The sequence below is a fragment of the Hemicordylus capensis genome, chromosome 6, assembly GCF_027244095.1.
Source record: "Hemicordylus capensis ecotype Gifberg chromosome 6, rHemCap1.1.pri, whole genome shotgun sequence".
Lineage (NCBI taxonomy): Eukaryota > Metazoa > Chordata > Lepidosauria > Squamata > Cordylidae > Hemicordylus > Hemicordylus capensis.
Genome location: NC_069662.1, coordinates 76,387,061 through 76,675,418, shown reverse-complemented (window position 1 = coordinate 76,675,418; position 288,358 = coordinate 76,387,061). Strand labels below are relative to the sequence as shown.

General features: G+C 43.5%; 3 protein-coding genes across 20 annotated transcripts in view; 2 read left to right on the top strand and 1 right to left on the bottom strand.

Moving 5' to 3' along the window:
* Positions 1–99,068, top strand: part of VWC2 (von Willebrand factor C domain containing 2) — a 140,827-nt gene extending 41,759 nt beyond the window's left edge. For both annotated transcript variants that reach the window (XM_053265653.1, XM_053265652.1), the window contains exon 4: positions 97,127–99,068. In XM_053265653.1, coding sequence (XP_053121628.1) covers positions 97,127–97,278 — 152 coding nt within the window. In that variant the 3' untranslated portion in view covers positions 97,279–99,068. The remainder of the gene's footprint in view (positions 1–97,126) is intronic.
* Positions 99,069–119,958: 20,890 nt separating this feature from the next.
* ZPBP (zona pellucida binding protein) lies at positions 119,959–199,946 on the bottom strand. Of its 5 annotated transcripts, none has more exons than XM_053261369.1 (8): positions 199,814–199,946; positions 193,752–193,811; positions 191,286–191,411; positions 157,048–157,197; positions 149,482–149,700; positions 134,720–134,796; positions 130,179–130,356; positions 119,959–120,696 (listed from the first exon to the last, which is right to left on the bottom strand). In XM_053261369.1, the coding sequence occupies exons 1-8, from the start codon at positions 199,920–199,922 to the stop codon at positions 120,605–120,607; spliced, it is 1,011 nt and encodes a 336-aa protein (XP_053117344.1). In that variant the 5' UTR covers positions 199,923–199,946; the 3' UTR covers positions 119,959–120,604. The 5 variants fall into 5 exon arrangements, with proteins under 5 accessions (XP_053117344.1, XP_053117346.1, XP_053117345.1 ...); XM_053261371.1 differs by lacking the exon at positions 149,482–149,700 and adding an exon at positions 149,395–149,481; XM_053261370.1 differs by lacking the exon at positions 199,814–199,946 and adding an exon at positions 197,245–197,297.
* Positions 199,947–200,145: 199 nt separating this feature from the next.
* SPATA48 (spermatogenesis associated 48) lies at positions 200,146–265,810 on the top strand. Of its 13 annotated transcripts, XR_008309780.1 has the most exons (14): positions 200,146–200,285; positions 201,889–201,982; positions 203,379–203,969; positions 213,713–213,810; positions 215,829–215,899; positions 217,367–217,505; positions 218,648–218,715; positions 222,298–222,339; positions 224,599–224,706; positions 235,066–235,173; positions 248,245–248,451; positions 251,399–251,426; positions 251,581–251,713; positions 256,133–258,685. XR_008309780.1 is itself a non-coding variant. In XM_053261363.1 (11 exons), exons 3-11 carry the CDS (start codon positions 203,471–203,473, stop codon positions 237,971–237,973), a joined length of 1,257 nt encoding a protein of 418 aa, XP_053117338.1. In that variant the 5' UTR covers positions 200,146–200,285; positions 201,889–201,982; positions 203,379–203,470; the 3' UTR covers positions 237,974–238,206. The 13 variants fall into 13 exon arrangements, 5 of the variants coding, with proteins under 5 accessions (XP_053117338.1, XP_053117341.1, XP_053117340.1 ...); XR_008309775.1 differs by adding an exon at positions 264,905–265,810 and having other exon boundaries at positions 248,245–251,713; positions 256,133–256,313; XR_008309776.1 differs by adding an exon at positions 260,479–260,824 and having other exon boundaries at positions 248,245–251,713; positions 256,133–256,313.
* The last annotated feature ends 22,548 nt before the right edge of the window (positions 265,811–288,358 follow it).

Below are 288,358 nucleotides of genomic sequence, written 5' to 3'. Positions count from 1 at the left end.
AACCATCTCTTCAATCTGTCTAAATATTTGCAGACATCAGCTAGATGACACATGACACTGCCCTTCCAAATATGGTGGAGATCTGATGTAAAATGTCTGAGATGCACCCACAGAGGTCCTGTGCCTTCCTAGAATGTCCTTTCAGCTTGACATTGGGCTGGTGAGGACTGCATCCAGGCAGAAATTTAACAAAAGCAGCTTGCCCAATCACATGCTAGAGATGCCCCTGATGAATTTCTGCCAGATGCATCTCTTCAAGACACTTTTCAAAGTCTTTGCAGGGGCATGTTAAGTACCATCTAAGCTTGTGCATTTCAATTCGGGTACAAAATGTTTTGTGCCCGAAAATGGCAATTTCGGAGGTTTTGTAACCAAAACAAAATCAAGAATTTAAAAAGCAGAGATTTTTTGTTTACAAATTGAATGCTTTGTTCTTTGGAAAAGCATTGTGATTGAAATTGACTTCTCTGACTCTCTCCACTCCAGCTGAGGCACTCAGTGATTAGCAGAAGATAAGATATGCAAAAAGCTTTTGAGCTTGAATGGTTTAGTTAAGTATGTGCTGTATTCAGTGTGATTGAAATGCAAACTGACCATGCAAAGGGATTTGGAAGACAGCATTTTGAGACAGAAATACCCAAATATCTTTGGGAGCTCAATGCAATTCCTAAGCTCTTGCTAAAAGCCATGGTATAAATTGTGTGGAGAAGCTTTTCGAGAAACTGGTTAGGAAAGTTCTGAAATTACACAGGTTTTTCTTTCCAAAGGTTTAGAAAGAATCTCTTGACTTGTTCAGGGGTCTTTTGAAGAGCTATTTTGTTTTTCTTCTGATTTTTATAAGTTATAATGGTGTCTAAGTTTTGTTGCCCAAATTGAGCAGTCTAATGTAATTTAGGCCACAATGGAATTTGGTGGGACATGATGTCTAAGCCAGTGGTTCACAACTTTTGCCATTACAGGGACAGGTCATCCACATGGGACTACAGGAGACAAAAGGAGGGGAGTGGGGAATATCCCTGTCAATTTATTGACATCCCCAGGAATCTTATTTGCTTCTCTCTTTCTTGTAACCGTGATCCATGGTTTTGGATCTTAGGCTGCATTAACAGAACCATGATGTCCAGATAACAAGACATATAGTTTCATTCTATTCTGCACTGGTCAAACCACAGCTAGAATACAGTGTCTATTTCTGGGGCTTAGGGATGTGCACGAACCAAGGTTGTTGGTAAGCATGGTATTGCTGACCACGCAAATGGCACCTGCACATGCACAGATGCCATGTATGAAACAAGTGCCGCAGCAGCAAGAAGCTGCATGTGGTGGCAGAGAGCAGGTGAGGGCCTGCTCGACTTATTTAAAAAGATCCCGCTCCCAGTCCCCACGTTGCCAAACCTCATGCGAACCAGTTCAGCACCGAACCAGTGCACAAACCTTGGGGATCATTGGTTTGTGCACATTCCTACTGGGGCTCACATTGTAAGAAGAATGTTGATAAACTGAAACAGGTTCATAGTACAGCACACAAGATAACTATTATCTTTAAAGCCCCGAACAGCTTGGGTCTGAGAGAGCGCCTTCTTCTGTATGATCCCCATCGCATGTTGAAGTCATCTGGAGAGGTCTGTCTCCAGTTACCACTGGTACGTCTGGTGGCAACTCGGAATCGGGCTTTCTCTGTAGCTGCTCCTGGCCTATGGAATGCACTCCCAGCAGATATCCACAGTTTAGGCTCGCTGTTGGCTTTTAAGAGAGCCCTAAAGACTTACTTGTTTGGCCTGGCCTTCCAAGGTTTTAAAATTGTTTTTCATATTTCAATTGGTTTTAAATAGTTTTGAATTATTTTAAAATTGTTTTTATATTGTTTTAAGCAATGTGTTTTAAATGGTGTTTGTTTTTAGGTCTTTTTAAACTTGTGCACTGCCCAGAGCCTTTGGATGGGGCGGTCTTTAAATGAAATAAATAAATAAATAAATAAATAAATAAATAGGAGGTCTGGAAACCAAGTCCTATGAGGAATGACTGGAGGAGTTGGTTATGTTTAGCCTGGAAAAGAAAATATTAAGGGAAATATATCTAAAGGGCTGTCATAGAAGGAGTGGATTTGTTGCTCCTGAGGGCAGGACTAGAACCGAAGGGTTGAAATGACAAGGAAGCAGATTTAGCAAGAATGTCCTCAGGGCTCTTCAACAGTTAACAGTCTGCTTCATACAGTGGTGGGCTCTCCTTCCCTGGAGGTTTTCGAACAGAGGCTGGACAGTCATCTGCCAGGAATACTGTAGCAGTTTCCTGCACCAAGTAGGGAGGTGGACTATAAGACCTCCAAGGTCCCTTCCAACTCTAACAATCTATGAATCTATGTGACCTGCCTGAAATGGAGGCTGAATCTCAAAGCGTAAGTTCTGGTTCATGCAGCAGTTTGCTAGGCTGAGATTTAATTGTAGTTTTATGATGTTTTTAATTGTTAATCATTGTTATGTTTTATAATTTTTATTTTAATTATTAACTGATTTTAAGGTGTTTTAATGTAAACCGCCCTGAGCCTTTTGGAAGGGCGGTATAAAAGTTTTAATAATAAATAAAATAAATAATAATAATAAATGGAGGCTAAATGCTAAACGGCGCTAGAATTCTAGCTTATAACTCTGGCAACCCATCCTCCAGTAATATGACATGTTTTGTCAAAATTTCTTTCAGAATGAAGGAGCTAAGAGCATATGCAAATGAAATGTCTTGTGATTATAGAAACTAGACAAACCAATAATTGCCTTTCCCTGGTCTCTTTATTACATAAGAAAATAAGAACAGCCCTGATGCCCAAGGCCCATCTAGTCCAGCATTCTCTTTCACACAGTCAGGGGTGAATCCAGCAGGAAATTACAGGGGGTGCAACACGAATCCCCCACCATAAAATATCTCCCCGCCCTCCCCCCCGACACACACAAATATTGGGGCTTGGATTTTATTTCTCTTGCAAATGCACTATGCCAAGACTGTCAAATTCAAATCTGCTGGTGGGCTGGTTTGGAGTCTGATGCACCTCTGGGGAACCATACATAGTCTTGTGCCACCTTCTCTTGCACCTACCTTGCACCACCTTGTCTTCCTCCTCTTTTTCATATTCCCTCCCCCGCCACTTTCCCTGCCACTTAAATTAGCCAAATTCACTACTTTTTACTCCTAAATATCCTCAGGAAAAGATTGATTTTTTAAAATTGTTATTATTTTTAGAAGAAATTCTGAACATAGCTGCTGATACTAAATTTTGCATGGACAATCCTGCCATTCTCCCCTCTTCCTCTCTCCCTTGCACAGGTGTTGCTTAAAAGATCCAGGCTTGGGCCCATAGGGCCTCCCCTCATTTTGATAAACAAACCCTTTCATGCTCTCTTAAAGGTATCCAATACTCTCCTCTCTACTAGTTTGCTTCACCACTAAAAGTGAATCTCCTTTTTCTTCTGCAGCAGATTTCCCCTGAAATCAATATGCACACAGTTGATAACCTGTGTGGTGTAGTGATTAGAGTGTTAAGACTAGGATTGAGAGTTTTGCATTCCCCATTCAGTCATGAAACTCACTGTGGGACTTTAGGTGAGACGCTCACTCTCTCCTCCAAACCTGCCTCACAGGATTGTTGTAAGGATAAAAGTGGAGAGGAAGAAACTGTACAGTACCCTGCAGTCTTTGGAGGACCAACAGGATGTATGTCATAATAAAATATATGTATATGTTTTCTTTATGTTGACTTTTAGCCACATGCACTCCAATCCTAAGAATGTAAACAAAAGCAAATTTAAAGAGCTCTTTTTACACCTTTCACAGCAGAAAGCAGCCCCATTTGATCTCTTACAGGACAGTAGAATGGAGTTACTCCAATTTATTAGGATTTAAAGACAACCAAGCATTTCAGAATTTTTATAACTTTGTTGCTAAAAAAAGAAGCATATAAATATTTTAATGGGGGACCCCCAACCACCACCACCACCACCACCACCACCACCACAGAGACCAGATTAGAGCTATATGCAGTTTAGTATCCTCAGGAACAAAAGGCAGGAAAGAAAACAGATCCATTTTGTCAGAGCATTTTCCCCCTCTTATTCTTTCAAAGGTTTTAATTCTTTTGTACTAATTTCCTCACAGGAAGGCATATTGTTGGCATGGGGAATTATTTAAAATTCACGCTCTCATACACGCACAGGGTGGGACTTCTCTCACATCGACTTGGTTCATATTGGGGGAAGAGAAACAATTAAGCAAGTGGAACAAATCACACACAAACAAAACAAACACATAAGGGTTCATTTTTAAAAATGAACTTTCCTTCTTTCCTTTACTTTCCTTCTCAGAGGGAGACAACAACCCCAACAGCCAGCTCTGCTCTCTGCAATTACCTTCAAGTGCTGCCCTGCCAGGGTGGGGGGAGCACAAGATTCCAGGAGAACTAATCAGGCTGGAAGACAGCAGGACTAGAAGTTAACCCTTTTTTACTCTCTGCTACTGCCTGTCTCCATGAGATTCGACCTAAATTCATAGGGGGTGCAACTGCACCCTTGCAGCCCCCTGGATCCACGCCTGCACACAGTGGCCCACCAGAAGTCACTGGGAAGCCCACAGGCAAGAGCTAAGGGCATGCCCTCCCTCCTGCTCATTCCCCTGCAACTGGTATTCAGAGGCATCTTGCCTCCAAGGCTGGAGGTGCCCTATAGCCCTCCGACTAGTAGCCATTGATAGACCTCTCCTCCATGAAGTTATCCAAACCCCTCTTAGCTATCCAGGTTGTTAGCTGTCACCACACCTTGCGGCAGAGAATTCCACAAGTTGATTATGCATTGTGTGAAAAAGTACTTCCATTTGTTGGTCCTAAATTTCTTGTTTCATGGGATGACCCCTGGTTCTAGTGTCATGTGAGAAAGAGAGAAAAATTCTCTCTGTCTACTTTTTCCACATCATGCATGATTTTATAGATCTCTATCATGTCTCCCTGCAGACATCTTTTTTCTAAACTAAATAGCCCCAGGGGTTGTACCCTTGCCTCATAAGGAAGGTGCTCCAGGCCCCTGATCATCTTGGTTGCCCTCTTCCACAGCTTTTCCAGTTCTACAATGTCATTCTTAAGGTATGGTGACCAGAACTGTTCACAGTACTCCAAGTGTGGTTGCACCATAGTTTTGTATAAGGGCATTATAACATTAACAGTTTTATCTTCAGTCTCCTTCCCAATGAACCTAGCATAGATTTAGCCTTTTTCACAGCTGCCACACATTGAGTCGATGCTTTCAATGAGCTGTCCACCACAACCCCAAGATCTCTCTCCTGGTCAGTCACTGACAGCACAGATCCCATCAACGTATATGTGAAGTTGGGGTGTTTTTTGCCCCAATATGCATCACTTTACACTTGCCAACATTGAACCACATTTGCCATGTTGTCACCCACTCCCCCAGTTTGGAGAGATCCTTTTGGAGCTCCTCACAATCTGTTTTGGATTTCACTACCCTAAATAGTTTGGTGTCATCTGCAAACTTCACTCCTCACTCCAACTTGGCCACTTCACTCCTTACCCCAACTTCTAGATAATTTATTATTAAATTTATTATTAAATTTAAAAGTACCAACCCCAGTACAGATCCTTGGGAGACTCCACTTCTTATTTCCCTCTATTGTGAAAACTTTCCATTTATACCTACCCTCTGTTTCCTGTCCTTCAACCAGCTAGCAATCCACACAGGTACTTGTCCCCTTATCACATGACTGCTAGGTCCTCTCAAGAGTCTTTGATGAGGAACGCTGTCAAAAGTTTTTTCGAAGTCCAGGTATACTATGTCAACTGGATCACCTTTATCCACACACATCTTCATACTCTGAAAGAACTTCAAAAGGTTGGTGAGGCAAGATTTACCTTTGCAGAAGCCATGCTGGTTCACTCCCAGCAGGGCCTGTTCTATGTACTTTACAATTTTATCCTTGAGGATGCTTTCCACAATTTTCCCAGAACACAAGTTAAGCTAACCGGCCTGTAATTTCCCAGATCCCCCTGGATCCCATTTTGAAAATTGGTGTTACATTGGCTACTTTCCAGTCCTCCGACACAGAGCCTGATTGTAGGGATAAGTTATATATTTTTGCAAGGAGCTCGGCAATTTTGCATTTGAGTTCTTTGAGGACTCTTGGATGGATGCCATCTGACCCTGGTGATTTGCTAGTTTTCAGTTTTCCCAGACAGTTTAGAACATCATCTCTTGTCTCTTCTATCTGACTCAGTTCTTTAGCCTCCATCCCCGAAAAGCCTGGTTCAGGAACAGGTATATGCTCAGTATCCTCTGTCGTGAAGACGGACGCAAAGAACTCATTTAGCTTCTCTGCAACCTCCATATCCTCCTTAATAATCCCTTTCACTCCCTCATTGTCTAATGGTCCAACCGCCTCCCTGGCAGGTGTCTTGCATCTTATGTATTTAAATAAGTTTTTGTTATTCCTCTTGATCCTTTTAGCTAAATGTTCCTCAAACGCTCTTTTCGCCTCCCTTCTTGTCACTTTGCATTTCTTTTGCCAGAGTTTATGTTCCTTTTTGTTCTCTTCATTTGGGCAGGCCTTCCCCTTTATAGCTTCCTTGATTTTACCAGGCAGCCATGTTGTCATCCTTCTGGATCTGGTGGTACCTTTCCTCTTTTTTGGTATGCATTCTAACTGGGCTTCTAGTATTATGGTTTTAAGTAAACACCATTCATTCTGGAGCGAAGTGACTCTCCTGATTTTCCCTTTCAGTTTTCTTTTCACCAACCTCTTCAATTTAGAGAAGTTTCCACTTCTGAAATTCAAAGTGTCTGTGTTAGACTTCCTTGGTGATTCTCTCCCCGCATGTATGCTGAATTTGATCACACTGTGGTCACTATTCTCTAAAGGTTCCATGACACTAACATCTCGCACCAGGTCCTGGGTGCTACTCAGGATTAGGTCCAAGGTCATCTTCTCTCTGGTTGGTTCCATGACTAACTGTTCTAAGGCACAGTCATTCAGTGTATCAAGATATTTGGCCTCTTTGTCATTGCTGCCCGATGCTTTGGAACACGGTTCCTGCTGAAATAAGAGCCTCCCCATCTCTTACAACTTTTTAAAAGGCAGTCAAGACACATTTGATCACCCAGGCTTTTAATTAGATACTGTTTTGTTTGATTTTTAATAGTTTTAACCTTTTAAATTTTAAATTGTTGTAATGTTTAAAACTTTGTATTTGTTATTTTTATTGTTTTTATTGCAAGCCCAGAGACTTGCATTTTGGACAGTATACATATTTGTTAAATAAATAAATAAATAAATAAATAAATAAATAAAATACCTGACTGTGAATTTACCCAGTCTGTGTGTGAGTAATTGAAGCAGGGGCATATCTAGGGTCGGGCAGGCAGGGCACGTGCCCTGGGAGCCACTTGAAGGGGGCGCCATTTTTTAAAATTATCTTTTTTTTTAAAATGGCCACCGAAAACAAAATGGCCACCACGCATGCTCAAATGGGCTCTGTGAGGCCCTAGACCATACCAGGCCTTGCAGAGGCCATTTGAGTATGCATGGTGGTCATTTTGTTTTCAGCTGCCATTTTTAAAAAAACCCAAATATTTTTAAAAATGGCCACCACACATGCTCAAATGGTCCCTGCGAGGCCCTAGAGGCCAGCGGTGGGGGGGACTTTGCAGACCCCCCCACAGCATTTAGGGTTACAGGTAATTTTTTTAAAAAAAATAATAATATAATATGTCACTGTACACATATTCAGATTGGCACTATGTACAAAGAATCAGGGCTTGTGAATACTGAGCTGAAGCTTATGAGCTAGGATTGTATTCATTTGCTCTTACTTTGCTTCTTGTGATAAGTGAGTTAAATGTGATGTCTTAATAATATGGCTATTAATGGTGAGTTTGTCTTTGAATCAGTGTGAAATCCTTAGGATTAAGACCCACTGGGAGTTTTGTTCTCTCTTTCTCTCATTTTAACTGTCTTTCTGAAATACTAGAATATATTCCAAGCAGTGACACAGTTTACTCTGCATATCCTTTAACTATTTTCAGAGTATCTGGGAAAAGCCAAATTCTCCATTTATTTTTAAAACTTGTATAATAGTGATGCTACAGTGCATAGTAGAGAATTAGACAGGCACTTCTGTTTAGTTTTCCAAGTACACCTCAACATAGTATTTGGGTATTTCATGAGCCCCAGCATACTGAAATTTGTAGTTTTCCAGCATTTTTTAGTCTGGCTACATCCACTGCTAAATAGTTTTTGAAATATTAAAAGATTAACGAGCTTGACTTGTATTTTTGAGCTGATATTATGGTAAAGTTATCTGAAAGATGGGTGTCAGATGTTTGGACAGGGGGGCGCAATTTCAGTGCTTGCCCTAGGCGCTATTTTCCCTAGATACGCCTCTGAATTGAAGTCACCCATTATTACCGCTCTGTCTCTCCTTAATGCTGCTGTGATTTCCTTCTGTCAGTCACTGTCAGTGTTTTGATCCAGAGGGCGATAGCACATCCCCAGTACCACACTTCCTTTCAGGTCTTGTGTTCTCACCCACAGAGTTTCTGTGGAGGACTCCAGTTCTCCTAGGTTTTCTAGCTTGTTAGATTCTATCCCTTCTTTAATATACAGTGCTACTCCACTTCCAATTTGCCCCTCCTTGTCCTTTTGATAGAGTTTATTATCCAGGGATAACTGGTTCTCACTGTTCCACAATGTTTCTATTATGCCCACTATATCAATTTTTTACTAGCAATCAAGCACTCCAGCTCACCCATCTTGACTTGGAGGCTTCTGGCATTGGAATGTAAGCACTCATACCCTGAAGCTCTTTCCTGGTGTGTGCTATCTTTCTTTGGTCGTTTGATTTCTTTGACCAGATAGCACAGCCTTTTGTCTGCTCTTTATGTGGTTCTGCTCCATCCACAAGTATGATTTGTAGAGCCATTGTTTTGTGACAAAGAATTTCAGTATGTGTATGTGACACTTTCATACTTCTAGATATGAGTTATATTTGCCTTTGTCCAAAAGAGAAAGGGTTTTTTGCTATTAGTTTTATAGTAATGGTATAGTAATGGGGAAGTAACTTGCCTAGGGAGTCAGAGGTTGCTGGTTTGAATCTCCACTTGTATGCTTCCCAGACTATGAGAAAAACACCTATGTCAGGCAGCAGTGATAAAGGAAGATGCTGAAAAGCATAATCTCAGACTGTGTGGGAGATGGCAATGGTAAACCCCTCCTACCAAAGAAACCCACATGGTTCTGTGGTCACCAGGAATTGACACCAACTTGATGGCACAACTTTATTAACTTTTTTTTTGTAGAGCAGAGGGGCTGTGGTTGTAGGGGTAGGCTGTGTTCTGTCTTGCTTGTGCATCAACACAATCTCCTGCTAAACTAATACTGGAAAAGTAACTGGAGACATAACCTGTTCTGCTAGACCTTATTCAGGAGACAGGCTTTGTCTTGACTGTTAGAGCACAGTAGGTCTAGCAATTAGTGCTGAAAGTTATCTTGCAGCTTGCAAGCAGAATACCTCTGTGGCTTTCACTGAGAGAAACAGAGAACCTCAGAATAAGCTTCCATATCCATTTCAGACAGCATAGAAGGATGGAAAACAGACTAAATATAGTACTGAATTGTTTTTCTGGGAATAATTTGACTAACAAATTGACAGCATTTGGTTTGCAGCAGAAAAGAAAAGAAATGATATGGAAAAGCTTTTGTGGATTTCTTTCTTGGATAGTTAACAATCCACAAAAGGTCCAGGGTGTGTGCTGTGCCAAATGCATGTTACACTTGGGAAAATCAGTTTCATATCCTAGTTGAGCTCAAAAGTCACAGTGCTGCACAGGCTTTATATGTTCCCCACCCACTATGATGAGGGGCTACTTGTTGGTTACATGCAGATGCGTGCAATGGAGCCCTAGAGTGGAGAAAGAGTGGAGAAATAGGATGTTCCAAATCTTCCCTCTTGTCTCTATTTGTTTCTCATATCAGTAATATATATTTTGAATCCTGTATGGGGAAAAGTTTTCAGGGTGGGGGGTAATTTAAGCAAAGATCTTGTGGGCAGGAAAAGAATTGAAGCAGCCCCACCACCACCACCCCGCTTCTCAACCCCACCCCACCCCCATCCATGCAGAATATTTGCTGTGCATGGTGGCTCTGAATTTGAATATTCTGGGGTTTTGTGCCATCTTACAACTTTCAGTGTCCAAGGCCCCTTTTACATGAATCTCAGTCACTACTTCTGTGGTCCATTGTTGGTCATGGTACATGTACATCCACATTTTATGTGTTGAGACCGTGTGCAACAGCTGTGAAAAAGGCAAATTCCATGCTAGGGATCATTAGGAAAGGATTGAAAAGAAATCTGCTATTATAATGCCTTTATACAGATCTATGGTGTGGCCACATTTGAAATAATGTGTATAGTTTTAGTCACCATATCTCAAAAAAGATACTGTAGAACTGGAAAAGGTGCAAAAGAGGGTAACCTTCCTTATGAGGTAAGGCTACAGCATCTGAGGCTTTTTAGTTTAGAAAAAAAAAGCAACTAAAGGGGAGACATGATATATGTTTATAAAAGTATGCATGGTTTGGAGAAGGTGGATAGGGAGATGTTCTTCTCACTCTCTTACAACACCAGAACCAGGCATCATCCCAGGAAATTTGAGATCAACAAAATGAAGCACTTTCTCATCCATTCATTCAATTAATCTATGGAATTATCTGCCACAGGATGTGGTGATGGCCACCAGACTGTATGGTGTTAAGCAGAGCTTAGACAAATTCATGGAGGACAACTCAATCAACGCCTATTAGTCCTGATGGCTATAGGCTGCCTCAGTGTTCAGAGGCAGGATGCCTTTGATTGCCAGTTGCAGAGGAGGAGCAGCAGGAGAGGGGGCATGTCTTCATCTCCTGGTTGTGTGGCTTCCCAAAGCATCTGTTGGGCCACTGTGTGAAACAGGGTGCTGGACTAGATAGGCCTTAGGCCTAATCCAGCAAAGCTCTTTTTAGGTACTTGCATGAGTGCCTCTGGCTTTATGGATAGCAATCATGGAGAAGCAGCACAGCTCCTTGGGAAGAATATAACTTTTGCGGTTTTTTACTGTTTGGTTTTCTTGCCTGGTTGCTTAGAGGTAATTTTTATTTAGCAGAAGGATCGGGTGAGTGACACTTTAGAATCCTGAACTTGTCCAGAATGTGTGGCTTGGAATTTGCTGCTTATTATAACATCAGACTAAATTGCTCTGGTAATTAGTAAACTAGTCTGAGCTTTTCCCTCAAAGCATATTTGATATTAAAGCATTTAGTAACCTTTCATCCTATACATTGCTACTTAATCCAGAATGAACCTATTGTGATGTCAGTCATATCTATGATTTTTATACCAACAGAATATATTCAACCACAGACATATTTGCAGTGCTGTAAAACAATTAAATATGCCATGCAATAAGCACTGTGTAGATTTCTAACTTCTTTTAGGGTATTGTGTTCACTGATTTCTGTATTACAAGTGAACTTGCTTTGCAAATCAAACTAGTATTAACTTTTTTACTTTTGTATTTATTGTAAGAACTCTAACAAAGGTAACATCTTATTTAAAAGAATGGGAGAGTTATGCATTCTCAGAATTAGCAGTTCTAGCCATTCATAAATCATGTCTGCTGTTCCCAAATCACTTAGTTTCTTCAACAGTTATGCAACGTAATTAATTATTATTATTATATTTATTTAGTACATTTGTATACTACCTGCCACAATATTCAAGGTGTTTAAACAAAACAGTAGAAAATGGCCAAATTTTAAAACAAAAATCAAGACACCATTTAAAACAAAGAGACAGTAAACATTCAACTAAAAAGCCTAGATGAACAGGTGGGTCTTCACTTGTTTTCTAAAAGCCACCAGGGATAGGGCAGCTCTAAATTCAACAGGAAGTGTGTTCCACAGCCCCAGGGCAACTGAAGAGAAGGCTAACATCTGAGTCGCCATCAGATGAACCGGTGGCATCCTCAAACGAACCTCCTCTGACAATAACAACAACAAATATTTATATACCACTTTTCAACACAAGTTTCAAAATAGGCATCAGAGTTGATAATGAAGAAGGTGTTCTTTTAAATACCTTAGGCCAAAGCCATTAAGGACTTTATAGGTAATAACCAGCATTTTGTAGTTTCCTGGAAACATATTGGCAGCCAGTGTAGTTCTTTCAGAACAGGAGTAATAGGGTTGGGACATCCTGGAGACCAACCTGGCAGCAACATACTGCACCTATTGCAGTTTCTGGATAATGTACAAAAGCAGCCCCATGTAGAATGCATTGCAGTAGTCAAACCTGGAGTTTACCAGCATGTGCACTTTCTTCCAGGAAAGGGTGCAGTTCACATATTAGCTGAAGCTAATAAACAGCACTCTTGGCTACCACCTGCACCTGAGGTATTAGAGAGAGGGTTGGATCCTGAAATACTCCCAAACTGCATACCTGTTCCTTCTAGGGGAGTATAACCTCACCTAGTACCGACAGATCTATCCCATCTTCTGAATTGTTGCTCCCTACAATGAACACCTCCATCTTATTTGGATTCAGCTTCAGTTTGTTATCCCTGATGAAGAAAAACAGGCCTGATAATCAATAGGCCAGTTACCTGGAGTGAGCAAGTGGGCCAGAAGGATAAACAAAGCCATATATAGGAAGGACTGATGTAGAGTGAGTAACTACATTCCTTTCTCTCTCTAAAAGAGAACTTATGTATCTCTATGATTATGATTGGTCTCTGGACCACTGTAAGGTTATTTATCCTATAAAATATGCTGGCTTTAAGCCTTGTGTGTGCCTGTTTTTGTTAGAGGTGCACCCAACCGGTCGTTAACTAATAAAGCTTTGAACCTGACAAATGGTGTAGCCTCTACTTACTAAAATAGCCTCCAGAGGATAATTTCCACATTAATTTGGTGTTAGAAGTGGGATAATGGAACACTCGTGAGACAATGCGAGAGGTAAGAGCTATAGCACCATCCGTGAAGGATCCAAACCAAACCAGGCGAGGTAGAGTCCAGAGACTCCAGGAATCAGGTCAGTACACCACCCCTGGTTGTCTACCCTTTCCTTATGTCTCTCAGGGGGAGGGACGCCTCACCAAAGGCTAGGCTACTGCCAACGGCTGTTCCCCTTCCCCATGTGTCTGTCTCAGGTGGGTCACACAGGTGACAGGAATAATGGGTGGCTCAGTTCAGTCAAAAAATGTCCAGGGAAGGACACCCCGACCGGGATCATGTCCCAGAAGTATGGCCCCTGGTCTACCAGGTATGTGACCAAATGGAACTTCTATATGAAAGACTAGCCCAATGTTCAGTTTCCGGTCATGAGGTGTTTTGATATTAAGGTGCTGACGCACCTCAGGCAGAACGTTGAAGTCAATCATCCTGGTCAGGTGGATGCCTGGTGTTTGTGCGATGAGGATGCTGAGAAACGGTTAACAAAAACAAGGCTTGAGAAGGCGGAAGCGGCTCTCACTGCTTCAGGGCCAACAGGCAACCCATTCCCCCTTCCTCAGCCCCTCCTTATGCACCAGCACCTTTGTTTCCCTCTGTTCCGGGATCGTTACCCATCTGGGAACCTGTTGCTAAGACTTATCCCTCCCTCCCAGATAATCATCTGGATGGATGGCACACTGTGCCACCACCAGCCCCAGCCCAGGTTCAAGCCCAAGCACCAGCAGGACAGAACCACAGAGCTAGCCCACAGCTCCCTGGCTCCCTCCCTGCAGTGGCTCCTTCCCCTCTGAAAAAGCACACGTCTGATAACTCCAGTGCTAGTGAAGAGGAAACTAGAAAATTCAGATTACTTCGAGAATTGCAGGCTGTGTTTTGCCTCAAAGGCAGTTGACAGTTACTAAAATTAGACTCAACATTAACCACACAGCAAGTTCTCGCTAGAGACTGTCAAACAGGGGAAAGGAAATGGTTTACTATAAATGAGAAGAACTTTCAACTTGAGGGAAACTACCCGCTCCGTACCTATCCCAATCCCCAGAGAGGGGAAGCATCCATGGTACACATCCCATTCCAACCCTCAGATATCCTAAATTGGAAACAGACTTTCCCCAAACTCCAGGAGGACCCATCAGGATTTAAGAGTGAAATGGGAACTTTGTTTGCAGTTTATCAGCCCACTTGGGGAGAAGTGGAAATGCTCTTAAATGGTGTCATGTCTCCTGAACAAAAGAATGCCCTCATAGCTCAGACTGCCATGGCTCCTGGCACAGTTCAGACAGAGTGGCCACTGGAAGACCCAGGGCATGCCACCCCTGCCCAGCGCTCTGAGTTGCATGCTTGCAGAGAGCACCTTCCAAATGCCATTCTGGAAATGGCACCTCTACAACATGATTGGAATAAAGTGGAGCAAACCCGACAAAGACAGGAAGAACACCCTGCTGACTATCAGGCACTTTTTTTGCGACTTTGTGCAAACACTCTGGCATTGACCCAATGGCAGTGGCTACCCATGGACTGGTAGTGGGGACCTTTGTAAAGGGTGTCCTCCCAGTTGTTAAAACCCGCTTGGAGAGTGCTGTACTTGGCTAGAAAGTAAAGGAGATGCATGAGATCCTAGAAGCATGCACTCAGATATGGGACAGAGTTTTAGCCGAGAGAGAAGCAGAACAGGAAAAATCTAAAAACACAAAGACTAAACTCATGGCATTGCAAGTGCAACAACTCCGCCAGCCCATGAGGCGTGGCTGCGGAAGAGAGTGTGGTGCTAATCCACAAGGCAATTACCAACAGAGGCCTTCCCAACCACTAAGGGGCATTGGAGCCTGTCATTGTAAACAAAATGGGCATTGAAAAACCAAATGTCCCAACCGTTATTGGCCCCCAGCACATATGCCCACTTGGCAGCCACCTACATCCACCTCGGGGCCAATGGGCTGTGGCCGTGGCTGACAGGGCCCGAACTTCAACAACCCTGCCCGCCATTTTAATCCAGAAATGTTTGAGCAATGATGGTGTTCAGGCCCAGCCCACACCAGTTGTGAGACTCACCCTGTTTCTAACTCTCTTCCCATTTTTTCTGCAGTGCTGCTTTCTGTTGACTAGTCTGGTCCCTTTGTATCCTTTGAGATTGCTGTTAAAGAGGTACCTCTCCTGGTGGACACAGGCGCTCCGAAGTCCACCCTCACAGGGGTCTTGTGGGGCTCCTGCCTCCATCAGGACAAATAGTTCATGCTGTAGGAGTGGGAGGAGACATTATACCTCATCCTGTTTCTCAGCCCACATCTGTACAAGTGGTCCCTCTCACATATGATCATGCCTTTCTGTTAAGTAACACCTCTCCTCTAAATCTTTTGGGAAGAGACCTGTTGTGCAAACTTAGGGCTACTATCTGTTGTACCCCAGATGGGATATATGTGGGCATGCCCACAGATTCGGCCCCCCAGCTCATCATGGCACTAGCTACAGATGGGGAGCAGACAGGAACTCTGGGTGGCCAACCGGAGGCACTGTCTCACATGCCAAAGTCTTTGTGGGGTACCCATCCTTACGAGGTCAGTAGAGTGCTAGCTGCTAAGCCCATTAGAATTTCAATCAAACACAACAGGCCTTTCCCGTCAATCCCCCAGTCTCCGCTCAAGCCAGAAGCAGTGGCTGGGATTCATCCTGTGATTGAATCCCTATTACGACAGGGGGTTCTTAAGGAGTGTGTCAGTCCTTGCAATACACCTATTCTCCCTGTACCTAAAGAGGGACATTTTTACACCAGATGGTAAACAATAATATCGATCAATGACTTTGTGATCCCTTTACCGCCTTGGGGTTATCTTTTTAACAAAAGGTGGTATATAAATGCAAAAATAAATAAATAAATAAATTTACATCCTGTGGTTCCTGACCCTACAAGTGTTCTCACATCTATTCCTGCCTCTGCTAAATTTTTCACAGCTGTGGACAGTTTTTCTGCATTTTTCACTATTCCGTTGCATGAAGACTCCCAGTATTTGTTTGCTTTCAGTTTCGGTGACCATCAGCTAACATGGAGTAGATTCCTACAGGGTTTTTGTGATTCACCAAGATTACACTCCCAGCTCCTCTGTAAGGACCTCAAGGACCTTGTATTGCCTGAAGGGTTGACATTGGTAATGTATGCTGTTGATCTGCTTGTGGCCTCTGATTCCTTACAAGCATGCGAGGAGGCCTCTGTGGCCCTTCTTTGCTATCTAGCGGAAAGAGGACATAAAGCCTCCCTAGCCAAACTCCAATTCTGCATACCAGAAGTGCAGTATATAGGCCATGTCATTTCCACCACTGAGCATCACTTGAAGGCCTCTCAAGTAGAAGGTATTGTGAATCTCCCCCATTCCGACACCAGGACCCTTTTGCACTCCCTTCTTAGGGGCTGCTGGCTATTGTCGCCAGTGGGTCCCCAATTTTGCATCAATTGCAAAACTACTCTACACTCTGACCACGGATACTATTCCTGACCCCATTCCATGGAACCCTAAAGCTGAACAGGCCTTTGTTTCTCTCAAATCAGCATTGGCCTGCCAACCGGCACTGGGCCGCCCAGATTATCAGAAACCCTTTACCTTGTACTGTCATGAACATAAAGGTTCTGCCTCCCTCAGGGGTCCTTACTCAGTTGTTTGGGCCCTCACGCTGCCCAATAGCTTATTATAGTGTGGAACTGGACCCTGTAGCCCAGGGTTTATCCCTTTATTTACATACTGTGGCAACGGCAGTTCATCTCTTCAAGAAGGCCCAAGATCTGGTCCTAGATCACCAGTGTACTAATAGCACTCTGTACCAAATCCCCTGATGATCTCTCCCAGCAGTTTCATGTAGCTATTAAAAAGCATTGGAGACAATATGGAACCCTGAGGGACACTATATAAAAGCACTCACTTTGCAGAACAACAGTCTTCAAGTGACAGCATCTGAAATCTACCTGAGAGGTATGAGCAGAACCACTGTAAAACAGTGCCCCCTACAAACAACACCCTCAGGTGGTCCAGAAGGATACCATGATTGATAGTATTGAAAGCCGCCAAGAGATCCAAAAAGACTAACAGAGTCACACCCTCTCTGTCAATTCCTAGTTGGAGATCATCCATCAGGCCAACCAAGGCAGGTTCCAGTCCATAAACTGTCTGCAAGTCAGTTTGAAATGAGTCTAGACAATCTGTTTAAACCAAGATTACCTGGAGCTGAGAGGCCACTACCTTCTCAATCACTTTGGCCAACTATGGGAGGTTGGAGACTGGCCTGTAATTGCCTTCTCGTAGGGATCCAGTGTAGGCGTCTTTAAAAGAGGTCTAAAAATTGCCTCCTTGAGACAAAGAGACATCCTACCTTCCCTCAGAGAAGCATTTATAATATCAACCAGATCTTCTCCAATAATCACCCTGCTAGATAGTATAAGCCATGTTGGGCAAGGGTAAAGAGAACAGGTAGGATGCACTGCTCCAATCAGCTTGTTCATGTCCTCAGGAATCACACACTGAAACTGATCCAATTTGACTATACAGGAGGAGTCACTGGGAGCCCATATCAGTCCTTTCACCACCCTAGATTCCACTGGATGTGAGCTTGCGGACACAAGAAACTGCTTCTTTGCTGCATGCATTAGTAATGCATACGACTTCAATTGGGCTCTGTGTTGTAATCTTTCAAGTCCTTCTCCACTTGTGCTCCAGTAATCTACCTAGCTATTTCAGCTCCAGTAGTTCTTCCATGTACCATGAAGCTAATGTATAAGTGGATTGAAAGGGACACTTAGAAGCAATTCTGTCTACTCGCGCTCGATATTGTGCGATGATTTGCATAAACAGTCAAATATCCTTTATTTGGTATGGGTATGTAGACCTCTTTCAAGCTGTTGGCCACAGTGTCGTCCTCAAAATTTGCTGGCATAGTTTGGTTAGAGCCTTGACTGATTCTTCTTCTGCTGCCTGCCATATTTCTGTAGCTATTCCATCTATTCTTGTAGCCTTCCGACTTGCAGAGGCGTATCTAGGGAAAATAGCGCCTAGGGCAAGCACTGAAATTGCGCCCCCCTGTCCAAACATCTGACTTTAGCAGTGGACGTAGCCAGACTAAAAAATGCTGGAAAACTACAAATTTCAGTATGCTGGGGCTCATGAAATACCCAAATACTATGTTGAGGTGTACTTGGAAAACTAAACAGAAGTGCCTGTCTAATTCTCTACTATGCATTGTAGCATCACTATTACACAAGTTTTAAAAATGGAGAGTTTGACTTTTCCCAGATACTCTGAAAATAGTTAAAGGATATGCAGAGTAAACTGTGTCACTGCTTGGAATATATTTTAGTATTTCAGAAAGACAGTTAAAATGAGAGAAAGAAAGCAAGAAACTCCCAGTGGGCCTTCATACTAAGGATTTCACACTGATTCAAAGACAAACTCACCATTAATAGCCATATTATAACATTTAACTCACTTATCACAAGAAGCAAAGTAAGAGCAAATGAATACAATCCTAGCTCATAAGCGTCAGCTCAGTATTCACAAGCCCTGATTCTCTGTACATAGTGCCAATCTGAATATGTGTGCAGTGACATATTATATTATTATTATTTTTTTAAAAAATTACCTGTAACCCCTTTGGGGGATTCCTAAAGGCTGGGGGGGTCTGCAAAGTCCCCCTCCCCCCGCTGGCCTCTAGGGCCTCACAGGGACAATTTGAGCATGTGTGGTGGCCATTTTAAAAAATATTTGGTGGTTTTTTTTTATGGCAGCTGAAAACAAAATGACTACCATGCATACTCAAATGGCCTCTGCAAGGCCTGGCATGGTCTAGGGCCTCACAGAGCCCATTTGAGCATGTGTGGTGGCCATTTTATTTTCGGTGGCCATTTTTTCTTAAAAAAAATTAATTTTAAAAAATGGCGCCCCCTTCATGTGGCGCACGGGGCACGTGCCCTGCCTGCCCCACCCTAGATACTCCCCTGCCGACTTGGTAATGACTGGAGTGCTGATTTAACTTTATCTTCCCGTATTAGAGGTTCTTGCATGTAGGGTTGTTTAATCTTATTTAAGATTACCAGGTGATAATTGAAAAGTTTTTGTAATGTTTAAAGTTTTGTTTTGCTCCCTTCTCCAACACATGCAGATGCATTTCATATTTGGTTTAAGTCAGTTTATTAATCTAAATCAGGGGTGCTCAACTTCGGCCCTCCTGCAGATGTTGGCCTACAACTCCCATCATCCCTGTCTGTTGGCCACTGTGGCTGGGGATTATGGGAGTTGTAATCCAAAACCAGCTGGGGGCCTAAGCTGAGTGGGCCTGATCTAAATAGATACATATGAGCACTGAGATCAGATGCCTGACTGTATCATTATATATTTTTATATATTATTCTTACCATGAGTTTTGCTATGTGGTCAGTGGCTAAAATATCTCAAACATGATTTGTTATTGATTAAATAATACCATGTTTTTGAAGTATGTACTGATCATATATCTGGTTCCAGGGTCTGAGCAAAATTTTAGTATAAAACCTGGACAATCTATCAGTGCAACTGCTGCCATCCTTGATTTTAACAGCTCAGAAAGCTTTGGACATCCTGCCCTCTCCCCTGCAGCTAGTATTTCTAAAGTCTTGAATCTTTTGTACTGAAGGTTCACTGGTTTTAGTAAATGTATCTCTAAAGATACCAGAACATATATTTAATTTTGATTTATTAAGGGGAAAGTAGTAGCTCGCAAACCCATTATGTCATTGTTCTATTTTATGATGGAGTATGAAAAGTAACTTCAGTAAATCCATTCAGGCATTCAGTGAATTCACAGATGGCAGGTAATACTACTTAGATAGGGTGTCTTTTGCTATGCTGTTTGTTCAGAGCCTAGCAAGCTTTGTTGAAGTGACCTAAAGGCAAGATGTTTGTGAACAACTGTGCAATAGCAATGCATGTAACCTAATGTTGCAGTTAGCAAGTTACACAAGATCTCTGAAGGGAAAACTCATTGCCGTCTAAGATGCTAAACCATTGGGTTAATTAAAGAGATGGTTAAGGACTAGATTAATCATATCCTCTGTGATATTGAATGTGTTTGTGATAAAGAATGTGGCATGCCAAGACATTAGTTAATTACGTTTTTAAAATAGTTATGTTCTTGCTAGCTAAGTTAAATGGACTGTTTAGAGCTGCACTGCTAGCATATTTGGAGGTAGAGCCCTTTTTTTACCAGTTCACAGGTAAACCTATGACTTTATTCTAACACTGTTGTTATTTTTGCATTCAGCAATTAACATGTGCACAAATATATGTCTATAAACTAATGTAAGAATAACTGTAAATATGTATATTGTCGAGCAGTACACACATTGTAGAGCAGCTGCTAATACAGTTTTCAAAGCATATTTTCAGGACAGAATATACACTTACATGGTCATTCTTCTGTACATGAACATATATTTTAAATAAGCAATGTGTGAAACATTGCTTTAGGCCTAAGCTCATCTGTGCTTTATGGCGCTCAGCAAACTAAACTGTAAGAATCTTTTATGTTCTTCTTTGTGGTTTCACTGAGCAATTGCTCCTATGGAATCTGTAACTGTGTAGTATCTCATTTGGAACCTCTCAGAGCTTTGCCTCAGATCAGTTTGGTGGGAACCCCAACCCCAAAGTAATAGTACATAGCCTCATCCCACACACACTCCTTCAGTGCTTCAACCACTGCAGCAGAAGGGCTTGCGTGGCAGGGCATTTAAAGGGATTTAAATGCCCTTTCCCTGCCAAGGACGGGTGCGCCATTCATTCCAAAAAGGCACAATCACACTCAGTACACCCCCTTGAAGATCATGGCCAATGGCTGCTGCCCTGGTGATGTGCTGACACCTTGCCCACAGGCTGGTGACGAGAGCACTACGAAGCTTGCTGAGATGCAGCCTTGCTGGACCAGGAAGAGGGAGGGGCTCCCCAGTTCTGAAAACAGAGGTTGCCAGACCGCGGTTGGGTGAATGTCTGTGATGCAAATCACGGTTTGAAAAATTAACTGCAGGTTCAGCAACCTCCAGTTTCACGTTACATGTGAATGCAGCCATTTCCCCTCTCTCTCCCAACCCATTCTCTCTGACACCACCTAGAGTGTACATACCAGGCAGTATAAAAATATGATAATAAATAAATAAAATACCAACCCTATTCTTCAAAGGTGCAGTAGAGAGAGATCCAGAATCCCAACTATATTGGGAAACCTATCAATCCTGAGTCATGTCCATCATGTCCTTCTCTGATAGAGGTCTCTATTGAGCCTAGTGAATATAGGTCTTCAGTGCTCTGTCAGCCTATCTTCCTGTCCTAACAAATCACTCTGTTTTTATAGTAACAGACAATATTGCTAAAGACTGATACATAAAGCACTAGAGTAGCATAGGTTCCCACAAGCTCCTAGTTTTGACTCTTCAGATGTGGGATTGGTGCATCCCTCACCACATAACTTCCATGCACATTGAAGGCAAGCCCAATGTCCTGAGAGATTCCCTAAACACAGGGCTGCACAAGTTCAGCCCTCCACCTGTTATTGGATTACAACTTCCATTGCCCTACAATAGCCAATAATCAGAGTTGATGGAAGTTGTAGTCCAACATGTGTAGGAGTCTTTACACATACATAGAACTGCTTCCTTACAGAAGACTCCTTCACTATTCATCTGTCACTTGGGCCATAAACTTCTCAATGCCTTTCCTGTTGAATTTCACTGACAGTTAAGTTGGCCTACGAGTTAGCTCAAAAACTTGTGCCAGGTGATCTTTAAGCCTATTTAATTGAAGCCAGTTTCACCTTTTTTCATGGTATATACTTTTCTCATGGTATATCGATCCTGGACCTATGCTGGACATCTAACTGGCCCCAGTCTGCAATCTTCATCAGACCATGAGGCTGTTCACACAAGCAGCCCTACCCAGGCTTGGACAGCCCTACCTGGGTAGGGCTGCTTGTGTGAAGCACCAGGAGGCTGATCCTGGCACTGCCCTGATCCTGGCTGATCCTGGCACTGCCCTCCGAGTAGCCTTGGATTTTGACCTGACTGAGGCTGATCCTGGCGCTGCCCTCCAGGTAGCCCAGGATTTTGACCTGACCATTTACCTGGGTAAAAGGGCGTGAGCATGCCCTTTTACCCAGGTACAGGGTTTTGTGTATGCTTGGGCTGCGTGCAGCCTGAGCAGATCTGGGCACCTAGAGAACTTGACTCACAGCAGAATCCCTCAGTGCACCACACGATGTATTGTGGGATATCTGGAGGCTGGGATGCATTTTTCTGGCCTCCAAAATGCCGCACAACTTGCAAAAGTGCCAGTCATGTGCGTGCACAAACCATGCAGCCCGGGACCATGCTGGATCATCTGAGGGAAGGTAAGTGCTATCCTGCCTCCCCACCCCCCGCCTCCCAACTTCCCTGGCTCTCTCAAAGTTTGTGTGAATGACCTTATTACGTGCTGCTGGACATTTGGTCCCAACATGTTGCCACCTTTGAAAGGAAAGTTTTGAATTCTTTATTCTCTTAACTTGCTGCACCCACCTAATGTAGCTTGTTCTCCCATAGTTGTGACTGCACAGAGTACACAAAGAAGAAAAGCAGGTTGCTTACCTATAACAACAGATGTTTTTCAAGTGGCATGTGTGCGGTCACACAACCCTTCCTCTTTCCCACTTCAGCATTTCAAATTATATTGCTCATTTGCCACGGCAGTCTATTGGAACTGAGGGAAAGCGGGTGGTTATAAACCATCATATTAGGGGCAGGGTTCCTCCCAAATTGATCTGAAGGAAAACTTTGGAAGATTCTGAGTGAGGTACTGTGCAAACACAGAATCTCATGGTTTGATTGAACTTCTTCCCCTTTCTAGTAATTTTTTTCCTGGTGATGGCAAGAAAGGCTTGAAGCAGGATTAGACCCTGGATGCCATGGCAACAGCCATTGTACCTGGAACCATGGTTACAAAAAACTAGATTTGCCATGGTCCTGGTGGCCCTGGACAGTGCTGAGCCGCATTACAATGACTGGAGCATAGTAGTGTTTCCAATAGTGGGTCCCTGCTGCCAGGTAAGTATTGGAAAGGAAAATGAAAATAAGGGTGGGGAAGCTTCTTTATCCTTTTGTGCTCCTGATGACATTGGCTTACATTCTGCACAGCATGCTGCCAATCAAAGAGCAAGGTGTGCATGCTGGTTCTGAGAGACTCAAACCTGTCCTAGCTGCTAGCGAAGGTGGAGAGGCTCCATGTCTAGTAAGGACTGTGTCCTCACTGTAGTAATGGTTCTCCCATAATTCCCAATTGGAGAAGCATTACTACAGCAATGATGCAGCCATGCAGCCTCTATACCTTCGCTAGCAGCAAGGACAGGCTCTTGAATGGCATGGAGCCAACATGTGCACCCTACTCTTGGATCAACAGGGCACTGCACGGAATGTAAGCCACTGGCAAGAGTTCAACAAGACCCACACTTCTAAGTGAACTGGAGTTTAAAATAATTATTAAAATTTATTTTGAAAACATTTTACCCATTATTCAGAAACAAGTTGGGATGAGCTTACTCACCACTAGGCTTTATTGTTGTCTATAGGGCTTACATTAGGATAATAATAGTAGGAATAATAATAATAATAATAATAATGTAATTTTATTTATTGGCCATCTCATAACAATTTCTTGTTACTTTTGCATGAAGCTACTTGAGGGGATTTGTAGTAAATTGGGTAATTGAGAACTCCATATAACCTGGGTTTTGAGTAAGGAGGATTTTATTCTAATAGAATCCTATTAAATGCACATATGTGCATTTAACATATGTTTGGTATTTCTTACATTCTTAAAAGTATCAGTCATATCTGAATGTTTTAAATAAAAAAAGCCTAGAGTAATTCAAGTCCACAAACTGTAGCAGTTGTTAATATGTGAAATATCCAAATATGTTGGACATTTAAGTTCAAGTTGGAGTGCTACAAGAAAATAAAACTCCCTTGTACTAATCCCAGTTGAATCATTCCTTGTAACTGTAGTAGATGTGTCTCACCTAGCACTCTCCACAAAATGTGTGTAGACTGAACAAAATAATCACGGCAAGCCCTACATCTCAATCTAAATGTGTTCACTAGATTGTCTGTACAGCCCCAATGCCTTTAAGTTTGTATGCATGGTCAAGGATCCTACTCTCTGTAGAGTCCCTTACCATATGTACAAAGTCTACACACATAGGACAGTCTAGTGAATATACAGGTTGAGGTACGGATGTGCATAAAACCGGTTCTCCCGGTTCGGTTCGGGTCCGAACCGGGTCCGGACCGGACCGGGGAGGTTCGGTTTTGGTTTTGCCGGACCACCCCCCCGGTCCGGTTCGGTTTCGAACCGGTTCGGATCCGAACCGAACTGGTTCGGATCACAAAAAGTGGCTGGTTTTGAAGGGGACATTGTGTTCTACCTGCCACCCAAATTTCAAGTCGATTGGACCTTCCTCTGATTTTTTACAATTTTTTTTTTAAAAATTAATTCTTGCCCATAACTCACAATGTGGAGCCCTTAGGGGCAAAAAAGCTGGGGTGGGTGGTAGCCACCCATGGGTGTCCTCCACCCCAAAAATCCCAAGGCAATTGGTTGCTCCTAGTATTATTGGTGAATTTTTGAAGAAATTTTTTTTCCATTGGCTAGAATGGGGGTTTGGGGCTGCCCCAGACCCGCCTCTGTGGGGTGGCAGCACCCCCAAAGTGGGTCCGGGGCCATGGCAAAAATGCCCTCAGTCCCTCCCTGCAATCCCCGTAGAGATAGGAGTGATGGTTCTGTTGTTTTTATGAGGTGTTCTGAGTGAGTGTGGATTCTGTGATAGCAAATGAGATTTCCAATGAGACACCATGAATCCACTCTCATTTGCTATCACAGAATCCACACTCACTCAGAACACCTCAGAAAAACAACAGAACCATCACTCCTATCTCTACGGGGATTGCTGGGAGGGACTGAGGGCATTTTTGCCATGGCCCCGGACCCACTTTGGCGGTGCTGCCACCCCACAGAGGCGGGTCTGGGGCAGCCCCAAACCCCCATTCTAGCCAATGGAAAAAAAATTTTCTTCAAAAATTCACCAATAATACTAGGAGCAACCCAACAATTGCCACCCCATCTTTTTGGCCCCTCTCTCTGGGCGCCCTAACACGTAACACCTAGTCAGTCCATCTTAATGCCTACCTACTACCACCACTCCTATCCAAGCAAGTAAGAGGAGGACACTCAGAGAGACAACACCCACTCTCTGATCTAACAAAAAGGCCACTGCTGTGCTGCCTGCCAGCACAGCAGCAGCAGCGGAGCAGCACACTAAGCACAAGAGCAGCACACACAGAGAAGAAGCAGGAGGCGGAGCAGCAGAGCAGCAGACCTGCCGCTCTGCATGATGGGTGATGTGACGCCCAAAGAAACCACCGCCTCACTCAGTGCCTGCCACTGACTAGGCCCGACAGACAGAAGCCAGCCAACCTGCTCTGCTCTGCTCTGCTGCTCCCCATGGATGATGCACACACACCCTACATCTGCATCCAAATTACCAGACCAGACCAAGTGCGCAGAGTCAGCACAGGCCAGCAGCCACCAGCCCAGCAACAGCAACAGCTACTACTGCTACCACCACAACCAGTGTTGCCGCTACAATAACATTCCCAGTCCAGTCACGCGTGCCACAGCCTGAGCCTAGCACACAGCCAACAGCTGCTGCCAGCCAGTGCCTGGCAAGCCCAGCCAACATGAGGAGGAGAGAGCTAACAAGTAGACGGCGCACGCACATCACCAACCCATCACGACGGCGCAACTGCAAGGGGAGAGGGCACAATTACAGGCAGGAGGAGGAGGAGGAGGAGGAGGCGGGCGAGGCAATCCTAGCACAGATTTGAAAGTTTAAAATCCACCAGGACATCTTCTAGAATCTAGACTTCTGTTTTTTCTACCACCAGCTGTAGTGTCTAGTTAGTCAGTGTGCTGTGCAGCTGAGCTGAGCTGAGCTGAGCTGCGTGTGAGGAAGGGTGATTGTAGCTAGTTCTTTAGTTTCAGCAGACTGAGCATTGAGCATGGGCAGTGCCCTTGGGAAGCAACACAATTACACGACACTCACCTGCTGCTGCTGGTTCTAGAAGTTGCCTCTTCTCGTCTTTTCACCTCTTCGTGTGTGTGTGTGTGTGTGTGTGTGTGTGTGTGTGTGTGTGTGCAGTGAGTGCATGCCTTTTGCCTTACTGGAAAGAAATGCTTCTCTGGTCCACCACCACATATCTGCTCAAGGACACAGAGGCCCAAGGCAGAGGTGGTGGCACCAGTGTGAGTGCATGTGTGCTGGTGGTGTTTGCCACCACAGGTGTTTTGTGTGTGTATGTGTGCGCTGCTAGCTAGGAGGGGGGAGGGAGGCAGGGAGGGCGGCAGGGGGGAGGAAAGGGGAGGGGGAGAGGGATGTAGAGGGGATTGAAGGGGGGAGGGTCCGGCTCAGAGTTGGTCAGCCACATATTTGTGCACACACGTGCTCACGTGTGTGCTTCGGTGGGAGAGACCAGACTCTCATCATCTGCCAGACCGGGGTTGGGGGCAGGTGAGGCGGTGGTGGGCTGGAAGGGAGGGAGGATGGAAGGTGGTGAAGAGGAAGGGGAGAGGATGAGAGGGGAAGGATGGAGGGAGGCATGGGGGGGAGGAAAAAAACATGTAGACAGACACACACCACACTACACACAGAAAGCATCCACACACAGAGACAGTGCTAGGCATCCATTCACACAGACAGACAGACAGACAGACACACAACAGGAAGAGACAGACTGCGCCTGCACCACACACACACACAGAGAGACCCAATTCCCCCCCTGCACAGTTATCAATCAATATGTTGTGTTGGCAGCCAGTTCATTGCTATTCTGATGGTTTTGGGTTTTTTGCCATCAGCCAACATCAACAGTGACCACAATCAAGATGAACATAAGATGATAATAATTCATTCGTTTCATTTGAAAAAATCACCCAATCATTTTCTCCATGTAAACCAAGCCCCCCACACATGATTTCTGGCAACATTTTCAATAAAATCAATACATTTGGCATTCATCATTTTGTTCTCCCTCTGTCACCTTTTTTTCTTTCTTTTGCATAATTTTGAGGCTTGATTTTGACATGGGGTTTTTAAAGAAAAAATTATTTACATGTTTATTTACATACAGTATTTACATATCTACACTGCATTTTAGAACGTATACCCGCCGCTGCCGCTAAGTCTAGTACTCCGTGGGCTGTGCTACTTTGGGGGTGTGTGCCGTGCCCACGCCAGGTCCCCAAATGCTGACAGGTGGATAGATAAAGGGCCTGTGCTGGTCAGCATTGGGTTTCTTTTTAGGTGGGCGTGGGCATTGTAAACATCTGGCCAGTCGCAGCACTACAACTACTACTACAACTGCATCTCTGTGTGGGCACACTACACGCTGCGACTGGCTGGCACGGCTCAGCATCTGTCACGTCAGCTCAGCTAGAGGTGGAAGGGGGGAGGGTAGGGATAAGCACAGAGGTCGAGCCAGGCAGGTGACCAACCATGGGGCAACCCACGGTAATCACTCGCCCGGCTCAAACTCCAGCTTGGGGTAGCCCAACATGGGGAGGTTCACCTTAAGGAAGACCAGCTGCTCCACCAGACCAGGGTCCAAGCGGGAGCGAGAGGGTGTCACCACGTCCCCGGCACGTGAAAACACCCGCTCGCTCTGGACACTGGTTGGGGGGCAGGAGAGGAGGCGCACAGCCACCACCGCCAGGTCCGGCCAGACTTGGCGGCGGCTCGCCCAGAACTGTGCGCAGTCCACGCCGTCTCCCTCCACAGGCTCCTCCAAGTACTGCGCAACGCATTGCTCAGCACTGGAGGGGGGCCTGGCAGGTCGAGCCTCCCGCATACCAGGCATGGCGCCATAGCAGAACCGCTGAAACCACTGGGCGGATCTCGAGTCGGTAGCAAATGGCTGCTGCGATGGCGCCGCCTGGGATGCCGCGCTGCTGGACTGGGAAGAGGGAGGGGAAGGGGAAGCTGACGCCGGCTGGCCGCCCATGCTGCTGCTGGGTGCGGGTTGGGCTGCGAGGGCTGCCCCCGCACCACTACCAACACCCTGGTCTCTGCGGGCCCTAGCGGCCTCCTCCTCCCTAACCTTCTCGACCAGGATGCCCTTCCACCTGGGCAAGTCGTCGGCACTCACGGCATTGCCCTTGAGGGCTGGGTGACAGAGACAAGCGAGGACATACTCCTCCCTGTCTCCCAGCACATCAACGAGCCGCTTGTCAACCCCAGACCTCAGCCTCCCAGCCAGAGCACGACCCTCTGGCGTGGTCAGAGAGATATGGAGTCCACCCATCAGCTTCTCGAGAACAACAGCTGTGGGCAGCGCCTGGCTCAAGGGAGTGGTGTCGCCACACAAGCCCTTCGTGGCAAGCTGGAAGGGCTCGAGTGCCGACACCGCCTCGGACATCTGCTTCCACTCTTCGTTCGAGAAGTCGCAGACATCCAAGGACTCGTCCCTCGCCAGGGCGACAAGGGCTCTCTCCTGCTCCAACAGGCGCTGGAACAGGAGGAAGGTGGAGTTCCACCGCGTCTCCACATCCGTAGGGATGAGATGGCGAGGAAGGCCAAGGTCATCCTGCTTCTGGCGAAGCAGTCTCCTGGACTTCTTGCTGCGGTGGAAGTGGGCGGCCAGCTTGCGGGACTTATCCACAAGCGTGGCCGTGGCAGCAACAGCAGCTGCGATGGGGCGGGCCCCCTTCTCCTGGGACGCCTTCAGCTCCTTAAGGCCAAGGGCGTCCCTGACGGTCAGATGGAGCGTGTGTGCCATACACCGTATGTTCACACAGTCCATGACTGTCTCGACAGCGGCGGTAACGTTGGCTCCATTGTCGGTGACAATGAAGCCGCGGGAGAGGTGTGGACACCCGCCAATCCACTCCTCTATCTGGCGGTCGAGTACGGCCGCCACCTCCTCCGCGGTGTGCCTCGTGTCCATCGTCTCCACGTGCAGGACAGCCCACCTGTGCCGTAGTGCAGCGGGAGCCGCGCCGGACCCGGAAGCATCGCCCGCGGAGGTCCCCTCACTCTCCGGTCCCCACCAGTGGGCAGTGAGGGCCAGGAAAGAAGCGTGCATCCCACTGACACTGGTCCAGAGGTCAGTCGTGAAATGCACGCTTGTCCCGGCCGGAGCTGCACGCAGCTCGGCCGACACGAGCTCCCTGCACCGGCGGTACAGGGAGGGGACCACGTTCCGGCTGAACGTGGTCCTTGAGGGGATGACATATTCGGGAGCCAGGTATTGGAGAATCCAGCGGAAGCCGTTGTTCTCGACCACCTGAAACGGCTGGTCATCGGTGGAAATCATCTCCCCTATGAGGCGGGTGAGGTGATGATGGTCCACGCGAACAATACGCTGGCTGCCCGAGGACTGCGTCCACCGCTGGACGGGCAGTGTAGCCTGCCTGCTGGCTGGCACACTGCCGCTGCCCGCCCTAGTGGCAGATGCACAAGGCGCACTAGCGCTGCCAGCCTGTCCCCTGAGACCTGGGTGGTGACGCTCTAGGTGTCTCCACATAGGCGTCGTACCCAGGTGCGCAGGGTCCCTTCCACGGCTGACAAGCATCCTGCAGTGGACACAGCGGGCGTGGAATGGGTCATCTTGAGGGACCTCAAAATGCACCCATGCACCACTGCCCTTGGCCTCCTGCGCCCTGGGCGCTGTCCTAGGCCGTTTCTCGCAGGGTGGCTGCAGTCCTGGGGTGGGGGCGGCCGCCGCTGCCTGCCCACTGCTGCCACCCAACCCGCCCCTTCCGCCCTCCACAGCGGAGGAAGGGCCCGGCTGAACTGGCATCGGAGAGGCAGGCCTCTCCTCCACCACCTCGCCAGACCGCTCCCCACCAGAGTGTCGGGCTTCACGAGGGGGGGCCCCACTGAGTGGCGAAAGGATAGGGGGAAGGGGCCCCAGAGGGAGGGAGAACCTGGCTGCATCGCTGCCAGCCGCACGGTCCTCACCGCCCTCTACCTGCTCTTCCAACTCCACAGTCTCCTCCACCTCAACAACTGGCGGTAGCTCAGCAGCACCTGGTGCCGCCGGCGAGGAGGGACCCGCCACAGCCCTAACGGTGCCTCTGCCTCTGCCGCGATTGGCGGCAGCAGGCGTGGGGAACTGAATCCTGCGCACCAAAGATGGGGCCGGAGCAAAGAATTCTCCAATGGGGAGAACTGGGGTGTCCTCAGGCTCCCCGCGTCCTCTCCATCCCCGTGCCGCAGGCGCACCCCGCACCTGGCCTCTCCCACCTCTGCCTGCCAGCCTTGAGCGAGCCCTGCCCGCCACACGGCGCTCAGACATGCTGCTAGGTCAGAAGGAGGGAGACTTTAGGAGGAAGGCCAGACAGGGTCAAAAAAATAATTTGGAGGGGCTTAGGGGCCAAAAAAAAGGCAGCTGATTTGGAGGCGGCGGGGGGGAAGTTTGTTTTCAAAAAAGGAAGCCAATTGGGGGGAAAGGAAGACTTTTTGATATGGGGGGGGAAGCCAATCGAAGTGAGGGGGAGGGTGTCCTTTTGGGAGTCAACCACCAAGCCAATTGGGGAGATGGGACTGGGAGGGGTTTTTTTTAGAAAAATAGGGGGTTAAAGGGTGGAACCCCGGTGTGGGAGGGTGGCACGGGCAGTTGGGTGGAGTAGTTGTGGTGTGGGTGGCAAGTTTTTAACTTTTTTGGGGGGGGAGAGTGGATGGGGGGAGGGCACAGCACCTACCGGGGGTGGGGGAGGGATGCAGTCAACGCTTGGGAACCTGCAGATCAAAGGAGGAAACGCTTATTTAGTGAACTGGAACACAAAGTGTGGGTTCTGGGGGGTGGTTCTCAAGTAATGCTCCTGTGGGGGGAGCATCAAACTCAATGCAGCCTATTTAGTGACTCTAAATTGCACACAACCAAAACCAGAACCCAGTCACACCAACACAGAGGTTGAACCCACCCACTCTGTGACTCTGCCTGCCCAGTGCCATGGCAAGCAAGCAGCAGCAAACACTTGATGGCAGCCTCATGGATTGAACATCATGATCATCATCATACGTGTGTATTGGCCCAGCATGTAGTGGCAGCATCAGAGCCCAGCCAGGACCCCACTCAGACTGCCCCAGAGGCAAGGAAGCACTCTGGCATGGCATGGGCCCAGCATGTAGTGGCAGCATCAGAGCCCAGCCAGGACCCCACTCAGACTGCCCCAGAGGCAAGGAAGCACTCTGGCATGGCATGGGCCCAGCATGTAGTGGCAGCATCGCATCAGAACCCTGGACCCCACTCAGACTGCCCCAGAGGCAAGGAAGCACTCTGGAAGGCACCTGTTCAAAAACCACCTGCAAGACGCATGCAATGCAACGCAACACACAGCAGCAATTTCTTTATTGGGCATGGGCATGAAGACACAAGTTTTACAACAGTACATCTCCTCTCCAAGGTTCCCTCCCTCCTCCCCACACCCAAATGCATTTCAGAATAGGGGTGTCCCTATTTAAAACCGCAAGCTAGGGAGAGAAAGGGGCAACAAAAGGTGCACAATCGCACACGCACTAACCCCTCTTCTTCCGGTCCTTCTCCTGCCGCTCACTGCTGGTCACAGATTCGCTGCCGCCAGCCAGCCACCCTGGGCTGAGACACAGCAGGGCGGCCGCACGAGGCACACAGGCAACCGGGGTAGTTCAACAACAATGGAGGGGCAGAAGTGAGGAGACAACACTATTTGTGTCGCTCAACTCACCCCCAAGCAGAGACAAAATCAACCAAAAACTATAAAAAGAAATAAAAAACCGATGGCAGCCGCCAGGTGGGTAGGCTACTGTGTGCGGCTGCAGCTGTGGGAGAGGAGGTGGAAAGTGAAGGGGAGCAGAGAGAGAAAAGACTAAGAGAGAGAGAAAAGAGAGGGGGGGCAGGGACAAAGAGAAAGAGAGGAGAGAGAGAGAAAAGAAAGAGAGAGAGAGGAGAAAGAGAGATGATAGAGAGAAAGAGGAGAGAGGAGAAGCGCAGCACAGCAGGGAGGGGGGATTCAGGTGTGGGGGGAGGACACAGCAGTAGCAGCGGTCCAAAGAGGTGGGGGGAGCAGAGAGGGTGTGTGTGGTTGGGGGCTAGTGTGTGGCAGGGGGCCTGGGGTAAGTGGAGAGAGTCAGGGGCAAGGAGGAAAAGAGGTGGGGTAGGGGAGCAGAGAGGGTGTGTGTGGTTGGGGGCTAGTGTGTGGCAGGGGGCCTGGGGTAAGTGGAGAGAGTCAGGGGCAAGGAGAAAAAGAGGTGGGGTGGGGGGAGCAGAGAGGGTGTGTGTGGTTGGGGGCTAGTGTGTGGCAGGGGGCCTGGGGTAAGTGGAGAGAGTCGGGGGCAAGGAGAAAAAGAGGTGGGGTGGGGGGAGCAGAGAGGGTGTGTGTGGTTGGGGGCTAGTGTGTGGCAGGGGGCCTGGGGTAAGTGGAGAGAGTCGGGGGCAAGGAGAAAAAGAGGTGGGGTGGGGGGAGCAGAGAGGGTGTGTGTGGTTGGGGGCTAGTGTGTGGCAGGGGGCCTGGGGTAAGTGGAGAGAGTCGGGGGCAAGGAGGAAAAGAGGTGGGGTGGGGGGAGCAGAGAGGGTGTGTGTGGTTGGGGGCTAGTGTGTGGCAGGGGGCCTGGGGTAAGTGGAGAGAGTCAGGGGCAAGGAGAAAAAAGGGTTGCGGTTGGGGGAGCAGAGAGGGTGTGTGTGGTTGGGGGCTAGTGTGTGGCAGAGGGGTGTTGGGGGGAAGGGGAGGGGGCAACAACAAACAGCAAAGGAGAAACTGGAACAACTCGGGCAGCAGCAGCGATTAGGCTGGATGGGGTGGTTGGGGGAGGAGCTGGGCCTGGGCTAGGGTCTGGGAGGAGGGAGGGTGGGGGGGGCAGGCGGGGGGGGGAGGAGGAGGAGGAGGGTAGCAAAATATATAAAGCAATATATATCAAGAGAACACAAGCCAGAAGTTTAAAAAAAAAATGAAAAGAAAGACTATAACCAGCAGAAAAAACTTGGGGGTGGGGGTGGGGGGAGGGGGAACCAAACACAGACTCTGAGGGGGGCCACTAAGTGAACAGAGACAATGAAACCACAATTGCTGCAAATTAATAATAGCAAATTAATAAGTGGAACCAAGCAAAGAAAACTGGACTCTGTTTGGCAGCAGCAAACTTGGGAGAAGGCTGGATGGGGTGGGGTTGGGGTGGGGTGTGGTTGGACTTGGAGGGGCAAGTTGGGAGCAGGGAACCAAAACTGATTATATGGGACAACAAGAAACAACAACAGAATCCTCTGGGGGTGGGGGGGAGGGATTCAGGGAACCAACTCGCAGGGCAGCAGCAGTCAGCAGAAACAAACAAAATGGTACAATTTAAGCAAAACCAGCAAGCAATATATAAATGAAACCAATGCAATGCAATGTGAAAATCAAAAAGTTGGACAAAAACAAGGCAGGACAAAGAGCAATAATTAATGGAAGAAGTTTTAAAGCAATGAGGATGCAGTGGGTGGGAGTGGGGGAGGGGGAGGGTAGGCCCAAAGGATGAGAAGGGAAAGGGGGGGAGGGGGGGAGAAAAGCAGACAGACAAGGATGGAACAGGGAAAATTGGGGGAAATTAAGAAGAAAGTAAAGTGAAGTAACACACAGTATACAGACAAGAGACAGACAGAGAGAGGAGACACACAGAGAGTCACAAAGGGCAGGTGGACACAGAGCACACACAGAGAGACACAGGACACAGTCAGGACTCACAGAGACACCAGAGCAGCCAGCAAAGGGCAAGCAGGTCTCAGAGATGATCCCACAACTGCAGCCAAGAGAAGTTTCCAGAGAAGAGGCTTGGGTTTATATAGGTTTGAAATTCCCTCCTTTGGGAGCCCCCACCTTTGCACTCCCCCCACGGCCAACAGGGTGCCAGCTCTCAACAGTGCAACAGCCAAGCAGCCTACCAGACCAAAGGACTCATTCTGGCCAATCAGGGATCAATAGCGCAGCCAATACAATGCCTGGAAATAGCATCACAAAATGGATGCAAGGAGGAGCAAAAGTTTCGGGAAGGAGACACAAAATGGAGGACACACTTGGAAATTTAAAGAGACACTCCAGAGACTCAATTACATTCCCGAACCGGTTCGGGAAACCCGAGCCGGTTCGGTACCGAACCGGCTCGAATTCGGTCCGGCTCGGTCCCGGAAGGGCCCGATTCGGTCCGGGATCGAGCCGCCGGATCCGGACCGGTTCGGGACGAACCGGTCCGGATCCGGACCGAACCGCACATCCCTAGGTTGAGGTGTCACTTGCTACTGCAATCCCACTCCTTCCCCATGCACGTTCACAGTATGCACAATTCAATTCAGAGTTCACTGTCTGAAGAGTGATCCTTTTTCTCTCTCTTGAAAAAAATGCATGCACATAAAACCTCAATCCATTGCTTTTAGAGAGCTTGGGAAGAAACTGAATATGATTCTCAGCATAAAAAGCCTTAGATCTATGCATTCAGCCAAGGAAACATATTCTTTATCTATAGCTAAACCATTTCATTAGAAGCACTTGATAAAGCTGCACTACAGTCAGACTGATAGAAATCCAATTTTCCTCATTTAAACAAAGAAGGAGGCTTCACAGTCTCTCTCTTTCCATGAGCTGCGAGACTACTGGGCATCTTCCAGACTACGAGATTGTGGCTGCCCAGCCCTGACTCTGCCCCTTCCGCCCCTGCCTGCCTGGAGGCTCTGTTCTGCAGGGCTGCCCGGGCTGGCCAAGAGGAGGCCTGGTTTCTGCGCCCCCAGCCCCCCTTCTCCTTCACAACCAAGCTGCTGTGGCTGCTGCAGGGAGCCCTGCTCATGCCAAGGCAGCTGCTGCTCTTATGGTGGCACCTGGCTCCATCATGTGCCCGGGGTGAGAAGCAGCCAGTTGCGTGGCATGCTGCTCCAGAGCTGCTCCAGTGTCTAGTGCGAGGTAGTAGTGCTAGTAGCTTCTCACCCTGGGTGCGCAATGGAGCCAAGGCTGCCACGCCTTGGCTTCAACCAGGCAGGAGGCAGCCGAGCCCAGCAGGGCTCCTCATGGCAGCCACAGTAGCATGGCTTCGAAGGAGCTCCTTACGTGAAAGACTTCAATAGCTGGAAGTATTTGTCACAAATGCGCGGGAGGGCGAAGACAGGCCATGTCAGAAAGGAAAGGAACAATGGCTTTACAAACAGAAAAATGGCACTGGGCTGTTGTGGGGTGAAGGTAGGGTGAGATCTCACCCCCACATACACACACACAGAAGGTTTCTCAAACTGGCACATAGTAAAGATTCAGCAGTCAAATAGAAGTTATTTGAGGAATGGAAATAACCATCCACACCACACCAGGGCAAGTCTCCCTACCAGGGGCGGAGCCACCATTGGGCCAATGGGTTCAAAGAACCCGGGCCGCGCAGAATCAGGGGCCGCATTTCATGGACCCAACACATCCCCTGCGTCTGACGTCAGACGCAGGGGTGCTAGTTTAGCTCCCGAGTGGGGGCTGCATGGCTCCTTCGGGAGTTAAACTAAGGCTGGCACTGAATTCGCAGTGCCAGCTAGGAGCAGCTCTTCCCTGCTAAGGCAGGGAAGAGCTGCTCCTGGCTGCACTGCGAATGCAGTGCCAGCCTAAGTAGCTCCTGTAGGAGCCACGCGACCCCTTCAGAGGTTAAAAGGCTGGTGCTGCATTCGCAGCACAACCAGGAGTGTCTCTTCCCTGCCTTAGCAGGGAAGAGCCACCCCTGGCAGGGAAGAGCTGCTCCTGGCTGCGCTGTGAAAGCAGCGTCAGCCTTAGTTTAACACCCGAAGGGGCTGCGTGGCCCCTTCAGGAGCTAGACCATGCCCATTCTGGAGCTAGACCATGCCCATTCTGGAGCCAGACCATGCCTCTCGCATCTGACATCAGATGTGGGGGCATGGCTAGCTGCGGGGCTAGCTGCCGCGGCCGCATACAGGCCACCAGCGGTCCTGCTCTTTGCCTGTTCCCTACAATGGAAAAAAATACAGCTACTTTCCTGCAACCCTATTACAACATTATAGAGCCATAACGCATCAATAAAATCCGAATCAAGGCATCAGAAATATGCACAGCACCAGATGACAACACAGCGACTGCGATGTCAAAACGTGGGCAATGCGCAGGGGCACTTAATGGACATGTTACAAATCAGTTGCAGCATGTAATTTTGAAAACGCCCTGAAGAGATAAAGTTCAGTCTTGCAGTTCCTCAGGTCTGCAGCTAGAAGCTGCCACTGGTTATTTTCCAGCAAGATGAAACAATTATATGTCAGTCAAGGCAGACCACAAATCCATGTTAAACTGTGATAAATTTTACAATATACCAAATCTCCAAGAAAAAAGCAAACCTCACTCTGCCCAGACATATGCTTAAGGTTTATCACTGTTCAGGTGGAATAGGTGGGGAGATGTGGGGATAATCTTGATGGGGGGGATGGTTTTTCCCTCAGTCTGGGGAAGACTTTACAGAAATTGTTAAAGTGGCCATTGCTATTGGGAACTATGAGAGAATACATAGTATTACTGATGGGACCATCTTTTTTGATAGCATCTGCATATAAGAATGTGGAGTGCATAAACCCACCACTTAAACCAACAAGGAATCCTTTTTTGCAAAATGATATTTAATAGTAAGTCGATATATTGGTAATGCAATGTGCATATTAACTCCAATCTCTCAACAAAAAGACCTTTTAATGCACAAAGAAGAACTAAAGATTGGTAAACATAAGACGTTTTGGTGTGACACACCATCCTCAGTTAAAATAAATGAGTACAGATGAAAACCTCGGTTCTCCAGTTGTTAAATTCCTTAGACGTGGTAACACACAGTTCCCTGACTGGCAGAGATATAATGAGCGAGGGCAGGGAGAGAAGGGGGAACACCTGATTCTTCTCAGAGGCTAATAAACTTCATGGCATTGGCCAGTGCGACTCAGGCATTAATATCAGGTCTCAGTTTCTCTATAAATAATGCTTTCTTGATTTTCCTTCTTTGTAGGTTCCTTTCAATCCCTAAAATAGATATTTTAGTGCGCACCATTTGGCCTTCGTGCTTAATCCTCATATGCAATGACCAGGGTCTCATTCTCTTTGCACAATGCCTCATATCTGCTAGATGTTCTTTATATCTATTTTTCAGTGACCTGCCAGATTCCCCATAATAGAATGAAGTGCAACCTAAGCATTGAATTTTATATATTGTACCATACCTTCCACAGTTTCCTTCCCCCTGTTCACAAATTTCACAATCTTGTACATCACATCTCCTTTCATACAATCTAGAGTTAACTAACTATTGTTCAAATATTATTGGTGCTGTGCAAACCACATTCACCTTAATGAGAAGCTTTCCAAGATTCTCTGGGTTTGCCATGTAAACAGAGGCGTATCTAGGGAAAATAGCGCCTAGGGCAAACACTGAAATTGCGCCCCCTGTCCGAGCATCTGACACCCATCTTTCAGATAACTTTACCATAATATCAGCTCAAAAATACAAGTCATGCTCGTTAATCTTTTAATATTTCAAAAACTATTTAGCAGTGGATGTAGCCAGACCAAAAAATGCTGGAAAACTACAAATTTCAGTATGCTGGGGCTCATGAAATACCCATATACTATGTGGAGGTGTACTTGGAAAACTAAACAGAAGTGCCTGTCTAATTCTCTACTATGCATTGTAGCATCACCATTACATAAGTTTTAAAAATAAATGGAGAATTTGACTTTTCCCAGATACTCTTGAAATAATTAAAGGATATGCAGAGTAAACTGTGTCACTGCTTGGAATATATCCTAGTATTTCAGAAAGACAGTTAAAATGAGAGAAAGAGAGCAAGAAACTCCCAGTGGGCCTTAATACTAAGGATTTCACACTGATTCAAAGACAAACTCACCATTAATAGCCATATTAGCAAGACATCACATTTAACTCACTTATCACAAGAAGCAAAGTAAGAGCAAATGAATACAATCCTAGCTCATAAGCGTCAGCTCAGTATTCACAATCCCTGATTCTCTGTACATAGTGCCAATCAGAATATGTGTACAGTGTCTTATATTATATTATTTATTTTTACCTGTAGCCCCTTTGGGGGGCTTCCTAAAGGCTGGGGGGGTTGCAAAGGTTCCCCCTCACCCCGCTGGCCTCTAGGGCCTTGCAGGTACCATTTGAGCATGTGCGGTAGCCATTTTTTAAAATAATCTTTTTTTTTAAAGGCCACTGAAAACAAAATGGCCACTGCGCATGCTCAAATGGCCTCTGCAAGGCCTGGCAAGACCTAGGGCCTCACAGAGGCCATTTGAGCATGCACGGTGGCCTTTTAAAAAAAATTTTACAAAATGGCGCCCCCTTCAAGTGGCTCCCGGGGCACGTGCCCTGCCTGCCCTACCCTAGATATGCCCCTGCATGTAAATCTATCAGTAATAAGCGGTATTTTAAGTACTGGCAAACCCTTAATGAATCTCACTCTTTTCCAACTCTTTAAAACAGGCAATTCATGCCCTTTCTTCCTAATAACATTTTCAGCTTTCTCTCTAGATTCCTTTTGATGTTCAGCTGTGGAAGCATCCTCTTTATAACATTTTTCATAGTTTGTATTTTCACTATTTTGGGGTGTGCTGATTGATTTTTTAATAAAATGTCCTTTTTGGCTGATTTTCTGTGCCATTTGGTCTCTAAATGATTAGTTCTTAATTTGATTTCCGTATCTAGAAAAGAAAGCCAGACTTCCTCACTTCGTTTTCCCCTTGTGAGTCTTATACTCCCTCTCATATTCAAGTTCTCAAATATTTCATCTGCCTGCTTTTCAGTAGAAGTAATAATAATTGAATTGTCTATGTACCTTTTATACAAAATTATATCAGAATTGATGCTCCTTCTCTCAATGGTATTCATATATGAAATAGCCAGTAAAGGTGCTAGTCTATTGCCCATTGCTAGTCCCTGTCTTTGCACATAGTACTTTCCATCATTGCATTAATATAATTAATAAAAAGACCACATTTATCGATGACATCACTATTCTCTTCCAATAACCATATAAGACTCTGTCTTGCTCCTTCATTGTCTACATTTGTGTACAGTGCCTCAACATCAAAACTTTCAAAATGTACCTATTCCTCCACTATCCCAATTCCATATAAAGCCTCCAATAACTGCTTAGTATTACATACTTAGTATTTAATAGTATACCTAAGAATGATGCTTGCATGACTACAATTAAATGGGAGTGTAGAAATATCAGTGTTGTAAGGCTTAGATCAGTGCTCTTCATTGCAAGGTTGGGGAGCCAGTGGTGGCTTCCATTGATACTCAGTGCAGCAGCAGCTTCCTGATTAATTGTTTATTAGGTCTGTGTGAAGATTTGGACTATAGTTACAGTAAGTAACCATTTTTCACCATAATGCACCAGGAAAAGGATGCAATGTCATCATGTTGCATCCTTTCCAGGTTCATTATAGGACAGTACCAAGAAATGAAAGGCAGAGTTTTGAAACTAGGGATGTGCACAAATCGAGATTTGTGCACAGATTCAAAGCACAGATTTGGCACCTTTAAAAGTGAGGAGAGCAGGTCCTTACCTGCTCCTCCTCCACTTCATGCAGCTTCCTGCTGTAGTGGGGTGTCATACAGCAGCCCTTACACAGTGGTGGCACAGTGAAGGAGCAGGTAAGGACCTGCTCTTCTCACTTTTAAAGGCAAGGAAATCTCATTCTCTGCACATCCCTAGTTTTTACATTATTTATTATGATTTAATCTTTTTAAACCAATCTAGGGCATTAGACCTAGGGATGTGTGGACCGGTCCAGCGGTCCGGTCCAGAGGTTTGGGGTCGAACCGAACCACCACCCCCAGTTCCATCAGACTGGAACTGGACCGCTGGGTCTGGTCCAGCCAGTCTGCGAATTTTTTGTTTTTACAAAATCAAAGTTGATGATAAGTACCTTTAGCCCCTTTGCGGGGGCTTGCTGAAGCCGCGGGTGTGTGTGTCAGCGTAGGTTCCCTCTCCCCCCGCTGGCCTTCCTCATCACCGCCGTGGCCAGGTAACTGGAGCATTTTCGGCCCTTTCAGGCCTCCATAAGAGTGTGCGGCCGCCATTTTGGTGGCCTCCGTGCATGCGCCAATGCTCTCTGCGAGGCCACGGCCCACAATAAATTGCAGGGATTATTTGCTGCCAACAGATTTGTTTCCTGCCAGACAAGGCTCAAAGCCAAGTAAACTGGCAGAGAGAATGGCTTACCTGAGTTTATGGACAATCCAAAGATCTCCTCCTGTTCATAGCCATTGAGATTCCCAGTTGCCAAATCTGACCATAACCTCTTCTAAAGCATGAATTGGGCAGGATCAGGTAATGGAGAGGTGAATGCAGTCCCCTGAATTCCAAGGCACATCCTGCTGATATTAAAAGAAAATAAATAAATCCTTATTTAGAAACAAGTAATATAGCCATAGAATATAAAATAAAATCTTTGTGTATATGTAATATTATTTTTTTCATATTACATATACACAGGTACATAGGAAACTGCCATATACTAAGTCAGACCATTGGTCTATCTAGCTGAGTATTGTCTTCACAGACTGGCAGAGGCTTCTCCAAGGTTGCAGGCAGGAATCTCTCTCAGCCCTATCTTGGAGAAGCCAGAGAGAGAACTTGAAACCTTTTGCTCTTCCCAGAGCAGCTTCATCCCCTGAGGGGAATATCTTGCAGTGCTCACACATCAAGTCTCCCGTTCAGATGCAACCAGGGCAGACTCTGCTGAGCTATGGGGACAAGTCATGCTTGCTACCACAAGACCAGCTCTCCTCTCCTATGCTATCTCCTCTCCTATGCTCCTCTCCGATGCTATCTCTTCTAGTAATAATTCTGTGCCTGTTAAGTATAATGTTTGAAGAATCAGCTATCAAATAGGGATAGCAGCCTAGGCATATCTGTGCTGACTGAAGCAGAGTTTCAACTGCTCCTGCAAAAGCCAGAGAATTAAAGGCAACAAGGTTGGGGATGAGCAAAAGAAATAATTCCCCTCAATAATTTTCATTGAATTGATATAGAAAATCTTTAAAGCAATCATGTTGAAACTTGTACAACATCTCATCAATAGACCATACAGAAAGATTGAATGATTTGATTAGCTGAACATTCGCATGTCTGAGAATAAGATCACTCTTAGTTAAAATAAACAGCCACCCTACTTAAAACTGATTGGTCACTGTATGGGATCTCAGCTGAAAAAACAGAGACTGAATGAAATACCTGAAGAATATCGGCAGATACTACTGGTTATTGGGACACATAATTGATTGATTGAGACCCCTTTTGCTAAATAAATAAGGGACCATCATTCCAAAGACTGTACATTTTATTCCTTTGGCAACATTGCTAGAACAGCTTGTTTGGGGGCTTAAATCAGTACCCCACTGTGTGATTTAGAGCTTCAGGCTTGCAGTCTCCACCTTGGCTAGGAGCTCACGGGACCACGAACTCTGCACTTGCCCATATATGGCAAAACTCTCAAATTGGTCACTTAGCACAAGCAAACATGGGGCAACTATTACCCAAGATCAGTATAACTGCAAAGTGTAACCCTATGGCCCCTCTCTATTCAAAAACAATGGTCCATTTGTTGCTAACCTCCAGACTGGATTTCTGTAATGCGCTCTACGTGGGGCTGCCTTTGTACATAGTCCGAAAACTTCAGTTGGTTCAGAATGCAGCAGCCAGATTGGTCTCTGGGTCATCTCGGAGAGACCACGTTACTCCTCTGTTGATGGAGCTGCACTGGCTGCCAATAGGTTTCTGGGCAAAATACAAAGTGCTAGTTATAACTTACAAAGCCCTAAACGGCTTAGGCCCTGGGTATTTAAGAGAACGTCTTCTTCAGTACAAGCCCCACTGCACATTGAGGTCATCTGAGGAGGTCCGTCTCCGATTGCCGCCAACTCGTTTGGTGGCTACACAGAGACAAGCCTTCTCAGCTGCTGCCCCAAGATTGTGGAATGCGCTCCCTAATAAGACACGAGCCTCCCCATCTCTGGCAATTTTTAAGAAACTACTGAAAACGCATCGCTTTAACAAAGCTTTCTCAGCTTTTTAAAACTTGTTTTTAAATTGGTTTGGCTATTTAATTGGTGTTTTATGATGTTTTAATTGTTAATTATTATTTTATGCAGTTTATAATTTTTGTTCTGTTAATTGATTTTAAAGGTGTTTTAATGTAAACTGCCCTGAGCCTTTTGGAAGGGCGGTATAAAATTTTTAATAATAAATAAAATTTAATAATAAATTCAGAGAAGGATGCTGGCTGAGCAGCCACAAGTTAAGGAGAGAGACTATTCCTCAAGGGAATGGTAAAACTCCCTTTCTGGCCTAAAGGATTAGTTTCACTAATAATCTTCACAGGAACTCAGATAATGCTGAGCACTCCCACTCCACTATTGCTGCACTAATGGCCTGGCACAGACCAGGAGGAACAGTCACTGATATGAAAAGAATTATCTCCACACCTGGAATTATCTTCCCCACCTGGAAGATCTTATCTGGTGTGCTAGATAATCTCTGAGTTTGCTCATTCATTCCTGCCCATACAATTTGTTCAAATCATTTCACTTTATTGTTCATCAAGATCATACCTACTGGTGATCAAATCAAGCAATATGAATTCTTTTGACAACTACAGATGTCAGCCCCAACAGCAAGGAGGTATGACCTGAAGGCATGGTTTTGTCTATGGCCTAAAGGCATGATTTTGGCTGCCTCCAGTCCCAAACCACGCACCATGCTTGGCTGCCCTAGAAAATTGGACTCTAGCGACCCAACAACATTTGGACTTTTCTAGGAACCAGATGCTATCTTGGTTTCTTGGCTTGCAAGTGGCACACTTGACTCTTCTTTTCCCTGCCTTCCTGTCTTGTCCCTGCTAGGAGATCCACCAATGAAAACTACCCTACAAGTGTGACAGACACACTGCTGGATATTGCATTAGGTATTACTAATTGCCTTTCTTCCTAAATCTCCTTGCCCCCTTCTCTTTTCCCCTTCTCTTTTTAGCTTTAAGTCTAAAGCTGCTCTTCAGGCCCTTTCTCTAGCCAGCCCTGAGCTCATTTGGTAATAATTCAAACCTTAAGCTAAAACACCTCATTGTGAGATTCCAAATTAGCACTATTAGTTAAGATTTTATTGCCTGCTTGCCAGTTTAACCAATATTTTTCTTCCTAGACCCCTAATTCCCTAAATAAATATTCTTGTATCATATCTCTTTCTCTCTCATCATTTGCAGGCCAAAACTTTGCACAAATTTATTCTGTAATAGACTGTTCACTATAGTCTCTCTAATTCCCCACACAAGCCCAAAAGTAGTCACAGGGCGTTCTGCCAGCGCTCCAGAACAGTTCCATCCCCATTTTTGAGGAATAAATGTCTTTAGATATAGCGTCAAGTGTAAAGCAAACTAGTCTACTAGTCAAATACCACACTCAGTTTTTGTGATGGGCATAGGAAGTGCTTTATGAATGTGTCTGACACACTTTCTCAGGGACAGAGCAGCATAAGCAAGATAATCTCAGAGGGCAGTGACATAAGAATGTCTTATTAGAGTTGACTTAATGATGTCCTCTGTGCAGTGTCCTGTTTGGAGTGAGGAGAGAGAGAAATTGAAGTATGTGCTTTTTTTGTTTTCACTGTGATGGCCCAAAGTTAATGCTGATCATAAAGAAAATACTAGGTAGATTTTTTTTTAATTCACATTTTAGTTCATTTATTTTACTTTATATTCATTTTTTAAACATTACAAAAAATTCTTTGCTAGATAATCCATAATAAATTCAGTTTTGTATTTTAAAAGTTCAGCTTTAATAACCTCTATAAAATTTGCAAAGAAATTCAGAATAGGAACATCTTAACTTTTTAAAAACACACAAACGTTCCTCATGCATATTGACAAAATTAACTGTACTACTATTTAAAGGATCTATTATTGTCTAATAAAGGCTTGACTGTCCTCAAGAGTAACAGAAATGTTGCCTATTTAAATAAATTATTGATTTAAATGGGAATGTTGGCCTGTACCCTATAGACACCTACTAGAGAGTAGCAGTAATAGCCTTTAAGAAACAGGTTGTAGGTGGGATCGAGAAGGCTTTCTCCCTTTTTCCTTTCCCTTTGCATACTGCAATGATGCAGAACTTCTTGCAGATGCAACCACTCTCACCAATGTTGCACATCATCAGTGGATGAAGATTTTACTGCAAGAGAACATCAGTTGCAATTATTGACACAATAATCACAGGTACAGCAGAATAACATAACTTGTGGAAGCTTGAAAGTAGAACCCAGAGCTTTGTTGTATTCTATCTAGTAATCTTTTCTGTTTTTGTTGTGTGGAAGTTTGTCCCGATGGGGATCTGGTAGAGAGTGTAGGGAGTGGAGTCAGAAAGAAAAGGGAGGGAAAGGATAAAGTGAAAATAGAGTTATTTCCTAAATAAAGTCTTATTTAAATCCATATGATGCTTTTGTGTTTATGAGGGAAGCAGCTATAAAACATTCAGTGATGAGATTTGAACCAGCTATGTATGTGAGCCTGCAATGCTTGTGAATGTTCCTGCATCTTGATTTCATTGCATTAATGGGCCTCCATTTCTGGACTGCTTTCTATTACTGCTGCTGCTGATTGTTTCTCCAGCTTCCTGACCTGCACAACCCCCAAAGGTACTTTTCCCTTATCAATCCTGGACTCTGTTGGATGCCCACTGCAACATGGCGCAGATCCCACCACTATCTTTTTTTCTTGCCCACCTCTGGAGAATCTGCTCTTCCCTGGAAAAAATGGAGGCTCTATTTCTGCCATTATCTCCTCACTGTGCAGACCCCAGAGTTTACTCAAGCAAAGCAGAAGGCTATATTGATTCAGTGCCTGGGCCCTGAAAACAAAATAATATATACTCATTTGCTCTTTCCTACCATTTTGGAAGGGGATGCCACTCCTTATGAAGCTGCTCTTCAAGCCTTAGATGATCATTTCAATGCTACTTTGAATGTGATTGCTGAACATTACAAGTTCTATTCTAGATTCCAACTGCCTGGTAAATCACATGATCAATATGTCACAGCACTGTGCCTTAAGTGTAACCTGTGAGTTTACCAACTTTACTGATGAAATTATCAGGGATCAGATTATGAAAACAAACTGCTCCAAACTGTGTGAAAAACTGCTACTGGAAGGGAAACTTGCTTTTGAATAAGTGTTATAGAGATGGCTCGGAGGATGGGAAATGCTCTTCACTGTGCCAAATTGCTCTGTTTGTACTCCCAAACCCACCTCCTGAAATCCAAGCTGTTCCGTCTAAATCCTTCCAAACTCAATCTTCTCATATGGCACTGCCTTGGAAAATGGCAGCACAGGAAAGGAATTGCTACCGATGCTACTGTAGTGGAGTATCTGCCCACAAAGCCGATTTTGCTCATGGTCCTGCACAGAAGGTCACTTGTAACTGGTGCAAAAGAAAAAGAAAAAGAGGCACTTTGCTAACATTTGCAAGTCTGCTGTCTACTCCATTACTGATTCACCCTTGGAGGCCTAAAATCCAATCTTGGCAGATTGATGGGCATATATGATTTAGCAGGTCTCACTTTTCAAATACTTGGGGGCAGTTTATCATTCTGGTGGTTCTAGGAAAGCTCACAAGGAACATGGCTTTAAATGTTCAGAGGAGCTCCTCCACCATTCTCAAATTCTTGTGGACAAGAGGAGGCTATACCCGCTGCTCTTGAACTCTCCAAGCCACTAGCTCAGCTCCTCTATGGCACCCAACAGGGCCCCTTCCCTAACTTTGCAACTCTGGAACTTGTGCAATCTAAGTTTCTGTAGGCAGCGCTCCAAGTACCAAGATGTGTCTCCAACGCCACCTTGCACCTGGAGACAGGCCTGATCAAGGTGGAGGCTGAGGTGTGGGTGGCGATGCTTTGCTACTTTCTCAGACTTTTTATCCCAGTTGGTCTTGCCCCCCTAACCTTAAATGATGACTACCAATCTAGTTGGATGTGGTCAGCTGAGCCAAATATAGCTACTTATATAGGCCTCTCCAGCAGCATATCTCACTCAACTGGAGGTTCCAAAGCACAGGAGGGCATTCACTTTGGCTTGCTGTCACACCCTCCCTTCAGCAGTGCTAGAAGGCTGTTATATAAGGACTCCACTTGCAGAATTACTTTGCCCCTGTGGCTCAAGGCATATTGAAACTACCAAGCATGTCCTCCTCCACTGTATGTTTTACAGAGACATCCGCGCCTCCCTCGTCCTGCCATTTCTATGCAAGTATACAGGACACTCAAGCCAATACTACAACTCTTTCCTGCTTTCTGACTTTAAGCTTTCTATCACATATAGTGTAGCTACCAGTATGCATCAGCGGATGGTAGGCAGTGCGTCCTAGCAGCTTTAGTCTCACCTCTGGTGACTCAGTGGGCTCTACACTTCGCTCATTCAATACTGTGCACCCTAGACTCTTCTTTTACTGTCCCTTATAACCCTATAGTTCTGTAGCCTAGCCGTTATCCAGTTTTATTACTCACGCTTTTATGCACTTTTGTCTTTTAATGTCTTCTAACTTTTTTAGAGTCCTTTTAATGCTCTCCATCCCTTTTGGTTTTTATGCCTTTTGTGCTTTTATATACATTTTATGTCCTTTAAGGCTTTTTATGCCTTTATGTTTCTTGTGTATTTTTAATGTACTTATTTTTATTATCCTTATGTACCTTTACCATATGTAATCACCCCTTAACTTTATGTTGGTCTATGACTGTAATAATGATTGATTGATTGATTCATAATGTTATTTATTTATTATCACATTTTTATAGCGCCCAAAACGTGAGCTCTCTGGGTGTTTTACAAGACAATAAAAACCAATAAAAAGATTAACACATTAAAAGCAAGATGGCGTTCAGAATGAAAGCACCTGATTAAACAGCTGTCTGGGTTTTCAGCTGCTGTTTGGTCCTATTATCTTCCATTGGCCAGATGGAGGTCAGGATGTGTGCAGGGCTTGGTCCTCTTCCCAGAGGTGTGGGGCCAGGGGGGTCCTCAGACCCTAAAAAGTCTGAAAAACTCTGGATGAACATCTGGAGAGACCTATCTGCAATCACTGGACTGAATGGAGAGAGGCATTTACACCACCTAGTCATGGACGACCTGCAATACATCTACTCTTTTATCTTTTCTAATAAATCTCTGAGATGGCTATGGCCATGAGTTTGCCAGATCTATGGCTTTTTTACTGTTAACTCCTGCTATCTTCTATTTTTGAGTCTTTCTATGGACTTCTCTAGAGAGCTCAGCATTCCAATGCTATTAGCTCTTAGTTTCACTTTGAAGATTTTTTTTAAATGTTTGAGGCTACAGCAATTACTTATTTTATCTTGATCTTTAACCTACTTGTAATTTGTTGGAGATGATTATGGATTTTGTATTTATGTGTTTTGTATTATGGATTGGCTTGGAGAGAAAAACAGCTTTTTAATGGATCTGTTTTTTATTGTTCTGCAATGCCACATATTTACACATTTAACCAGCTTATGTTTTACTTATAAAGTCCTAACTGGAGGAAAGATCTAGTTTATCTGCGTCTTGGGAGGATCTGCTTGGGATTCTGAAAGATCTTCCTTGAATTCATAGTTCCTTCTGTTTGCATGGCTGACAAAGTGTATTATGGCTGGACATTTATCTTCCCATTACCAACTATTTGAAGCTCTGATTGGGGAAATAAAAGTGACTGGAGAGAACTTGCTGTTTCCACAGAGGAAGAGGAAGATTGTATTTCCATGTTCTTTCTTTCTTTATTGGAATCAGAACTTTTCTGTCTTTTGTAATTTAATGCCACTGACGGAATTTCCATTTAATAGCAGTTAACGTCAATTAGCATTTTGTATCGGGACTTTGACTCTACTTTGAAGAATTCCTAAACTTGTTTCTCAGCTGAGTTGGAGTGATGATGATTTATTATTCTTGTGTTGATGTTGCAATTATGGTACTTTTTGTTAAATACAGGGAGGGAAAATTGGTATGGGGGGGACTGTTGTGGTGGTTCACTTCAAGATAATTTAAGAAGATTTCACTAAAATGGGTCTGAGTATTTTAAGTATTTTATTCTTATTTAAAAGTTTATTTGCCTTAGTTGTATGGTTTTTGGGTGTGTTTTATTAGAACAATTCGGCTTTTAGATAGGTAGCTATGGTGAGATTTAAGCGGAAGGATTCTAACTGAAGGAATTTTACTTTATAGAAACTTGATAACCATTTTTCTAAGGCATAGAATTTAAAGTTCTGGCAATGTTTAGTCTCCCCTTTAACGAGAGAGTGTCCTTGGACACTGCTTTCTAGATTTCATATTAACCCTATGTTATGTGTGTTGCAGCTGAGTGAGAAGTTTACCACTTCTTTTGTCTTTGTGCTGGGATAAATGAAAAGCCCGATATTTTTAGTGGTGTATCTATCAACATTTTATTTCTCTCTGCTGGTATATTTTTAATATAATGAAATTATCTTTTCTCTCTTACTTCTCTTTCCCTCTGAGCTTATTTTTTTCTCCTTTCCTCTCCTTTTGAGGTTTCCTTCCTTTTCGTGTGTGTGTGTTTAGATATGTGATTTACTTAGGGTTTCATATACAGGTTTTAACTGAGTAAAATTAAATAATATACCTTATTAATTGGCCTTTCAATGTATTCCCTGTGTTAATTATTCCTTTTTTCTCTCTCTTAACCATTGAGATTTAGGGAACTCTATATAGGGTTTAGCATTGAAAATAACCTATTCAGAAACTAAGATTTTTAATGATATACCCAAATGTTCTAATGACTTGTCACATATCTTCATGGAAGAAATGATAATTTATGTGATTAATTTAGGGTTTCATTTATAGGTTTTAACTCCGAGTATAATTAAATATTATACCTCATTAATTGGCCTTTTAATTCAGGAGTTCTATATAAGGTTTAATACTGACAATATCCTAATCAGATGGGAGTGATATGGTCTCTTCGAGATGACCCAGAGACCAATCTGGCTGCCGCATTCTGGACTAACTGAAGTTTCTGGACTATGTACAAAGGCAGCCCCACACAGAGCACATTGCAGTAGTCAAGTCTGGAGGTGACCAGCAGATGTACTACTGTTCTGAGGTCATTTATCTCAAGAAATGGACGTATCTGGCGTTATCAGCCAAAGCTGATAAAAGGCACTTCTGGCCACTGCCTCAACCTAGGACACCAGGGATAGTTTTGTGTCCAAAAGCACCCCCAGACTGCATACCTGTTCCTTCTGGGGAAGTGTGACCCCATCCAGAATGAGCAGATCAAAATCATCTCCCAAGTTCCGACCGCACACAATAAGTACTCCCATCTTATCTGGATTCAGCCTCAGCTTGTTACCTCTCATCCAGCCCATCACTGCCTCCAGACAGGCATTTAGGGAGGTTATGCCTTCTCTCAATTATGTTGACATGGAGAAATAGATTTGGGTGTCATCAGCATACTGATAACACCCTGCACCAATCTCCTGATGATCTCTCCCAGTGGTTTCATGTAGATGTTAAACAACATTGGAGACAATATGGAGCCCTGAGGGACACCATACCAAAGTTCAGTTTTTGAAGAACAACAGTCCCCGAGGATCAGCATCTGGAATCTGCCAGAGAGATAAGAGTGGAACCACTGCAAAGCGGTGCCTCCCACCCCCAAACCCCTTAGATGCTCCAGAAGGATACTATGGTCAATAGTATCGAAAGCTGTCGATAGGTCCAAAAGGGCCAACAGTCACACTTCCTCTGTCAATTCACAGTTGAAGATCATCCATCAGGCTGACCAAAGCAGTCTTCACCCCTTTGCCTATAAGGAAAAGGCAGCTGAACCGCCTGATACTGCTGGCACTGACATACATTTCAAACATAATATTCAGCTGAAGGCAAATGCAATACCTGAACAACACAAAGTGATGAATGTATCCATATAATTGCACCAACCACTTAAAGATGAGCTTTTAAGACTACAGCATGCTGACATAGAGCCTGTTGATTCATCAGGAAGGGTCTCTCCCATTGTTCTTGTATAGAAATAAAATGGTACATTCTGGATGCACGTGGATTTAACAGATGTGAATTTCAACATGGTGGATTGTTGTCCATTACCCAATATCAATGAAATACTGCTTACTCTGAAAGAGGCCTCAGTATTCACAACTTGGGACTGTCTTTGGGCTTTCATTAAATTCTGCTGCTCAAAAGTTCTTGCAAATATACAGCCTTCATTACTCCAGGGTCTTTTTCAATTAAAAATACTGCCATTTGGATTAGCCTTTGCTGCTTCAGTATTTCAAATTTCAAAATGCAATTTTCGGGACTACAGATGGCATAACTTACTTTCAGAATGACATTTAGTGTATGGCACAAGCTCTGTGTTGCAATCAGGATTAGCGCCGAGACTTCCTCCACTTGTGCTCTAGTCATCTACCTCACCACTTCAGCTCCTGCAGTTCATCTGAATGCTGTGGGGAAGACTTTAAAGCAGGTCAGAGAGGACGCTTAGGTGCGATTGTGTCTACCACTCTAGTATGTTCATTATTCCATGTTTGCACCAGAGCATCAACAGAATCACTAGCAGAGCCAGCTGGAATCCCTTCCAAGGCTTCTTGGAATCCTATTGGATCCAATAACCTCCTCGGGCGGACCAACTTAATGGGTCTTTCATCCCTACAGAGGTGGGTTGTGGCTACAAGTCTTACCTTAACCAGATGGTGATCCGTCCATGACAGTCCCCACCCATGGCACACCACCCTGATCAGAGCAAAAGACCAAGCCTACCACTGTTAGAGGTTGTTGATTTTTACCCACAATAGGTAAAACAGCAGAGCATTAAGGAATGAGCACACACTCCAGTTACAGAGTAGGTATCAGAGGATGGTTTGGATATTGCAGCTATTTAGAGAAAACACATGGAGATCCTTGTATGACTAAACACTAAACATTTATTGGTTAAATACACTTAGATAGGAAAGACCTATATCTAATCTAAAGGACTACATAGTGGATAGGTAAGGAGAGAGAGAGATGTTTCCATCTGCTCTCTAGGTGGAAAGGAAGGATTGTGACTCAGCACAGGAAGTGCTGCAGAGTCAGTTCAGGGGTCATAGAGTAGGGACAGATAGGGAGACCCTGACTCACTGTCTCTACTCCCAATGCCCCTAGTGGTCATTAGGACAGTTGGTGCAAAAGGTTGATGCATTGGAATTTCATCTCCAACAAGGTCTTCTACAATGAATGTGCACCTCAATATGGGTGTAACTAAATCAGGGACCAATGGTGGTGATTCTCCAGACAAAACTGCTTTTCATCTGTCTTGGGGTCCCTTGCTCCTGTGAAAAGAATGGGGGCCCCTAAACTGCCTTTAGAGGCTCTATCCAAACATGGTCTCCCCTCTTGAATATAGCTATCATCACCGAAAATAGTGGAGGATTCCTCCTTATCTGTACCCTCAAACTCTGATGTGCTAATGGGTTCCCTCCATCTAGCCATAGTATTAAGTGTATTAAGCAGGGTATCTGGAGCAGTGAACCAGTCATAAACATGGCCTGATACATAATCTTGACTGTCTCTTGTAAATTTCCGATTTTTAAATTCCTTGAGTCTCTCCTGAAACTGTAAGAAATTCGCATCTAAATCCCTGCCTTTTCTTGTTTAAGTCTATAAGCAGCCTATGAAACTGCCTACTCCAGTATTAGCAAACCTCAAAATTGGCAACCCTAGCTGGACGTGACACAGAGAGAACAATGTTGGAGAGGTCTATTGAAATGCAAGCAGGTTTGAAATATTAGGCTGTGAATTCAAGAGCATGGGAAGGACATGCTTTTTGGCACCTTAATTCCACAACTTATAATATCCTAAAAAAAAAAATGCATGTAATTCTGCTATATACTGAGCTCTATAACAATGTACTGCAGCACTTGGAAGCCTAGTATATCTTCAGGCCTCATTACAAAAGAAGTGAGCAACATTTGTAAGTAAAAGACGATGTGTTGCACTTCCCATCTTGTACTGAGAATATTTTGGCCATCTCCTTTTGCTCTTTGAAGAGCTTTAATTATTTCTCTTTAGCATCTGTGTTTTTCGTATTTGCAAACCTATGCAGCAATTGCCTGCTGTAAATACAGTGCTCAGCAACGGTCATGGAGAGTAAATATTTGTCTCCCGCCCCCTGCCTCCCCCCCCCCGCCCCCTTGGATCTATGCACACACACAGCAGTGGTCAGTAGGCTGTTGACTTAAACTTTGCACTGCTGAACCCTGAGCTCCCATGAAATAATTCAGAATTGCCTTAGTCTCTTAAGCCACCTTGTCTCTGCTTCTCCTCCCCTCTTTGTTTGTTGCCGTGACTCATCCCTGTGTTTACTTTATTGCACTGGTGATCAGGTCTGTGCCTCAGGTCTGCTGCTGAAGCTTATGAGGTTAAGACAGGAAGTGCTGCAGAGTCAGTTCAGGGGTCATAGAGTAGGGACAGATAGGGAGACCCTGACTCACTGTCTCTACTCCCAATGCCCCTAGTGGTCATTAGGACAGTTGGTGCAAAAGGTCGATGCACTGGAACTTCATCTCCAACAACCACTTGGGATAGGCCCATAGTCATCATGGCTGCTATGAACTCTTGAGCTGCCCTGACAACCTGGTCCTGAAATGGACATTGAAGTCCCCCACCAACAACAACCTGGTCCACTCCAATGCCAACTCAGCAACCAGGTCTGTCAGCTCAGTTAGGGACTCTGTTGGACAATGAAACAATAGGGATACCAACAGAAGTCCCAATCTATCCTTGGTCCCTAGACTTAGGAACACACATTTAATATAGGCCAACTCCCTGACAGAGATCCTGGTAAGGGAGATGTGTAAGCACTGCAAGATATTCCCCTCAGGGGATGAAGCCGCTCTGGGAAGAGCAGAAGGTTTCAAGTTCCCTCTCTGGCTTCTCCAAGATAGGGCTGAGAGAGATTCCTTCCTGCAACCTTGGAGAAGCCGCTGCCAGTCTGTGAAGACAATACTGAGCTAGATAGACCAATGGTCTGACTCAGTATATGGCACTGGCAGTTTCCTATGTTCCTATGTTCCTATTCTTATAGACCACAGCCACCCCATCTCCCCGCCCACATCCTCTCACCTGCTCTACCATGGAGTAACCCATTAGGAGGAGCTGGGACCAAACCGGGTCACTGGCCTCTCCTGGCCAGGTCTCCATAATGCACGCCAGATCGGCATCTTCATCCAGGATCAAATCATGGATGACTTCAGACTTTTTGGACCAACCTGACATTACAAAGCAATAAGGCGAGGTTCTGTGGATTTAAGGGACTGCCCTCCAAGGCCAAAGGAGTAGTAGACCTGATTTAGGTGGAAACCACAATTAAGTTACTAAATTCTATCCCCTATTATGACCTGCTGATCTGTCAGCACCCAATATTGGCGATTCCCCATCCCCACTGGAATGGCTGCCCCAGAGACGCCCCCCACCTCCCCATCTCCCAACAACCCAAGACACATACTTACACCAGGCTCAACTAATTGAAGGGCAGTGACAAGACAGGACTATCCCTACCAGGAGTCTAAAACAATGCATAGACCCCACCCTCAGTCCCACCCCCAAATGCTGCCACCAAAGACCAGCCCCCTTTGGCAGCTGAGTTTGCGGCCGCCTGCAGGCGACCTGCACCGGAGGCTGCACCTCCAGCAGAGGCTTCCTGCTTTTCAAGGCCGCAGAGTTGGAACAGCCCAATCAGCTGTCTCTCACGCAGCAATAAGCTAAAGTGGCCAGCTGCTCGGTGTCAGAGCAATCCAGAAGGACAAGCCCCCAGCCAGGGTGTGTGGCCTGACCACCCCAAACAGGGAAAAGGCGGGCGAGGCAGATGGAAAGCTCACAAACATGCTCCTGGAGACTTGTGAGCGAGGAAAACTGGTGGCATGAGGTGGCTGTATTTCCTTTTGCCGCCCTGGTCAGCGAAACACTGGAATTGGCAGATGTGTGTACATGCCACACACATGCACCACCAATTTTTAATGCATCGCTGGAGGGGGAAGTACAATGTGGGAAGTAAGAGCACCTTCCCCGCGCCTTAAAGAGACCCCCGTCCCCACGTTCAAACTGGTTCAAACACGGGAGTTCCAAACCTGTTCAGTGTTCTAAGAATAGAACACCAAACAGGTTTGTGCACATCCCTAGATTACAACTGGTTACTATGCAACAACAACCCGGGAAAGAGGCAATCAGTGAAACTCTATTTGCTTATCAAATTACTCTTCATTCTACTACACAAAAATCATGATTTGAACTGCTGAGAGGATGCAAAGCTACCAGCAAACTTACCCAGTGGCAACAACTGACTTACAACAATGCCAACAGCTCAGGTGCCATGTCAGTCTGAGGATGCAGAGATTCATTATCAGATAAGGAGGAAGAAACACAAATATAAGTTATATGAGTATAGGAAATGGGGTTTGAAAAGCAAACATTTTAGGTAGGCTGTAGGGATGTGCAAATTGATTTGAGTACAAATCGATTTGTACACAAATCTAGCTGATTTGGTGATCTGGAGACAAAAATCACCCCTGTGGTCCATTGGCTAGATTCGGATCCAAATCGAATAACGCCTGATTTGATTTGAATCTATTCAAGTTTCAGATCCCTCTTATTATTGCCCCCAGATCCCCAGCTTTCATCTTTTTAAAAATCTAAGCTCTTGTCCTTGTAGAAGTGGAGTTGTGGAGCAAAATGTGTGGTCACTATTTTTCAAGTGCTTGGATTCTTTGGTGTATAATAACTTTCACTCAATGGATCCCCATGAGGATTCATTGCACACTTTCATTTGTTCTATTCATTTTTATTGACTTTTGGACAGTGGAACATAGGAACCTGCCATATACTAAGTCAGACCATTGGTCTATCTAGTTCAGTATTGTCTTCACAGACTGGAAGCAGCTTCTCCAAGGTTGCAGGCAGGAATCTCTCTCAGCCCTATCTTGGAGATGCCAGGGAGGGAACTTGGAACCTTCTGATGCTCTTCCTAGAGAGGCTCCATCCTCTGAGGGAATATCTTACAGTGCTCACACTTCTAGTCTCCCATTTATTTGTAACCAGGGTGAACCCTGCTTAGCTAAGGGGACAATTCATGCTTGCTACCACAAGAGCAGCTCTCCTCCCATAACAGTACCAACTGTCAACTGCTATGTGCCAACAATACCACCCTCCGAGCCGCAAGGCAGTGTGGTACTACTTAGTTTATGTTCTAGAATCCCCCCCAAGTGTTTAGGCTCTTTGTGTGTGGGGGGGGTGTAGTTGACACATGGCAGTTGACACTGTCCAGTGATAGTCAAAATGAACAGAAGAAACAAAGGTGTATAATGAATCTTCATAGGGATTCATTATGAGGAAAAGTTATTAGACACCAAAGAATCTTGTTAAGTGGTCTGAATCTATTTGAATCCAAATTGAATCAAAGCAAATACAAATTGAATCTGGGGTGATGGGGGGTGGGTAGATTTGGACACAAAACAAATCAAGGGTGATTTGTTTTGGGCACAAATCGAATTTAAAAAATCGATTTGTGCACATCCCTAGTGGGCTGCCTTATACATTGAGAAAGGGATGTTCCCGATATTTTGGACCAAAACAAATAATTGAAATCCAAGGAGATTCTGTCATATTGGATAATAGAAAGAAATGGAACAGTCCAAGACTTTCAAGCATGCATACTATGAGAAAAGAGGGAAGGGAGCCTGGTGTTTAGAGAGGAACTGGAGAGGACTTTGACCTTGACTCCAATTTTGACCTCACAGGTGAGGCTGATGAAGTGATGGACAAACCTTGGTACCAGAAAAAGCATCACAAAAGCTCATGTGTCAGATAACCCAAGAATTAGGAGAAGTGTGCATGTCAGGAGACCACCTAAAAGATTTAAAGACATTGTCACAAAATTGTAAACCAGTTCAGTTCTGATTGTTATAAAGGAGAGGTATGTGTTGTATTCTATCTAGTATTCTTTCATGATTTGTTGTTGAGAGGTTTTTCCAGTGGGGATCATGTAGAGAGGGGGGGGGTCGGGTGGAGTAAGAAAGAAAAGGGAGGGAAAGAAGAAGGAGAAAATGGAGTTGATTCTGGAATAAAGTCTTAGTTAAATCCACATAATATTATTTTGTATTTATGAGGGAAGCAGTTATAAAACTCATGTAATGAGGTATGTATTTAAAGTAACTCTGATGTAAAAAGTTGTGCATTCACCTAATTTCAGTGGCAAGAGTGTTCATGCAAAATGTGGTACCTGTAGGTAATCGAGAATTATGATATTCAGTTTTCTTTTTAAAACTACTAAATAATTATTTAAATTTGCCCTGAGAATATGCCAGTGTAAAAAGGAATGTATTCAGCTGATTTCAGTGGCAGGATTGTGTATGCAAAATTTGGTATCTGTAGGTCATCAAGAAGTAAGATTTCATTTCACACAAATGAATTATTCAGAACTAGCTGAACCCGCACAGAGCATCTCTTTGCTAGTGTACTCAGCCTTTGGTTCCCAACCTCCCCACTTGCCCATTCCTCACTTCCTGTTGCCCATTTTCCCCTCACCCCACTCGCCAGTTGCCCGTTATTCCATCACACACACTTGCCTGTCACCTGTTCCTCCTCCCCGTTCACCGGACACCCATTCTTCCCTCCCCTGCTCAGCAGTCGCCTGTCCCCCCCATACTTGCCGGTTGTCTGTTCTCCCCCCCCCCACAGACACTTGCTGGTTGTCAATCCCTCCCCCACCCACTCGCCTGTCCCCCGTTTCACCCATGCTTCCCCCCAACCACCGCTTCCCCCCCCCCAGCTGCTTTCTCTCCTCGCCAGCCTGCCCATTGGCCTTATCTTCGCCGCCACCACTGTTGCTTTCCTCTTCCTCTCCCAGCAGCTCTTTGCTTGCAAACTCTTGTGAGAGCTACCACACATGGGATTAGCCACGGGTACAGCTTAGTGAATTATATATGATGAAGAAGATAGATGAAGAAGATAGATGATAGTGTATTGCTGCTGTTTTTTACTTTGTTCTGATTGCTGTCACGCATGGGATTAGCCACGGGTACATCTAAGCGAATATATTGACAACTCCTCTTATGTGGTTTGACTGGAGCAGTTTCAGTTTGTGACTCCTGAGGATGTGGACAAGCTGCTTAGAGTTTGAGGCCTACCACTTGTTCTCTTGACCCTTGTCCAACATGGCTTGTTTTATCTAGCAGGGAGGCTGTTGTAGACAGCCTGGTGGCAGGGGTGTAACAAGGCTGGAGTGGGCCCAGAGACAAAATTTTTAAATGGGCCCCTCGCTGATACACACACACTTCACAATATATAGTCATGTGACTTGCCTCTGGGGGGCCCCCTCAAGGCATGGGGGCCCCCAGGCAGCCACCTCCCCTTGCCTAATAGTAGTTACACCCCTGCCTGGTGGAAATCATAAATGCTTCTCTGAGGGAGGGCAGGATGCCTCCTTGTCTTAAGGAGGCAATCATTAGACCTCTTCTAAAGAAGCCTACATTAGATGCCTCAGAGTTGAGCAATTACTGTATAGGCCTGTCTCCAACCTCCCATGGCTGGGCAAGGTAATTGAGAGGGCGGTGGCCTCTCAGCTCCAGGCGTTCTTGGAAGAAACTGATTATATCTAGACCCATTTCAAACTGGCTTCCAGGTGGGCTATGGGGTGGCGACTGCCTTGGTCGGCCTGATGGATGATTTTCAGTTAGGAATTGGTAGAGGAAATGTGACTCTGTTGGTCCTTTTGGACCTATCGGCGGCTTTCAATACTATCGACCATAGTATCCTTCTGGAATGTCTGAAAGTGTCGGGGGTGGGAGGCACTGTTTTACAGTGGTTCCACTACTACCTCTTGGACAGATTCCAGATGGTGTCAATTGGAGACTGTTGCTCTTCAAAATCTGAACTTAAGTATGGTGTCCCTCAAGGCTCCTTACTCTCTCCAATGCTTTTCAACATCTACATGAAACCACTGGGAGAGATCATCCGGGGATTTGGAGTGGAGTGTTATCAGTATGCTGATGACACTCAGATCTATTTCTCCATGTCAACTTCTTCAGGAGATGGCATATCCTCCCTGAACGCCTGCCTGGAAGCAGTAATGGGCTGGATGAGGGAGAATAAACTGAAGCTGAATCCAGATAAGACAGAGGTACTTATTGTGCGGGGTCAGAACTCCAGAGACAATTTTGACCTACCTGTTCTAGATGGGGTCGCACTTCCCCAAAAGGAATAGGTTCACAGTCTGGGAGTACTTCTGGATCCACACCTCTCCCTGGTTTCTCAGGTTGAGGCGGTGGCCAGGTTGAGGCGGTGGCTAGGTATCAGCTTCAGCTCATACGTCAGCTGCGTCCATTTCTCGAGATCAATGATCTCAAAACAGTGGTACATATGTTGGTAACCTCCAGACTGGTCTTCTGTAATGCATTCTACATGGGGCTGCCTTTGCATGTAGTCCAGAAACTTCAGTTGGTTCAGAATGCGGCAGCCAGGTTGATCTCCGGGTTAATGTCAGAGAGACCACATTACTCCCTTGTTGATGGAGCTACACTGGCTGCCAATAGGTTTCCAGGCAGAATACAAAGTGCTAGTTATAACTTATAAAGCCCTAAATGGCTTAGGCCCTGGGTGTTTAAGAGAACGTCTTCTTCGTTATGTGCCCCACTGCCCATTGAGGTCATTTGAGGAGGTCCGTCTCCAGTTACCGCCAGCTCGTCTGGTGACCACACGGAGACGGGCCTTCTCGGTTGCTGCCCCAAGATTGTGGAATGCACTCCCTGCTGAGATACGATCCTCCCCATCTCTGACTACTTTTTAAAAACATCTGAAGACCCATCTCTTCACCCAAGCTTTTTCAGCTTTTTAAATGTGTAGGTTTTAATTTTATGCTGTTCTTAAATTGTTAAACAGTTTTAACCTTTTATATTTGTTTTAATTGTTTTTATGTCATTGTTAACTGCCCAGAGACGAAAGTTTGGGCAGTAAATAAGTTACAGAAATAAATAAAAGACTATATATGATTGTGTATTGCTGCTGTTTTTACTCTGTTCTGATTAGTCTATATATTTTTAATTGTTGTACACCATCTTGGTATGTTTTCCTGAAGGGAGGCTTATAAATCTGTTAAATGCATTAATTAATTAATTGTGTTCATTCTAGCCTTTGGAAATGAAGTTGAGGAGATTACGTGATCATGATGGTACATTGCTGAACTTTCCTTGTTATAATCGTAGTTGGGCCACGCCAAGACATTTTGCATGAATCAGCTCCTTGATTAATAGAGGACCAGGACTAGACTTATTGGGAACACTTGTCTCAGTGGAGGCAACAGGAAAAATTGCAATGATTTAAGTTAACTTGTGAAATAGTTTTATTCCTTCAATGTCAAACTGTCTTTGTAAGAATGCATGTTCCAGGCCCCATGGGTCAATTGTTATAATACTAGAGTGTCCTCCAGCTTGACAAGAATTAACCATAATTCACAGTTCAATGGCCCCATGTATAAATAAATGGAATGTACCTCTTAGATTTGTTTTATAACTTTGTACTGTGATTCATGTCAGCCAGCTGACCTGCTGAGTAATTATTTTGGATAGTTATGTGAAACTCTGTCCCCCAACCTCTCATCAAGGAGATGCAGTGTTTCTTATTTAATATTTGGTCATAACTGTACATTGTATTCTAAATGTGGGCACATGGCAGAGTTATAGTTACAGTATGACCAAGTGATACCTACTTCCTTTCCTAATAATTCCCCAATTTTATTTTTTTGCTGCCACAGCATATTGTGCTGATATTTTCACAGAATGACTCCAGAATCACACCCATGTGGTTCAGTCACACCCACTGAATTTAGATCCCATCAAAATATATGTGATAAGGATTATTTTTTTTGTCCCAGTGTGACTGCGTTTTTAAATTGAAAATTCTGCCATTCACTTGCTCATTTATCTTGGCTCACATAAGTACATACAGCACAAGCTGCCATTAAGGATGTGCATGAATCATGATTCGACATGCAATTCGAAACTCATTCCCATCCCCTTTAAAACAGAGACGAACAGGTGCATACCTGCTCCTCCACTGCTTGCCACTGCTTCCTGAATCAGTTTCGCTCCTCCCAGCCCTCTACACACATCTGGGAAGGACACGGACATCAGACAGGTCCAGCAGGAAATGGGTCAGGACCTCAGATAGTTCCAACCAGGATCACAAGAGAGCTGAGTATAGCAACAGAAGAAGAATGGCACCAACTACTAGCTTTTATGGCTGTTAGTTTTTGTTGGTCCCCCAGGTAGGGTAGATTGGCTCTGCTCCTCCCTTGGGGAACACTGTTGTTTAAAGGGGACTTGCCCAATTTTCTAAGCTCTAACTCCAGCAGCACAGGAGGATGTCTGCTTGAGCTGGCCAGTCCTCGAGGGATTCCTCCAAGTCAGAAGAGGAAGGCAGGACTGTGTCTTATCAGGGTGAGGGTGCTGGCTCTGGTTCCTCTAGTTCTCCTAATATGGGGGGTTCTGGTAGCATGGGGATATGGGTCACAGGATCTTCCCACCCTATCTCATCCCCTTAATATTCTACTTCATCCCCCATCTGGAGTCATGTCACCTAGATATGAAAGTAGCATGTTGTATTCAAGCTGCATGTATCCTACTTAAATAAATGAGTACTGGATGGCAGTTTATTTAATACACCCCTTCTGAATTTGAATTTCCCTATTATTCTTAAGTCTCTCTGCACTGATCTTCCTGATAGGGTTGTGCATGGAACAGGACACATTTGTGTTCCAATCTGAGCTCAGAACAGAACACAGATGCCCAGAATGTTCCATTGGAACAATACGAATCCAACAAATATTTATATATTGCTTTTCAACAAAAGTTTCCTAAGTGGTTTGTTTGTTTGATTGATTGATTGATTGCCATCAAGTCAGTGTCGACTCTTAGCAATCACATAGATAGATTCTCTCCAGGATTATCTGTCTTCAACTTGGCATTTAGGATCTCTCACTGGTGCATTCATTACTGTAGTAATCTATTCCATCCACCTTGCTGCTGGTCGTCCTCTTCTTCTCTTTCCTTCAACTTTCCCCAGCATTATAGACTTCTCAAGGGAGCTGGGTCTTCGCATAACGTGTCCGAAGTATGATAGTTTCAGCCTGGTCCTGTCTTTCGACTCCTGTAATTCACCCTCCAAAACTAGCCAATAGACATGTTCCCATTCTTCTATACACAGATGATATGGCCATCATGACCCAGACTACCATAGGATTAAAACGTGCCCTTAGTATATTATATGATTTCTGTAGGGAGGAATCTATTGAGGTTAATTATCACAAAACGAAAATCTTAGTGTTCGCCAAATGTTCAAGATATCACAACTGGGTTATGCAGGGGCATAAAATCAAGCAGGTCAGCTTGTTTAAATATCTTGGAATTGTTTTCCAGTCTTCTGGCTCCCGAAATGCCCACTTAAATTTGTCCACACAAAATGCTCAAATTTCTACAAACAAAATAAAATCATTCCATTTTACAAGAGGGGCCTCATTTATCCCAGCGGTGATCAAGTTATTTGTTGCTAAAGTCTATCCTGTATTTTGTTATGGTGCCCAATTGGGGCCTCCTAGTAATTTTGGCCCACTGGAAGCTGTACAGTCTAAATTTATTAGAGCTATTCTTCAAGTTCCCCCACTGTGTTCCCAACTCTCTTACCAGATGAGAAGTAGGTCTCGCTAGGGTTGAATCGGGTTACTGGAACTGTATTATAAAGTTTTGGTTAAAACTGGTTTTTGCCAATGTAGGCCTGGCTTCCTTGGTAATGATTGATGAGTTTAATTATAAGTGGAAGACCTTGGTTAAAAATAAACTTCTTCAATTTGGGTTCTCCCATGAGGAAATTCTTAGATTAGGACATGATCAGGCCTGGTAGGTTATTAAGCAGCGTATTGCTGATACAGAATTACAAGTGGATACAGCCTGTCTTACTCCTTTGCCAACCTGGAACCAGTCTGTTTCACCATGTTCTGTCTGGACTGTGGCTTCCTGCCCTGTGTATAGGTTTACATAGATATATAAAATAAATTACAATGGCTCCCTGTTCCCAAAGGGCTCACTGTCTAAAAGAGAAACATAAGATAGACATCAGCAACAGCTACTGGAGGGAAGCTGTGCTCTGGATTGAGAGGGCCAGTTGATCTCCCCCTGCTAAATAAAGAGAATCAGCACTTTTAAAAGGTGCCTCTTTCCTTAGTTAGCAGGAGACTGCCTCTTTGTTCAGTTAGGAGGGGCTCGGGTTCAGTTAGCATGACAGAACAAGCTCATGAGTTCCAAATGCCATTTTGGTGGGCTATTTTCCCCTTGCTGACTAGTTTTGGCATCAGCTTCTGATTGGCTTGAAGTCTCCTTGCTTCTTGGTTCGCATGTTATCATATAAATCAATTTGATTTATATGATAACATCTTGATTTGTATGATAACAAACCAACCAAGAAGCAAGGAAACTGCAAGCCAGTGCCAAAACCAGTCAGCAAGGGAAAAACACACCTCCAAAATGGCACTCAGAACACTCGGAATCTTCTAACTCTGAACGGGTTCATTCTGTTCTGAGCTTGACACAGCACGTTTTGAGTTGGAACATTTGGAACTTGGAACATTTGGAACTCGAAACATTCCGCACATCCCTGCTTCCTAAGACATTGTTTTCAGACTTTTAGTCCATGGTTAAGTTCTAATTATTCTGTCCTGACAAGATCTTGCTCATTCTCTTTAATCCTCACTCCCTGTGTTTCACACAAGATAGCTGTCCATTCCCCCATCCCTCTTCTTTGTCTCCTTCTCCCACTTCATGCCTTTTACTTTACTATTTCAGTTCCTGGAAGAAATACAGGCGTATACACATATGCTCATCTTTTTCAAACCATTTCTATCTCTCATTTCAAGCCCTTTCTCAAAAACCATTGTTCCAGTCAACTTCTTCCTAATCCAGCAGCACCTTCACAGTTACCTGACTCCATACTGGATCATCACTGCTAATAAAAGTCAGTCCCTGGCCATTCTCTCTACCCCAGTGGTTCCCAACCTGGGGGCCTTCTGATGTTGCTAAACTACAACTCCCATCATCCCCAGCCACAGTACACTGTAGCTGGGGCTGATGGGAGTTGTAGTTCAGCAACATCAGAAGGCCCCTGGGTTGGGAACCACTGCTCTATCCAAATGTATTTTGGAATGTAGATTGTAAGTCCATATAAGGGCTGGGCTGCAACATTTGTAAGTGTTTGCTCAGTCAGTAACAGCACACACTTGATGCTAAGTATTTGTGTTACAGTACTTGAAACTTTCAACTCACCTTAATAATTCTGTTGTTCCATCCTCTTGGTGTTTTCTTTCAACCTGATCTGGAGCCAAGGTATTTAGTTTTTGATTGGCTTACAGTACAATCCTATGCATGTTTACTCAGAAGTGAATCCTTCTGTGTTCAATGGGGCTTGCTCATAGAATTGTAGCATAAGTCTCATTGACTTCCAGATACTCTGATTTAATTGGTTTATGGATCAATTCTGGATTTGATATGGATAAATTGTGCTGCCAGACTAGCCTTTACAGAAGTCTTTTTATGAGCAGTTTTCCTATTTGAAGTTAACTCATATGTCCACAGGAGCACAGTTAGTCACTTGAGTATGATCCCCATCACACAATAAAGTCCTCAGGAGAGGTCCGCCTCCAACTGCTGCCAGCTTGCCTTCTCTGTAGCTGTTCCTGGGTAGGGGTGTGCAAACGGGTTCAAATCAAACATCAACAATCAAACATCAACATCGAACTGGTTTGGTTCGAAGGTTTGGAGTTAAGCCGAACCACCCCTGGTTCAGCTCTACCCCAAACCAAAAACACAGACACCCTAGGTTGGGGGGGGGGATCTTTTTTTAAAAAAAAAAACTTACCACCTCTGGAGGGTGGCTTCTCCAAGGTGGTGGGAGGGTCCATGGAAGTTCCCCTCCCCCTGCTGGCCTTCTTTTTTCCTAAAAATTGCCTGGGTCTGGCACCTTTGGCCTTTTCCAGGCCTAATCCCTGGTGCAGTGGCCATTTTGGAGGCCACTGCACCTGTGCAGTGGGACCCTGCATGGCCGTGTCATGACCCAGGCCATGCAGGGTCCCACTGTGCAGGTGTGGCAGCCTCCAAAATGGCCATCACGCCAGGGTATAGGCCCGGAAAGCGCCAAAGATGCCAGAACTGGGTGATTTTTAGGGAAAGTAAGACCAGTCGGGGGAGAGGGAACCTCTGCGGACCTCTGCACCACCACCATGACCTTGGAGAAGACCCCCCAAGGGGGTAAGTTAAAAGAAAAAAATGTTTTTCTCAAAAATAGTTCATCAACCACCCCCACCCCCCAAGCTGAACCAGGGGGGTTTCAAAGGGGGCCAAAATCAAACTGACCTGGTGCGGTTCAAGTTCAGTTCAAACTCAAACCAAACCAAGCCTGGTGGTTTTGTGCACACCCCTACTCCTGGGCTGTAGAATGCACTCCCTATGTATATTATTACTACCGCTATGGATATTTATATACTGCTCTTTAACCATGGTTTTCAAAGTGGTTTACATAGAAAAATAAATACATAAATAAGATGGTCCCCTGTCCCTAAAGGGCTCACAGTCTAAAAAGAAATATAAGGCAGATACCAGCAACAGCCACTGAAGGGATGCTGTGCTGGGGTTGGATAGGGCCAGTTGCTCCCCCGCTGCTAAATATGTGAGAATCACCACTTTAAAGGGTGTTTCTTCACTCAATTAGCAGGGGTTAGAAGCTTAAAATCTTTAGCAACCTTTAAAAGAGCCCTAAAAATATATCTTTTTAGCCTGGCCTTTAGTGATTAATGAAATTATTTTAAACTAAAAATCTTGTTTCTAATTAGTTATATATTTTGTTTTTATATATGTAAACTACCTGGAGCCATCTGGGTGAGGTGGTAAAAAATTAAATCAATCAATCAATAAAAATAAAATAAAATAAGAGTACTTATCCAGAAGAAGAAGAAAATAGGCCATGGATGGAAGGTACGTTCTCTTTACTATTTTTAGTTTGCTGTCCCTTCCTTCTCCTCTCCTGTGGATTGTTATCATTTCATGTCATGTTAATTGTGTGATATACACCATAAAATCATCATTCCAGGGACCTCTTGTCATCTTCCATTTTTGTTCTGTACCACCCACATTGATGGCAGCATTTTCAGTCTGTAATTGGCTTTTACAGTGATAAGAGGAGAAATGGGCTGAAGGCCCAGGATAGTTTCACTTTAGAATCTACAATGGCCCTTATTATTTCTTGACACATGATTTACCATTATAAAGTTAACCTCTACTCCCAGAGGAATAGCTGTTATCTTTTTTTCCATAACTGGAATTGTTCATTCTATTAAATTCTCCTTAGGACTTGGACATCAAGATTGTTGTTGTTGTTGTTTTATAGGTTGCGATTGTTCATTTTAAAATTATATTGGCTGACATACTATATAGTGGTATGTCAGCCTAGTAACATTGCATGCATGAATTGCACAAGTTACATTACATAAGCATAAGCCCATAGGAAATTATGGACTTACTCTAATGTAACATTTGTGCGAATTTTGCATTTGTGTAACTTGTGCAACTTATGTGCATGCAACATTACTAGGCTGAGGTACCATTATGTAGTATATCCGCTTCATTAATTTTCAATTAAAGCAAAAGGGGGGAAAAACACCTTTGGAATAATTATGGATATGGCAGTTCCAATTGGGCTCCAAAAAGTGAGGAAATTTGATGGGCCATGATGTTTACATCTGAGATATTCATGTATGGGACCTGATTTCCATTCTGAGATATTGTACTGCCCTAAAAAATCATAACCATGGAAACACAATTGGGCTAGGTCAGCCATGCTCCAATCTACTACCTGAATAGGGGCTTAGTGTTACAGCAATATTTAATAAGAATTTGGTAGCATATGCCTCTGAGCATAAGTTGAGTGCTGTTACACCAGCAGGAAACATCTCCAATCAGCACCAGTAGTAAAAAAAAGAACAAATGGAAGACCTAGGCAAATGATATTTCCATGGTTATGATTTTGTAGGGCAGTACAGTATCTCAGACTGGATATCAGCCCTGACAGAGGTGGTTCTCAGCTTTTTCCACAAATAAAGACAAAAAGAGCAGAGGACATTAAGCAGCCACTGGCCACATTTGCACGTAATGTGGAACTGTGGGTCAAATGGACCCACAGTTCCATGCCCCCACTCCCACCCCTGTTCTCCCATCCAAATTAAGATGTCCAGGAAAGCTCCTTCCCAGCAGTCTTGCTGACTGCAGAGAGGAGTGGAAAATGGCTGCCTGTGCTATCTTCTTTACTGAAGGGCAGCACCGGCAACCAATAGCAGCTAGAGTGAGGGAGGAGCTTCCTACCAGACGACAGTGCCAGCATTCAGATATAACGCTAGCACCGTGAAACCAGAGGTCCAGGTGGCAGACCTCATTACAAACCAAAGGTACAAATCACTGTCTAGGGAGGGAAACAGCAGGTCCATTTTCTTTTGAAACTGTGGTTGCCTGCATTTGGATATAAGTTTTTTAAACCAGAGGTTCCTTCACCTCCGGTTTCATCTTATGTGTGGATGCAGCCACTGTTTGTTTCCCCTGCCATCTCTGCACAGTCACTCCCTTCTCCATCCCCCTTTCTCTCTCCACACAAACATTCCAACTGAATTGAGCATGTCCGAATCTGATGTTACCATATAACCCAATGAGAGCAATTTTCTTAATGTATGTTTCAAGACATTTATTTCAACAAACCCATGAAAGGCCTTTGTATGAAAGGCAGACTATCAAAAGAAGAATCTGAGGGGTGTTTTTTTTCCCCTTTTCTGAAGAAATTGATTCAGTCTGGGCTTCACTATTAGTTAGCAAATTATCTCGTAAAAATAGGGATGGGGGGAAAGACCCAACCATGGTATTGAGGTTTCATGTGCATTTCAGCTTCTTCTCCTCATAACTTAGCCTTCTATAGGTTTGTGGTGTTTTTTTTTTAATTGACACATTTTTCAGTAGGCAATTCTGAGCTTTAAAATGCCTGTTCTACAACAATTGCTCCAAAGGAAAAGTTATGAAAAACCCCAGAAGGTCAGAAAGGTTGGGTGAAATAACATGATTGAATGCTGTTGTTCCATTCCATCCATATTACACAAGCACTTCTGTGTCTGTGTAATACCACTTTTAACAACAACAAAATTTTTGAAAGCAGTTTATGTTCCCTGACCCCAAAAGGCTCACAACCAGTGTTCCCTCTAAGGCAAACTCACAAATTTATAAATGTCTGCTCAGTTAATTTTGGATCCCACTGAGAATGGAAGGCCCCATTCTGAATGCACTTGTTCATACACTGCCTTGATATCGCCACCCAGAACAACACTCATTCTGTGCACAAATGGGAAAAATGAGAGGGAACACTGCTCAAAGTCTGAAAAGAAACACAAGGGTACACCAGAAATAGTTACTAGAAAAAACACTCTGATGGGATGAACAGGAACAGTCGCACTCCTCCTGCTAAAAATAAGAGAGAGACTACTTTTAAAAGTGCCTCTTTGCCTGGTTAGCAGGGGTTATTGATGATTTACTATGTGCCCTAGCAGCATTCATTCAGTATTTGACAATGGCAACATAGCAAACTAAACATATCTGAGAGCAAGCACTAGTAATAACATTTGCCTTGTCCAAGTTAATGGGCTGGTGCAAGTTAGACTGTGGTAGCTGGCAACCTTTATAGAGGACTCTCCTGGAAACAAAGGCATATATGGAACATCTGCTATTTTCTCAGCTTTTTCTGTGTGTACCAATCTATCATGTATTTTCATGTAGAGTACCAATCTATCATGTATTTTCCCTTCTTTGTATACGTATTGTTGCATCGTTTTAAAATGTGTGCGTGCGTGCAAGATTCAAATGTAGACATTAACATATCGCATCACACACTGAGAAGTGCAAAGTCAAGGAGAGCTGGAGTTCCATCAACAGAGAGATTAAAACATATATGTTCAGTGGCAGAAAACTAGGATATTCTTTTCCATCTTTAATGTAAATTGTGCCAATGTTCCAATCTTTGACACAAAGAGACATTGTTGCACATATCTGTGTTAACTGAGCAGCAGGACAATACTTTCTTTTCAGTGAAAGGACATTGAGCCAGGTAGGTTCAGAATGTCAAATCCTACCCCTCAGATACAATTTCAAATGGGAAAGGGGGACAGAGTAGGAAATGAGAAGTTGAAAGGAACAGCAAATTGAATGGCCATTAAAATGAAAAGTAAATCTTAAAAAGAATCCTACAGTTGATATTTTGAACGTTTAGATCATAGAGCTTTAAAAACGGCCTTAAAATCTTCATTTTATATACCATCTATCAACTATTCAAGCACTTTGAAACAAGTCAGTTAAGCATGCTTTAATGATAATGAACCAATTATTTTTAGGACTTGGTAGTAAACATATCCTGTAAAATATTTTACAGGTTTTAAATTAATTATTTCAGCTTTCAAACTCAGTAAAAGCTTCTGTAAATAACAAGGCCCCACTATGCAATTTCCATTGACCAGAAATGCTTTCATCATTATTCAGCCTGATTAAGTTGCATTAATTAGAGTTTAGAAACCTGTGGGGTAATTATTCCTTTCTCTGCATTTTAATCCATGTCCTATTACTGTATTCAACTACCACTTAGAGGACATAGTTTTAAAGTGTTCTAAATTACCGATATTTTAATTTAAGTATTTAAGAAGCTTAAAAATGGTCTTTAAAAATGTAGTTCAGTCCAGCCAAAGCAAAGCAGTTTGAAGTTCCACTGATATCAGTGAGAGAGATTTAAGAAGCACACACTTAACTTTCCCATTGAAATAAATGGGACTTCAGCAAGCTCACATGTACAGATTCTTCTTTGAAGATGCTGAACATGTGGGTGCTAATACTATTTGTTTCTAAATGCAGGTAGACATGAATAACCTGAGAAAACATTACTTGACCTGATAATTCACAGGCAATATTCAACTAAGCTAGCAGCCAATGAAGTTGCTAATGATTGCTCTAGCTACAGTTTTCCCATTGCTGCAGGTAGACTAAGTAGGAAAATGAATCAGCTGCCTCTCTAGAGTACTTATTTCTGTTAACTATGGATTATGTTTAGATAAGTGAATTAGACAGGAACTTCCTTCATCTTGGCCCCCTACAACTGCAAATGCTAACTAGAAGCCAAGTAGCCTTAAACAGTTATTGTGCTTATTGGTACTGTTTTACGACTTCAGGGTATTTTTAAGCCATTGGCAGTTATTTGTCCAGAAAGGGCTCTCTCTGTTGGAAACAAGTGGCATGCCAGCTCCCTATTCACATTCTGGATTCATTAGAACTAACAAATGCTGTATGATTAGGTTTTATGGGAGACCTCCAAAATGAATTAAACTTGGAACAATCTTGGTGACTCTCACCTCTGAGAAAATTATGCTTAAGCAATGCACATATACAGTTGTGGGAGGGGCAGCCTAGAGAACAACATTCTGAAACTTGCTGTTATGGTGCACAGATGTCAGCCTGCTTCTAACTTGATGATGCTGTGGGATTTCTTGGTGTATCTGCTAGTTAAATTCCTTCTTAAGGCATGTCATTGTGCTTAAATTATTGTAGTGATGCTCTCTCATGGGCACCTAATATGCCATGAGTAATGACCACTGGGCTTTCCTCAGCAGGGAGTTAGGGAGGCAAGAAATCAGCTTTCTGAAAACTCCATGGGCTGCACTATAGTGGAAAAATGAGAGGTGTTCACTTCAGATAAATTGAAAATACATGTTCCTTATAGTCTGCTGTTCAAACTGTCTCCTTCAAAACTATCCTACTCCACAACTACCCCTTCCCCTCTAAACAATTGTATTTCATTGTGAGAATGAGATAGATGTTGATGACTTTGCAGTCATTTTAAAATGTGAACTTTTAAACATACTGGCTGACATACTGCACAAGAGCATGCCAGCGTAGTAATGTTGCATTTGTGCCATTGCATAAACACACATTTTGCAGAAGTTGAGTTATGCAAAAGTAACCCTGCTGGAAATAATTGGCTTACACTTGTGTGACACAATTTATGTACATCCTGTGTTTCCACAACATGCACAAATGTAGCATGACTAGGTTGGTGTACTCTAGCCCAGTAGGTCAGGCACTGGCTCACATGTTGCAAGCGATCTGAGGGTGGAAAAAAGACTCACAGGTAACCTGGAGATTAGTTGCACTGAAGGCTAGTTGAGCAGCCCAGTATGCAAGTAAAGGGAAGGGAGTTTTTGCTTCTCTCTCCCCTCCCTGAAAACCCTTTTCACTTGCAGAAATGACTTATGCAGTTAGGGGAGAGAAGCAAAAATTGCTTCTCGATCCCCCCACCCATGCACTGGGCTGCACAGCAAACCTGCAGTGCAGCTAATCTCCAGGCTCCCTGTGAGGTTGGAGCCCTTATTCCACCCTCAGATCGCTTTGCAACATGTGGGCCAGTGCATATACATCAGTGCATCAGAAAGACATACATGGAGGCTATGCCTATGAGCAGCCCTGCCCAGGTTAGGGAAGTCCTACCTGCATAGGGCTGCTTGTGTGCAATGCTGGGATTGGGTCTAATCTCGGAGCTGCCTCCTCCATAAGCCTGAGTTTTGTACCTGGGTTTATACCTGGGTGAAAGGGCAAAGGTGCACCCTTTACTCCAGATACAGGGTCATGTGTATGCTTGGGCTGCACGCAGCCCAAGCATACACAGAGTCAGGATCCTAGAGCGCCCAGTTCCCAGGGGAATCCCCTGATGCACCATGCTTGTTGCACGGTGCATTGTGGGATTCCTGGAGGCTAAGAAAACAAGTCCCACCCTCCAGAGTTCTGTGCTGCTCTGTGCAGCATGGATCATGTAGGCACATGGCAGCATGCCCACAAGGGCTTCTGTGGATTGTCTGGGGGTGGGTGGGTGAAACCCTCCCCACCCTCAGGCAGTCTTTAATCTTAATATGTTCAGCACTTCAGACATCACTGAAAATCTGTCACAAGCCAGTGTATGTGTGACGGGGAGAGAGTTGCTAACTTACTTTCTTTAATATGTACTGGCTGGCATAATATGGAACGTTCTGTCTGCCTTGTAATGGAATGTAAGAAACGTGTCTAGAGTGTTGCACTAGAACCAGTGAGACCAGAATTCAAATCCCTATTCAGCCATGAAACACACTGGGTGACTTTGGGCCAGTCACTTCTCACAGACTACGTCACAGGGTTGTTGTGAGGATAAACATAACCACGTACACCACTCTGGACTCCTTGGAGGAACAGTGGGATGTAAATGTAAAACTAAATTTGCGCAAGTTCCCACATCTGTGCAAGAGAGCTATTGCAAGACTGTGCATACATTCCATTACAAGGCAAATGGAGTGTTGCACAGTATGCCAGCCACTGCTGTGCCATTGGTGCAATTTCTAGCACTTGTCTAGAAAATTCTTCTCCCAAATATACAATATTTGGGAGGTAAACAAAATGTAATCCTACAGAATTAGAATGTTCCATTGAGTTCAAACTATTAAGAAACTGCCATCTGGTTTATTTTCAATCTAAAGAGTTAATAACAACAACAACAACAACAAATAATAGCTAGGAACTTAGATGCTTTTGGTCACAAACCTTTGAAGTTGTTAATATGTATATTTTTCTTAAGCTGATATGGATGGATTCTGGTTCAGACATTTAAGTTTTACAGTGCCTTACTTTAGAAAGCCTATATCTAGTTCATTAAACTGACACTACATTTAGTTATTAAGGGTAACCAATAAAAATGTTTCTTCACATGTATGCCCTGCCAAAGAGAACAATTCTTTTCAGAGCATGTTGCAACACCTAATTTGTTCATTTTTTACTATGTTGAAAAATGGGTAGAATTAAAGCAATAAAGATTCTAGGCTTCTCCTCTGACATTTATGAGCATCACATTAACTCCACAAGTGGCAAAGGAGTACTGGTTTTATGTAGGGGCACAAGTGCACCAAAAATTGCAGATAGTCTGGCAGCTCCAGCAAATTTCTAAGCATCTGACTTCTCTCTCTCTCTCATATCTTTAGTCCTCTTGGTAATAGGAACAACACTACATGCATGTTTTAGTGTCAGCTAACACTGCTGAGAGGATAGGGCCTACCAGTAGTCGAGAGGAGAGCTGGTCTTGTGGTAGCAAGCATGACTTGTCCCCATAGCTAAGCAGGGTCTGCCCTGGTTGCATATGAATGGGAGACTTGATGTGTGAGCACTGCAAGATATTCCCCTCAGGGGATGGAGCCGCTCTGGGAAGAGCAGAAGGTTCCAAGTTCCCTCCCTGGCTTCTCCAAGATAGGGCTGAGAGAGATTCCTGCCTGCAACCTTGGAGAAGCTGCTGCCGGTCTGTGAAGACAATACTGAGCTAGATATACCAAGGGTCTGACTCGGTACCATATATGGCAGCTTCCTAGGTTCCTAAGAAGGGGCTTCCCACAGCTCTTTTCCCTCCCAGTGAGTCAGTCCTCTGCCTCTGTCATTTAGCTGCAAATTTCTCACAGGTTTTGCTCCTTCCTCTTTGACCCCATTAGGAGCTGCAGCTTGAGACAGAGCTTAGTGCAAGTCAACCACTCAGTCTGCAGTAAGTCAGACTCTTGGCAAGACTGCCAAGTGTGGGATGTTCTTCCTAGTGAGAGGTTCTTGAGAAGTATGAGGAGACATTGCACTAGAGGGGAAAAGGTAGAATTCTGCTGCCTCCTTCAACCAGGGCAAACACTTCATTCTATTTTAAGAATGTGCCTCTTTCCTGACAGTTGGTGTCTGCATTCAATCACAACCTGTCAACACAGTTTTATTTAGTATGAATAAATAGGACATAATTAGTTAAAAAAGAGAGAGAGTCTCAGTCACAGGTGTAGGGTTATTTTATCTCTTAAGTCTTCATGCAACAGGAAAAATGCCACGCTATGCCAAGAATGTTTAAAACCTGAACTCTCCATTTATCAGGATTTTTAGCTGTGATTACAGCCTTCTGACTTTGCCCCAGTTTCTATAGACTTTTCTGATGTTCATATCTTGATCCTGAAATGTAAATGCATTCACTGCTCAGTAACATTTACTTTAGTGTGGAAAAATACTTGAGCATTTTCTAACAAAGGTTTACTGCTGGATAACCTTGTCCTACTTTTAATGACTGACATACTGCACAGTGTTATGTGCACCTTGGAAATAATGGCTGTCAATTGCAGGATGGTGTTTGCACAAATCTTGTGATTAGTGCAACAGTGCTATTGCACAACTCCTCAGATGTTACTTTGCAAGGTTCATGAAATGTTGCATGGTATGTCAGCCAGTGCATTTATTACCTTGAGCACTGTCCTCAACACAATGGAACTGAGTTAATGCAAGCTTAGTGCCTGAAGAAGGCCAATGTGGGTGTTACATCTTTCTCATTTAAGTTTCATGCAGGAGCCTTCATGTGCCTTAACTTCTGTTCCTGTTTTAAGTAGCCCTATTCACAAAACAGGGACAGCCATCTTCTTAGATTGCCGTGACAACATATGCCTCACATCTCAAGTGCTTGGAGTCTGTTTTATATCTGCTGTGTACAAGAGTAGGGGTGAAAGTTGCCTGGCAGAAGCACAAGACAATCAGAAGCAGTACATTTTGAAACGTACTTGGGTTGGAAAGAGCAAGGGATGTTAAATTCAGTAAAAAAATGCTTCTCCTGAAAATAATTTTTAAAAATGTCAGTATTCTCCCAAAAACTTCTGTGGTGACACAAGAACTTTGGGGGCAAACTCTTACTTTGCTTGGGAAGTAGGATACCACAAAGTTAAATTGGAGACTACTGATCTACCCCATGATCTCCAAGCTAGTTAGCATTATTCTAAGACAAAGATGGTCAGAAGGGAGATGGAGGTCTATTGGTGGATCACTGGCCAGTTTCTGGCGAAGTACATTGCACTTAATGGCACAGTGCGGAAATAACTTGTCTAGGGAGCAAAAGGTTATCTGTTTGAATCCCTGCAGGTATGTTTCCCATAGTCTGGGAAACACCTATATTGGGCAACAGTGTCCAATATAGGCATCATCTCAAACTGCACGGGAGGAGGCAATGGTAAACGCCTCCTGTATTCTACCAAAGAAAACCACATGGCTCTGTGGTCACCAGGAGTCGACACTGACTTGACAGCACAACTTTCCATTGCACTTGCTGAGATTACTGCAAAGAATCTTGAACTCAGCAGGCCTTGATTTTTGCCAGCAAGGTACCTACTAACTCAGTTAAAACATAATTGGCAGGCTCAGACATCAAGGTGCTTCACACAATCCATGTGAAGCTCCAGACGGGGTTCGGCGGGCTCACAGTTGAGCAGTCGCTCATTGTTGGCTGGGCCGGATCAGTGGTCCAGACGAGCGGCTGCTCTGGTTGGGTGCTCCCACGCCTGGCCATGGGTCAGGGGAAAGGGAGCACCACCACGCAGCGCCTCAGCTCCCCAAACCCTAAGAAGATACCACCCAAATGTATGGTGCCTTCCTGGGGTCCCCCTCTCCTCTCCCCCCACCTTCCTAAGTGTGCCAGCTGCGACTGCTTGCAGCCATGGCTGACACACGATCCATAAAACAAGGTTAACCAAGCACTCACTCAGGGTTGTTAGGCAGGCTAGCTGCCAGAGAACTACCGTGCTCACCCACAAGCCTGGTGGTTCCCACGATTGATCAAAACTGGGCTGGGCTCCATTAGCCCAGTTTTGCTCAATCGTGAGAACAGCTTCATCATGTGGAACTACAGTTAGACGTTGGTTCCACACTATAAGGCCCAGGTAGGCCATTTGCCTTTTATTTGTCTCCTTTTTCTGACAGTAAAATTAATATTGTTACATTGCAAGTTCTGTAAGGAAGCAATTAGTAAACTCATGAGTGTTGGTTGTATTATGTATTGTTGTATTCTGAACTATGTTCTGTAAGAAAGCATAGGGAAAATCATGATTGCTGTAGGTTATTACTTACTGAGGTTATTCACACGACCTCTCGAAAGCAGGCTAAGGGAGCCCAGCCTGCTTTCAAGCAGTCGTAAGAACCGCCGGGAGCCGCACAACTCCCAGTGGTTAGTCCACTGAATTCCCTCCTTTACACAAGGTTAGCGGAGCAAGTGCTCCGCTAACCTTGTTTAGGTGATCATGAGTTTCCGCTAACCTTGTTTTGGTTCCACAGTGACTCATGAGGAGACCCCCAACCAGGAGGCTCCAACAAGCCTCCTGGCCTTGGGGGTCTCCCCAAAATGCCTTGTGCACTCACGTGGGGGCATTCTGGGACTTCTGGGTGGCCAGGAGGCCCCCAATCCCCGCCACTCTTACTGGCTCCATGACAGAACCGGTAGACATGTGGGCAGCCAATACGGCCACCCAGGGCAAGCTCCCTGCTCGTCTTCAGGGAGAACAGGCTACCCACTCTCCCTACAGAGCCCGGCTAGGCTCTACACACAGATCATGTGTAGGGCCTCATTGTGTTATATTTCTATCTAGTCAGTGACTGTAATAAAGATTCCATTCCACTAGAAGGTCATTCACATGACCACAGCAACAATGGGTGGGCAAGCAGGGTTGCACCTACCTTCCCCCCAGATGTTCTGCGGCTTCCTCTTTGGCATATAGGCACAGGCCCACATACTCCCAGCAGCATGGATCACTTGAGGCCAGAAAAATGGGTCCCAGCCCCCAGGTACCCCACAATGCACTGTGCGATGAGTGTGGTGCATTGGGGAAAATCCCCCATGAGGCAGGCAGGCACACACTCTAGGTGCTCAACTCTGTGTGCACTCAGGCTGTGTGCAGCCTGAGCACACACACATGACTCCGGTGCCAGGGTTAAGGGCATGCTTTCACCCTTAACCCTGGCTAAACGCTGGGATGAAAAGTGGACTTAGGCAGGGCGGAGGCACTGTGATTGGGAGCTGGGCTGGGGTGTCTTAGGATGGACTGCCCTAGCCTGGGTTAGGCAGCTTGTAAGAATAGCCACTATGTCTCCTAACCTCAGGAGTAAGCGCACACTCCCCCCTCTCTTGCCCACATGCAAGTTGGAATAATTCTGCTTCTAACTGAGGTTAAGAACAAATCAAAATCAGTTATGATGTCCAAACCAACCAATTTTGGTTTATTCTAACCTACTTACTTGAAATAAACCAAGACTGAAACCTACTTAAAACCTTCCCATCTTGGTTTATTTCAAGTAAGAAGGCTAGAGTAAACCAGGACCAGGCAGTTCAATGTCACAACTGTTCTTAATTTGTTCCTAACCTCACTCAGAAGTTGAATTCTTCAGACTTGCAGAATTCTTCTATGTTGTGTATGGGCAAAGTAGGGGAGAGCATGCACTGCTAAGACTAGGAGAAGTCATGTGGAACCAATATTTACCCATGGTTGCGCATGGAGGTCCAAACCCACTATCACAGTCACTTCTCTACACCTTAACTAGGCGAGGAGATCCAGCTTTTTCTGGCCCAGAAACAAACAACTGACCCTGCTACCTTGCCTACACCAGAGCTGCTGAATTTCACCCCTCCTGTATATGTTGGGCTACAACTCCCATGATTTATTATTAACTTATTTAATTTAATTTGATTTATGGCTCAGGGCAGTTAATCCCTGACTGTTGGCCACTGTGGCTGGGGACTGTGGGAGCTGTCATCCAAAAACAGCTGGGCGGCCAAAGTTGAGCAGGCCTGGTCTACACATAGAGCTGGGCCTCACAATCAGTGAGACCCAGTTTGCAAGAGTGAGTGGGGAGAGTGGGCTAAGCCTGCTCTCCCTGCACATAAGCAGGGCGGGAGCCCCGGATCGACCACCCACATGATTGCCAGCTCCGTGATGGAGTCAGCGGGGGCCGGGGGGAGCAGGGGCCAATCAGCCCCCAGAAGCTCAAGCATGCCCTGCGCATGCACACAGGGCATGCTGGTGAGACCCCCAGAGCCAGGAGGCGGCTTTTCGCCTCCCCTCTGGGGGTCTCCTCATGTGTAGCCACAGAGCCACACCACAGCTACTCACGATTAAAAAAAACAGGTTTTCAGAGCACTTGCTCCACAAACCCTGTTTTAGGGGTGGGCTACTTGAGCAGGTTACCCAATCAAGAACCACCAGGCTCACAGCCGAGCCTGGTGGTTCTCACAATTGCAGAAAATTGGGCTAGCGGAGGCTAGCCTGATTTTCTGCAGTCGTGTGAATAGCCTCATAATGTGTTTCCTGTCCTAAAAGAACAAAAGCACAGTCTACAGCTGCAGTAGTACTACATTGGTCTTTAAGATGATCTGCAGCTGGGAGGGGCTGCTGTCACTTCCTTAAGAGCAATTGGTGGCCCAGTCAAACAGTTGAGTGCCAAATTATGCTAACTGGATTGGTAAGTATTTAGGTTTCTGAATCAAACTTTCATGAACCTCATAATGTGACTAGAAATCTATGAAATTGCTTAAAGTAACTGAACTTTGAATCAAAGGGCAGTGCAAGCACTCATTTTCCACATGGGGCCTGCTCCTCAACCTAGGGCAGGGATTCTCAACATGTGGGTCCCCAGATGTAATTGAACTTCAACTCCCATAATTCCCAACCAAAGGCCACTGGGGCTGGGGATTATGGGAGTTGAAGTCCAATAACATCTGGGGACCCACACATTGAGAAACCCTGACCTAGGGGTTTGGAACCTGTCTGAAAACAAGAGCAAAGCAAACACAGACCCACAAAAGGCTGCTTAAGTCTTGTTCTTGCAGCCTAATAAGGAAGTTACTTGCTAGTGTCTTCACAGCCAGGATCACTCTTCTGAGTCTCATCCGCACCTCATTCCTTCACAAGTGTTTTGTCTCTCCACATCAAGACTTTCCTCTCCTCATCTGAAGAGGCCTCTTCCTTCTCTTGTAGGAGTTATTGTGAGTCCTGCAGAGAGGCTTGCCTTCTTCAGCCTGGTAGTTGAGGCCCAACATTCTCTGGCTACTAGCCTCTATCTCTGCTCCTTTTTACTGCTTAAATGCTGAGCTGGAGCTGGAATAGATTGCAGCTAGGTCCAGCCCTGCCCAGGCAGCTCTTCCTCCTGCCTAGCCTTCCTCTCAGTTTGCCACACAGCTAAAGCTTGTAATTGTTGATGAAGCTTCACCCTCTGCACTGCCTGTTAAAAGAGCCTGAAGCTCACAGATAGCCATTACTTTCTATAAAGCTGTGGTGTGCTGGAATAATGAATGAGTCTTTAAAATAAGCAATATCCCTTAAAAGTAGTACTAGCATTAATCTTATTATTGAGATAATGATGCACTTTTCCATGGTCTGCACTGTAGAGAGAGGGCCAATAGCCTATTGAATGGTGTTCATTAGGGATGTGCATCAAACACAATCACAGCACATCCCCAGCACCTTTAACTGGGAGGAGAGCAGATCCATACCTGCTACATGAAGTTCAGTGATGCCCCTTCCCCAATTATCATCATGTGCCAGCGGGGCATCTCCCAGCTGCCCTTGCATGACACCAGCATGCACATGGCAACCATGCTGACCACATAAATGGCTGCCATGCATGGGCAGCTGGGAGATATCCTGCTGGTGCATGATGATAGTTGAGGGAAATGCTGCCAAACTTCCTGTGGTGGCAAGCGGTGGAGGAGCAGGTATGGACCTGCTCTCCTCCCTGTTAAAACTTGTGAGGGATGTGCTATAATTTGCTACTCGAATTTGTATTTTGTACACAACCCTAGTATTCATATTGTGCAGACTTCACTTGGTTGGAAGTGAGAGTGTCTGAGGATTTGGCTGCATTCTCACATAATGGGAAACCAGAGGTTTGCTTGTTTGTTTATTATCTATTTATTTATTTGATTTATATAGTGCCCTTCCAAAAATGGCTCAGGTCAGTTTACATCAAAATAAGGTTGACAAACCTGTGCATGTGAATACATGAAACCCTGGTCCCATCAGAAAAGCGACCTGGGGTTTCCCTTGCCAAACTCAAATTTGAAATCTCGGGTTGTAGTGAGTTATGTTGCTTGTACTTGAAATTTCCAGATGCCTGCTGAACATCCAAATGTGCAACTGCAGGCTGTGCTGCCTGAAACCAGAGTTGAGGTAGGAAGTTCCTCACTCTCTCCAGCTGTGATGGGCTGTTGTGGCTGTCCTTCATGCCAGAAGGAAGTGTGCGCCCAGCCAGTTCCCCCTCCTCTCTGCCGTCTCCATGACTGCAGTTTGGCTCCTGTCCATTTCGTCTGAAGGTAGACGTGTAAGTGTGCGTGAGAGGGAGCAGAATGAGGGCTTATGTGCAAATGAGGGCTTGGCTTTGTTTTAGGGAGGAAATATGCTGATTGCAGAACAAAGTCAAGATAGCAAGTTTATGGCCAGCATCCAGACTAACACTGCACGTGCACTATGAATAAAGTTGTGCCAGTGCAATGAAGTCGTATAGCTGTGCACAGTTGCAGGGATGTTTGAAGTTGCATTCCTGTGCAAGAGTTCCCTGCAAAACACATGAAGAAGAGGTTTCACTAGCTGGAGGCCAGTGCAACACTTGCTGGGAACACATGCTCCTGAGAGCGCAGTGCACTAGCCCAACTTAATTGCAGAAGCACAACATTAGTCTGAATGTCAATTGATAATTTTGATTGGGAGCTAGTGTGAATTTCTTTTGAGTGCTGGATGGAGAGCTGGGTTCAAATCTCCATGCACTCATGAGGATGACCATGGACCAGTTGCTGTCTCTCAGCCTAACATATTTCACAAGGTTGTTATGAAGACAACATGAGGAGGAACATACCAGCTTGAACACCTTGTGGGATGGGTAGAATAAATATGTAATAATTCATTGATAATAATTAGTTATAAAAACACAATATCTATCTGTCTGTCTATCTATCTATCTATCTATCTCAATTTAAAATATTTATACTCTGCTCCTCCAGTACACTACTAGTATATTGATTGCACAGAGCCCTTGATCTTCTGAAGAAGGTTAACTTCTAAGGAAGGGAAGTTGGTATAATTGAAATTTACTGAATTAAAAACACCTTGTTTCTTTTTGTTATATTCAAAAGTCTTCATTTTTTGCTTGAACAATATCCTGTGTGAGCAACTTAATCAGAAGAGTAAAACAAAGCTTTTAAACTTTGCATTATGGCTTTCTTTTCTATCTTACTTATTTTAGTGCACTAATCATGCGTTTTATGGGGAAACAGTGTGTAATGTCTGAGGAATTAATTCCTAGTTTTGTACGGTTCTAGTCTTGCCTAAGAGAAAACAAATATAGCTTTCAGATAAACGTTAAAGTGCCAGCTGTTTGTTTCCCAAAGAAGTTTACATTTCCATAATACTACCCTTCAGAAATAATCTTACAAAGTAGAAAATTAGAATATGTAAATATTTTAAGAAGAGATTTACAATAATTCAATCACTATGCATACAAATACTAGCTTGAATAGTTCAGTAACAATTCCAGGGACTTAATATTTTTAGAGAACAAGAAGTGGTAACAGGGAGCTAAACCTCTATTACCAAGTTTTGCTTTAATGATGGATAACCATTATTCAATTATAAATGCAGTCCAAATCTGCACCTTCCCTTTCACCTTACCTCTTCTGTGGCCTGGGGACCCAGCAGCACTGCCTGAAACAGGTTTAATTCTGGCTTGTAAGGCAGGAAGTTAAACCAGCTTTAAACCCTGGTTTAACTTCCTGGTTTTAAGCCGGACTTAAGCCACACTTTCCAGCTTCATATGAGTCACAAAGCTGTGATTTAAACAAACCAGGATCCCCAGCCATGAAACCAAAGGAGCTAAGGGAAGGGAGCAGGATGGTGCATGCACGCATGCTAGTTTTTAGATTGGGTCCACAGTGTTAACTAAGATTAATTGATAGTCTGAACTGCCACCATGAGATTTGTTTCTTTCTTTAGAACATTGTTAACTACCTTTCTAACCAGAGTGGCTTAAAAAATGAAAATGAAATCTGATGTGGCTGGTGGTGTAGAGAGGGCATAGGCGGACAGTGCCCCCACCATGGCAGCAGCATGGACAGTGCCCCCACCATGGCAGCAGCATACTCCCTACCCTGGTGGTGGTGACAGTGGTGACAACGGTGGTGGCAGACTCCTCACACCAGTGACAGAATGATCCTACCCTATGTGGCATCACTGGGGATGGGCAGGAAGTGGCAGTGGGCTGCAGGAGTGCACCACAGGGCCCGATGCTGCAGGAAGAAAAACTCTTGTCAGTTGGTGAGTGGCAGCCCCAGTGGCAAATGAAGTTGCCCCAGAGGCAGGGTCACATGGGTTCTTGGAGCCCATGCCCCTCTTACAGCTCTGCCCCTGGATGTGGCCCTTTTGAGACTGGAATTGTTCCATGAAGGCAGGACAACAAAGGATTGGTACCAAAGCCTGTTGATCTAAAAAGCTTTGCTGTAAATAGAACCCAAAATGGTTGTCTGCCGTGTTACTGCATGCTAAAGTACTGTCAGAAAAAGCTTGTCAATATAAAACATACATTTTCAAAGTCCGTGAAAGCTTTCCTCTTCTGAAAGGTGTTGGTAAATTTGGTTTTAATCAGTTCTCCATTTAAATTCAGGTTTAGCCTTTGTGTTGCTGTTTTTAACTTTGTTGTTGTTTGTTTTGAGGTATTTGTTTTAACTGTATCAATTTTTATTGAATTTGTTGGTTTTTGGTAGCCAACATCCTAAGGTTGCATTCTCTTACCCCTGGATTCCAGGGCCTCCACAGGCCTTGGGGGCCCCCAAACTCTCTTTAGTCTGTCCTGGGTGTTATGGTCGCCCAGCGGAGCATGATGATGCTTAATTTGCAGTGGGGGGGGGCTCCAAAGGCCCTTAGATCCAGGGTCCAAAATTACCTAGGTGCACTTCTGCATGCACACTATGGGAAGATGTGCCCATGCTGCAGAAGGCTTCCCAACTACTGCGGTGCCAGTGCTCATGTGGGTGGTGGGGCAAATTTTGCCAGACTCCTTTCCCCCCAAGAAGTGCCCTGCCCCACCCCAAAATATGTGTGAGAGCTGTGTGACATACTTTCAGGTGACACAGGGTACTTCCAGGGAAAGAGGAGATAAGTGAAATTTGCCTCCATGAACAATCAGCATACCAAATTAGCAGAAATCATCCACTACTCAGGCACATCTCACTTAGCGCACATGCACCTTTAGTCAGGATATCAGTCACTGCCACCTTGAGCAGCAGTGTTGAAGGGTGGGGTTGAAGTATTTAAAATAAACAGATCAATTTTTCACACTGCAGTTTCATCCCAATGGAAAATGACAAAAGGTTAGGTTGGAAGTGTATGTCAGGCTTCATTTATGTGAACAAGAGCGGTGTTAAGTATTCAGGCAGCCACTTTCCTATACTATTTATACTCTTGTTGACATTCTGACTAATCTTGTGCTTGCATGTTGAGTAGGCAAGTTCCTCCCTCCTATTCCAGGAGCTTCCATTCCCGGCTGTTGTTACCCTTCTGCAGCAGGTATGCTAGTGTAAATATGGATGTGCAATCTGTGGTGTGCTCCCTGCTCAAAAACCTTTTCCGCAGCCCACACATATTGCAGGGAATGCTGAAAGATAAGATACGTGAAAGAAGTAATTCCTCCATCAAGATGTCATCACTAGTAATAAATATTTACAGATAACCACAATCATACCACCACTTTTACGCTTCCACACAACTGTTCAGTGTTGTTGAGCTGACATATCTTTGCTTCTTGCACAAGTACAGCATTAGAATGTTGCCCACTTTGTACAGGATTATCAGCTCCGCATGCGCCCTAACTCTTCTTCAAGGAAGTCAGCAAAGTAATGTAAGAATATTCCAGAATTCTACTTTGCTCTGCTTTTTAGAGAGGGCAAAGCCATTCTTTGCTTAACAGAGGTACCCCAGAAAGGGGTGGACAAGGCCTATTGATATTGTCACAATGTTCACATGAACAAACACTTTTATGTTACAAAGATCTTTCCACTGAAGAAAGTGGATTTACAGTAAAACTGTAAAAAGCCAGTAAATGGTTTTGTGTACCTCCAAGTTTCCAAAGCCTAGCTAGAAAAACTGTTGTGGTAGTGACTGTAGTGGTCTCATACACCAGTGATAGCCTGACGAAATATATCAGTCATTAAAGACAACTTGGGATGCTTGCTTTTGTGATTATGGTTGTTGTAAAAATAAATAAATATACAACAATATCAAAACCTCTTAGCAACATTTGGGATCACACTGCAAATTCATTCCGAAAAGGGAAGCTCAAGATATGAACTCTAGGATATTTATTTGTTTGTTTGTTTGTTTGTTTGTATTGTTCAATTTTATACTGCCTTTCATAAAACACCCCAAGGTGGTTTTAAAAAGTTAAAATACAATAAAACTCCATAAAATCACATTTAAAATCTTAAAATCAGTTAAACAGTAAAAACCACAAAACACACACACACAAACAACTATAAAAAGACAAACAGAAGCAGGAAAGCTGAGAGACCTTGGACTCTGAACCCCTTACTCCCTTTCCATATTCTCAGTTGTTCGATAAGTGTGTATCTGACATAGAATATGGGCCCTGATTCTTTAGGTTATTTAAGCCATTTGTCAAGGTGCTGAAATCTACATACCCAGCTTGGATGCTGTAGATTTCTAAAATCCAGGGCATTCAATTTAGGAATTGCTTTTAGTTGCTTTAAAATATGTACATCTCTCTCTCTCTCTCTCTCTCTATCTCTCACTCATATAAGCTGCTTTCCCACCCAAATAGAGCTTCAAAGCAGTGTATAACAGAACAATATAATGCAACAAAGAATTCAAAATAAGAGCTCTTCAAGTAAAAACCTTCCAAAAATAAAAAGTTGAGCTGTTCAGAAAAAAGAATCAAGATCAAGAACAAAAACCAGACAGCAGCCCCAGTAGTATATGCAACAACAACAACAACAAGAGGGAAGGGAGATATCCAAACAATAACCAGAATATGACAGTATTTGCCATCCAGAGCATACAACAATTCCTAAAGGGAAGTAAAAACAGCAGAAACTGGTGACATCTTTTAAAGACTTACAGATTTATACAAGTAATCAGTCCCACTCTCAAACTACTCTGTGACATCTAAGTTAGCACCGTCAGATTTTATTAGTGCATGGGTATTTTTTCACATTTATCATAGGAGGCTAGATTGCTGTGATGCAAGAAAAAGTATGAGCAGCAGAAGTTTTCAGGTGATATAGGTGTATTCAGGACAACTCATTCTATAGCAAACCATGTTGCATTGCATAAGGAACTCAAAATGTAGTGAGAACAGGCAAAATAGCAGCTGATGAAATTCAATACAGCACACTTTGAGAAAGAATAAACAACCCCAGCTGTACTTATGCACTGTTGGAGTCTAAATGGTCTATTAGTACTAAGAAAGAAATCTTAGAGCCATTTTATATAACTGCCTGAAAACAGCAGTTGAATATGCTGCAACCAACTGAAAAGCAAACAGAATATTAGGGACAGTTGGGAAAGCAATTGAAGATGGGACAGACAATAGCATCAAGCTTCCGAGGAAACCAGTAATGTAGCCCCATCCTTTGTACTGTTTTGGTCACCCATCTCAAAAAAGAACTTGTTTTTAAGCTGGAAAAAGCACCAAGATGAGCAGCGGTGGGGGACGGAGAGAAAGCGGCAGTGGCTGGTGCGGGGAGAAAGTGGTAGGTGGCCAGAAAAAGCGGCTGGCCAGGAAGAAAAAAACACTGGAGGGGGGAAGAGGGAAGAAGAAGGGGGAGGGCTGAGAACGAGGGAGGGGGGCCAAGAACGAGGGAGAACTGGAGGCACAGATGCTCTGCGCCAGCTAGTAAATAAATGATTCACATCCTATGTGTTAGGATGTGTTCTGTTTGTTTCATAATGAATGGGCAATGAACAGAATGGACCTTATTTGGTTCATATACATTACTTTATAAGTAATTGAACAGGAAGCCAACTTTAACTGAGAAACAAGAGTTTGATATTCATTACTTAGTAAACATAGGCTAAGGAAACAATAAACAGTCTTAACAGTCTCTTATGCAGAGAGAGGGAAAACTTCTCAGTTTGAATTCAGGATAGCAAATGAAGAGGAGACAAACACAGTGACTTCACCCACAACCCAGTACATTGACACATTTAAATATATACAAACATGCCCCACACAAAGAACTGTCCATGGCAAAATCCCCACGGACAACATTTGAAAAGGGACACAATTTATATGTGTTGGATGTTTATACTTTTCTAGATCTTGGTATTCACCAGCATCTCAGATTGTTTTGCTTGCAGGAGTATTAACAATAAGATGGTTTAAGAGGAAGTATGCTAGGACTTGCCTATTTTCTAGGCACCGCTAGAAAATTAGTCCAGTTGTTGGGAACGGAAACAAATCTATCTTCCACTATTCATTTGACTGGATAAGAACATTTCAAACATATCTTCCTTGTACTAGCTTTTATTGATAGAGCTCTATACCAGCCAAAGCTATATAAAGATAAAGTGTACCATCGAGTCGTTGTTGACTCCTGGTGGGCCCTGTGGTTGTGTTTGGTAGGAGGGATTTAGCATTGCCATCTCCCGTGCATTATGAGATGTTGCCTTTCAGCATCTTCCTATATTGCTGCTGTCCGATATATGTGTTTCCCCTAGTCTGGGAAACATACCAGTGGGAATTCAAACTGGCAACCTCTGGCTTGCTATTCAAGTCATTTCCTGCTGCACCATTAACTGGATCCAAAGCTATACTTGTCAAAACTAATATTGCTGTACATTCCCCATAATACTCCAACAATGGAAGAACACATTCCTGCCCATGAATAGTCCTTTAAGGAAGGTGGGGAAAGCAGTGAAAATCACTATCCCTCCCCCGCCACTCTCTGCTGCTGCTGGGTTGCAGAGGAAAGATGAAACATAATGAGTTTCTAAGCGATCTGTATCCCCACAGGGCTCCTTCTTTTCTCAGAATACTGTAAGGAATGTCAACCAGCAATTCTGTCACAGGGCCTTCACATGTTCATCACAAGTTTCAGAAAAGGGTCTACAAGTTCTTCAAAGTTTCTGATATCTGCAGTCTTTCCTTATGCCATGCCCAGAGCTTGGCTCTCTATCAAGAGACAGGATGTTCCATCAAGAGTACTGTCTGATGGTCAGATCACACCCTCTGTCAGTACAATTGTGAATTTTTGTTGTTGTTGTTGCCTGTCTTTAAGTTGTCATCTGTCAACAAGCAATCAGCTCAGTCATGAGTTTACGTTGGATCATGTGTAGGATCATGTGAAGATCCATCTTCCTGCCAGATTAATAGGCAATGATTAAGCACTGAAGTATATTTCTGTCTGCTTTCAATATGGATTCTTAGCTTCTGTCCTTCATAGATGAATAAGAATCTTCATAGAGGGATGAGATTCTCAGCATCTGTGATATGTAGTAGATCTGTGAACTTAATTTTGTATGGTCATCATCAGAGATAAAAAGTCTGTCTTTAATAAATTTATTCAGTTGTATTTGATCCATCTCCTTAGCATTCAGGAGATATTTTTGAATATCACTTCTTCAAGTAACAATGTTGTGAGGAACACCACATGGACGTTGTGCAAACATGTTGGATCTACAGAACTGATGGAATATTGTTTTCTTCTTCATTTTCTTCTTTCAATCTAGCTAGAGTGTTTCACTATGAATAATTTTGTAACCATTCCCAATAATGAAATGTCCCCTTATTTTGGTTGCAATGCAGATCCTGAGGTATGACAGTGACCATCTGCTCAACTCTAATGTGGTTTTCATAATTCCTGTGATACCACCTCCCCCCCCCTTTATTTTTCTTTTATTTCTTTCCCCGCTAATGCATTTAGCCAGTCTTGGCTATGATCAGGATCTACTTGGTTGAATTTATGCTGTACTTCATTCACAACCAAGTTACCTTTCATGGATTCATGTTTGGCATAATCAGGTGGCTGTTTCATCTCAGCCAACAACACACAACCCCATGTTGGTGGTAAGTGTAGTTTCCAAAGACCATCAATCCAGGGATTGTTCAGGTACGTGCCCTGCAGTGTTAGGTCCACATCCAGTGGTAGGTTCAGTGATGAACCAATACATCTCTAGTACAAACATCCTTATAATGAAGCTGACAGAAACAACATCTCTCACGGGACTTGTGATTATAGAATGACATTGGAATTTGAAAACATCTGTATACTCAAGATGCCATATAATTAGTAACAGCTGTTGCTCATTAACATCTGATGAAGAGTTAATAGTATGAACCAGGTCAAGTCAGCCTAGCCACTCTATCTCCAGCAGTGACTATGGAGATGCCTTAAGAAAGTCATAGTCAAGGTAAAATGTTGATAGACATCCCCTATTGTTCATACCCATCATCAGGTAATCAAAAATATTCTTCCTCTGAACATGGAAGATAGCTGTCCTGGCTTATAGGTTTATCTTTGTGGGAGAGGCCATAGCTCAGTGGTAGAGCATATCCTTTGCATTTGGAAGGTCCTGCTGGACATGCAACTCCAGGAATATCCACCTTTGGCACCTTCTACCCTATTGACCACTAGGGGCATTAAGAACAGAGATAGTGAGCAAGGATCTTCTTCTCTGTTTCCCCTCTTGTTATCTCTCTCTGCTATGGTTTTCGATTGGTAGACTGATACTCTCAGGTCTCCACCTTCTCTTCAAACCTGCTTGCTGTATTTTTTTACCTTCCATCCTTCCTTCCTTGTTATGCTCTTGCACTATGAAGACATAGAAGGCTCAGGGACACAGGCTTTTCTATCCAAGTATGTAACCTCCTTAATAAACTTTTACAAGTATTTGGAACTTAAATGTTTCTCTCAAGGTACTCTTAATGGGCTTGGTTCTTCTCAAACACACTTGCTCTGTATCATTGGGACCACTGAAATCCCATCCCTACAACAGGTCCCAGGTTCGTTCCCTGGTATCGCCAGCTAGACTCTCAGTGGAGATACCTGAGAGGATCATAACTGAGTGGATGGGCTCAAAGAACCCAGGCCCTCTCAGCTCCTGATGGTCCCCCAGGTCCACCCCTCCCAATTTTCTTCATTATCTCCCTCGCTCCTAGGGGCCGCCAGGGAGAGGGGCAAACATGGGCCCCATCACCCCTAGCTACGCCCCTGACTCTCAGGCAGCAAGGCTGGGAGGATTGCTGCAGTCTGAGTAGACAGTAATGGACTGAGTGGACCAGCGGCCTGCCACAGTACAAGGTAGTCGCATGTTCAACAGCTACCAGTAATTTGATCTAATGCAGGGCTGCACAACTTCGGCCCTCCTGCAGATGCTGGCCTACAACTCCCACCATCCCTGTTTATTAGCCACTGTGGCTGGGGATTATGGAAATTGAAATCCAAATAAGGCTGGAGGGCCAAAGCTGTGCAGCCCAGATCTAATGGCTCTTAAAGCCTGCCTGTGTTAGTGTTGAATGCAACTGGCTGTTTCATTCAAGAAGTTGCATTCATATCATTCAGTCGTTTCATTTTGTCCTTCTGGAATCTACATACCAAACAGTTTCATTGGATAGTTCCTTGGAATCTTGGAGAAGCCATTGCCAGTCCATGTAGACAACACTGAGCTAAATGGACAAATGGTCTGACTCGCTATAAGGTAGCTTCCTTTGTTCCCTCTTCTAGTGTAATGTGAGAGTGGTGTTTTGTTTTGTTGTAAAGGGAAAAAATCATTTAGTATCTGTAGTGCACAGCTGTAGTTATGAACACTATAGGAAGTGAAAATGCTGAAATTTCTTATTCTTTCCTTCACTACACCTTTATCATCATCCTTAGCAGTACAACCCCCAGTTTTAGAATGGTTGCAGGATGCCCGTCAAAATGCTTTTTGCAGGCTGATCTGGCAAAGGTGATGGCAGTAGTGACTAGAGTAAGAAAAGCGAAGGAGGCATTTGATTTGCTAGCTAGTTGGCTTGAGTCTATGAGGTACAGAAATTAGGATACACCCCCCCTCCATTTTCTTCAGCAAATTTTTCAAATTTTATCAATTATAACTGCACACCACAATACTTCAAATTAACCAAACATGTACCATAAAAGCTAAACAGAACTGCAAATGGCCTTGGGCTCCAATCACTCCTTTCTGCCACCCCTTTAATATAGACATCAAATGCAGCGTTGAAAAGATGTTGTATTTTTAAAACAGCCAGTGCAGAGGGAGACCATGAAAAACCAAAGAAGGTGCCCATTCATTGTTAGTGCTTTAAAACTGCCAAAACACTCTTAAAATTGGCTCTAGAGTGAATTCTGCTCTTATAATTGAAAACACTCCACAATTCCAGTAGTATCCAAAGAGATAGATAGGATCGTAAAAGTAAAATCAGATTTAGACAAGTCAATACTGCAGTGGCGAGTGGAGATGAACTTGTGTTTCAGAATGAGTCAGCTGTTCCAGCCACCACATCCAGCTGCCAGGTAATCTAACGGTCTCTTTTCTTACCAGAAGAAATATTGCTGTGAGTGGAGCTTATTCGATAGAAAACACATGATGGGAAAACATGTTGGGATAATCAAACTGGGGAGACAGAGATTGTTAAGGAAAATATTATAAGACAGAGAAGGAGATGAAATACAGAGAAGGAAATACACCTTTTCAGAAACCTATGATTAGATTTCAGGGGGGAAACACAGGTGAGCCTGGAGTTCTGGACCTGGCTTAAACACCATTCTCTCCCTCTCTCGTGTTTTTCCATTATAATTTTAGGTCTTTATGTTTAAAAAAACCCTAAAATAGCTCAGGGCACATGTCCTGACTGTATATTATATGGATAACAATTCTCAAACTTTAACCCAGCATATATACATGGCATTATAAAAAACAACACCTATTTATTCATTATTTTCTGTGTTACAGCCACATATCCCTTCACAGTTTGTACTCAAATCAACCAAGACAGCCAAAAGTCAACTTTTGTTAACTGTGTAATTCACGTGCGAAATGTGGGTGTCAATGGTATGTTGCTGCTTCAGATGTATAGAACTTCCTTATCCTGGAGACGGGCAGAAGTCACAGCCCATGTACACATAGGAGGCCTGCACAACATAAGGCCCAAGGCCTGAATCTGGCCCGCAGGGATTTCTTTGCTGGCCCTCAAGTAGGAATATCCTGCAGCAACAGGATAGAAGTGCCCTTGGCCTGCCCTTCTGATAAGCAGCTGCAGCAGCAGCAGCTCAAAGCAGTTGGCTGCTTGAGTTGTGCAGTCCAGACATATAGGAAGCATGCTATATAGCTGCTTCCCTCACAAACACAAAGTGAGCTTAGATAGATTTTACTAGGAGTTTATTCAGAAACCTCTCCATTTTCTCCTTCTCCTTTTTCTCCCTTTTCCATTCTGACACCACCACCCCATGCTCTCCAAAGGATCCCCACTGGGACAAAATTCTAAACAACAAAATATGAAAGATACTGCATAGAATACAACAAAGCAGTGTAAAACCTTCTCCTCTGGTGGCTAGAGTGAGACAAAAAGTAAGGTTAGCAAACTGAAATACTCATTTTATTATCTGCTTTAATTTCCAGGATATAGGCTTATTTTGCATGTCTAAGGACTTTTGCGTTCTTAATTGCTAATTTTACAGCCTTGGGATGTGTAACAAGGAGCAGTTGTGCACACCATAGCCTCTCCTAATCCATAGAGATGGCACACAAAGCTATTGTGGATCCATGTTTGTTAGCTTTCAGCAATAATCATGAGTTCATCAATATATCTGGAATTTGTGAGCAATTTGCCAGCATATTTTTCTGTTGGAATTTGAAAAAAATATTCTAATGTCACAAAACAGGTCCTGTATGGAGGATATGAGGGCCAAGTTCATTTACTGTTAAAGCAACTAATATTCATCTATGGTGCAATTTATAGACTTCTGGGTTAAAAAAAAAAAAAAAAGCAAACAGAAGCCCTTCATCTGATTGTATGTACTCTTGCCCCGTTTATACTATGTCAGTCCATGATGGGTCGATAACTTCCTGTTGAACCTCTCAGTGTTGGTAAATAGTAAGTAAATAGCTTTGCTAGCCCAGCCAAGGGAAAATAAATTAGTAAACTGCAAAGAAGCTGGAAGTCTCTGGTGATGTAGTGGTGGTGGTGGTGGTGGGGACATTGCATATAATAAAGTCATTTACACACCCTTTTGTTCGGCTGAGGAGGGCGGGCGAGAGAAAGGCAGGATAGCAATGTGTCCTGGCCTCCAGATATCCCACAATGCACTGCATGATGAGCATGGTGCATTAAGGGATTCTGCTGTGAGTCAGGCACTCTAGGCACGCAGCTCTGTGTGTCTATGCAGCCTGAGCATGCACGCAACCCTGTACCTGAGTAAAAGGGTGAGTAAAAATCACAGACTACGTGCAGAGGCAGCACCAGGATGGGGTTTGATCCCAGAGCTTCCCATGAGCAGCCCAACCCAGGTAGCGCTGCCCAAGCCTGAGTGGGGCTGCTCCTGTGAACAGCTTCAATATCTATTTAGTAGATGTCAGGGCGGGGCAAGAATTCAGGAACAAATACTGAGTGAAGTAATGTGGGTGGAGGAAGGAGTTGGTGAAGGATCAGGACTGAGTAAAGGGAAGGAAGGTTCAGAAAACACACTCTTAAGGAAATAGAGCAGAAAATAAGGAAATAGAAGGAAAATATTATGCCAGCAGGGCTTAACAGAGTCTTGTATTACTCTCTTGACTGTAATATAAATTTGATGATTCAATAAATGAGTTTACTTTGATTTTTCCATACAAATTGGGCAGACTTTTTAAAAATTGACGTGCTGCATTTTGATTTATGCAGTTCACAAACTTATTGCTGGTGAAATAGCTTGTTTTCCTGGTAGTAATATGCCCACACACTTTCTTTATCTTCAGGATGAAATAACTGAGTTTCTCATTCTTTAAAGTTTTATAATTGGAGAGGGTAGGATTAAGAGCTGGAGGAGCCCACCTAGGTTTTGGATGCAGATTATAGATATCAGAGCCATAAATATATTTGCTGCTTTATGTTGCGTTAAACTTCATGTTGCATTTTTACAACATTCACAATGATTTATTATAATAGCATAAGAGCAAATGGCTAAGGGTGAATCATTTCACTGAAGATTTTCTGGAGCTCCTCAGCTATATCTTAAAAAAATTAATAGAAGGTGCATAAGCCCTTCATGGATATGCTCTGTACCTCAGTTTCACTTCATAATGTGGTCTTCTGATGGCTGTTTTCTGCAGCTTGCATTATAAGTTAACAAAATTATCAATGAATAGGAAATTGTAGTAATGGCCATATTCAGTCCTCACAACAACCATGGTTTGTTGTAACAAAATGATGCACCAGCACAAGCCTTGGGTTTAAGAACATAAGAACAGCCCTGCTGGATCAGGCCCAAGGCCCATCTAGTCCAACATCCTGTTTCACACAGTGGCCCACCAGAGGCCTCTGGGGAGCCCACAGGTGAGAGGTATGTGCATGCCCTCTCTCCTGCTGTTGCTCCCCTGCAACTGGTATTGAGAGGCATTGTGCCTCTGATGCTGGAGATGACACACAGCCACCAGACTAGTAGCCATTGATAGAACTGTCCACCATGATTTTGTGTGTTAACTTCCAGTTCCTCCATCCTTTGCATGTGAGGGGAGGAGATTCCAAGCTGCCTCTCACTGCCCCACATGATCTGCAGCCTTCCAGTGATAGAAGAATGGCTGTGGGTCCACAAGGAAGAGGGGAAGAACTTTGGAGCAGCTGGACTTGTGGTAGCAAGCATGACTTGTCCCCTTAGCTAAGCAGGGTCCACCTTGGTTGCATATGAAAGGGAGACTAGAAGTGTGAGCTCTGTAAGATATTCCCCTCAGGGGATGGAGCCTCTCTGGGAAGAGCAGAAGGTTTCAAGTTCCCTCCCTGGCTTCTTCAAGATAGGGCTGAGAGAGATTCCTGCCTGCAACCTTGGAGAAGCTGCTGCCAGTCTGTGAAGACAATACTGCGCTAGATAGACCAATGGTCTGACTCAGTATATGGCAGCTTCCTATGTTCCTAACCTTCAGCGTCTCTACCACTGATGAGCCCCTGGTGGCGCAGTGGTAAAACTGCCGCCCTGTAACCAGAAGGTTACAAGTTCGATCCTGACCAGGGGCTCAAGGTTGACTCAGCCTTCCATCCTTCCGAGGTTGGTAAAATGAGTACCCAGAATGTTGGGGGCAATATGCTAAATCATTGTAAACCGCTTAGAGAGCTCCAGCTATAGAGCGGTATATAAATGTAAGTGCTATTGCTATTGCTATTGCTACTTGTGGATTGAACTGAGCACAGAAGGGGAGGGGGAGCAATTTTTGCATCTCCCCCCCCCCTTCCTCCAAAAGCTCTTTCCACATGCATTAATATGTTCCTGAGGGTTGTGCAGCTCAGTCCACTGCACAAGGTTTCAGTACAGGGATGCTGAAGGCTCCTTGCAGATTTGCAGCCCTTCTTCCATCACCAGAAGGATGCTGATCATGTGGGCCACTGCTTTTACCAAGACAAAGTTTTTCCTCCAATCCAAATATGGGAAATTGTTCACAAACCAAGTTTGAAGGCATCTGCCTGAACAATGTGTTTCCTTTGTGATGTGCTTTGCACCAGACTTGCTGACTTCTGTAAACTCTATTTTTGTCTAGTCTACAATATACATTAAGTGTTGTTAAGTCAGGAATTACTGTTCAGTTTTTCAGAAAACAAGCATTCTGGGAGTACTGGGTAGCACCCACAGCAGCATGTTTGCAATTAAAAGTTCATGGAAGCAATTTTCTTCTTCCCACCCTCCTCTCTGCACCCCCTAGAGCCATTTGGAAAAGCTGTTCCCAAAGGTCAAAGGACCTTTGGCAATGGGGTCCCACAAGGTCCAGTATTGTCCTCCATGCTGTTTAACATCTACATGAAACCGCTGGGACCTTCTGCTCCACTTTCAGAAGGCTTCTCTGTGTGGTTCCTGGGGTCTCTGCTCCTCTCCTTACAATCACTCTTAGGGTATCCACATCGTTACTGAGGGTTCAGTCCTTAGGAATGGCTTTTCTGGCTACAAGGAGGAGGGTGGGAAGGGGGAAATTGCTTCCAGGAACTCTTCATTTTGCAAGAACTGCTGTGACTGCTACCCAATGCAGAGGTTACTGCATTGAATTCTACAATGTGTCACATGGTACGCATCAATAAACATCCTGTGCATTGCTTGTTGCAAGAAATCCATATTCTACAGGCCTCCCTACAAGCTGCTGACATCACCCTTCCACACTCCACTGGGGTGTACTGTTCACTTTTCTCTCCTTGCCCCACTGGGGTACACCTCTCCTTTCCCCTCTCCCCCCTCCCCCCTGCTCACCCCCACCATGAGCTAGGAACACCCCCTTGGCTTGGTGGCATAGTCTGAGTGCTTGCATGCCATGCCACTGCCTTGGCATCATAGTCTGAGCAGCCACCCACAGGTGGAGGGGGGGCATCATAATCTCCTTTGCCTCAGGCAGAAAAAGGTCTTTGATCGCCCTGGTTAAAAGACCTCTGTTTCAATATCGTCTTTTAAAATTTAAATAAGTACCATAGGAACAGCCCTGCTGGATCAGGCCCAAGGCCCAGCTATTCCAGCACCCTGTTTCACACAGTGGCCCACCAGATACCGCTGGGAAGCCCACAGGCTGGAGCTCAGGGCATGCCCTCTCTCCTGCTGTTACTCCCCTGCAACTGGTACTCAGAGGCATCCTGCATTTGAGGCTGGAGGTGGCCTATAGCCCTTTGACTAGTAGCCATTGATAGACCTCTCCTCCATGAAGTTATCCAAACTCCTCTTAGAGCCATCCAGGTTGTTGGCTGTCACCACATCTTGTGGCAGAGAATTCCACATGTTGATTATACATTGTGTGAAAAAGTACTTCCGTTTGTTGGTCCTAAATTTCATGGCAATCAATTTCATGGGATGACCCCTGATTCTAGTGTTATGTGAGAGGAGGAAGAATTTCTCTCTTTCCACTTTCTCCACACCATGCATGATTTTATAGACCTCTATCATGTCTCCCCACAGTCGTCTTTTTTCTAAACTAAATAGCCCCAGGTGTTGTAGCCTTGCCTCATAAGGAAGGTGCTCTAGGTCCCTGATCATCTTGCTTGCCCTCTTCTGCACCTTTTCCAGTTCTACAATGTCCTTTTTTAGATGTGATGACTAGAATTGTACACAGTACTCCAGGTGTGGCCGCACCATCGTTTTGTATAAGGGCATTATAATAATAGCAGTTATATTTTCAATCCCGTTCCTAATGATCCCTAGCATGTAATTGGCCTTTTTCACAGCTGCCGCATGTTGAGTCGACACTTTCAATGAGCTGTCCACCATGACCCCAAGATCCCTCTCCTGATCAGTCACCAACAGCTCAGATCTCATCAATTTATACTTGAAGTTGGAGTTTTTCGTCCCAATGTGCATCACTTTACACTTGCCAACAGTGAACCGCATTTGTCATTTTGTTGCCCACTCACCCAGTTTGGAGAGATCCTTTGGAGCTCCTCACAATCAGTTTTGGATTTCACTACCCAAAAGTTTGGTATCATCTGCAAATTTAGCCAACTTGCTGCTTACCCCTACTTCTAGATAATTTATGAATAAATTAAAAAGCACGGGTCCCAGTACAAATCCCAGGGGGAACCCCACTTCTTACTTCCCTCCATTGTGAAAACTCTTCATTTACATCAAGATTTACAGGTGATAATACCTGTTGGGCTTAATCCAGTATACCATTTCTGCACGTGTTTTTCAAGTGCACTATGTTGTATGAACGTAAAGTACGCCTAGACGAACACTACAGAATCTTTCTCCCAGGTGGTTGTTTTGCATTTGATTGTTAGTTCTCTTCACAAAGACCCTTAATTGTGCAAAGGTTTTATTAAAAAATGGTACAATTTAAAATGTTTCAGCGTACACAGTACAGGAAAAGACCTCTTCTGTTCCCCAGCTGTTAAATTCCTTAACCAGATAACACTCTGTTCCATGCCTGACGAAGAGATAATGAGGGAAGAGGGAGGGAGGGAAGGGGAGAGGGGGGAGTCACCTGGTTTTTCTCACACGCTAATGAATCTTACAGCATCAGCTAATGCTTCTCAAGCATTGACATCTGGTTTTAACTTTTCTGTAAATAATGCTTCCTTTATTTTCTATATTGATTATTAGTGTTTAGCTGTCTGATTAATGTTTAGCTGCTGCCTTATAAACAAGCAAATGCCAAATTATTGGTTGAACGGATCCAGGCACTTGTTTTGTAACCTAACGGCAGCTGGCCAAGTGTGGCAGAGGATAATAAGACAGCACTGATGCTGAGAAGTGACTGATCAGGGCTGAACAGGAGGAAGGGAGCCAGCAGTGATCAGCCCATGCAAAGCACTGCTGGCCACTTGCCAAGTCCCTGTAAGGCGAGGAATCAGCTGGCCACTGTCCCCATGCAATTGCCTAGTGGGAAAGGTGTGGGACTTACTTCCACTTCAGTTGCCATTATCAACAGTTTCTTTCTACCCTCCATTTTATCAGCTGCCATTGCCATGACCACAGATTTTCACAAAACCACACAGGTGTTTAGCAAGGACACTGTGACCTCACACCTTGTTGTGGTATTGCTTTGCCACAAAAGCAAGATAACCCAACTGGCTTCAAAACACATTAAGAGTCATTATTTTAAAACCGCTTCAATTGCACTTGTGTGTGCACAAAATCTTTTAAAACTCTCCACTCATTCATCTTCACAACAATCCTGTGACATACACTAGACTGAGAGGATGTCATTACACCCGGGAGCTGAGAATTTGTCCAATCCCAATTTTCTGTCATCGGCAGTGCTTCATGCAGTCCAGATCATGTGAAATAGCTCTTCTAAGTACCATCCCTTTCATCTGTTTCAGGCCCCAACTGCTTCGCGGAGACCACAGTCATTCCAGCAGGCCGAGAGGTGAAGACTGATGAATGCACTATATGTCACTGTACTTACGAAGAAGTTACTTGGCGAATTGAACGGCAAGCTATGTGTACCAGACATGAATGCAAGCAAATCTAGATGTACAAATCCAATGACTTAAATGTTTTTATAAAACATTTCAATGTACCAGACGATCTTCGGGAAAATAAGGATCAACCTCAAAAAGAAATTTTGTTTTGGTTGAGGTCAAAGTAAATTACAGATACTTTTTTCCACAGTATAAAATAATACTGTGAATCAAATAAGGTTTGGACTCAAAAGTTTCATGTCTTACTAAATGTGTTATATTTCCACGGTGAGTACTTTAAAGTACATTATCAAAGATTATATTATTTCTATAATCTCATTATAGAATTTAAAATGTTTTATATAGATGATACAGATTAAAATATTATAAATGGTTGACTGTCTTCTTGCATACCTGGTCATGCCTAAAATAAAATACTGTTTTATGACATAAGCTATTTTTATGGGGCGGCAACAATAGGCATGGAAAGGATGTCTTTAAAATTATGAATTAAAACATTGACCAAAGGTGCAATCTTGACCCATTAGGGCATTTGTTGACTTCAGTCAGGTGAGAGTTGTATGAAATGTGCAAATTCGGCCAAATTTTCTTCTCTTGGCTGTGGGAGATTACAGATCACACCAGCATGAATGTATTGTGGTAAGCATTGGGTGATCATGTGACCTGCTAGGTACCTTGACTAATTTTGGTTTTCTGGTATAAAACAAGGTACGCTCCCATCACTAGTCTTGAAAGATTATAATCTGTGAATTTGCAGTGGCTAAGCGTTTAATAGGTGTGAATAAACAGCATAATTTGTGCTGCTCTCTATTTTAACTTTAATTGAAATTATTTACTTATCCTGCTACACAAACATGTGTAAGATAAAACACATTCCACCTGAATGTGGTATGGTATTATTCCCATGAACAACATGTAAATTATTCCTGGAAGGTTAAATTGCCAATCATGGTTCAGACTTAATGCTCCTCTGGCAAAAGCCCCCATACTTTCATGGACTGCAGATTTGCAAGTTAATGAGCAAATTTCCTAAGCAAGGAAATAACTGAAAGCTAAGGAACGTTTAGCATTTTTAATATACAAAAAAAAATTTTTTTCATGTACCCCACATCAGGTTTTTACAAGTTACTTATAGAGATCATTCACACAATCAAAAACTGTGTTCTACCTGGATTAAGGAAAAAGTACCCAGGTTTTCCTCCTACCTTGATTCCACACAGTTAGCAAAAACTGGGAGCACACAAACTCGAAACCCAGGTAGAAAACAGTTTTTGCTTGTGTGAATGACCTCATATTCTTTTAGATGTTTCCTGCCAGAAATTATCACAGCAGTGTACACATTACTAAAACAATTAGTTGTGTTAATTTGCAGGCAGGGAGAGAATTCAGTTTTAACTAGCAAATTCATAGAATACAACTTGGGTAGTGACTGCTGTTAACAAAAATACAGGGGAGGATGTTGTGAAAAGGATTTCATGTTTGCATTCAGATCTACGATACAGGGGAGCAATAATTCAGATGTAGTTCAGCAGTATTCTAGATGCACTGTTTAATAAAGGCAGCCCTCAAGAACATTCAGATGTGGGTCAGGATCCAATAATATACAAGAAGGCTTTGGGATTATGTTTAATGACAGAACCCCCACCCCCACCCATATAGCATGGCAAACAGTTTTTGAAGCTTTTCAAAAATGGTTTGTGGCATGATACAGGAAGTCTGCTGTTCAAAAGGGAAAAGCAAAAAGCCAACTGAGCACTTTGATGTGCGTAATGGAGGTCTTTTGATCTGGCCATGCTGTGGGTCCCGTGTGATTATAATAAATGGAAATTTCTGTTCAGTATGTTGAAGGTTTTCTTAGAACATGGAGAAATTTCTCATCGATCGTTAGTGTGGTCATTAAGATGCCCATTTCATTAAGATGCCCATTTCAGTAACCTTTCCAGATATGCTTTATGAGATGGAGAACGACATGTTTCCCCATGCAACTGTGCCATAGATAACATCACATATTACTACTACAAACATTTATATATCACTTTTCAACAAAAGTGCTCAAAGTGGTTTTCATACAAAAATAATTAAAATGGTTCCCTGTCCCAAATGGTTCACAAGCTAAAAGCAAATATAAGGCAGATATCAGCAATAACCACTGGAGGGTAGCCATGTTGGGGTTGCATACGGACAGTTGCTCTCCCTTTGCTAAATACAAGAGAATCACCACTCTATAAGGTGCTTCTTTGCTACGTTAGCAGGGGTACTCTAGCATGATAACTTACATATTGCCTGTGTCCACATTTCTGAACATCCTCACAGAATCTTAGAACGTAGACAAGTCAAAGTTTTCCTTTGCACAAACCATGCATTGATGGGATAAACATGAATGAATGGATTTTATTATAGTCAGTGACCAGCAATCAAAAAACAAAATGGAAAATAAAATTAGAGTTAAATAAAATAAAAAGCAGGACTGGGTGATAAGAGTTTCAAAATATATACATACAGAGGTCTCAATTACAATTCATCAACTGCTCTCTTCTCCATTTGCATGCTGCGGCACAGAATCTTGCAACTCCAGCTGTAATTGATGTATACTGGTCTGCCAGAAGGAAGGAAGTGTAATAGTCTTTGGATCGAGCTGGCATGCTTTTTTAATAAGTGGTTCAATCCAGGCAATGTGAATGTCTGTATAATATAAGCAGTATAAAAGAACACGTGAGATGGACTTGATAAATTGACCAAACCGCATGGACATGGACATTTGTGGGGGAGTAACAGCAGGAGAGAGGGCATGCCCTCAAGTCCTGCCTGTGGCTTCCAGCAGCACCTGGTGGACCACTGTGCAAAACAGGATGCTGGACTAGATGGGCCTTGGGCCTGATCCAGCAGGGCTGTTCTTATGTTCTTGTGACATAGCCGGTTTCTGAGTGGTATTCTCTTAAATCTGCCGTCCAGATTGGCACAAGGCAGGGCATTAAACTGCGCCAGTGAGAGTGCTCTCCTCTGGCTTAAAGGTAAATTAAAGTTGTGCTGTCGAGTCGGTGTCGACTCCTGGCGACCACAGAGCCACGTGGTTTTCTTTGATAGAATACAGGAGGGGTTTACCATTGCCATCTCCCACACAGTATGAGATTATGTAGAGTGGTCAAATTTGTAAGGTATGCTGCTAGCTGAGGGTAGTATGAGAAGCCACCTGGAATGCTACTAAGGTTAACAAGACTTACAACAGATGGCTTCTCCATATCCATATAATACGTTATTCAATAATTTCTTTGGCAGCATCCTGTCCCAATGAAAGTAGATACTGTGGAGAGAGGCCATATCTGCCCAATTTGTCACGATGGGATAAACATGTCACATATTCTCCTTGTGAAGGTACGGCTGCTCACTGCCCCAAGAAATGTGCTGATCTGCTATGTTTTCTTGAACTGCTTTATATCAATCCATAACATTTCCTAGGTTTGAGCAATCAATGACATGTGGATAAGCTTGTTGAATCTTTTAACAGTAGCATTTTCCAACTGCTTTGCTACGGTCCCATTAAAATCCATGTGGAATACATACTGATTTATCATATGGGAACTTGCACATCATTTTAGAGGTAAATTATCCACCAAAGAAAGGATAATCTGCTTGCCTCAAATAAAATCATAATACTGAAACAAAATGTTTCTACTGCTAGATGAACTTGATGTTTGAAAGCACTATGTAATACCCCAAATTTTACTTTCTAGTATGTAATATAGTAGTGTGTAATTTAATTTTTCTTAAATTTACGGAGAGCAATTGGTTGCAAAGAAAAGCTGCAGTATATTGTCTTTAGAAATGGGACATTCACTGCTATTTATTTAGGCTACTACACTTGTACCCAATTAAATGCCTTTTAATCCCTTTGAAATCAATGGTGCATTGTGTGTGTGGGGGGGACTGAATATAGTATTCCACCCTTAGATACTAATTTAAATATGCAGTGTGACAAAACAAACTGCAATAAAAATATTGAATACTGCAAAATTTTTCTTTCCATTCATGGTCTGGTCATGAAACGAGAGAATGGCAGGAGCCTCCAAACACAGATAAACCTCCTTTTGAGAGTGCACACCACCTGGGTTCTGGAGGCGGTCCTCTCTCTCCCTCCCATGGCAAGGTTTTGCACATTCAGTAGAACAGAACCTCATCAGGACATCTGTGTATTTAGCCACAATTTTAAACATGTATGTACACGAGTCAAACTAAACAGGATGTTAAATGTATGCTTATATTGTAACATTTCCCCCTTCTTTAAATAAATACTCAATAATAAGCCTATTCACACAAGCAGCCTGACCCCGGCTAGAGCAGCCCAGCCTGGGTTGGGCTGCTCATGTGCAGTGCCAGGACTGAGCTCAATCCCAGCACTGCCCTCCCACTCAATCTGACTTTTAACCCCCGGCCTTTAGCCAGAGTTAAGGGTGCAAGTATGCCCTTAGCCCCGATGCAGAGTTTGTGTGTATGTTTGGGCTGCATACCCAGAGCGCTGGAGGGGCCAACTCATGCAGGAATCCCTAAATGCACCATGCTGTTCATGTGAAATGTGCAAAACAGGCCTAATTTTTGTGGATTTATGGCTTCCTGGAGGCTGGACTTGTTTTCCCAGCCTCTAGTGAGCCATGCTACTGGGAACAGCATGGATCATGTGGGCACATGACAAGCAAACCACACACAATGCAAAAGATCATCTGGAGGAGAAGGTAAGTTCAGTCTTGCCTTCCCCCCGCACGCTCCCTGCCAGGCTGCAGTGGCCGTGTGTACAACCTTACTATTTAGTAAAGAGTTAACAAATAATAAATAGTTAACTATTCCCCCTGCATCATGTGCTGTTGTTTGCCCCATGGTGGAAGCTGCTATTGGCACAATTTTCATTTTAAAAAATGGAGGGGTAAAAGAAAAACCCGCCCCTCCATATATACACACACTATGGTGTTACTGGAAGAAGAAAAATGAAAGACGTACAAATACATATTTTAACAATAAGCAGTTTTCCCTTTGTGCAATATGCAGTTTTCCCTTGTGCAATAGGCCAGCAAAAACATCTAAAAGCCTCACTTTTTCTAGCTTGCTATTAACGATACTGTTGCAACAATGAGTATGACAGATGTGTTTTGAAAATTCTTAAATGGAAGGCTTTCATAGTGCTGAAAGGAAAACATTTACATTGAACTCCCTTAATTTGTAACTGAGAAAATTCCATACACCTAGACCTTGAATAACCACTCCCCAGTCATATGCCAAGGATGTTCTTTCTTTCTTTGACTTGCAAGAGTTATTGTTTTAGCATGCCAGGGACAACAGCAAAATTGCTCAAGGGATTCATAATGGGCACTGAAGCTTTTCACAGCAAGGTCATTGGGCTGAATTCTAGAATTCCCATGTAGCTAGCAAGAGAGCTTGTCATTTGATGATTGTCCAGTGACCTGTGTGAAATTAGCTGATGGACGAAGGCAAATCTGTGGTAGACAGATGTCAACAACACACAAACACCCATAATTGACTCTGGCTAGCGCTTGGATTGAAGTGCCAACTGCAAGGCAAAAGACTAAGAGGAAAAGGATGGATTGCAAACTCCTAAAGATGATTCTATCAGATAAGCTAAAGAAAAGAAAGACTTCAGAATAGCTTTTTATTAGGAGCAGGCCATACATTTATTTATTAATTCTAGGTCCTATGCCCTATCCCAACCTAAAGGATAAGAGGAAAATTATCAAATAGGAAAAGCAGATTTGACATGTTATATTTTCAACATGGTTGGTGTGTTGTTTTCCCTAGGAATCAGAAAATTAGGCACTATATAAGGGCAAGAAAAGACAGAACATTTTTCAAACAATATTAAAGAAAATAATAAGTTTTTGAACTTTGGACACCTTTCATATGCAAGCCGTATTTCAAGCCTAGACTAACATCTTTTTATATAACCAAAATATACCTAGCATTTGGGGATGAGACTGTAGCTCACTGGGAGAGCATCTACTTTGCATGCAAAAGGTCTCAGGTACAGTCCCTGGCATCTCCAGGTAGGGCCAGGAAAGACTCGTGTGTGATCCTTGGAGAGCTGCTGCCAGTTACTGTAGACAATACTGAACTAGGTGGACCAATGATCTGACTTGGTATAAGGCAACGTCTTATGTTGCACATTTGGGTTGAAACTTTGCCACCCAAGCAAAAATTGTATTTCTTTGAAAATTCAGTAATACACACTTACTGAGGCTACTCTCACAGTCGCCCAAAAGCGGACTAAGGGTGCCTAGCCCACTTTGGGGCAATTGTGTGCTGCAACGAGAGCCGTGTGGCTCCCGGCAGCTAGCCTCCAAAAATACCCCTCCCCTTAGACGAGGTTAACGGAGCAAGCACTCCGTTAACCTCACCTTTTTGCTCATGTGTTGCTGTGGCACGTGACAGCACACGAGTAGACCCCCGACTGGGAGGTGGCAAGCAGCCTCCCGGGCTCGGGGGTCTCTCCAGGATGACCCCCGCACTTGCGTGGGGCATCCTGGAACTTGTCTCCTGATCCCCCCAGCCCCTGCTGTCTCCACGATGGAGCCAGCAGTCTTGTGGGCAGCCGATCTGGCCATCCAGGGCTACCTTTTTATCGCCTGCAAGCCCGCTCTCCCCGCAGATCTTCACTGATTGTGTGAAGAGCCTCACTATTTCATTAACCACAAGAAATAAGTTACATCTGAGTCACTTGGGGGGTGGGAAGCAGAACTTCACAAGTTTGACTATCATAGAGGACCATGCTCATCAGATTGCTGAACAAGTTATTATTTCTATAAAAAGAGAAAAGTAAGTAGTAATGGCAGTTATTGGGATGGGTATTTTGACCATATTGTGTGAACATTCTTCCATTTTTAAGTTCAATTGATAGCTTTACTATGTAGACATGGGTACACCAAACTATTATAGAGCATTAAATCAAGAAGCTATGTAGTACTGGGGTTGTAGTACAGGCCTGCACAACTTGTGACCACCACCACTCTGAATACAACCCAGTAACCATGGCTGACATCCTAATGGTGCAAAGTTGCACTAGCCCCCAAAACCATGTAATTTTGCAAGGACACGGGGATTTTCAAAACTGTGTGATTGTGCAAAAGTTCCCTTTAAAATGTAAGAGGTGTGCAACAGGTTGCACACGTGCAAACACATCTGCATAAGTGAAACACTAGTCTGGAATGCAAGCTCCAGACTTAGTGAAAGTAGCTAATGCAGCAGCCTTGCACTAGCATAGTCTTTGTACAAGAACACTGTCAGCCAGGATGCCAGCCCATATATTCCGCCATGTCAAGTACTTTAGCAGCCCCCTATGTCCGCAGTCCTAGATTTCTAGGTGGTCCTTCCATGAGGTGAAGTAAGACAGTGCCCTCAAGTGATGGGTTATTGGGGTTCCAGTGAAGTTGCAAAATGTCCATTTCTGCTGCTCACCACCATCCAAACAGCTCTTCACCAAGCACTACTTAGCAAAGAGCTGCTCCAAAACAGTCGTTGCCATCCTCTTCCACCTTCATGGTGGCAACACCTGCCACTGCTTGGTTTGGTGTGCACCCTCCCATCTCTCTGGTCTGGTTAACAAGAGGGAGACAGAGTGGAAGGTGAAATACTGAAAGGGCAATAGAATACTGGAGAAGCTCTCTAGTAGGGGTGTGCAATTTGGATTTTCGGTGATTCGGTTCGGGACCCGAACCGAATCACCCCTGTTCTGTTTTGTGCCCGAATATGGGCCACCCGAATCACCCTTGATTCGGTTCGGATTCAGATTTAACCCGAATCCAAATCCAAATTGATTCAGGGTGGAAAGGGCCCAGGGGCAAAATTTTGGGGTGGGGTGGTAGTGCCCAATGGGTGGAAACTACCACCCCAATTTCAGGGGGATTGGGCAAAGGGCTGATTTTTGGTGAATATTTGAAGTTTTAGTGACTTTGGGGCAGTTTGGGGGCATAGCATGGGATCTGGGGGAAAAGAGTGGGGTGAGGTGGTAGTGCCTAATGGGTGCAGACTACCACCCCAATTTCAGGGGGATTGGGCAAAGGGCTGATTTTTGGTAAATTTCTGATGTTTTCATGTCTTTAGGGCAGTTTGGGGCAGATTGGGGCAGAAAGTGGGGCCTGGGGCAGAAGAGTGGGGTGGGGTGGTAGTGCCTAATGGGTGGAGGCTACCACCCCAATTTAAGGGGGATTGGACAAAGGGGTGATTTTTTGGGAATTTTTGAAGTTTTTGTGTCTTTGGGGCAGTTTGGGGGCAGAAAGTGTATCTGCCCCCAAAGGGTGGGATGGAGTGGTAGTGCCTAATGCATGGAGGCTAACACCCCAATTTCAGGGGGATTGGGCAGAGGGCTGATTTTTTGGGAACTTTGAAGTTTTGGTGTCTTTGGGGCAGATTGGGGGCAGAAAGTGGATCTGCCCCAAAGGAGTGGGGTGGGCTGGTAGATAGTGCCTAATGGTTGGAGGCTACCACCCGTCCCCAATTTCAGAGTGATTGGCCAGAGGGCTGGATTTTGTTGATTTTCTGAGGTTTTTCTTCATAAAGTGCAGTGTGGTAGATTGATTCATTCAATATTCATAGTAAGTGAGAGTGTGAAAAAAGTGAAAGTGGGGTCATGAGAGTTCTTTACTTGAAAAAAAAACTCATTTGCTATCATTGAATGAGAATTCACACCTCAGAAGTTTTTCTGAAGGGATGTTATTCCCTTATTTTCTGAGGTGTGAATTCTCATTCAATGATAGCAAATGAGATTTTTTTCAATTAAATAACTCTCATGACCCCACTTTCACTTTTTCACACCTCAATTACTATGAATAATATGAGGAAGTAATCAATTTAGCACACTTCACCTTATGAAGACAAACCTCATAAAAATAAATTCACCAAAATTCACCCCTCTGCCCAATCACTCTTAAATTGGGGATGGGTGGTAGCCTCCACCCATTAGGCACTATCTACCAGCCCACCCCACTCCTTTGGGGCAGATCCACTTTCTGCCCCCAATCTGCCCCAAAGACACCCAAACTTCAAAAATTCTCAAAAAATCAGCCCTCTGCCCAATCCCCCTGAAATTGGGGTGGTAGTCTCCACCCATTAGGCACTACCACCCAACCCACCCCACTCTTTTGGGGCAGATCCATTTTCTGCCCCCAAACTGCCCCAAAGTCACTAAAACTTCAAAAATTCTCAAAAAATCACCCCTTTGTCCAAACCCCCTGAAATTGGGGTGGTAGCCTCCACCCATTAGGCACTACCACCCCACCCCACTATTCTGCCCCAGGACCCACTTTCTGCCCCAATCTGCCCCAAAGACATGAAAATTTCAGAAATTTACCAAAAATCAGCCCTTTGCCCAATCCCCCTGAAATTGGGGTGGTAGCCTGCACCCATTAGGCACTACCACCCCACCCCACTCTTTTCCCCCAGATCCCATGCTATGCCCCCAAACTGCCCCAAAGTCACTAAAACTTCAAAAAATCGCCAAAAATCAACCATGAACCAAATCACCCGAATTTTTCGGGTCCGAAATTCGGGTGATTCGGCTCGTGCCCAAAAAATATCGGGGGACATCGGGGGTGATTCGGTTCAGCCCTGAATCACCCGAAATTGTTCATTTCGGGCACAGATCGTTCTGTGCCCAAAATTTTTTGCACATCCCTAGAACCAACATGTTTCCCAAAAACCTAGCTTTTTTGCACCTGATCAGCTACAGCTTCATTGTTGGTTTTTGTTGGTTTTAAAATCTGCTTCTTCCTATTAAGTGGTATGGACACATGTGAGATCAATGCCTTTATCACTTTTGCTTGGGGAAAAGGGTATTTTTGAAGTGAAAAAGTGGTGCTGAAGCTATAGCCAAATGAGGCTGTGAAGAGACTCACAATGGAGCATGATAGGCTCAGGATAAGAACAGGCCTGCTGGATCAGGCCCAAGGCCTATTTAGTCCAGTATCCTGTTACACAAAGTGGCCCACCAGATGCCTCTGAGAAGCCCACGGGCAAGAAGTGAGGGCATGCCCTCTCTCTTGCTGTTGATTCCCTGCAACTGGGTATTTTAGAGGCATCTAACCTCTGGATGGAGGTGGCCTATAGCCACCAGGTTAGTAGCCATTGATAGACCTGTCCTCCATGAATTTGTCTAAGCCCCTTTTAAAGCCATCCAAACTAGCGGCCATTACCACATCCCATGGGAAAGAGTTCCATAGATTAATTATGGACTGTGTGAAGAAGTACTTCCTTTTGTCGGTCCTAAATTTCCTGACCTTCAGTTTCATGAGATGACTGCAAAGGATGCCTGAATGAGTGTCGAAATCCCACTTCTAACCATCTAAGGGGCACTTTTTTGAAGGAGAGAACAATTTAACAAAAGGCATCTTTACTCCCATGTTGGTCTGACACTGGTGTTATTTTCCATCAGATTTCAAATAATCTAAAAAGATTATTTCATCATTCAGAATATTTACTCCTTCTCTTCACTATTCAACTATTCTGTTTAAGGAAGCTCACCCTCAGTGTACCACTCAGAAGAAATGCACAAGAGAGGAAAATGGTATCTAGAATTGACTGTGGTAGGAAAAGAAAAACTGAGAACTACTTTTCATGTAGCATATAAGCATTTAGATAATTCATGTTGTTTCGGTTTGAAAGTAATTTTAGATTAAAATTCCAAAAAGCATTTCCCCAGTTCTTAAAATGTCCTTCCTAAAAAACAATTTCTAGCTGGATGCAACAAGGATACCTAAGAAGGGAAAGTAATTTACAGTAAGGATTAAACTGGCTCATCAATGAGACAGCTCATCAATATTGCAGTAAGATACATAATTGAAAAAAGAAAACAAAATGGCATCACCTTTCAGCATATGATGCACATGGGCAGCTGAAACCATACAGTATCACACAACTAATGATTTGCTGCTTTGTGGATTTAATTACCTAGTAGGGAGCCATCGCCTTTTGGAGTTGGAATGGAAAATGAGCTGAAGAGTGGAAGTATCAGAGTTTGTACAAAACTAACTCTTGTTTTGGTAGAATAACTAGAGCAAATGTAAAAGTTCAGGAACTAACATTGCCTCCATTCTTATTCTATTAACAAATTAACATATATCAATACTTTAAAAACATTGGTGTTTTAAAAAAAAACAGATATAAATGAAGGTGTGTTGCAAGCCTGCTCAATTTAGGCCCCCCAGCTGTTTTTGGACTACAACTCCCATAATCCCCAGCCACAGTGGCCAATAGCCAGGGATTATGGGAATTGTAGGCCAACATCTGCAGGAGGGCCGAAGTTGAGCAGCCCTGGTTTGGGACCAGATAATTATCACTGAAGCCACAGGGGAATTTCCCAGTTTCATACACACAGAAGCTAATGTTTCAAGTTCGGGGGAAGCACATGGCCGACCAGCACAGCGGCTAGTGTTTCACTGATGTTAGGAGCACGAACACTTCGTTAGTCAGGGTTAATGATGTGCACGAAGCATTTCGGTGCCTCTAATTCAAGCCGCCAAAACACTCTGAGTTGCACCAGATGAATGTTTTGGTGGGGGGTGAGAGGGTGCTTTAAATGGAGGAAGGCAGGTCTTACATGCCCTTCTGCCGCTCCTCCTCCGCCCCACCATGGTGCTGACCATATTAAACAGCCAAGCTGTCTGTTCTGAAAAGGCACGCCACAGCTGCTCCCTGCTTGGCAAAAGGGAACTTCCCTGTTCCCAGCAGCCCACGGGCAGCATCGGCACATAAATGGCATATGCACAGGGAAGTTCCCTGTTCCCAAGCAGGAAACAGCCGCAGCGTGGCTTTTCAGAACAGGCAGCACCGCTGTTTAATAAGGACAGCACCGCGGTGGGGTGGCAGGGGGAGCGACGGAGAGGCAGTTAAGACCTGCCTTCCTCCATTTAAAGTGCCTGCTCTCCGCAACATACACCCCCAATGCATGAAACGCTTTGTGCACGTCCCTAGACAGGATGTCAGCCATTGATTTGATTAGGTAGAGAAAAATAAAGTACATTTATTTTTTTTAAATGAGGATCACTTTGCTTCCTGCTACTTTGTTTTTTAAACCTGGGTTTTCTGTTTGAGACTCCCAATCTAATTTCAGGCTCCACATTATTTTCACTAGATATTTGCCATTTTTAACAGCAACTGATGAAAATTCTGATTCGCCCCAGCAAGAATCCAGCAAAGGGTGTCAGTATTTCCATGGCTTTCTCACTTAATCCTTTGTACTCAGCTTGCACACTAGTCCGAAATTTAGGAAGAGACACTGTCGAGGACGTAAAGTGAAGAGCTGCTCCAGCTTCTCTGAGACACGGAGCTGTAAACCACCTGGATCATCCGTTACTCACGAAGTCAGGGCAGCACAGCACTTCTTTGTCTGCTCACTAGATGAGCTCAAGCGGGTGTCTCCCCAGAGCGAACTCTCTTCTGACCCATCAGCCAAAGAAGTGCTGCTGCTGTGCCTGCCCTTGGTTTTGTGAGCCCAGTAGTGGTTGGCTTCTGTCTCCATCTATCTCCCATCACCCCTATCGCCACACCTTGGACATATCAGGAAACACCCCTGCTCTCCTGACTGCTCCATCCTGAGTTGTTTGGGACCCCATTTTAAGTTGTTTGGGACTCCCTCGGGACTCCCAGTTTCTGAACCACTGATATATAGTATTTCTAGACTTCTATCATGTGGTAATTCTAGACTTCTACACACAGGTTTTAATCTGCACTGCCACAACTGCATTTATGAGGAATCATGCACTTGATTCCCTGTCTTCAGAAAAGCTTTTTACTTATGCAATGGTCTACTGGTTGATGGGAGAATTACTATAAGGACTCTACAGGTTAGGAATGTGCCTGAATTATTTTGGCACCCCATTAGAGAGGTGCAAAAAGTATTTGGGAGGCCACATCTGAAACATTTTGGCAGGAGGCAAACAGTAGCTTGAAGAATGAGGCATGCAGGTCCTTATCTGCTCCTCTGCCACCCCACAGCAGTTCTGGTTGCGGCTCTGGCCTTCCCAAAAGGCCGTGCACGGCTGCATCACTGCGATGGCATGCAAATGGCCACCACCACAACACAGCCATGCACAGCCTTTTGGGAAGAACAGTGGTGCGACTGGAACAGCAGTGGGGCAGCGGAGGACCAGGTCAGGACCTGAGTGCCTCATTCTTCAAGCGACCGCTCTCCACACACCCCCACACCCCACAGCTGCCCAAAACAATCATGACACATCCCTACTACAGGCCCTTGCCAAACTCTTTTTCCTCTCAACTCTTAATGAGAACTGGCCAGCTTGAGTACGAAGGGTATATTGTAACTCATTTTAAATTATGTTTTGCTCAAGTACATTCACAGTGATGCACCCAGGTTAACATTTGTTACCTGGACTATAGGTTACCTGAACTATAGTAAATGTATGGCCATAATATCCAAATACTCCAAGAGGTATTTTTCCAGAGGAGTGTTTTAAACTAAGGAAATCTTATGCAGCCATGTAGCCCATGGTCAAATATGAGAGCATATTCGCTATACAGACACATCAGGGTATCAGAAGTCTGGTTACAGCAGGATGCAAGATCTACAGCAAATAAATGTGGTTTGACGCCTGTTTAAAAGAGTTCAGACCCACCCCCCGCATCATATTAAGTTATACATACGTCTTTTGCTGTCCCAGAGCAGCATGTATGTGTGCAGGAGGTGGGAGAAGAGATTTTAGCCAGAAATAGGACCAGGGAAAGCATTTAGGTGTTAGGGGTGGTAAGAAACAAGTCAGGCCTTTTCTGAATACAGCTCATCTAAATGTGAACCACTGTTTAAGCATAACACCAGTTCATTTCACACTTGGCCTTCTCCCAAAACACAAGTTTACATTGTTTTTATAAATAAAGAGATGAAGTACCTGTTGACCACTGTTTTGAAAAGACATGAGATTGCCACATATGTTTGGCTACTGATAAACAGTCAAATCCATCTTATTTATTTATTATTTCTCTGTGTAAACTGCCCTGAGCCATTTTTGGAAGGGCAGTATAGAAATCAAAGAAGTAAGTATGTAAGTAAGTTGACACTAGCCCTCTTCAGACGTTATGAGGGCAAAAACGGGAAGGAAGTCCCGTTGCTCCACTGTCAATCACTCCCTTGTGCCCGACAAATACATTTACAGTGCTGTTTGCCTGATGTGGAGGTGCTTAAGAATGTTCAACAGAGATCTTGTAGGACATGCTTACGGCACCTCCCCATCAGACAAAAAGTGCTGTAAGTGTGTTTGTGGGGCGCAAGGGGGTGATTGACAATGAGGTGGTGGGACTTCCTCCCCGCTGTTGCCCTCATAAGCATGAGCGCCCGCAGTGTTCATAAACACCGAAAAAGGGCTACTGTTTGATTTACATTTCTTTTGCCTTACAAACATTCAGTTGTATCCAAAGAAAGTGAATCTTGACCAAGCATGATTGAAATCAATAGAGGCAGACAAGTTATTATTAATTTCAAAGAAACTTAGTCAGATTCACTTCTATTTCTTTCAGAAAAGAATTACATAAATAACGAACAGGTGCCCCCAACCCAGCACAGGGCAGCGTTTGGGAGCAGTCTGCCTTGTAAATAGCCTATGTACATCTGTATTATCATGCTCATACAGGCCCACTGAACTGGTTAGAAGCAAATGGGATGCCATCTGGGGCCACTAGATGCTATATGTGCCTGCAACTAGAACAGGTTTAAGGTCAAAATATTTTAGGAGCCTTAATGTGCTTTCATTAGTTGGCATGTGATAAAAAAGGTGCCATATTCATGAATCCAAAAATCATTGTGTTCTGTTTTATTAAATACTGATAATCAAAAATCAAACCAATGCCAAGCAATTTAGTGTCAGTGTGGTTGGCTCATTCTGGAGATGACATATTTATGTGATGTGCTTGGAATTAGTGTAAGAGCACTTCCGATCGACATCCTATTGTGTCCCTTTTTGCCACATGAAAATGAGGACTATCTGTTAATTGATTGTTGGTAGATTCCAGCTGAATGAAGATTAATTTCTTAAATTATTGCTTCTCTCCCTCTCCCCAAACTGCTTTTCCCCCAAGCTACTTATTTTGAGATGGCATTTGATAAAAATAGCTATTTTATATATTCTGCTAAATATTAGTTATGCTGTTTATACTAATGTTTCAACAATAAAAAACCCATTCTATTAATTCTAATTATGCCTTTTGCATTTATTTCTCATTAGTCTGAAAATCCTACATTGCCTATGCTTAAAAAACCTAATTCATTGAAGATCAGAATACATGAACAGCTACAAATTCCTAAACAAACTTTTATTTCTAGCAATAGGCCTTTTCAAGCAGAGATAATGCATGTGCACGTGTGCATGTGCACACACATTTCTTGCAAGTTCTTTCTCTTCCTTCAGAAAATCCAACGTTTTCATTTTAAAAAAACTGATCCCACATATAATCCCATTTTTACTAGGACAGAAATTAGAATAGTTAAACTCCAAATCCGAGGTGCTGAATAATGTTATGTCTTATTCTTTGATATCTAGAAAACTGTTATCAAATAACTGATGACATGTTTTTGTGTGTGAGGGAGGGAGGGAGGCAGCTCTTCAACCATTCCCTTTTTCTGCAGGAATTGTTATTCAAGATGAGATTACTCACAAAGTCTCAAGAGACTAAAGGTAATTTATCTCCATGAGTGTCTCTGATGGAAAAAGACTGTTACAAACATGCACGCAACAACAAAAACATCAGTAATGCATGGTATTAAACGACAACAAAATGAAATAGGAAAATACAAGTTCCTTGGGTTTCATCAATCTACACGAGGAGGGGAAATGCCAGGCTCAAATAAAAGGAGAGATTATATTTAGTAAGCCAAGCAAGAGCGCTTCAAAAACCATAGTAAACTTGGATGCCCTATAGCTCTACTATTCAGATATGCTGTTGTCCTTTTGCTTTTGCACATGGGGTTTCTGTCAAAGCACATTCTGCCTATGCAAGTTGCATGTTACTGCACGTACCCCCACACCACCTCATTCTGCTTTACATCTGATGCGGCCAGAACAGTTACAGAAGCAGAGAGAGCCTGCAGGTACTGATATGTCACTGAATCAGCAGTATGGCGTATGCTTCTTTGCATGTCTGAAAACGTTTCACATAACCAAGGTACACCAGACCTCTCTATGCATGCAGAATCCAGCCTAGAATTACTGGCAAACTGGAATTGATTGGTACTAGAATATCTGAGGTGCATCTGGGAGGTTCCACTAATCTCTGAGCTGCACAAGAGCAGGGCTGTATTCCCACAATCTCCATTCATTTCAATTAGTCTGGAAAGCTTCATGTCAAAAGTTGCTTAGCTGTAACTGTTGCTTTTTTCATGAGATATTCTGTGTCATCCCACATATAGAATTTGTCTGCACAGGCAATGTTACAGGAGATCGCCATTTTGAATACTCCAAACACCCCTCCCATGCACCCCTTTACGTGGTGCTGGTATGGAGGACCTGAATTTTGACATCCAGGAAAGATGCATGTACACGTTGGCAAAGGAGAAAGCAGAAAAGTCACAAATATGAGAAACCTGGAGAAATCAGCCGCTCACCATTCTGCGGAGTGTGCCATGAAGGTCACGGCTACTTCAGTGGCTCTACGGAGGCATGCTTAGCTAAGGTCAACGGGCTGGACATATGAGGCACGTGCAAGAATTGAAGATTTGCCCTTCGAGGACCAAGCTCTCTTCGGCAAAAAGACTGATGAGACTCTGCAGAAAGTGCAAAAGATGAGGAGCACTGCTAATTCTATGTCATTTTCGTCTAATACATCTAAACCTCCTTGACCAAAGTAGTCTTTTCAATCTGGCAAACATGCCACTCAGAAATAAAAGCCATCTACCTTCCCTAGGAAACAATTACTTTCTACCATTGGTGACAGGAACTCACCTAGCCCCCTTTTCAGCCACACGGAATGCTATCATAAGAACGTAAGAAAAGCCCTGCTAGATCAGGCCCAAGGCATATCCGGTCCAGCATCCTGTTTCACACAGTGGCCTACCAGATCCCTCTGGGAAGACCACAGGCAAGAGCTGAGGGCATGCCCTTTCTTCTATTGTTACTCCCCGGTAATTGGTATTTAGAGGCATGTTGCCTCTGACTGGAGGTGACCTATCACCTCAGACCAATGGGACCTCAGCATCATCCGCCTCGGTTATGCTTTGGAGTTCATTCACAGACTAGGGATGTGCAAACCAGCTTGATTTGAACTGCAGTTTGAAATTGCGGTTTGGGCTACTCTGTGGGAGGCCAGTGGGGGTGGGGAGCAGCTGCTGCCCTCGCCACAGTGGCTACCACCATCACGGCTCAATATTGTAAGTACCCCTGACTCCCCTCCCACCTCCTCTAGGCATAGGGATGGCCCCTGTCCCTTTACTGGTAAAGGGGAATCCTCACTGGATTCCCTTCTATCAGTAGAACCCCGAACCGGTCCCAGCATGGGTTTGACTGGGACCGGACTGAGTCCGTTCAAATCCAGACTCGAACCAAACCAGCAAAATCGCTTCCATGCACATCCCTATCACAGATCCTATCCCTCCCAGGTCCTCATCACAGCACCTACTCCTGTACTGGAGGAGGAGTTCAAGGCCCTCCTGCTAAAGGATGTGATAGAGAGAGTAACCGCAAATCAGACACATGGTTTTTATTCCCATTATTTTACAGTGCCAAAGCACAACCAAAGTCTCCAACCCATTTTGGATCTCAGAGAACTGAACAAATACATTGCATACAGATGTTTTCATATGCTTTCCGTCCCAACCATCTTGTCTCTGCTTGAGCACCACATGTGGATTGCATCCCTAGACCTCCAAGATACATACTACCACATCTCCATATGGCCACCACATCACCGCAAGTTTCTGTACTTCAAAGTCGGTGAGGAGACATATCCATTCAAGGCTCTTCCCTTCGGCCTGGCATTGGCTCCCAGGGTCTTTACAATATGCATGGCTCCAGTGGTGGCATTCTTGCAGCAGGAAGAAATCCAAATATTTCCATTTTGGGATGACTGACTCATCACCACAAACTCACTACAAGGGACATCAGCCTCTCTCCAGATGTCCAGCAGGACTTTGGAGTCTCTGGGGCTCCAGGTCAATTATGGGAAGTAGCTGTCACGCCCTCGATCTCAGACAGCGAGGAGGAAGGGGAAGCTGTCAACTTTTCAGCCGATGCAGGGCTGTCTGTGACATCTTCAACCCACACAGGGTCTCCATGAACCCTATCCTAGGACCTCCAGAATGTGTCCAAGAGGCAGTCACCTGGTGGATACATCTTGGACAAGTGTCATTCGGCAGCCCATTTCATCCCCCCTTGCCGACCAGGGTTATCACCACAGACACTTCAGAGACCAGTTGGTGTGTGCACATAGTATGATTCCATCTGAGCAGTCATTGGACTCCAGCGGAGCACAACAAACATATGAACTACTTGCTGGCCATCTTCCATGCACTCAAAGTGTTCCTTCCTCTGATCCAGAACTCGTCTGTTACCATACAACCAGACAATACCACTGCCAAAGCGTATAAGAACAGACAAGGCTGGACAGCTTCAAGGTCACTTTTGGCCTTAATTATTGATCTGTGGCAGTAGTGCATCGCCCATAAGGTTATACCACAAGCTGTACATATATAAGATGCATAGAACCTGCGAGCAGATGCCCTCAGCAGGTCATCAACCATCTCTCATGATTGGGTACTCAATCGTACCATTCACCTTAATGTCTTCAAAAGAGCACTCCCACATTAGATGCCTTTGCATCGAAGGACAATGTGCAGTGTGTGAAGTACTGCTCAAGAGCCAGTAAAGGGGGCAATTCATTGGGGGACACATTCGCCCTACCTTGGAAGGGACATTATACTTATCTCTTCCCTCCAATTCCATTAATCTTGAGAGGACTCCTGAAAATTAGACAGGAGCAGGTACAATACATTCTGGTGGCCCCATGGTTCATGGGGACTACAGCAGATGGCCTCAGAGCACATACAGCTTTCACGTCCTCCTCACCTTCTTTCATAGGCTTCAGGTCATGTTCTGCATCCGGACATAAGATTGTTCCATCTGATGGCGTGGAGGATCTCGCCAATTTCTCCTTAGATCCTCAAAAGGTCCTTCAGGAATCTGAGAAACCTGCAATGACAAGATCAAATTCTCATAAATGGAAAACGTTCTTTACCTTTGCAAACCAGCATGGGTTCGATGTTTGTTCCTTGAAAGTTTGGCAAGTTTGTTCTTACCTCTTGCACCTGAAGTAGGGTTGAAGTTTTCTTCATTAAAAGTTCACTTGGTGGCAATCATTGCCCATTCTCCTAAGTCTGAACACTCCTGGTTCCACCATCCAATTTCCTTAAGTGTCTCTCGCATGTCCTCCCTGATGATCCGGTCATGGCCGTGGGACCTGTCCTTGGTTCTGGCCTGTTTATTGGGCCCTCTGTTTAAGTCTCTAGCCACCATGGAACCCCAACTACTTACCTGGGCAGCTGTGTTTCTGGTTGCAATTACCTCAGCATGCAGAGTAAGTGAACTTTGTGCACTGCACATTGACACACCATATCCGATTTTCCATGCGGACAAGCTAGTCTTACAGCCAGACCTTCAGTTTCTCCCCAATGTGTTGTCTACTTTCCACCACTCACAGCCAATCAACCTACCTTTCTTCTAGCACCCATCTACACCAGCGGAATGCAGGTTGAATCTCCTTGACATATGGAGGGCTCTGGCACTCTACCTCCAATGATCAGCGGAGTGGAAGCAGTCAAAGTCCTTGTGTCTTAAGAGGGTCATCGTTGTGGCTGCCAGATTTCAACAAAGACCTTATCCAAGTGGATAGTCTCCACAATTGAGCTCTGTTACAAGCTGGTGAGCAAAGAATTACCACCTACAATCAAGGCGCACTCTAGAACCATGGCATCTTTGGTGGCTTTCAAGAGGGCTATACTGCTGGAAACTATCTGCCATGTTAACACATGGGCTTTGCCACATTCCTTCATCCAGCACTATGCCACTGATGCTCGAGCTCGCAGGGATACAGCTTTCGGGATTTGATTAAGCCCACCATGAAGTATGATAGCTTGCTATGCTCCCATTTGTTTAGAAGACAGAGACCATGTTGAAGAACGACAGGTTGCTTACATGTAACTTTGGTTCTTCTAGTGGTCATCTGTCCTTTTACATGTCCTCCCATCCCCCCTTAAGGATGCCAGGGTCTCCTGAAGACAGACTCTGGGACTAATAGGATGATGAATGGCACAGCCCCATATAGCAGCTGGGGGCAGCGTTCCCGCCAAAGGTTGCAGAGCAGAAGCTTGGAAGATTCTGACATGGTCTCTGCACCCGTGTGAAGCCCCATTTGTGTAAAAGGACAGATGACCACTAGAAGTTGCTTACCTGTAACTTGTCATTACAGGGAATCATAGAACTGATCCAAATCCAGAATCCTTTGCCTGCCTTCATATACGTACCCCACCTAGAAAGCCAACACAAGCCCTTCCTAGAGTACCAGATAACCAGTCCTCCTGACCTTCTCTCAGTCAAGCACCCAGTGTCCCCCGGGTACTGTGAATTCCATCACTGGCCTGGTTCCTCTGCTTCAATTTAAGTTAACAGAGAATCTAAACACTATTTACTAACACCAGAGAATCTACTTATAGTTAATGTATGAGAATCTACATTGCTTTATTAGGTTAAGGTTTTTATTAGCATTAAGGGTTAAATGCTGGAAAATCAATGTTTAGACACAAATTGACATGTGTACCCTTGTCATGTGGGAATGCCCATTTATTCCTTGTTTTCAAACTTTCATTATCGGGCTTCTGCTTTGACTTTAGTTGTCTCAAAAAAAACCTGCCCACCCTTTTTGATCCCAAAGAGGGGAAGGTACACCCTGCAGCAGAAAATCCCTCATAACAGCAACAGGTGGGATCTTCTAGAAAGCTCTAGACTAAGAGTGCTGCCTCATCTATGTGTAGGCGCATTCTCTACATGGAGCAAGGAGGCATGGAGTGTCTTTCTGCTCAGTTCTATGCATCCTGTGACTAGGCAGAAAATATGGCCTATCGCATCCTAAAAACTGACATCATGACCCTCTACTCTGGGGAGAAAGGGTAAGATGCATGTGCACAGACTACCCACTGTGGAGTTACAGATAAAAGTATCTGTTCTTCTCTGGGGGTTCTTTACAGTCCCACATATGGAAAGTGAGCAAGCAAGTTCAATTAGAATAGGGTGTAGAATGTGGTCAATTGAGAACTATTCAAACATGTAGGATAAAACATCTCAGCACATCTAGGCACTCACATCTAGTCTGTAGGTCTAAACATAACGTTTGAAACAAGCAGAGGGTGCAACCTTGTGACTATTCTACAGATGTCTACAATGACACCTCTGGTGAAGATATAGTCATAGACTTAACAGAATGTGCTAACACAGAGCCTGAGCAAACCTTTCTTTGCATGCTGTAGCAGTACAATAGAGCTCTGACAAGTCACTGAGATCAGTGTTATAGATGAGATAGGACCACACTTGATAGTGCCACACTAAGAAATAAAAAGCAGAGTGGGATTTCTAGAAGACTTAGTTCTATCCATGTAAAAGGCTAGAGCATGATGAAGGTCTAAATCAGCACAATGATCATTCTCCACCAGCAGAGTTACCTTGTACACAATGCAACAAGAAATCAGAGGCTCAAAAGGTTTGCTTATCAGAAATTATTTGTCCCACTGAAGCGAAGAACCCATAAGAAAAGAGGATGGAGCTTATTTGCCCACCCCTCCAGGAACTGTTGAACTATGTTTATCTTCGCAACAAACCTGTGAGATAGGTTAGGTTGAGATATAAGTGACTGGCCCAAAATCACACAAAGAGTTTCATGGCTGAATGGGGGTTTGAACTCAGGTCTCCCCGGTCCTAGTCCAACTCTAACCACTACACCATGCTGACATATGAACAGGTCATAGCTCTTCGTTCAGTCCAAAACAAGACATAAGTATTTATTTATTTTTTTAAAAATGGAAACCTCCCTCCACCTTGCCCTGCCCAATTCACCCATATGACATCAGGCTCAGTGTGTTCTCTCAGTCATCAGGTTTTACACTATCTCAACCAGAAACTCCCATTTTAGAAGCTTTGAGATCTAATGACATGAAACATCTTCAGAGTTCAAATGCCAGGCTCAAGATGCACACTGAAGCAGTGGTTCACTGGAATTTTCTCCCTGTGCCATTACCTGCACAAGGTTATGGGGCTGTACAGAAACCTCAGTTCTATCCTTCACTGACTTCTTAGAATCATCATGTTTCATGATGACACCCAGATCCTAAACAATCTTTGGGACTATCTTCTACAAAACCTCTTGCTAATACAGAGAGGTGTGTGTTTGTATGGATTTCCTATACTCATGAGAGTGGTGCAACTCTCAGGAACCTATTTCCAAGAGGCACAATGGGCTTCAGAAGTCACCAAAAACTTCCCCTCCCCCATAGCACTAGCACAGCCTTAGTCTGGATGTCAGCCACTTTTATCATATAATAAGAAAACAATCCTAACTCCATAGCCACATCACTGCTCTACCACATTTGCAGAGTTGTCCTTTTTTATCCATATGTAACAACCCTGTGAGGCAGATTAGGATGGGAGTTGGCCACTGGCCAAGGGGATTCAACAAATATCAACACTGAGCAGATATCTGAATTCAGGTCTCTCCAATACAACTCTGGAGACAATTTTATTATTAAAACAACTGAATACAATTTTATTATTTTTTTAAAAATGTATATACCACTTTTCAAGGGCGGAGATAGGGGGGAGTCCTCCAAGCGGTTTACATAGCAAAAGGAAAAAAATGAATCCCTGTCCCCAAAGGGCTCATAATCTAATTTAAAACACACACACATGGTACCAACCGAAGCCACTGAAGAGATGGGAAATAGGCAGTTGTTGTCCTGCCAAATATAAGACATTCCCCACTTTAAAAGATGCCTCTTATCTAATGCACAGTACTGGTTCATCTTCATTTTATCACACTGATCTTACACCGAAATTGATATACTAGATCAGTCTCAAACTTGATAAAGGTCTTAAGGCCACAAATATTTGGAAGAGACTTGGTTTCTCAAAAGTAAAACCACATGCCCGGCCACAAAAATAACTGAAACTACGAGGGGCAGCAAAATAGAATGTAGTTTTTCTGCTAATGATGACAAATGCAATATGCTGATGTAATACAAATTAAATGAGAGTTTTCATAAAATTATTTTATTTGTATCACCAAGATATAAATCAAATACATTGTGCTATTAAACATAGCAAAAAAGTTTATGCTGGCATCCTGTTAGCAATGTGTTGCTCCATATTCCAAACTTTTGTTGCATTGCAGGCAGTGAACTCCTTCATGAGGGTTAAATGATCCTGGACTGCAAACCACTATAAACAAACATACATTAAAATGCCATAAGAATAGCTTTTATAGAATTATTAACTAAGATTTAAAACCTTATATTGCAATCTGTTTTAATCATTTACACAAAGGATTTCATGCATCAGGAAATTGAATCCATCTGTGTAATCCAAATCCCACATAAGGATTTACTGGGGCTATTCACACAACGTGCCCACAGGCAGGCAGTGGGGGAGGCAGGGTTCAACCTACCTTCCCCCAGATAATCATGTGCAGCCCCTGTGGCACACAAGCCGCGCACCCACACAAATTGCGCTGCAGGGAGTAGCACGGATGACTATCGGTGCTGCTCCCGGCAGCATGGGCAAACAGAGGCCGGGACTCATTATCTGGGCCTCCAAATAGCCCCCAGTGCACCACATACTGAACGCAGTGTACTGGAGGACTCCCCCAGGGGCCGGGTGCTCTAGGCACCCATCTCTGTGTCAGCATGAGCCAACACAGAGAAGCCAGTGTCAAAACCAGCATGATCCCAGGAACAAGGTCAAGAGCACATTTGCCCCCTTAACCTCATTCAAGAGCCAGGCTTCGGCATTGGGTTTGGTGCTGCAGAACCACCGGGATCTGCATTGATCCCAGCGGTTCTCACAGGCAGCCAAGCGCAGGCTTGGCTGCCTAAGCCTGGGCTTGGTTGCTCATAAGAACATCCTCACTATGTGAATAAATACCTGCTGTAAAGGAGCGAGGAAGACCATATTCAACAATTGGGTAATGCTTGCCTAACCCCATGCCATATGGTCCCTAAGCTTGTGCACTAAGCACCCTTCAGTCAGCCTTCTACTGCTCTCATGGATTTCTGCTCCAATATGTTGGAAGCAGCAATGTATATTAAAGGCAAACAAGACTCTTATATGTTATGCACTCTTCACCACCAGAGAAGTATTTGATATGGTGGTCTTTTTCCTCCATTGGCTCAAAAAGTGAATTGTAGGCCACAATGATATAGCAGAGTTTTACATCAAAGCACACTATCTGGACGTGTCCCATATTCAATGGGACAAACTGCCATGTAATGTGTTTAGGACCAAGATGTTCATATTTGTATTAAATAGTTTTAGCTCCACCTAGTGATTAAAAAATACTGGCAGGCTAGTTAGAAGAATTAAACAACATTTTATTCAAAGCACAGCTATGCTGTAAAGTCAAAAGAATTATGTGCAAGGACATGCTTTGTTTATCTGCCAGAGTAGAGATGTGCAGAACATTTTGAGCTCGAAATGTTCTGACTCAAATCAGGCCATTTTGAGTGTTTCGAGCTTGAAACAGAATGCCCTTTAAATGAAGAGCCTGTTTCAAGCTCAGAACAGATAGACCCTGTTCCGAATCAGAAAGTTTTGCACCTCTTTTGCTCTAAAAACTACCTTCAACTCTGCTGTCTGTGTGATCCCTCTGACAAGGGATCCCTACCCTCTCTTCTCGGAACTTTGACTGTTATCTAGTTTAAAGGCCAAACTGAATGTGTTAGCTGCACTGGCTTCCGACCGGATTGCAATCTCCTTGCTTCAAGGAGATCACAAACCATTTGGAAGCCAGTGCCAAAACTAGCAAGCAAGGGCAAAATAGCCCGCCAAAATGATACACAGAACATCCAGGCATTTGTGTTCCATTACGAGCTTGGAATGGAACGCAAATCCCATTCCATGCACATCCCTATGCAAGTCAAATCAACAGACATTCATTTAAACAAAAAACAAAAAAACCCTGCACTATCCAAATCCTGTTACAATTTCTTTTATGTACACAAACACGGGTCAGTATCTGCTTTTTATAAAGGAGCCAGCAGTAGATGAAGAACAATTCAGCATATCTCTGCTGCATGTCCACCAAACAAATTGTTCCTTATAGTAACATTTGCATAATAAAGTGCCTGTATTAAACTGAAAGTGTCTAGGATATGTGCAGAGGGTGCCCCAGCCATATGGAGGAATTTAGTTCCTGGTTTTCAAGGCTGTTTTACCACATCCTTCATAACTATCACTTAAGCTCTATTTACACTATAACGTTATATTGGTTTCTTCCCCGCCCCACTTTCTTGCAGCACACAATACAAAGAATCTTGGCAATTATAATTTGGTGAGATGCAGCAAACTCTGTATTACATGAACTCTGTCCCACTCAGTTCACAGGATTAAGACTGTTAAGTCACAGAAGGACTGTTAAGCAAGTTTAATGGCCAAACTAGAAGTGACGGTGACAGACTCGTGTTTAAATCCCCAGGCTTAAACACATAGGTCTGCAGCTAACATATTCAGTTTGGCCTTTAAACTAGCTAACAGTCAAAGTTCCGAGAAGAGAGGGTAGGGATCCCTTGTCAGAGAGATCACACAGACAGCAGAGTTGAAGGTAGTTTTTAGAGCATAAGAGGTGCAGAAGTGGAGGGTGCTTCGCCCAGCTGTGGCTCATCTCTCCACAATGTGCCCCACCAGCGCTCCAATAGCAGAGGTAAGCAGAGCTGGAAGAAATGTACTTGGAGAGGAAAGGTGACAGGGAGGTAAGAAATAATTTCAATTCCCCCACCCACATGTCACTTTTGCTCTAAAAACTATACTTTCCACCTGACACTTTAAATGTGATTAGGGCAGATTTCGATTTAAACACTGCCTAGAGATTTTATATTAGGTGGTATACAAATTCAATAAATAAAATAAACGAACAAGCAGGACTGTCACTGTCATGCCTAATTTGGCCTTAGGTCCACAGCACAGACATGTTTTAGTGACTCATGTGATACAATGCAACTAAACATCTACCCTTAGCTGATGGGATATCCCCAGCTACTTCCAGTTTAAGGGGAATTCAACATATCAGAGAAGAGCAAGTGGAAGAGGATATTTCTTCAAACACCTAAGCAAACGATAATGCAAACTGAAAAAAAGTACTCTTTTTGTCCAGGTCCTCAATACTCTTCCTTGTGCAGAGTTATGAGGTAAGAGCCTCCAAAAGATTCATTTAAGACTCCAGAAAACTACACAATCTCTGAGCACCTCAAGGAAGCTCCCTAATCAACTGAGCTAAAGCTCAGTCCCTTTTGTCTATCCTATGTAAGCTCTTCATTCAGAGCTATGGACTGTCTGCAGGGCTGGGCAAAGAGCTAGGCATGGTATATCCCAGTCACATGGGTGGAGCAGGGTTTATAGAGAGTATAAAAATTGACTCTGTCTAAGCTTTAGCTGTAAGGTCAGAGAACATTGTCAAATGTGGCAAGACAAGTTCACAGACTGCACAGCTCCTTTGCTCCCCATGCTCGTACTGGTTCAGAGACTGCACTTTGCTGGAGCCTTAAAGAACAACCTTTGGTGGCTTTTGAACTTTTCTCCTAGTGTCCAGAACCCAGATGGGGTGGGGGTGGGGGACTGATGACATTTTGGAGGGGCAGTCAAAAGCACATCCCAAACCAGAGGTGCTTTTTGACAAGAAATACAAAGTGAAACAGAAAATTCTGCTCTGCCTCTACTCTAGTTGCAGTGCCTTGAACTAAAGGATTGTCAAGGAAAAGCTTGCTCTGGCATGCCAACTAGGAAAGACACTTAATATGCCCAATAGTTGTAGTACTCTACTTCCCAATGGGCGAATTTTCTATTTCCTGCTTCAAGCCCTTAAAAAAAATTAGCACCAACAGTTCATGTAAGCATATATAGGTCTGTATAGCAAAATTAACTGGAGTGAGATCTGGATCAGCAATGAACATATGAAAAATCTTATTTGTGTACCCGGCATAATTTCCATCTCCTGGGTGAAGGCAAGAAATTGAGAAAAACTTGAGGGGATGACCTAGTGTTTATTTAGATCACTGCTGAGAAAGGAAGTAACATTTCTCTACACAATAAACATACCATGTCTCAGTTGGCTTTATAGGACATAAACTCCCTTGATGCTATTTCAACCCAGGTATGAGCATCACAAAATATCCTACCTCATATATTTTATGGGCTTCTATCGTGCTATTCCACACCTCACAAATCTTTTAGTGCACTAAACATGCTAATTTGAATTTTAACTGACATTTTCTGTACAATTCCTGCTTTCAGAATTACATATATTCTGTACAGTTTTCCTTTTCCCTCTGAAAATATAACACACAAAGCATATTTTAAAGGCTCTGTGAGAATGAAGAATCTTGCCTTAGTGCAATGAGTTAGACCTGGATGACTGCACCTGCAGCCTAAAAGACTAACTACACTGATGAAATGTGACAAAAATGTATGCACACTCACAGAACATAAGCCTTGGAATAAGTGACTCAAATGCAGATCCAGATTGCATTAATGCAGATGAACCACAATACCAATAGCATAACTAATGCCCTTAACAAGTTTCAGGTGTTTTTTCAAAAATTAATAGAAACACAGAAATAATCATGGTGGGTTTGTGGGGGTTTTTTTTGGGGGGGGGTTACACTTACACCCAAAAATTCAAGCTGCTCTTTCAATACAATGATTGCTTAATTGAGAAATAAGCAGTCAGATTTCCTTTAGGTCTTCTAGCCAAACCTTCACCCAATCGCACCAAACTCTGCATAATATAACATATATCTTAGCAGAGATAGGCAACTTGTTCAGCATCAAGTATTACATTAGATCTCTGAAAGTCTAAATGAGTTGAATTGCTGCAGAGACCTATGAATAGGCCAGGACTGTCCTAGGTAGAAAGGCAGTAGTTCATCTGCATTATTTCACATACAAATCATACTGATTATATGTACATTGTAGACTATAGGCCCACAGGCTGCGGACAAGTCTCCAACAAGAGAAGCCTTCCATCCACTGTACACAAGTACAGCTAATCACCACCAATTTACAATTATTTATTTATTGTTAGGTTTTTATATCACCTTTCATTAAAACAATCTCAAGGTTTACAAAACATTTAAAAATAAAAAAAACTATTAAACAGTTAAAACAATACAAATATTAAATTGGAATATAAAAATACCAATCTAATTAAACGTTTTTTAAAACATACAGAAGAGCAGCAGCAACAGAAACAACCCTCATATAAAAACCTGGGTAAAAAGCCAAGATTTCACTTGCTTTCTGAAAACTCTGATGGAGACATTGGGAGGAACATTCCAAAGCCTGGGGGCAATAAGTGAAAAGGTCCTGTCCTGTATGCACGACAGCTGGGCCTCCCTCATTGTTGGCACGCAGAGCACAGCCCCCTCCAATGACCTTGCCAAGAGGGCAGAAATATTTGAGAACAGGCAGTCCTTCAGATATCCAGGGCCCAAACAGTTAAGGGCTTTAAAGCTATAAAATATATAGCTATAAAAGCTATATATTTATAACTGAATTTTAAAACAACATGGTCAGCATAGAATAAGTGAATCTGAAAACATATACAGTATACATGTGGTTGTACTAGCTAACCTCTGAATATAAAACTTTAATATGCACTGCCCTTCATATTTTCAGTCTCATCTCTGACCATTTGAGACTGAGGCCTGAGAAACACTTTCGCAGCAAGGAGTGCTAGTATACCTGAAGCTGCAGGGCCAAACTGCATGGAAAGCTGCTTCACACATGATGTGCCCCATGTGGAACAGCGCCCAGGTACCTCCATTCTCATGTGATTTCCAGGATGCTTGCACAACGTATCAACCCATTTGTAATTAACATGTAATAGCTGCCCCAATAATGGTTGTTAAGCTATTCTGGTAGTGGTGAGGAATAGAAGAAGTAACATTGGCAGGTCAGCAGGCCATTACAGGGGAAGGGAAATCAGAAATTTAATAACTGTTTCCCCTTCTGGCTGTCCTGCCAGCTCTTTGATCTCGGGGAGCAGTGCCAACTACCTACAAAGCCTCACTGTCGTGAACTGATAGCCCGGCTAACCCTACAGGATTTACAACCCCATGAAAGTAAACAGAAAGCAGCAACGAAACTGGATGAAGGAAAATAAAAGGCTCACAAAGAAAACAGTAAATGAATAAAGTCCCCTGAACTGAAACTAGGTACCCCGCTCTAACAATAACTGAGTAATAAGTGGAAGGGAAAGACAAAACAAGGAATGAAACAAGCAAAGGACACAGAACAAGGAATAAAGAGAACAATGCAGGGAAGTACAGACAAGACAAACTGGAACACGGAAAAGATATAATATGCAAGAACACACTATAAGCTGCCAGCGAAGTTGCAAACAGCAACTCAGCCATGGGAGACTGTTGAATATATATGGTTCCACAGAACCAACAACCAATCAGGCTTCCCTGAGTCAGCAGTTTGGCTTTCTTTCTTGTGATCTCCCGCACCTGCGCAAGTCCCACTGAGCCTATCTCTTGATACGTCATCTCAATACAGGGGAAATCCCAGGCTCTTCCTCATCAGAAACCAAGTCTGGCAGCTGTTGAGAATCTTCAGCTCCAGAGTCTGGTTTCTCTGCCAATTCTTGTTGCTGTGGCTCACTAGCAGGCGAATCCTCCTGCTCTGATTCTTCTGATTCTTAAGTCTGAGCCATGACACTCACCTTGCTCCTTTGTAATGCCAGGTCGGTCCAGAATAAATCAGAAATAATCCATGATCTGCTTATGGATGGAAGGGTCAACCTGACACGTATCACTGAAACTTGGCTGGGGGAGGCTGGTGGCCCAGTTTGGTCCCAGCTTCTCCCTCCAGGGTACTCTGTTGAGGAGCACATGAGAGGACGTAGGTGGGGAAATGGAGAGATTGCGGTCTATAAGAATAAAATCTCCCTTACCCAGATCTCTGCCAAAGTGTCTGACCATATTGAATGTGTGTACTTAAGTTTGTGGACCAGGGATAGACTGGGACTTCTGTTGGTGTACCAATAACCCCACAGCCCAACAGAGTCCCTAACTGAGCTGACAGACTTGGTATCAGGATTGGAGTCTCCCAGGCTTATGGGGGGGGGGGCTTTAATGTTCACTTTGAGACCAATTTGTCCAGGGCAGTTCAGGAGTTCATAGTGACCATGACTACTATGGGCCTATCCCAAGCGGTCTCGGGACCAACACATGTTGCTGGTCACATACTTGATCTGGGCTTTTATTCTGTCCTGGGTGGTGTTCTATGAGTGGGGACTCCTGTCATTGTCATGGATGGACCACCATGTAGTTAAGACACCATTTAGTTGTAATGGAAGGACCACAACCTCTGAAGGAGTTAGGGGCCAATTAGGATGGTCCGCCTGAGAACGTTATTGGATCCAATAGGATTCCAAGAAGCCTTGGAAGGATATAGTGTTGGCTCTGCTGGTACTTCCATTGCTGCCCTGGTAGATGACTGGAGATGACTGGAGCGCAAGAGGTAGATGACTGGAGCGCAAGTGGAAGACAACTCAACTCAAATCCAACAGATTACAACATAGAACGCATTTGGAGATCTATGCTCCAGCAACATATGTGGCAAAGAAGCAATTCTATTCTGCCCATATTGCATCCACAGGCTCATGCCCAACTGAGTTGTTTAAAAGCCTTGAAGCTTCCATGGTTGGGCAAGGTAATTGATAGGGATGTGCATGGACCTGTTTGGAGGCCCCTTTACAGGCCTCTGAACAGGTTCAGACACTGGGCGGTTCGGAGGCTTGAAGGCAGGTGGAAGGACAACTTTAAGTGCACTTACCGCTCCCTCTGCTTTCCCCCCGCCAGTGCTCCATTTGTAAAGTATCCATCAGGGCGGCAGCATATCTCCCTGCCGCCCTGTTCTCTCTTTGGCCGGAAGTGCTGGGTGCGCGTGCATTCGCTCATGAGCATGTTGGGCACACACACAAGTCCTACATATGTGCACACACACCTAGCACTTCCAGCCAAAGAGAGCACAAGGCGGCAGGGAAGTATGCTGCCACCCCGATGGAGCCTTTACAAATAGAATGCCAGCAGGGAGGAAGTCGAGGGAGGGGTAAGTACACTCTCCCCCGCCCTTGAGTTGTCCCACCCCTGCCTTTGAACTGGCCCCTGCCGTTTCTATGAAGAGAGAGAGAGAGTGGTGGCCTCCCAGCTCCACAGTCTTGGAGGAAACTGATTATCTAGATCCATTTCAAACTGGTTTTCGGGTGGGCTATGAGGTGAAGACTGCCTTGGTCAGCCTGCTGGATTATCTCTAATGGGGAATTGACAGAGGGAGTATGACTCTACTGGTCCTTTTGGATCTCTTGATGGGTATCCTTCTGGATTGTCTGAGGGAATCTGGAGTGGGAGGCACTGCTTTGTACTGGTTCCTCTCGGGCAGATTCCAGATTGTGTCACTTGGAGACTGTTGCTCTTCAAAATGTGAACTTTTATACAGCATCCCCCAGGGCTTCATACTGTCTCCAAAGCTTTTTAACATCTACATGAAAGCACTGGGATACTTCATCAGGAGATGTGGTGCAGGGTGTTATCAGTATGTTGATGACACCCAAATCTATTTCTCCATGTCAACATCATCAGGAGAAGGCATAACTTCCCTAAATACTTGCCTGGAGACAGTGATGGGCTAGATGAGGGATAACAAACTGAGAATGAATCCAAATACGACGGAGGTACTTATTGTGTGGGGTCAGGAGACAATTTTGAGCTGCCAGTTCTGGATGGGGTCACACTTCCCCAGAAGGAACAGGTACGCAGTCTGGGAGTGGTTTTGGACCCAAACCTTTCCCTGGTGTCCCAGGTTGAGGCGGTGGGCAGCTTCAGCTGATAAAACAGCTGCATCTGTTTCTTGAGATGAATGACCTCAGAACAGTAGTACATATGCTGGTAACCTCCAGACCTGACTACTGCAATGCCCTCTATGTGGTGGGCTGTCTTTGTATGTAGTCCAGAAACTGCAGTTGGTACAGAATGTGGCAGCCAGGCTAGTCTCTGAGTCATTTTGGAGACCATATTACTCCTATATTAAAATAACTATACTGGCCACCAAAAGGGTAGAATACAAGGTGATGGATAAAACCTATAAAGCCCTAAACTTAAGCCCAGGGTACTTTAGAGAACGTCTTCTTCACTATGAGCCCCATCACCCACTGATAGAATCTGGAGAGATTCTTCTGCAGTTGATACCAGCAGGGACAGGTCTTCTCTTTGCTGCCCCAAGACTCTGGAATGCATTCCCTGCTGAAATAAGCACCTTCCCATCTCTGACAACTTTTTAAAAGACTTTAAAGATACATTTATTCACCCATGCTAGACTAAAACATTAGACATGTGGTTTTAGATCATTTTAAGGTTCTAATGTGTTTTATTTTGCTGTAAACTGCCCAGAGATGGAAGTTTAGGGCAATGTACAAATATAATTAATTAATATTATTCACCCATTACTTTTTCAAAAATATCTAAGCTAAGAATTTCCAGCTTTCAGCAAAATCTGTATAGTAAGTACACAACCCACATTACTGAATAGGATCACAGTAAAATGTTGTGCAATTGCTGAGTCAATTTAAGTATGAAAGCAAAGGGACCTGGAACTTTTGGAAAAATCAAGGCATACCGTCTGGGAGATAATTTATACTTTCTACCTACCACAACAGTTAGGACAATCTGGATGTAAGAGAGCATTCATTCCATAGCCTGGATAACAGCGATTAACCCACACCATTTGAAGAGTGCCTTCAATGTAGTAGATCTCAGGCAGCGGCGATGTCCGTTTCCCAAGAACTTCAACTTGTTGATTGAAAAATTTCTCTATTAGGTCTTTTGCCTGAAGGAAACAGAAATTGTTTTCTTGGGGGAAAACATTAAAAGCAATTCTTTTCTTATCTACTAGATAACTGTACAGAATACATCAATACCATTAACTCTGCACAGATACTTGGGAAGTACCATATTTAGAGCAATGAGGCTCCTGTAGCTTGAGATAAGAGTAAACTAATTTGTTAAAAGGCACAAATACATTTGTTTCCGTTTTCCTCTGCAACACAAAGGGGACAGAGTTAATCAGCTTGTTCACTGCAACTGTAACATCATTTTTTATTATCTGAATCTTTTTCTTCTTGTTTCTATGTATTAAGTTTAATAAATGGAAAAGAGAATACATATGAAGTTACAGGACTAATTGAAAGAATGGGATGAACTATTTCTGTTTTAATATTAGAAATCACTAAGCTTGTTTCAGACATGAATGCCAAATCATGGTGTATTGTCTTACATTAATAAGATTTAGGCTTTCATGCTTCCTCTTCTTTTCATGCATTGATTTCTGCTTGCACTTCATCTTTTGCACTAAACCACAGTTTGCCATTATATCTGAACCAGGCAACTGTAGTTTGCATAAAATCATAGTTAGCTCACAGACCATTTGATCACAGTTTACGATTCAGCTTTGCAGACGAATTAGAGGCTATGCAAATCAGTTTGTCTGGTTTAGATGCAATGGCAAACCATGGTTTGGTGCCAAAGGAGAAGTTGGGGAGTGTGCAAGAAATATGCAGGCTTGTTCATGTCACATCAAACCATAGTCTGCTATTACATCTGAACTAGGCCTGTACTAAAAGTAGTCATGCTGCATTCTTCAAAGAGAGTTTCAAGGTGCTTTAAATGTTGCTTTTAATGTTCCAGTATCTCAAAAGAACACTGGCTGACATCCTGACTAGCGAAGCACCAGTGCAACAGGAGAAGCACTGGTGCCTTTTACTAACCAAGCTATACTGCTGCCTCAACAATCTCCCCATTCCCTAGAATGCTCTATGCCATCCAAAAATATGTCCCTGAAGGTTGAGCAGCCCTCAAAAGCATATTTTCAGGTGACACCAAGGACATCTGGGGGAAGGGGACGTCACTGAAATTCTCCCCCATGCACACTAGCACCAGTGTAGAGTTAGTCTGGAACTCTTCAGAAGCACTGGTACTACACTGGTGCTTTGTTAGTCAGGATGTTAGTCACTGTTTTTAAAGTGTTTGGTTCTGTCACAACCACTGTTCTCTCTAAGGTGCACACGTGTGTGTGCTCACAACCCTCCAGGCCCCCACACAGCAGTTTCTGGCAGGTGCACAGTCTCTGCCAGGCCTGCCACCACCGCCCAACATTTACAGCTTTCAGGCTGCAGACAGTAGAGCTCATGCAGTCATTTGAGAGGAGGAGAGGGGGAAGGAGCTCACTGCTGCCCCCCATCCCACTGCACTGCACAGCGGGTGTTCAGAGGTAAAGGGGGGGGCAAAGCCTACTGTGTCTGGTGGGGGGGGGAGGGAGGCAGGTGGTGGCAGCCCAGCCAGGGAGGGGGGAAATGGGGCAATGCTTCCCGACCAGGGAGCGGGGGAAACAGGGTGCTGGCAGAATGTTGAGGTGGAGGCCTGGGGACGGGGGAGATAAAAATATTTGTGCATTAATTATTTCCGTGCGTGTGTGTGCATGAGTGTGTGTGTGAGAGAGCATTATGTGCACACACTGCCTTGATACTGGCACTCAGAATAAAACTCTTTCCACTCACTGATGATAAAAATTAGAGGGAACACTGGTCACAACAAAAGGCTATTTTCAAATACTAAAAGTAGCCCCTTGCATTGCACCATCCTTCCAAAAAGTCACCATTCTAGTTAGGCAACCTATCCTCAGAAGTGACAGTGGAACTTTTATCAGGTCCACCATGGGGGGGGGAGGAGGATTTTATATAGCATTTTATATATCAAGAGAGGAATATACTGTATCAGGAGATGCATTTTATATATCAGGAGATGCATTCACGTTTCTCCAACATTATATCTAGTTGCTTAGATGTCATTAAAGATATATGGACCTCTATGGAACATTTCTTGCATTTGTTAAGAATGAGGAGGGTCAGGAAGACAAACACATTCCAAAATGTGAGGAGTTGGAAGAAATGCAAAAAAGTGTACAAGAAATCCAAAAGGTGAAAAGAAATTGGAATTGCACCGTTCAGTTAGTATCACAAGCCAACATGTAAACCAAGCGACAATTTGCAACTGCATATCTCAGAGACACATTTTGGTCTGGGCAGCTAATAAAATCTGAAGGCACAAACAAAAAGAAAACACTCATTCTGATCACATAAACTCAATATAGAGAAGAATATGATTGAATCCATACGATATAAAATTTAGTTTAGCCTTAGCAATAAAACCAATACTGATGCCTCCATTATTGTATGACATTAAGTTCATATTAAGGAACAAATGGAAACATGTAGAAAATCTAGCCACTGACACAGTTAAAATATAAACATCAGTGATGGTTGGAATTTATCTGTACTTGGACCTAATTCAGAGAGTCTCATGAACAAGTGTGGCTGATCATCTATTATGAGTGTTCTTCTACACATTCCTAACAAGTTGATTGTCAAAGTCAACTGTTGAATATTCACATATAATGCAAATACTATGATGCCCACTCCCGCAATGCTCAGTTTGGGTGTTCTTATGTGTGTGTGCAGACCACATCCACAAGGCTGATCTATACATGGAAGCCTGCTTCCAGATCAGGGCTTAGAGGTACAATCCAGAAACCACCAAGTTCAAAAGACCCTCTCTGTGAAATGCAAATTCCTAAATGAAAGAGGATGACTTTGACCTTTCCATTACCTAGAATGACTGCTACTGGTCCACAGTTCTAAATCACAGTCGTGTAGTATAAAATAACTATATTTATGAAAAACCTAAGGCATTGTCATGAATAGTTTTGCAGAATACATTGTTCAGTGTGCAGCAGTAGAAACATACATACAGTTTCCTAGTCTATATCTTCTATGCTCATGTTGCTAAATATTTTTTCCAAATGCTTGCATAGGAAATTTAATTGTCTTCTGAAGAGTTATCAAGTTAAATAGAGGGACTAAATTCAACCACTGAAGCATGAAATACTGAGATTTTAATCTACTTTGAAGTGCATAGTTTAATTCTATTTTAATGAAGTTGCTACCAGCAGCTCCACAATATGAAAACTGAAGCTCTGGCATTTAGGTAAAGAATTCAAAGAGCTGCTAAGTGCCAATATATCACTGTGAGAGACAATAAACAGGGAACTTCAAGAAAAAAGGTGCAACTTCCTTTTCTTTTGCACAGGGATAATAGTAAATAAAAAAGGCATTCTATGAAAAAGTAACAGGAAATAAGCCCAAGATTTTAAAAATGTAAACAGAACAGGGTTGGATAATAATGACAACGCCATGCTATTTCAGGTTCAAGTAGATGTATTTCACTCATGGATGAATCCAGCAACTCAGATGGTCCTGGATGCATCTAGGAGAGGAGCACACTCATCAAAAGTCTTCAGCTAAGAAATGAGAAAGAAGTGAGGGCCAGGGAAGAGGATATATAAACTAGGCTGCCCAAGCCTCTTCCTCCCTACCCTTAACCTCCCACTTGTCCCTCACCTATTCTTTTGGCTTCCTGTCTTCAGTGTATACAACATTGTTATTCTGCCCCTGTAGGCAGAGGGGATGGATCATAGGTTTATTGTTAATGAATTACAATAACATTTCCACACAATCCCTTTCCTTTCTTTAACACAGAATTTGCTCTTTTCACTGCCACTGCACACCAAGTTGATGTTTTCAGTGGAGTGATCCACCATTACTCCAAGATCTTTCTAATTCATCAATGTGTGTTTGGTTAGGATTTTGTGCCCCAATGTGTAGTACTGTACAGTTACTCACACAGAACCTCATTTGCCATTTTGTTGCCCATTTACCCAGTTCGAAATCATTTGGGAACTCTATGCAGTTCATTTGTTACCTCACTGCTCATCCCTAATTCCAGCTAATTTATAAATATTTTAAATAGCATGAGTTCCAATACAGATCCTCTGGAAATCTTGCGGCTTACTTCCCTTCATCTTGAGAACTGTCCATTTACTCCTATCCTGCTTCTCGTTCTTTAATCAGTTATTAAGGCACAAGAGGACATGTCCTTGTAGTCAACTTAGCTCATGATTAGCAAGACAAACCAGTCCTGATTTAAACCATAAATATTTCCTATTTTTCCCTCAGACCCCTGCCATCTCTATTTATGGAGCAAGAATTTTCATGCCATTCCATTGACTTTTCAAATAATGAGCTAGAAAGAGTAAGCAACTTCTCTTGAAACTTTATTTCCTTTCCTTTCTACTGTACCTTTCGTAATCTTCTTGCTATGTCGCATGCTCCTTTCTCACAAGGACCTTTGGTTTTTTCTGTATCTAGAGAAGAAACTGTAACAAAATGTTCTGTTTTATCATAGAAACATACAATGCACAACATTCTTGTTTTTCAGAGAACACTAACATTATCCAACTAAGAAAATTCTTTATATTCACATTTCTGAGTAACTCTTAAGGCATTCTGCAAACATTTTATCATGCACACATATCTAAAAAAATAACATTGCTTCAGCTTAAACCTCACACATACATAACCAGTACAATTTTATTTTATTTTATTTTAAATATTTATATCCCATCCCCCCAGCACACTGTGGCTCAGGGCAGCTTACAATAAAGCGTAAAAAGGAAGGTTTTTATGTTCTTTTTAATGCTAATCAAGGAAAGAGACTGACAAAGGCCTTCTGGGAGGGCATTCCAAAGACTAGGGACCACTATGAAAAAGTCCCTGGTCCCTGCCGACTGGATTTGTGCCAATGGCGGTTTGGAGGGAGGGAGAAGACGAGAAGTCATTGACAGGATTCAAACTATTCTATTGATTCAGGGAGTCGGAGACATCTCTGATCTCTGCTGTAGCAGCAAGACAACCCTTGTGTGGGTCTAGATAACCTTCATTCACTGAAGAGAATAAACATCCAAAACATCCACAATAAATCCAACATTCCTTTCTCCTTCAGTTGTGGAGGTTATCCAGGAGTGGAAGGTAAATCAGCGATATGGCTATCCTGGATAGAGTTCCTAGCTGCAAAACATTCTACAGAAAACTACTTACTGGAACACTCACCTTGCTATGGCAGTGTCAGTAAAGGCAAATACATGCATTTTATAGTACTGAACTGAAGAACTTTGGTCGCTTACCTTTACTGGGGTTCTTCTGGCGGTCATCTGTCCATTCATACAAATGGGCTTCAGCTGGAGAGTGAAAGCCGAGTTGGGAGTTTGCAAGCTACCTTTTTCTCACTCCTGATTGCTGATCCCATTCTAGCAGCGCCCATGAGGTCATCTGACAATCCTTTACCTCCTATGTTAAGGAGTCTGCCACCCATGAGACATGCTCTCTGGAGGGGAGGACGGGAAGGTGTGTGAATGGACAGATGTCCAACAGAAGAACCCCAGTTACAAGTAAGCAATTGGAGTTCTTCTGGGTGGTCTCTGTCCATCACACAAATGGGTGTATCGCAAGCTTATATCATTTGAGGTTGGGAAGCTGAGACACCCATAAGGCAACATCAAGTGAAGGAAATCAGATGTTAGGAGAAAATGGACTGCAAAACTGCATGACCAAAAGCAGCATCACTCATAGCCCAAACATCCAAAGCATAATGCTTAATGAAGGAGGAGGGGAAAGCCCATGTGGAAGCCCTGCAGATGGAGTCCAGGGGTAAACCTCTGCTGAAGGCCGTAGATGTAGCTAGGGCACAGGTCGAATGAACCTTAACCAATGAGGGTGTTTGGAGTTCCACCAGCAGGTAAGCCAATTAAATACTGTGGACAATCCGATTAGAGATTGATTGAGAGGAGGCTTGGTGACCTTTATTCTGTTCACCATAGGTGATGAAAAGAGAAGGTGAGGATCTAAACGATAAAGTCCTGTCCATGTAAAAGGCCAAGGTCCTGAAAACATCAAGTGTATGCCAGCACCTCTCATAGACAGTAGAAGGATTGGGGGAAAAGACTGGAAGGCTGATCAACTGTGACCTATGAAAAGATGAGACGATCTTCAGGAGGAAAGAGATGTCTGGATGGAGCATGACTTTGTCAGCATGGACATTCAGGTAAGGTGGGACAGATCAAAGAGCTCGAAACTCGCTCACTCTCTGGGCAGAGGTAATTGTCAAAAGGAAAACTGTTTTGAAGGTAAGTAAGCACACATTGGCCAGGGGTTCAAATGGTTTCTTCATCAAGATGGTCAGGACTAGCAGAAGGTCCCAAGATGGTGAGACCGCAGGGAGGTCTGGGTACAGTCGGGCTAGGCCCTTTAAGAAGTGCTTCACCTCTGAGTGTTTGAGCAGAGAGGTACGACTGGGACTAGACCAATGGGCCAAAATGGTCACCAGATGGACTCTGATGGAAGCCATGCCCAAACCCAACTTCTTGAGGTCCAGCAAATAGGCTAGGATGTGTGTCTGTCTCTCTTGCTTGAATGTTGCTTTTGCGTTTTCACTGCTTGGCAGTAGATGGCACTGGCTTTTAGTCTGTTTTCCAAGTTCCTTTGTAAAGCCATTTCCTCCTTAGGGTGTTCAGTGGGATCGATTGCCACAAAATGAAGTAATTGTCATACCTATCCACTACCCAAGTTGCATATTTAGTGCCTCCACACCAATCAGGATGTGCTTTTCTTTCCCTAAGGGTGGACAGGGACTAGCCCAGCCCCTAAGCAATCAGAATAGAATAGTTTACGTATTCTGACCAATAGCCAGCAAAAAAGGCCAGCCCAGTCATCTTATTTCCCAGGGTCCTTCTAGGCAGGCTGAGCAGACTCTTTGGAGTCTGCTCAGACCTTCCTGAAGCACACCCCCAGTCTGCTGGACTCCTTGAACCTCACCTGCATTCAGGTGACTTATTTTTCCTTGCTATCATGACAGCAAGAGTATGACGAAGATTTGAAAATGCTGGTCCCATTGTTTATTGCTGTATACATCTTAATAATAACCTATCCAAATGTATCATGTTTAAGACTGGACTGTGTATGGGCAAAAGTGTGGGTTGTAGTATTTGGAATGCTGCCATTGGGCTTATCTGTGCTCAGCACAGATAAGAGGCTGGCTGTGTGTGTGTGAGGGAAACGACAAGTAAAATAACACCACAAAATATAGCGGAAAGAAGTAGGAAGAAACAGAAAAATACAACAAATGGGAAGAAAGTAATCAGAGAAAATACTCACTAATAAGATCCAAATCTATCATAGACAGGTAGTGAAGCAGAGGAAGGCAGCTGAAGGTGTAGCAACTGCATCGGTCAATGAAAGACTGAGGGAATGAGGTGAGTTGTCAGATAGGTGGATCTGGTTTCCCATTCTTCTTTCCTAATAAGGTAAAGTTCTAGACCAGGGCCAAAGCCAACCATGTACCCAGAGAAATCACCAGTCCCAAGGGAGCTGGGTTAGAAGGCTCCATAGGTGGAGCAGTCAGAGGGACCATGCTGGGTCTCAGAGCCACAAGGCGCACTCCACTGATAAGGCCCAAGGCTCGGAATGGGTGTGTTCGGCCAAGGAAAGCAGTCCCAGAGGGCATTCAGGAGTATCCATACTATTGGGGATGAGAAGCACATTTTCACACAAAATGGCCCTTAGCCGTACAATCCAGGAGGAAAGGGCCTCTGTAAATAGGCCGCTACAATTCCTAAGCACCAAGAAAGACTGGGTCACAGCCTCTTATTTCTATACAATCTATTCACCAAAGCTGCGCTGGGCGTTTACAAGAGCTCGCTTGAATGCTTTACCCTCGGCGATGCTAGTAGGGAAATTTGAGAGAAACCCCTATGAGGAGAGACCATGCCTTTGCGGAGCTGCTCCCGAAACATTGATGCATTCACTGTTACATTGTCCACTTTATACTGATGAAAGAGATTTATTTTTATCTCAGTATCTGAAAGATCTCCAAAGCCACTCAGTGGAGACAATTCTTATATGCTTATTAGAAGACAGGGACCCAACAATATCCCTGGCGGTTGCTAAATTTTGTTATAGATTGACCAAACTAAGAGAAGCTAGAGCACAGCAATCGGTTACTGTCAAAGATTCCTGATTTTATATATTTGATGACATTTTAGACTTTGTTTCCATTATTGTTTTCTCTTTTTACTGTGTATATTCTGTGTATATTGATGTTTGATCTAAGATCGTAAATAAACAATAACAATAACCTATTGTGATGGGCCTGCTTAGTAAATTGTTGACAATGAGAGCAAGACTGTATAACATGAGCCTCTCCCAGGCACAGCTGGTGGCCGTCAGAGGGAGGGAATTTGGCCCCACACCATGAACAACATTTAAACAAAGTATTAGTGGCCATAAACCAGATTAAAAATGCTCTTCAAAACTTTCCCTAGCAGGGAAGGGCAAGAAACCCCGGGGAGGGGGGTTTCAGGGAAAATCACACACAAAAGGTGAAAGCCAGAGGACAAGAAGAGGAGGGAGAGAAGGAATAAAACACAAATAAAAATTCTGAAGAGAGAGATAACGTTTTTTTAAAAATAAAGAATATGAGAAAAGGAAAACAAGAGGTAGCCGACTAGCCCAATATGTTATTCTCTTGGTGGATGATTAAAAAAAACTGAGGAGGTAAGGGACTGTCAGGTGACCTCATGGGTGCTGTTAGGGAGGGTTCACCAATAAGGAGTGAGAAAAAAGTAGCTTGCAAACTCCCGACTAGGCCTTCACTCTCCAGCTGAAGCCCATTTGTTTGGCGGACAGAGACCATCCAGAAGAAGAAGCAGGCGCCAAAGTAGCCACCCCACCGAGGCCCTAAGGATACATGTTAGTTCTGAAGGTTATGTCATCAACCCCATTAAACAGGCAATGAAGCCAGATGGGAAGCCCCACAAAACTTGTATGCAACTTGTATGCACACTTTTAGCCGCCTAATTGCGCAGCGGGAAAATGGCTTGACTACCAAGCCAGAGGTTGCAGGTTTGAATCCCTGCTGGTATGTTTCCCAGATTATGGGAAACACCTATATCGGGAAGCAGCGATATAGTAAAGTGCTGAAAGGCATCATCTCATGGGAGGCGGCAATGGTAAATCCCTCCTGTATTCTACCAAAGACAAACACAGGGCTCTGTGGTCGCCAGGAGTTGACACCAACTCAACGGCACACTTTATGAATGCTTTTCTCTAGCCAGCCAAAAAGCCGCTGAAACTTTTTCCCATAATGAAAGGAAATGAGCACCCTCAAATTTATGAAACTTCCACATCCACTGAACATACACCCTCAAGATCCTGCACATATACTGTATCATAAATCTTCCTTGGGGTGCTTAGGCCAAAAAGAAAGTTACATCTTCTAAATTCCCATGACCAATTGGGTCAAAACCCCAGAGGAGGTACAAGAATACAGCAAGCCCTTGTAGCTAAGAAACAAATTTTTGCAACAATTTGAGACATGAGTGTTTTTATATCGACTCAACATAAAACTCATCTGGGTGGCCTGGGAAATTTAGAAGTACTATGGTTATTTTGGTATCTTGCTGCTGTTACCAATTTTTCTGTTAATGTTGATATTTTGATGATTGTATCACTGCTTTGTTATTCTGGTCTATGAACATAATAAAGTATAAGTAAGTAATGTGACATCTTGATGGAATAATGTGCTGATGCTGGATGCTCCACAACATGATTGTAAGTGAAGAAGGCACACCATTCCTTTCTGACAAATAAGAAAGAAAGGCCTGAAATTATGGGCACTTAAAAATAAAACCTTCCAAGTTAGAACCTTAAGGGATGGGTGGCATGATAGGAGTAAAAAGCTCCTTATAAGAACACTGAGAACCTTGTGCAAATTCCATAGGGGATACCAGTGAACAGTCAGAAGGTTCAGCAAAGAAATCCCCCCAAGGAAATGCTTTAAGAGCATGACCAGAGATTACTCTCTCTATTTTTTTTTCCTCTGGAAGAGCAGCCAGGCCACTGCTTGGAGTTACAAAGTCTTTGGACGAACACCTTGTTCTAAACTTGTTTAAAGACAGGCCAAGATTGCTTTAATGTTAATAAAAAAGAATGTTTAATCTGAACCAATTTTTGGATACTTCCTAAGTAGACTCATAGATGTGCTCTTATTATAAGCAAGGGACTCTAGGATGTGCCTGTCAATTTCTAAGCAGTAGTGTGGAGCCAGGCTGGGTCCAAACATAGCAGGAGTCCCTGCAATAGCTCAGGGAGAACTGGGAGGATCCATGAGACACCTAGACCACTAGCACCAAAAACCACACTATTCTTGGCCAATAAGAGGCGACGAGAATTACATATAGTCTCTTCACCCTAACTTTTCAAATCATAATAGAGATTAATGTTACCAAGTAAGAAAGCAAGAAGGAAAACTTGAGATAATTGTGCTTTGTGTCTCTACAGTTTCCAATTACAACACAAAATAAAACTTGTAAATAATCTGTGGACATTGTTGTTGACTATCTGAAGACATCATCTGCAGGACAGAGAAGAATAACTGGGGCTCAGACTCCTCTTCCAAGTTCTGACAGTTCAACCAGTCCGCTTTGGTGTTATGAATTTCACTCACAAGAACAGCTGCTAAAGCTGTAGGGCACATACTGCCAAGCAAAGGAAAGGCCATGCTTCCTGAAGTAGCAACCTGGATCTCATCCTACCTTGCCTGTTCACATGTGCTTTGTGAGTACTGTGATACTGTCTGATGGGACCAGCAGAAGTCCCCCAATGCCGTAGTGTGAAAACTGGCAAACCAACTGAACGTTAACCAACTTGTTGCAGTGAATGAACTAAGAAGACACTTGTCTTGAGTTACCAGACTCTTGCAGGAGCCTCCTCAGGCCAACAGGTTTGTGTCCATTGTTACCTCTGATGTCTCCAAGAGGGATTCCCACACATGAGAGAGACAGCCAGCATGGTGTAGTGGTTAGAGTGCTGGACTAGGACCAGGGAGACCCGAGTTCAAATCCCCATTCAGCCATGAAACTAGCTGGGTGACTCTGGGCCAGTCACTTCTCTCTCAGCCTAACCTACTTCACAGGGTTGTTGTGAAAGAGAAACTCAAGTATGTAGTACATCACTCTGGGCTCCTTGGAGGAAGAGCGGGATATAAATGTAAAAAACAACAAAAACAACATGGCTAATTTGGAATAATCGACCACCTGAAGTTTGCAGTCACATCCTGCATCCATGGTACACAAAGATGACAATCAATTGCAATCACATCCTGATGAGACAGAATAAGCCAGTACAGACCAGGAATAAAATCTGGCCCACAGGCCAGAGTTTATGCAGTCACATGACCCTGGGGTGACACCAATTATATAAATTCTACTCTGGCAAATTTTGCAGGTGGTGAGATGGAAATTTGAATAATCTCTCCCCTATCCATGGATCATGGAACCAGACAATTCTTTTAAAAGTTTACTTTAAAAAAAACCACAAAAAACTAGTTACTAAGGCACTTCACTACTGTGAAAGGTTTCTTGAAAAGATTAAGTTGTCAAGTAAATATGACTTTCATGAGGATGCAAATAAGTCACTAGGAAGACCATCAGCTTTGGGGGAGGGGGAGCCAGGGGGAACCCTCAGAGCAGAAGAAAGTTGGAATGGAAGCACCTTGTATCAATAGTGATTGGTCCTCTAAGCTGGAGTACATGTGGAACTTTTGGAATATGAGAATGTGCTCTGGAGGAAGAACAAACACATCTTGAGAATAAACTTCTTGAATGATCTGGATAATCCAACTGCCTACTGAAGAAACTTTTGAAACCTCCCTGGTACCATCAGGATATTGGCAACATGTCAGAACCTGCAAACACTTTATGATCTCCAAGTTTAAACAGATCCCTTTTTAAATGGACATAAGAAACTATTAGTGGGTTCAGATGGCATCTTCTCATCTTGGGAATAAAGGAATAAGCTTCTTCTTGTCCTATGATTCTATCAAAACATTTCCCAAAGAATCTCCAAAAGGAATGCCCTTCAGGAAGAGAGTAATAGATAGGAGGGATATGCAAAACGTTTCAATGTTGAAACATTTCAACTCTAAACGGGCAGTTTTGAGTGTTACAAACTCAAAATAAAACCACCATTAAATAAAGGGTCTGTTTCAAGCTCGGAACAAAACAATCCTGTTTCAATTCAAAATGTTTCAACGTTTGGAGTGCCATTTCAGAGGACTGTTTTCCCTTGCTGATTGGTTTTCTGGCACTGGCTTTTGATCCTATGGGGGTTTGGGGGAAAGGTTAAAAAATTGTTTAAAATTGCCTGCTTGCCCATTTCTTTTGTGGGTTGGGTGGTAGGTAGCACCCATCATGCCCTACCACCCAACCAACTTTGGGATGTCCCTAGGAGCTACCCATGGGGAACAATGGGGTGATTCAAGTTTCCCCATTCTCCCCTATGGCCGAAATATTAGCAATAGCAATAGCAATAGCACTTACATTTATATACTGCTCTATAGCCGAAGCTCTCTAAGCGGTTTACAATGATTTAGCATATTGCCCCCAACATTCTGGGTACTCATTTTACCGACCTCGGAAGGATGGAAGGCTGAGTCAACCTTGAGCCCCTGGTCAGGATCGAACTTGTAACCTTCTGGTTACAGGGCGGCAGTTTTACCACTGCGCCACCAGGGGCTCTTTCAAAAGGTTTCAAGGTTTCAACCTATATTCAAAAGGTTTCAAGTTTTGTTCCATCAAAACAAACAGGTTGACCGCCATTTCAACTAAACGTTTCGGCTATGTGTGTTTTCTTTTGAGCTTGAAACAAAATGCAAAGTCTGTTTCATGCACCACCCTACTAGATTAGCCTCAGAGTTAACATTAAGTCTATATTTATTTAAAGCCATAGATTTAGACTGATCACAATATCTGCTGCCATGGTGCAGGCAGAATAAATAATGCATAGTGTCTTAGCATGTATCTGCACAAAGGCAGCAGTTTTGACTATACAAGGTGCATGGAGGACAATATTCTCTTATGATATATATTCCATGAATTCCTTAAGACTAGGGATGTGCGAATCGATTCGGGTACAAACCAATTTGTACCCAAATCTAGCTGATTCGGGTGATTTGGAGACAGAACGTATCGTCCCTGTGGTCCATTGGCTAGATTTGGGTCCAAATCTAATCGCACCAGATTCGATTTGAATCTATATGAGATTCGGATTCCTCCTATTAATTCCCCCAAATTCTCAGCTTTCATTTTTTTAAAAAACAAAACAAAACCTAAGCTCTAGCCCTTGTAGAAGTGGAATTATGGAGCAAAATGTACTGTCACTATTTTTCAAGTGTTTGGATTCTTTGGTGCATAATAACTTTTCCTCAATGAATCCCTATGAGGATTCATTACACACCTTCATATCTTCTATTCATTTTGACTGTCTTTGGACAGTGCCATCTTTCAACTGACATGTGCCAACTCCCACCTGCAAGATAGTGGGGTACTACTCAGTTTATGTTCTAGGAATTTTTTCAAGTGTTTAGACGCTTTAGTGACTAATAACCTTTCCTCATAATGAATCTCTATGAGGATTCATTACACACCAAAGAATCTAAACAGCTCAAAAATTCCTAAAATATAAACTGAATACCCAGTGGGTTGAGGGTTAGTTGGTACATGGGATGCCACTAGTTCCCCACCCCCACCCCCAAAGCAGTAGGGTCAAAATGAACAGAAGAAATGAAGGTGTGTAATGAAGACACCAAATAATCTAAACACTTCAACAATTCCTAAAAAATAAACTGAGTAAACCAGTTCGGGGGGGAGGGATGTAATAGACACATGGCAGTTGACAGTTGACACTGTCCAATGACAGTCAAAACAAACAGAAGAAATGAAGGTGTATAATGAATTCTCACAGGGGTTAATTATGAGGAAAAATTATTAGACAGCAAAGAATCTAAACACTTCAATATTCCTTTTAAAAAACCACGGAATACTCCACTGCCTTGCAGGTGGGGCAGTGTAGTTGGCACATGGCAGTTGACAGTTGGCACTGTCCAATGACAGTCAAAATAAACAGAAGAAATCAAGGTGTGCACTGAATCCACATAGGGATTCATTATGAGGAAAAGTTATTATACACCAAAGAATCCAAACACTTAAAGAATAGTGACCATACATTTTGCTCCATAACTCCACTTCTACAAGGGCTAGAGCTTAGCTTAAAAAAAAAAAAAAAGCTGGAGATCCATGTTAGGGTTAGGATAGGGTGACTTCAAATCCCCATTATTTCCTATAGTGGAAATATACAAAATCAATAAAAACTAAACAAAATCATTAAAAATCAACTAAGTGCCCCACTGCCTTGAACTTTGAGTGGTAGGTGGCACCCATGGGGACTTACCCACCACCCAAATTTGGTACCCCAGGGATCTTTATAAGTGGTCCAAATCAATCCAAATCGAATCGAATCCAAATCGAATCTGGGGTGATTCAGGGGAACTGATTCGGACACAAAACAAATCAGGGGTGATTCAATTTGGGCACAAATCAAATTTTAAAAAATCAATTTGTGCACATCCCTACTTAAGACACAGAATATGAAACCCTGGGGAAAGAGGTGTCATCTAAGGCTTCTCTATCAGTTAAAGTTGAGGCCTTGTGAGACTTGATTAAAATGGGCTTAGTCCTTTCATCTCTTACAATTCCACTGCCAGGAACTACTACTGCTACAGGGCCCTCCAATAGGCAATTCTAGAGCATTCATAAATTCCTGAGCATCCATTAACAAAAAACCAAAAAAAAATTAGCAAAGAGACAGACAAGTCAGAAGAAATATGACAGGTTCTTTTATTGTTGCCCTTGGAGACACCCTCTTGGATTATCTGAATTAGTGAGAGAACTCTATAAACAGACAAGCTTATCTTCTTTTAGCTCTAGTATTCTCATTGAAGAGCAGGAAAACCCTCTGCTTGAAGAGCCTAGCGGAGAAAGCTCTTGTCAAGAGATAGCTCACCCTGTTATGTCTCTGAGAGGGAGGGGTAAGATATGTGGAACCTCTTCCTGTTATAAAATCACAGCTGCCCCAGCTTGTACCAGAAGGGGGTGCTTTAGGTGGATGCAGAGTTTTGAGGAGATTTTTCCACTACTTCCCCAGATGACTGTGGGAACACAATGGGATCTTGAGTCACAGTCCAATCCATCAGATTAGCCTGATTTCTTTCCACTGTGCAGCATTTGCACACTGCTCTACACAAAACTGAATGGCCACGCCTCTTAAAAGCTAATCCTTGAGACCTCAGGGCTTGATGAAAAAGAGAAGATTAATTCTATCTGTGGTGGGGTCTTTGTTTTATTATTCACTTCCATTTCCAGATCCCCAACTAGGACTTGTTTCAATTGACACACTAAAGGTGAAGAGGCTTACCATCATGTATTAGAGCAGAAAAGAAAAGTAGGCTTGTGTGAGAGACCTCTCTACTTAATGGTTCCTCTATTTGGAACCATCTGCTATCTGATGCCTCAGTGTCATGGCTGATTCGCACTACCCAAATGGCTACTCTGCTGAGCCAACCTTAGACATCCCAAGGAGGTTCTTCAGAAAAGTGGGCCCTGCTCCCAGCTGAAAGGATTCTTAGAAATGCACTGAGACCCGCCCCACCACCACCTCACACACTCTGCCAGCAACTATTTCAAGAGCTATTTTCCTCTTTACAGGCAGATCTGGTTTTCTCCTCCATGTAGTATTTGTCCTCATTGGTAGCTGAAAGGAGGATGCTTCCAGCTTGGATGGTTACCCTCCTTGCAAAAAACAAAAAACAAAAGAGCCCATGGGCTCTGCTCCTTTTTGTGCCAGTTCTGGCACACAGAAGACATAGGGCAGAAGCTCCCCTTGCCAGCTGTTAAAATGACAAAATGTGTTGGGGAAGGCCACCACAAAGTCATTTGCACAGCCCTGCCTCTGAAGTGGCAGCAGTAATCTGTGACTGCGCCTGGATAACTTTGACCACTGAAGAAAAGCAGAATATTCTAGAAGTAGATGATGAGGTCACAGTTCAGTGAGAGAGCACATACTGTAGCTTGCATGCAGAAGGTCCCTGGTTCAATACCTAGCTTCTTCAGTTAAAAAAGGATAGCAATCTTTAGAAAGAGGTGCTGCCATTGTAAGAGGTAGTAGTGGACTAAAAGGACCAAGAGTCTGGTAGTAGAAAGGTAGCTTGATATATCCATGTGGTCAAGAGTGATGAGTGTACACTGCCCTTTTGGAGGAGGAGAGCTGGTCTTGTGGTCTCACATGAATTGTCCCCTTTGCTAAGCAGCCCTCTCTTGGTTTGCATTTGGATGGGAGACTACATGCGAGCATTGTAATAGGATGGGACCATAGCTCAGTGAATGTTTTATTGTAATTTTATTGTTAAATTTATATACTGTCTTTCATTAAAACAATCCCAAGGTGGTACATAAATTTAACAATAAATGTATTCTGCATGTTTATATGTAGAAGGTCCACTTCTTGGCATCTCCACGTAGGGCTGAGAGAGACTCTTGCCAGTAACCTTGGAGAGCCGCTGCTAGTCAGTGTAGATAGTACTGAGCTAGATGGACCAAAGGTCTGACTCGGTATTGGGTCGCTTCCTAAGTTCCTTCATACTCTGTTGAATGGAACCAAAATAGTGATCTGAAGGTACCCACTACAGGGCCGTCTGGGTTTGGCAGTCTACTGGTATAGCCTCCATTCTAGCTCAGGCATGTATTCTGGCACATCAACCACTGTTTCAGGTCTTTGTGCCTCCCTCTTCCTGTTCTCCCATGTATTTGTTGTCTTAAATCAAGCTTGTAAATAACTATTAACCTATGGTGAGTATCAACTCCAGTCTATCAAGCTTTTTTAAAGTGGAGCAGATTCTCTTTTCTTCAGGCCACAAATGGTGCCACAAATATGTAACCTAGGCATGAACAGGCAGGTGGGCACCTTGGGGTGGGCAAGTAATATCTGTGAACCTATGTGCAAAGCTGCCCAAAATACATCTCCTACCCCCACTTTGGGAGACATTGGGTCAAAATCTGTATTTTGGACAATATGGAATTGCAGAAAAACTAAACTCACAAGGCATTTGTGCTTCAGCAATGTCACCAATAGTTCTACATCTTCAAAAACTTGCAGGAAAGATCATAACATTCTGCATCTTAACCTAACTCACAGCACTTCCTGATGTTGTCACCACATGAAGACATTAGATATGTTTTTGACAAATGGCCTGCATATAGTTACTTTTCTGATCCACAATCCCAGACAGGTACCTTGTCAGACAATCTACTGTATAAGCTCTTATCCAAGTTTTTTAATTTTTTTTAAACAAGGTAAACTCTAAGCCTTATCAATTGGTGCCTGATGCTTTTTCATGATAAAATGTGCCAAAAATGGAGACTATTAGCGCAACTAACTAGTTCAGTTGAGACAAATCAGTCTTTCTGAATACAGTACAGCAGGTATTCAACTTGCAGCTCCTTTTTTTGAGAAAGAGGCCATTTTCCACAAATCCTTCCTCGCAAAATAGATTCTTTCTATTTGGATACTTTCTCTCCCCGACCACAATTTGTTTTCGGGTTTTTTGTTCCAAACATTGTTGTTCTTATCTCTATCTCTAATACAAAATCTCCATCTGAGAATTACCTGTATTATCTGTCTCTGAAATTCAGTGATTAATACAGGTATAATGAGAAAACTATCCTTGCCAAATTTCAGCACCCATCTGGTTTCCAATGGCAACAATGAGGCTACTTTGTTCAAGTCTGAGCCCTAACAGTTAGTCTTGCCATGACCTGGAACTTGGATTCAAGGTTGAGAGCCATTATTGTCTATGACAATTTCATGTACCTACAAAATGCACATTTTTCCTACATAAAAAGAACACCTTTATTTTGAAGGAGAACCAGATACCCAATAATCCATCAGCAAAACTTCATATAGTAACATGGGCAGGGGGGCTTTGCTCCATGTGCCGATGTTGAGAGGGGCTAGACTGTCATGCACATGGGACAGGGCCTTCTCTGTTGTTGCCCCCAGACTCTGGAATGCTCTCCCAGTGAACATTAGCTCTGTGACAGCTGTGGCTGCTTTTAAAGAACAACTAAAGACCTTTTTATTTACTTATTTTACCCCCTAGAGGCTGCCAGATTCTCAGCTTTCTTGCTTGTTTCTTGGTGTTTTATAGTTTAATGTTTAACTGATTTTAAGGTATTAAATGTAACTTTTATGAAATGTTATTATATTTTAACTTTTGTAAACTGCCTTCAGATGCATTATGAAAGATAGTATAAAAATTGAAGAGAGAGAGAGAGATTACATTCAGAAAGTGAAACAAGCTAGTTCAAAGAAACAATCTGTTCCATAGAAGTTTCAGACACTGAGGCTATTCTCACGATCATGGGAAAGCGGACTAAGCTCCCTTAGCCCGCTTTCCAGTGATGGTGGGAACCAGCGGGCTCACAGGCGAACCCGGTGCTCCCAAGGCAGCTGACCCGCCTAAAACACCCTCCCCTTAAATGAGGTTAAGAGCAGGTACTCCGTTAATCTCGTTTCCCTGCTCGTGTGCCGCCACGGCATGTGGTGACACACGGGTAGACCCCTGACTGGGAGGCTACAAGCAGCCTCCAAGCAGCCTCCCAGTACTGGGGGTCCCCCCAGAATTCTCCATGTGCTCACATGGAGCATCCTGGGACTTCCAAGGGCCGAGTGGCCCCCGATCCCCGCAGTCCCCACCAGTTCCGTGACGGAGCCAGTAGTCATGGGGGCAGCCGATGCGGCCGACCAGGGCTGAATGACTGCTCATCTGCAGGGAGAGCGGGCTAAGCCCACTCTCCCTACAGAACAATGTCTTATTTACAGTATTAAAAAAATGATCTGGTTCCTAGACTAGAAAGTTGTTGAAGGGGATTAGATATTAACTATGCATTAGGATCATTTACTTGATACAAAACCTTGCCATGGGCATTTGCACAACACATATTTGTTCTTTTTCATTAAATTCCGCTTACAGTAATATAGTAAAACTGTTTTCAAAACATGTAGTTTCATGAAATTCTTCTTCAAGGGAGTGCTCCTCAAAAGATAGCTAATTTTACCTGTAAAAGTAAAGAAGATTTCATTTTGCAATCCAGCTCTCTGCATTTTCACATGATGACACTCTGACTTGTGTAATGTAACCTCACAAGATAGCTCAACAATAAGCTTGCTCAGTATCTGAAGCAACTTCTTCTCAAAAGAAGTATTGTAGATACTGTTGCAGGGAGCAGCATGATATCGGGCTGTAAACTCATAGTAAAAGTTAGGATCAGAATACGCTGCAGAAGAAAAACATAAAATTAATTCTCAAAATCATGATATTCTAAAAACAAAATAATCAAGTTAAAATATAAGATTTTTACACAACAAGCACAATTGTTCTATATCCTCTTTTTTAGAGTTATTTGCACAGAAGCAGAGAATATGTTGTCTTTGAACAAATTGAGGTTTGACTCCGTAGTGGTTCATCCAGGGCATAGAGAATGCCCAGTGGGATTTTTTCACTGTTTTCCTTTGAATAGGAGACCCACTGAGCATTTTAAACTGCTTTTCAAACTCTCCTTAGTTTCAGATGAGGTTTGTCATGTGGCATAGGATGCTGCTCTACAACCAGTGCTCAAACCTGGTTATTCAGATCTGGACCTATATGTACAATTCATTCTCCTACTCTCTTAGGAACTGCTGGCAAATGATACATCTATCTTCTCCTGATAGTGCAATTCCCTACCCCACCACGGGGAGGCAGTCACTTACAGAGCAAATTGCTGCAAGTAGTAAAGTGTGTGTGTGGTGTGTGTGTGTGTGTGTGTGTGTGTGTCTTTAAATCCTGACCAATTATCGGTGCAGGGAAGGCTGGAAAAATGCTGGGAACATCCTTGGGGAAGGCAGGGAGTCATGCAGGGGAGGCTGGGGAACAGCGTAGGGATGACTTCCCATGGGAGAAGCTCTGGAACTACAGCCCCAGGCATCCCCGTGCTTTTTCCCAGCCTGCCCATGCACATTCCCAGTCTCCCCTGCATGACTCTCCCAGCATTCTTCCCACCCACCAGGTCTTCCTGCATCAGTGCTGGGACAGGATTTAAAGAATCCCCAAACACCACCACCACCACCACACTACCTGGAGCAATTGCCACCACCGCTGTACTATCTGGGACAATTGCCCCACAATTGGCTGCCTCCCTGTGCTGGGGGGAGGGAATGTATTATTGGGAGTCCGATAGTGCAGCCCTACTATCTTCGTTCCTAAAGGGGGAGGGGGAGAAAGGCAATTCATTTTTTTAAGGATTCTGTCAGTTAAATGGTTCAATATAGCAAAAGGAACTCAAAATGCACAAAGGAAAAAGACTGACTGAATTATCTTATTTTAAAAGCAGTACTGTATGGTCTATTAAGCCGTGACACTTTTAAAATGTAAACAATGGGGAACCAAAGCACATATTATTGTGACTATAATTCAATGTTCCCTAACGACTTAGAAATGGTTCAGTCTCTGGAAATCCCTTAATAGCAACCTAGAGATGTGGGTTTTCTGGAAATTTTTTAATTATTACTTTTTCCAGGGGTGGGGGACCCATGCATTTTTTCTGATTTACATAAAAATTCTCAGAAAATTTTACTTTTCAAATTTTCTTGATGTCTTAAATAGATTGTGATCTGATTTGGAATGTTATTTGATTATTCAACCTATATATTTAGCAATAATCATTTAATTTCCTGTGCTGTATCGCAATGTTTTTTAAGTAGCCAAATAATTGTATTGAAATATATGATGGTGGGGATGGGAAAAATCAAGGAAGACATTTAATGTTATACTAAAACAAATCCAAACCTTATAATACTCAGTAAATAAAACACATCAATTTACTGTTAGTGATGCCTTTTATACAATAGGATTTTTTAAAATTGGAATACTTTCTATGGAAAAATTAAATAAAGGAAAACTTTCCACCCCACATCTCTGCAGCAATCTCAAGACACCATGAAATGGAGTGAGTAATGCTTAACCCAGCATATGCAAAGTTACAGGTGCTACCTCCAAGCGGTGTTTTATTTGAACATAGCTGATCAGAAAGGTGTTACCATAAAACTTAAGTGGCTCTGCATAGCACTTTTTGTTGGTAACTTCAGTTGCTGCTTTACTGTAACATCTAACACCACAAACATCACAGACTACCTAGTATAACATTCATCAGGACTAAAAGTTTTAGGTGTATTAAACACATGTGCAAAACTATCCGTCATTACCACACTGGAAGTGCCCTTTCAACATCACAGCGGCAGTTTAGGAACTGTTTTTCTCCAACTTCATTCCACAGCACTGCTTAAGGTCTGGAACCACATGGATGGAGCCAATCACACAGGTCTTTCCCATTCAGTCATAAGCCTGGCATGATTAGATGGGAGGGGTACATGCAGTAGCCCCATCCAGGTAGTGTCAGACTTTTAGGCACTTACAGTACAGCAGCATCACAGTATGAAATAACAGAAAAACAGCTACCATACTGCTTCTGTAATGTATAAAAGTACCTAGATTAGACCAATATACAACTGAAAAGTCTATCTCTAACAATGACTGGTACCAGGGGAACTGAAAAAGGAATTTTTCTATGTTAACCTATAAGATAAACAGTTGCAAAATAAATGCTTGAATGTCTCAAGTACATACTGCTGCAATTCTTATCTTAGCAGCCACTCTGGCCTCCAGTTCTTCCTTTCTTTATTTGTACTTCAGACCACTCTTAGCACCACACAACTGTGGGCTTTCACAATTTTAGAGGGATTGCATGGAAGTACCAGATGTATGAAGATGTGCTACCATCACAAACACTAAATCATAATGGCTGTGTGTACAGGACACACACAGAGGCAACGATTCATATAATTAGCATTGTCCACTGAGCCACAAGTCCACCAGCAGCCCCATATACTCCTATACATAATCATGTGAAGGCCGCTGGGCTAGTGAACCAGGCTGAATATGGTAGAAGATGAGAAGCAGGACAGAAAACCCTGGCAGCATCAGCTCTCAGTTGCAATGTCTCATAGAAACCACTGAGGTTGTTGGTTTTGGGGTTGTTGTTGGCTTTTTTTGCGCGGGGGGGTGGGGTTTCATGGATAAAAGTGCTGGACTCCTCTCCTCTTTGTTCTTCCAGTGTTAGTCTCTATTTTGTCTCTCCATAGATGGCTGTTTGTTTTGGTCTCTCTCTTCAGCCATGAGCTACAACTGAAATAAGCTGCAGGTTTTTCACATTTGTCTGTAACCTTTTCTTTAAATAAATCCTTGTAGTTCTTCAATACTAAAGAACTGTCTCCAGACATCTTGCTTTGCTGCTTTCTCACCAAACTGGTTTTGCTCTGCTGTTTGGGGACTGAACTGCCATTCTTCCCCTACAGAAACAACTATGCCGCAATCTGGACATCGACCAAAAGTGGCCTCCATATACTACCCCAAATGGACAGGTTAGTTGAATGGTACAATCAGATGGTCAAGGCCATGCTCCACAAACTGGCAGACCATCACCCCAAACAGTGTAACCTATTCGTAGACCCACATATTGTCCACCCTAAGTGAGACCCTGCCCTCCCAGTCGTCCACTGGCTTCACCCTGTTTCAACTGCTCTACCCCAGGGCATATTATCCATCATAGGGAAGGGGTGGGCAGCCCCCCTGGGGCTGCAGGTCCCCCTAGTGGCTAAGTATATGCAACAGGTACACGAAACGATAAGGGGAAAACACGAAGTAGCCTGAAGCAACCTGACAAAGGCCCAGGAGGCGCAAAAGACATACTACGACCAGAAGACGCCACTTCAAGGAGGGAGACCTAGTGCTTAAGAAAGGGGTTGTGTTCTTGACACACAAAGGAGGGCTGTGGGACACTGGACCTATTACTTCCAATGGGGCACCACCCAAAAGGGGCGGAGGTGACTTCATGTAAACCTGTTAAAGCAATGGCATGCCCACCCAGAATCCCTGTCCATAGTAGCCATAGGAATAGACTCAGGGGCCTGCCTACCTGAGGGGGACTTGCCGTGGACAGGCAAAGGTGACCTATGGGAACACCCCTGGGTGGCTGAGGATTTACCAAAGGAATCGTGAGGGCCCTTGGAATACATAATAACAGAATACAGAAAGGCAAATGGAGTGGAGGATGTGATAGAAATGTCCTCAGGAGTGGTTATAAGGACACAGTGGAAGCTGATACCAGAAAAGAGGTGGAATACGGTGGCTCACGAGGAGGAAGACATGCTACATGTGGAGTTGATCGAACCCTTCTACAGTGAGTGGCAAAATCCCAATGCGTTGGTACCCTAGCCAGATGGCTCAGTACATTTTTGCATTGACTTCAGGGAAGAGAATAAGATTTTGACATTTGACACCTACCCAATCCTGTGGGTGGAAGCGCTTCTAGGTCAGCTTGGGGAAGCCCACACACTAACTTCCTTAGATCTTACCAAAGACTACTGGCAATTTCCCCTGTGCTGGTGCAACAGAGAGAAGATGACCTTTGCTGAGCCTCAGGGATTGTTCCATTTCACCATGCTGTTTGGGCTACATGGGGCAGCGGCCCACTTTCAGCATTCAGTAGACCATGCATTAGCCTAGTGTCACAGGTTTACAATGGCCTTCATTGATGATATCATAATGTATAGCTGGACTTGGGAAGAGTACCTGGGACATTTGTGGGCGATACTACAGGCCATGGAAAACACCGAGCTGCATGTCAATCCCCGCAGGAGTCAGCTGGGTGCATAAGAAGTCAAATATCTGGGTTACATCGTGGGATGAAGGTGTGTAAAGCCCCTTCCAGAGACAATAGACGCCATGACCATGATACCAGAACCCAAGACTAAGAATCAACTAAGATGGTTCTTAGGATTGGTTGGCTATTACAGCCGGTTTATTCCACAGTATGCAACCCTTACTAGCCCATTATCAGATATGCTATGAAAAGGAAAAACCTTTGGGCTTTTGAGATGGATGCCCAAAGGAGTCAGGCCTTCCAAGGAGTGAAAGAGAAATTGTTATAGCCCACAGTACTACATAGCCCAGATTTCAAATATCCTTTCCTGGTCCAGATCAATGCTTTGGCCATGGGATTGGGTACCATATTTTCCCAACCGCTAGAGGATGGAGAACACCCCATAATGCATCTGAGCCCAAAATTACAGCCGACTGAACTGAACTACACAGTAGAGAAGGGGGCCTTAGCAATCAAGTGGGCCGTGGCAGTTCTCCAATATTACCTCATGGACAATCCCTTTGTGTTGATCACCAATCATGAGCCCTTGCAATGAATGTACAAAACTAAGTAGTCAAATGCAGGAGTGTTAAGTTGGTATTTATCTTTATTGCCTTTTAGATCCCACTGGAAAGGAACAGCGAACACCAAAGCCAATTATTTCTCGAGGATCGGAGAAGAAGATGGCAGCTGCGATGTTGAGGTTTCCGGCGGGGTTCCCCCCACACACACATCCCTAGCTTACCCCAAGCCAAAAGGAGGAGGCCAACAAGACGAGTGGAGCTGGCATTGGCCCTGAGCCTGGGAGCAGCAGTGCGGGTGTCCGGACTTGGGCAGACAGCCCAACAGGCCAAGAGGTGCCCTCTAATGATGTCGGTGAGGTGAGCCAAAAGAGAGGGGCAAGGGTTGCCTGAGCCGGGCTGGGGGCGGGAGGAGAGGAGGAAAGGGATGGAAGATATGGGGATGATTGGAAAGGGCAAATCAAGAGTGGGGAAACGGAAGCAGGAAGGGTGAGACTGGGGTGTTCAGTCTGTGAGGCATCTTTAAAAGAGGAACCAGCTACTGATGAGGGGCAGGGATATGGAGGAGTCTCCTGGTGAGGAGCCAGCCCCAGGACTTTGGGGGTATAGAACCCTGCTGTCAAGGAGGAGGACCCGGGTGTTGCTAACCACCTCTTCTTAGGCTGACCCTAAGGCACTTCTGCTGAAACCCTTAAAGGGTCCCTGGGGTACACATGGCTGGACAATATGTTTAGAAGAAAGCAGGCACAGATGCACACTGCCCAGGAAGCACCACAAACTCAAATTCAAAAAACAGACAGCCTATTTAGCAGCACTAACACTTTCTACAGTATCTGAGGAACAAAGGAAGAATATGGTAGACAGGAGCCATAACACACACCCTTTATTGAGGAGGAAACATAACTCAGTGGTATAGCACATGTTTTACATGCAGAAAGTCCTAGGTTCAATTCTTGGCATCTGCAAATAGGTCTGAGAATTACCTCTGTGTGAAATCCTGGAGAGTTGCTGGCTATCCGTATATACTGAGCTACAAGGATCAGTGGTCTGCCTTAGTATAAGGCAATTTTCTACTAATATACATCAATAAAACATTAAAGGTATCTGGAATGGTCAGAAGCTAGGCAACTAATCTAGCTATTCAAATGTCCGACATACCCTCTCTACCCTACTTAGTCAATAATTAACATGTTCAGAGTTAGTATTCAACTGAAGACAGTTTTCTATTGGCTTCAGTTGGACCAGATCAAGCCCTAAATGAATTAAGAAGAATTATGTGAAGAAAGGATAAAGCCTACTAAGGAATATTACAATATCATAGGAGAGGCATTACAAAGTGAGATATAGGCTGCATTCAGATATTAATAACCCATGGTTTGCTATATGAATGTACCAAAGTGTGTCTTGAAATAAGTTTAAAGTTGTCGTTTGTAACCAACTGCAGTTTCCCATTCCATCTCAATATCAGATCCTGATCTTGTGCCATGATTTATAAACCAACTACAAGCCAAAGTTTTCCTTGTTTGGACAAAACAGGAAACTGTGGTTTATTACAAACGACAACTTTAAAATTATTTATAAAGAAGCTTTAAATTAGTCTTACACTACAGGGACAGAACCACAGCTCAGTAGCAGAGCATCTGCTTTGCATGCAGAAGGCCTAGGTTCAAGCCCTGCATCTCCAGGTAGGACTGGGAATGATTCCTGCCCCAAACCTGGAGAACCACTGTCAGTGTGTAGATAGTCTTGAGTATGATGGACCAATAGTCTGATCTATATGCAGGAACTTAAGCTAGTGCAAAACGGACAGTGACAGTGGTTTCTCAATTCCTCAGTATAGAGGAAAGTGAACAAAACATGTTCTGGTATCCCAGTTATTTATTTTTAGTGCATGGTATGTATGGTGGAATAACAAAACTGCATAAAAGCTCCATTCCAAACAGTACTTGGAACAGAGGGGCAGGGAGTAAAGAATGTTGCTTTTAAAGACCGTCATCTGAACTTTCAAACTGTAATGAGTTGGTACTGCTATGGAATTTTCAAGAACCCATCTTATTCTTCTATTTTTCAATTGAGTCTCATGAGTCTTTATTGAAATTAAAATGTTGGCTCAAAACTATCTGATAAAGAAAGTTTGTCTTTGGTTAGAAGACGTATATTCTCTCTCAGTGAGATTCAAATGACAATCATTTTCATTTAGCTCATGAAGGATGAAACACAATATGCAGCTAAATGCACGTAATTACCACTCAACTCATGGGGCTTAGGCAAGTTTAACTGCACATTGGATTTCTCTCCAATTTCAACAAATCAACTACCATTTTAATGCATTAAAAGCATGGAGTACAGAAGTTTAATCTCTTACCATAAACAACATATTTGATTAAATAGTTTTTCTCAGCTTGCTCTATGGTTGGCTTAAACACAAGGGAACACGTGTAGACTCCACTCATATCGATTTTGAAGTGTCGGAATAGTAAAGTTCCTGTTGGTGTTATTTTCACAGTTCGATTTTCTGTTTGAAAAAGTAAAATAAATTTAATTTTTTAATAGAATAAATGAACATTGCAGACTGACAGTGGCTTCATCTTATGAATAAGCTGAAGGACATCTGGCCCAATACAGATCCTTGGAGGACCCCACTCAGTTCCCTCCACTGTAAAAATTGTCCCTTTATTCCTACTCTCTGCTTCCATAAAAGGATCTGCCCTTGTATCTCATGACTAAGTTCCCTCAAAGCCACCTAATGACACAGCAGGGAAGTAACTTGCCTAGGGAGCAAGAGGTTGCTGGTTCAAATTCCCACTAGTATGTTTCCCAGACTATGGGAAACACCTATATCGGGCAGCAGCGATATAGGAAGATACTGAAAGGCATCATCTCATACTGCACGGGAGATGGCAATGGTAAAGTAGTCCTGTATTCTACCAAAAAACCCCACATGGCTCTGTGGTCATCAGGAGTTTACACCAACTCAGCGGCACAACTTTACCTTTAAGTTTACTCAAGAGCCTTTGGCGAGGGACTTTATGAAATGAATTTTGAAAGCCCAAGTATACAATGTCAGTCAAATCACTTCTATCCACATGCTTGTTGACATTCATTCATTCATTCATTCTATTTCTATACCGCGCTTCAAAAAATGGCTCAGGGCGGTTACACAGAGAAATAATAAATAAATAAGATGGATCCCTGTCCCCAAAGGGCTCACTATCTAAAAAGAAACATAAGATAGACACCAGCAATGGTCATTGGAGGTACTGTGCTGGGAGTGGATAGGGCCAGTTACTCTCCCTGCTGCTAAATAAAGAGAATCACCATGTTAAAAGGTGCCTCTTTGCCAAGTTAGCACCCTCAAAGAGTTCTAAAAGCTTAGTTAAGCCATCAGCAAGGCCCCCTTTTTTAAAAGTGGGGGTTACATTGGTTAGTCCTCCAGTCCTCTCACACAACATCAAATTTTAGGGACATTCTATGAGCCTCAACACACAATCATTTTGGACTAGGCAGGAGCCTAATACAGGTTAAAGCGGTGGCAGGACACGCGAGTAGAGCCTCCGTCGGACTCTACTAATCATGCACACACACGATTGCAGCAACGGCCAGCACAGCACATGGAATCTGCCTAGAAATTAGGGAAAGCTTCCCACTATGCCCTGTTCAGGGCCAGACTGGGGGCACTGAGAGGGCGGTGGAATGTGTGTGGGGACAGTGCCAGGTTTTGAGCTTCTCAGAGAGCAGAGCAGCTGGGGGGTTGGGGTGGAAAATGTGATTTACAAGTCTGAGACTTAATTTTAAATAAATAAGATGGATCCCTGTCCCCAGAGAAGGCTTTCTCTTAAATACCTTGGGCCGAAGAAGATCCAAAGATTATTTCAATATAAAAGATCCTAACCAACCTACTAAAAGCAAGCCCCATCTTCGCCTGCATACATCTACCACCGCCGATTCAGGACATTTTCTTTGCTGCTTAGGATTGCCAGCCGTTTTTCCAGCAGGGCTCCTGTACTGTGGAAGAAGCAGAAATCTAACTAGAGGAACTTGTCCCACTCCAGAGATTCAAATGGGTGCTGTACTTCATTTCTGCTTGCCGCCCAGCACAAGAGCTCTACCAGGAGGAAAGCAGTTGCTTCTACTTTATCTTCTCAGACATCATCCTGATCTGGCACTGAACATAAACGGGCTCCAGCTTGATTGAGGCGGGCTGTCCAGAATGCTCAAAGCAAGTGCAGCAGCCAGCATTTATTGCATCCTCACAAGATGCTTTGGGGGAGCAAAGCAAACAAGCACCCAGGCTCATTGTCTTCCCAGCCACCAACCAGCGGCTTGAGAGTGGCTCCCTTACCTTGGGGCTTAGCAGACCACGCTTCTCCAAACTGAGGTTCAAGAGGTCCAACAAGGGTTACCGAGTGTGCTGGAACCACTCCACACAAGAACTCCCTAACTGCAAATTCTGCAATCCTAAACATGTTTACTCGGAAACAAGCCCCACTAAGTCCAATGGCTCGATAGCCATGCAGCTCTGCTCAGCAATGCAGCACGTACACACTTACAGTGAGCAGGTCCCATTTTTCAACATCATGGGACTTATTTGCGAATAAGCCGCTTCAGATCAGGTGCTAACAACACACCCAATCCTTAGAGCGAGAGCACTGATTAGAGAGCAAGCGGAGGCAGGAAGGCCTCACCTGGTCTAATTCAGCCAGAATAACTGCTAATTAAAGTACAGCACTCCCATGTGCACTGGAACCCTTTCCGATTGGTCGCTGAAGAGGCTTGAAGAGCAGTTGATTAGCAATACTTATATAGATAGACCATTTGTTAACAAGAGAAGTTCTCAGAGTGGTTTGCATAAAACAGGGGTGGAGGAAGAACTAAGAAATTTACTTTCCCTCTCTGTTTGCTTTTAAGAAGACCCTCAAGACACACCTGTTTTCTCAGGCTTTTTACTGACATTAATTTCAAACTATTTAATTTGTTTTTTATCTTATGAGATTGTTTTTGTTTATCTAGTGAGATTTTAATTGTTTTTTAACTCTGTGTATTAACTCTGTACTGCACCTAGAGATGCACCTATCAGTGCTTGCCTGAGTTGACAACAGCAGACAGAGCAGGGAGAAGGAAGGGAAACCTGAAAGGGAAGGGAGCCTCGGCCGGCGCCCTCCCCTGCCACCATCTTGAGAGCACAGAACTCAGCAGACTGAGCAAAGCAGCAGGGAGAAGGAAGGAAAGCCCGGCATCCCTGCCCCTCCATGAGTCTATCTCGATCGACTGGTTCTTGCAGCAGCAGCCTGCCTGCCTACTGAGATTCCCTGGCTGCCCTGCAAGAAAGAGGCAGGTGCCGGCGGCCACGGAGGTGGGAGGGGGCTCAGGCTGAGGGGCACTCAAACTCAGACAGCAGCAGGGCACACAGGCAAGGGGTGCATTGGGAATTTGCCCTGCTGCCCGGTGGGCCAGTCCAAGCCTGCCTGTGCTTCACGGGGGGAAGAAGGTAGGGCAAACCCCACCAGTGCCTGTTTGAGCAAGGGATCATAAAGAGGGCTATGCAGTAGGGATGTGCATAAACTGGTTTGGCGCTCCTTTTACAGAGCGGTGGACCGGTACAGCAGTCCGGCGTTTGAACTGTTTCAAAAGGGGGGGGGTTCCTTTAAGCAGCAGGGAGGGTGCCCTTACCTTGCTTGCTGCTTTTCCCCCACTGGCGCTCTCCCCAAAACCGCTGGTGCGGGGCTGCAGCATACCTCCCTGCAGCCTGGTAAGCGTAATACCAGAAGTGGCCAATACTTCCGGTATGACACTTATCAGGGCTGCAGGGAGGTATGCTGCAGCCCACACCATAGGTTTTGGGAACAGCGCCAGTGGGGGGAAAGTGGGGGGAAAGGTAAGGGCATCCTCCCTGCCCCTTAAAGGCCCCCCACACCTCCCGGGAGTGTACAAACCAGTTTGTGCACATCCCTACTGTGCAGAGCAGCACAATCCCTGCTCACAGCCCCAGCACCTGCAGTCTTCTCTAGAAAACATGGAAACTTAGAAATGGAGTGGGCACACAATTACTAAGCCCAGGTAACCCTGCTATGCACTAACCCAAGTTAAGGTTTGGGAACATGCCCCCTGTCTATAGCTAACCTTAGTTAATCCACCACTAACCTGGGATAGTCCCATTGTGTGTTGAGGCTCACTAGGACTGTTCACTCATTACTTTCCAAAAGGACTCTCAAGTTTCAATGAGTCTTGGCATATGCATTACTCACTATCTCAATGTTGAAACAAAATAATCAAGCTGTATCATTTTTTATTGAAGATGGTATGGTCATTCACACAATCAAAAACTGTGTTCTACCCAGGTTTGGGAACTGTGTGTGCTCCCAATTTTCGGTTGTGTGGAAGCAAGGTAGGAGGAAAATTTGGGTAGAAGTGATTGTGTGGAAGCAAGGTAGGAGGAAAACATAGGTAGCTTTACCTCCTACCTTGCTTCTATACAATCACTTCTACCCAGGTTTTCCTCCTAACTTCTACCCAGGTTTTCCTCCTAACTGGCTTACACAACCAAAAATTGGGAGTACACACAGCTCCCAAACCTGGGTAGAACACAGTTTTTGACTGCGTGAATGAGCTCGGTATTTCTCTAATGTCCCAACTCAGGGATGCACAACTTCGCCCTCCTGCAGATGACAGATGGAGGGCCACTTCCAGTTCCGATGCTGACCGAGCAAGATGCTTCTCTTGGAGTCTCCAAGAGAAGACCTGCAGAAAGCTACTGGGGGGACTCAACAACCACCCCCCACCCCACTGGATTAAAGTGGGAGGCGAAGAAGACTCAAACAGCCCGAAGAAGTCAGCTCCTGCTGCGAAGGGGCATGGGGAAGCTGAGGGCTCTTCGTGCCAGGCAAGCGACAGGGCTAGAGTCAAGGAGAGTACTGCAGTGTGGAGTTCAGGCTGTCCTGAAACTAAGCTCGGAAGCACTGCAACTTCTATCAAACGCCAACAAGTCAACAAAGGAATTTATTAAGAATCTCATCTAAAAGAACAAGGAAAACAACAACTTGCGAGATAGAACCTTATTTAAACAATGCTTTTTGGATGCCTTTGGATGTCAAGGTATGGTTGAAATATCACAGCCGCACATGGAGAGAGACTAAAACTTTATAAGCACATCGACAGGAGAAGAGGAGCCAAAACTTTGTAGTAGTTTCGAAAAGAGGGATGACTAGCACCCACCCCTGCCTTTGTGTTTTCAAATGGTTATTAAATCTGCTAAAGTAATCTAAAGTAATCCAAATCTTGCTAAAGTTACTCAAAGTAGCCCAAGTTACTATATTGTTAGCTCACAATACGCCCTAAGTGCAAAGATTCGACGCTGGGGATCACTGAGGTGAATATGGTGAACTTCTGGGTGTTTTCAAGAGTGTGAAGTATATCTCCCACCTTCTTTGGGGGCATAGTTGACTTTCAACGTGAGTCTACAAATGCGAGTTTGGGTCGAAGTTTGCCTGTGACTATATCTGCAGAGTGAACAAACGGATACACCTTGAGCGAAGAAGAGTTAAAAGAGTCAAAGCGTGAAGTGGAATTAAAGTGCAAACTACACTTTCCCTCTTTTAGTCATAGGAGGTACATATTGTTTAAAGAGTTAATTTTGTTGTAAACATCCAATATGTTACTGTAGGTTATGGCTAGTATATTATAATGTCTAAAAATAAGAATACTCCAACTGGACCACAAACTTACATGGCCAGAAAACTATCAGTGGGAACGATTCCCCAAATGGATAGGTCCACTGGTGAAATTTGGAAGTTACTTCAAACCATTAATAGTAAATTAGACACAAATAACAAAGTGGTACAATCTATGGTCCATGATATGCAAACTCTTAAAGAGGTCATACAACAGATAAAAGCAGATTCACAGGTCTTAAAGCAAAATATGTTGCAACTGAATAAGGAGGTACAAGTGATGAAACAAGGGATCATAGACAACTCAAATAAATGTAACAACTTGGAAGAAATAAATAAAAGGATAGTGGAGGATACTAAACAAATTTCCAAAAAAGTAGATGCTGCAGATCAGGAGATAATGGAGTTGAAAAAGGAAAATGAAGAGTTAGCTGATCAACTTGCAATGTTGCAACTGGTGCAGAGGGAAAAACTGCTTAGAATAAGGGGAATTCCAGAAAGCACAACTCAAAATTTAGCAGATTTGCTGACAAATGAATTAGCCAAACTTTCGCAGATAGATCTACTTAATATGGAAGCACTTATTGAAGATGCCTTTAGAGTAAATGCCACTTTTGCAGCCACCCACAAAGTGCCTAGAGACTGCATAATCCAACTTAATTCAAAATCTACCTGAGACCGTATTATGCAAGCCCATTTTCAAAATAAATGGGAAATTAATGGACAATTGTGGCGATGAAAGAAATCCCAAGGAGACTTCTTAGGAAACAAAAAGACTAAAGGGATTTGACTGATACTTTAAAACAAAATAAAATCCCCTTTAGATGGGAGTTTCCTCAAAGGGTTGCCTTTACCTATAAAAATAAGAAATATAGATTAACCGAAGACTCTAAAATAAAACAATTTCTCAGCACATACAGGAACGATCTTCAGGTCTTAGGAGAGCTCCAAAAGACACAAGGCAATAAATAAGGGAGGGATTAGCAAAACAAATAAATAGTCAGTATGGAAATAAAATTATTTTCCTTAAATGTAAATGGTTTAAATATAAAAACAAAATGCCAAAAAAATTTCCATGATCTAAAGAAAAGAAAATTAGACTTGATTTGCTTACAGGAAGTGCATATAAGAAGGAGAGATAGAAAATACCTACAAAACAAAGCACTTGGCCAGCAATTTGAAACATTAGATATTAAGAAAAAAGGGGGAGTAGTTATATAAAAAGGGGGAGTTTTAGTTATATAAAAGACTTTTTAGAGCCAAAACTGATATATAAAGATGATTATGGAAGAGTTTTGATAGTAGAAATAAAGGTTGGAGACTTAAAATATATAGTAGTGGGCATATATGCCCCTAATGAGGCAAAAGCAGACTTCTATAGAAAATTGGAAAAACAACTAACAGAGACAGATAGGCAATGGATTATATTAATGGGAAACTTTAATGGAGTTGTCTCAACACAGGCTGATAGTGATTCAATAGACTTGAAAAAAAAATGATGGGAAATTACCAAAAGCCCTTTTTAATATGGTTGAGCACTTTGGTTTACATGATATATGGAGAATTAAAAATACAGATGCTAAAGAGTATACTTTCTTTTCAGATAGATATAAACTGCACGCGAGAATAGATATGATCTGGGCTAATGCAGATGTGTTGATAACAATCAAAGATATTGATATACTGCCAAGGATATTTTCTGATCATAATCCTATAGAATTAAAGTAGAAAATTGGAATAAAGAAAAACTATCAATGGAAATTAAACGAGTCCCTTTTGAATCACTCTAAAATCATGAAATTAGGTTTACAAAAACTTAAAAGAATATTTTGAGATAAACCTAAAGGACGATCTACAAATGAAGACAGTATAGGACGCAAGTAAGGTGGTGATGAGGGGTTTCTTTATTCAACAAAATGCATACTGGGGGAAAAGAAAAAAGAGAACAAGGACCTAATCCAAATTCAAATTAAGGACTTGGAAGGGGAACTAATTGGAAAAAAAGGTGACCAAACTTTAATACAACAATTAAAGGTATTAAAACAGAAATATTGTTTGACATGTTGACAGTGGAGGAGATGGAAAGAAATTTAAAATTTCTAAAACAGAAATCTTTTGAACAGGCAAATAAACCAGGTAAATATCTGGCCTGGAAATTAAGAGCTGAACAGCAAAAGAATTATATAATGAGTCTGAGTACATCCAGTGGTATTATTAATCAACAGTCAGTAATTAAAAGAGAATTTTATAAATATTATAAGGAGTTATATCAAAAAAGAAAGGTTGACATAAATAAAGTAGAACAATTCTTACAATTAAGGAATTTACCAAAATTAAACCTAAACAACGGGAAATATTGAATCTTCCAATTTCCAACGAAGAAGTTAAGGATGCTATTAAGCAAGAAAAGGGGGGAAATCGCCAGGACCAGATGGGCTCTCTATTATATACTACAAAGCTTTTAGTGAAGTATTGTCTCAACCATTACAACGGACAATGAATGAAATTATGATGAAGGGTTGGTTCCCTGATTCATGGAGGCAGGCGACTATTACATTAATACCAAAACCTGGCCAAGATCAAACTCTGGTTAAAAATATAGACCAATCTCCTTACTTAATAATGATTATAAATTATTTGCTTCTATACTTGCTAAAAGAATGGAGGAGGTCTTGGCAGAGTTAATTCATGAAGATCAGGCTGGATTTCTACCAAAAAGGCAAATAAGGGACAGTATGCAAACTGTTTTAAATGTATTAGAATATTACGAAAAGCATAATGATAAACAACTGGCTATGTTATTTTTGGACGCAGAGAAAGCTTTCAATAACATCTCCTGGCAATTTATGTTGAAAACCCTGGAAATTGTAGAGTTTGGAGCTAATTATATAAGGGTGACTGGGTCTATATATTCTGAACAAAAAACAAACATTAAGGTTAATGGAGAACTTACAGATTATTTTAGTATTCAAAAAGGTACTAGACAAGATTGCCCCCTGTCTCCATTATTATTTATATTGGTCTTAGAAATTATGTGCAGGAAGATAAGGGAAGAGACCAAAATACAAGGATTGTCAATAGGGACACAAAGATACAAACTAAGAGCCTTTGCAGACGATATAGTGTTGTTTTTACAAGATCCTTTAGAGTCAATTGATACATTATTGGAAATATTAGAATCATATGGGAATTTGGCAGGTTCTATATAAATAAGGATAAGACAAAGGTATTAATTAAAAATATGAACAAAGAAGATATTGAAAAATTTGTCTTGAGATCTAGTTTCAATGTGGGGGAAAAGGTAAAATACCTAGGAGTTACACTTACAACAAATAATGCCTTATTGTTTCAAAATAATTTTATTAAAATCTGGAAGGAAATAAAGATAGACTTATGTAGATGGAATAGATTGAATTTATCGTTAAGTGGAAGAATTTCTGTTATCGAAATGAATGTTCTTCCTAAAATGCTATATTTCTTCCAGACAATACCAGTAATAAATACAATGTCAATTTTTGATCAATGGCATAAAGGCGTAAAGAACTTTATTTGGCAGGGCAAAAAACCAAGAATAAATTTTAAAAATCTAACGGACGACAGGAAGAGAGGAGGGTTTGCGTTACCGAATTTTAAGTTATATTTTGAAGCAATATGCCTAAGCTGGATGAAATAATGGATTACATTAAAAAATCCAAGACTGTTAGATTTGGAAGGATTCAATATAAGATATGGTTGGCATGCATATCTATTTTATGATAAGGTAAAGACTTCTTAAATCACTATGTTAGAAAAAGTTTATATATGGTATGGATAAAAAACAAACTTGTGTTAGAACCAAAAATTCCACTTTGGGTATCTCCACTGGAAGTTATATCTAGAAAACAGAAAAATATGCAACAGACATGGCCTACATATTGACAACTGCTTGTTCTCCAAGGTGCAAAATACGAACTTAAAAAACTAGATCTTATGCAGTATTGGAATATTTCTTGGTTTCAGTATCACCAGATTAGCGCCTTATTCAAGCAAGATTGCAAAAAGGGTTTTAATCAATCAAAGTCAGAATTTAAACAACACTTGTGTGACAAGGAAGACAAACTAGTTTCTAGGATGTACGATCTGTTATTATTGGAAGATACAAGAACGGAAGTAGTGAAAACTTCAATGATTAAACGTCAATGATTAAACCATGATTTTGGTTACAATATAGACTTGGAGAGATGGGAAAAACTATGGATAGAAGACATGAAATACACTGCCTGTTCTAATTTAAAGGAAAATAATCTTCAAATGATGTACAGATGGCATTTAACTCCTAAGAAGCTGGCTTTAATTTACAAGAACATGTCAAACAAATGTTGGAAGTGTAAAAAAGAGGAGGGTTCCTATATATATTTATGGTGGACTTGAAATAAGTCTAAAGGCTATTGGGATTTAATATACAATGAGCTTAAGAAAGTGTTTAAAATGACTTTCCCTAAGAGCCCAGAAACAATACTATTAGGTATTGATAACAGTTAATTGCCTAGGAAATACTGGACCCTCTTTATGTATCTGACAGCAGCAGCAAGATTGACATTTGCATACAAATGGAAAGACATCCATTGCCCGAGTAAAGAGGATTGGATACTTAAAGTGTGAGAGTTGGCAGAAATGGCAAAGCTAACAGCATTATTAAGAAATAAATTTGAAGTATTTAAAAGGGGGTGGGACCCTCTTCTTATTTACCTAAAAACATATTATGAAATGGATTTCTATCAAGCTTTTGAGTGGTAACAAAAATATTTTTAAAATGCCCTAGAGCTAACTTTCGTACGATTAAATTACAGGAAAGACTTGGGTATTGTATCTGATACTTGTTCTAATGATGAGATGGAAGTCCTCATGTTTTTTGCTTGTTTGTTTTGTTTGTGTTTTTTTCCTTTTTTTCCCCTTTGTGTGTGTGCGTGTGTGTATTTTATGTTGTGAAAAATTGAATAAAAAGTGGTTTAAAAACAAAAACAAAAAAACAGATGGAGGGCCAAAGTTGTGCACCCCTAGCTGAACTGAACTCCATCCCCATTCTATCTAGGGATAGACTGGGTAGTTAGGAAGATACCCATCATAGCCCAGAAGTTGGACCCCTGACAACCAGAAGAGATATCCAAGGATTCAGAAGATGTGGAAGTAGATCAAGAAATCATATCCAGAAAGAACCTCAGAAGGCCCCCCCTTCCAAAGACTCCCATTGGAGAAGAATGCCAGGGGCTAGCTCTACCTCTACTTGCACAGCCTAAGAAGGTTGCCCTGCTGCCCTCTGACTGAGGATGATTCTTCAGAACCTACAACAATAGAGAAGGACACCAACATGCTACCACATCCTGTCTAAGGGCAGTCAGAGGCTTCACAGCTCAACTAGAGCCAGTGTCTAAGAAACAGAGCAAGGCTCTTTTAAACACCAACAGTTTTTTCAGAGGGGGTAGAACCAACCTGACAGCTGGACTACTTTACCTCTCAGATGGCTTCAGTTCCCTCCTAAAACCTCCTAGTGTATGATTTTCAGAAGCTCTGTATCCATTCCAAATCTGTGCAGTTGATTCCAAAGGGCCAGTCCAGATGTAATGCAAAGACAACATATAATCTTGGCTTCTTGTTATGTCTCTGAGTTTCAGGCAGGGGCGTAACTATAATAGGGCAAGGGGAGACAGTTGTCTGGGGGCCCACTGCCTTGGGGGGGCCCCAGAGGCAAGTCACATGACTGACTCCCCCAGCCGTGCACCCGCCCGGGCTTCCTTCCGTTGTATTCATCCTCCGAAATTGGTGTGAGTGTTAAGACCTGGCGCTACCAGAACAGCATGTCTTTCTCTAGCAGGGGCGTAACTACCATAAGGCAAGGGGAGGTGGCTGCCTGGGGGCCCCCCACACCTCGAGGGGCCCCCCAGAGGCAAGTCACATGACTATATATTGTGAAGAGTGTGTGTGTGTGTGTGTGTGTGTGTGTGTGTGTGTGTGTGTGTGTATCAGTGAGGGGCCCATTTTAAAATTTTGTCTCTGGACCCACTCCAGCCTTGTTACGCCCCTGGTTTCAGGAACACCCACATTCCCCTCCCTTGCCCACATAAGACATGGAAGTATACTATTTCAAATCTGATTAGTCAAGATCTGGCTTCAACATCATCCTGATTTATTTTAAATTTATTTTAAATCACCCTGATTTATTTTGTAGCTCTGGTTAAATAAGCCAGGATTATTCAGTTCAAGTGTAATGAGAGATTCTGGCTGTTTCCCAACCAGAATTAGACGGAGGATGCTTCCAGCTCCCTTGGCAGTGGGGGAAGACATATGGTCCCAGTGCTTAAGGACACTGTATGAAGCCAAGACATAATCCTGGCTCTGTATTCTTTCTGAACCAACTGTATTATTATTGAACCAATAGCAGTAGTAGTAAATCATTTCATTGTGTAGCCATAAGCCATTACATAAATATGTAAGTACATAAGAACAGCCCTGCTGGATCAGGTCCAAGGCATATGCAGTCCAGCATCCTGTTTCACACAGTGGCCCACCAGACACCTCCAGGAAGCCCATAGGCAAGACCTGAGGGCATGTCCCCTCTCTTGCTGTTGCTCCCCCACAACTGGTATTTAGAGGCAACTTGCCTCTTAAGCTGGAGGTGGACTATAGTCCTCACACTAGCAGCCACTGATAAACCTGTCCTCCATGAATTTCTTACCCTGGCTGTCTGTCACCAGATCTTGAAGCAGAGAATTTCATAGGTTAATTATGTATTGTGTGAAAAAGTACTTCCTTCTGCCAGTCTTAAATTCCTTGGCAATCAGTTTCATGGGGTGACCCCTGGTTCTAGTGTTATGAGAGAGGGAGAAATCTTTATCTTTATCAACTTTCTCCACACCATGCATGATTTTATAGACCTCTATCATGTCTCCCCTCAGACATCTTTTTTCTAAACTAAAAAGCCCTCAGTGTTGTAGCTTTGCCATGTAAGGAAAGCATTCTAAGCCCCTGATCATCTTGGTTGACCTCTTCTGCACCAGTGTTCCCTCCAAGGCATGCAAACATGCGCGTGCTCACAAGGTTTTTAATGTCTGCTCAGTTAATGTTAGATCCCACTCAGGTTGAATCAGGAAGGCCCCACTCTGAATGCACATGTGCACACAATGCCTTGAAACTGCTGTCTAGAACAAAATGCATTCCGCACAGAGATGAAAAAAATTAAAGGGACCACTGTTCTGCACCTTCTCCAGTTCTCTAATGTCCTTTCTGAGGTATTGTGACCAGTAATATTTAATAGAACACAAAAAGCTAAATATTTCAGGTCTAAGGTCTTCAACTTACATTTATATCATTTGTGTTTATCAGGTGCTAGATTCGTTCTAAGTTTAGTAGCAGCTAAGGCAAACAAAGCTGTTTGATAATTCAAGTAAGGTACTGCATTGGACAAATGAAAACACACACATTCTGCTTCGGAACCTGAAAAATTACAAATTAGGCAGCCCTAAAATTTCCCCCTTATATCAGTATAGTACGGGCAGTGTAGAATATAACACACAACATCCTCAACTTACCTCCGTTCACAAGAACATAATTGGTGGGCTACTGGAATTCTGTGAAACCTGCCCTATAAATATTCTGTCTGCATAGTTTGAAAGCAAAGGGTTGTAAAAGCTTTCCGAAAAGGCACACTGGTAAGATTAAACAGATAGTGTGAGCTATACCTATTTTTCTTAAATTGGGGGTTTAAAATTAAAAGGGGAAATTCAGAATTTTGAATGTGAAGAAGTGCTGTTTGGCACTGTGGGCAAAAAGCCAGTCCCATAGTTTGCCCTTGTCCCAGGACTTGAGATGATCCAAGGAGGGCAAATAATACTGTTTGTTTGATTGATTTCTATACCACCCTTCCAAAAATGGCTCAGGGCAATTTACACAGAGAAATAACAAATAAATAAGATAAATCCCTGTCCCCAAAGGGCTCACAATCTAAAAAGAAACATAAGATAGACCCCAGGAATCATCACTGAAGGTACTGTGCTGGGAGTGGATAGGGCCAGTTATTCTCCCCCTGCTAAACAAAGAGAATCACCACGTTGAAAGGTGCCTCTTTGCCAAGTTAGCAGGGGTAACTGTTGAATAATATATGAGAAACTAGACAGCCACTGGCTCATTTTAAGCTGTGAAAGATGAAATTTCACTAAATGGTGCTCTGATAAATAAGTCAGTTTCTTAAAATATCTCAGTAAAATATAGTGATATAATTAGCATTAGTATATAATGCTAATGGAGACAGAAAGCAGGCCCACCTCCATTCTTAAGTGGGGAGCAGGTATTCCTTTGGGAAGGGCAAAATTATTTTAAATAACTTCCATCTGTGCAACATATTTATCATTCAATCCCCAAATCTCCACCCCATACAGGAGTTGAGCTTTCAGTTTTCTCTGGAATATTCTAAGAGCAGGAACCACAAGCTGCCCTCTCCTAGAGTAACAAAATCTTAGAATGGCCCTCATTGTTCTATTGGCTACTACCAGCACCATTTCAAAATGGGCCTTCCAAGAAAGTGATTCCTGAAAACCAATCCCCAAATATCTGAAAGGGGCACATTGTTCGACAAGCTGGGCATCTAAAAACCATTTGTGCTTACTGGGGCCTTAAAATGTTAGTATTTAATCTTCATGGTGAACCTTACCAGCATCTCAATATAAGCGAGTGTAATGTTTTAGGAACAAACCATTACTTCTTCTAGTGTGTACTGCAGTAGAACCTCAAACAGTTCATCACAGTAGAACCATACACAGCTTACAATGGGTAGTATCTCTCAGTTCAAATGAAGTAATAGGTAGGAGCCACCTAATGGTGCAGCAGGGACGTAACTTGCCTAGGGAGCAAGAGGTTGCTGGTTCGAATCTCTGCTGGTATGTTTTCCAGACTATAGGAAACATCTATATCGAGCAGCAGCAATATAGGAAGATGCTGAAAGGCATCAGCTCATACTGCATGGGAGATGGCAATGGTAAACCCCTCCTGAATTCTACCAAAGAAAACCACATGGCTCTGTGGTCACAAGGAGCCGACTCGATGGCACAATTTTACTTTTTGTTTGATTACTAATCCTTTAATGCTCTTCCAGAAAAATACATTTGGAAGCCATAAAACTGTCATCCAAAAACTTTCAGTTTAAAATGAGAGTAGAGATTTTTTTCAGTTTTCACTCATGTTCTAAAAAGCATGAAGATTGCAAGTTAAGGTGCCCATCTTAACTTCAGCACCATATAAGCTGTAAAGATATTGTACAGTCTTGTACATGTTATGTTAGTTTAGAAAAGAGGCTCCATTAGGGATGTGCACAAACCTGTTCGGAGGCCCTTTTATGGGCCTCTGAACAGGATAGAACGGGCGCATGGTACTTCCGGCCACTTCTGGCCAAAAATGGAGGCAGGGGCAGCAGGGAGGTATGCTGCCACCCCAAGTATTATTTTTTTTAAAGGAGCGCCGGCAGGGAAAAGCAGCAGGAGGGTAAGTGCACCCCCCCATCCTTAAAGAACCCGCCCCTTGATGCCAAACCTTCAAACTGCACCACATTTGTACCAGTTCTCCCCTGATAGCTCACAGGGACTTTGGAGTAAAGGTGGCCAATATATGAACGCCAACCCTCTATTCCGGAGGAAACGTGAGCTAAAAGTCCTGTGTGAAAAATGCCTAGGATGTTATGTACACCTGCAAATAAGGTTGAAGGGCTACCTATGAATAATTTCAGGTCGACTCAAGAGTAAGGTTGAGGGTCTACTGGCAAGTAAAGCTAGAAGGCTTACTCACAAATTGTCTACTCACATGCAAGGATGCAAGGATGTCATGAGTAAGGGCATGAGGTCTATCATTACAAGTAAGGCGAGTTCTACTCATGTGCAAAGGTCCCAAGCCCTGTTATATTCTAGCACGTGCATAACTATATCTTGTGGAGATGCATGAGAAAGAAAACCATCATGTATATCTGTAGGAAGTTATTGTGGCTGTATTGGATACATTTGAATTTCTGGCTTGACATTTACAATACAGGTAGCACTTTGGGGGAAACAGTGTGATTGTAAAGATGCATCCGTCAGAAATTCACCAGGGGCATCTCTTCTATTACTAGTACAGATATTTATATACTGCTTCTCAACAAAGAGGCGGAGGGGGTGCGGGGGGGAGATGACTCTCTGTTCCAAAAAGACTATCTAAAAAGAAACAAAGGGTAGACACCTGCAACTGTCAGTGGAAAAATGCTGTGCTGGAGTTGGATAGTGACAGTTACTCTCCTCCTGCTAAATATAAGAGAGTCACCATTTCAAAAGGTACCTCTTTGCTCAGTTAAGTAACTGGACAAACGGCACCTGCTGAATTTATGCTTTGGTGCAGCCCTCCCCAGACCAATCTCAAGCTGAAAGACCAATGCAAAGTGCAGGTGCATGGAGCCTCATTTCTAAAGCAGCATAATATAAGATACTGTACAGAGTCTTTACAGCTTATATGGCACAGAAGTTAAAACAGGCACCTTAACTTGCAATATCCATGCTTTCAGAGCCCAAGTGAAAACTGAAAGCATCTTAACCGTCATCTTAAACTGAAGTTTTTTGGATGACTGAATCAGAAGTCTTTCTGAAATGGAAAATCTGACTGGGCAGTGTGGAAAAGAGAAGTTTAACTGTAGCTCTAACCCATGTTGGCTAAGTGTAGCCTCCATATTAATGGGCAGTATATCCGATGTAGAAAATTCATGTTCAAAGGCAGTCTTCCACCTCAAGAACTCCTCTTGCAAGGCCCCCTGCCATTTTGCCACAGCCTTGTGTGTTCCCTTGTCCCTTCCTATTTCTTTGCCATCTCACTGCACCCCATGTGCCCTGGCAAGGTCCCTTGCCACCTTGCTGCTACCTCAGTGGACGGAGAAAATACATGCCCATAAAAGGAAAGGGAAGGGGGAAGGGAACATCTCTTTAACTCAAGAAGTGCCAGAGTGTTCCTTGGCTCTCCTTATGAAGCAGTTACATTTAGAACTAGGAAATCACTTGCCAGGATTTGCCTCTCCCAACTCTGGCTTCAGAAGCCTCAGCTGGCAAAACTGACAGTAAATGCCCTTCGCTGATTTTACCCTGTTATTATGGGGACTTCAGAGGCTAGTAACTCAGGAAACAAACATTTTTTCAAAACACAGGATTATGCTCCAGCACATACCTGAATTTTTAAAACATTTAAAGCAATTCATTTAAAGATGAATTACTCTGAATGTAAGAGGAACCCCCACCCCACCCCCCATTTTTAACATCAAAGAACTTGGTCATGGACTCAGCTCAGGTAAAGCACCTAGTCATGGACTGAGGTAAATGTGTTATATTTAATATGCATAAAAGCAGGCTTCCCCAAACTGCAGCCCTCCAGATGTCGCTGAACTACAACTCCCAGCATCCCTAAACATATTTTTTTGTGGCTGGGTATGCTGGGAGTTGTAGTTCAGCAACATTTGGAGGGCCACAGTTTGGGGAAGCCTGCATAAAAGCATAGCAAACATGTGAGCCCTCTCTTTTTAGGGGCTGATATTAACACTACAGTATCTTGGCCACTTTCCAATGAATTGGCTCCAAATTTGGAGAGGTGGTGTCTCTTTTCACCAAGTATATGTGCATGTGGTCAGGTAGATTTGACAGATAGTTCTGATTTTATGACCAATAAGAATGTTCAGAGCTTATAATGGTAGAAGGCTCAAACTCCTCCTCATCATAGCTATATAGACAGTACCCTGCCAGTATAATTTGCAACTACTGCTGACAGTGTGCTACACTCAAAAGGTTTTATAACTAATAGCAATCACAAAATCTCCTGATCAAGAACAGCACAATACTAGTTTCAATTGTTAGCCTATAGGCCATGTTATTAAGCTCTCAGGTATGTCTACAGTTTACAAAGGCTTGGCTAATGACTAATAGATATAGAGGAGGAGCCAAGATGGCGACCGGTAAGCAGCACCCTGCTGAGGCTCTGCACAACCCCTTCCAAGGCACCTTGGAAACAAAGCAGGGAAAACAAAGAAAGCCCTGATAATGCAAATGGTGCCCAGCCTCAATCAGGGAGGAGGACCAGCACCAGCAAGGCAAAGGGAAACATTGAGTAACTCTTCTGACGGGACTCTCCTTCTTAAGAATAGATTTACAGCCTTGTGCACCGATGAATCAAAAAGGCCTCCCCACCCCGACACACACACAATAAGGGCCATGCCGCAGGGGAGTTTCAACTAAAGCTAACTTCTCCCAAATCATCCAAATGTCCTGGCTGGAGCAACTTCCCAGGACTGAGTAACGAGGCCCATAAATCTCCCTGGCATGCCACACACCTCCCCCATGATCTCCTCACCCAGTATTTAGCAGATGCCTGTTTGTTGTCTGCAGAGTCCATGGTCACCATAATTGCAAATCTAAATGAAATTTCTGCTAAAAATAGATGAACTCTGGCTTGACTTCAAACAATTTACACAAAGGCAATGCTCCCACACAGACTGTAACTCCCAGCTAGCCAGCCCCAGCCCCCAGTGAGATTGCCAAGTCGACCAGATGCAGACACTATCCTAAACATTCAAAACTTCAGTAAAATACTGCAGCCACACTTACTGAGCTGCCTGGAAGGGAATCCCGAATTTGGTCAAACCAGAAAACTATACTGGCCTCACTATCCAACATTCTAAAGTGTCAATTTGATAGCATAGGACTGAAAGACTTTTAGTTTCTCCCAGGCAGAGCTGCTGCTTCTCTTCCTAACCTTCAGAACAGCAGCCATCCCCTCCCAAGTTCTACACCTGGCACATCACCTAAGGGCTTACTGTCTAAGTGACCTTCTTTGTTTTTTTTGACCCGGGGGTTATCACTGGGAGGCTAATTAACTACAATAACCCCCACCCCCAACAAAGCTCCCAACCACTTAACTCTTCACAAGCTAACCCATTCATGGAGAACCCCAAGTTAAAAGCAATCCATGATGACCTAGCAGAATTAAAAAGAAAGCTGAGGCTGAGGTTAAACAAAAAACAAAGCCTCTCACTGATTTACTGGCCCTCTTACAATGGCTTGGCTCAGATAGACTCTCACATCCCTCCAGTGCTCTGGGAATCGCACTTTCAGAACCTATATGAAGACGCCACTGCGGATCTGGGCTAAAAGATGTGCCCAGCTGGCCGCCGGTTACTGCAGCAGAGGTTGAAGTCCCTTGTCTCTCAATCTAAAGCAGGGAAGGCCTCCAGGGAAAACCTCATCCCTATGGATCTTATAAAAAGTAATCTGAAATGGTGGGCCCCAGTTCTGGCTTCACTATTTACCTATCTTGAATCTCATGGCCACATTCCCAAGAACTGGGGTTGGCAATCATCGCCCCCATATTTAAAAAGGAAAGAAGGGATAACCCTGCCAACTATAGGCCCATCAGCTTGCTCAACACCATCAGCAAGCTATATGCCAGACACCTACATGGGAAACACAAGGACGGGTTGGAACAATAAAATCTGCTGGCAGATGAGCAAGCGGGCTTTAGGGAAGGCAGATCCACAACTGATCAATGCCTGGTGCTGCAACACCTCATTGAAAAGTATTCCTCCAACAAATCAGCATCCTTTCATAGATCTCAAGGCCGCATTTGACTCCATAAGTTAAGCTATTGGAGAAGCTGGAATCTTCCTCAGTTGATCGACGTATGCTCTACCTAATTCGCATCCTCCACACAGACACAACACTCAGGGTGAGGTATAGCCCCCAAGGACACCTTATGAACCATGCCCTGACCCAGAAGGGAGTCAAACAGGGATGTATCCTGGCCCCACTTCTTTTCAACTTTTACATCAATGCCATAGTGAGCCATCTTAAGAACCCAGACTTTAATCCCCGCAAGCTGACCAAAAGAAGTATCCCTACCCTACTTTACGCCAACAATGCTGCACTCCTCTTGGGGACCCCTATAGGTCTCAGAAGGGCGCTGGCAACACTAGCGCAGTTCTGCATGAGTGAACAATCTGAAATTAATTACCAAAAAGCTAAGGCCATGGCCTTTGCCAGAAGACCCAAGATCTGCCACTGGAATACTGACGGCTTTAGAACTGAGCAGGTCACTTGCTTCACATACCTGGGTGTGGTCCCTCACACCTCTGGCACAAGAAAGGCTCATTGTGATCACGTTGCCCTCACTGCGCAATGAAGCTCCACTGCCATCCTGAAATTCTTACAGACTAGAGGAGGGCATTATGTACCAGCAGCGCTTAAACTATTTGAGGCCAAGCCACTGGCTCAACTACTTTATGGTGCCCACCCAGGACCCCCTCCAATCCTGCCTAACTAGAATGTGTCCAGTCTAAATTCCTAAGAGCAGCCCTACAAGTGCCTTACTGTGTCTCCAATGTTACTCTACACCTGGAAACTGGCATGATAAAAGTTGAGGCCAGGGTGTGGATGACTGTTCTCAACCACTGGTTCAAACTAGCTCTCAGCCCTCAGGGCCTGGCCCCTCTGACCCTACAGGACAATTTCCAGTCCTCCTGGAAATGAGCAGTCTGGAATAAAGTGGTATTACTGGCCTTCTCCCCGCCCCTCCTACTTGCTATGGGCTGTGACAATGCGGAAATGGGCATCACACAGAACATTTTGGATACTATGCGCCAGGTTGACCTCAGTGGGGCACCAGGCCTCCTGTCCTTGAAAAGCATTAGATTCACTGTCTCCCCCATCATGTACTTGACACAGCTCCAAATCCCAAGCCACAGAAGGGCTTTCTCCCTTGCTCGTTGTCATGCCTTTCCCTATGCAGTGCTAGAAGGCAAATACAGAAAACTCCCAATCATGGAAAGACTTTGCCCCTGTGACACTGGGGAGGTAGAAACCACAGAGCACGTACTCCTCTCATGCCCCTTTTATAGGGACAGTCATGACAAGCTTATACTTCCACTGCTCCTCAAGTACCCTGGCCGCCCTAGTCAAGCTTACAGCAGGATGCTGCTTTTGGATGAAGATCGGGGCTTCACATATAACACTGCCAAGTTCTGTGAGGCAGCATGCAAGATCTGCCAAGCCCTGACTACCAGTCTATAACCATGTATCAGTCCTGTATTGATTTTAACCACTGTCTATTTTACTTGCCCACTTTGCTCTCAACTAGTTATCCTATCCTACAAATTTTAGCCACCCCATCCTATAGTTTAAATATCTTATGTTTTTATCCTCTTAAAGACAGATGCATATAACTTTGAATATAAACATAGTGACCTTATACTCATACTTTTGCTTCTGTTCTCTTCCTATTTTAATATATTTTACTATATTTAGTAATATTTTACTATATTTAATCTGATATGTAGTAGTAGCTTTACAGTCTTCCTCACAAATTCTAGAGCAGCATTTTATAGTAATTATAGTGTATAATAACTACTAGTAATTATTAGGAATTTTATAGTAATCATTTTATAGTAATTATAGTTTACAGTAATGCTAATGTAGTAATTTTAATGTAATATGGTTTTATTGCTTCATAATTTGTCCTATTGTAATGTATGTACTCCTCATAATTTGTTATTGCATCATGCTTTACTGTTCCTATCTTATCCTGGTCTTGGACCTTAATAAAGATAATTGATTGATTGATAGAAATAATAGGAAAGTTGCACCAGCACTGTGGAGAACATTTGTGAATTGCTGTCTTGTTCCAAATTAATGTGATGTTACATTACTACTAATAATTATTATTATATACCGCTTCTCAACAAAAGTTCCCAAAGTTCACACAGAAAAACAAATAAAATAAGATACACATTGTACACACTGAGGAGACAAAACAAAATTTGAACAATCAGGACATTTGGATAGGATTTTACACACACACACACACACACACACACACACACACACACACACACTCCTTCTGCACAGATACCAAGTTCTACCGTATTAGCAGGCTACACAATTCTAAACTAAACTCAAATCTCTAGCGCTCTCTGCAGCATTTTGCTGAAGACTGATTACGCCAGGCTTATAGAATACCTACAGAACTAGGTCAGAACTTCATCAGCCAACCAGAGATGACAAAATATGTTACCTGCCGACACTCTGATGTGACATTTTAACTCCTGTGATGAATCCAAAAATCAAATCTTTGCCATGGATTTTAGTGTACAGTTGTGCTTGTTAGCCTTTAAGAATTAGAAGACTGGATTTTATCAGTCAAAAAACCAAACTGTTGGATTATCATGTAAGTTCACTTGGACCAACAAAAAAGGGAAAGAAGTTCAAGGGTAAGGTTAAAGATCCAAAAGTGAAGAAAGAGGATCTGTCAAAACTACCATGTGGGAGTCATTTTAAATCCAACTAAATATGGCCTCTTAGGAGAAGTAATTACCTGGGAGGAATAAAAAGTATCCCAGAAAGCGTCTTTTAAAAAAACCAAGTAGACCACATGATGTGTGACACAACACCAGTGTTGCTGATCAGGCAGCACCGCTGAACACACTGTAGGCAGCCCCAGCAGTGTTGCACAAGAGGGCAGGTGTGAAACTACTTAAAACAGCATGCTGCTGTTTTTGTTTCCTGTGCGCAACTGCACTGGCCCATCAGCAATGCTGCAATTCCATTGCCCAATGCATAGGCCAACAACAACAGTCAAAGTCTCTGACTTAAGTTGCCAATTGCACATACAGTATATTTTGCAATTATGACATAGTCATCCTAAGCAATTGGGGCTGCACCAAATGCTCAGATCAAACATTTTCAGTGAGAATAGAGGGATTTCAGAAGGCATTAATTGTTCACAGAAAAACATAATTACCATGAATATCTATATATTGTCTTTCAACAACAACAAAAAAGTTCTCAAAGCAGTTTACACAGAAAAACAAGAAGATTATCTGTTCCCAAAGGGCTCACGTGAAGAAACACTAGCAACATCCACTGGAAAAAATGCTATGCTGGGATTGAGTGACAATAGTCCCCACTCCGGGATCCCATAAAACAATCAATTCTTTTTAAAGTGCCTTTTTGCTCAGTTAGAAGAAGATGACTGGGGATGTGCGCAAACTGGTTATGGCGCTCCTTTTACGCATGTGTGTCAGCCACTTCCAGTATGACACTTACCAGGGCTAAGGGGAGGCATGTTGCAGACCTGCACCAGTGGTTTTGGAGAGAGCACTGGCAGGGGAGAAAGCGATGGGGAAGGTAACCCCACCGCCTCCAGGGAGTGCACGAACAGTTTGTGCACATCCCTAAAGTAGACACACACACACAGCTGAACTTGTGTGTCAAGGTCTGGTGGGCCATTGTGTGAAACAAGATGCCTGAGTGGATGGGCCTTAGGCCTGATCCCGCAGGGTTGTTCTTTTGTTCTAATGATCTTCTCCACAGCAGGTTACTACCCCAATCAGCTGCTACTTGGGCACCATTTTTGCTTTCAAATAGGTCTTGTTCTGCCTTGGGACAGTGATGCAAATGAAGACAATTCAGAGTCTCCTCACTCTGAAATATTACTGGGAAGCTCGTTCACATGACCATTGCTGCTGGGGCTGAGGAGGGCTTGGAGAAGGCAGGAGCCTACCTGCCTTACCCCCACACAATCTCACTGTTCCTGGCTCCGCAACATGCCCATATGACAGGCACACGAGTGCTCCTGGAGTTGTGAGGAGGATGGGGAAAATCCAGCTGCATCCTTTGGGATCCCACAATGCACTACGGGCTGCTCCTTCCTCCTGGCTTTATGGAAGCTCAGGCTACTGGCAGCTCAAGCTTTCACACAATCAGGAAGTGAAGTAGGAGGGTGGGTGTGCAGCACTGGTCATGAAAACGACCACTTTGTCTTCAATGTTGTCACACAACCAAATATGATTGTGTGGTAGTGTCACAACATTTGGGAAGTTTTTGTTGAACTCTTCTCTAACTTAACTATGGATCAACGATACCTGTGGCTTATGGCTGGCCCAGGCTTTGATGGTAGTAGAATTTTGTTCTGTTCAGGTTACCTGCCCCTCCCCATACCTTTCCTTTCCTTCATCTGCATAAAGGATCTGGGGCAGATTTATGGGGTGTTTTTGTTTTGATAGTGTAATTTCATTTAAATCTCATTTAATAAAATTTTATTTTATTTTATTTATGTACCACCTGACTCCAAAGACTCTAGGCAGTTCACAAAAATAAACACAATAGAACCAGAATAAAACTAACTATTGAACAATTAAAAAATTAAAACATTCAGAGATTACTAAAAGCCTGGCTTTAAAAATTGTGTCTTAAGGGCTCTTTTAAAAGCTGGTAAAGATGTTTAGCCACAAATGTCTTTAGGGAGTGCATTCCACGGCCCAGGAGCGACCACAGAGAAGTCCCACTCTCAATCACCGCCAGAAGAGCTGGCGGTACGGAGACAGACCTCTCTTGATGATCTTAATGGGGGTGGGAGAGAGTCATGCAGAAGAAGGCACTCTCCCAGGTAACCCGTTCTTAAGCCGTTTAGCGCTTTAAAGGTAATCACCATCACTTTGTATTTTCCCCATAAACCTATTGGCAGCCAATGCAGTTGCTTCAAAACAGGCATAATATGGTCTCTCTGAGACACCATGGAGACCAAGCTAGCCACTGCATTTTGAACCAACTGAAGTTTCTGAACTACATACAAAAACAGCCCCACATAATGTGCATTGTAGTAGTCAAGCCTAGAGGTTACCAGAGAATGCACCACAGTTCTGAGATCATTTTCTTCAAGGAATGGACGCAGCTGTCATATCAACCAAAGTTGATAGAAAGCGCTCGTGGCCATAGCCTCAACCTGAGAAACCAGAGAGAGGCCTGGGTCCGGAAGCACTCCCAAGCTACGTACCTGTTCCTTCGGAGGGAGTGCAACTTCATCCAGAACAGGAAGATCTATCACATCCCTCAAAGTATGACCCCTTACCATGAGTACCTCCATCTTGCTTGGATTCAGCTTCAATTTATTATCCCTCAGGAAGGTCCATTACTGCCTGTAGGCAGGCATTTAGGGGGGCTATGCCATTTCCTGATGATGATGTCATGAAGGAATAGATTTGGGTGTCATCAGCATATTGATAACACCCTGCTCCAAATCTCCTGATGATCTCACCCAGCAGTTTCATGTAGATGTTAAAAAGCATCAGAGATAGAATGGAGCCCTGAGGGATACCATACAATAGCACTCGCTTCAGAGAGCAAGTATCTCTGAGTGACACTATTTGGAATCTACCAGAGAGACAGGAATGGAACCACTGCAAAGCAGTGCCACCTATTCCCAAATCCCCCAAGCAATCCCGAAGGATACCATGGTCAATAGTATTGAAAGCTGCAGAAAGGCCCAAAAGAACCAACAAAGTCACACTCCCTCTGTCCATTCCTTGGTGGAGATAATCCATTAGGATGACCAAAACTGTCTCCACCCCATAGCCCACTCTAAAGCCAGTTTGAAATGGATCTATATAATCAGTATAATCCAAAACTGTTGTTCATCAACAACCACCCTCTCAATTACTTTGCCCACTCAAGGGAGGTTGGAGACAGGCCTATAACTATCCATCACTAAGGGCTCTAGGGAAGGCTTCTTAAGCAAAGGTCTCACAATTGCCTCCTTCAAACATGGAGGCATCCTGCCCTCTCTCAGTGAGGCATTTATGATGTCAACTAGCATCATAAATGCCATCTCTAACAATCTCCCTGCTAGATGTTATAAGCCATGTTGGACATGGGTCCAAAGGACAAGTGGTAGGCCGAACACCTCCAAGGAGATACTGGACACCTCTGCAATTGACCCTGCCATAACCATGGAGTCCAAGTCAGCTCGAATGCAAGAGATTTTGTTCGCAAAACAGTTATTAAAAGCTTCACAGAGGGATGATGAAAAATCCAGATCTATATTCAGAGAAGAGGGAACCTTAGTCAATCCCCTCTCAACTCTGAACAAACTGCTCTGGATGCGAACTCGCAGATGCAATATATGCAGAATAGAATCAGAATAGAATCTTCGCTGCACATATTGCCACAGAATAAGCCTTCAAATGGGCTTTGTGCAGTGTCCTATCAGATTCAAGTCAAGTCTTCCTCCACTCCCTTAGCTGTTCGGTATACCATGGAGCTAGTTTTGAAGCAGACTGGAGAAGGTGCTTAGGGGCAATAATGTCTACTGCCCTGGTAAACTCCCAATTCCAGGTTTCCACCAGGGCATCAACAGAATCACTGGCAGAACCAACCCCAAAACCCTCCAAGGCCTCTTGGAATCCTATAGCATCCAACCGCCTTCTTGGGTGGACCATCCTAATAGGTCCAGCACCCCTGAAAAGGGGGTTTGTGACCATGAAACCCAACTTAACCAGATGGTGGTCCGTCCATGACAGTGGAGACACTCTAGGAGTCTCTACCCACGGACCACCCCAATCTGAGCAAAAGACCAAATCAAGGGTGTTACCAGCAGTGTGTGTTGGCCCTGTGACCAGTTGGGATAGGCCCATATTTGTCATGGTTGCTATGAATTCCTGAGCTGCACCAGACAAGCCAGTCCCAAAGTGAACATTGAAATTACCCAACACCAAAAGCCTGGGAGACTATAACATGAGCTCCGCAATCAGCTCAGTTAGAGACTCCATTGGGCGAGAGAGCAAATATGGCTTCCTGGAAGGAAGCTCCCGACTAACCTCTCGGGAGTTTTCAATCCCGTTCGGTCTAATTATCTTCATTATTAATATGAAGATCGGAATGCATGCAGAGCTTTGCCTCCCCCCTTTGACAGGAGGGGAGTCTGGCAAGATTCCAGGCTTGAGAAAGTCTAGAGGACTCTGGACGACCCCCCCCCCCCCGGAGAGACTTTTCTGCTTCAAGCACCAGGCTGAACAGGAGAGGTTTCCACCAACCTCATTAAGGAAGACCTTGCTACATATATTCCTATCTCCATCTTTCGTAATAAATCTCTGAGATGTCTACGGCTGTGAGTTTAGCAGTTCTATGGCTTTTTATTGATAGCTCTTGCTTATTTTTCGCTATCTTTTATTTTGCTGGAGATCTCAGCATTTCAACGCTAACAGCTTTCAGTTCTGCTTCGAAGAATTTTTTTTTTAATGTCTGATACTCCAGCAATAACTTGTTTCTTAGTTTAATCTTGAACTCTAAACTATAAACTATTTATAGCCTTCGTCGTAGGGGAATATCATGGTTTTTTTTCTTCTTCTTCCCATTTTAAATTCTTGGTGAATTCCCACCTCCCCTGTTCTGAACTTCCCGGCAGACAAGAACTTACAATGGAGAAGAAGATAGACTTGGAGAGAAGAATGGTCTCTTCTCCCCCCCCCCGCCCCTTTCTTGACTCTGTCTTTCATCTTAATGTTTTGCAAAGCCACATGTCAATTCAGCTATGTTTGTCTTACAAAGGCCTGCGTGGAAAAAATTCTGTTCACCCATTTGCTGGGCAGATCCAACTCTAGAAGACTTGCCTGTATTAATAGTTCCATTTACAATTCCTTTTGTTTGCACGACTGACAAGGTGTTTTATGGCTGAATAATCACCTTTTTGCTATTAACTATCCAAGCTCTGACTGGAGAAGCGAAAGTGTTGGAGGAAGAGTTTGCTTCCTTCGTGTCCAGACCTTGACTTTATCTTGAAGAATCACCATACTTGTCTCTTGGCTGAGCTCGAAGATTTATTATCCCTTACAACTTTTACTACTTTCATTTTTACTGAATGTTGATCTTGCTAAAGACAGGGTGGGAAAATTGGTATGGGGAGTGACAGTTAAGATGTGTTTTACTTTGAGATGAATTCAGAAGATTCTATTAGAATAACCCTGAAAGCCTTAATTTTATTTGAAAGTTCACTTGCTTCCACTGTTTACCCTTTGTATGTAAATTAATAGAACTTCTTGCTTTGAGAGCTACAGCTATGGAGAGGCTTACACGGAATGATTTCAACTGGAGGAATTTCTGTGTGAAGAAACTTGATAACCGTTTTTTTCCCCTCAGGCACAAAAGTTGTAGTTCCGGCATAGATTTATCTCTCTCCTATGTGAGAATGTCCTTGAACATTGTTTCTAAGATTTCATGTTAACCCTTTGCTACGTGAGCTAGAAGATTCTCAAAGTCTCAAAGACTTTAATGCTAATTTCTCCTTTCCCCCCCCCTACCATGTCTCTTTCCTTTTTCTTTTTGGTCTCCAGAAATATGACTAATTCAGGGTTTATCTATCTATTTATAATGTTTTTTCTACCAAATATTATTTAGGGAGTTCTATAGGATTTAATACTGAATATTTAAAGTCTTGACCTAAAGAGTTAACACATATCATTAGAAAAGACACTGGAAAATATGTGACTATTTTAGAGTAAACTTTGGGATTGTAACTTTGAGCATAATTCAGTATATAACCTCATTACTTAGTCTTTTAAGGTATTCCCTGTGTTAATTGCCTTTCTTATTTTAACCATTAATATTTAGGGAGTTCTAAATATGGTCTAATATGGGTAATAATCTAAACAGGAATTAAATTGCATAATGAACCCAATGATTCTAAAGACTTAAGCAAATGTCACATATATCTGCCTTTTGTTTTCCCTTTTTTATGGAAGAAATGAGAATGAATTGGGAATGAACTGGGAATGGAGGACTCAGAGAAGAATTGAGAATATTCTTGTTGACTTAACTTTCAGAAACAAATTGACATAATAGTGTAAATATTATTATACATATGGAACAAGATTACGGCTATACCCTACTATATGACATTATAGTTTTTGAAAAGATACAAAGGACAAGTAGCTGAAGATTATATTGTTTTTCCTCTAAGCTTCAGTTTATTATTTCCTCTCTCTTTTCCTAGAGGGTTTTATTACCCGTTATGTACACTTTATAATAACACTTTGAGAAACTTGGCTGGATGCAAACAATTGGAAGTAAACTGTGAAAGATTAGATATATGTATAGAGGGGATATCTCACTGTTATAGTTCGATAGTTTATGCTCCCAGCTGTGGGGTATAAAGATCAGTTGAGGCTGAATTTATTCCCCCTCTATTTATCTTTCCGGTCTGTTTGTTTGTCTTTCATTACATGAGGAGGGGGACTATTAAAGGTCTAGCTGATCTTTGTTAATTATTTTATCATGGTTCTTGAATATTAGTCTGTAACGAGATGGAATTTTTACATATTTGGACATGTTGCCTTGTATTTACAACACATATATTACCTTTGTTATGGCAGAATAACTTTTTCTTATGTTCTTCTCCAATGAATAATCTTGTTTGAAATCTTTTTGCATACTAAGTTATCCAGTAGGGGGAGTGTTCTAAGAGAGTTTTAAGTTCTCCTTTCTCTGATGATTAGGGATAAAGACTAGCCTATAGACATTTTCTCAGTATTGCTGTTATTTTATTTTGAACTTTCCATGGATTTTTTAGGAGGTAGTTGAATTGTCTTTTGGAGGAGAGAGCCAGTATGAAGGGATTGGTGTGACCCAGGGTGTGCCTTGGGCGCAGAGACATGCATGATCATTTTCTGTCTTGCCTGAGAGATCTTTCCTTATTGTATTGGAATTATAACAATATAAATGGTAGGTTGAGCTTTCACTAGTAGGATCGAATTCACCAATTTTATTTATTCTTATCTGTTATTCATAATATTGAATCTCTACTGGAAGAGAATTGCATAGAATTTTGCTGGTGAAGTTTGCTGGTGAGGTTTTTGTTGTAAACCTATTATCTGGTCTGATAGAACAAGGACTTTAAAATTCATTTTTTGGTTTTGCTAGAAACATGGATGTCCTTTTATCATTTTAGATTTTTTCAGTCCATCAGCTCAATATATACAGTAAGATATTACACTAAGTTTTTCATTTAATGCAGCTGGGACAGAAAAGACTAAAGGATCCAAGATCTTTCAGAATCTTCCTTTTACTTACTGGAGAGTAATACATAATAAAACATACTTTATTAATTATATATATTACAAGATTTAATTAACTCACTTAATGAAAGTTTTCAAACAAATATCTTTTCTTATTATTATTTGTACAGGTTTCAATTCAGACGTATGACAGCGAGGGAACTTATATTCTCTTCTTTATATGATACAGAATTTAATCACTAAAATATAACTATAGTTTTTTAGCCTGGTGTGTGGAGTTCACACCACAGAATATTTGGGATGTCTGTCTCTGCACTCAAATTACTTGCATTATTTCTATTTTGTATGTTATTGTTGGATCGATTATCTCCTCCTTAGAATGCCTGACAGAAGGATGATCAACTAGGTTGGGGCAGGTATTTTTGTCATTTGTTTTTCTCTAGGGTTAGGGTTCAAGATTCTTTTATTGATACCTTCTGATACCCAGTTAAAGATTTTCTGTTAATACTACTGTATTTTTCTTGTGTCTTGGTTCTGATGGATAAGACCTTGTACGTTAACTCGTTTTGTTGGATTCTCAGAGATGTAACCTTTCTGTTTCTATATATAACACTAATAAAAACATCTAAAAAAAGGGACTCCATTGGGCAACAGGGTGCTCAGTACACCAATAGAATCTCCAATCTATCCCGAGTTCCCAGGCCAAAATACACACACTCAATATGGCCCAATTGTCTCACAGGGATCCTGGTAAGGGAGATGTTACTCTGATGGATTACAGCCACTCCACCACCACCCACCCCCTTCCCCTAACCTGCTCCCCACTGAGTACGCAGTAGAGAGGAGTTGAGCCCATACTGGGCCGCTAGCCTCCCCCAACCAAGTCTCAGTTATACAAGCCAAATCGGCTCCCTCATCCATGATCAAATCATGGATTATTTCGGTCTTATTTTGAACTGACCTGGCATTGCAAAGGAGCAAAGTCAGGTCATTCTATAAAGATGGGAAGCTTTCACTGTACTGCAAGAGGCAATGAAACTATCCTTGCCGCAAAAGGACAGAAAATAGCACCCAGTTTCCTCAATGTGAGGACACAATCCCAGGTTGTTTCAACTCCTTGGGGTTAACAACTGATTTTACTGTTTGAGAGTATTTTCTATTCCAACTTTAAGCCACATTGGGCCTTCTCAGCATAATAGCAAGATTTAAAAACTTCCAAATAGTTAATTTTGTGTCTTTAATGAGTAAGATCACAAGTGATATGAAAAATGTGTCATGGTTTGAAAGGATATCAACTTTGAAAATGAATGTTCTTCCCAGATTACTGTCTGTCATTGAAAATGTAGTAGTTTCATACAGTACGTTATACAGGGGGTAAAGGAGCAGAACATTTTTACGGGCTGAAAAGAGACGAGGAGTATCTGCAATTATTTTACAAAACCTTAAAAATTAACAACAGCAATAAAAAGCAGTGCACAGCAATAAGGCCACAAGAAAAGAAATACTTCCCATGGGTTTTCAAATAACTTTAGCCAGACATATCTAGAAAGCTGGGGGGTGTCCAGCATAAGGGTCAGATTTAACACCATCTCCAAGGTGTAAACCTGCTCCTTCAGGGGAGTACAACCGCATCTAAAGTAGGCTGAATACCACCTTCCAAAGCTATTAAACCACCAGCTAATAGCACCTCTGCTTGAGCTTCAGGTTATTAGATCTCATCCACCCTATTCCCAATTCCAGGCACCCATTCAGCACATTAAACACCCCATTTGGTTTTCATGAATAGGATAAATAGAACTGGTTGTCATGACTATACTAATGACACTTCACTCTGGATTTCTGGAGTGAACCCCAGAAGCTTTTGATTGATTAAGTGCCATCAAGTCAGTGTCGACTCTTAGCAACCACATAGATTCTCTCCAGGATGATCTGTCCAACTTGGCCTAAAAGATCTCTCAGTGGTGCATTCACTGCTGTCATAATCGAGTCAATCCACCTTGCTACTGGTCGTCTTCTTCTCTTTCCTTCAACTTTCCCCATAATTATGGACTTCTCAAGGGAACTGGATCTTCGCATACTATGTCCAAAGTATGATAGTTTCAGCCTGGTCATTTGTGCCTCAAGTGAAAATTCTGAATTGATTTGTTCTATGATCCATTGGTTTGTTTTCCTGGCTGTCCATGGTCTCCTCAAAAGTCTTCTCCAGCACCAAAGTTCAAAAGCGTCAATGCTTCTTCTATCTTGCTTCTTCAAAGTCCAGCTTTCGCATCTATAGAGTGTCATGGGGGAAACCTTTGTAGGTATAGATACGTCATGGTATCTAAATATTCTTTCCAAGGCCTTCATTGCAACCCTAGCAGGTGCTAGTCTGCAGCATATTTCTTGACTGCTGGATCCTTTACTGTTGACAATCAATCCTAAAAGGCAGAATCTATCCACCACTTCAATGTCTTCATTGTCAATTCTGAGGCTGGTTGCTGTACCCCTTGTCAATAGTTTAGTCTTCTTGACATTTAGTTGTAGTTCCATTTATTTATTTGAAACATTTAATATACCGCCCACTCCAAAGACTCCGGGTGGAAAACATGCAAACAAGGTAACATTAAAAATTACATTCTAAATTAAAAACTAAAGTGACTAACAAAAAACAAATAGGTTTTAGTTATAGGTCCTTGATTTTTATTACTAGAGTTTGCAGATCATCCGCATTCTCATCTATCAGAGTGGTGTCAGCAGCATAGCACAGGTTACTAATGTTTCTTCCTCCAACTTTAAAACCACGTCATCTTCTTCCAATCCAGCTTCTCTCAGTATATGTTCAGCATATAAACTGAATAAAGAAGGAGAAAGTATACAGCCTTGTCTTACTCCTTTGCCAATCTGGAACCAGTCTGTTTCACCGTGTTCCGTCTGGACTGTAGCTTCCTGTCCTGTGTATAGGTTTCTCATAAGAACAATGAGATGAGCTGGGACGCCCATTTTTCTAAGGATATTCCACAACTTGACATGGTCAACGCAATCAAATGCTTTTCTGTAGTCAATAAAGCTCATAATGGCTTCTTTTTGGTATTCTCTGGCTTTCTCAATTATCCAGCATGCATCAGCAATGATGTCTCTTGTTCCTTGGCCTTTTCTGAAACCAGCTTGAACATCTGGCATTTCCCTTTCCATGTAGGAAAGGTGGATGGACTCTAATTTTCGTTGGATGATCCTGAGTATTCTTTTCCTAGCATGTGAAATTAAGGATATTGTGCAATGGTTTGTGCAATCTGTTAAATCTCCTTTCTTTGGTATGGGTATGCAGACTGACCTCTTCTAATCTGTTGGCCACTGTGTCATTCTCCAAATTTGCTGGCATAGTTTGCTTAGAGCCTTGACTGATTCTTCTTCTGTTGCCTGCCGTATTTCTGAAGCTATTCGATCAATTCCTGTAGCCTTTCGACTTTACATAGATATTAAACAGCAAGGGGGACAAAATAGAACCTTGTTCAAGCGTCATAATGCCAAGTTTTAGTCCTTTAGTCCACCTTCGGTATCCAGAAGGATGCTATGGAAGATGGAATCAAAGGCTAGAGAAAGACCCAGGAAACTCCAGAGGACTGCACTCCCTGCCTTAATCCCAGCCTTTCGCCTTTCAGAGGTTTCTAACAGGCAGTTTTAGTGCTCAGCTTATGACTGAAATGGGTAGATAACCAATTTCCTTCAATAGCATACAGAGTAGAGATGTGCACAAAACCGCTTTGTCCAGTTTGGATTCGAACCGGACATGTTCAGTTTTGGCTCCCCCAAAGTGGGGGCCCAGTTTGGTTTGAATTCAAACTGGTTCAGGCCCAATTTTTTGTTGTTTTTTAAAGTTGTGACCTGACTCATTTAAATGGCCTGCGCGCATGTGTGGTGGCCTGAAAATGACAGCCCCATGCACAAACAGGGCCAAAATGACACCGAAATGGCCCATGGGGAGATGGGGGAGGCGGAGCCTCTGGAGACCCCCACCCCCACAGATGCAGTAGCACCCCCCCAGGGCCATAGAAGCCCTCAGTGGTGGTAAGTCAACTTTTAAAAAAACAAATTTATTAGCATCTGGCACCCTCAAACCCGGCTCAAAACAGCCCAGGGAGTTCAGCTCAGGCCCAGTTTGGGCTCAAACCAGGCCCAGTTGAGCTCAAAGTTGAGCCCTCGAACTGAACCAGCTGGAACCGGCTCAAGATCAAGCCAGTTCGCACCTCTCTAATACAGAGTTGAGCTGCCACCATCCATTTGAGTACCTTGTCCAAAAGGGGAAGGTTTGTAACTGGCCAACAGTTGTTAAATTGTTCAGTCCAAAGAGGGTTTCTTAAGAAGTGGCCTGGTCACCTTCTTCAAGGCAGCCAGGAGAATTCCCTCTTGTAACGAGACATTAAACATCTCTTAAATCCAGCAGCTCATATATGTATTCAGGCTGCAATAACAAACTCATTCAAGCAAATGCAACTAAAGGCTTTCCCATAACATCCTGTATATGTATTGTAAAATATAGAATCATAAGTAGACAAAAGTGAAAGTGCAAGGACAGTGTTCACACAAGAAATACTTGCTTTTTTATGTCACCTTACAATTACTTTAGATACAAATCCACATTGTGAACACTTTTAACCCATATATTTTAATGGGTGATAGATAAAGTTTGATCTATCACTGAAATCAGTGGGATGTATAAATGCTTAATGTTCAGAGTTGTGCCCTTTTCCCCATTCAGTGTTGTTCAGTTGCTGAATATAATGCTTTTATATCTTACATATATAGCAATTATAATAATCCAGGCAAAGTGAAGCATTTTCTGATTTCAACCATTTTAAATATGAGCATTAAGGATGTGGTTAAAACTCTCACACTGAAATTAGTGGGACTTGGAAAAGATGCTTTACTTTGTGAAGAGCATACCATTTTTTTCTGGACTTACTTTTAATTATCAACTCCAAGCCTAAGTGAAATAGGATAAGTAAATAAAAATTATTACAGAATTCTGAAAATCAGGAACATTATACCTTTTTACTTTGGTTTAGGGAGGATTACTAAACCATTTTTCTTTCTTTTTACCTGTAACCAGGTCGCCTTCTGGTCCATGCCACTGGAATATTGGATCGATCAATTCCGAATTTCTCAGACGATTTGTTACACATAGAATACGTGGACTGTTATGATTCAACTTGACGTAAACTTTGACTGAAAGTATAAAGTAATTTGATTGGCAAGTGTAATTATGATGAAAGAGAATACATATACTTTTTTTTAAAAAAGGGTCTTCAAAGTGATTTATATAGCAAAAGAAATGAGATGGTTTCCTGCCTCAAATGGGCTCACACTAGAAAAAAAAACACCACAAAAGTGTCATCAGCAACAGCTACTATAGAGACCTATGTTTGGCTGAATAGAGACAGTTGCTTTTCCCCGCAAGATAAATTTAAGGGGGCCACCACCTTTAAAAGTTGTCCCTTAACGCAGTTAGCATGGGAATATTTTGTTTTATCAACATAAAACATTCTGATTTACGAGTTAGTCTTCAAGCATGATCTAGTTACCCATTGCATCTTCTACCGTGCATGCTGCTCCATGTGCAAAAGTTTCCAACATTCGTGCCACCAATACACACACATTGGCAACCCTCTTACAAGCCCAGAACTGCCTATGCATGCCAATAGCAGATATAAGAAACCAACTAGATATGATCTTATGTTTCCATCAACAAAGATGAAAATCAACCATTTTTTTAAAAAACCCACTCCTGGGGAAAAGACTGTTTTGCATACTACAGGTGGATGGGAAATAGGAGAACCCTGAGAATTGTTTTGTCACATATTATTAAAGCACATCACTGACCCTGATCATTGATCAGTAGCATAAGGGACTTGCCAGTGGCCCCAAAACAGGCTGCCAATGGTGCCCCCCCCCCACTGCTGCCCGTGCACCAGCCATACACCTTGCGCCGATAACACACACACTGATGCAGGGGAGCATGGCCAGCACTGGGATGTGGCCTGTCACACTCCCAGCTAGTGAATACTTCACTCGCTAGCTGGATGAGGCGTGAGGACAAAGACCACCATTGGACAGGTTGCCCTTGTCCAACGGTGGCTATGCCACTGACTTGCATGTCTGTTTTTTTCTTTTCAAAATAACTGCAGGGGGCTGAAGAGGGGACAGCCCTCCTCCTCACACACACGCTATGGTCCCAATTCCAATCTTCACTCTAGCAGCCACTGGGGCTAATTACTGTATAGCTATACTAGAATTACTAGAATCCAAACCTGATTATAGATAAAATATTCCAGGCATTGAAAAAATTGTTTTGACTTTAAAACATTATTATGCAATAGTCCAGGAGTGGACAGGTACTTTTCCCCGCTACCAGAACCTTGGTAACTATGCACATGAAACAGCAGCTTGGGGTAGTAGAGCCAATCAGAAAAAAGCAGCTTATACAAATACTTACATCAATGAAATAAGGAATATTAAGATCAAAGCCACTGACAGACAGGTGGGGAGCAAGAGAGACTGCTCTATGGAGGAAGAAATTGGGGGGGGGGAGTAAAAGCAATCTTGAGCACCCCCAGAAAAGAGTGGTTATAAATGACATGACAATACCACCACTCAGTCAGCCAATCAGATTTAGAATATTACTAGTAGCTCCTGAACAGTACCTATGCCTGCCCCTGCAATAGTTTAATACAGGGGTTGGCAGCCCTTGCACACATGCCCTCCCCTCCCCTGCCTTCCCCACCTACCTCTCCAGCAACTTCCCTATAATCGCAGGCAAGTGACTGAGGAGGCTCAGGCCAGAACTTGACATGGTATAAAAAGGAACAGTGGAGAAAGGGAGCGAGTGACCACATGCCTCCTTTGCAGTTCTCCCTTCTATTTCTCACAAAGCACTGCTCATTCCACTACTTCCTCACATGCTGGTAGTGGCTGCAGGCCAGACACATCACCCAAGGGGGTGGCAACAGCAAACAGGCAGCACCAAGTCTACAACCTTCCCTTGCCCGTTTGCTTTCTAGTCATGCTAAGGATGGGGTTTTTAAAAATCATGTCCCTGGTGTGCCTATAAGATAGATGGGCAGGAGAAGGGAAAGGCAATGGACAAGGTAGGCGAGGTAGAGCTGGCTCAGCCAGCTCCACTCCACTTCCCTCCCCTTCTCTGGTTTGCTTACCTTTTAGGCACGCCAAGGATCTTGGCATGCATACAGGCTGGTGTGTGAGAGTGATGGGGTGGATCTAGTCCAGCTCCTAGACGCTGGCATCTGCATCAGGGGGCATGGCCAGTGTCAGGGGCATCACCAGCAGCAATGTGGCACTGCCAGCGCTGAAGCCAGCACTGCTTCACATGCCACTTGCTGACCTTAGGTCTAACACTAGTTATTCTCAGTATAACAGAATTATTTAATTAGCACAATTGTCATGTTTACACAATATTTAAATCTAGCCAAGACAGTTTCATTGTTCAAAGTCTCTCTACAATTTCAAAATGAGATTAGCATGCATGAAGTTAAATTATATAATGTATACCTGGCAAATTGGTTGATCCGACAACTTTCAATCCACTAGGATCTACTTTATGAGAATGAACTGTCAAAACAGAATAAAACACAATTAGCATAAAAACTGTAACTTCTTTAAAGGACAGGCTGATGGGTGTGTGTGTGTGTGTGTGTGTGTGTGTGTGTGTGTGTGTGCCTGTGTGTAAGCAATGTACTTAAGCAAGCATATGATTACTTAATGTACTTATGTACTTAAGCAAGGCAAATGATTGCAACAAGAGGGATTAGGGAGCCAGTGTGGCACTGGACAAAATATCAGATGTGGATGGAGAAGTAACTAACTTACCTCACAGGGTTGTTGTGAGGATAAAATTGTATAATTTCCATGTGAGTTTCTTTGAGGAAGGGTGGCATACAAACATAAATAAATGAGACGTTTGAAACAGATTTTCTAAAAGCACTGCTGTAAAGGGCTTTTATTTACTTTCCTATCAGCACTTGGGACTAGTACTTTTTTTTCATTTCTAATACTTTAAACATACTTTCTATTCAATCATAAATTTCAATGAACGTAGATTTATGTGCACAAAGATCTGCAATCATGGATCAGCCCTGCAATGAATAGGAAAGTAATTAAACTGGGAAATTCCTTGACCATAATAGGCTGAAATGTGGTTACTTATGTGTTGGATTGTAGCAGATTATTATTGGAGCTCTCTGGTTTAGGATAGTTGTTTGTAATCTCTACTCACTTAGGTAATAACTGGTTTATGTATTTGTATGAAAGACATAATCCTATCTTTCTTAATCCTGCCATGCTTAAACATGGATCTATGATATTTTAATATCCACTACTCAGAATTAATTCTGTCTGGATATCAGCCTATGAGAAGGTATGAAACCACTCAGTCCCGGGAGGAGATGGAGTTTCTCATAGCTGCAAGCAATACGCAACACTTCAAAATGCTGCAGGCTACAACTGTGAACCTAACGCTTCCGTTCACTGTACTTGTACAATTTTCATCCCTACGTGAGAAGAACATCTTCCAAAAATGCAAACTTGTAGACCACTGAGGATATAATGATATCTTATTGTATCATCTGCATGAGTTGAAACAAGAACTTCTGAAAAGAGAAAATATTCCTCTGAAACCATACCTGTGTGACCCAGGATGCTATCCACATTTTAAAAAGACTAACAAGGGTATCAACATAAATTGTAAATTGTAACTGTGAGTGTGTGTTATTGAATCTGAACCAAGCCTAGGATTGTATCAAAAATAGTGAAATGAAGAAGCTGTGTGTAAAAAAAATGTCTCTTTCTGTTTCTGAAGCAAACAATTTAATAATGACATCAGCCTCTACAAACATCTGGATGTGGTGCTAAAGGCAAAGCAATTTTATTTTAATCAGCCTATGAGACAAGCTAGCCACCTAATGGCGCAGTGGGGAAGTAACTTGCCTAGGGATCAAGAGGTAGCTGGTTCGAATCCCCACCAGTATGTTTCCCAAACTATGGGAAATCAGCCATTAGGTAGAATACAGGAGGGGTTTGCCACTGCCATCTCCTGTGCAGTATGAGATGATGCCTTTCAGCATCTTCCTATATTGCTGCTGCCTGATATAAGTGTTTCTCAGGGATATAGGGGAAACACCTATATCGGGCAGCAGCAATATAGGAAGATGCTGAAAGGCATCAGCTCATACTGCACGGGAGATGGCAATGGTAAAGCCCTCCTGTATTCTACCAAAGACAACCTCAGGGCTCTGTGGTTACTAGGAGTTAACACTGACTCGACAGCACAACTTTACCAACTTTATGAGACAAGCTAGTCTCATGACTAACTTAAGTCCCATGAATTTCAATAGGACTTAATCATGACTAATTTAGACTGGATATTGTCCAATATATGTATTTCTAAAGTGTATATCCTATCTTTAATAAAACAGTCCTTAGGGAAGCAATTAGAGCAAACAAAACAACTACTAATAAAAACATTCCATAATTAAATGTTTTTAATGCTGCTTCAGGTATTGTTTGCAGTCGTTACAGCTTGGAAATGTTATAAATAAATAAAAGATAGATGGTAATTAACTAAGACATATTTAAATGGCTTACCCCCCTATTTATCATTCAGCTGGTCGTTTTAAAAACAATATCTCAAGAACTTGCTAAAGTTATCTTTTATATATTGTTATATATCTTTTTCAAGTGTTTAGCTATTCATTTCTTGAGGCAACATGATCCCACCAGTACAGCCAAAATCGATTAACACAGTTTTTGCTTAAACTTCCCTGATTCTTTGCCTTAAAAAATCACTCAATTTTATTGGGTTAACAACATCAGCTCAGATATTTAATCTTATGTTGGGATTTTTGCTTGAAACACAAATGCCTAAAAAATAGTTCTGTGTAATAGGAATGCTTCCTTCCAGCATTCTGAGCTTTCATTGATCTATTAAAAGTATTTTCACCTCACCTGAACTGTACAATATAGCTAAGCTTTTAAAGAGAGATTTTATGAGCAAAACAAGTTCTATATTACATCAAGCCACAAGATGGAGCTCCTCAACCACTAATATAAAATACTAGAAATTCACCAAAAACTTTAAATAGAAAAGTGGTAGGAATTCAAAGTGCTAAACTGTGGCCACACTGTGTCCTAAATTTATCTCAAGCAGTAAGAAAGAAAATGCTCTGCAAAGTAGACAAAGGACTAAATCACATCCCGGTCTCTTTTCCAGCAGCAGCTCTACTCATAATTCAACTTAAAACTTCAAAAATCTCTTGAACCAATTTTCCAGGGAACCTGTAGGGTGCCACTGCTTTTCACCCCGCCATTTAACCCAGCCTGGCTCTCCACTGCCTTACACCATCCCATTTACAAGTTCTTGTAGAGGGGCACTCTAATTAATCTTTAAACAAACTTTTTAAAAAATGATGATAGAATCCACCCAGATTCTAAACTCTGTGGCAGATATTGTTTATTTTTTTATTATTTAGAAGCACAAAGTGGCTTACATCAAAAGAAACAAAACAGAAATGCAATACATCACAATAAAAACATGCAATAAGGCATAAGAACAATTGCAAGCAGCATCTAAGCCAATCCCCTATTAACACAAAACAATCATAAATAAAATAACCAGTTAAAAGATCCAAAACGATTATCATAATTAATCATTATACCATGATTGTCACGGAACTCAACACACTGTGGACTTTAAACAAAACTTAAATAGCATATTAGCAATTTTGTTTTCACACAATATTAGCAAGTGTGTTTAGAGAAGATATAGATATACAAGCCGACCCCGCACAGAGCATCTGTGTGCTCTTTGGGGGCAGCTACCTCTCTCCCCCTCACCCGCCGTTGCCGTTGCCGCTTCTTGCTGGTCTCTGCGGCCGGCCTCCTCTCCCCCACCCTCTTGCCTAGGCCCGCGGCTCTGCCCGGGCCCACCGTCACCGCCCAAGGCCCGTGGCTCTGCCCAGGCCCGCTGCCTCGCCTCACCCGGCCTCACCCGGCCAGGCCCGCCACCTCGGCTCCGCGGCCACCATGGCCGCCCACAGCCTGGCCCGCCACTGGTTGAGTTCTCCTGGGTGCGCCTTAGCCAATCAGGCGCCCCGCAGCCCAGCCAATCAGCTGGGCTGCCGGGACGCACATTCGAAAGGCACACCCAGGAGAATTAAATATATAGATGTGTTTAGAGAAGATATGGTGCCAGTTAAGGATGCTGCTCAAGCAGATTTAACATGAAGATGTTCTCAATAAATCATAACTTTCAACTTCATAGGAATGCCCATTTTTTTACTGTAATTATAGAGAACAAATGGGCACTACCCTAGAACCTCTTCCTACTCTACAGTGCAGATGCTGTGAGTGAAAAATCCAGCCATCCAACATACATGCAGTGGCGCTCTTACCCCTGGACTTCGGGGCCAAAGTCCAGGGCCTCCACACCCCCTGGTCAGGGCTCCAAATCCTTTTTAGTCTGTCTTGGGTGGTGTGGTCGCCGCTGGCCCACACTGCACTGGGTGGTCAAGTATGATAAAGCTGGGTGCTTTAGAGACAATGGGGGGAGTAGAGAAAGAAATATGTGGGATGAGAATATGTTGTGTGTTGAAATGTTTCTGTTAATGCATATTTGTATGAATATACCTGCTTTATATTCTTACATTCTTGTGAGTTCAGTTGCTGTTTGTGCCCTCAAGAGCCCACGTGTTAAAAGTAGTGTGTGTGAGAGAGAGCCGATTCCCACGATCATTAGAAAGTAGGCTAAGGGAGCCTCACCTTAGTGGACTCACTTTCTAGTGCTCATCAGAAACACCGAGCCTGCAAGTGAGCCTGGTGGTTCCAAGGCAGCTAGCCCACCTGAACCCCTCTCCCCTTAAAAGAGGTTAACGGGAGCGAGCACTCCGTTAGCCTTTTTTAAAATCATGTGCCACAATGGTGCGTGGCAACAAACAAGTAGACCCCCGACCTGGAGGCAACGACAAGCCTCCCGGCCTTGGGGGTCCCCCCAGAATGCCCCGTGCACCTGCATTCGGCATCCTGGGACTTCTGAGGGCCAAGCAGCCCCCAATCCCCGCAGCCCCCACCATGAGGGGGCCGGTAAGCGTGTGGGCAGCCAATCCGGCTACCTAGGGCTTCCTGACCGCTCTACCCGCTGAACCCTCCCAGGCTCTACACACCACTTGTGTGTGTGTGTGTGTGTAGGGGGATGATGCTTAACTTGCGGGGGGAGGGTTCCAGCAAGGGAGAGCTCCAAAGGGGGGGGGCCTCCTGGATCCTTTGGGTCCAGGTTCCAAAATTACCTAGGTGCACCTCTGCATACAAGCGTATACAATGCACATATATCAATCAGTACTACAAATATATGTCAGCAGCTAGTGGGTCTCTGAACAAAATAAGGCCTTATGAAAGGTGCTGTTTAACACCTGAGTTGCCAACCCAAGCAAGTGTTGAGGAAGCAGTGAAGGGTGGGGTGTATGACCTTGTTGGCAGGTGGAGGCAGAGGGGGCTGGCTCGAAGAGGGAGGCCTTGCAATTTCTGCAAACACATCCAAATTGAACTGACCACTGTCTAACATAAGCACTGGATGGTAACAGGCATGAGGCAATACTTTTTTATGACAGGTCATTCAGCACTGTTCCCATGTTACAGTAAGAAATCATTGGCAAATTATTCCAGACAACACCAACCTTTCATTCAGAAGGTCTTGATGAACAGCAATATGCATGCAACTCACTAACATATACAAGAATGTTTGGGTCAGGGTCTGTACATATACAGTTTTGTTTACTAATGTAGCATTTTCAGTCTAAAACGAAATTTATATCTTTCTGGATCAAGAATTTTATAGATACAGCACCAGATCCTTAAGCTGAAAAAGTTCCCCTTGATATGGAGATATTGATAGAGAGAGGACACGTCATTCATGACTAACTTGTCACTTTAATTTCAATGAAAAATTACTCGTGAACAGTTTAGTCTGGATGTCAGCCGCTGCTTAAAAGCTGTTCACCACGTGCATTGTTTCTCAATCACTTGTGCTCACCCAGGTAGAATTGGCACGGCTTAAAAAGGCAGGTCTGGAAGGTGCTTTGTGGTGAAAGTTAAACATCATTGTGTGTATGGGCGCCCGTATTGTGTGCTTTTTAAGTACACAGTTTGTGAGTTAAGTTTTGACAGCTTAAGGCACGAGTGAAAATTTGTCCAGGAAAAGCATACAAAGTGCAAACATTGATCACGAGGAATATGCACGAATTAAAGAGATGCAACAGGGTGGGGTTGCGTTCAATCTAACTCTGCACACTTTTTGCAAAGTGTCCACCGCCGCCCAGTTATAAAAGCCTCAGTTTGAAGGAGGGAGGACAAGTTGCTTGCACACATGTCTGCTATTCCAGACAACCTCACTGCTGCCCCTCCGCCTCATTTCACATGTGTCACGCTTCATCCCCGCTCATGCTGCTCTCGGGCTCTGAGGGGAAGATGTGAGGAATTGCCCTAAGAGAAGCGGAAAGCAGCAGACACGAGCAAGCGCGGCGTCGGCAAGCTGACTGGAGGAGGCACCACCACGCCCCTCTTACCTGAGGGGAATGCCCGCAGAAGGGACAGCGCCAGGGCGAGCAGGGGGGCGCAGAAACCAAAGCAGGCGGAGGAGGGTCCGGGTCTCCTCCGCTGTCCCCGGCGCCGCATCCCCGCACGCCCACCAATGCTATTTTGCCCGCCGGGCCGCCTTTCACGCGGGCGCCCCCCCAGCAAGTTCGTTACCCCAGCGGCCTCGAATGCTCCTCGTCACAATAGCGGAGGAGCGGGAAGAGAACGGGGGAGGGGCGTCAGAAGGAACGGAGCGGCATGGCGGCGCGCGGCAGGAGCGTGCGGCTGAGGCAGCGGCGCACTTTCCGACAACCTCTCCCTACGCGCGGCGGGCCTTTCTTACGATCCTTTTCTCTCCCTCCCCGCTATTTAGCGGGAAGAGCAAAGTTGCCTTGGCAACGGGGGGAAAAAGCGAGATTGGACCTCGATTGTTGGACGATGCCTGTCACTTGCTTATGTAAAGTGCGTGGCTGGCTGGCTTATTTCTCGGGTAGCCTTTCAGGTTCCACAAGGGTCTTTGTTGTTTTTGCTGCAACAGATTCGGGGACGTTCTCAAGTGGGTCAGGCCGAGAATACAGCTGCCTCCTTTTAATGTGACAAATTTATGGATTGACGGTTCTTCAGTAGGGAAAACCACACAGGACCTTCCAAGTCTTTACTGGAACAAGTCCTATCATTTAAAATGTTTTAATTATTAAATAGGGAATTGAAAACTGGCTTCTGATGCCTAATTGCCATTCTAGCATTTATTGTTTGCATAGTGGATATGATGAATAATTATATCTCTACAGAACAATGTGCCTCTTTTAGGTTAGACTCTATAGAAACCGTACTTGATATTGCTCAATATTGTCTCCAAAAGAATTTTTCCCCAAACTGAAGGCAGGACAGACTTTCCATGGAAAGTTTTCAATCTACTATAACAAATCCTTGAAATATAAATAATCTCTACAAATTATGGACAGTGGCCACCTTGCAAGAGAAGGTTCAGAATAGGTATGGGGGTATAAGTTTCTCGGGGAGTGCAAGCTTCTGGTGAGTGTGTCGTCCAAGCGCGCCGAAGACCAGTTCCCAAGCCATCCACCCAACATTCTCTGCCCTACTTCAAACACGTGGTTCAAATGGGCAAGGAGACTGTTGGGCAGAGGTCTCAGGAACCAGATTTGGGCACATTCAGATGAGATGCCGCTGAGTACCAGTTGCAGGGGAGTAACAGCAGGAGAGAGGGCATGCCCTCAACTCCTTCCTGTGGGCTTCCAGCGGCATCTGGTGGGCCACTGTGTGAAACAGGATGCTGGACTAAATGGTCCTTGGGCCTGATCCAGCAGGGCTGTTCTTATGCATGCCAGGAGCACACACTTCCCAGGTACCTCCTGTTCCCTTCCACCTTACTTTCTGGTAAATCTTACAAACCCGCCCTTAATAAATGGAATTTGGAGGAGTTCTGTACTCTTTGAATTATTAAATTAAACATTATTAAATACTTAATTTCTAAAAGTGCCTGGACTCTAAGCCTGTCTGAAAGTTACACTTCTGCACTGCAAACAGATGAGAAGGATTATTGTGAGGACAGGTCACTCACTACACATGCACCAAGACATTCTGTTATTTGCTTCACTTGTCTCAGGCCTGAGCTTTGTCAGTAAAGATAGGTTACAGATGTTGAACTTGGCAAGCTCTGGCTGTCAAAAAGACCCCCAAGATCTGTGTGGTTTTTAAAAGCATTTTGCTCAATAGCAGAAAGTTGCAGCTGTTTAATGTTGAACAGGGGATACAAATATCTATACACATCAGTGAGGCTGGTTGGTGACAGATCTATTATCTTTTTGTTGAATCTGGTACTGAATTGCTTGGATGAAAATTGATTTCGCAACAGATTTTGAAACTGATTTGAGTGTGAAGGAATTTGATCAGGCTTTTGTTTGGGGAGCTTTAATCAAATTTTAAGACATCAGGTATAGTAGAATAGTTTTAGAGAGGGTTGTACTGGAAATGGGTGCTCCAAATTCTTTGCAATTAATATTTTATTTACAAATAACATATTATTTGTAATATTGCTCCACAGCTATCTTGTGAGATAAATACAACTAAGAGACAGTAAACTTCATGGCTGAACAAGGATGTGAACATGACTATTACAACATGAGCGGAACACACAGGTAAGGAATTCCAGAAGAATATTTAATCTATGTTACTAATGGCAATTTTGTGCATTGCGCAGTTCCTGCATCACAAAAATTACTTCTGTGGAGTAAATTCATGAAACCTACATGCCGATCATGTGCCTATTGTATATGCGTGTATTTTACTGTGTGCTGTGTAATTCCTACACATGATTCTCACACATGACAATCTAAATGTTGATTTCTCATAATTATTTATTTGATTGATTGATTGATTGCTATACCGCCCCTCCAAAAATTGCTCAGGGCAGTTTACAACAAATACATGGAAATGACCATTTTAATTTCAAGTTGCATAACTTGTGAAGTAGCTCTAAATTTAAAGTATTGGTATAACATTATGGAAGTTTTGTCAGAACATGCCATCAAGTTTGATATGGGTTTACAGTCCATGCGGGCACTGCCACACACCCAACATTCTATTATACTGGATCAATCTTTCCCATTTTCCCCTCTCCTTTTTCTCCCTATGTCCTTTGTCTAATGTAGATTTTGAACTTCAGGACAATGAAAGTCTGCCTTGCTATGATGCATATGCATGTGACTGTGTTGTGTAGAATCACAACACAATGTAGACAATGTATATTGTATACATTAACTATATAAATAAATAAGTGAAGAGACAATAATCTCCACTCCAGGCTTCTGTATAGTTCGATACTAGCTTCATAGCTGATGTTGGTCACACACCATCTACTTATCAGGGAGCTGGGAAGGAAGTTTGACTACTTGGATGAGGTAGTGTGAAAGAGACTGAAGTTTGTGTGTTGCTGCTTGCTAGCAAGAAATAGCCTTTTGGAGCTCCAAGAACATGCTGTATGCTTTGGGGGAAACTAATCCTGCTTGAAAGACAAGCTTTGCATGTGCTTACCTGCCCACCCATGTATATTTGGAAATGCAGATATTCCACACAGCTCCAGTATTCGTCCATAAGTGACCTTGTGAAAGTCTGTCCCTAAAACTTTCTACAACTTAGGCAAATAGAAAAAGCAAAACAGTATTATATAATGCATATATCTATTCTGATCATGAATATGGGGCAAGGTAAAAACACTAATTAAAATACTGCATTAGGAAAGATAGAAAACATTTCCTTTTTTGTGTCAAGCTAAGGGAAAGATTGCTTCATTCATTGTTCAAAAAGAACACTGAATTTTCTCCTGGACTCAGATCACTCACTATGAAATACACTGCTATAACTTTCATTGTGTGGTCACGCTCCACTGTTGCTAAGCAACAAAAAGACTCTTTGCTCATTTGACAGCTTCATTCCTTTTCAGGGTTGCTATTCCTTTTTCTTTTCTTTACTTAGGATTTTTTTTTAAATTTTAACCTACTGTCTTGGCTTTTTGATGGTGTCTCTGTGCTTTAGGAATGATCTCTGATTTTCATGCAAGTTGCTGGACAGGATTAGAAAACAACTGAAGTCTCTGATTTCTATCATTGGAAACAAAACAAAACACCATGGCTTCTCAGGTCACTGCAAGGCAGTTTATTCCTTTTAAATACTTAAATCCTCCCACTGATTCACTTCACAAGATGCATCGGAAGCAGCATAAAGATCTGCTAAAGAAAATGTATATGCCTTTTGTGAGAGGACCGGATGACAGACATTACTTTGGTAGTTTCCAAGACAAGCATAGTGATGCTTTTCTCAAATCCAATCCTTACGCTCCTCCTGAAGATAAAAACTATCCCTTCGCTCCACATCGTGATGATGTACCAGTACTTAACCCTTGGACAGGGCTTCTGAGTTCAAGAGCTAAAGCTGAAACTGACCAGCAAATCAGGTACAGCAAAACTGCTGGATACAGTATGCAGCATCCTCTGCGGGCACGTGTCCCACATGAGAAAGCTCAGACTTCATACAGAAGACCCTCGTTAATACTGGAGGAGCGAAAGCAGGACCACAGATGGAACTCCAGAGCAGTGTCAGATGTTTGTCACAGGGCTCAGATTGGAGGTAAATTGCATTGTCATTACTGTTATCATTGTCACCACTGTATTTTCAGTTTTGCTAATGGAAGACTAGAAGATGTTCTTTTGGTACAAGCACTATACACAAAACAGAGCAAAATATTTCTAAATGACTAATGATGTCCCTTAAGTAAGGGTCCTCCAAACTACATGCTATGCAGAGCGCTGGGGAACGTTCCTCCCAACATTTCGATTAGGGCTGCAGTCGGAAGCAGGACGACGACTGTGGGCAACCTGCGCTTAACCTTTCCCCTGCTGAATCTTTTCATCTGTAAATCCCCTCCCAGGATTGCATTTCTCCTCACAAGGGAAAAGCTACAGGCAGGCCCCGATATATTTTGCCCCACAGAGAGAAAGAAGAAATCCCTTAGATTACTGCAATGCATTGTACATAGGGCTGCCTTTGAAAATGATTCGGAAACTGCAGATGCTCAAAAATAGGGTCACAAAATTATTAACTGGGACTGGGCATTTTGATCATATCATGCTAGTGCTTTATCAGCTGTACTGGTTCCCAGTCCATTTCCAGGCCCAAGGCAAAATGCTAGTTTTAACCTTTAAAGCCATAAATGGCTTGGAACCGGGTTATCTGAGGGAGCACCTTGTCCCATATGTCCCTAGCTAGACTTTGAGATCTGCTTCAGAGACCATGCTCTAAGTACCCCTGCAAACGGAGGTGAGGCAGGTAGCTATTAGGGAGAGGGTCTTTTCAGTGGTGGCACCTAATTTATGGAATAGCCTCCCCAATGAGTGGCATCATTACTTTGATATTTTAGACTCCTGGTGAGGACCTTTCTGTTCACCAAGGTCTTTAAATTTTTTTTAAAAACTTTTAAAAATGTGTCTGGATTTGATTATAACTTGCTTATGTTTTAATATGCTTTTAATTGTATGTTTTATTCCATTGTTTTAATGTTCTACTTTGTGAGCCACCCAGAAATCAATTGTTATGGGGCGGTCAACAAATAAAGTTATTTATTTATTATTTCTTGTTTACACAGTCAGACAGGTGTTATTGACTGGTTTGTTTTATCCAGATATCGAGTCCTTCCCAAGGACCTGGGATGCCAGAATTTTATTGTCAATGGTTATAGATATCATCGCAGAATATAGGCTGTTCCCAGTAAAGCTGCTTTTTGTAATTGGCTGATGGTGATTTCTGTGGCCCCTATGGTGTTGAGGTGCTCTTCAAGGTCTTTTGGAACTGCACCCAGGGCGCCAATTATCACTGGAATTATTTTGGTCTTCTTCTGCCACAGCCTTTCAATTTCAATTTGTAGATCTTTGTATTTGGTTGTTTTTTCTATTTCTTTTTCTTCTATTCTGATATCCCCTGGTATTGCTATGTCGATTATTTTGACTTGTTTTTCTTTCTTCTCGACTACAGTGATATCTGGTGTATTGTGTGGCAGATGTTTGTCTGTTTGTAGTCGGAAGTCCCATAATATTTTTACATCTTCATTTTCTTCAACTTTTTCAATTTGATGGAACCACCAATTCTTGGCTACAGGTAGCTTGTATTTTTTGCAGATGTCCCAGTGTATCATCCCTGCTACCTTGTCATGCCTTTGTTTGTAGTCAGTCTGTGCGATCTTCTTACAACAGCTGATCAGGTGGTCCACTGTTTCATCTGCTTCTTTACAAAGGTGGCACTTGCTGTTTGTTGTGGATTTTTCCACTTTTGCTCTTATTGCATTTGTTCTTAGTGCCTGTTCTTGTGCAGCCAGTATTAAACCCTCTGTTTCTTTCTTCAAGTTGCCATTCTTAAGCCATTGCCAGGTCTTGCTGATGTCTGATTTTCCACTTATATTGTGTAAATATTGACCATGCTGGGGCTTATTTCTCCATTTTTCTGCTCGGTTCTTGACTTGTTCTTTCTTGTAGGCCTGCTTTGTTTCATTGGTTTTGGATAGTTTCGCGTTCTTGACCATTTGAAGTGCATCTTCTTCACTGTCCCTTATATATTCTTCAAGGCCTCTTTTCTCCTCCTCTACTGTTTGATGGACTTGCAGCATTCCTCTTCCACCTGAGCTGCGAGGGAGGTAGAGCCTATCTACATCACTGCGGGGGTGCAGAGCATGATTGATGGTCATGATTTTCCTGGTCTTACGATCTAGCGTCTCTAGCTCTGCCTGGGTCCAGTCTATTATTCCTGCAGTGTATCTAATAACAGGTATAGCCCAGGTGTTTATGGCTTGTATGATGTTCCCGCCATTGAGTTTGGACTTGAGGATTTTTCTGACTCTCCTGATGTATTCACTTCCTATATTTCTTTTAACTTCAGTGTGCGCGATGTTATCAGCCTGGAGAATGCCCAAGTATTTGTAAGGTTCTTTCTCTTCCAGGTTCTTGATCTTGCTTCCATTGGGCAGTTCTATTCCTTCTGTTTTTCTTATTTTCCCTCTGTTCATTATTAATGCAGCACACTTGTCTAGTCCAAACTCCATTGCCATATCGCTACTGAATATACAGACAGTGCTTAGCAGTGATTCGATTTCTGACTGGGAGTTTCCATACAACTTCAGATCGTCCATGTACAGCAGATGGTTGATTTGACTTGATGTTTTCGATGTTTGGTATCCGATGCTTGTTTTGTTTAGTATTTGTGAAAGTGGGGTCATGGCGATTACAAACAATAGAGGTGATAGTGAGTCCCCTTGGAAAATGCCTCTTCTAATGCTAACCTGTCCAAGTGCCTCGCCATTGATTGTTAACTGTGTACTCCACACGCTCATTGCTTTTTAAATAAATATATGAATGTTTTTGCTGACACCAGTTGTTTCTAAACATTTTAGTATCCATGTGTGAGGCAATGAATCGAAGGCTTTCTTGTAGTCAATCCATGCAACACTTAGATTGGTTTTTCTTCTCTTGCAATTTTCTAAAATCATTTTGTCAATCAGCAGCTGGTCTTTTGTGCCTCTGGTGTTCGGGCAATTTCCTTTCTGTTCAACTGGAAGCTGTTTGTTAGTTAATAAGTGTTGCATGACTTCATCTGCTATTATTCCAGTTAATAATTTGAACATGGTTGGCAGGCAGGTGATCGGTCTATAATTACTTGGAACTGCACCTTTTGCTGGGTCTTTCATTATGAGATGAGTTTTCCCAGTTGTTAGCCATTGTTCAATATCACCGCCTTTCATAATGTGATTGAACTGTTTTGATAGTTGTTTATGAAGGCTTGTTCGGTGTTTAAGCCAGAAGCCATGCAGTTCATCGTCACCTGGCGCAGTCCAATTTTTAATTTTCTTTGCTCTTTCACTTATTAATTCTGGTGTTATTATTAGATCTTGCATTTGTTGGTTACATTTTTTGACCTCTTTCATCCAGCCTGCTTTTTTATTATAATCTATTGGATTGTCCCATAATTTCCGCCAGAATTGCACTGTTTCTTCTTTATTTGGTGTTTCTACGTTTCTTGCAGTTTCTCCTTCTATGCTTTGGTAGAAACGTCTCTGATTCTGCCTGTGTTGTGTAATTCTGGCTTCGTATCTGCTAATCTTCTTTGACACTGCTGTTATTTGCTGCTTTATTATTTCCAGGACTTCTCTAATTTTCCTTGAATCTAGGTGGTATTTTTGGATCAGATACTGTTTGGTGTTTTCATTCTTCAGCTTCTTGTCTTTCATATCTTTCAATTTACTAGCATCTGATCTAAGCCTGGAGATTTTATTTTCTAATCTAATCTTCCATTTAGGTGATGTACTGCTTTCTTTTTTTACAAGTCCACTGGTCTTATATCCGAGCTCTTGTGTTGTTATTGTTGCTGCACTGTACATTAGTTGGTTTGTTTCTTGCAAATTTTTGGTTGTTATTTCTGCAAGTGCAGCATTGACATCTTTTAATGCTTGAGCAAGTTGTTTTTTGGCAACTGTTTTTAGAGCGGGAAGTCAAACCCTGGTGGTTGTTTGGTTCATGTGCTCAGTTATTTTTTGCTTTAGTTCTTGTTGCTTTTCTGTTAAACGGCATTTGGGTTTTTGAGGTGAAGGCAAAGGGGAGGTTGCCTGGTTTTGATTTTGAAACAGTTCAGCAACGGTGGTATCCTCTATTTCCAACACCTCCATCTGCGCCTGAGCAACTTCTTCAGTTGGTGGTAATTCTTCTTCCATATCTTGAGCCTGTGTTGCTTTTTGCAGTTCTTCCAGCTCAACTCCTGTGAATACTTTATTTCTTATTATGAATCTTCTCTGGTCTGCTAGCCTTTGTTCTGTTATTTCTGTATCTGGATGCTTCTCTTTCCAAATTTGGTACATTCTTTTTAAATAACCTCTTCTAGTTGGACTAGACTTGTAATAGCAGATCATTATTTCCTTGTTGGCATTTTTTGTATATTTTTTTCGGTTAAGCGACGTTTCTTCCAGTAGCTTTGCTGTCTCCAGCCCTGGTTGCTCAACTGAAGATCCCGAGTCCTGTAGCCCACTTGCCACCAGATGTCCAGGGACTATAGCACCTGGCGCGGTCCTTGTTGACCCGGGCGACGACCGATCCGGTATAGATTTATTAAAGTTACATCTCACCATATTGTCTGGCTCCTCTGGTGAGACCTGTCCAGTATGGTTGGACCTCTGGCATAGCTCTCACCTTCATCAGAGCACACAAGCCCCACAACCACGTCAAGGTAGTGCCTCACTGGGGGCACTGCCATTATTTATTATTATTATTAATAATTATTATTATTATTATTATTTAAAAAAGCAGCTTGAAAGGGTGGCTTTGAGAGGAAAAGTGGCCAACAGAAATAAACTCTCTCCTTACAAGTGTTTATGATCCCAAGTGTAACCTCCAGTAGCTGCTTTTCATTAACAAGAATGCTGAGGGGAAGTTACATGGGGTTCTATATAATGAATTTGCTTGATCAAAAATTACTACTTTCTGAGGCTCAAAATAGGTGATGATTTTGGGTTGTGGTTTTATTTTGGGGTTTTTTGTTACTTTTTTTTAAGGCTCCTGTACTAATTTTAGGATTATTTAATAATCCTGTAATAATCTCAGTATTATTTAATAATCTAATTAAAGGCTCTGTCATACCTGTATAGCCAAGAAAATTAATCCAGGCCAGGGCATTGCATATCAGAGTAAGTCTGATTCTCTATGATTCCCATTAAATTCTGTGGGATAAAATCAGTGGCTTACAGCTGCAGACCTTTGAAGGAAGAGCAACATCTGTCCCACCTCCTACATTCTGAGTTTATGTCCAAATCCATGTCAAGCAAGGCAGCTGGAGGCACATGCTTACAAAGAGAGAACCAGCAAAAGACTGACTCCAATTGTAGGTATTTATAGCTTGCAAGCACTGCATCCTTTCCTGGATCCTCAGGCCAGCTATGCTCTAAACTAGGATGTGCTTGAGCTAGTCTCCCCCTCCTCCCAAGTAGGTCCATCAGGAGAAAGACCCCAAGCAGCCAGGTGCACACTCTGCCTTCAGAGCTGGAGCGTAGCTCTGGAGCAGTGTCACCTCCGCTCCTGGGGACTTGAAGGTGATGGAGGAGGTTCTAAGGAAGGGGCAGGAGCCCTGCAGGGAGACATGAGTCTCCAGGACTCCTCCAAGGGGGCAACTGGTTCCAGCTGTTCCAAATCTGAAGGTCTGGAGGGCTTTCATTGGGATTGGGAATCCTGTGGGGATGGCTCCTCCTCCTCCTCTAGCAAGGTCTCCTCCATCTTGGAGTCTGGGTGAACCTAAATAGCTTGCCAGACATAGAGGGGAGGCTTAGTCCCCATCCCAACAGTGTTCCTAAGCACACTGCTTTAGTTTCTGCCATATAAAGGAATGTTTCCAGTCACTCTTGAGGGGGAAAGGGAAGTATTGCATTTGAGAACCCAATTATATTAGGTGCAAATATGCACATTCCGTCTCAGTGGCACTGCAGTATACAGGCATGCTCTCCACCCTCCCTCCATCTCAATGGTGGACAGAATTACTACATCTCAACCTCTACCTGTAAAAAGGGGAAAGCACCTCTGTCACAGAGCTGTTGTGATGGCAAACACAATAAAAATTGTAAAACCTCTCAAACTTATATCAAACTTCTTGATGTAAATAATGCAAAGGTATCATAGTAAAGAAAATGGTCAGTTAAAATAGAAAGAGTCATGGATCTGGCAAAGACCCTTGGCTCTCTGGCCCATAATCGCCAGCTTCCCTTGCCTCCCAACTTCCTTTCTGCAGTCTCTCATGTCCCTAGACCTGATATGTTCTTCCCAAGCTTCACTTTCTCCTTAACGATCTTTTTCTTCTACCATGCCTCCACCATGTACTCTCCCTATGTCTTTGCTCTTCAGTGGCTCTTGTCTCCCACTCTGTCTACATGACTCTCTTTCTTTAGTCTTGCTAACTCTCAACTGACACTCAACTGTGAGAGTTAGTAAGTAAGAGTAAAGTGATGCACATTGGGGGCATAAAACCCCAACTTCACATATACGCCAATGGGATCTGAGCTGTCAATGACTGACCAGGAACCTTTCCACACATGGCTTTTAGATCACATCTGCTCCAGAATGGAGGGTGCAAGTTCACATATCAGCCATATTTACCCCAAAGTCGCAGCAGGCTATCAGGAACTAGTTTGAACACGATTCTGATTTTCCCTGAGTTATGGCTGTGCATTCTGGCTTAGCCCGAATTCTGTCCAGGTTAAAAAAAATCCTCTAATTGTGGCATCTTTTTAAAAAAGAAAAAGAGGTTTCTGGTATTCTCCAACACTTCTCTGTGATGTGTGGAGGGGGTATTGCCTGTAATTCGGCTTTTTTCAAACATAGGGCACTGCTTGGCAATTTGTCTTGCGGCTCATCCACAAGCAAAGTTTGACAGAATCTCTGCCCCACTAGCTGCCTGCTCTTTTCATGGCTCTTTCTCTGAAGCTGGTTGACAACCAATCCCAACCAATCTCCTCACGAGAAGAAGAGGGGGGAAGAGGCAGGGAAGGGGATAGCCAAAGCTTGATTTTGGAGGTCAGGCAAGTGTAACAATGCTGAGATGAATCACCTTAGCTAATGAATTATGTCCCTGATTGCATAGAAGGAAGTCAGGTTGCTTAAAAAGGGATCAGGACAGGTTGGGTGAAATTCTTAATAGATTTAAATAGGTCATGACTATTTCGAGGCTGGGTCCCAGCTATGGCTCCTTTGTGCAGTGAGCCCCCCTCTCTTTCCCCTCCCTTCCTTTCTCACCTGCCTTCCTGCACCCTTTGATGAATGCAAAATGCAGGCTTCTTCGGCTGTTCTGAGTCTTCATGCGTTCCACCCTCTGATTAAGGGCAGGGTGGGGGGTGGACATGAGCAGAATGTTCTCCAGCGCAAACATTATTACTTCAAGCATAGGGCATGATCCAACAAAACCTGGGCATTTTTCAACTGGAGACATTTCAGCCTTAATTCTCCCCTAGAAACCAATGCATCTTATGAATGCTGGATTGTGCCCCCACGTATTTGCTACTATTTTAAAAAAAATTAGTGGGGACATTGCAGCACACTATGACAGTTAAGGGCAGTCAAGGAAAAGGCGTAGAGGAGTGTCATCTACTGGAGAACAGCATTCTGTTGTTTTGACTAGTCAGTCTTGCGGAAGGCTGACTGTCAAACTAACAACAACAACAACAGGTCTCCTGCCTCGTCCTCTGGAATGTGATTGATTGGAGAAAAAACCCAGAGCAAGCTGTGGGAACGCACACAGGAAAAGGATCTGCAGGGAATGTGGAGAGGAGCCGACCCTATGTGAACAGTCCATTAAACAGCTGTGAATCTGCTGCAAAGCAGATTCGCTCTTTGGATACCCTGCGGCATGAAGCCGTGTCTGGATAACTTCCAGGAGAGAGATCTTGGGGTCGTGCTGGAAAGTATGTTGAAAGTGTGACTAAGTGCTGTGGAAAAGGCAAATTCCATGCTAGGGATCATTAGGAAGGGGATTGAAAATAAGGATGCTAATATTATAATGCCATTATGCAGATCTATGGTGCAACCACATTTGGAGTAGTGAGTATAGTTCTTGTCACTGTATCTTAAGCACATTGTAGAACTGGAAAAGGTGCAGAAGAGAGCAAACAAGATGATCAGGGAACTGGAGCACCTTCCTTATGAGGCAAGGCTACAGCACCTGGGGCCTTTTAGTTTAGAAAAGAGGCATATAAAATTATGCATGGAGTACAGAGAGTGGACAGAGAAAAATTTTTCTTCCTCTCTCAAAGAGGTTTAGAACCAGGGGTCATCCCATGAAACTGAAGACCAGGATTTTAGGACCAACAAAAGAAAGTACTTTTTCACACAGCGTGTAATTAAACTATGGAATTCTCAGCCACAGGATGTGGTGATAACCATTAGCTTGGATGGCTTTAAAGGGGGCTTAAACAAATTCATGGAGGACAATAGCTATTAATCTGGTGGCTATGGCCACCTCCAGCCTCAGAGGCAAGATGCCTCTAAATACCAGTTGTAGGGGAGCAACAGCAAGAGAGAGGGCATGTCCTCACCTCTTGCCTGTGGGCTTCTCAGAAGCATCTGATGGGATACTATGTGAAACAGGATGATGAACTGCATGGGCCTTAGGCCTGATCCATCAGGGCATGTTCTTAGTTACCCTGCCTGTTCCACTCTTGTCTCTCCTTCCTTCCATAACTTTCTTATCTTCTGTTACTATGACTTACATAGTGCTTTTCAACAAAAGTTCTCAAAGCAGTTTAGAGCCTTTCCTGTTTTCCCACAGCTCCTCCCTTTTTTCGCCCCACTGTTCTTCAGCCCCCTCGGACCTTCTTATCAGACTCCTCCATCTATCCTTTCTTGAGGTTCTTGCTTTTTCAGTCCACTGCCCTGCCCTCTTCCTCCAGTTACTCTGCCTCATGGTTTCCTATCTCTTCATCCTGGGGCCTCTTTCCCACTTAGCCTTTCAGTTCTTAGTCCTCCTATCTTGCCTACATAACTCCTCCAGTTCCTATCCTGTCCTATACTTTAAGCCTCTACACACGATCAGTGTGCAGAGCTGAAAGGAGTTCAGCAGGGAGAGCAGGCTTGACCCACTCTCCCTGAAGACGATCACCTACCCTTCCTTGTGCTGGCGAATAACCTGTCCAGACGAGTGTCAGCTTGGCACTGGTGCTCGCACGCCCGGCCATGGTTTGCCCCACAGCTTGAGGGTCAGATGAAGAGAAGTGCCGTCGCGTGGCGCCCCACCCCCCAGAGCCCCAGCAATGCACCACCTGAGTGTGTGATACATTCCTGGGAGCCCCCCACCACCACAGCTGCTCGCAGCCACGGCTGCCACACAATCATTAACCTTATTTAAGGGGGAGGTTAACAGAGGTTAACCTCGCTCCATTAACCTCATTTAAGGGGGAGGGTATTTGGGCAGGCTTGCTGGCGTGGAGCCACCGGGCTCGCCCACAAGCCCAGTGGTTTTCACAAGTGAGCAAAACCGGGCTACGGGAGCCCAGCCCAGTTTTGCTCACTCATGTGAAACGTTTCTGGGTGTTTTCTCATCCCATTGCAGTTTTCATTTAAATTCATAGAAACGAACTATTACAAACATTCTGATGCTAATATTTTTCATCACCAGGAAAATTGTTTGTGAACATTCTGTGACTTCACATCAGTTCAGCTATTTATTTTCAAAGGCTTCATTAGCACCACCATTGTTACAATTAAATTTCCAAGTATGTTACAATGTAGATGTTCTCTCATTAAGCAGGAATCTAAGCACTGCAGTAGGCTACATGGTACAAAAGGATCTACATTTTCTTTCAGGATGGACAAGTCCAGTAAAAGTTATACCTTCTCCGCCTCAAGTCAAAGAATGTTTCTCACCTCATACATTTGTGTTTAATGTTGATTCAGATGTAAAGGTATTTTTGTTTACTGTTATTTATTTCACTTATTGCATAAACCTTGCACGTTTTCAAATCACTGCCATTACAGACACCCAGTCTAATGAGATACAGGGATCCTTGTGAGACAAAATACAGTTTTGCAAGTCATGCATTAATGAAATCTTATCTAAAGTTAATGCTGGAAAACATGACATATCCCAGGTAATAGCTGCCTGCTGTCCTTTTGTAACTCCTCCATGTGTTTGTGGTGGCTCTTTTTCCACCAGAGGTCGTAAAAAAACAGGAGGAGCAAATAAAAGGGACCTACAAAGCATCGTTTGTTTTAATATTATCTGGGAAATGCAAGGTAATAGATCAGTATTGCAATAACTGCTATGTATGTGTTTTTGCCTTTTTAAGTACCCAAACTGTGTATGTATGATGAGAAAGCCATTTTTATTGATAGGTCTGTAGGGAAGGAGGTCCTCAGTGTTTCAAGCCCTGAAGAATTTTTAATCTATTCCAAAAATCTGTTCCTCCACATTTTGCATGTATAAGCATTCAAACAATTCACTAAAAACTAAAAGCACCTATGTAAATTAGATAGACAGACAGACAGACAGACAGACAGATAGATAGATAGATAGATAGATACAGTGGTCCCTCGACTTACGAACTTAATCCGTTCCGAATGCACATTCGTAGGTTGAAAAGTTCGTAAGTTGAAAAGCGGTTTCCCATAGGAATGCTTTGGAAACGGATTAATTCGTTCCGGAGCCTAGGAAAAAGACCCAGACACCCAGTTTTTTGTGCAAAACTCTTTATCAAGTGCACTTTAAAGGCATGCAAACTGCACAGCAACATTACTTTTCAACAATAAACATTTACAACAGCACTTTATCATTTTTTGGGGACCTGATGCAGGTCACTTCAGGGCACTTTAAAGGCAGGCAGGCACACTCAACATGCCTCAGCCTCAGCCAACATTTCTAAACCTTACTCAACACAGTTTTTGGACCTGATGCAGGTCACTGCAGTGCTTTTCAAAGACAGGCAGGCACAATGAACATGCCTCAGCCAACATTTTAAAGCATTACTGTACACACCTCAGCTTTGGAACATGTTAAGGACACTTGTGTGCAATTCTAAGGCAGGCACTCTTCGAAGGGACATGCCTCACCCTCAGGTTACATTTCTTTACACCACACACCTCAACTTGGGAACAGGAAAAACAGGAAATGTAAACTGCAAACAGCAATGAACTTTTTAATTTTCAAACCAAAAAAATCATTTCTGGGAAGAGGAGGCAGAGGGTGACAACTGGGAAGAACAGCAAGGTTCTTCCTCCTGCCTTGCCTGCTTCACCACAAACCGGTCCATGGTCTGCTGCCTCTGTCTCTTGCGGAGCATTGCTCGCCATGGGGCAACGACCACATTATCAAAGTGCTCCACAGCTTCCTGGGCTGCATCCTGATCCTCACTGAGATCGTTCACAAAAATTCGTAAGTCGAGGAAACCGCATCTAAAATTCGTAAGTCGAGGAAACCGCATCTAAAACTGCCAACGGTTTTCCGTTCGGATGTCGAAAAATTCGTAAGCGTGCGGCCACTTTTTCCGTTCGTAAGTCGAAAAATTCGGATGTCGAGTAGTTCGTAAGTCGAGGGACCACTGTAGATAGATAGATAGCACATTTTCAGGATCAATCACAGTTGTATTATAAGGTTTGAAATAGCACTGAATTGTCCAACCAGGAGCAATATCAAGAACCCTTTTATACATCTCTAGAATTGCTACATATTCCTCTATGAGCAACCTGATACAAACAGATATTTTCCAAGTGAAGCTTTTTATAGCATGGAGATGTGCTGGGAAAGCTTTACCTGTTTAATTTCTGTTCTAAATGGAACAGGCTGCTCTAAATGGCAGTGGAAAAGGGCAAGGAGAAAAGGTGGCAATCTTATACATATATGTTTGAGAAATTTCAGAGTTTAGAAAGTAATCCAGTGTCTATATTCTCTTGTATGCTGTTCCTTTTGTCATGGTTTCTTACAAAGTCAAGTGATTCTTCTAAAGCCTGCAGAGATGAGAAAGCCCGGAAGTATATGTATACCTCAGTGACCCAAAAGTGAGTTTCTGTTTCTAGTATGGAAGGATTTTAAAAATTCAGTCTTGCTGCCCTTTCTGTTGCTATTCACAGTGGCATATGGCAGTGTGCCTAATCCAATGATCTATTTTTTCCTCTCATTATATGTGTATAAACAACATATCGCATGATAATGATTAGTACTATCACTATCTGCAATAAAGGCATTTATATGTCAACTTTGAATTTCTCTCCAGAAACCTTGGGCCAAACCTTTTATGTAACAAGCCAACGGCATTAGGGATGTGCACGGAACCGGTTCAGAGGCCCTTTATGGGCCTCCGAACTGGTTTGAAGGTTGGGGGGGTTTCCACCAGTTCGAAGGTGGGGATGTGCCGCTTTAAGTGTGGGGGAGGGTGAACTTGCCCGCTCACCACCACCCTCGCCTTCAAGCCTCCCCCGCCCGGTTCCATGCGCATTCCTAAACGGCATCATGCTTTTCCCCAGAAGACTAGTTGTCAGCTGGGGTTGTCATCTTGGAGACCGGAGCTGAGGCAGCATTACTGTAAGAGCCAAGCTACATTAAACCTGTCATTGGTCCTGATGTGCTTGACTTCTGTTTACTAAATAACAGCTGTGGAGGTGTCTGGTCTGGATCTGGAGATCCCAGTCCAGATTAGAGGGCCCACAGCTGCTCTTTAGTGCCCAAGGGCGCTTCCCTGCCAGAGCAAATAGCAGTTGCAGGGGCAGTCTGGATTGGCACTATGGTGGGCCCAAAGAATTAAACTCCCCCGCACACCACAGCTCTGATCCAGATTACGCTTCCACACATGGCAGCTATTTTGTAAACAAAAGTCAGCATATCAGGGCCAATTATATATTCAGCAAGTTTGGCTCTAAGACCTAGTTTTCACTGAAACAGGAAACCTGTGCCTGAGCTGTGCCATTTAAAGCTACAGGTGTGAGCTCATATGCTTGAACACTCGCAGAATATTCAGCTTTCAGCTTTTCCAAATACAGTGTTTTTTGGACTATATCATTTTAGCTTTCTGGGTGTCTTGGAAACTCCTTAACCATTGTGGGATGCACTCACTTGGAAGAACTTTCACCATTTAGGATACATTTTAAGTACCCTATTTGGAAGGAGCGATGTACACCCTTTCAGACCTCCTAATAATCAGGGTATCTTGAGGAGCATCTAGATATGACATGGGGAATCCATACTCTGGAGTCTGCACCCACCCACCCCACTTAAAAAAAAAATACTAGCCATTGGGGGTGGGTTACTGAATAAGATTGGGATATGGCCCAGGAAAGGGGCTGAACCCTTCTGCCCCTGTACCATTATCCCTATGAAAACTGTTCCCCTCCCCGAAAACTACTATTTGCCCTGTGAGGGAAAGCATCCAGGTACCCACATAGTAGTTGTATAATTGTTTTGTATGCCAACTATAATAATTAATTTTAAATAATAACAGCTCTTTCTTCTATTTTTAATAAATACTGTAGTGCATATGAAGACATTCCCTGGGATAGAATGTTACCACCCAAACCCCAGCCTCCAGATTCAACGCTAGAACCAATGGCTGATTGTGTATCCCAGGGTTGTACAATAAAGCAATATGAATCAGTACCAGAAATAAGCCAAGTCAGTGAACTTTATTTTAATGTGTTTGTGCTTTCTTGTAACAAAATACAGGGCCATAGCTCAATGGTAAAGCATGTGTAAAGTTCCAAGGTTTAATTCTCTGCAGTTAAATGATTCTCAGACTGGGAAAGACTATGGAGGGCTGCTCTAAGTTGGACAAGATAATACTGAGCTAGATGGACCAATGGTTTGACTCAGTAAGGCAGCTTTATAAGGGTTCCAAATTATTGAGACGGCTCTAGTCTAGTTTAAGTAAAGGGGACAATACTCGATTAATAGTAACACATGAATATGGAGCCATTTATAACACAATACCCCAACCCAAAAAAATCTGGAGATATCCAAAATTAAAGCACCGTGCAATATCTCCAGATGAACCATATGAAATCACACCGTTTTAAAAAGTAATGATCCATATGTCCCAGGTGCTTATTAACCAGTCAGGAACACATTAAAAAAAGGGTTTTCCAGATTTCACATAGAACTCTGTTTCTCTGCTTTTGATAACTGCATACAAGGAAAAGCATGCAGCTATTTGATAAGAGAAGCTGCCCCCACTGAGCGTCTTCCATTATGCAGCTCTTAAAGATACTCCGACCCGTGACAAATCTGGCTACTGCAGACCCAGAACAAGAGTTTTTCAGTTCCTGCCTCATCCCTTTCATTCACCTTCTTCCCACCATGGTCAGTGCCTCCAACAAGGACCTCCAGTGGCATGGATGAAATTAGAGTAGGTCTCACCTCCCCCATACTCACTCCAAACAATCCCTATACAGGGTTTTAGGGCTAAAAATACCATCCACCATTCCTTAAAAACTCCATAGCATGTGCCCATCTTGGCTTGTTTGTGCCTCTGAATGTGCCTAATGTGATAACTTTGAATCTTTCAGTTACACCAGGCCTACACAAATAGTGACCCACCAAGCCACTACCCACTAGCCATGTATTATGGTCACCAGGGGTGGGAATAACTCCTCTTGTTTTTCTGGCCTGCCTAGGGCTGCAATAGATGTGTTACAAATTGTAGAGCACTTTTTTGTACTGAACAATGTACTATGGGCATGGTGACAATAATAAGCATTATTGTTATTAAATTCACTCAGCGCTGATGAAACCCAAAAACATTCTGATCATTATTTTAGGTTGTTGGAGGCCTCTGGGACAGATTTCAAAGAAGATATTTCATCTCACCGCATAAGCCAATAACTTTGTGAGTTTCATTTCTTTCTGTGAAATAAATTCATTTCAATAATAACTTCAGGAAATTCAGAGCTTTTTAAAAAATCCCTTGCTTTCTCTTTTGGCTCACTTTTTAAATGAAATAAGGCAAGATCTTAGCAATTAAGCACATGCTTAAGTTTGCAGCATTGACTCTGTGTCCAAACTTCTATGTTGGTGGGGACAAAAGCAGCTCAAGGTCCAAGTCATCAGAGCTTATTATTGTCCCATTTATTTTGGATCTGTCTCTTCTACTACACAGTTGGTGTGCTTGGTGGGTGCGATAAGAGGATGACCTCCAGTGATTTGGACCCATGCCCTCCTCACTGGGGAAAACCAGTTGCAAGAAGCTAGTGCTTTGTTGGCTGGAGTAGCTAACATTTCATTCAGGTGCTGGACAGAATCAAAGCTGCATCATTCAGTCCTAGTCAAAGACTCTCCAGCCAGCTGCCAACCTGTCTCTAGGCCTTTTTGGAAGAGATCATTAATAATATTTTCACCTGGTTTTTAACTGTAATTTTATTATATTAAATTATATCTATTTTTAGACTGGTTTTTAATTCTGTTTTTATTATAAGTTTTTTCACTTGCTACTTTTATATAGTTTTTAGTGATATATGTAATGCAAATTAAATATACAATGTGTTATTGTTTTTAAGTATTATAAGCTGTTTTGTGGCTATATTTAACAGGGAGCGGTGGGAACAAATGATGCGCTGGGTCTCACAATCAGTGAGACCCGGTTTGCGAAGTTGAGCGGGGAGAACGGGCTAAGCCCACCCCACACACGAGCAAGCAGGAGCCCTGGGCAGCCGGATTGGCCGCCCTCATGATTGCCGGCTCCGTGACGGAGCCGGCGGGGGCTGGGGAGCTCGGGGGCCGCGTGGCCCCCGGAAACTCCAGTATGCCCTGCATCAGTGCGCAGGGCATACTGGGGAGACCCCTGGACCCAGGAGGTGGCTTTTTGCCTCCCCTCCGGGGGTCTCCTCATAAGTAGGCGTGCCACGGAGCCGCGCCACTGCTATTTAGGATCTTGAATACCAGGTTTGCAGAGCGAGCACTCCGCAAACCTGGTTTTAGGGGAGGGGTACTTGAGTGGGTTACCTGGTCTAGAACCACCAGGCTCACAGCCAAGCCCGGTGGTTCTCATGATTACAGAAAATCGGGCTAGCAGAGGCTAGCTCGATTTTCTGCAATCGTGAGAATAGCCTCAATATTTAACATTTGCATACAGTGCACAAATCACTTCCCGTGTATTATCTTCATGTAATTCTTACAGCAACTCTGAAAAGTCCGCGTAAATTAACTCTAATTGTAGCTGAGACTGAGAACAAATAGCTTGCTTAAGTCTACCTTGTAAGTTCACTGTGGAGCCAAGATCCAAACCAGAGAAATCCTGCTTTGCAGCTCACGCCTAGTTACTACACTTCACCTGCTCTCACTCTCACTTGTTGAGTGAGTGATTATTCTTTAGCTCCAGACATACCTGATAAAGCATCAAGTCCCTACTTAATCATATAGCCAGCCTTTTGAAATCAACATGGAAAGAATGAGGATGAAGCACTAGTAGAAGAAGATCACACACAATGAAGAGAAAAAAATCCAGTTTTTTCAAATTTGTACAAACTAGTATTTTTTGCTAAGTCCTAACATTTCTAGCAAGAGCTCTTCTTCTGGGAATAACTGTCCAAATAACAAACTGTATTCTCTAATTACATGGATATGGAGAGAGAAAAAACTTGTTCTTTGAACAATTATTCCTCCAGGGAAGAGCTTCTGCTTGAAATATGTTTGCAATAAATGTTGGTTTATAATATTGATTTTTAAATTATTTTTCTGTAACCCTTGACAGCCTGGCTTTCAGCCTGCTCATAACAATGGGCCTTTGACCTTGGTCAATGATCCCTATCAAGAAAAGAATGGGGTAGTTGCATCCTATTGATCCCATTAGAGCTTTCTATGAGATTTGAAGGAAATGGCAGGAAGGAAGGCATGAATACCAGGATTTGATAGTCAAACAGCATCTCAGAGTCATGGGAGATAGACACATACAGAAGACTATTCCTTGCCCTACTGTCATTGTTTGAATGTCTGTTCCCATTATCCAGTTCCTTGCTACAAAATTCCAGTACTTTGACTATGTATCAGGGCCATGAAGACTCTGTAGGGTGCCACATCAGATAGTTCAAGTGCCATTATAATAATGAAACAGCTGAAACTTAAGCCTGGTTCATATATGACACTCATGTGGATTACTTGCAGCTCAAGGTGAAATGGCTTTCAGCAGTGGATACAAGCATTTCAGCCATTCCAAACCATCTTTTCCAAGGATTTGTGACACCGTGTTTGCAAAATTGGCTTAAGTACATCAGAGTCACTTTACACAAGACTTATTTATGTATTTATTTGATTTATATACCACCCTTCCAAAAATGGCTCAGGGCAGTTATTAGAGGGAGCTGAGCTACTTGGTTATGGACTGATTTGGTCATTCGTCAGCATTGGGATTCCAGATGTGCAAATGATCTGTGAATTTGATTCCTTGCTTCTGATGCAGACATGCAGATGTGGGGTGGGGGGAGAGTCATCAATCTCATGGATCTTCCTATGAGAGGGAACCATGAGTTCCTACTTTTTGTATTGCATCAGTGAATGTCTGGATCAGCTCTATTATATCACGCACCACAATCACTGTGACTTTTTTACATTCCTTAGTGCAGGGTTTCCTAACCTTAGGTCCCCAGATGTTGGACTACAACTCCCATCATCCCCAGCCACAAAGGCCATGGCCTTTGTAATCTAAAAACAGCTGGGGACCCAAGGTTAAGATAATGCCTATATATTTTCATACTTTTCTCTATAACACTTAAGGCTAGAAATTTAGCTTTGTGAACGAAATCAAGGCTGAGATTCCTAGGATGCTTTGCCAAATTCTGCATTAAAATAACAAATTGCCTGTTTATAACAGGAGAAAAGAAATGGATGCATATAATGCAAACAGGGCCAGATAAAAACTGCTTGTGTCTTGCATATATAACCCTCTCACTGAGTAATTGTTACAGGATATTGACTGGGATGGATTTTGCAAAAATCAAAATTGAGCAAAAACGAAGTGTAACAGATTGGAGCAGTTGATTGCATGCCTTGTTAGAATGCTTCCCAGAGGCATTTGCCCGGCCACAGTTGAAAACAAAATGTTGGACTAGATGGGCCCTTGGGTCTGATTTAGTAGCAGTATTCCCTCTAACAGGGATTCCCAGATGTTTCTGACTACAACTCCCAGAATCCCCAGCTGCAATGGCTTTTGCTTGGGATTATGGGAGTTGTAGTCAACATCTGGGAATCCCTGTTAGAGGGAGTAGGGCTCTTTGTATGGCCTTGTGATACCTTATGGTCCACTACATTCATGGCAGACCTTTGAATCATACTCCTTCCCACCGCCAGTATTTGCATTTCTAAAGATACAGGTATCCCTTGCCATTGCCCCTGTTTGTGGATTAAGGATTTTCATAATATACTCTATAACAATTCTACATTTGAAAGAAATTATTTTACTGTGCTTCATCTTTCACAGTGTCAGCCCATATTCTCGAACTCAGCATGTACCCCTCTACACGTAAGTAAAAACTTTTATATCATTACATAGCTCTTAAATTAAGCGGAATATGCCATCTGTCTGTTCTGGAGGGTCCCCTGAGCTTCAAAAGCAGGTTTCTTGGAATGCAGGGGGCTCCACTGAGGAGAAGGGGGAGGAGAGCCCCATTGCACAAGTAGGACTCCACTCATACTTCTCTGGATCCAACCCCATGATGTATTTATTTTTAAACTGTAAGGAGAGTATCATTTGAGATTTCTGCCTTAGTCATCAAAATGTCTTGGGCCAGCTCAGATTAGAAATTATTAGGAAAGGTGTTGAAAACCAAGTGGCAAGGATCATAATGCCCTTATATAAATCTATGGTGCAGCCACACTTTGAATATTTTATATAGTTCTGGTCTTCCCATTTCAAATAGGGTGTTGCAAAGCTGGAAAAGGGCAGAAAAGAGGTTTTCATCTCCTTGCTTCCTGGTTGGCTTGTTGTCATACAAATCAACCTGATTTCTATGATAACAAACCAACCAAGAAGCAAGGAGATTGCAAGCGAAACAGAAGCCAGTGCCAAAACCAATCAGCAAGGGGAAAACACACCTCCAAAATGGTGCTTGGAACATTCTGGCTATAAATGGGGTCATTCTGTTCCAAGCTCGAAACAAGCCCTTCATTTTAAGATGACGATAAATGGGGTCATTCGGTTTCAAGCTCGAAACACTCAGAACGGCCCATTTCAAGTTGGAATATTTTGAGCTCAAAATGTTCTGCACATCCCTACCTGTAATATTACACTTGGAGGTCAGACCAATCCATTCGAAATATCAACATTGAATAGGTTTCAAATGTGAAAAAAAGACTAGGGAAGGGAAAGCACCACCGGTGGATTGAAGAGCTTCTTATCAGTGTTTTCCAGGCAGTGTCCCTCTCTGACTTGGCACTGTGCTGTAGCGGCATTCTGAAGACATCTGTGGTGCAGTGCAAGGTCAGAGAGAACAGCTCACTTCTCCCTCAAGTTCCAGAATCATCCAAGTGCTCATCTTTGAGGCACTCTTGAGCCACTCCGGCCCTGCCTCTTGCTTGAGTTCCAGATTTAGGGGAAAGGCAGGGAGGTCACTGACACAATCAAAAACTACCCAGGTTTGGGAGCTACATGTAAACCTGGGTAGCTTTTCCTCTAACCTTGCTTCCACACAACCAAAAATTGGGAGTATACACAGCTCCCAAACCCGGGTAGAACACAGTTTTTAATTGTGTCAGTGACCTCACAGAAATCATCACCAATGTTGCTACCATCAAATAATGAACATCCATGTGTGAACTAGCCCAGGGTCTATCTCTGACTTTAAATTGCCCTTCAGAAGTTCTGAGTGCCTTCAAAGCACCGTGTGACGTCTGTGCAGCACTCAGCACTCTTCAAATACTCATAGGAACATAGGAAACTGCCATATACTGAGTGATGAAAGGAATGCTCACCGAGAGTTGTGGAAAAGAGCAGTCATCACAGCAACATTTGTGATCCTTCTGAATATCACAAGACATTCTGGGTGCCTCCGAAGCTTAGGACAGACACTCTCTCCCTCCTCACACCCTCTGTGCACAGCAAAGGACTCAGTGAATGGCCAGGGTCAGTGATGAACACAATTAATGGCTGGCTGCCAAAGCCAGAAAAATTTGAGGATCAAATTGAGGATCCCTGCATATTCTTTCAATGCAGGCCTGCACAACTTGTGACCCACCAAACTGAGCATAGCCCACTAGCCATGTGGGCAACCAGTGGCTTGATAAACTTCTTGGGGGTTTTCTGCCTGCCTGAAACTGCAAAAGCGGGAGGCGTTGTCAGGCACCTGGCAAACCGCAATACACAAAGTTTTGTTCAACTTGATGGGTCACAAGTTTTGCAGACTTGATTTAACCTGTCCTGCTTTCATAGGTCTGAGCATAAAAGCAGTGGGGGGGAAAGGGATTCCATCACCTCCTTTTCACATTATTTTCAGCTTTCCCAAATCTGTTTAGTTCACATATGTGGTAATACGTTGTCATCCATTATTTGCTGCAAGCGCTGCCTGGTTTTCTCTTCATCTTGGGACGTGGCTGCACAAAGGACAATTTATCTCTGTATATATTCTTGTGCACCTTTTTAATAAATAACGAAAAGCTTGGAGCTTGCTTCAGTGGCCTCAGCCAGCTGTTTTATAAATTTTTTATAGATAGATAGATAGATAGATAGATAGATATAGATATAGATATGCCTTTTGACCCCACCCCCCATTTCTCATCCAAACAGAGGCCGTGTTGGTGCAGACAATGTTGAAGACCTAGACAATCCCTATGTGGATTTAATTACCCATGGCAACGTTAGAATTGCAAAGCCACGCTATGTGGAATCTTCCTAGTAAGTAAACGTCTCTTTTCCTTGCTTATATAATGACTGATTGAGTTTTAATCAAACTGCCATTTTCCTTGTCATGCTGCCAGAAAGGACCTGAAGTTATTGAAGGTAGGGGATATGGAATTAGACATGGTTTCAAAACCCTAGTCACCCACACATTCACTGGCTAACCTAGGGAAGTCACTTTGCACAAAGCAGCAAAGGTTATGGGTGCCTATTTCCCTTTGTTGTCAGTTGAATGAAGAAGAAACTAACCATCTGAGTGGGCAAAAGAGCCAAGCTTCACAAATAGCAAAATCACGTGGTTCAACTGTATTGCTGAACTGTAAGTCTTCAGACTGCAACTGGAGGCCCATGTTGGAATTCTCCTTCCCATATAATTATTTGTATATAGAAAACCCATGTGTTAGGGGGAAGGCTAGACTAGAACCCTTAACAACTGCATGCTAGCATTTTGTGTCCATGAAGTATTTTTATATGGGGCTACATTCAAACATGCAACAGTCCAACACACTCCTACAATCTGAAATGGTGTTGTCCAGTAAGACTATGCAGGATGTGATTCCCCTGATTTGTGTCGATCAGCTTTTAGGTGCACCTAACCTTTGCTGGACTGAACTCACTATCCATCAGCCTTTAAAAAAAAAAATTGGGTGGTTTGGGGATGGAATTTCCGGGGTCATGGGCATGGTTCCCTCTAAGGCATGTGCATGTACACACGCTCAAAGATTTTTGGATGTCCACTCAGTTCATTTTAGATCCTGCTCAGGTTGAAACAGGAAGGCCCCATTCTGAATGCACATGCACACACACTGCCTTGATACTGCCACCCAGAACAAAACTCATTCCGCACAGAGATGAAAAAAAATTAGAGGGAACACTGACCCCCCACTCAGGGGGTGATTTTGGGCGGTGTGGAGTCAGTTTTGGGAGGCTTGGGGAGGTCACTTCATTTCCAGGGGTCAGGGGGATTTGTTCTATTTTTTTCTTCATTTTAAGGTACTTTCCCGATCGCGATTCCCCTAACCCCCTGTTTCCCATTACTCTCAATGTCTCGCCTACTGCGAATTTGCCATCCGTGAAGGTTTCCAGGAATGGAACCCTCACGGTTGGCGAGGGACAACTGTGACTTCACCACTAACGACACAGAAAAACACATACGATTATTTTGTTTAATGCATATTATTTTCCTAAAGCAGACCACCTGTCTGTTAAGGTGTAAATATAACATTGGCCACTAGATGTCCTCTGAATATGCTGAAGTTTTATACCTCAATTAGTATACACCTCTTGAAATGCTGGATACCATTCCTAACTATTTTCTTAAATGATATCAGAGCATTTAAAAGTAAAATAATAGAGCTCACTTAAAAATATTGCATTGACCACAGGCTGGGCAATGCAATGCTGGCACTGCCAATCGGCCAGCTCTGCCACGCATGAGCATCCCCAGTTGCACAACTGTAAGTATGCTGTTCTAAGTAGTTGCACAACTGCCTTGTTGTGCAACACCGCCAGGGCTGCCTGCAACATACGCAGCAGTGCTGGCTGATCCGCAGCACTGGTGTTGCATTGCCCAGCGCAGAGATCATAGTGGGGGGAAAGATGTACTTGGTGTTTTTTTACAAAGCTGACACCAAATAGGCCTTTCCTTGGTTTAAGCTGCTCTCACTATTTTTAAACTGTCCTAGGGAACTTTCCTTTAAAGCTTATTCAGGTTTCCACAGGGAGATGTAATGGCTGATGTTTTCCTCGATGACACCTTGCCTGCCACTACCACTCTCCACCTATAAGTAACTTGTGGGTGTCTTTTAGAACACACTGTCAGTTCACATGGAGTGACAGTGAGGCCCAAAAGATCTGGCCAATGTGCTACACGGGCTGAACATGTGCCCTGAAACAACCCCAGCATCTTCTGTGGTGTGCAAGAACTCTGCAACAAATGTGTGTAGGTTCATTAAAGACAAGTGATGGGAGAAAGCATTTTTAAGTGTTTGAAGTTTGAAAATCACTGCACTAGTATAGCTGCATTTCGGACAACAGACTGAATAGAAAATGAACTGTCCAAAAGGAATATTTCTTCAGTGTCAATTTAAAACTTAAGAGAACAGAGCATTGTGTCATCTTAAAGATAGGTGCATTGTATCACTGGTCTGGGGAGAGACCATAGCTTACTAGAAGGGCATCAGTTATGCTTGCCAAAAAGGCTGGTCACAACTGCTTTGAATCTTGAGCTCAACTATTTGAAGGAGTGTAAAGAGTGCCTGGAAAGCACTTAGTCTTTATTTTAGAGCGGGAGTGGGCGGGATCTGATTTGTTATTAATTCATTAACATTATTTTTTGCATGGACCAATAAGGACACTCATAGCAAGTGATACCTTGCTTCTAAATGTTCTATTAATGTTGAACATGTGGAGCTTCCTTACACTGGCTCACATAGTGCGCAAGGATATGCCAACCCAGTAACATCGCATGTATGCAAGTTGCACAGTTGATGGTATGCAAGAGTAAGCCGACTGGATATAATGGGCTTGCTCTTGTGTAACATCATTTGCACACTTCTTGTGTTTGCACAACTTGTGTACATGCAGTGTTGCTGAGTGGATGTACCCTTGAGTGTTGTATCAGCCAGTGAGTCAAATGGTTGCTCCATCTGTCTGGGTACCATTGGCTGACTGGCAGCAGAAGGACTGAGATGAGGTCTTTCTAGTCTAAGCTAACTGAGGTGACAGGGATTGAATCTGGGACTTTCTGTATGCAAAGCTTGTGTTCTGCCATTGAGCTTTAGGAAAGGTCATAGCTCAGCAATGCCGCAGATTGCACGCTGCAATGGTTCCTTTTGAGGTGCTTCACCAAGCACTGTTTGCTGTGGCTCTCTTGTCTGTGTCCTCTCTGACTTTTGCTAATGTAGGGAAGGGGAAGAGATCAGACAAGTGTCTGCACTGCAGCCTGCTCTAATAGGGGCACAACAGACAAAATAATCCCATATCCAATAACCTGCTTACACACCCATCTCAATTGACTGAGGTAGGGTTGCTGTCTACTCCCTTTCCCAGTTGCACATCAGCACCACAAAGCCCCTTGGAATTCTGATAAGCTGTTTGGGGGTGGGGTGCAGAGGAGGGGGACTGTGCAAAGGAGGACATCATATCCTTTGCAGAGGTATCCTTGAACAGTTGTATGGAGGAAGAATTTGGATAGGAGCAGTTTGCCATGTGTAAGGCAAGCAAAGTTGCATCTGCTAAAATTCTCTCTTCTGCACAACTACTACAGCCCTGTTCTGCTTTGCATCTGGACACCTTCACTCCAGTGCTGCTCCCTAACAGGCATCTTCCCTATGTGGGAGGTATACAGCAAGCTGTGTTTGGTGATCTGCACCCTTTCTATTTAAAATAAATAGAAAAAGGCAAGCAAGTTTGCTATCATTCTTTACTGTCAGTCAGTTTAGCTTATCAAAAAGGATACACATACCCAAAAGGTTAAAAATGTCATATGGCTTAAGTATGGTCAAATTTTTCTCTTCTGATATTTGCTGCTACAGCACCTCTTTCTCTTTCATTATCTTTCACCATTTTTTCTTCTTAACTATTACAGCTTTCACCTGTCTTTCGATTGATTCCCCCTCCTTCACCAGTGTTGCATGAGGTTACAGCCCTTAAAGAAACTCTTTTGTTCTGCAGGTGTTCTAAGAGTCAATGGAAAAAATTGGCCAGTGCAGATGGGGATTTCCTGTGGAACATTCACAGCGTAGAAGGGGGGAGGGCACTGCTCAGTGCTTGATGAGATGACAAAGATGGCATAAATGATCCATTGCTGGTATTCCTGTAACTCTAATTAGCACACCATTGCAATGTTGTGCTCCTAATACTTGGGAGGAGCAAATCTCAAACTCTGATCTCCTAGGCCTGGTTCACACATGCACACACATCACTTGGTTTTTCTACACAGGGTTACTTACTAAGCCTACAAATAGATAATACAGGGGGAGCAGGGCTGCTGCCAAAACAGCAGCGCCAGGCCTTGTTTTCCCACTTTCCCCAGTATCATGCAACAATACTCAACTTGTGTTGCAGTGTCATCATGCTGCACGTTTCCCTGCCATTGACTGCTGCTTCTTGGGGTGGGGAAACTCTTAGTAATAGCATGATCACATCACACACACAATCCCTAAGCATTACGGAAAAGAGAGTAAAAGGAGACATAGGACTGCTGATTCTGGCAGAGCCCTGCATCTGCTGTAATGTCTAGTTTCAACTTGAATGTATGAACTGAAAGCACAACTAGTCATACCTGTATGCCCCATCCCCCACCACCAAGCAAATAACCGCTTCAGTGAGTTATTTTGATAATATGACGGTATATATCTGCCTTATACTGAGTAAGATCATTGATCCATCTGCCTTCATATGGTCTTTACACACTGACTGGCAGCAGTTTTCCAGGATTTCAGACAGAGGTCTTTCGCAGCCCTACTTGAAGAGGCCAGGGATTGAACCTGGGGCCCTTTGTACGCGAGGCACGTGCTCTACCACTGAGCTACAGTTCCAGGAAAATGGCACATGGGGAATATATCTAGGTTGGCCCTGACTGTTGAAAAAAATTGCGTTTGAGGCAAGGGTGTAGCGAACTTCCCAGTAGCCGGGGGACAAATTGCAGCTAGGGGGCCTCCATCATGAGCCCTAGTGCCCCATGCATCTGACATCCTATTCAAGGGGGCGGGGCAACCTAACCCACCGAAGCCTTCCCCTCCACCAATTTTTGGACACACCTTCTGCTTGGGCTGTTCAGTGCAGAGCAGGAGGGTTGCCGCCACAGTGGCCAACAGCAGCACTGGCTCGATGGCGTGGAGTCAGGCCTGGCGCAGGGCTGCTGAGGCTGATCAGGGCCGGGCAGCATGGCAGCAAGGGGTGGCCCACTGGGAGGAGGAAGCACGGGGTGGGGGGGAGAGAAAGGAAGCCCAGCCCCAGTGCATTTCTTCACTTCCCATCACATGCAGAAAGCGTGCGCGGGCCCAGCTGCAGAGCACCAGAGCCCAGCGCTTTAAGGGCAGTGGTGGCAGGGCACACCCCAAGCCTTGTGGGCCCCCCAGCTCAGAGGGCAGTGTCCCCCCTTGTCTAGCTAGGCCCATCATTAGCGGTGATGTGAGGCAATATGAAAGTTCTGTCTGTGGTCAATCTGCAGTGGCTTGTTCACATATATGTGTTGGAAGTGAAGGACTATACGCTGTCTCTTGTCTCAATGACATAGGAGGACAGACTAGTGAGTCAGAGGGCTAGAGGATCAAGATATTGGTCATCCCTTCTCTACTGCTCTGACACTATCCCTTGATATGTAGATTGCTATTCTTAGGGACTTAATTCCTTCCAGGCACTTCCTACATCCTTCTCTTTCTCTTCCCCTCCTTCTCGCTTGCAACATGCAAGCTCCTCTCTCCCTGCACCATGTGTGCAGAGATGCAGAATCCATCTGCATCCGGCTAGCTAGCTAGATTGGAGATCCTATCTCTTCACTTTACTATCTAGAGTGGAGTTCTATAATAAATACTCCTTATATTGATTTGAAACTATGAACTGGCTCCAAGTTATTTTACTCTCAGCATACACGCATGCCTAACCAAATTCTGTATTGTGCCTCTGTGCACTCTGCTATAATGAAAAGGGTTTCTCTTACCAGAGAGAATTCCCAACAATATGCAAGGCACCTTTGATGTTGGTAAAGGTAAACATATTCATATAAACCAGGCCCTAGAGTGAACTTCAGTAATATATTTGAAATAACACACTTAAGTGCATTGTGAGGTTATTAAGTGGATCTATTGCTTTACAGACCCATAGCACCCAGAAGCTCTTGTTTTCCTCTCCCATCCTTTAATCAGCAAACTAAAGCACTAGATCCATTTAATAAACTCACAAGGAGCTTTCCCAGACAGCAGGCTTTACCACAGGTTTACTGAGAGGCTTTACTGCAAGTTCCAAGTTGCCTCCAAAAAACGATGCAAAAAGTGGGTGTTGTTTTTTTACCCCAGATATAAATCAGGCTACACGCTAACACACAAATCCAAACTGTGTGTGAAGTGCTCCCTGCCAATACTTGCAGGGGTACTTCGGGGTAAATTTGGCTGATATGTGAACGCACCCCCTCCATTCTGGAGAAGATGCAAACTAAAAGCCCGGTGTGAAAAACTTCATTTAAGTGTGTTATTTCAGTGCTACTATATCATACGACATTTTTAATGGAGTCAAAGAGACAAGGAGCCCTTCAGTGAGAAAGGCAATAGGGTTAGCGGTCAGGAAGCCTTGAATAGCTTACCTCCGTGAACAAAAGCAGTTCCCTTTCCCTGGGCGGGTAGATTGCCCACCCAGACAAGTGCCGGTAGCTCCGAGGGTCAGGATGCCAGGACGCATCACCCTGTGTTACCCCACTCCACCCCCCAAACTCCAATAGAGGGAGGTTTCCTAGACGGGTTTGCCAGATCCTGGCAGTACACACGCACGTGCAAAACGTGCTGGTCTTCCTTCTTAGCCTGGTTTTGCATGCACGTCTGAATAGCCTCAAGGTGTGACTCATGTTTTCTCCATTTTTTGTCACAACATGACCACTTGTCCGAAAAGGAGAACTTCCACATCTGCATAGGTTCTGGGTACATGTGGAGTACATGGATGCTCTTTTGGGGGATGATATTACACAGTGCAAGACAGCTACTGAGTCTACACATTCAGGCAGGGGAGGGACAACCAAAATTTAATTTAAAGCGTGACCTTGTCAACACACCCAGAGACAGGCAAATGCCTGGGAAGCAGCTGTGTGCTTTGTAAAAATGGGGGTGGATTTCGCTTCAGTACATATGAAGTCCCTCAGTAGCAACTGAACTGTCAACTGACGAGATGCTTGAGTGTGCAGAGGTTTGAATAAGTTGTGCAACCACATAAGCAAGAAAGTGACAGAAAGAGACATCATCGTAGTGACAAAAAGAAATCCAACTGATGTGAAGCCCTGACACAAAAGGGCCGGCTTTTTGGTAGCATTATTACTTCAGCATGCTACTTCCTTGAGGAATTTTAGCAGACAATCGGAGGTAACTAGAGAGACTGATCAAATCACAAGGGAGGCATTTTTTTTTAAAAAAAAATCAACTATTACCATTTAGGTAATGCATATTCGTGTATTCTATCCCATGAACCCAGTAGTATCCACTAGAGGCACCTGCCCTGGATGCAACCTAGACACAAATGTTAAACTGGGCAAAACACATATAATAAATTGGCAGTTGTTAAAATAAGGTTAAATTATATCATGCTTTTTCCCCAGTGTGGGATAATTTGACATGTGCTCAAGAGGCAGATGAAAAGCAAGATACCAGTGTGTTCAGATGCTTAGTAGGGGCAACAGGTCAAGTCATGTGCCATCCTTGTAGTTTCTGATTGGCACCAAACCTGCTGATGAGTAAAGCACCTTAGGCCACTGAATACTACTGCCAATAGAGGAAGAAATCAGACTCGTATGGCACTGAGCAGTAGCAGCAACTAAGTTTCTTGCACAACAGTTTCTGAGCGAGAATATTCAGTGATATATGAGAATATGTGAGTCCTTAAAAGGTCCACAACAATTCTTAACTCACCTTCAAAAGGGACACCAAACTGGGAGCCTCCCCTGGGTATACTGGGTACATCCCTGCATGAGGCCAACCAGAATGTTCATTTATCTCCATTAGCTAGAACACAGGGAAATATTTAAATTTGCAACTATGCAAATTGCACTGAGAATCATCACATAAAGGTGGACATTTGCCATTGCTACCTTAAAGATGGCCATGCATGCATTCTTTTCTCATCGTATTTCCAAACAGAAAGCAGCCAACAACAACAACCAAATAACTTTGAGTGTGACACAAACAGTTCCAGGTTAGCTCCAGCTTTGCATGCTCTAAAGGTCAGACCACTTTACAGATAAAAACGCTTTGCAGTGTATAATGAGATTCAGATGTTCCCAGTCTTACACAGTTATTAGGTGTAAGCTAATTTCCAATATTGCTGGATATATTGCAAGATATAATGGAATTTCATGCTGTGGATCCTCATCCTCCCTTTTCTGTGCTACACTGCTGCTTTCCACCTAGCTTGATGGTGTTTCATTATAAGTGAGGCCATTAGGCAATTATTTTTATATACCCTGTAAATGCAGCTTGCATACTGCAAGCATACATTTTACTTCTTAGCTGCTCCTGGAAATTGCTTTCCCCAATTAAGGCTTGGTCAAGTGTGTGAAGAGACCACAGTTCTCCCACAGCACAACTTTCACTGAGGCTGTCCTCACGCGCAGCCAAGACCAGGCTAAGGAAGCCAAGCCCGGTCTTGGCTGATTGTAAGAACTGCCGGTAGCACTAGGGCTCTCAGTGGCAAACCCGCCTCGGGAGCCCGCCTCATAAATGAGGTTAAGGGAGCAAGCACTCCCTTAGCCCCATTGCCCTGATCATCTGCCAGTGCCAGCTGCTTGCAGCCAGGGCTGAGAGGCTAGGAGCATAGGAAACGGCCATATACTGAGTCAGACCATTGGTCTATCTAGCTCAGTATTGTCTTCACAGACTGGCAGCGGCTTCTCCAAGGTTACAGGCAGGAATCTCTCTCAGCCCTATCTTGGAGAAGCCAGGGAGAGAACTTGAAACCTTCTGCTCTTCCCAGAGCAGCTTCATCCCCTGAGGGGAATATCTTGCAGTGCTCACACATCAAGTCTCCCATTCAGATGCAGCCAGGGCAGACCCTGCTTAGCTATGGGGACAAGTCATGCTTGCTACCACAAGACCAGCTTTGGGGCTCCCAACCAGTGCCGGGGGGGGGGGATCCCCACAATGCACTACTCTTGAGTGGTGCATTCTGGGGCCCGGGATGATGCATCCTGGCCCTCTGAGCTGCCTGGGACAGCAGGGTATTGCACACCCAGCAACAGCAGAGCGGTCGTCTGCAGGGAAGGTAAGTTTAAGCAGCCTTCCCCCCGCTGCCTGTCTGGTAACACTGTGAAACACTCTCACTCATGATAATGGGCTCAACAGGTGTGACTTGCTGTGCTCTATGCTGAAGTGCTGCTGGCCTCTATTAAGAGGTAAACCTCCTGGTCTTAGTTTTGACTGTGTAAAGATGTTTTCTGATTATTTTAGTGATCTGTCTTGGGTGATATAGTCTCAAATTTCGGTTTTCTAGCTGATGTGTAAGTACTTTAAACACTGAGATCCGTTTCATGTTGCTTGTTTGTGGGGAGAGATGTACAAATCTCTCATTTTCAGAGGCACCCCATAACAATAAGGCACAGACATATTTCCCCCAGTCATACATGGAAAAGGAGGCAATGTCATGACATTGCTTTCTTTATTGGTACATTCAAGGCATTACCAGGAAAGGGTAGGCAGCGATTTAAAATGCTGTCACTGCAGCTTACCAGAAGGCAGCTGATTACTTTGCAAAAGCTTAAGCTTCATTAAAAAGTGAGGCCACCACATCCCAATGCATTGAACTGATACCAATTATTGCCTTGGTGTTGTCCAGACCATCCCCTGCATCTTGTGCGTGATGCAAGAATGGCCTGGATCATTAAGATTGGGCCGATAATTCAGCTAGTGTATGTATGGCCCGAGTAAGTATATACATAGACATATCCATGGTATTCATAAACCTTTGTGCATCCACAGACTAACCACTTCCAGAATAGATTAATTTTATATATACATAGATCTTTGGCCTGAACCGAATAATATGTTTGTTGATCAAAGAGTTTGTTTCTATACTGTAGTGCTTCTTTTCAAAAATGGGCCTTCCTCTGCCATTTTGTGTTTTAGAATTATATGTGTGAAATGTAGTTTCAGGACAGAATTGCAGATCTATGGTAATATTTCTCATGAGTATGTGGCAGTACCTAATATCAGTTCCTTATCACTGGATTCCATCCACCCACCCACACGCCATCCAGACACATTTGTGCAAAATATTCTTCTCCATGAGAAATTGGGTATAAGAGTACAAAATACATTGTACAAAACATTCTCAAATACGTTGAGAAAAAATTAAATGACTACCAAATATTTATACATACACACACACACACACAAAATAAACCCAAGCAAACGATTTGTTCACATGTTCTTTTTAGGATGGGGGGGGGGGATGGCAAAATAACCATAGGCATATTATCTGATATTTTCCTGCTGCATCAATTGGATACATTTATCCCATAGATCCTTTACCCTACATTCCCACCTCATGTGCAGCAACTAAGCCAACATATTTGCCTTAATTACAGCTATCAGGAAGTCATTATTTCAAGCCTGTGCCCATTAAATCAATTCCTCTTCTCCTTTTAACTTTTCCGCTTAGCCATCCAAACACCTTTGGATACACTGGCAAGGTTCATTGGTCAGCCACCCAACCAGTAAATTCTAATCTTCCACCAACATCGCCATCAATAATTGCGGGAATGCATGGGTAAGTGTGAGGCACATTACTTAATTTGCTCAGTTACATTAGAAGGGAAATCCTAATTATGGTTATTTCATTAAAGAACAATTAAATATTAAGCATGACATTTCTTTGATTTAGCAAAAAATGGGAATCAAATTCCATCATTAGATCTCTCAAGATTATTTGGTATAAAGCTGTTTCCAGGTTTGTATTTTCCTTTAAAATGTATGGCGTGAACAGCGTTTCAAAGCACTGAGGTCCCAGTCCATAGAAAGTTGGACTCTTGTTAAAATCAGTAGCTGACATACAGAGCAAGGATGTATCAGTGCAATGATAGAGCAGCCTAATAGAACTTCCCAACTAACTGCACCAGGGGACTGAGGAAGGAGCCATTTTTGACACCCTCCCCTTCTCCAGGAAGCACTTTCTGCCACCCAAAATATGCCCTGAAGGGAAGCACAACCCTCGGGGACATATTTCTGGGTGGCACAGAAAGCTTCCTGGGGAAGGAGAGGGCTTTAAACATTGCCCCTTCCCTACTATACCAGTGCTGTTCTGTTAGGTTGCTTCCTCACTGCTCTAGTGCATCCTTGCTCTGAATGTCAGCCTGTATAATTTAATTACAACTAATGCCCATAGCTTCCTAAGGGTTAGAAGCAGAACTTTCTCAGATCCTGAATATTTCCATGTTATGACCAGCATCCAAAGAGCTAAGGATGCCTAAGGAGTTGATTACTCTGAGTGGAATTTTGACTTTTTTTCTTATTTGAATAAACACATACACAGAGCCATGCCTTATCTGAAACCGCGTTTGAAAGTCCCGTTTCAAAATGGGTTAGTCATTTGGCAGAGTAAGCTCCTGTTCAAGAAAGCAGTTTTGAAGCCACCTTGGGCATGCAGAATTAGTTGCTCAGTTCTTTGGATTCCAGCCTATGGCCGACATCCTGACTAAATTACTCAATGGTAGTCCCATTAAAATTAATAAGACAAGTTAGTAATGACTAATTTGTCCTATTAGTTTGAAAGTGACTTTCGTAAAGAAAGTTGGTCAGGATGTCAGCCTGCACCTTTAGATGTCCTGAATAGTCTGGCATTGGTCCCTTTGTTCCGAGTTCTTTCTCCATATGTTCTGGAATTTATGGGACATGGGACACAGGGAATGCCAACTCTCCCCAAAAGGTTCGCAACCATACTTTCCCTTCACCAGATTCACCAGCTCAATGTACTTTAATGGGGCTCCAGGCTTGCCCTATGACATCTGAGTTGGCTTGGTGAACTGCTGTGCCTAAGCCCCATGGCACGCAGAGTGCACCAGTTTCCCACTCACAAGAGTCTTTATAATTTCATCTGCACCTCATTAGGCACTCCAGTGTTTCTCCCCTGATTTCCTCACACTGACCATTGACACCCCAGTCTTTTGGCTACTGCTCTTCTTCCTCCCCCACTCATCCATCTTGCTCCCTGGAATTTGAGAAGGCAGGGTTAGGATAGGAAGTGGAACTCTGAGGAGGACTTCACACTTCCTTATGCTCCATTCCCCACTTCCTGGGGGTAAAAGCCAAAGGGAAAAGGTGGAACAGCACAGCAGCCACAGGGGCAGTACTAACGTTGCCACCAGTAGACAGGGACAGACAATCGCCCATTAATTGAAAGTGTGAGACAGCAGGGCGGTGGAGGTAGGTAATCCGCCATCTTTGCTAATTTGCTACCTGAAGTGACTGCCCAACCACACCTCATTAACTTATCTGACATGGTGGTCTCACCAGCTCTTTCTGTTAGATACACTAGGCTGGGCCTTGCTCTGGGAAGGCGCAAAACCATCCCTCTTGCAACATTCAGTTTATGTGACCAGTCCGATATTGTAGCAATCCTACCATGCCTTTATTGGCATGACAGATTAATCTTGGGCATGCTCTGAGAAGTCTTCAGTACACTGGTTCATTGGTCAACATATAGTTTAGGAAGTGGTGATCAAAAGATGTCTAGGAAAGGACACAAGACCAATCAATATGCTCCCCCGCCAAAAAAAACCCCAAAACTTGGGTTGGCATTAATAATACAGAGTATTATTATTGTGTTTGCCAGAACAGACACTTCAAAAATCAGCTTTACACCACCATTGTCTCTTTTAAGAGAAGTGGATAGAATCTGCAAGCCTGAAAGACCCCTCATTAAATTTTGGTGAAAACAAAAGGAGATGGTACAGTTTTATACTACAGAGAGAGAGAGAATAAAAACATACTGAAATTATGTGGGCAGAAATTGTGTGGGTCTCTCCCATTTATTATTATTAATAATAATTATAATTATAAATAATTTGATTTCTATACTGCCCTTCCAAAAATGGCTCAGAGCAGTTTACATAGAGAAATAACAAATAAATAAAATAAACAAAATGACATGTCATCTTCCAGCCAGGTCTCAGTTGGGATGGAAAGACCCATGCTGTTGGCCTCACCCATACGGTTACATTTATTTCTCATGCCAAAGCAGCATGAGGTCAGACCCTGAGAAAGTAGTTCTCGTGCACTTAGGAATACCCTGCAGGACTGTGTGAATGGGACCAAAAACCAATGCCAAAGAGGATTCCTAAAGAGTCAGATTTTATCCCAGCAACTTTAATAGTGTTGATTAACCTGATCTTGAGATTTCACTTCACATTTATGTGAAAGAAATGCATTTATTCTCTTGTGATTGCAGATACATGGCTAAGCATGGGCAGCCATCTGAATTTCCACATTGCGGGCCCTTGTCACGGATCGTTACACCCACTGAACCTCAAAATTCTTTCAATAGGAAAGAGAAAGAAAGAATTAAAATTTGAAATAATATTTTCCTCTAGTGCTACAACTCTGAACTTCAACAAGATCATGGAAAATGGGAGAGAGATAATGCATGCTGGGGAAAGGGGGGAGGGAGTGGGAGATGGACAGGTATCAAAACTTTTGTAAATTCTTTCATCGCATGGGAAAGCTTATATTCCATATGATGACCTAGCCAAATATTCACCAAATAACAAATGCTTGATAAATAAATAAAGGCACTGCTCTGGCTGTCTTCATAGGGTTTTTATTTTAATTTCTACATGAATATTTCTATTATATCTCACATAAACTCTTTATTAATATATCTTAATTAATATTTTTTTCACTTCCAACAATATACAGTTGTTGCTTCATTCCCATTCACAGCCGTGTCTTTTACAGCACCCACATAAATATTAGGGTTGCACATTTTGTATTTTTTCTGTTTCAATTTGTACCAAATCTGAATCAACTCCATTTTGTATTTTGTTTGAAATTAAGCCTTCTGAATCACCCCAGATTTGTTTTGTATCCAAATTAATTCGAATCTGAATTAATTCAGATTAAAAATGGGTCACATGGTCGAAAGAGTGGGTGGGGGTTATAGTGCCCAATGAGTGAAAGCTACCACAAAAATGTCAAAGGAATTGGGCAAACAGCTGATTTTTGGTGAATTTTTGAAGTTTGAGCATCTTTCAGATTTCCCCCATAGGGTATGATGGAGGTTTCAGGAAAAGTATAGCTTCACTGGGGGTGGGGGGGTGGCCCAGAGTGGATTGTGGTTGGTAGTAGTGCCCAGTTGGTACAAAGAAGCTACCACAATTTTTTCAGAGGAATTTGGCAAAGGGCTGATTTTAAAAGAATTAATGAAGTTACGCATCTTTCAGATTTTCCTCGTAGGGTATAATGGAGGTTTCTGCAGTCCCATAACTCCACTTGAGGGGCACTGGGGTGGCCCAGAGCAAGTGGCCGTGTAGTGCACATAGGGTGCCAACCACCCACATGGGTTGCCAACCCATTAAGCACAGGGTTTTATTGTTTTAGAGGCATTTTGAGAGTAGATTCTCTAGTAGCATATGAGAGTGGATTCATGGTTTTTCATTAAAAATCTCATTTGCTACCAGAGAATCTAAACTCAGCACCTCAGAAACAACAAAGCCCAGTACCTCTATGGGTTAGCAATCCAGGGGGGTGGTTGGCACCCTTTGTGCACTACACCACCACTCGCATCGGGCCATCCCAGTGCCCCCCAGGTGGAGTTATGGGGCTGCTGAAACCTCCATTATTCCCTTTGGGGGGAAATCTTAAAGATGCGTAAACCTCAGAAATTCCTAAGAAATCATTCCTTTGCCCTATTTGGAATCTGGGTGCACCACCCTTGGGGCACTGCCACCCAACCCACTGTTTTGCCCCTGAAGCCCCACATAAACAAGTTGAAAGAGTGAAGAGAATGATTAACAACAATGCCACTTAATGTTTTGGCACAGTTATTTGAGAATTTTGCAGTGGGTGGGGGGTTGTTCCTGTGGTACTAGCACAACAGCACAACCCATTTGTGGATTCAAGCAATCTTTCAATAAAAACACTCCCTCCCCATGGAACAGTGACCACAGGTCATTTGAGATAGCAAAATAGACCAATTAACTGCCTTGGTACTATGGAACAGCTTCAAATATTCATTTAACTGAAGTGGAGTGAGCCGTAGCCCAAACAAATCAGCCTACTGTTCAGAATTGTTGAGATTTATCATCACTGCTTTTAAGAAAGTGCAAAACCATGGATCATGGTTACAAGAAAGAGAGAAGCAACCAAGATTCCTGGGGATGTCAATAGATTGACAGGGATATTCCCCACCCCACCCCCCTCCTTTTGTCTCCTGTAGTCCCATGTGGATGACCTGTCCCTGCAATGGCAAAAGTTGTGAACCACTGGCTTAGACATAATGTCCCACAAAATTACATTGTGGCCTAAATTACATTAGACTGCTCAACTTGGGCAACAAAACTTAGACACCACTATAACTCATAAAAATCTGAAGAAAAACAAAATAGCTCTTCAAAAGACCCCTGAACAAGTCAAGAGATTCTTTCTAAAACTTTGGAAAGAAAAACCTGTATAATTTCAGAACTTTCCTAACCAGCTTCTCAAAAAGCTTCTCCACACAATTTATACCATGGCTTTTAGCAAGAGCTTTGGAATTGCATTGAGCTCCCAAAGATATTTGGGTATTTCTGTCTCAAAATGCTGTCTTCCAAATCCCTTTGCAAGGTTAGTTTGCATTTCTATCACACTGAATACTTTACTGAATACTGAATACTTAACTAACACACATACTTAACTAAACCATTCATGCTCAACAGCTTTTTGCATATCTTATCTTCTGCTAATCACTGAGTGCCTCAGCTGGAGTGGAGAGAGTCAGAGAAGTCAATTTCAACTGCAATGCTTTTCCAAAGAACAAAGCATTCTGTCCGAAACACAGTCATTTCGATTTGGAAACAAAAATCTCTGTTTTTTAATTCTTGATTTTGTTTTGGTTACAAAACCTCTGGAATTGCCATTTTCGGGCACAAAACATTTTGTACCCGAATCAAAATGCACAAGCCTAATAAATATTTCTTTTAGCACTTCATGTCCTGTGTGACCAACTTAAATGACAATCTTCTTATAAGTGTTGCCTGTTATGGAGTCTTTTCACTTTGACTAGGCCTACAGAACTAGCTGTGACCCACCAAGCTGAACTCCACTCACCAACCATGCATGTTGCCCCACCTTGATAAACTTCCTGTTTTTGCTGCCTGCCTGGGATGGCACAAAAAGAGAGTTGCTAAGCACCTGACAGATCACAATACATGGCTTGAGGATCTCAGAATGCTCATCACATTGCCCTGCCCTTCCTTATTACTAGAGTCCTTTTTAAAAAACCTGCTTAATTTGCATATGTTAACCATTTCTCCCCTCTCCTTTCTTATCACAGCTTCTCCCAGCTTTAAAATAAAATAAGCTGAATTTGCACATATTTTCCTATTTACCATAGACATCTCACTTTTCCCCCATAGAATTTAAGGAAGTACAATAAAGTCATAGTTGGCTCTTAGGCTGTGCTTTCAACTGATTTTTAAACTTTTTAAAGTTTAAACTTAATAATGCATTTATTAATTTATTATTATTATTATTAACAGTATTTTCAGGGCCCCCCAAAAAAAAGTTCACAAAGCAATCTTCATAGCAAAAGGAATGAGAAGATGGTTTCCTGTACCAAAGAGGCTCTCCAGAAAAAGAGAAACTCGAGAGACACCATCAACAGCCACTGGGAAGGATTCTATGCTGAGTTGAATAGGGATAGTTGCTACCCCCCTGCTAAATATGAGAGCTGACACTTTAAAGGGTGTTTCTTTGCCCAATTAGCAGGGGTTATCTTTGATCAAACAGGTTTTTAACTGTATGACTTACTTACTGCATTTATTTAATGTAGTTTTACCTGGCTTTTCATACAGTAGCTATCATGAGAGCTCAGAGGAAGGCAGCCATCATAGGCTAAGACTATTGTGTAACAGGAAGAGACAAGTTCAACAAAGGTACAGGCAGGAAGGACTCTGCCTCCAATTAAGATCACCACTAGCAAATGCTAGTGGCACCTACTGGCTGGACATATTACAACAACATTTCCACACAGTAGCAGTAAGGCAACTATGAAGAAGCAGAGTGCTTCAGGGCCAAACTAGGCAAAATGGCAGAAGATCAACTACTGGCTTCTTTGTTGTGTTTTTAAAGGCTTAAAATAGATATGGAAGTGATGGACTAAGCCAAGGCTACAATACCATACATTACTTTCCTATTATACTGTTTTTCTAATCTAAATCACTTCCATGGAGTTGCTATTTATCCCTCTGGGCCCTTTTCAGCTCCAGTTACAGATCTCCGTCTCATCTACTTTGGTCCTGAGACCCCTATAATCCTATTCAACAAGAGGTGATAGCTAGGGGGAAAAATAGTGCATACATGCATCACCAACAGCAGTAGTTCTATCAAAACTTCTTTTCCCCCCAAAATGTTCCTCAGTTCCCAGTCTAGTTTCTTCTGCTATTTTCCAGGTTATGATGAGTTTACTTCTAATCTTGCCCAATCCAGTTTACTTCATGATGGAAATGTCTACGGATGCTTCTCTCCTTCCATCACATAAACACACACAGCCCTACCTTTTGCACATTGCATCAAACATACTTGGTATGCATATTGGGTGGTATTTATCTGCTGCTGCCTGACTATCAGCTTTTAAAATTTATTTTTCTTTTAATTATTCTGATTTTTAAATGTTTATATTGGCATGATGATGTTATGGTTTTTCTTATTGTTTTCATTTTGTGAGCCTCCTTGGATTGCCTGGTAAGTAAATTGTGACACATGGCTACAGTCATTATTCAGGTTTATTTCATTTCATTTTAAAACCCTAAAAACTAAAAATCCAGCTCACAATCCTGAGAGGGGGAAGCTTGTATGAATAGAAAATACATAAATATTAGTACTAGGACAGTAAGTGACAATGAGAGACAGGAAATATAACAATGGGATGCTGGTGTAATCAAACCCTTTGGATGCATCTATGCTACAAACCTACACTGGCTTTACACAATTTTAATGGCCACATTGTCCCCAAAGAGTTCTGGCAAAGTGTAGTTTGATGAATATGCTGTGAATGGGAATGTCTCCTAAAAATATATATATTGTTCATTTCTCACCACAAGGTGATTACAAGTCATCTGGTTTGGTTTTGCTGAAATCTGATCATATGCAGCTGATATCAAAGCTTGAAATTTCTATTTGGCCACACAGCCCAAAACAGACATCAGCCATGTTGGCTGTGCTGTAACATCATCACTGCTGTCTTTCTTTGAGGCCTGGTTATTCCAAGTATGAGAGAAAAGTTGCCTGTAACAATCTGGTCCCAACCAACCATGATTTTGAAAAGTACAGAAGGTACAAGTGGTGTATAGTAGCCCTGAAAAGAGCACAACAAAAAGCACACTGGAAAAAATATTTCTGCGTGTACCTAAAGGGAAGAAGCAACAGGAAGTTGGGGTGGATGTCGTGAGAAATGTAATTCAGTGACAAATCCTTGTTTGTGCGTCAGGACAATTTTCAATGTTAGTGCAAATGTTTATTCTCCAATATTGTATTTTTACGCTTTAATTTTTTTTTAAAGTAGCATGTGTGGGGGAGACATGGGGAGAGGAGAGAAATTAGTTTCATAGGAGTGGAGAAGCAGAGTAAAGACCACAGGGTTAGTATTGGAGCCGATTCTTCAACCGCTTGGCTCTTGGCCCTTACAAGGAACTCAGCAGGTCCTTCTGTTTATGAGGTAAAAGGCTGGAGGGTTGTAAAAGCCAAATAGGACCACGAGGCCTAGCAGTTCTGAGATAAAATAAAGAGGCCATGGTTAGAAGCCGCAACGCTAACACTGTTAAGCATTTGAGGCTAATGTTTATATGGAATCGTTTAATCCAGGCATATAAATAAGTGTATAAGAGTTTGATTCAAAGTTTGGACTATTAAACAGCACAAAGAGCCACTAGGCTTGAAATAAAAAAAATTGTTTGAGTCAGGAAAAGTGTTCAAACCAGGAATGTGGGGCCCCTCTCAAGAATGTGAGATAGGAGGCCAGAAATAACAAATGCCAGAACCTGCCAGGAGATAGATAATATAAGTGTGCAACTAGTCCATTAGCCAAATCCCTCACTCAAGCAAAAATAGACATCCCTGGCACCAGATACTGATAGGGAGTAAGGTTATCAGAAAGACCAAGTAGTAACTCATCTTCCCAGGCTTTAAATAGCACCTTTGGAATGTGTATGCTTAATTACCAATGACATGTATTAATTGCTTTACTGATATGCTTGTTTGCTGAAATCTATATAAATTAGTCAACTGCGCAGCTTCAATGCGCAGTATCAGCCAGACTCTCTGGCTTGTACTTCGTCTTTCATGATCCTGAAATAAAAAGCTTATTTTGAGCATGCATCTTTGTTGCATTTGACTTCATTCAGTCAGGCAACAAGTATGATTGCCGGAACTCTGTCTAATCCTCTTTGGTTCTGGCAAGATGCCGATTCTCTATCCATGTGAGAAGGATGAACGCAAATGGCTGAATCAAACAGGAGGGCAAGGTTCAAGAGGACTTTTCCCCGCAACAATTTCCTGGCACCCCAGATGGGACTGTCTGCGACTGCCTGAACCTGGGAGGATCTAGTGACAACCAGCCGGTGCCAAACGGTTAGTTCACCAACTGTTGGGACTCGTGGCGCGCGCGCACACACACACACACACACACACACGGGTTGGGCAAGGAAAGGACAGCTTCCAAGATTCCACAATGAGAATCAGGTGCATGCTCTGGGTTCAAGGTAGCTTAGGAAGGATTCCTTGGGAAGGATGGGGAAGAGACAGAGTGTTAGTCCCAGGAACTCCCCAGGTGTACATGTACAAAAACTGGAGAGATTTGACTGGGACTGTGGGTCTGTCTTGGGCACAGATGGTCACTCTCTGCACCTCCGTATGGCCAGGATTTAGCTTGAGATTCCTGCAAGACAGTGACCAGTGACAGGGTCATTTGAGCATAAGCATCTCAGCTATTTGCGAGGGTTCCTGGAGGTCCCACAGCCCGGGCAAATGGATTACTGGTACGTCTGGGCAGATGCTGAGAAGAGAGCAGGGCGGTTTTCCAGTCCTATCAGTAAGCAAAGGTGGCCATCGCTCCACTCCCTCCTTCCTGTCTTTCCATACAGGAGGATGGGTGGAGACCTAGCGCTATTCCCCTGGCACCTCTTCCCCTTCCCGTAGCTGGTCCTGTGGTGGATGGAGCAGGTCTAAACATCCAGTCCCAGATAGATTTAGGATCTCCCTCTCACACCAGGTCAGGGCTCTCCTTTGGAGTAGCAGGTGCAGCAGCCTAAGTCGGGGGAGACCTCATGGAAATTACCTGTCAGAGCAAAATCATGCATGAGCAGTAATCTCCTTCTATCCCAGAAACAGCAACTAAGGCAGCCACTAAGGCTCCCTCCACTGCCCTTGAACAGGCATTAGGAGACCAAACACCTCGGATTTAAAAAAAAATTATTATTAACATATTTTTATACCTCCAAAAACTTACGTCTCTGGGTTACGTCTCTGGATGGCATCCTATGGGGAGGAAATTCCCCAGTTGATGGCTCCTCTCCGAACCTACCCCTTTCCCCACTAACAATGGAGTAGTGCATCCTATAGTCATGTCCCATTTGCTGCAGCGGACTTGGTCCCCGAGTTTGCGAGATGATGCAGACCTGGTGCACCAGAGATTTCAAACAATCTTCAATGCATTTCAACATAATTGGCGAGGGGTGGGGTCAGATTGCTTCGTATGATTGCTTTATATGATGCACTCAATCCAAGAGCAGACGTGCAGATTTTACAGGATGTTTGTTTGCAAGTGTGGGGGGGCGGGTTGTATTGTTTTGTTTTGACAAAATCCTGACTTGCCTGGATATGCTGTTTGTAATACTTTTGGAGTATTAAAAGTTGAAAACAGAGCTAAATTGTCTCAGGTAGCAGAGCTAAAAGCAGTTGAAAAGGCTTGTTTGGTAAAGGGAGGGAAGATGAATATTGACTAGGGGTGTGCGTTTCATTTGGGATACAAAACGTTTTGTGCACAAAACAGGCCATTTCGGCTGTTTTGTAGCCAAAACAAAACACCCAATGCTCAAAACAGAACATTTTGTAGCCAAAACAAAACATCCCTGTTTCGGATACAAAATATTTTGTTGTTTCGGCTGTTTCGGAACTCCATTTTGAAATCACGAAAAGTCTTTCTCCTTCAGTCTCCATTTTGAGTTTTGACATCTGTTTGAATTTCCAGTCCTTCCAGCCTGCAGATTGGCCAGCGAAAGCATGGGCTGATCTGCTAGCAATTGGCTCATTATTCCTTTTAAGCAATTTTAAGGGTAAAATTTACCCTCATTGGCCAGTGGGGCAGTGTGCACACTGCATGGGACAATGTGCATTTCATTGTTGTTTCACACTGTTGTGTGTAGATCAATTGCATTTGGGCGGGGGGGTTGTGGATATGCATGACCTTTGGAAATCTGCCTATTCTTTGCAAAGCTCTGCTGTTGTTGATGTGTGATGTTGATGTTATTTGGGGTGGATTCAGGGCAGATATGGGGCTTTGGGGGCAGAAGAGTGGGTCAGGTGGTAGCGCCCCAATGGGTGCCTGCTGCCACCCAGATTCCAAAGGAATTGGGAAAAGGGCTGGTTTTTTAAAGAATTTCTGAAGTTTACATGTCTTTGGGGCAGATTTGGGGCAGAAAGGGGGTCTGAGGGGCAAAACAGTGGGTTGGGTTGCCCCAAGGGGTGCCTGCCACAACCCAGATTCCAAAGGAATAGGGCAAAGGGCTGATTTCTTAGGAACTGTTGGAGTTTACGCATCTTTAAGGTTTTTTCCCCATAGGGAATAATGGAGGTTTCAGCAGACCCATAACTCCACCTGGGGGGGCACTGGGGTAGCCGGGAGTGAGTGGTGTTGTAGTGCATATAGGGTGCCGACCACCGCCATGGGTTGCTAACCCATGGGGTGCTGGGTTCTGTTGTTTCTGAGGTGTTCTGAGTGCAGATTCTCTGGTAGCATATGAGATTTTCAACAACAAACCATGAATCCATTCTTATATGCTACCAGAGAATCTACACTCAAAACATCTCAAAAACAACATAACCCATGGGGGTGGTTGGCACCCTCTGTGCTGTACACTACCACTCGCTCTGGGCCACCCTGGTGCCCCCCAAGTGCAATTATGGGGCTGCTGAAACCTCCATCATTCCCTATGGGGAAGAACCTTAAAGATGCGTAAACGCCATTAAATCTTTACAAATCAGCCCTCTGCCCAATTCCTTTGAAATAATTCTGGCAGCTTCCTTACCCCACTGGGCACTACCACCCACCCAACTCTGCTCTGGGCCACTCCTTTCCCCCCAACATGAAGCTATACCTTTGCTGAAACCTCCATTATTCCCTATGGGAAAAATCTTGAACTTCAAAAATTCACAAAAAATCAGCCCTTTGCCCAGTTCCTCTGAGATGTGGGTGGTAGCTTCCACCCATTGGGCACTATTACCCCCGCCCACTAGTTTTGCCCTGGGGCCATTTTTTAAAATCCAGAATGTTTCAGATTTGGATTTTGCAATTTCGAACAAAGAACAAAATTGGGGTGTTTCGGATTGGCTGGTTTCGAACAAAGAACAAAAGGGGGGTGTTCTGGATTCGGGGCAAAAACAAAACAGGAAAAAAAATGCACAACCCTTATATAGACCAATTCTAGACATGTTTGTGGAGTTGTACTCAGTTTTGTGACAAAATGTGAACTTGTTAAAAGAACAGACATGGTAATTATAAAGAAACAAGAGTGCCCAGTCCTCCTGAACTGCGGCTTGCTTTATCAGACCCCAGAAGATGAGAAACGAAGATTAGAAACGAAGATGAGAAACACGGCTTGATTTATCAGACCCCAGAAGATGAGAAACAATCATGGGATGAGGCAGAGAGTTGTTTGCACCAAAACCCAATCTGGAGAAACAGGATTGGCCACCTGTACTTCCAGTTAGCATCCCTTCCCTACACACCTATCATAGATGGGAGCATGTGGGAAGAGATGCTATGCACACGTTGCTTTTTAAAGATTGGTTTCATCTCAAATTATACCACCATGTCTCTTCTTACTGCAGCCAAAATGTGAAATGTGTAATTCATACAACAAATCCAAACCTGTAAAAACAATCAGTGGCTTTGAAACCTACACAAGGACCTTTTGTCAGCCTCTACATGGACTTAATCCAGTCGTCACCACATCAAGGTTATGCATTTATTTTAGTTATAGTCTGTAATTCTCTAGGAAGGATTGAAGCCTACCCCTGTGGGAAAGCTGACGCAGCCAAAGTTTTAAGAAATTGGTCCATGAACTGGTGCCCAGATATGAGGTACCTTATTTTAAATAACAGAGCGACAAGGTTTTCTGTCAGCTTAAGACTTTGCTTCCTTTCAGCCAAGCTCTGGGCCCCCTGATAATGAGGGCCATGCCCAACCAGCGGACCGGACTCCCCCCCCCCCCCCCTACAAAATCTTAATAGATTGCCCTTAGCACATGGCTGGTCCTCCAAAATCTTTATGGTCCACAGAAGAAGAAATAAAGTATTGTCTTGCTCTAACCAAAATCTTTTTTTAGATCCTATTTATCTGCAAGTTAACGAAACTTCACCCATACCGCCACAGGAGAGGCATCATTCTTGGAGGAAGGAGACTTGACTTATGTGAAAGTGCATCAGAGGAGGACATCTCTGAAACCACGGTGAAAAGTTTTAGGGGGCAAGGGTGAAATTACCCCCCAACAGAAGCAAGCACAGCAGCACTGGAGACCAAGCTCCAGCCCCACGGGAGCAATGCATAGGTGCCCTCCCCAGAAGCAGCTGTCATCACCAGGTAACCAAGTTCCAGTCCTGAAACTTCAGAGAATTGCAGGTGAGTGGGAAACAGATCCAGACACCGTGGGAGCATCGCAGGACTAGCTGCCTGGAAAGAGCTAGTCCCAGAAGTGGAGGAAACCGAGTTGTTGATTTTATGTACTGTTTGACACTGACGTAATATGTAATATAGGCTCACGTACTAGTGTAATTAACAGGCTGGGAATGAATCCATCCATGTGATAGAGGGATGAACAAGTGGCTGAATCAAACAGGAGGGCAAGGTTCCAGAGGACTTTTTCCCACAACAATGTGATACAAGGGAACAGGCCCCATCTACCTTGGACACATGAGTTTAAATCATGCAAGTGTAATAAAGGTTGCCCTTTATTTTCCAAGAGAGTTCTCATTCTCTTGCAGTGAGGGGCAGATTTCACCAGGCCTGACAGAAATTACTCTCTGTTTTACAGGTACTCCTTTTTTTAAGGGGGAGAGAAATAAAAAATATTTCCCCATTGGCACACCATGTAAGTGGGCAATATTTTGAAGGGGAGATTTCTTTTGAGTTATAGAAACAGCTCTAATACTAACCTTGTGGTCTTCACTCCCCTCATCTCCACTCCTATGTAATCTTCATTGCCCACAAACATACATGCTATCATGCAGGACTCCGGAGCCTACAAATGGCAAACTTCCTGAATTTTCTTTCACAAAACCTTTTCCAGTTATTTTAAAGAATCAGTGCAAAACTAGTCGCAAACATGATCGATTGAGGCTTCTGACCTGCCATGAACAGGTTGTTGAATAGCACTGATGTCTCCTCAACCAATGGGAGAGCATTTTTGCTTTGCCAGGGAAATGTGAATCTTTAGACAGGCTTTTAAAACAAGCTACTTCACGCAGGATGAAAAAATCACAACACTAGCTAATGGTGAGCTGCCCAGTGCATTAATACAACTAAAAATGCTTTATGAGATTTAGAAATCCCTGGCTCCATTCACAGAGCTACAGTTCCTAGGGTTTCTTGGGGGGAAATGATTAACTGTTCAGTTACAGTTACTGTTCTTTGCACATTTAAAAGTACATCTCGCTGAGATCAATGGCACTTATTCCCAAATAAATATGCATAAGATTATTAAATTCCTAGAAGCTCCCTCTCCCACTCCCTCCACCTTCAGCATTATGACTGCACAAACCAACATTAGATGTTGGTTTGCATGCCCTAACAGAAAATAACAATGAATTAACTTTCATGCACATATCCTGCTGCACCATGGTTGGCTCTGAAGAGAAAGTGAGGGACGTGCACAGATGGGGGAGGTGAGGAAAGGAGTGCAAAAGCCAGCATATTCATAATCTCATGTGGTTGAGAGATTGAGAACATACATCTGAAATTCTGAACCAGACCATAGTTGTCGGTCTTTCCCTTTTAAAACTAAGTTAGTGTGTTTTTCCCTTTTTAAAGCGTCACTAATGAACAGGAACAGGGTTGAACAGGAACAAGATTGACTTCCTGTGTGAAGTTAAGCCACTGAAAAAACAACTGCTACACAGACTGCTCTTGAGAAGAAATAGTCTGCTTTTCATGTGTAAAATATTACTTGAAAGTGATCTGATCTTGAAACTGGCTCACACAAAGAGAAAAGCCACCCCACTCATAATTTGTAAGGAAACCTTCACTAGTTAACATGCAGATGTTGAAATAAATTAACCTGAATGCATTTCGTGTCAAGGCATTTGCCTGGCACTTTGAATATGTCTTTAAATCAGATTAAATGCCTTCTATCATGCTGGAATTGCCATGAACCCTGAAGTTCTAGATTTCACCCGGATTTTAAGTATCTCACCCAGATTGCTTAGCCCACCTAGATTTGCCCAGATTTATTTATTTATTTATTTATTTATTTATTTATTTATTTATTTATTTATTTATTTTTGAAGCTAAGCTCTAGCCCTTGTAGAAGTGGAGTTATGGAGCAAAATATGCAGTCACTATTCTGCTCAAAAATTATTTCCAAGCCAATTTACATAATATGCAAATTAGGCACCCAGATTTGGAAAGCCAGAATATGGCAACCCTCTATCAAGTGGATGATGTTGTTTTTTAAATCTCCAGTCTGTTTTATTCTGTCATGTGTGCTGTGAACAACAGCAGTGGTTTTGTTTTTAATATAGCCAAAGGCCTTTTCCCACATTACATGGCAGCAAACCTGGGTTTACAGCCAAGTGTGCATTTGACAAGGAGGTACTGTCAGCCTTAGCTCTCCGATTGGTGTAACCAACAAGAAACAATAAGATCCCCACCAAACTATACAATAACCACTTTTAATGAAAAGTAAGCCAACACTGGAGTTCTGGCTCTCTGATTGGTATGTATATGTGATACATGTGTTTCCAAACACATTTGTCCCATTCACATATTATTTTTGTAGATGTATAAGCTAATATTTTTTATGTGTATACAAAAAAATTGACATGAATCCACCCTTAGAATAAGGGTCAAGCTATATATATTCACATATAAATCAGTGGCATAAATCTACTCTTTATATTAAAAAGAAGCATGTGGGAGAGAAGGGCAAAACACCCCTTCCTTGCCTTATTTTGCTGTGCTCTATTGCTTTAAGCAGTTTTCTCTCAGCCCAACTCTGATACCAGAGGTGAGTCAGGCTGGAAGAAAACTGTGCAAAAGCAATGGAGCATGGTGGAAAGGAAAGGCGGGGGAGCGGAGACTTTCACTCCCCTCCCCCAAGCACTCCTTTTTATGGAAATAATGGGCCCCACCATTGATTTATATGTGGGTAAAATACACGTGGCTGCCCTGTCACATCAAAACATTTGCCATTCCTACATTATATAGATATTTGTAAGAAAGCATACACTAAACCAGAAAGGCTTAAAGATTTATTTTATATTATTGAAATTATTTTGTATAGATTTGATTTACTGTATTTTGTTTCATTTAGATTTGGTATTTTGGACATGTGCCATGTGGTATGTGAAGTATTTTTCCACTTTTGTTTTGAGTATTAAACCTTATGTGTGGAAGATTTTATTTTGTTTTCTTTTTGATGTATGGTTTTGTTTCAAAAACTATGAAATAAAAAGTTTATTTTTAAAAGTTTAACCCTAGCTCTTTTATTTCCAGGTTGAATATAAAGTGCTGGTTCTTATCTTTCAAGCCCTAAATGTCTTGGGAGCTTGATACATTAAGGAGAGCACTCCTGTGCAGTTCAAGATCTGAGGTCCTGCTCAGCATTATCCTGCTGACTGAAGTGGTGGTATGTATCATGGGGTGGAGGGCCTTCTTGGTGGTGGTGCCTGTTTGAAGTTAAGGACTATGCGCTGTCTCTTGTCTCAGTGACAGTGGAGGACAGACTAGTGAGTCAGAGGGCTAGAGGGTCAAGACATTGGTGATCCCTTCTCTACAGCTCTGACACTATCCCTTTGAAATGTAGTTTGGTACTCTTAGGAATTAACTTCCTCCCTCTCTTCTCTTCCTGCTGTTCCTACTACCTTGCAACATGGCAAGCTCCTCTCCCTGTACCATGTGTGCAGAGAAGATGCAGAATCCATCTGCATCCAGCTAGCTAGATAGATTAGAGATCCTAGCTCCTCACTTTCCTATCTAGAATGGAGTTCTCTAATAAATGCCTTATATATTGATTTGAAACTATGAATTGGCTCCAAGTTACTTTACTCTCAGCATACACACATGCCTAAGTAAATTCCTCAATTTCTGTGTTGTTGATTTTTTTTAAAGGACTATTTGCCCTTTATTATTTATTGCTATTTTCCATTTTGTTAAAAGTCATTCTACTTGATATTCTATTCTGCAACTCTTGGTGAGGGGGATGTTTGTAGTTTGATGTTTATTGATTTAATAATTTTGTTGTTAACCACTTTGAGTTCATATTAATCTAAAGTAGAATATACATTTTCTTTAAAAAAAAAATACATACATACATACATACATACATAAGCATTGCCAAAAACATAGGGCTGTCCCCCAAAATGGTATCCCCATACTAAGTTCTCTCCTTCCCTTTTGTAAAGGTTAGTAGAGCTTCCTGTTGCCTGACTATTATGCTGTGGGTTTCCCCATTCCTGCCAGTAACAGCCAATGGTACTAGAATCAACAACCAGAAAACACAATTAAAAATAATTAACACTGTTTTTAAAAAACGAATACATAATAATCAGCTCTTGGTTAATTCTATAAGCAATAAAACAAAAATTTTCAGCAGAGATTAAGTCATTCTGATTGGATAATAAAAATTGGAGGTAAAATTAATCTGAACGGCCTGGAAAGTTAACTAAAAAGGAGTTACAGTATCAAACACATGCAAATGTTCTTATAAAAAGGACAATATAAAAGAACGTTAGCCGATAATTCAATAGCACCCATACTACAAGGACAAAGCCAGACTGCATATGGAATTTTCTTATATTTCCTTTCCATTATGGCTGTAACACTCTAAAACGTGCTAAAATGAAAACCCTCCATAGGCACTGTAATTCGATTTAAGTATCTTGCTGGCCTGAAGATAGAAGATTGACTGCTCACTGTTGAAAAAATCTTTTCCACCATGTGCCAAAATTGTCAATTTGTGTCAATGGAAATAATCCTACTGGAAAGAAAGACATTCTTAGCCAATAAACAAGGATGCTTAACCGTAACCCGGTTACACCATAACCACCTTAGTTACACTGGCTTCCCAGGGGAGGACCACATTGGGTACACATCATGCTATTTGAAAGATATTTCTTAGGAATTTAGATTGCACGGCCTCCAATCAAGCAACATTATCATAGGGCCCAAGTTGTGCTCCATACAAAAGTTGTGCATGAGTTTTAACAACAAATAACTTTATTACCACTGGGATAAATAGTGCATCTCCAGAGTGGTAAAATCACTGAATAGCTGAGGCCAATTTCTGGGCATTTTGTGTAACATAATCCAAATGGGTATTCTATCTGCCAGAGGCTTAGAAAACTACACCTAAATATTTAAAGATCTTAATTTGTTCCATTTCATGGCCACTCAGTTGCCAAGAATGAACCTTTGGGTGCTTAGCAAAAGTAAGAATCTTAGTCTTAGTGTAATTAATCACTAAGGCTTCTTCATTGCAATCTTAAGCAAAAAGAGTGTAATGTCATTTTAAACCAGCCTGGATCTGGGACAGTAGTACTGCATCATCCACATAAAGCAATATGTTTATCTGCAGGGTTGGGGGATGATGGGCAAGATTATTCAAATAAGATACCAAAGTATTAAATTAAATAATAATGGCATCAATATGCAACCTTGCCTAACACCCCTCCATGTCAGTATTTCTTAATAAACTGGCCTTGAGCACTGCAATAAATTTTCAGACAGTAATTTTCATAAAGTATATACAATATAATCAACTAGCTGAACCCTCACAGACCATCTGTGCACTAGGACATGTTGCCTTCCTTGCCCCCTGCCACAGCCCCTGCTTTATTGCTGTGTCAGCCACCCACTCTGAGCCAACCCCTCCCGGCCGCTCACTCACTCGCCCCCTCCCCACCGATTGTTCTCTCACTCCCTGCTTGTTCTCTCACTTGCCCCCTCCCCACCCCTCGCTCACTTACTCAGCCCCTCCCCGCTGCTCACTCCCTCCCCACTGCTCAATCACCCCCTCCCCACCGCTTGCTTGCTCACATGCCCCCTCGCTGCTGTTCACTCGCTTACTCGCCCGCTCCCCATCACTCGTTCTCACTCCCTGCTTGCTCTTTCACAACTGCTCTCTGCTGCTCACTCGCCCCTCCCTGTCACCCACTTTCCCCTCCCCGCCACTCACTCTCTCCCTGATCACTTGCTTGCCTCCTCCCCACTCAGTTGCTCACTTGCTCATCCCCTCCCCACCTGCTCACTCTCTCTCCCCCTCCCCACCACTTGCTCATTCATTCACACCCTCCCTTCCACTCACTCACTCGCTCAATCACTCACCCCCTCCCTGCCGCTCACTCACTCACTCACCCCCTACCCACCCCTCATCCCTATCTGCATATGGAATCCTCACTGCCCAATCAGCATGGTGCTTCTGCTTCTGTTACCTCCAATTGGTAATGCACTTTGTGGTCAGGGCTTGCCACATATGACCTTAGTGTATTATATAGATAGATAGGTGCCTATCTGTGGAGGAGTTCTTAAGCTTTCACCACAACCTAGCTCTAGAAATTAGATCAAACGCAAACCTAAATTCAATAAAAGCAGCATACAATGCAGAACCAGAATTAGCTGTATAATTTTCAACCAGATGTTGCAAAATAAGGACTTGGTTGAATGGGGAGTGGCCAGCTGTAAAGCTGTTCTTCTGAAAAAATGTGCTCAGACTCAAGCCATTTAGATGTTTAGCATACAACCTGCTATTATACTCAAGAGACTGATGGGGTGATAATTGGCTGGCATATCCCTTTTGCCTTTTTAATACATAGGAATTGTTATAGCTGAGCCCCAGTTCCTTGGGACCAATGCAGTACGATCTATGAATGTGAAGAGGGAGATTAAAAATGGAATCCATCACTCCAAGTTACTGTGTTAAACTTCTGCTATAATATAATCATTGCCCGGAGGAGCTTTGCTGGGTTTGAGCTGTTTGACCAAGAACTGCATGCCTACTGAGGGAGCAGACCAGCATCAAGCTCCAAATCAGTAAAGGGCGTGTTATGCTGTGCATATAACAACCACATTTATTTACGATCAAAGATAAGCTATATAAAGTTTAGCAAGAACAAAAACATTCAGAACCATAAAATTTAGCAAGAACAAAAGCATTCAGAACCAAATGGATCATGACAGAGTCATTTGTTGTCATGTTTCACCACTGCCACACAAAACCTAGCTACTGTAGAAGTTATAAACTGGTTTGTATCTAAAAGAAGTAACATGATATAAAACCAATCAAACCTACCCAGATATTTCAACAATAAGGGGGTGATATACTTAATATGAGAGTCCTTATAAAAGGGGCAATACAACAAAACATGCTGTATAATTTCAATCTATTCCGACCCACACAAACAAGTTTGCTCTGCTAATGGCACTTTAGACTATCTACCCTAAAAAAGTGCAGAAGGCACCCTGCGCGTATGAACACCTGAAATGATTCTCCCACATGTCCACCAGAATAGAGGGAGAAAAGAGCTATTACTCAAGTGTGGGGCTATAAGATGCCAAAACAAGGCTGAGTTATTTGATTGGGACACCACTATCAAACGATGCCAGGAAGTTCTAAGCTTCGCTTTTCTTATTTTTGCTTTTCTTATTTTCTTATTTTGTAGCAACTGCTTATATTGCTTTTTCAGCGCTAATAAATCCTGAGTAGAGTGTAACTATGTATATTCTTTATGAACAACCAATGGTATGGAGTGGAAGTGAGGAAACACACTGGGCTAGTTCACACAATCATCATAAACATTATCGAGAAATTGAGACCAGATATTAATGCTCGGGAGGCACCGGCTGAAACTATTAGTTTCATTAGCCTTTGATAAAAATTAGATGGTTTCCCTTCTCCCTCCCCCCCCCCCCATTATTTCTCCACCAGTTACGGAACAGAATATTATCAGGTCTATGGCATTTAATAGCTGGGGAACGGAGGAGAGTATTTATCTGTGTGCGTCTGTTTGTTTAACTGATGATCGTGTGTTATACCAAAACGTCTTTTCAGCTCCAGCTCCCGATTTCAGCAGTAAGGTCTTGCCTGCCTCACCCATGTGTTCCCTGGATTTGCAGACCCATAAGAAGTTCTGATCATCTGGTGCAACTGGGGTATGAGCCCCCTGAACCTCCAACCCACTCTCAAATGATTGTGTGAATGGGCCTACTGTGTAATGGCATCAGGTCATGAGGTATGTTGCACCAGAATTTAATGGGGTGAGAAGTGGAGAAAACGGAAACACTGCCATTTGGGTCAGTAACCCTAGCCCTTTTCAGACATTACATTATACTTGTATACAGATGTCTTGTATATGTTTTTATGCAGATTACTATACATGTGTGTTCTATGCAATCTAGTAATCTTTTATGTTGTGTGTTGAAAAGTTTGTCCCAGTGGGGATCCTGTAGAAAGTGTGGGGGTGGAATCAGAAAGGAAAAGGGAGAAGAAGGAGAAGAGAGGGAGAGGAGAGCTGGTCTTCTGGTAGTAAGCATGACTTGTCCTCTTACGTAGTTAAGCAGGGTCCACCCTGGTTGCATATGAATGGGAGACTAGAAGTGTGAGCACTGTAAGATATTCCCCTCGGGATGGAACCACTCTGGGAAGAGCAGAAGGTTTCAAGTTCCCTCCCTGGCTTCTCCAAGATAGGGCTGAGAGAAACTCCTGCCTGCAACCCTGGAGAAACTGCTGCCAGTCTGTGAAGACAATACTGAGCTAGATAGACCAATGCTCTGACTCAGTATATGGCAGCTTCCTATGTTCCTATGAGAAAATGGAGTTGTTTCTGAATAAATCTTTAGCTATATCTACTTAAGTTTTCTTTGTATGAGGGAAGCAGCTATAAAACTGTGTTCATTTTAAAAGTGTGTCTGGGTAAAGAGCCCCTCAAATGTAGGGTACATTGTACTTGCATTGAATATAATGTGTGTATAACTGTACATTTGTACATGCATACACTGTATGGATTGTACACTCACTTAATATAGCATGTGAGTATGGTTCATCTGTTTCTTATAACTAATGCAGCATGAGCCTAGGCATGTTTATGCAGAAGTAAATCTTACTGAGTGCCATGAGACTTGCTCCCATGGAAATGAATTTAAGTTTGCTGCCCTAGATATGGTCCCAGATATGCAGGCTTAAAGTAAGGTGTGCCATCAAGTTGATTTTGACTCCTGACGCCCACGGAGCCCTGTGGTTTTCTTTGGTAGAATACAGGAGGGGTTTACCATTGCCATCTCCCGTGCAGTATGAGATGATGCCTTTCAGCATCTTCCTATATCGCTGCTGCATAATATAGGTGTTTCCTATAGTCTGGGAAACATACCAGTGGAGATTTGAACTGGTAACCTTCTGCTTGTTAGTCAAGCATTTCCCTGCTGTGCCATTAGGATGCAGCCTTAGGTCTGAGTATTTAGATATAGGCCTAGAGTAGTAGAATTATTTTAAACTTTGGTTTCAACTTTGTAAAGAGGAGATTATTTTTCCTCTTGTTCCTGGCTCAGGATTACAGATATGCAATTTCAAGTGCCCCATCTCTCTGAGTTTGTTATTTTATTCCTAATGCTTCTCATCTGCCACCTGGTAAAGGTCACAGAAATATTAATGTACTTCTGAAGCAAGAGGACCAAAAAGCTTAGCCTTCAACATAACTTAAGGGTGTGCTGATGCAAATTGCAAAAAATCAGTGGCCTGTATCTTCTCAGAGAATTATTTCATAATGAATCTACCAAGTGAAAGAGAAATGTCTCTTGGATAAACAATACACAGAAACAAATGGATGGTTGAAAATGAGATGGAGTAAGGAGGAACTAGTGTCCCTGGTCCTGACATCATAAAAATGAATTTGGAGAAAATAATGTGTTTAAAGAGGATGGGAGAGCATAAGTTAATCAGTGAGGTTCAATCTATTTCTTTTGAATTTAGAAGTCTATTTTTCCCAGAAAAGAAATGATCAGGAGCAGAAACGTGATTACAGAGGCAGAACCCTTATAGCTACAAAGGATTTGCAAAGGAGGCCATCTGTGCTGGGATTCAGGCTAACCCAGAGTGAGCCATTTGACAACTGCTTGAAAGGCCTCATTTAAGTAAAGAACATTGACAAAAACACACTGCAGCTGCATACAGACAGTAATTTCTCAAAAGTAAGAGGTGCATCTTTCCTCTAACTACTCACAGAAGTTAAACCAGTGAGGTTTCCCCCACCATTTACCTCTGAGCCAGAAAAAGCTTAATCTAAAACCAGATCAAACAATACTTACCTCCTAAACAAGGGTGGCTGACCTGTATCCCCATCCAGCCACAACCCCATGCTAAGAGCCACTGGCTTATATGGGGCTAGGAAATGTGGCTGCACTGAGAAATTAATATGCTTCCCCCAATGCTCCTCTTGAAGAAAGACTCCTCCCTCCATTTTATTTGCACAGTTATTATTAAGCTACCAATAGCAGTTCAAGCGAAGGTTGTTACCTTCTTCTCTCTCTCTCTCTCTCCTGGCTTTGCTACTGAGCCTTTAACAGCTGCTAGAGAGACTGGGCCAGATTGCATCAGATCAGTGATTCTCAAACTTGGGTCCTCAGGTGTTATTGGACTTCAACTCCCATAATCCCCAACCAAAGGCCACTGAGGCTGGGGATTATGGGAGTTGAAGTCCAGTAACACCTGAGGACCCAAGTTTGAGAATCCCTGCATCAGATGATAGTTATCTCCAGATCTGACCCATTGCCCTTCTCACTCACCCAGCACACCATCCTCACCTCTGCCCTGTGCGTGGGGACAGATCATGGAAATGTAGCTATGCACATAAAATACAAGGTACACAGCTAGGTGGCCAGATTTGGCTTTTTAAAAGCCAAATTCTGGCTTACGGCCCATTTGACCCATGAGTATACCCCTTACGTCTGCCTTAGCTTACTCTTGGCTGCTCATGAGAACCGCCTCATACTCTCTACAGGATCCCCCTTAGGAGAAATGTCCAAACAAACAAACTGCAAAAGATTACTGAATAGAATGCAACACTCAGTTTAGTACTGCTTACAAACACCTGCCAAACCCGATTGATCAAAGACCATAGCTCTATTCAGACATTAGACCAGCCAGTTACAGCAGCTGAAAATGGGTAGAAAGTCCCACCCCACGCTGTCGCTCATCCCCTCCACTTCGCCCTTCATGATTACAGAGCTCTCAGTGTGAATAGGGAAGCGCTGTAACCATGATGGCTGGTGCTTCAGCGATCAGCAGCCTTTTTACCAGAACTGGCCAATCCAGAGCCTTTCCTACTGTGCCTGAAGAGGGCTTTGCAGCTTGAGTGTACACAGTTTTAGGTAACTCGCCAAATTAGGCCCAGGCCTCTGACCACAAGGTTCCCAATTCAAGTCTCACTATCACAGCAGGGCAGAATACAAGATCCATCAGTATTAATTTGTTGGTAAATTAATGCAGTTCACAGAGACATCTGGATTTAACAAGCAGAGCCCAAGAGATCTTCATTTTTCTTCTTCTTTAAATCCAGTTTGAAACAAACAAACCAAAATCTTTTGTCTGTGTCTTCACCATATTACATTTCCTATGGACATGTTCATCTAGCGCACCTAGCCGGGAGCACAATTAACGTGCTATTTTTTTCAAAAACTGAACCTCCTTTGCAGTCATTTCCATATTTTTTGCTGACAGCCTTGCTTGTGGGACTATTAAATAATTTGGCTAAGCAGTCACCCCAATCAAAGTGTTTTTCCAGCTAATTAGCAGATCAGATATCAGTGAAAAAGCATATAATTATATTAGCCACAAACAGTTTGACACAATAAATAAGCTGATATTTACACAGTTGAAGTGGTGATGCTCTCTGCAGGGTGTACATCTAACCAATGAGGCCTTAAAAGGATTTCAGTACAAAACTGATAATGACAGAAAGAAAGAAAAAGAGTGTTGCACCATACATGTGCCAATACAGACACTCCTCCCTGCTGTGCCTCACAAAACTACAGTTCCCAGGATTCTGGGAGAGATAATGACTATTAAACTTGTTTAAGTTTGTAGTGTACACATGCCATTAGTCTTAGTCTCATCTTTCAATGTATAACTTGGTACCTCACAAGAAATGCTAATTAATAGGCAGGGAGGAAGGACAAGCAATACGAATATGAAGGACGAGCAATGCAATTGGTTTGTGCAGTCTGAGTATGAAGTGTGAAGGGAGAAAATTGTTGAGTCACAGGCCGAATTCAGACGTAACACGAAACTGGAGGTTGGGGAACCCGCCGTTTCAATTTTAAACTGCCTTGGGATTCTTTTAATGAAAGGTGGTATGGAAATTTAACAATAAATAAATAAATAATAAACTGTAAATTGTGCCACAGATGTCCATCAAACTGCAGTCCACCAACCTCCGGTTCCAGGAGAGGGGAACCCCTCCCTACTCTTCGACTGCCATGGCAGATCACAGGCACCCGTGTGCTGTTTGCATCCCCAGACTGAGGGCACAGTGTCAGTACGATGTCCAGGTGCTCACCACTGGCCATGATTCTAAAGGGGACCATGTCGATCGTGCTTGGCTCTCTCCGGCTTCTTTGGGCAGCTTCCTCAGGGCAATGACAACTTAGCCCCTTCCTCACTGTACTCTGAGCAATGTTGTCTTGATAAAACTGCTGTAGAACATTGGATTGCAGACAAAATAGCAGGGGGGCACTATCCCCTTTTGAGGTAGAGCATGGCTCTGTGCATTCTGTTGCATGTGATCAGCTTAGGGGTGGGGGCCTGGGGAAGGGTCGCTTGCCATCACCCCTCCATGGTTGCCAAATACCTCAGTGGGACTCATGGATCTATGCATCTCCAGGTTTAGCAAAAGCAAGCCCACCATGCACTATGTGCCCCCAGCGGAGTCCCTGCTATATACGGTGAGTCTTGCTGTGGGGTGGGGGATCCCATCCCAGCCCCAGACAACTCCCAAAAAACCTCCCATTGCCCTCCCTGCCACTGGCAGGGGGGATCCCATGTTATTTCCTGCCCCATCCACCCCCCTCCCCAATTGCTCACCACCCTCCCCCCCATTTACAAGGGGAATCCCATGTCCTCACTTTCCCCATCCAACCCCAAAAACGCTCATCACCCTCCCTGCAACTGGCCAGGTGTGTGGGGTAGCACCACGCTTGCATTTAGAATAAATGCAGCAGAGGAGAGATCTGCCGAATGTCTCTAGGCTGCTTCAACGGCTGTCCTTGAACACGCTATCATCGCCTTGAATCTCCTGGAAACCGACAAGAACCTTGCAGCCTCCAAACCGGCAGCTGCTGTACCCTGAGGTCCCAAACATCCCAGAGCCCTCCTCTGTATCTCCTCTGCTGGATTCTGTGTATTGCTTCCTCCTCCATAGTGCTGAAGACCATGTGCAATGTGGGTGCTGTGCCCGCCACGGCAAAGCTTTTCCTCTCTTGTGAGGGAGGTTGTGTAATGGTGCATGCTCTCGTGGAAGCTTGGATTATGCATGCCACCCACTCAGGGCATCCGGGGGCGGGGGTGGACAGGAGTGCCTGCCCACCTAACTTGCACAGCAGCAGGAACTAAGGGGTGGTGTTCAAGGGTGGGAGGGAGGGGGCATCCATTCTTTGTGACCTGTCAGGGACATCTTTCCAGACAGCAGGTTCTAGGCCCAGCACAGCCTCCTCCAGCTCTATGCTCATAAGATGTGTGTGCATGGCCTGTTTCTTGCTCCCTTCCAGAAAACCCTCCTTGGTTGTTTGAGGAGTCTAACCCTCTTGTTCCTAGCTGTGTGGGGTCCCCCTCTACCCCCACCCACCCACAAAGTTCCATGGACCCTAGATGCCCTTTTTGCCAGAGGAGCCTCTTCGGCTTTTTTAGGTAGAAGGGGCAAGCCTGTCTCCCTTTTGTGTTTTCCCCTAGACCCTTCAAGAAATTGTTGGCGAGTCCATGCTCCTTCAGGAGTGCCTTTAAACACCTTGCGCGTTGCCAGAAGCACACCCACCCACCCACACCCATTATTCGAGTGTTCACAGAGTGAACACCAGTCTTTAGAACAAAGAAACAAGATGTATTCAAAGTAGCATAAAGACAACATCCTCTTTGCAAACTTCTTAGAGGAGGACAGCAAACTGTGGGGGCTTCAGATGAGTGGGTACAGGCATTGCTATGCAAGCTCTGTGCAGGGGTTTGCTAATATGTGTGTGTGGGGGGTCTATAGCTAATGCTCTTCAAACAAGATAATGAAATGTGGGGTTCAGACATGCCCACTGCATTGCAACCTCCTGCTCAGCATCTAGTCAGAGGAGCACTCTGCATCTGCTACCTGCCCCCTCCTCCCCATGCCATCCACTCCAGACAGGTACTTGCTTTGGTGCAGGGCAGATAACGCACCCCTGCATGCACACACACACACCCCTCCACCCCACTCTGGTTCAATGCCTCACCCCCCATGACCCCCCTAAAGATGGGACTAGCACATCTACAGGCACCACACTACACCACCCTCCCACACCAGAACACCAAGCACCACTTCTACTCTGCTAACATGCACAGGCAACACACAATAGCCCCCCCTCCCCAGAACACCAGCCACTAGTTCCACCCTGCTACCAGCCACGGGCACCACACTACACCCATCCCCCCCCCCAAGTACCGCACGACCCATTACAGGACACTGTTTCACTCACCTGGGCAATCTGGCACCACACGACCTTGATCCCTGTGGGTGTGTTGCCAGGGACCCACCCCTTCAGCCGCCACACTATCATCCAGCTGTACCCAGTTTGTTGTGGCAACCCATGGACCAGTCATGACATCAGGTGGAGATACACTCCATTGTAGAGTCAACCCACGAGGTGAGGGGAAGGTATGTTGGAATTAACATCTCCTCAGAAAGGTCTTCTCCCAGGCCTTGGTCCTTGGGGCTCTCAATTCCAAGTCCTGCCCCCTCAAGGATCCCACAGTCCAGCAGAGAGACCTGGCTTTCATCTCGAAGAGGTTGGCCAGCAAGAGTGGTTGCAGGTCCTCTATCTGGATCTCATGCATGCCAACACCATGCAGAGGCTGTAGGAAACAACACCACAGGCCTTTTGGAGAGTGGGTGCTACCACTGGAAAACCAGCTGCGAGAGGATGAGTAGTTAAGGAACTCCTTATCTGCTTTTTAAGCTAACTACTCCTTAAGGGAACTACTTCACCTTGCATCTGCCTGGAACTCCAGCAACGGTGACCCCTGTTCATGCACAGTACACCTGTGCAGGAGGTAGCACTTTTCTTATGGCAGGCTGCCTTTGTTGGGTGTAGCTGGGACAATGGCATGGGTTGTTCTGCAAGGGGCATTGCTGTGTTAGGTACATAAGCACTAGGGAACTTTTGTGGAGCACAGTTATCTATTTGGGGGGGAGCTGCTGGGATGTGGTGCTGTAGCACAGTCCTATGTGCTGTGCACCCATGTTTCTGAATGGACAGCCATCAGCTTGGCTGGAGTGGTGAAATATACACAGCCATGGGTAGGACTGCATTCCCGTTGTCCCTGTCTTACCCCCACCCAAATCAGGGTGGGGAGCACCCATTCCCCCTTGACAGCGGCAGAAAGCCAGGAATATACAAAAGGGTTGTGTCTCTTAAAAATATCCAAACATGTCACTGTTGCCAGGCAGAATTGGGAAGAGAGGAGAGGATGGCAGGGGCATGGTGCTATGGCTGAGGGGTGGCCAGCATGCATAGAGCAGCCACATCCCAGGGCAGATCAGCACTGCTGCCTCTATGACTGTGGTTTCAAAACCAACACGAAACTGCAGATATGGCAGCATCCAGGTTCAGATATAACCCTTCGGTGGCCAAACCGGAGGTCTCAGCGGTGAACCTTACTGCAGACCAAAGGGTCAAACTGGAGTTTGGCAAGGTAAACGTTTGGTCCCTTTTGGATAGAAACCACGGTTTCATGAATTTGGACGTAATGGAGTTCCAACCTCTGTCCCGTTTAACTCCGGTTTCATATTACGTCTAGAGTTGCTGATATTTGAGTTCAATTTGAAACTGTCTGCTGTGTACTTGCTTCTCCACTCCAGTAATACCTGCTCAGCTATATATCTGTAGATAATAATGTTAATGTGATGTGAATAACATAATGTTGAAAATACATTACACACACACAAGCACACACACCATTCCTCTCAAGTGCTCTCTTTTCCCAAAAGATACTGATTCTTTCAAGCATGAAGCACATACACAAATAGGACTGGGTGTGTGTTCCTTTGAAATACATGGGAATAGCAGTCCGCAAAGAATCTGGCCCCAGATACAATTCATATTATTAAGAATATGTATGCACTGCTTTTCCAAAGAAAGAAAGAAAGAAAGAAAGAAAGAAAGTTCTCAAAGAACTTTATGTAAAAAATAGGGAAGACAGTTTCCTGTCCCAAGGGGGCTCCCCATCAAAAAGGTAAGACAAGTCAGACACCAGCAAAGGCCACTAGCATGACACTGCATTGATGGTGGACATGAATAATTGATCTCCCCCTGCAAGAAAGAAGAGAGCCACCACTTTAGAAGGTGCCTCTTGGTCCAATTAGCAAGGGTTAAAAGGAATGGAATAGAATAGAATTTTTATTGATAGTCAAATGGCCATAACAAATGGGTTAAAAGGCCATGCACTAAATTACACACACACAACACATGTGCAGCTGCTCACATGCATCCACCCTTTATTGCTGACAAGAAGGTTGTGTATTTTGTATCCATACTGAAGTACAGAAGGTAGAGTGTGAAATGATGCAATCTCTCTGCTTTCATTTTTTTTTAAAAGCAAAGTTGTTGCCCTGATGGTTTCAAAATCAACCATGAAAACACAGCAGCTTAAATACTACACAACACCCCACCGATGGAAGGTCGAGGTGGGTGTGTTTTTGGCTCCTCCGTGTGATTCCAAACCATATCTTTGCTGCTATGGAGCTTGCAAGACCTCTGTGGCTCCTCAGTATTGTGTCACCACTATCAGCGATGTTGCTGCCATTAGGACTGGAAGCGATTCCATCGGTGGTGTGCTGCACAGTATGAAAGCCACGAATGCTGGGTAAAAAAAACATTGCCAAAGTGACAAAACCAGCAGGGAAGCTTCAGCTGAAATGGAATGTGACTGAAATAACAAGGGCATTTCTGGCCATGTGCAGAGTGCCTTTTCCTTACTACTAACCAGCGACATAGCTGAGGTGGGGGTGAGGGTGGGAGCTGCCAGTCAAGGAACCCAGCTCCCACGCAGCACCTCTCCTTTTAGAATGACCCACTGTATACAACTGTGCAATTTCCCTCAGGATCCTCTCAGCAGGATACTCTCTGGGTTGTTTTCCCTTGGACTAGGCAACTCTCGGCACAATATTAAAGGAATTGGTTGGAAATCAGCCTGTTTTTTCTGAGAGGCTTTGTATGTAAGAAATGCCCATCCTGTCATTTATGCGGGCTTCTAATTTATTTTCTAAGTGGCATAATGAAGCTGAGTGCTATCGCTCAGCCTTTCTCATTCTTTATGTCTTTTGGAGAAATTAATGTCCAAAAAGAAGCGGGGAAGGGGGAAATCAAATGAGACAAAAAATTGGATCCTATCATATTTGTAAAAACTTTCCCAGGAAGGACATCTGTCAACTTGCAAACACTTTCTCATCCATCCAGGCATTTCACTTAGAGCTGTTTTTTTGTGTATAATAAATTGCTTCCAGTTGGCTGAAAAATCATTTTTTGAGTCCTTATCTCCGTGATCTTCAGTTACCTTTGCGGCACTTTAATGGACTTCAACTCATTATATGGCTAGTCATTAAAAGCTGAGGCCTGCAGCACAATGGTACCTTATGTAAAGTGATCTACGAGAGCTTTCTATAGGCTTACCAGCCCCAGCCTTAATTTTCCTCATTCGTCTTAATTTTTTGTAATCATTTTTGTAAAGAGGGTATAATGTCAGGCATGCTTCCCTGCTACTGACAGATCCAATCTAGCAGATAATTACCATAAGGAAATTGATGCTTTAGAGTGCAGGGGAGAATTTAATTTACTCCAACATCTTGCAATACAATGCATTCCAAAAGATATGAGGATTTAAGTTTTTAAGAAATATAATTTTACTATTTAACATGATTACTTGTGTTGAACACCATTAATTCGCTTTTTCTTAACTGTTTGATGTCATTACCAGCATAGTTATTTTGGTCTAAAATCCCAAAGCTTTCATTGGAAAATGGTTAAAGATCCACGAAATCTAAAATGGAAATGCTGTATTTTCTCTTCCACCTTTCCATTATGGACATTACACAGCTGCCTAAGGAGAGAGAGAGAAACCTGCAGAGACCCAACAGAGATTTTGCATTCTGTGAATTATAAAGCTCTTTGGCAATGATGTTTTAATAGACCCTTTGCCGCCTTATCTAATCTATCCCAAGTTCAACTGCATTAGCTGAGAAGGAGGGAGGCGGGAGTGTTCTCAAGGGGTTTAAAATGAAAGCTCTTTCAACATCATCATCATCATCAACAACAACACCACACTATGTCAAGCTATTGGCTTCAAGGTGGGCATGTGGGGCGGTGGGGGGGGGGGGGAGAGTATCCCTTCTAAGTAGTACCATAATGAGATTTTATCACCTTCACATATTCCTAAGACCAGGAACAAATTCCCATCCAGGTCAGCTGGCTCTGCTGTGGCTTTTGCATTTTGGTGTATTTGGTGCTACAACAGAGATGCTAATTTCATGCCATTATGAGGCACTTTTTGTGAAAATGTAGGGTATAAATCTTTTAAATGTCAAATATATGTCTATGGCTACATTTGGCTCAGTGATGTGGCTAAATTTAAATACTGTGTGGGTACCCAACTCAAAAAGGATATCATAAACCGGGCAAACATATAGAAAAGGGCAGCTGAAATGATTATTTTATACCTTCCATATAAGGAAAGGCTAAACAGTTTGAAACTTTTTTCATTTAAAATAAGGCATAATAAAGATATAAAAAATGTGTCTGTAAAAAATATTTTATCCCACCTTTCCTTTTTTTAAAGAGAAAACTGTGGCTAATAGTTGAAATTAAAGACAATCAGATCCCAATTTTTTGGAACAATATAAAAAACCAAATAAAAAACAAACAAGGTGGCAGACTAAACAAAAGTCATTTAGAATATCCATAGAGGACAGTCAGGGATAATATACCTTCTTTTGATAAGAAGATGTGAAGTTGTTCTAGATCGGGGTGCCATAGTTAATATTCAGAGGAGGAGGAGGAGTCTGGGAACAGAAAGCTCTCAGCAGGAAATTGTAAGATGGCTGCACTGGTTCTTTCAGTGAATAGCTCTAGAGGCCGCTGTTGTAGCTACCTTGAAAAACAAACTGTTCTATTTGCATTTAGTTGTGTCATGCCTGTGGAAATCTAAAACATGTCTACACATACTATAACTGCCATAAAATAATATTATAACCCCCATAAAGTTATTCCAATTCTTGTTGGAATAAACATGTTTTCAAGAGGTGACAAAATGACAAGGATGGATGGATGGATCTCCATTTTGATGGAGCCTGATGGTTCTCCTGGAGTAGACAGTTCCACAATCCAGCCACTGGTCTTTGCCTAGGTCAGGCAAGGCAGCTGGAGGCATGAGCTCACAAAAAGAGCTGCTGAACCAGCAAAAGGCTGGTGCCAACTGAAAGTGTTATATAGCCATCAAGAGCCCCACTCCTGCCTGGATCTTTAGGCCAGCTCTGCTCTAGAGGTGGTATCTGAGCTGGCCTCCCTCTTCTGCTGAGTAGGCCCACTGGGAGCAAAGATCCACCTCCCAAACTGGAGCTCAAGGGGAATTTGAATCCTCATTATTCCCTATGGCTGAACCTTGAGCTCAAGCTGACCCATGGATCAGCTCAACAGAACCAGTACTTGAGCCAGGGGATCCATCTCAAGCTTGGTTCAAACTCAAACCGAGCTGGAAAAACCAGTTTTATGCACACCTCTACACTGCAAGGATTCTGACTGGGATCAGACATTACCATTGTTATATGCCCATGTTATTTCAGCTCAGTTCTATTCCTTTATTACTTTATTCCTTGACCAGTATTATGTTGTTTCAACTGCACTGGTTGCCAGTTTGTTTCTGGGTGTGAATCAAAAGCCCTGAATGGTTTGGGCCCATCTTCCCAATATATCCCATATAGTATTGTCTAGAGAGGACAATACTACTCTTGCATGTCCCTCCACCTGATGAGATTTGTTTGGTGGGGACATATGAGTTGGTGTTCTTGGTAGTAGCCCCCAATTTGTGGAACACCCTCCTGCTAGAAATAAGTTTGGAAGCCCCCTTGCTTGTTTTCAAATGCAATAAGTTGTTGGGGTTGGGGGTTTTTTTGCATTTTGTGCATTTATTTATTTATTGTTCTAACTTGTTTTAACGGTTGTTTTTTAAGGTAGTAATTTTTAAAAGTGGGATAGAGACATTCAAAAATAAATAAATAAATAAATATAACAATCCTGAAAACACGTTGGATGCTCTTGTGTGGAGGGCAAAATGCAGAAGGCATAAATGCAACAAGCCATAGCCACCTGAGGCCTTTTGCTCTGCTCCCTGGGACAACCTGGCACCTTGTGAGGAGGAGCAGAGAGTGAGAAGTGAGACATCTGGTAAAGGGGGTGGAATAGGGAGAAGGGGTACATGACCTATGTAAGAAACTGACATACACTTACCCATATTTATCTGAATACAAGATGACTTTGAATTTAAGACAAGCCCCTTAAAAACATAAGTTAAATACAGGTTATACCTATATTCACCCCCAAAAGGCAGAGGGCTCTGAATTTAAGATTTTTAACATCAAAGAAGTTTGAAAAAACCTAGCCTTGGATTCAGGTAAATATGAACTTCCCCCCGGCATTTACTGGCTGACATCCTGATTTGCACTGCATGGAAGCTCGAAGCACACAGTGCTAGTTCCTAAATATTAGTTCTTGCGCTATTTGAAAGTGTGGGTGTTTTTGCTCAAGAGCACAATTATGTCTGAGCTCTCCAGGGGTGCTTGGATAGAGCAGAAACACATCCCAGTCCTCAGTGTATCCTTGCTTTGTTCCTGGAGTGTGAGGAGAGTTCTGAAATAATTGAGCTCTTGTGCGAGAGTGTATGTGCTTTGGAAGCATGGGGGCAAGTCCTGCAGGCGCATTGGCGTTGGGAGCATGCTCACGACATTAGGCAGGAGATGTCAGCCACTGAACACCGGGAGTGGGAGCAGAACCATACCCACTAGTCCTGCCAGCTGCACATTCTGTGTTTGTAAGCAAGGGGCCATACCACTTACACCACACTAATGGGAATCTTGCTCATGCTGCTGAATGATCTCCCTGCATTCAGTAAATGTGGGGGGACATTTTTAAGAAGAGGGCTTCACTCTTCAAGTCAAACTACACATTTTAAGCATATGCATTGGCACCAATGAGAGTTTTTATGCTTGGCAAACAATGCATGGGGGCCCTTATGTAGATCAGGATCTCAACAGGAGGTTAAAGTTAAATCCCTCCCTACTCCCTGAGGCTAGTCACACAATTGTAGAAAATCAGGCTAGCCTACGCTAGCCCGATTTTCTACAATCATGAGAACCACCAGGCTCGGCTGCAAGCCTGGTGGTTCTTGAGCGGGTAACCAGAGGAGAGGAGAGCTGGTCTTGTGGTAGCAAGCATGACTTGTCCCCATAGCTAAGCAGGGTCTGCCCTGGTTGCATCTGAATGGGAGACTAGAAGTGTAAGCACTGCAAGATATTCCCCTCAGGGGATGGAGCCACTCTGGGAAGAGCAGAAGGTTCCAAGTTCCCTCCCTGGCTTCTCCAAGATAGGGCTGAGAGAGATTCCTGCCTGCAACCTAGGAGAAGCCTCTGCCAGTCTGTGAAGACAATACTGAGCTAGACAGACCAATGGTCTGACTCAGTATATGGCAGCTTCCTATGTTTCCTAAGTAGCCCGCCCCTTAAACCGGGTTTGTGGAGTGAGCACTCCACAAACCCAGGGGTTTTTTTTATCGTGAGTAGCTGCAGCGCGGCTCTGTGCTGCAGTTACTCATGAGTAGACCCCCAGCCGGAGGCTGAAAAGCAACCTCCCGGCTCGGGGGTCTCCCCAGTATGCCCTGCATGCTTGCGCAGAGCATACTGGGGCTTGCGGGGGCCGCACTGCCCCCGAACTCCCCACCCCCCACCAGCTCTGTCATGGAGCCAGCAGTTGTGTGGGTGGCCGATCCGGCCGCCCAGGGCTCCCGCCCTGCTCATGTGCGGGGAGATTTGGCTTAGCCCGCTCTCCCCGCTCACTCTTAAAAACCAGGTCTCACTGATCGTGAGACCCGGCTCCCTGACTAAGGTCCCAATCCATTGGGGTGTACTCCAGCAACTGTTTAATGTTTTTTAAAAACCCAAGCACATACTTGAATATATAGTTTAACTCTTATATGACACCCAGTCAAATGGCTGAAATGCTTCATACAGCTAATGGTGAAGGCACATAATGATGACATGTCATACAGAATTCTCTGTCATCCTTTTTCTCTGGAAGACATGAAGCTATCATGTTACCCCACAGTGTAGGATGTGGAGAACATATAAAGAACACATTAGTCACACACGTTGCTCTCAGTAATCTACCTTTTCCAAAGCATGAACCTGTGAGCAGAGAGGTCATGAGAGCGGTGACATTTATTTATGTGGGGAAATCAACTCGAGAGTCATATCGCTTACTGCTTTAGACTGTAGGAGTCTAAAATCTCGAACATATGCATCACTGTGGTATGAAACACTTGTCCTACCATTTTTATTCTTAGTCAATAGAGAGCATAAGCACATTTCCCCCACATTTATGTTTCTGGTGCATTTTCATATCTGTAGCAAGAATCGGAAACTACATTAGCTGACAAGCTACACTGAAGAATTGGTGGAGGTAGCAGGCCAAATCTCCAGTCATCCACAACCCATGTGCAGTGGTGCACCTAGGTCCAAAATCAGCCTGGACCTGAAGGGCTTTGGACACCCCCACCCCCATCAGCCGCCTTCCACAATGACCCCCCCTTATTTATTTTTTTAAAAAACTGCTACCACTCTACTGCTGCTCTTGTCTTTGGGGGGCCTCCAAATGTTCAGGGGGCCTCCCCAGAGCCCCACCACTGCCCCACACCCTCTGCACCACTGCCCAGCCATGCTGATATTTGCCATTTGTGTGGCCAGGGGGTGGGGGATGAGCCAAGCAGACCTCCCCTGTGATGGTGGTGGTGGGCGCAGCGGCTGGTGGGCCTGTCCATCTGGGTGCACCTGTGCAGTGTGAGTATGGATCGTGCCCGGATGGACAGGCCCACCAGCCACTGTGCCTGCTGCCACCACCACAAGGGAAGCCTGCTTGGTTCACTCCCTACCCCCTGGGCCGCACAAATGGCAAATATTGGCGGGGCGGAGCAGTAGTGCGGCAGGTGCAGGGCAGCAGGGCAGCAGGCGCAAGGCAGTGGCAGGGCTCTGGGGAGACCCCCCAGATTATTTGGCACCCCCTCCCCCGCAAGACAGGAGGCCACAGACCAGATCCCCAAGGCCCATGGCTAAGAGCGCCTCTGCCCATGTGGCACGCTATTCTTCAGCCAGCAGACCTAACGGCTAGCTTGGGATCTGTGGAATCAAGTGGAAAATCTTCTGCTTAACTAAATTCCTTCAGGTTGAACATGTGTATATATGCATGTGTGTCAGAGAGATGGGGGGAGTGGGGCAGGAGATATTTACTTACACACACACACACACACACACACATATACAGACACAACTCCCTGCACATGAAAGAAATAGTATGTCAGGGAGAAGGCTAGGTTGAGCCCTTCTATAAGACGTGCTACTTGTGTTTGCACCAAGTTGTTGTTTTATTTTGTTTTTAAGATGGAGAAGCTTTAAAATATGCAATTCTTCACTTGCACCAGTACATTCTTAGAACACAGAAATGTAGAAAGCTGCTTTATACAGAGTCAGCCCTCCAGGTGTTGCTGAACACAATTTATTGTGGCTAGGGGTGCTGGGAGTTGTAGTTCAGCAACATTTGGAGGAACCCAAGTTGGAAAGCACTGGTCTACATCAACTGGCAGCAGCTCTCCAAGATTTCAGGCAGAAGTCTCTCCCCGCCCTACCCGGGGCCTTCTGTCTGCAAGTGGAAGCTCTACCACTGGGTTATGTCCCCATCCACTAAGGAGAAGACAGTGCTCACAGTGCTCAACCCTAACCTATCTGAATACAATCCAGGACAGATCCTGCTTAGCAAAGGGGATGGTTCATGCTTGCTACTGCAAGACCAGGTTCCAGATGTTTACTTGGGCCTGAACTTGGGGCAGTGTTCCTAGATGGAGAGACATATACTGAGTGACTCCAAGGAATCTTGCAAATTCTTTAAATTTCATTGAGAAGGCTCCAAATTTGCCTTGGGTGAATTGGTGATAACTTAGAGGTGTGTGAGATGCTTCCTCCTCTCTAGAAAAAGGTATAACTGATATTTTTGAAATTATGTTAGTTTTCCTTGAAACCTCTGCAAGTGTTTCACCTGAACAGGACCTGCCAAATTTACCTTGATTTTTATATTAAGACAAAATGTGGCGACCCTCCTCAAGTTACTCCATATTGGTGGCTTTGTATGAAATGAACAGAAGTCCAAAGTAGCCACGAAATCTGATAGGAGCATGGGCTGGACTGTAGTGATGCTGCTTTGGCTGAGAAGCTGTTTAGCTTAAGTCGAAAGCTGTACTTCGCAAAAGAAGCTGTGAAAGGGTAGGAAACACTAATCAGAATATCATCATGCACCTACTCAAGCTTGAAGCCATTGTCAATTTATGCAGTGTGTCCCTTTCAAATGGCAACCTATGAAACTCCCCATCAATTTACTAACATTCTTTCTTTCTGCTGGCCACACTATGAACTTGAACTTTGCCTTCCTGCCCACCCAGATGTGTCTATGGGCAACCGATTTTTATTCTTGGTTTGTTTCTTGTTTTTTGGGTTCCACGGACACTGAATGGAATGAGGCCCTTCGTTTAATTTGATTTATTTCTTTGATGCTTTGTGTATTCCCTATATTGCACTTAGAACGGCCTCCCTTCTGCTTGCCTACCTCAGTTTCCCTATTTGTCTCCTGACTCCGTATGTGTATGTCAAATGCATGCAGATGGCCATTTACCAAGTGACATGACTTAGTGCAACACATGCACAAACTGTTCAGGAAGCCTCTCGACTCTAGCATCTGGGTAGAGGTATTCATCATGCTACTGCTTCTCCACAATTTCAAGGGGTAGTGAAAGAATGGTGTAAATCTCCTCCCCTTTTAACCACCTCCTTACAGATCACCAGCTAGTTCCCCTTGTACTTACACAAACACTGCAGGAAGTTAGCACTTGGGAAAGTGTTGCTTGTATACACCCTAAATATTGACACTCTCTGCCAGTTAAGGCAATTTAGGTGACTGATTAATCATCTGCCTTTTAAGCAAGTAAATAAATTTAAAATAACTACCAAAGCTAATAACTCTTGATACACTTATCCTTAATGAGTATGTCTCTTTTTTTCTGAAAGTCATCTAAATTACTGCTCATCACTACAGCTGGTGGTAAGGAATTCCACACTGTTATTACCACTTTATTTATTTATTTATTTATTTATTATTCTTATATTTACACACAGTCTACTAGATGTTATTGACTGGATTTGGTACTTTAATTATCGGGTCCTTTCCAAGGGTCTAGGCCACCTAATGACGCAGTGGCGAAATGCTTGACTAACAAGCAGAAGGTTGCCGCTTCAAATCCCCGCTGGCACTATATCGGGCAGCAGCTATATAGGAAGATGCCTAAAGGCATCATCTCATACTGCATGGGAGGAGGCAAAGGTAAACCTCTCCTGTATTCTACCAAAAGAAAACCACAGGGCTCTGTGGGTGCCAGGAGTTGAAATTGAATTGACAGCACACTTTACCAAAGGAGAATTAAAGATATCGTTGTAATATTCATGCTGTCCTGAGTAGTGTGGCCTTCTGTAGTTGATGTGGTGTAATTTTATTGTTTCTCAAGGTGTCAAGGTGGTGTTCAAGTTCTTTTGGTACTGCACCAAGGGCACCAACAACTATTGGCACCACTATTGTTTTCTTTTTCCAGAGCCGCTCAATTTCAATCTGAAGGTCCTTGTATTTAGTTATTTTGTCCAGTTGTTTTTTGTTGACTCATCTATCCCCTGGGATTGCAATATCAATTATGAAAAATCGGAGTGTGTGTGTGTGTGATCTTATTATTTAATGAATTGTGTGAATAGTAGCTTCCTTTTGTCAGTTCTGAACCTACTGCCAAGCAGCTGCATTGAGGGCCCCCAAATGAAACCCCCACTCTCCACATCAGCCATAATTTTAAGTGTAAAGGGCCAGCTCCTTTTATATGATCCTGCCCATCCTTTAAGATCAAATGAAGAGGCCCTTTTGAGCATCCTGACTCTATCTAAGGTATTTTAGTGGATATGCTTTAAAGAGCCCTTTTCATTGTTGCATTATTAGAAGAATCCACAGTGTGGATTCTTGGTTGGTAAATAACTTCTTCATAGTGAATCCCTGAAAAGAATTGATTTAACAACTGAGAATATACAATACCTACAAATTCCTAAAATGTTACCTGAGTGCCCTACTTCCTTGTGGGTTAGGTGGTAGTTGCCATCCATGGGGCCCTACCACCCAACCAACTTTGGAGTGCCTAGGTGCTACCTGAGGGGAATTATGAGCCAGTTTGAATCCCCATTATTCCCTATGGCCAAACTTGTAAATCCCTGCTGCACCCCCTTCATCCCTCCCCCGCCCCCAACCAATGGGGTCACAGTTGCCACAACAATGACTCTGAGTGGCATGATGGCAAGCTACCTGCAACAGAGGACACAGCTAGCCAAACAGGGCAGTGGCAGGACAGCCAATAGGGAAAAGTGACACATTATGTCACAAAATGGCCACCGCCACTCACACACCACAAAATGGCCACTTGAGCCATCGAGCCAGCTCGATTGAACTAGGCTTGGTTCAGCTTGAACTCGGACTGGCCTCGTTCTTTATGGTGCCAGTTTAGTTTGAGCTCAAGCCTTCAAGCCGAGCAGGCTTGACCTCAAGCCAGCTCGAACACCCCTATTGCAGCAACATCCTATACCAGTTGGAGTTTCTGAATGCTCTTCAGGGGCAGCCCTCATAAAGCATGCTGCAGTAGTCTAAATGAGAGGTGAGGTGTGGCCAGGACTGCCTGATCTGGAATATGTGCATCTGGCATACCAGCCAAAGTTAGACTCCCTGAGCCATGGCTGCAACTTGTCAAGTTGCACTTGATCCAGGAGCAAAGTCAGGTCCAGGAAGCCAGATTCAAGGAGTTTGCATCTCTGCCTAGAACACATTGATGTACCATCACCAGGTCATCAAGTTTCCTGACCAGAAAAACATCATAGCAGTCTTATACAGATACTGTATCTATCTAGTGTTTTCATACAAGAAAACACTTGGGAGGAGATACATGATAAAGCTACTGAATGTTTAAAAGATAAACAAGATAGATCATATTATTCTCCTTTGGCCTCTTGCTTTAGGACAAGAGGAAGCAAGTTCTATTTGCAGAGATTCAAGTTAAACATTAGGGAAAATGTCCTACTTGTAAGAGCAGTTAGGCAATTTAACAAGTTGCCTAAGGAAGTTGCAGAATCTACTTCCTTGGAGGTTTCATGAAGGGGCAGGATAAACATCTGTCAGGGATGGCTTCAGGGGTGAGGTGCCATTGACCCAACAGCAGTTCCAGTGAATATTGCCTAAAGCAGTGTTTCTGAAACTTTCTACCTTCAGCAGACTTTCCAAATCAGCTTCTTTGCTGAGGAACTTCTGCCTGTCACAGATAAGAGGATTCTGAGGTATGTTTAAGAGGATACACTCAGCAACCCGTAAATAAAGAATATAACTTGGAATGCTCCCAAGTCCCAACACTTCTCAGCATCTGCACATTGTGGAGATCGGTGGTGGTGGTGAAATGATCTTTCAGAGAAGCTTGCCTGCTATGAGGAGCCCCTGATAGATTTCCAGTGAACTCCAGTAGCCTAGAGCTTGCCAATCAGAAATTCTGAAGCTTCTTCCAATCCTTACTCATGATTCTATAAAACATTATTTGAAAGCGGGGGGTGGTGTCAACGCTAGGGTTCATCATAGCAGGTGGAGCTTTTCCAACTACTGATATCCAGGCCAGGAAAAACTTCACCTGCTTAATTTCTACATGTCACGGCAGACCTAGACACAATAAAGAGATTTAAAACTGCTGCCACCCTGTCTCTTTTTCCTCTCTTCTTCTCATCTGTAATAACACCGTGCATGTTGTCATTGTGTTGCACATCTACCCTCAAGCATTTCACATCATTTTCTGGTGGAGCACAAAGATGTAAAATATGGTGACATCACATCATGTGTTGTACTAGAGAATAAAAGCACAGGGGCAACTTTGTGGATCTTATAACATCAAGCTTATGTTGATGACATGGGTGCAAGGCCAGTAAAAAGGTAGCCTATCTCTGTCAAATTTAAAATTCCACAAATCAAACAATGTATATGAAAAGTTTTCATTCATTTATAGACACAGCATATGCTATAAGAAACAGAGCATTTTCTCCTTGGAAAATTAAACTCTAACAGAGACAAAAACATTAGTGATTCTAAGTTGCAGTTAGATACAATCTCTTGCAGGATCCCAGTTTAACTAAGTATCCAAAGGACTCTCATACCTTCTAACATTTCACAGATGAAAACAAGGATATACTAGTAACAACCAATGCTCATTCCATGGATTATTGCCCAAGTTCCCCACCCTCAATTTTACACCTTGCTGAAGACTGCTAAATGTTGTGCACTGCATAATGCCTTGGTGTTGTGTGCCTATTTACATGTGGGTGCACTAGAGACACAAAGCACCCACGCACGCACCCACTTAGAGATTAAATTTCTAAAGCTGGGAACAGGACTAAATCCATAGGAACAACAACTCACATGAATAAAAACAATTGAACAAGGCATCCCCCAAAGGCAAAAATAGGGGTAGTGATTTACCAGAGACAATCCCGCCGCTCTTCAAGGTGGTGCGTCTCGTTTGCCCCGGCCCCCTCCCAAGGAGCATGTGACTGCAGGGAGCCCTGAGGATTGGCTCCCAAGTGCTCCCTGGGCGGGGCTTGCAGGGCAGAGTGGCACAGCACGCATGAGCCGGCTCAGTCCATCTCTTGCTTTCACTGACTGGAAGCAGCTCCTTCAAGGTTTCAAGCAGGCATATCTCCCAGCCTTACCTGAAGATGCTGCTAGGGATCGAACCTGGGACCTTCTGCATGCAAAGCAGAAGCTCTGTCACTGAGCGCCAACCCCTACCGATTGAATTGCCGGTACGCACTGAACATGTCTCAATGAACGTGGCCAATTTCACCATAGAAGCATGTGTCAGTGTCTCCTTGGGTCTGGATGCAAATCCCTATTCTACAAAATATGGACTGTCCCTGGAAACAGGGACCACTGGAGTGTGGACTCCACACTCTGTAACAAATGTAGACAGCGTTTGTAGGCTGAGGGGAATTTTCCTTGGGATAGGGAAATGTTAGAAAGAGAGGTAGAGGGAAAATCCTCTGAAAACTAGAAGAAGGCAGCAGTTTAGTTTTGCCAGTGTCAGAACAGCTAGGCCTCCAGTTCCTGTATTTCACTATAGCTCCAGCATTTATTTGTGTAAAACCTGTTCTGCACTGCCAGTGAAGAGTGCTTTTTACACACACCATGAACAGCAATCCTTCACCTCTCTGGAAAAATTGTCACCTGCCTTCCACACTTTAAATCAATACTAAGATCATTCAAATTGATTGATTTGAGTCTGAAATTGTGAAATAAGGCACCTATTCCCAATGGATTCTGAAGCACAACTAAACAAAATATTGTTATGTCACCTCAGTTGCCCCACTCTAGAGCAGTGGGAAGTTCCAGGGTTTGTAGCATGCTTTGGATTCCAGTTGCCTTGGAAGGAGAGTCACTGCAGACTTAAGGGGTATTCATAATATTTGACTTATTTGCAAAAATAAACAGGTTGAGCATTGTCTGGGGCTGAAATATAGCCGATCATTTCCTAAAGGTCAATGGCCACATTTGCACATAATGCAGAACCATGGGTCTAATGGGCCATGGTGCTGCTCACCCACAATCCCCCATTCTTCTATCTGCATTTGGACAACAGGGAGAGCATCCTGTTTTTAGTCAGCGAGACTACAGAGAGGAGGGGGAACTGGCTGTGCGGGCTTCCTTCTTGAAGGACAGCCTGCAAAGCCAATCACGAAAGGAGAGAGGGAGGAGCTTCCTCCCTCAACTCTGGGTGGAGCAAATGTAGCCTCCAAAATCCAGCCTCCACTCCCAGAAAGGAACCTCAGTTTTGAGCAGCGAAACCCATTACAAACTGAGGGATCAAATTAGAATCTCTAGAGCAAAACCTCGGGTCACTGAAGGAACGGGACCAGAGTTGCACGCATTCGGACATAACGGTAGGGAAACCTCTGGCCCCTGCAACTTTGGTTCCCCATTATGTGCAAATGCAGCCAATATGCCAGAGAGCCCAGATTATGCCTACAGTGACTACCCTTTGACTCATATATCTTCTAGGTTCTTAAAATTCTCTGTTTCTTCTAGAAACTGCCTGCATTTTCCACCACTCACTCTTGCCTTTTGGAGAGATTAGATCAGGTAAGCTTATACCTTTCCATAAACCTGTTCCATGAGGTGGGAGGGGGGAAAAGACACTAGCAAGATTCCAAATAATTAATAATTAATAATTAATAATAATAAATTAACTTAAACTTTAAAAAACATGTCTATGGTCAGTTTACTAATAAGCCCTCCTTCAGGAACCTTGGCAAGTTGCCACCACCACCCCGCTTGCATGGCAACTCACCCCACCAAAGCAGTACACACCTCTCCTTCCCCAGCGGCACACACCACTTACCCGGTGGCATACCAGTACTGCGGCTGCCACCATCACTATTCCTCCTTGACCTGCCAGAATTTTTAAAGGGAAGAGAGGAAGGGTGGGGGAGAGTGGAATGATGAGTGACAGCATCTGCTGGGAGATGCTTTAGGCCATCACACCCTCTTCACACCCTTTTTCTTTTTAAATCTAAGTAGGAGACAGGGGAAGAGAAGGAGTAGTATCAATGGCAGCTGGAATGCTGTTAGGTAATGGGGGAATACAGGCTGAAGGCAAGGCAGCTGATAGGCATGGAGTGGGTGCAGGGTACCTCCCACCCACCCATCCATCACCTGAGGCAACTGCCTCATGGAGGAACAGCCCTGATTGCAATTCTGGGATACGATTCAGTGAAGAAGTGCAGAATGGGATGGAGGCTTCAAGCAATCCAGGAAGGGTAGTGCATGAGAAGTGGAGCTGCCCAGGCCCTATCTGCCTACTTGGGTTGGGAAGACCTTTGTCTTTCAATCCTTCATTATTTGGTGGGGGAGGGCAGGAGAGGAGGCCAAGGTAGCATCAAATCCCCCAAAGAGGCCAATAATAGCCCCAAAGAGAGGCCAACTGTCCCTGTTCATCGCAGCACAACATCCCTGAAGAGTCTGTCGCTGGTGTCTGACTTGTTTCTTTTTAGATTGTGAGCTGTTTGGGGACAAGGAAGCATTTTCTCATTTCCTTTACTATGAAAACCACTTTGAAAATCTTCTTGTGTGCATGAAAATTTTATTTATTTATTTATTCAATTTCTATACCGCCCTTCCAAAAATGGCTCAGGGCACCTTACACAGAGAAATAATAAATAAATAAATAAGATGGCTCCCTGTCCCCAAAGGGCTCACAAACTAAAAGGAAACATAAGATAGACACCAGCAACAGTCACTAGAGGTACTGTGCTGGGGGTGGATAGGGCCAGTTACTCTCCCACCTGCTGAATAAAAGAGAACCACCACATTGAAAGGTGCCTCTTTGTCAAGTTATCAAGTGATATATAAATATTTTTAATAATAATATTACTATCAATCCCCTGTAAAGTGTATGGTAGCATTGGAAACTTTTGTCCCTGACTCTGTTCCTGTGTCTTTAACAGCAGCCTGACACAGAAACTTAGACAGTGAAACACTTTCAGGCATTTTTTTCTCCATTCCAGGAAAACCTCCACCTGTTTCATTTCAGTACCTTGGGCTGTACTAAAGGCACAGGATATGAGCTAGAAAAGAAACCTGTAAGCCTGGTTGCTGCATTAGGTCATAGAGTCCACACCCTGATAAATACTGGTTTTCAGGGGGTTTCCCTTCTGTAATAAAATATACTAGCTTAACCCGTGCAGCGCATCTGCACACTAGTACTTGTTTGCTCCCATCACCCCCTGCCACAGCCCCCCTCACCTCAGAGATCTCTCATCCTCACCTGAGCCAGACTCCTGCTCCTCCTCCTCCATCCAGTTGCTTCCATCCCCCTCACCCATCTTGGTCACTCCTCCATCCCTTTACTCCATCCCCCTAAACTCTCTTGGTCATGGCTACAGCATTGCTGACACTTATTGGCCAAGCTGAAGCCCCCTATCCCCAGAGACCTCTCCACCAGGGGCGTATCTATGGTGGGGCAGACAGGGCATGGGCCCGAGGCACCACTTGAAGGGGGGTGCCATTTTTTAAAATAAAAAAATAGAAAATGGCCGCTGAAAACAAAATGGCCACCGTGCATGCTCAAATGGCCTCTGTGAGGCCCTAGGCGATGCCAGGCCATGCCAGGCCTCACAGGGGCCATTTGAGCATGCACAGTGGCCATTTTGTTTTCAGCGGCCATTTTAAAAAAACAATTATTTTTTAAAATGGCCACCGCACATGCTCAAATGGTCCCGGCAAGGCCCTAGAGGCCATCGGGGGGAGGGGGAACCCATGCAGACCCTCCCCACGGCCTTTAGGAAGCCTCCCAAAGGGGCTACAGGTACATTTTTTAAATTTAATATAATATAAGTCACTGTACACATATTTACTTTGGTACTATGTACAGAGAATCGGGGCTTGTGAATATTGAGCTGAAGCTTATCAGCTAGGATTGTACTCATTTGCTCTTACTTAGCTTCTTGTGATAAGTGAGTTAAATGTGATGTCTTAATCATATGGCTATTAATGGTGAGTTTGTCTTTGAATCAGTGTGAAATCCTTAGTATTAAGGCCCACTGGGAGTTTCTTGCTCTCTTTCTCTCATTTTAACTGTCTTTCTGAAATACTAGAATATATTCCAAGTAGTGACACAGTTTACTCTGCATATCCTTTAATTATTTTCAGAATATCTGGGAAAAGTCAAATTCTCCATTTATTTTTAAAACTTATGTAGTAGTGATGCTACAATGCATAGTAGAGAATTAGACAGGCACTTCTGTTTAGTTTTCCAAGTACACCTCCACATAGTATTTGGGTATTTCAAGAGCCCCAGCATACTGAAATTTGTAGTTTCCCAGCATTTTTTGGTCTGGTTACATCCACTGCTAAATAGTTTTTGAAAATATTAAAAGATTAACGAGCATGACTTGTATTTTTCAGCTGATATTATGGTAAAGTTATCTGAAAGATGGGTGTCAGATGTTTGGACAGGGGGCGCAATTTCAGTGCTTTCCCTAGGTGCTATTTTCCCTAGATATGCCTCTGCTCTCCACCCTCACCCAAGGCCTGCTCCTGCTCCTCCGCACAGGAGGAGCAGCAGCAGCAGCAGTGGTTGACCGGGTCCTTCCTTGCTGTTGCCACCACCATGACCGCTTGCTACCCTCAGGCTAAGCCTGCTCTCCCCACAGATGATCAGAGTGCAGCTCTGGGAGGCTGGATCAGCCACATACATGACTGCTGGCTCCATCACAGAGCCAGTGGAGACTGTTGGGATCAGGGGCCGCATGGCCCCCGGAAGTCCTAGGATGCCCTGCGCGAGCGCACGGGGCATCCTGGAGAGACCCACGAGCCCAGGAGGCTGGCTGCTTGTCACCGCGTGCCATGGCAACACACGAGCAAAACAATGAGGTTAACGGTGCGCTCACTCCATTAACCTCATTTAAGGGGAGGGGGAATTAGGCAGGCTAGCCACCCTGGGAGCACCAGGTTTTCCTGTGAGCCTGGTGGTTCCTACAATCCCGCGGGCGAAAAGCGAGCTAAGCTCCCAAGTGTTTATTAATGAAAATGGACTGAGTTAATGAAATGAAAGGGGGGGCTTTCACATCCCTAACTACCCCCATGTTCCCCAAATTTCTAATAGCTAAAGCAGCAGAGCAGACAGAGGAGAAGCTTGAGGAGCAACTCTTCACTTAATTGGGGGGGGGAGTTGCTTTGCGGGGAATAAATTTGTGCGGTTTGAAAATATGAGTTATAGGTTTGATGGAAGAGTTCAGTAAAATGGGAGGGGAACTCCTCAAATGCTTTGGAGAGATCTGCGCCCCTGAGCTAAAGCACACTTTTTTTCTGAATAAATTTGGAGGCAGACTTCACTCATTACACCTGAAAGTGTTTATTTTTAGAGGAGCCTACCCGTTGTGTTTCTGCATGGCTGAATCCCTGATTTGGGTGTTCCTCCAAATTGGAACAAAGCCAGACCAAAGTAGTGACTCACACAAAGAGGTGATGGAGAGAGAGGAGGTAAGTTACTCTGCTGGGTGTCTGCACTGGAAATGCAATCACCCAATGCAATTATTGGGAAATGCAACCACCCAATAATCCAGTCACCCAATGCAGAAACAATGACCCACCCCAGCTCAAGCTGATTGGAAGAAGACTCGGCTAGAGCAATAAATCATGGAGGCAACAGTCAACCTCTATATAATTTCTCAGGATGCGTTGTCAATTCTCTTGTAGCACACGAGTGTGCCCCAAGACACAGTTTGGAAAATGCTGGTTTACATCAATAAAGTCCCAGCAAATTGAATCTTCTCTGTACAAAAATGCAGAACAGGGAAGAAAGAAAGAAGTGTAGGTGTTCCTCTCTCACTATTCTGTATCCTGTTGACAAGTCAAATGGCACCAGGACATTCATTGGTCTCTAGTGGTTTAACTGAAATGGTTTTGGTCACAGAAGATGTACTATAAATATCACATTCAGTATAGCATTGCTAGTACTCAGTGCCCTAACTGTTCAGGTGCTGAAGAGTGTTGTTTCCCAATGGGAAACGTGGCTTCCTTAGGGGAGGAAAGTTTACAAGCCAAAACTTCAACAAGAGGAATAATCACACAGCTGAGTATGGTCTGTTAAACACCAGAGGGGAAGCAACCTTTCTTGGGCCCTGGGCTGCTTTATACTAACATTCATTTCATGGATGAATATAGAAACCCATGTGTTTGTGACACAAAGAGGCTCTACACACGATCCGTGTGTAGAGCCTGGGAGGGTTCTGTGGGGAGAGCAGGCTTAGCCCACTCGCCCCGCAGACGAGCAGCTGCTTGTTGCTGGGTGGCTGGATCAGCCGCTCACATGACCACAGAGCCGACAGGGGCTGCAGAGATCGGGGGCCACCTGGCCACCGGAAGTCCCAGGATGCCCTGCGTAAGTGCGCTAGGCATCCTGGGGAGGCCCCCGGGACTGGGAGGCTTCTTTAGCCTCCCGGCAGGGGTCTCCTCATGTGTCGCCGTGATGCAGAGTCATACCACAGCAGCACACAACCAGAAAATCCGGGTTAACAAAGCACTCGCTCTGCTAACCTGGGTTAAGGGGAGGGCTTCTTTGGAGGGCTAGCCGCCAGAGAACCACCGGGCGCGCCCACAAGCATGGTGGTTCTCACAATGGGAGAAAACTGGGCTGGGCTCCTTTCGCCCGGTTCCCCCCCCACTGTGAGAATAGCCTCTTATTTTCACATCAAGGATCACAAATGCAAGGGGACATACTATCATTATTCATTGTTGAAGGCTCTGATCTGCCTACTCTATGCTGTGCTCGTGCACTCTCTGCACTAGCAAGTCCAGCACTGGCTTCTGAAGCAGGGTTTGCATTATGAAACTGACCAAAACAATGTCATTTAAAAAAATAATAATTAAGAATGCTTTAAAAGAATGTTTGATCCCACAGTGCATCCAATTGTACTTATTAAAGGATAGCTGCAGCTCACACACATTTAGCTACATTCATTAGCTAAATAGATAGTTATCAGGAGTGGTGGTGGTAGAAAGGAGGCAGTGCACTGGCATAGGGTTGCCACGTTGGAGGCAACCTCAAACCTGAGACTCAGAAACTGAGGCCTGCTGATGTCACAAGACTGCCAGTTATTGGCTGACCGAAAAAAAGATGTCATCTTCTCTCCTTTGAAGTCAGCTGAATGAAATGGAGTGGTATAACAGCAATGTACTTGATTTTGAACTAAAACGTTCTTAATTTTGAGTGCAAGAGAGGAGGGAAGAGGTGGCACATTTGGCAAATGACCAGAGATTGCACCAGTTGCCTGGAGGGTTGAAGACAGCCTTTCAGAACCTGCATGTCAGGCCAAAAACCTGAGATCTGGCAACCCTCAGAAGATCCAGTCATCTTGCACTCAGAGATATAGGGCCCCCAAAGATGTGATTTAAACAAATGTAGTTGTCGTGCATGTTTGGGTTTTCATTGTGTTGTAAGTGGGAATCCCACTCTATATCTGGATCACAGTGTGGGCAATATCTCCCTTCCCCTCCTACTACTACTTCTACCACTACTACAAATATTTATAGCTCAGTTCTAATCCAAATCAGGGTCTCCCATAGGAAAGAAAAAAACCCACCCAAATGCACAGAGCCAAATAATGGCCAACAACCAAAGCAAGAAACCTCGTGTGGAATGAGCCCTGTTGCACTAGACCCAGACAATGGCTTAGTTCCACTACAAATGGTAGTTGCACAAGACCACTATTGCAGAATATCACTCCTGCACAAAAATTCCCACTGAAATCAATGAAGCATGCTGCAGTTGTGCAACTATTGCACAACCATAAGCATGATTGCACTACCACAACACCAGTCTATGATAGCAAATGAGATTTTCAATGAGACACCATGAATCCACTCTAATTTGCTATCATAGAATCTACACTCAGAATACCTCAGAAACAACAGAACCCTGTACCCCATGGGTTAGCAACCCACAGGGGTGGTTGGCACCCTATGTGCACTACACCACCACTTGCTCTGGGCCACCCCAGCACCCCTCAAGTGCACTTATGGGGCTGCTGAAAGCTCCATTATTATACCTTATAAGGAAAAACCTTAAAGACGCGTAAACTTCAACAATTCACCAAAAATCAGCCCTCTGCCCAAATCCTTTGAAAAAATTCATGTAGCTTCCTTGCCCCTACCCGGCACTACCACAAACCCCCACAATGCTCTAGGCCACCCCTTTCCCCCCGACGTGAAGTGATACACCCTCCATTTTACCTAATGGGGGAAACCTTAAAGACGGGTAAACTTCAGAAATTCACCAAAAATCAGCCCTCTGCCCAATCACTCTGCAATTGGGGTGGTAGCCTCCACCCATTAGGCACTACCACTCCACCCACTCTTTTGGCCCAGATCACACTTTATGCCCCCGATCTGCCCCAAAGACACTAAAACTTCAAAAATTCACCAAATATCAGCCCTTTGCCCAATCCCTCCGCAATTGGGGTGGTAGCCTCCACCCATTAGGAACTACCACCCCACCCCACTATTTTGCCCCTGGGACCCAAAATTCGAGCAGACGTCGCATCAAACCTTTTTGCATTGAAGTCAATGGGAGGCAAAAAGGCGAGAAATTCAAATAGACGTCTTTGCTCAAAATGGAGGGGGGGAAAGAAGGACACAAAATGGAGGTCTGAAACATCCGAATATTTTGGATCCGAAACGGGTGATTCGTTTCGGATCCGAAATTATTCGGAAATCTTAAGGGGTGATTCGGTTCGGATCCGAATCACCTGAAATTCGCTGTTTTGGGTACAGATTGTTCTGTACCTGAAATGTTTCGCAGTGGCAGGGGTCTCCTCATGTGTTGCCACAGCGTGGAGCCACGCCACGGCAACACACAATAGAAAAGACGGGGTTAGCAGAGCGCTTGCTCCACTAACCTTGTCTAAGGGGAGGGGGAATTAGGAGGGTTTGCTGCTGGGAGCTGCACAGCTCCTGTGGCAACAGACAATTGAGCAAAAGAGGGCTAGGCTCCCTTAGCCCACTTTTTCCCGACCGTGAGAATCCCCTCAGGGTTTCCCATACTGCCAGGCACTCTTATTCGTAGGCACTCTGATGCTGCATTAGTTTTGCAAGAATATGCCACCCCATTTAATAGTTAGAGTGAACTCAGAAATACTCTTATTCTGGATTAAAGAAACCCCACATCAAATCTAGCTACCAGCATTGTTTTCACAGTGATAAGAAGAACAATCTACACCATGCCTTTAGAAGGTATGACCCAGTCAACCACATTTTGTACCAAATGCCATCAGTAGGGTTTCCAACTGAAGCTAATCCTGGAGATCCTGCTCCCCCCGCCCCCACATTCACAATATCAAGTCATTAAATCTCCAGGAGGTTTTCCAAACTGAAAACTCCTGCTTCACAACACTTAGGGTAGCTGGTCTACTGGGAGGAGAGCTGGTCTTGTGGCAGCAAGCATGGATTGTCCCCTTTGCTAATCAGGGTCTGCCCTGGTTGTATTTGAATGGGAGTCTACATGTGTGAGCACTGTAAGATATTCCCCTTAGGGGATGGGGCCACTCCGGGAAGAGAATCTGAGGTCCCAAGATCCCTCCCTGGTATCTCCAAGATAGGGCTGAGAGAGACTCCTGTCTGCAACCTTGGAGAAGCTGCTGCCAGCCTGTGTAGACAATACTGAGCTAGATGGATCAATGGTCTGACTCAGTATATGGTAGCTTTCTATATTCCTAGGGGTGAGTTCATTCAAGGGAGGTATTTTCAGCACTTTAGTTTGGTGCTGATTATATAGCCAGTGGCATCATTCACCGTTTTTCATGATGATTGACCCTTAACGTGTAACATAAGCACCTTTTAAAAGTTGCACTTTGCTGGAGTGTTGAAAGTGGTTGTGTGGTATACTCCAGCATTTTTATGGAGTCGTGTGGAGAGGCCCTGTTGCTAAAGTGGATAAAATGAGAGGTGGAGGAGTGGCTTCCTGCCTGAGAGTGACTTTGAGGAGTGTTACTGTCTGCCACTCCTCTCAATTCCTAATTGGTACTGTCTGCCACTCCTCTCAATTCCTAACTGGGCAGACTTATTTCCTGTGGCCTGCAATCAACTTCTAGTCTACAACGCTCTCTCTCTCTCTCTCTCTCTCTCTCTCTCTCTCTCTCTCTCTCTATATATATATATATATATATATATATATAATTTTTTCCCCTGGGGCTCTCCACTGCCAATGGCTACAGGCCAATCTCCAATCTCCCTTGGTTGGGCAAGGTGACTGAGAGGGTGGTGGCCGACCAGCTCCAGGCAGTCTTGCAGGAAACTGATTATCTAGACCCATTTCAAACTGGCTTTAGAGCTGGCTATGGGGTTGATGACCTTTACCCAGGAATCGACAGAGGGAGTGTGACTCTGCTGGTTCTTCTGGATCTCTGGGCAGCGTTCGATACCATCGACCATGGTATCCTTCTGGATTGCCTGGGGGAGTTGGGAAGAGAGGGCACTGCTTTGCAGTGGTTCCATTCCTATCTCTCAGGTAGATTCCAGATGGTGGAGCTTGGTGACAGTTGCTCCTCAAAATGGGAGCTGTTATATGGAGTCCCTCAGGGCTCCATTCTGTCACCAATGCTTTTTAACATCTACATGAAACCGCTGGGTGAGGTCATCAGGAGGTTTGGTGCTGGGTGTTATCAGTATGCTGATGACACCCAAATCTACTTCTCCTTTTCATCTTCAGGAAATGGCACTCATCCTCTAAATGCCTGCCTACAGGCAGTAATGGGCTGGATGAGGGAGAACAAATTGAAGCTGAACCCAAGCAAGGCGGAGGTGCTCATTGTGGGGGCTCAGAATCTGAGGGGTGAGCTAGATCTTCCTGTGCTGGATGGGGTTACACTCCCCCAGAAGGAGCAGGTATGCAGCTTGGGAGTACTCCTGGACCCAGGCCTCACCCTGGTATCTCAGGTGGAGGCCATGGCCTGGAGTGCTTTCTATCAGCTTCGGCTGATTCAACAGCTGCACCCATTCCTCTAAGAGGATGACCTCAAATCAGTGGTGCATCAGCTGGTAACCTCCCAGCTTGACTATTGCAATGAGCTCTACGTGGGGCTGCCTT

Bases quoted from the DNA above. Each gene is read 5' to 3' on its own strand.
- ZPBP (XM_053261369.1), bottom strand. From the start codon at position 199,922: ATGCGGCGCCGGGGACAGCGGAGGAGACCCGGACCCTCCTCCGCCTGC. The intron at 193,812-199,813 runs GTAAGAGGGGCG...CTGTTTTGACAG, and splicing joins TCTGCGGGCATTCCCCTCAG to TTCATTCTCATAAAGTAGAT. The intron at 157,198-191,285 runs GTAAAAAGAAAG...TTTTTCAAACAG, and splicing joins AGAAGGCGACCTGGTTACAG to AAAATCGAACTGTGAAAATA.
- SPATA48 (XM_053261363.1), top strand. From the start codon at position 203,471: ATGGCTTCTCAGGTCACTGCAAGGCAGTTTATTCCTTTTAAATACTTA. The intron at 213,811-215,828 runs GTATTTTTGTTT...TTTCTTACAAAG, and splicing joins ATGTTGATTCAGATGTAAAG to TCAAGTGATTCTTCTAAAGC. The intron at 218,716-222,297 runs GTGAGTTTCATT...CATCTTTCACAG, and splicing joins CCGCATAAGCCAATAACTTT to TGTCAGCCCATATTCTCGAA.